Source organism: Chiroxiphia lanceolata, chromosome 12 (genome assembly GCF_009829145.1).
Source record: "Chiroxiphia lanceolata isolate bChiLan1 chromosome 12, bChiLan1.pri, whole genome shotgun sequence".
NCBI classification, from domain to species: domain Eukaryota; kingdom Metazoa; phylum Chordata; class Aves; order Passeriformes; family Pipridae; genus Chiroxiphia; species Chiroxiphia lanceolata.
In genome coordinates this window covers 11,380,966-11,669,323 of record NC_045648.1, presented here as the reverse complement: position 1 = coordinate 11,669,323, position 288,358 = coordinate 11,380,966, and the positions used below count along the sequence as shown (strand labels likewise).

Sequence of the window (288,358 nt, the reverse complement as noted above, 5' to 3'; positions counted from 1 at the left end):
GTGCATGTCTGACATACTTGGACTGCCTAGGTCTACTCTGTGCTAGAGAAGTCAGCATCAACTGTATGATAAAACGGTGTGCTTAAGACAGCAAACCTGCACCTGTAGGACAGCAGTCCACCTACAGGACAGAAAAACAGGGCCCAGTGGCTGAGCTCACTACAACTGTGACATGCCCCATTTCAAACCAGGGAATGAGTTATCTGAGTGAAAATGAGGTACATAAGCATTGCCAGTTCAATGCCAGCAGCCTTTCAGAAATGCCTCACTGCTACCTTTGGTCATTGCCATTTGGTTGGAATGTGGCAGAGCTGTCAAAAGCCTCTGAGGAATTCTATCAGCATCCTACCAGTGTTGTCTCAGGATTTCAGGGTGATTGGTTTTTATTAAAGCAGAGCCTTCTGCATTTGTTTCCCTGAATGTTTTACTACCCAAAGTAATAAACATAGATAGATGTTCTGGACTCTCTTGTCAAGAACAACAACAATAAAAAAACCCCTGTACAATAAAAGTCTACCTTTTAAATAGAGAAACTGTAAAATGGTTCTACTTCCCAAGTATCATTTAATGGTAATGAAGAGAGTGTAAGATGAGTTATATTGGAAAAGCAATAACAGCCAAGTTGCTATACATGACATCTAATTCTGTATCAATTGATTTACCTGTTACTGATATACTATGGCTTTTATATACCTTGTCCCCAAAAATGAAACATTAGGTACAGCAAGCTGCTCCTCCTTGCTGAACACCAGTGTGGTTGGAGTCCATGCTCTTTTTTGATTAGCTTGCTGATAGCATAATCTGAACCAAATTCTTTACCCTTAACCTGGGAGTACCTGTAAACAATTACTGTAGTCTGCATAGCTGGCTAAAGAGCCTGGAAGCACATGGCAGTAGCTTTGTGGAAAAGCTGTGATAAACCTCGTATTGTGTGAGGGGACTGTTTTTCACTTTGTCTGTGCACTTCAAAAGCACTTGCTCTTGGCCTTGCCATCCCTGAGGTTGCTGGAAGTCATTAGGTCATCACTGAAAACAACTGCAAAACATCTTTCATCCTTCCCCTGTAAATGACAGACAGGGAACTGCATGGCTCAGGGGAGCTTTGGTACTGGCTGACTGGTGAATATATGATCCAGGTCCTTTGGAACTCACACGTCACTTCTGTGCAACAGCTCTCCAGCAAGTTTTGGTCTCATTCTGGTATCTAATGGATAAAGAAATCCTTGTAAGTGCTACCAGACAGGTTCTCCTCTCAGCAGTCAGAGCAAAGAAGCAGAGGTTGAAAAACAGTGAGCGAACATGAAGCTTAAATCTCTCCCTCTGTGCTAGGTTATCATGAAGGTGAAGCTAAGGCATATTACTAGGCAGCATGAGGGCAGCCTGGCTAACTGATTATCCTGCTTTGCAAATAAACAGTGACACCTACTTATCACACTGTCCCACTGATATCCCTCACGCGTACCGGGGTCACTTGCTGTCTAAATATAAGAAATTCTGATGGTTTTATTATTCTCTCACTTATTCCCACCTGTGTTACAAGAATACTGAAAGTTATTTGTTCTACAAGTTGAAGTTACATGCCCACAGCAGGGGCAGATGCAGTTCTGGTTTAAATGCACAGCATGTCCTGTCAGGGGACTTTGACCATATCATATGGTAGAGAAGTACACAAAGTACTAACTGCTGTGGCAAAAGGGGTAGCTAAACCCCCTCAGACTGCCTCAGCATGTTCACCCTATTCCTAAAATCAGAATCAGGGTAATCAGGGTATAAAAATGATGTCGTTCTACTCAAAACATGCTCACAGTTACAGTAAATATAGTTGTTGGTTCTATATGGACCAAAAAGTAAGTTTTTCAAAATATCAACAATTAATTTGTCATTAATTTCAAAATCCATGTTCCAAAAAGGTGAAAGCAGGAGGCTCATGTCTCCTGAAGTCAGGAGGCCACTGATCCAAGTTCACTTAAAAAAATTCTACCATGGCTTTCTAAATCAGCCCATGAAATAGTTTATTGGACACTATTACACACATCACATTCCCTTCACACGACTGTAAATTTTAGAAACTTAATTTTTGCTAATCCAAACTTAAGGCTGCAGTATATGGGCTTCATTACACAAGCACAAGTAGATTTTAGCACTGCCTACACTGTTCAGCAGCTGGCACTCACTGGGAAATTATAGGCTGTTGTCTTTAGGTGTGTAGATGCTGTGCAATGTTTCATAGCTTACTAAGGATTATTTTTTTTTTTTCAGTTCAGGAGAGCAAACAGCTTACATTGGCTTGTTCTATCAAATTCAAGCTGACACAGTCACTTCATAAGGAACATCCATATTTCCAATACATTTATGACCAAATGTGTCAGCCACCACAACCAGAAAATATAAAATAATTCACTTAAAAACCAGCACAACTGGGAGGTGTTCCAGCTCTGTGCTGGCAAAGGTTACTGGAGATTATGTACGGACATGCACAACTAGTAGTGCTGCTGTTCTAACAAAAGGATAAGAAAGGGCCTTTAAATAGCTTGCAATACTTGGATAAGCTAAAAAGTTGAAAAGAAAAACAAACAAACAAACAAACAAGCCCAAACAAATTTTTTTTAAAGAAAAACAGTGGATTGAAAATATCGAACTGAAACACGTCACTGGTCCTGTGCAGAAGCCAAGATTCGGTGCAAGGAACACAAAGCAGCTTTCAGGATGGCATTCAACTTTTCTCATGCAGATTTTTTTCCTTATCTGGTGTAAAAATTGCAGACCTTGTCTGTTGTCCTTGTACCTCTGTACATCCTACTTTTCCTTGCAAGGCGATAGGCAGATCTCACCATTCCTTTACATACACATTTCCCACTCAGTGCTGCACTGAATTTCTGCCTCTGTATCTTCATTAGGTATGCTGACAAATATCACTACTTTAAAAATATTTTTTAAAAAAGTAGGTCTTACTGAAAGCTGATCTGAAAAAAATTAAATCATTGAAATTGTATTTAATTAGGGCTGTGTTTTCTAACAGAATAGCTATTTTAATATACTGCTTAGGGTAGGTTTGGTTGTATTAGCATAGGTTTAATCTTTACCCTACAGGAATAAGCAACACTTCTATATTTTTTACTTTTAAAATGTACCGATAGAGGGAGATGCATAGCTCTGACTGTATGGATGTATTGAGGCAGCCCAGGAGGTGTGTGTGTGGAAGGCTGAGATCCACAAAGGCAACTAAATATTGAAGAGTTCAAAAGAACCCCCGTGTCTAAATGCTGTGGTAGCATCAAAATCATCTATAAATACTTCTAATCTCGTGCAGCACCTGAAAAGTTGTGAAAATCACCAGGAATGAAAAACAATTGGGGTTTTGATGGTTTCAGAAAATTGTTACAAAGACATTTTATGTATCCTTTTGCTATCAACAGCGCACATGCTTTGTGCTCTGCAGCATGTCATCAAATGCTTCAGTTAATTACTCACTAATTATGACACTGTTGAATGGCTACACTGTGGCAACCATATAATTATGGAGCATAAAGTACTGAGCAGTTGCAAGGCTGAGCATATTGACTGATTACAATAAATCCCCTGCTTATTGTTGATATTTTTCACCTGCTTAACAATCGTAATGTTTGCCTATCATACCCTCAAACTCAGAGCAGTATATGAAGTGTTAGTAGCAGAAGTTAATTAAAGTTAAAAGCAGGAAAGCTGTAGTGAAATGGTAGCGTATGATGACAAATGTGTGTTGAAACACAAAACCTGGAAATGGCCCCTCACAGCTGCCAGGGCACAGCATTCCTCTCACACCCATTGCATAACTCCCTCACTGAAAGAGGGAAAGGAGAAAAGAGGTCACGGATGTTTTAAAAATACAGTGTGGTGAGTCAAAGTCTCAGGGCAGCTCACAGAGATGGAGAGGGAGTTCAGCTTGTGTGTGCTTCCAGGCTTCCTACATCACCAGGGGGAGAAGCCATTGAAAGAGCTGCTGGAAATGTTTGCCAGCTAATGAGCCCTGCAGGGACTCTCCTGGCACGTTGGGACTGGCTGGAACACCACGTGCCCCCGCGATACCGGTGGGCTCCCCATCTCTGGCTGGCAGGAAGCAGATGATGCACAGCTGGCTCAGGTTATACTTCCCAAAGAGTTTCTTACATCACGTGAAATGTCAAATAACCATCTTAGGGCAGTTTCCTGGGCTGCCTTATGCTTTCTGGTGCAAAGTATAATTACAGATCCTCATCTACCTTTTTTATGTTTAAGGAAAGACACACACACACAAAAATCCAGCAGCAGGACAAGATATTTTTCTCTTTGTGCTTTCCACAAATCGTTTTTTCTGGAGCCACAAAATACAATGATATTCAGGATCTGTGAAAGTTTATAGTAAGCTGTCACTGCCATTCATATCTTACACCGTAGCCAAGAACAAGATACAAAGCTGTTCAGCAAAACGCGCTAATTCATTAAAACTCAGTGAAAGCCTTGCTTGCTCATGCTGCTACAAGTAGTTCTTGCTGTGTTCTCAGAACGGAATGACAAAGCAGGAAATGTCTGATCAAAGGGTTTTCAACTTCATGTTTAGGAAAGTGAGTCACTCAACACTGCTGCAGTTCTTCATTCCCTCCCAACACTGCCTGCTGTACACATGTGCACCCAGAGGAAGGAACAGGGATTGTCATCTGCAGACTATCGATGTGTTACATAGCCAACTTTTCACTTCCAAGGCAACAGGAAGTTCTTTCCACAAAGACAAACCTTTCTTAAAATGTGCTGCTAGTTCCTTCTCTGTGAATAGAGAAGCCTTGCCTTTTCTCTGTATTTAAGGGCTCTGAAAGTTGACGAGAAGCCTACAAGGGTCTGTGTGAGCTATCAGTGTTAAAGTATTCACAGTAAGCTTTGAAGTTTCTATCTTTATTGTTGTTGTTCATTATCAGAAAGAATAAAATGTTTTAGCAAAATGTGAAAAATTAATGCCATATTTAAGACTGCAACAATTGCTGGATCTGGATTTGGACTAAACTAGGAAGAAGATAATTGTTGGTGTAATTACACACAGCTCCAGACTGTGGTGTATCTGACCCATGGTCATTTTTATGCCCATACTAAAATGTCAATAATATCCAGTGATAGAATGTCACACTGTTCTCCTCTCCAAATCCTCTTAGCATTGTTACAGCTGATAATGCATCTGCAGTCTGCACATTTTTCTCAGAGTGTTTGTTTTGGAAATGTTCCATTCCTCAACCATCATATAAACTTCAGCATAAGTGATAGCCTGGACCTGGAAGAGTTTCAGCACACAATGAGGGAGGGCGTTTACTGACTTCAATGCCTGCTGAGAATGATAGACTGGTAGACTCTTCTGTGGATGATATATGTAAAGTGTATGGCTGTTTGCCAGTATATTCAGTATATATAAAAAAGCAAGTTACTAAAAAGGGGACTCCAGAGAGACACCAAGGCTCTTTAGTCTTTATAGTTTTTCTTGCCATGGTTCTAGTTCCTCCTTTATTTTATCTTTCTATTTTGCCTGAATTCAGTTAAGTCTCTTGTATTGTTGCAACTGGGCCTTATTGTCGCCAATCTGTCATGAATTCTCAGAGATATTTATGCATCTTTGAGCTTTTTTATTCATTCAAGGCAGCATTTCTTTTGAAATTTCAAAACAATATGTCCTTAAGATAATTTTATTACATTCATTTCTTTGACATCCACAGAGCCTCACCAGGGAAGGGACTGGCTCTGTTCTGTTCAGCGTGTCTCTTAGGGAAATGTGACTCATGACTTTTAAAACTCCTTTTGCTTTGTAAAGATGTTACCTTCAGAGCATTGTCAAGATGAGCCCAGGTTATCAGCTGGGAACAAGAAAGGATGAACATGTCTCCTTTTACCATTCTTGTGCTGTCAGATTTTGAGCATTTTTGAAAGGCTACTATAAATGTTGCTTCTTCTCTTTCCAAACTCTTTTTGATCTTAGAAAGTCTTGCAAACACAAGTCTCGGACAACTTCCCTAGTTGTGGGAGCAAAGTTTTGTAGGCAAAAAACATTCATGCTTTGATTTTGCAGAATGAAGGGCAGGGAAAGGTGTTTCAGTTCATGGGACACAGTGGAAACTGTGCATTGCAACCCTGCACAGACCCGTGTAGGGTGCCGGAGATAATGGCTCCAGTTAGCAAGAGGTCAAGTCACACTTGGAAAGCACCACAGATTAGTATGGGGTCAGTCCAGTTCTGCTGCTTCTGATTTCCATTCCATGGGATGTATCAGTCACGTGTGGTTGTGAGCCCTGAAAAGTTCAGTAGTTTGAGCTTTTGCTAATTGTAGAATTCAGAGAAGGAAGAAAGTTGTCGAGAAAGGAGCCAGAGATGTATGTGATGTGAATCTGCAGTTCCATTGATTTCAGCAGAACCAAACAGGCTTGTGCTACATGAAGAAATCTGATGGGATATGATCAACAAATGATGGGGAATGAATCATTTTAACCCCTAAAAAGCCATATCAACATGCAGAAATCTCAGGGAAACCTATGCAAAACCACAAACATGTAGCTTTGAGTGAATGGCTGAGGGTACCTGGGAAAATTAAGGTGTTAGAAAGCTGATGAGTAGTTCTGCTACGGGTGCTGGAAGTTCACCAGGGCCCTGCTCTTCACTCAGGTCTTTTTTGCACTGAAGGTGCAGTTCTGGGGAATAAGAGGAGCTAGACCAGAGGAATGTGGTTCTTTTCAGGACAGGAGAGAACTGATTTTCTCAGTGAAGAATTTTTCCTTTAACTCTGCCAAGAATCATTTGCTAATTTAAAAGAACATTTCCCCCTTTGAAAGGGAACAAACAGCAGCTCTGTTTCGTCTATATCAAGAGGTGTGACAGTGTGCAAGGGTAGCCAGGTGACAAATAGGCAGCCTGTGCCTGAGCACCCCCATTGTTAAGGCGCATGCGGAGCTGAGCCCATGTCGGGAGCTGCAGAAAGCAAATGTTTGTTGCACATGCTCCGTTAGTCCCGTTATCAGCTTTGTAATGAGCAAGCGAGAAGGAGCTGCTTTGTGACACAGCCACTAACAGTAACTCACAGTGTCATTCATGAGGGAAATTTAATCTTGTGCTCGCAATGTAATTCAGAATTATCCATTAATCATTTTTTCCTCCACAGATATTGCCTCTGCCCTGGCTGTGGCTGTAGGCACTGGGTTCAGCCTGGCCCATGGGCACAGGGAGTGCTGGCAGCGGGGGGTGCTGCGTGCAGGGCTCAGCGCTGCACGGAACCAGCCAGCTTCTGCTGCTCTGGATGCACTCATCCATCAAACAGGCTGATAATGTTGCAGAAAAACATGGCTCTCCCGAATCTTTAGCCGTAGCTTACCAAGTGTGAATTAACCCACAGCCTTTCCCCAGCCACTGCTCCCTGGGAGGGGACGTCTGGCTCCCGACTGCTGGCACTGGACGGCATCGGGCAGGGAACAACCATGCCCGGGCAAGGGGATGGTGTTGGTGAGCCCAGAGATGTGAGCAGAGGTGATTCTTTCAGGGCAGCACAGGTAAAGGTGGTAATCAAAAAAAAGCAGGTTTTTGATCTATTGCAGGCAGCAACAATCCAGGTTATTTGTCCCTGCCCTAACGTGCACAGCAGCACTGGCACAGGGACGCACCTGCCCCCAAATGTACAGAACCTGGCTGGGGCTACTGGGGAGCTCATCAGGGGTGAACGAGGTGTGGTGTGGAAATTCAGAGCCGGCTTCACTCTCGGGGAGCTGTGTGCAGCAAGGACTTCAGCCTAGAGGGTTTCACCAGCTTTTGCCCACTTGTGTCTGACTGAGTGGGTATAATGTTACAGCAGCATGGGTTTTCTTTTATTTTAGCAATGAACAGAATTTCTGAGGTAAAAAAATAAAACTGGGAACAAGATGAGGAATTTTTGAAAAGGTCACTTTTTTTCTTTTTTAAAGAACACCTTTTCAGCTTTCTTTTTTGATGAAGAACTTTTTATGAGAACATAAACCTCTGTTAACAAAAGAATGAGTAAACTGGCTGGGTTTACTGAAATATTTTTTTTCTGCCTCAAACCAAATTTTTTTTTTTATTTACCTGGAGTAGTGTATTTTTTTCATAGAAAAATGGCATAAAATGAAATCTGAAATTGTTTTGGTTAGAATGATCACATTTTTTCAGTTTCTCCTTTCTCTTATCTTTGTTTTTTGTTCACATGCTTTCCTCTCTAGTGACTCCTTCCTCAAAATCACTCCATGTTTGTATTAGGCTTGTGCCTGGAGTTGGCACAGAGCAAGCAGAGCTGGTTCTTTGACCTGCATAGAGACTTTTGGTGCCAAGAGTATTCTTTAATGAGACTTATGTGTGCCTGGTGACCCATCTGTGCTCCAACTGAGATGGTACAACATGGCTTTAGGGCAAGGATGAAATGGGTATAGTGTGCTAATCCACCTCCTCTGCCACTTTTTACCATGTACCTGTCAGATAAAATCCAAACCCAGCTCTTTTCTATCATGAAATTCAGCCAGAAGAGCTATGCTGCAATTCTATAACGCTGGTTTTGCATTTTCCTTCCTGAGAAAGCAGGAACGGGAGTTACAGTTCCCTTTAAACCTATCCTCAGTTTAACACTAAAAATACTGTTTCCTAACTTATGATAAAAGCTGTGGACTTGCTTCTTTTAAGAGGATCTAGACTACCTAATGACCAAAAGATAAACTAGAGAAATTGCTGTCATTCTCTGCAGTTTTCCTTTTGTTGTTTAGATTTGAAAAATTATTTTTCACATTTCTACCAGTGAAAACAATATCAAGCTGGTTGAGATACAACTGTGTGAAGAACAGAGCATCTTACAAAAGGAAAGGGGGAAAAAACATAATAAATGACTGGACTGCCTTCTTTCATTTTTTGACCTTTAATTGAAAGATTGAAGATAAGTAGTTCCTGGGAGAAAGCAAAAGGCTGATTCACTTACCCTGTAGCTTTGAGGGAAAGAGCTTCCTGGAAGCCTTACTATATATTATGAATCATCCTCTTGTCATTCCAAGAAGTTCATAGCCAAGTAAAATGTTAGAAATGGATTGAGAGTGGAGTGATGGGCAGTAAGGCCTAAGTGAGAGGTTAAAGGTCTAGAGATAATACATTCAGGCATCCCCTGGGACATTTCTGTAAAACTGATGTTTCTGACCTCAGGAATCCTTGTCTCGATGTATTAGGATTCACTGCTCTCTTAGAATAATGTCATTTTGAAAAGTTCAGCTGTTTTATATGAAGTTTTTAAAATGAAGACTGAGTTTTCTTTCAAGGAAATCAGATGGAGTTGTCCTCCTTCTATGCTTATGGGACTGTAGACCATGTGGGGTTGACTAACTGTCAGTGTGCTATTTCAAACGCTGTAACATAAATGAAAGTAGATATAAAACAGATTTGATCACAGTAAGCACAAAGGAATCAATTATTAAATCCTTGAGGGTGGTACAGTGTACTGTAGGTGGAAGAGAACAAGCTTTTGTATTTCAGGAGACAGAACAGGGGTAAGAAGAATAGCAAATCCTCTGATTGGGATGGGGATCAAGTGTTTCACAGTATGGCAAGAATTCAAGTGACCTTGAATGTACATGAGCCCCTTATTCTTTTTCAGAACCACGTCCTCTCAGGATGCTTATTAGGACACCTAATCCTCCCTGTTGACATAAGAGTTTGTTATATATTCTTTCTAAAAGGTAACTGCCTCCCTTTATTCTAAGATACATTTTTAATCAAGGTAATAACTCAGTGACTATTTCTTAAGCTGACTACTGAAAAATTGTGTGCCAGGGAACCAATGTTCCTGTATTCAATTCTTTTCTGGCCTCATATGAGTGCAAATGGAGGAATGCTGCATTTTCCATAGCTGTTCACTTTTAACCAGAGATGACAGGAGATGAAGACACCTTTTACTCTGCTGTAATCTCTTGTATCATACACGTGACCAGTGTGCAGTGCTTCCAGATCTCCACATGGACGGTCCCACTAGCCCTAGTACTCCACAATGGGAAATGAGGAAGAACTATTGCATTGTTACCAGTTATTCACAGGGCAAAAATACCCAGATGTTTTAATGCCTTTATGAAAGGCTTGATACATAGGACTGGCATAATGGTACAACTTCATTGGCATACTCCCAATTTACGTGGGAGCTGAAGCAGACTGTGAGGTTTCTTAGTTTGACTGAGTGTCCTGGTTTCAGGTGGGATAGAGTTCATTTTCTTAGTAGATGGTACAGTGCTGTGTTTGGGATTTAGTATGGGGATAATGTTGATAACACAGTGATGCTTTGGTTGTTGCTGAGCAGTGTTTACTCCAAGTCAAGGATGTTTCAGTCTCTCGTGCTCTGCCTTTGCTCTGTCTGGGAGCTGTGCAATAAGCAGGGAGGGAGCACAGCTGGCACAGCTGACCTGAGCTGGCTGAGGGGCTGTTCCCTGCTGTACCCATCCTGCTGGGTATATAAACCAGGGGGAGTTGGCCAGGAGCAGCTGATGGCTGCTTGGGGATGGGCTGGGCATTGGTCGGTGGGTGGTGAGCAATTGTATTGTGCATCATTTGTTTTTCTTCGAGTTTATTTCTCACTCTCTCTGTCCTGTTTATTACAGTTATTTTTATCATTCTTGCTCTAATTCGTATTATTAGGATTATTGTATTTTACTTTATTTCAGTTATTAAACTGTTCTTATTTCAACCCATGTGTTGTACCTTTGTTTTTCCCCCTGATTCTCTCCCCCATCCCACTGCAGGGGAGAGTGAGTGTCTGTGTGGTACTTAGTTGCCATCTGGGGTTAAACCACGACACTGAGCAGTGGCATTTAAAGTTATTGCAGCTTGGATTTGAAATAAAGACTTCACTGGGGTGAATACGGTATTGAAGAGTGAATGCTTCTGTGCCTTTTTCTGCTGATATTGTTTAGCTGGAGACAGCTTTCTGCAAGACTGGATTACCAGGGCAAGAGTGCATTGATTTACATTCTGAAGGTTATCTTTCTAGTGGGAAAAGGCACAACAGTGTGTATGTGTTTTTCAAAAGAGTAGATTTTTGAGGAAAAATATATGCTAAAATGAAACTAGGGTTGAGGAGGAATAATATTGTGTGGATTTCTAAATAGTGAACTTTAATACTGGAGGAGCTAGGGTTTTAAATTCTGGTTGACTTTTTATTGTTCTGCTTGTATGCTGGCATGCATCACAGTAATGTATTTTCACCCTTGCTTTTTGCCTTAGCTATTGACTCATTGACTTGTTTGTTGATAAAGGACAGACAGCTGAGCGAATCCCAGGAGGGAGTGACCGGATTTTTGATCACTAATGTTCAGTACATCAGACCCCTCTCTAAGGAATGTCATTTGATTTGATTTATATAGTGAAGGGTTAATATTACATTATCTAAGGTGCTTTTTAGGATTGATTTATATACTCCTATTTTAACATTAATTGGAAGGTATCTGTTGTTATCTCTAAAGGTCAGCTTCTCCTCTGCTTACTCACAGGAGTAATGTAATTGATGGCAGTGCATCTGCTCATGAGAATAAGGAGATCCTATTTTGATGCCATGTGGAATGGGAGTTGCTCCTGTAAGTCTGTATGTGGATGTTGACCAATACAGCTTCAGAGAAATACACCTTATCTCCTGCATATCATAGTGTTATTTCCTTTCTTCTGTTTGGCTAGGATACCAAAGAGTAAATTTGGGCCCTTTTATAAATACTTTTCAAGTTTACTTGTAAGGAGATAATCCTTGACAGCCTCAAATTCTTCACCAGATGTTCTGTTCTGGTTGTCATCTGCTTGGAGGAAGGCTGGACAAACGGTTGGGGTTTTTTTCCAGCTCTGGATTCTTCCTTTACTCTGCTGGTTGTACCATCACAATAAAGTAACTTGGAAATGGCATTTCTACATCACTCAGCATTATTCATGTTGTGTTGCTCAGTAGAGAAGGAAAATTAAATTTGAAGTTTCAAGTGTACATATATAAAGAAGTACACAAAGAGATTGTTTATTGGAACTAGGTCTTTACCTGTATCCATGCTATTGAAAAATCACTCCTATGATTCTGCCTCCCTATCATTCTTCTGAAGTAAATGATGTCCATATGTTTCTTTTTGTTCAATTATTTTTGACAGTGTTTATTTCTGACACATTAACCAATTGCTTGTAGTCGCAATTATCTCAAAGGACTTGGAATTAACATTTTAATAAGATATAATCTGCTTCCATTCACAACTTTTAGCTTTTAAATTATAACACACGCAATACTTTAGTGCTGAATCATTTGAGGGATTCTACAAAATATAGAGATAATTGAAATGAGGATTTAAACTTGGATTATTGAAAGGAGGATTAAATTCAATCTGTGAACAGCTTGAAATGTTTTATGTTAATACAATCAGAAAAATTCTGTCAGATTTATTGTGTAGAGCCCACTGTTCATTTGAAAGCAAGAAATAGATAGTTTTTCCTCTAGATTTGAAATATATTTTAACTGTAAAGGGGGAAAAGAAGACTATTCACAGGTGTGGAACCATAGGAAAAATGAAGTTTAGGGGTTTAGGAAATCTCGTGGTGATTAGCAGAATTTCTTCACTTACAGAAATATAAGGCTAAAAAGTACTCAATACATCTTCTAGTTCATCTTCTTCCTCCAAAGCAGGATGTGCAGGATACCTCTGCCAGTCCTGACAGATGTTTATTTAACTTCATGCTCCGGATTTCCAAAAGTAAAGCCTTTCCTGTCTCCCCAGACAAGCTATTTCCAAATTTTATTATCCTTCATACTAAGAAAAAAAATCTTCCTTCCTATAATTACCCACAATTATATGCCCTGTTTATCTGGACCCAAACTGTATTTTACTCCTCCTGGCAACTGTCCTTTCTGTGCTTCTACTGTGCTATGCCTCAGACACTCATCATTTCTGTGCATTGTCTTGCCCTCCCAAGCTCCCTGTCATGGGTTACATTCCCTCTGTGAGTTTTCAGTATAATCCAGGCAGCAGTTGCTTTTTAGTTTTTAGCTGCATGATACAGTTCACTCACTCATTTTATAATCTAGAGTTTCACTGTTTTACCCTCCTCAGTCCTGCATTTCTACCTCTGACTGTTTCTGCAATATCTTTGACCTTAATTAGTTTTATCTATTTTTCCCCCACACACACCACTGTTTCACTTAGTCAAAGTAATTTTGATTTCTGTTGTTGTTCTCTAGCATACCTGCAGGCCTTCCCACTTTGGTGTCATCTGCAGGCTTAGAAAACCTTTCTACTTGATAAAACCTTGAATACAATCACACCCAGGACAGAGCTCAGCTTCTTCCCTTCTTCCTGTCATTGAAGGAAATAAGTCAATTTTTGGACACAATTTGTCCTTGCAGAATCCATGTCACCTATTACCTACCTTATTGTAATCCTTCAGGTGCTTCTCTTTCAGGTGCTTACAAGTAATTTTATTACTTACTTTCTCCCCCCCCCCCATGAACTGGAGTTATCTATCTATCTATCTAATAAAATTTTCTCTCCCTTTTTTTATATTAGGACTTTATTTATCATTCTTGTAAACCCTTCTCTCTTCCAAGTTCCCATAATCACTTCTGAGATTTTTTTTTCGGCTTGTTCTCTACATATTTTATGACGAAAATCATCAGGTCTAGAGTGTTTGAAACCACCTTAATTACCTAAATATTCTCTAACCTTCTTCTTCTCTGAGATCTTACCCTTCTTTTTTGGCGTTTACTGCATCAGGCTTCTACGCGTGGTTGACTCACCCTATTAATTGAGGTGTAGCCCCCCCCGCCAGGTCCCTGAACATGATACACTTAATGCAGTTTTGCTACAACAGAACTGGGAAAGTTATAAAGATTTTGCAGCAGAAATTTTGTGAGCCCCACCACAGCTCTCCAAAGAATCTCTGGGTTGCAGAGCAGGAGGTCTCTTGGCTCCAGAGTGGATCTACCAGGCCATGGAGTGGCAGCTCAGCCCTCACGCTGGTGTCACCACAACCCAGAGACAGGACTGGTGACAAGCCTTCCCTGAAGGTCTGCTCCACTTTTACAGGCCATGCAGTCCTGGCAATTCTGTTTTCTTTGATGGACTTCCACGCGCCTCAGTATAAAAGCAGAATTTTTAACTTAGTTATGTTGCATTATTGCAGTTTCCTCCTGTAACACACCTGATTAGCTTGTGATCTGTTTATTAATCATAGAATCATAGAATCATAGAATCATAGAATCATGGCTGGTGGGGATATGGAAAGGCATCCTAGACAAATCCCTGTGCAGAGACATAAAAAAAAATGGAAGTATTTCTAGCAAATTTTCTCCTTGTCTATTCTTAAAAGCTCTGCAACCCCTCTAAGCAGTTATTTCAGTGTCTGACTGTCCTAATAGCTAGGAAGGATTTGCTTGTGTGTCTCAATAATTCTTGTTGCATTATTTTCTATCCTGTCCTATCCTAGTGGCAAAGCTGAGAAGTTCATTATCTTTCTCTCTGTGGCAGTCGTGAATGTAGCGGCAGATTGCTGTCTCATGTCCAGGCAAGGTGTTCTTCAATATTTACACCACTTCCCTTGAAATGTGTTTTAAACATGTTGGGGACAGAGAATAGCTTGTTCAGTTTTGGAGCTGACAGCATGTGAAATCATATATTCTGTTATTAACCTAAAATATGTTTGATCAGCTTTTCTCACTTTTCACTGCACAGTCTTCCATGATGTTACATTTTATTTTTCATTACATTTTAATATTGTCACAGTTGCAAGTTTAAACAGGATAAAACCAGAATCTATGGAAAAATCAAATATCAAAGCAAATATTTGATATTTGTATAGTTTCCAGAATGCAAAATTTATCCCTAGTGTGAGCAGACACAATTCTTTGGACTTAATGGAGATACGCGGAATTATAATGAATCTGAACTGTTTTTTCACTGCAGTATTGATTCTGTGCATGTGCAGCAGTCACAAATCTCCTGACAGTAATATTCAATGAAAATATAAAACATAGGGACACATATATGTGGTTCCATGTTAATGTTGTTAGAATAGTAAATAAACCGAGGCTGTCAGAGTAATAATCAGTATCAGACTTCTGTTTGCATAATTAATGAAACAAACATACAATCATAAACCAATTTGTAGGACATGAGCATTGCAAGATTTTCCAGACTGTGGGTTAGATCAGCTGTTTCATGTTTAACAAGATACATATGAAAACTTCAAGCTGTGACTGCAAGACATGAGGTCAACCCCTTGTGGAACCAAAAGGAAGAAATATTAGGATAAACAGAATTACATCTCAAAATTTATAAATTGATGGAGTGACTTGGGGGAAGGAAGAGAGTACAAATCATAGCAAACAACAGAAACATTATTGTGCAGAAACCAGGATTAGCATCTTATTAAAGATCAGATATCGATCCTTCCCCTGGCAAAGGGTGAAACTTAAGCCTAGAGGGCTCAGCCAGAGGAGCTGAGGACATGCAAAGGGATTCTGGCATATGGTTTAGTCATCCCACAGTTACAGAACTGAGCACTCTCAGTAGTATCAATGCCTTGCAGAAAACACTGTGCCTCTGGGAAAGAGGAGGGACAGCTAAGAAAGGTGATGGTGGAATAGGCTACATCGAATTTGCAAAGCTGTTGCATTTCACCTGGCATGAATTCAGTATTAAAGCTAAATTCACTTTGAGAGCAACTGCCTTCTCTTCCAAAAGTCAGAGTGGAGCAATACACAGCTATTATTTGTGTTTGCATGGTATCCATGAAGGCACAGTTTGTGTTGTATTTGACTTTCCATAACTGCATGACAACCTGGATATCCCAGTGCACTCCTGTGCAGAGCACCTTGTTAGTTCCTGCCTCCACACAGTACCTGAGGTGGCTTCTAATAAAAATTCAGAACTCTGCATCATGTGCTGCATGAAATCACAGCATTCCAAGGTGTTAAGGCTTAACAGTAACTTTGGAATTAAAAGTGAAAGGTATAAGAAATGCAGTTCTTGTATATAATTAAAGTGAAACTGGAAGTCATTTAAATAGTTCTGTCAAGTGTCAGCATTTGACTTTTTACAAGATATATGTCTTTATGAAGTGAATAGAATATCTGTACCTTCTTGTTCTTCTGAATTCAGAGTTTTCTGGTTTTTTCTCTGAGTAATATCAATCAGACTACATGATGTGAATTGGATGTTGCTCTTAATACACAGCATCTCAGGCAGATTCAAAAGGTGGCACAAAAGATCTTAGCAATAACTAGCACATGGGAACTCTGTGGGGCTGCATAGCAGGAGAAACTTTTAAGATCCTTTTTGTGATACTGTACATATAAGAGCATCCCCAAAAACTTGCACGTGGGAGGAGATCTTTGTGGGGAAAAGGACATAGCCATTGGCATATTTGAGATAATTGAAACCAATGACCAAATACTTGTTAAAAGTTAGCTATTAATATTTATGCTGAGGTTTTCAAAGGAGCCTGGGGGAAATGTATGCTCCTGACTCATTGACATTCACCAGGAGCTGAGTTCCTAACTCCCTTAGCTCCTGCTGAAAATCCCAGCCTTAATCTCTGTGTGACAATCTGATTTTGATGTTTTACAAACCATACTACCAATAATAAGGATATGCTCAGGAAGCTGGGGAAATGCTGTGAGTGCTTATATTTAGTGCCTTTATTTTGATATAATTGTTTAAAGAGCTTTAGATGAAAATTTGTGAAGTGATTTCCAACTGAAAGCCTTGTAGCGTAGGCTTCAGTCTGTGTTAGTGGTGTAAACACGTGCATTAAACTTTGTAATGGAATTTATGAAACTTAATGAGCAGATTTTTATTGTGCTGTAATACTGTGTTGAAGCTGTCCTTCTTTCCTTGTTTTTCTTTGCCTATAGCTACAAATAAATTTGACATGCGATATTATTACATTGTCCTAGTTCACCATAAGTTCATAACGTTACCTAAAATCAGAGCCTTTATTTGCAACTGCTGGCAAAAGTGATATTTTATCATACCTTTCACTCAGAATGATATATAAAATGTGTCCAATCATTTTAAAAATAAGTTGATAGCATATTTTTTTATCATACTTATTTCTAATGTTATTGCAACTGTAAATCTCTAACTAACCAAGACAGGCCAGTCAGCTCATTTCTAACTGGAAATGTACTAAAGGTTGACTGTAGCCCTGTGAACAAATGCAAACAGGTGTTGATAATTTAAACTATTAAACAGCTGCTTTTGTTCAAAGACACAAAGATCTGTGTGACTATGCAAATTCACATTATATTCCTGCAGTCCTGCTGTTTTCAAGCTGATTGCAGAAGTGTAACCAAAGGAAGAAGTTTTAGTTGTACTGGTATTTCTGACTCCATAATCCCAAACCAATTTATTTATAAGGCACCCAAAGGTAGAAATAATTTAATATTTCAATATGTATATCAGCTAACTGCCTTCCCAAAAATGCAGTAACCCGCAAAGCCCAATTCTTTCTACAGAACTGGAAATTTTGCCAGTCTTTACTGTTGGAACAGGTGGAGGATTCCTAGTGGCACCAGCAACCTCCCCACATTTAGTACTTGGCTTCTTCCACATTATGGTTCCTGTGAACTATCAGCTTAAACCATAGGTCAAGTGTGCTTTTAGGCTCATAAAAATGTACTGTAAAGAAGAAACTGATTGCTAATCAGGGAACTATTGTAGTTAAGCTACACTGTGTTATAATACTGGAATAAGATCATTTCCATCTTTCAAAGGACAGTATTTTCAGCAATGTTTCTTCCGGCTGAAAGATATATTTTGAACCCCAAGAACTGTAGTATAGCCAAGACAAAATATGTACAATTCACATTGGCATCCTGTTAATGTTTAGAGGTGTAAGTGGTGAGTGTATAGATGTAAATGCTACACCCAGTGAGAGATGAATAACTGTATCACTTGTATGTGCTGAACAACGGGCCCCAACTCAGGCCCACTGACTCATGGGCAGTTTGGCTCCTGTGCCATGTATATGATAAATAATACTGGGAATACTCAGCAATATCAGGCTTCACTATCCAGCTGAAACCAGAGGATTCCTTACTTGCCTAAAGAAATATTTATTTAAATAAACCTTAAAGTTCATCTTACTGTATGATTGAAGGGCTCAATACCTCTCCCCCTGTACCCTGGGAGTATCTTCACTGAAGGAAAAGTCTTACTGGCATAGCTCAAGGTCCACTTGGCTCAGACTTCCCAGGCATCCCAACCAAGACTTTGGTTTAATGAGTAAGAATGCTTTCTTCTTGGGTTTGGAGCTCAATTAGCTGTGGGGTTTTAATATTCTTATACCTGATTAGAAGTCCAGGTAGCAAGCAGAGCTGCTTGAACTTCTTTCCATGTGAAAATGTAGGGGAAAATAATTAAACTCAAGAAAATTGTCAACTTTTTTTGTTAATGCTTCACTCCCACCCTCTTTGGTTAATTATGACATTCTCCTTTTCCAAATTTGAAAGTTTAAGGAAAAAATAAATCTACATTTTCATATTATTCCATTCTACTGAGATTTCAGTTACTCTGACCAAGGCATGAGGACATAAGATTTAATAGTGACCAGAAATGATAACATTGGTTAACTTGGCTTCAGAAGCTTCTTTCAGCCTCTCCTGTTAAGGGAAAATCTCTGGCACTCAGAGATCATGCAGTGAAGTGCTAGCCCCACTGGAGAGTCCAGGAAACTCAGTTACACTTACTGACAACAGTTTCCCAATCTATTTTTTATGATAAAAGAGCCCCAAAGTTGTATATGTGCAGGTTTTCTTTACAAACTTTTTGCAATCTAACTATTCAACAAGCCATTCTCCAAGTTGTAAAGACCCTGGTAAGCATTGCCAATCCTGTTAACGTCATTGTGACAAACACAAGTGCAGTAGGAGTCATCTGACAACAGGAAACAGGGCAAAGCCTCCTCTTCCTGAGCAATTCACCGAAGTGTCATCTTTGTTTTGCAAGTGGAATGGCACCTTTGTCTGCAGAAACGTGTAAACTGTCACTGCCTGGAACATCAAGCTGAGCCTTGTTGTGCCCGTTTATATGAGACTGATTGTGTGGTACTAATCTACAGGCTTTGAAACTGCTGCACTTGCTAAATCCAGTTGAAGGCTGAAAAGTGCTTGATAAATCCTCAGAGTGCTTTAACTTTGAAGAATTCTTTTGCAACCGAGACAAAGAGGATTAGTACATGTGGCCTTCCATAAGGGAGCTCTGAATCTCCCTTTTACTGATAGATCACCCTTGCCATTTTTTCTCCCATTATTGGCACCTCTTGATCAGAAAGGTAGAGATCATGAGGTTTGTAACAGCATCTTTTCAGCATGGCCATAAAAAAATATCTTTTGAACTCTGTATTACAAGACTGTGATTCAGAGCTTTCTAATTTGGCTCTAAGCATGTTCTGGGCACACATTTTCTGATAGGAGAATGTGCTGAATTCAGTGGAATGTTTTCTAATCATTTTCAGAGGCTCTGGATCAGGTTTTATAATTTTGTCCTGTTTTTATTTTTTTTTTATCCTATGTTGTTGAGGTTCCAGCTCCATCACTGAATATGTTCTACTGTTAAAAAAAACCAACCAATGAACCAAAGCTTACATGTTCTCTGTAATTAAGGTTTTAGAGATTCTTTGTCTCACAAGTGCTTTAAATAACTATTTTCAAAATTAAACCTTGCAATCTGCTAAAGGCTAAGCAGTCTGTGGTCCCTTGGCAGGTACTTTCACCTGTGTGCCTAAGTGGCTTTTACTCTCCATTTACTGAGAGTACTGGCAACCACCTGCCCATATATTCAGAGGAGAAGCAGGCTCTACTCTGGCAGCTGGGAGGTGTAAGCAGGATGGAAAATCAAAGCCTTTTACTCACCACTTCTTCCAAACATACGTGTATTGTGACCCAGTTTGTAAAAGCAATGGAGAACCACCCTGTATGCTGAACATTGTCTGCAAAGCTAGAGAGGGATTTTGCTGCCAGGGAAAATGCCTGGCAGGTTACAGTGCCTGGAAAGTTAGCTCATTCATTTTGGAAGTATTTTAAGTCCATCAAAAAGAATTCTGTACTAGGACATGGAAACACAATTGACTGAGTTGCACAAAGCCCTGCTCAGCCTCTTCACTGCCTGGGGAGCCTTGGCCCCTTTGGAAAGGCAGTCTGCCCATTTGGGTTGAGCTGAGAGCTTGTTCCCCCTGCAGCCAGTCTGGAAAGCCAGGCAAGATGTTCTTGCACACACTGACAATACCAAATCCTGTTAGTGATCCACTGGTGTGCTCTGATGCTGGTGTGGCTGCTCCCAGTCCTTGTATAAGATTTGAGCAGTTAAAAGCATTGTTCTAGAAACTGTGAGACTGTTCCCTATGCTCTTTTCAAGCTGAGAAGATCAAAGCCTCATTGTCAGAGGAAAACTACCATCATTCACGCTGCAGGCTCTGTCCAAAGTTGAGGTGCCCTTCACCCCTCAGATGAGATCTGGGCCAGTGTGTAGAAAACTTTCATAAGAGAAACCAGGGATAAATGAAGTGGGTATATTTGAGCAGAACAGTCACCATGCTGAGAATAGCCCAAGGACCAAAAGCAGCACAGCAATGATGCTTCTCAGCAGAGCAGTTTAATGCTGGTAGCCCATTCTGGTACCCTGCTGCATGGAATAGATATTCGTAGAGAAAAGCAGGACTTCAGAAACAATTCTCAATTTACGATTTCCTATCCTCCCGTTTGGTGTCTTGCACCTCATTTACTCTTCTGTCTCTGGTGGATTCCCTTCCTAACCATGATTAGTGAATTCTGCTGCCAGGGTTGACTGCATTTGTATCTGGGCCATACTCTCCTGTGTGGTCTCTAGCACACAGTGCTTTGTGAATAACAGCAAATACTTTGGATTGCAACGTTTTTCAAATCATGTTTAGCACAGAGGAAAAGCATCTTTGACAGCTCTGCAAACTCAATCTTGAGATACAGTAGACTTTTGCATCACTATAGTTTAAAAAGTTAATAGTATACAGTTTAAAACCTTCCTACCTAGATAGTATCATGACAGATTTTAAGCAGCTTAAAGCCTCTCTAAAGTAAACAATACTAATACTAAAAAATTGTTATTTCAAGTTTTTTTCTTTTTTTTTTTTTTTCTGTGAGGGAAACCCTGCAAGGATGGCAAATGTGTATCTTTTCCATCACTTCATAGAAAAGCAGCAAAACATACAAAAGAAAAGCCTTTCTCTCTGGCTGATTTCCCAAATGTACTTTGAGTTACCAACCACATTTGAGAGGCTGCTGGAGCTTCTTTGTACAGTGAGAAAGTGCTGAAACAGAAAAAGCATTGAGCGGAATATGCAATGACTTTGTCACAATTATGGGCATCAAACACAGGGTTTTCAGACACAATCCTTTATCCTGCAGATGTTTCAGCTCAGTGTGTTGATCAGCACATTGCCCCAGGAAATTGCCTTGCTGATCAAAAAGTGTCTGTGTGTGCTCCCCTTGCACATATGTAGCATAGTCTTTTCAGGACAGCTACTAGTTTGAATGTACAGGAGTTGGCAAAATTTAGACAAGCAGTTGAAATGCTCCACTGGCACACCTTGACTCATTAGAAATGCATCCATAGTAAGCAAAAATATTCTCCATCACAAGGAAGATTTAGCACTTACAATGTGTGTAGGAACATAACCTTTGCCTCTTTGTTTAATGCTCTCCTTTGCAAAACAAATGCCTTTTGAGATATCAGGAAATGCAAGCTCAGTCATGGTAACATTTAGTTTTCCTTTCAACCTTCTGTGTACAAAATCTGCCCGTGAGTGAGAATTTTCTTGGTACTGTAGACATGAGGTCAAATCCTTTCCTGTTATTATCGCTTTCACTTAGTTGAATTCACATAAGAAATAAATTTAGTTTTAGCTCTGTATTGCCTTTTTTTGCCATAACTGTGGCCATTATATAAAGTTGACTGTTATTTGTTTCTGTGCCAGAAATAACTTTCTTTCTTCACAAAGCCAATCAGTGAATTTTGCCGTTTCTTTGTCAGATACTCACCTTGTGCCATTTTACAACTGAATTTTGAATATGCCAAGATCCAGCAGGCTCCTATGAACTTCACTGACAGCTGGAAGGACTTGACAGACAGAACCCATCTTTTGAGTGAGCACTCAGAAATGGAGTTTCTGTTATATCCTGAGAGTGTTAAGACTCCAAACCGTAGACTGCTCCCCATCAGTCAAATGATTAGGGGCTGAACATTTGGATCTGGGGCAACTCATTCAGCTCTCTGGGTGTTTACTCGAGACATCAGGTTGATTGTTCAATGCCCAGAAAGTCATGGCTGTAGGGAAGGTTAGTGGTAGGCAGAACTGTCTGTCAGAAGTACCTCTCTCCCCCATTCCCTACCTTCCTTCATGTTGGCACCTCAGGCTAGGACCTAACACTAAAGAGAAGACTCTACAACCATAGTGTATCAGGGAAAACAGATTTGTGGCAAAGGAGGTGCACAGGTTAGACCAGCACTTGTGGACAGGGGAACAGTGAGTCTGTACTTGCCTCTTGAGCAAAAAAGAATAAGGAAGGATTGTATCGTTCTCCCCAGTGTCCTCACCTAACATTCTTCCAACCCAGCTGAGCCAAACCAGGGGGGAAGTTAAGGAAGTAAAATATTTCTATGCCTTGCAAAAGGGAAGGGGCGAACAAAGTGGGATTCTTCAGCCCGCTGTTTCACAGAGAAGCAACATGTGGTCATAATTCAATCTAGCGCTCACTCATTAGCTCTGCAAAGCATTTGCACTTTCATTCAGAAATTGGATTTGGTAAATCTGACATGTTCTACTGTGGACCAGAAGGGAAGTTCATTAGAGAAATTGCAAGGCTAAGTCCTTTTTACCTCAGAACAAGCTTTTGGATTTTGTTAATCAGGTACATTTTTCATTTTCACTGATGATAAACATTTGACAAGTAATCAGCTCTGGGAGGAATGTGATTTACTGCTGCAATTTGGGTTTGTGCTAATAATAACAATAATAATGTTTGGCACCAGTATAGCCAGTGTAAGCAAAGGATAGAACAGATTTCCCAAGCTCTAGCTGGCTCAGTGTGGTTTTCCATGTCTTGATGAGAAGGCTTTGCCAGAAATTGGCTTGTTGGGATCCAAAGGACATGGAAAAACAAGAGCAGAGTCTCTGTGTAACTTTGTCATTGCGTTTAAAAAGGAATTGTTGGGTTTGATACGATTTCTCTCATTTTATTTCAGATGAATTTAATTTAAGACTGAGTTTTTCAAAGTAGTGCTGTGAATGGATTTCATTTTTGAAGATAAATTCGGGTAGAGTTCTGAATAAGCTGTGTTGAAATTTTTTTCCTTTTTTCTTGGAGTAATTTAAGCATTTGTTAAGGTGATGGTTGTTCTGGGTTTCTAGTTTTTTATTTTCCTTTCGTAGAATTTTTTTCTCCTTCAAAAGTAAAGGAGATTTGTTTTTGTTAGAAGAATGAAAACCTGTAAATCTAAAACATTTGTTTTGATTGTAAAATCCCATCCCCCCCCAATAATAATCCAAGTTTAGTTTTTCAAACTTCAGTATTTTCAGGGAGGTGGGAGGGTAGATCCAAAAAAGGAATTTCCAGAAACATCTGGTATCTGTGCAAGTTTCAGGAAAGACTGTCTTGGATCTGTATATGTTTTCCTCTATTGCAAACCTGTCTTTGGTTCTGATATATTCCTGTTTGCAGTGAAAATAACTCCGGTGAGGTCCATGTCTGCGCTTCTGGGTAGCTGTTAACTTTTTCAGCAGTTGAGATACAAAGAATCAAGACAGTTTCCTTTCTAACTCGGTTACTCTGCAAAGAGTCTGGGCAGGATGCAGAGCTGTTTGACTGACAGCAGAGCAACTCTGCCATTAAACAAATGTGCATCATTCTGGTACATGAGCGCCCTGATCCTCCCGACGAGGAGCAGCCCTTCACTAACTTGTGCACTGGTGCAGGGTTTCTTTTTTACAGCTGGTTGCTTAAATAGTGCAGCTGAGACCTGCGTGGCCCTGCTGGTGCAACGTGATAGGTCTCAGGGGGCAGCAAAGGTTACGTGCCATTTTGATGATTTTATTCAGTTTGATTCCTGGCTTTTCAAAGCTGCAGCCCAGCCTAGACCTTTTCCGAAACCTTTCTGATAGCTGTGTCATCTCAAAGAACTGTCACCAACATTTTATTCATATATTTTGCTTCTTTATTGAAGAGTTGGGGGGGTTTCCAGTATATCTGTTTAGAATGAAAGTACTATTTTTGGAATTACATGAGTGTTTTTCATTTTATGTGAATACAAAGTTTGGACTTTCTTTTCATCCTTTCTATTGCAACTGGTCTAATATATTTGACTGATACATTTTATTGCTATAGTTACTTCAGATTTACACAGCCGATTTTATTTGTGAAAGTACTATTGTGCTCTGCCCTCATTCAGCCTACTTTGTTTATTATTGTTTATTGTAGGGGGAAGCATGTTCCACTACTTTCCTTGAAAACAAACTTGGTACAAATAAGGAGCTTCTCATGTCTGTAAATCCACTGTGATCTGCACTGCTACCTTACAGAGAGAAGAATCTTCTGTACTGAAGGACAAAGACAGTTTGCTGTCCACAAGAGTTCAGAAATCAAAATCACACAGAGAGCTTCCATGTTATTACATGGTGCTTTTTTCCTTCTTTCTTTTCCCTTAATTTTTATTGAAGAAAAGATTTTGCAGTGCAAGTCACAGTGATTTACTTGCATGCTGCAGGCTGATTTAGGATGCTTATTCAATCAGTCTGCTTCTAATGACACTAGAAATACCATAATGGATGGAACATTCCTGCCTGCTCTAAATTGGATTAGATGGTTTACTAATGTAATACTGGCAAGCCAAATCAGCCTGTGATGCCATGGGGATTAATCTATAGGGAATACTTGATCTCTAATGCCCATGTGCTAGTTGAAGTGCAGTCATATCTTTTGATTTAATAAACCATTTTTATATTTCCCAACAGTATATGTGTGTTTGAGCAGGATGAGCTAATTGGTAGAATTACCCTTTTTAAATGAAACTTCATAACTTGCTGCTAAATGGAAGACTACTGAGTACTTCAGTCTTAAAAGATTTAGCTGCTGTTTATGCAATTTCTTCTTGATAGCTTGAATGCTAAAGACCACACAAGGGTTTGGTGTTCTTTGTTAAGAAACAAAACTAACAATGACGATATGTCTTGTAAAGTATTCGTTTGTTACTGAACTGAGAAGTCACAAAATATGTCCAATATATTAGATCTGGTTTTATTCTCATCATCATGTGATTTGTTTAAAAGTTAAACTTTGATATACAGACATTCACAGATTGACGATCCAATAAATTATTATAAAATAGGTTTAGAAACAAGGAAGAATTACTCAGTTCCTGGGTGTCACTTGCCTGTAGTGTTTGCTGAGGTGTTCGCTCAGCTCTGTCTAACCTTTGGCTGGCAGATGACTTGTGCAGGTAGCAGAGAGGCACAGTGGAAGGACTAAGAGAACTGCAGAATTGCAAAGCAAAAGCTTCCTCTCTGTTTAGATGTGTGCAACTTAGTGCCCTTGTACAAATTGATAGCTTTTACCAAAGTGAGTGTAAAATATCTGCATTATGCTCAGGTAACTTTGCTGTTAAACAAGCCATCCTACACCAAAAGAAGTCTACTCTAAGTTTGTGATTGATTTTGAAGGCAGAGAGGAAGTCTTCTGGTTAAATTAATAACTTAATATATATATGTGTGTGTGTAGGTTTCCTGGCTATAATTGCCTTAATTCAAATAGCCATGACATAACTTACAGAGACCTGAAACCAAATCTTTCCCCTTAAGCCCTCTGACTTAGCTGCTTCCATGGCTAATATTTCAAACTTTCATACAAATGACATAATCATGAAACAGTAACTACCATAATATGAAAATAGGTAATTTCCCCCACCAAATTATGCATGTCACACATCTAAGGCAGACACATCTTTCCCCTTCCCAGAACTGTGACAGGTCCTAAATTGAATATCGTGACTAACACCTGGGTTTGACACACTTCTATATTCCATAACGCAGCTGGGATTAGGATTTCCAGTGTTACATTTTGAAGTATGCACCAGATAGAAGCACATGTTTCTAACCATGGCTGTTCACAAAGTATCAGACCATAAGATACTTACATCCTAATAAACAGGAAGAATTTTTCAGATATTTTAATAGTTTCAAAAATTTGTTACTTCTAACATCTTTTCACAGTAAATAAGTAAATCTGTTTGAAAAGTGCTTTCACAAACAGCACTATAAAAGCAATAAGGTATCTACAGTCTTGTCTGGAATCCTTATTGAAGAAGCAGCATAAACAGAAATCATAAGCCTATTTGCTATTCTGTATCAGATGTTTTGGACAACTTATGCAAGCTCTGTGTAACTAGATACCAAAATATCAGTCAGTACAATCACCAGTACATCGTTCTGCATTAGAGGTTGTCTGTTCATTCACTGGTTCACTGGTAATTAGAGTGGGCTTTCAGGCATTTTGCTTCAAGTGATGATATACCAAATATATCAAAGAACATCAGACCATCTGTTTGACTTCCCAGCTGTTTTAGGTGGCAAGGGGTGTTTGATCTTTTGACTGCTACTGAAACTTTTCCTTCCAAAGACATCTCCAAACAATTATGTATCAGCTGAAGTGTTTCCGTAGGCTGGAGTTGTCTTATTCTTCCTTAGACCAGTTCAGCTGACATCTTCAAACAGAGTATTTTTCACTGGTACTGAGCCATCCTGAGTTGTGTACATTATCCCTAGCTGAAAGTCTTGTCTCACTATGATGGTCTGTATCTCTCTTTCTCACTTTGCCTTGGTATGCAGGCCAGAATATCACTCTGTGATAGTCTGTGTGTATGAGGAGACATAACATTAAGTAAACAATTGTAGAGATTATTTCCTGTGGCTCAGTTGGTCAGTCGTTGTTTTTTTCCAGCAGGGAGCTTTCTGATAGACATGTACAGCTGGTTTTTTACTTAGGCTACTAGCTATAAAACATTGCTAGCAAAGGTAAGACACTTGTGATGATAAATCAAGTTTAAGAGAGCGGGCATGCGTGATTTGGTGTGTTCGTGTGCTACTGACATGAAGGGACACCTTTTCAAATGCCATTGCTTGAGCTGTGCACAAGTATTTCCGTGCAAAAACAGAGAGTGAGTTTTGCATTTAACCAGAGCTTTGCATTTGTTTGTGCATAAACACTTGCTGACTGACTGGTCTGTCTTGAAGAGGTACCTCTGAGATGTTGCTATACTGGAAATCTGACTCTGAAGGATATTTATCGTATGTGACGTGTGAGTGTTGCTGTCATGCTATAAATTTTAGTGGAGGCAGTCAATTTAGAAAAGGAGTATAGATAGAAATAAAACTATTAGCTAACATTTACAAAACATGCCAAATGCAATCATGTAGTAAATATGTTTGACTTAACTTTTGAATGGCCTAAATACTAGAAGTGGAGTGGTGTCACACATTGGAGTATCTGAGCATATTTTTGCCTGTTGACATACCTCTGCATATATCAAATATTCCTGATATAGTGACAGAATAGAGGGCACACAAGCTTTGAGTCTTAACTATGTGGACCCCCAGGAGTCTGAATGTTTCTCGATACTTGCTGAAGAAAATTCAAAAACATATCAATATAATTATTTATCACATGTACCGTGATTACATACATTCTATGAATGCATTTATTCAGCTTGTCATGTGGTAATTTGCGAGTAATAATGGCTTTAAATGGAACTGAAAATAACAGGGAGAAGAAGTGCTAGAGTAGTTCCAAATGCCCAACAAGGAGACCTTGTGCAGTCAATTCAATGACTGGGATACTTCAGTTTGTGTCTAATAACTCCAAAAAGCTATTATTTTGAGGGCATGTTTTACAACTTTAAATTCTAAATTAGCTAGCTTATGTCAAGCTCAAAAAGAAAGATAACCATGTTTTGGACAGTGCCAGAGATCCTTTACATTTCTGATTTGAAGTAGTACTAACAGCAGTAGAAATAAAGATGTAGACATTACATGGCTCTATGTATATAGAAGATATTTACTTTGAGTTTAGCGTTGTACTAAATGTGTACTGTCCAAGACCCTCTAAACATTTTAAAGACCCTGCTGTAAATCTATCCCTGATATTTTCCACAACTGTTTGAAGTCATGAGAAAATGGGCTGTGAAACCTTTGCCCACCACTGTATGCATATAAGCTGCCTGAAATCTCTTCTAATTCTTCTCACTGTTGACCAATGTGACTGCTTCCAAAGACACCTGACTTCACTGATGAAGAGCTTTAATAATAAACTGTTGCAATAAATATTTCCATTTCTGGTGACACTCAGAGCCAGATAAAGGTGGAGTCAGTAAAGATCAACAAGCAAGCAGCACTTCACCATGACCATAACACAGCAGGGTGAGTGCGCTGCTTCTGAGAGCTTTGCTGTGTGTGTTACCCAACACACCCTGCCTCGTGCAAGAGGAGGAACACTGTAGGATGATGATGATGACTTGGAACAGCACAGGAATAACGTGCTGGTTTTGTATTCCACCACTTTGTACTCCTTGACTTTCAGAAGCGACCATTTCATAAAAGTCGTATTTGCTTTCCTTTGATTTACAATTATTGAAATTTTAATAAGGGCTGTGCAGCGACTCCAGACATCACATATTGTCAGTGAGAAATTATAACTTTATTGCAGCACACACTGACAGCCAACTCATAAAAATGAATGACATTCTATATCATAACATCTCGTAGGCTGTTCAGAATGTTAATAGCTCACTTCATCTTTCTTTAGCATAATGAGGCAGACAGTGTACCAATATTCAACGTGAAAATGAAGATTAAGAAAATTTGAATTGAAGCAAGAAAGTAGCATTTAGCAGAGGTTCAGGCAACATTCAGATAAAAAGTTTCAATTAAAGTACTCTTAGGGAATCTTTTATCACTGTACCAAGGCTTTGTTACCAAAGACCAACACATACTACACAAAATATAATTTCAAAATGGCTTTTGAAATGCTGCTTCTGAAAGGACCTATAGTCTTTCTCTTATTCATAGAGTACTCTTTTTTTCTGTAGACTCAATTGTATGAGGTTGAATTGTTTTAGAATAATCTATTTTTCCATAGGAGATCAAGCTAAAAATGGAAGCAATATTTAGGAAAGGGAGTAGACATTTTTAGGACTAACTTAGATGATACTTTTCTTAATACGTTTCTACAAACAGATGAAAATATTACTAGTCAACCACAAACTATTCCCATATAAATGACTGATAACAACACGAGTGTCTCTGATAAGGATAGTCATAGATCTACTTCTTCTCCAGGAGATGCAGTTACAGCAGCAATATTTGTAATACAGAAGGACTAGTTAAAAGTAAAGAAATGTAAAACAACACATCATGGCTGATAGTCTATCAGATTGCATCACAGATTGATCTGTGCTACTTTTATTAGCAGTTCCAGACAGAGGCAAAGTTGTCCATTGACTTACCCAAATCTGGGAGTATTATTAATCAAAAACTGAGAGCCCTGGTTAAAACACCTGCAGGCCCACCACAGTCAACTATGAACAGATTTCTCCATAGTATGAACCTGGATCAGCCAACTGTGACTACTTATATGAGTAAAATTATCCAGTAAAATGATGCAGCTGAAGTTGCTGCTGCTGGCTTTAATTTTGATGATGGTCAAAGAGAAACTTTTCAAGGGCTCCTTCTTAAACTCTAAATGTATCAAAATTAGATATCTAATGTTTTGGAAAAATCCTAAACCAAAATATTTACTTTTTCTTTTCAAAATACATTCACTTTTGAAACAGTTTTATGGGTGTGCATTATCTTAGTGCAGCACCTGAGGCAAATGTAGCTCCCTCGATGTGAAAATATATATTGTATCTTGGAAGGGAATTCATCCCATGATCTGGATAGAGCACAGTAGATTGATATTCCTTCTTGGAACAAGGGGGCAGATTTGGTTCTTTGTCACTCTGGAGGACATTTCCAATGGAGTGTGAAAAATATCAGATCAGTGCAATGTTTCATCCATCTCAGAAATATTTGTGATTAACCAACTTATTTTGGGGTCCACCATCACTCTTGGTGCAGGTTGTGGGTGCTCCAGGGCACCAGTCCCAGCCAGAGTTCCTGCCACAGGGAGCCCACTGCTGTTGAAAGTGGCCATGGGTCCAGGACAAACTGTATCTTTCTCAAATCCCAATGATAAAGAGAACAACTTAATCTCCAGGATTGTTTCTACAATTATTTAAACCAAAAAGTGATTTCTTTTGAGCACTCCCATAGTGTCTGACACCTGCAATGTTGTCAACTCATGTACATGAAACAACAGTAACACCCTGGAAGCACTACTAAAGACACATCCAGTTTTCAGCCAATTTAATTGAATTTTCTATCCTCGTTCCAAGTACAAAGAAATTAGCACTGTATGTTCCAGCTAAAAAAGACACTCCTCGTGATATATGCTCTCTGTGGAGATCTGTCTGCTTAAATTTAACGGTCCTCCTCTGTTTGTCTGAACTGCTTTGGCTACTGCTTTTTTCACCCTTTTGATTTTAAACTGTTATTCCTTCAGCATGCTTTTCAACTCGTGCCATTTGAGTTTTCTGTCACAACCAGCTATTCATTCTGATTTGTTACCGAATGGCCTAAGCTGACTCCTGATTTGATTCTTCACTCATTAAGACTTTTCATTATGAGTGATTTGGAAATTTATGCTGATGCTTTGAAACATCCACACTTATGGAAGTTTGATGATTTGTTGGAACTCCACAGTTTATCACATTATGTTAATTTTCCTACTTGCAAAATGGGCCATACATTAGAATTGGGTATGTTACTTAATCTTCATCACAGTAATATACTTCTCTTTTTTTCCTTTGTTTCCTCATTGTGTAACTGAAGATTTCTCTTCCTTTCCTTGCTTGTCCTGTGGTATTTACCAGCTGCCCAGGGCTCAGAGGTACTTTTAAATCAATGACCCCGTGTGAAAACAGGTCTCAGAGCCAGCCAAAACCAGGTCCTTCTCTCTCCCCTCTGGTTGTCTCCTCTGTGTCTCCTCCTTCCCCCAGCACTATGAAATTCCTGCTTACCATTCCTTTCCCTTCATTCATTTTGTTCAATATACTGTCAAGCACACAGTGGACATGTTCATATTATTGATATTTATTGCTTTTTTTTCGCCCCTACAAAATTAAGATTCGCTTCTGCGCGTGCAGATAAAAAAGGTGAGACCACTCTCTTCTGGTGGTTTGCCTTGTTTTAAGTACATTGTATCCATTCCTAAGTCTAATCAATCTTCTGCTGGATATTTCTTTTCACTCAAGGTCATCTGCTAGCTTGCTAGAATATACCTGCAATTACTTTTAGAATTAAGAAAGCTTGGCTAGTCTGACCAAACATAGTGATTCTTAATCCAATCTATAGCATTCCTTTTATTTCACTGGCAGTTGAGAAGGTGGTAGTGAAATAGCTTTTGCAGTAACTTCATATATTTGATTTTATCTCTGAGTCTTAGTTCCCCCATCTGATTGCTCATTGGAAAAGCTCAGAAGTAATTCTCTGAAGCTAGTGAGTTTAATTTATCCCTGTGTCATAACTGAGTTCAGCTTGGGACTGGAGGTCTGGTGCAGATAAGTACTGCTTTAAAGGTTATCTGGCTTTCTCCAGGGTTTAGGAAGTACAGCTGCAGTGGAGAGTAACCAGAATGCAACCATTGTCTGGCAATGTCGTGGGCACCAAGACATTTATTGAAGGCAGTACAGAGCCAGCCATTTATATCAGCTGATATAAGGTAAGGATTGTCTCCCAGGCCAATGGAATCACATCTCACACCTGCAATATGAATGACTAGTATACATGAACTATGTACTTCAGCTGATGAGAGGTAGAGACTGTCTCCTTGGTTGATGAAATCGGCTCCTGCTCTTGCAATACAAATATTGTGTTTCTGTAAAGCAGAAATTGTTTGGGCAGAACTTAAACACATGGGAGGGCCTCGTGTGCCATGTAACCTTCTTTGAGGATGATTGCCTTGAATTCATGAGAGTTCAGTGATGTAAATCTGGTGCAACCTGAGTAAAATTATATGGATTTTCTGATTTTGCACCAAGTCAAGCTTCTCAGCTGGTAGTGTGCAACCGAAAAAAATCGCTCTACCTGATGTCTCTGTTTTCAAATTTACCAAACTTCTTTTTTCATGATTCACCTATCTGTGATCTGTTCCTCTTCACTTGGAGTTTGGACTGGTTTATGAAATTTTGAATTTCTGTCTTCTGTTACTATTTAGCTAATGCCATTTTTTCTGAGAAATTATTATTGCAACTGCTGAATGCCATTTGTGCTCAAAACACAAAAGTATCATTATTCATATATGTCATTGGTGGTGTCACTGGCATGCAGGAAATACCCAGATACACTTTCCATGTTTCACAGATCTTGAAAAGTAGTTGATGTTTTGCATAATTAACAGAGAGATATTTATAGATAGGTGGCTTCATATTCTTTTAAACCCTTGAATTTGTGTAGTCTGCTCACGATCACTTGGTTTAGTGCATACTGAAGCCCTGCTTCCCAGGAAGTGGCTGGACATTGCCTGCTAATGGGAAGCAGAGAATAAATCTTATGTTTTCATTTGCTTTCACACATGACCTTTGCTTTTGTTTTATTAAACTGCCTTTATCTTGACCCACAAGGGGTTTTCTCCATATTATTTTCTCCCCCAGTCCTGCTGAGGAGTGGAGTGATAGAGTGGCTTGGTGAGCACCTGGCATCCAGCCAAGGTCAACCCACCACACAAGGATATATTTCTAACTCCTATTTTAGACACATAGTATTATGCTGTTATCCTCAAAAGCATTGATTAAAACTTCAGTTGTGTACCTTACCATTGCCTTGTCTCTTTCTTCCTCTGTTCAGTGAGGTCAAAGTTTTCATGTTTCCATTAAAAAGAACATTTAAATACAGAGGAAAGAGGATCTTCCATTGATTTTTAACATACAATTTTGTTTATTTAAAAAAAAAAATCACAAAAACATTTGGCATGAGTATATGGTGATCAGATAGGTCTGTGCTTTAATACAACATATCCAGCAGCAAAATGGGAGGTGCAGGATTGTCACATAAAAATCAGTCCAAACTGAATGTACTGCCTGAAAGAACTTCAGGATAAATTTCCTGATTTTTAAACTGCAGTAACAGAACTGAGACCAGCTCAATGAATGTCTTTGTCTGTCCATGCCTGTTTGCTCATGTGTAAACAGAAGTAAGAACATTTTCCTCCTCAGTATGGTGTTAGAAATCTCAATTAACATGCTTTCATTGTCTCAGCAATAAAATGTTTCATTCTGTTGGTCTAAATACAGTGTAAAAGCTGCACATGGGCAACAGCAGAATTAGACTCTATGGTATTATTAGAGTCTAAATAGTCATGACTCCAATCATAGTTAATTTCAATTAGGAGGTTAAATTTACAAAATAAAAATATGAAGCCACTGTTGTCCATAAGATGAGAAGGGACAATGGGAGAAATGTGAGATTAAACACTTGCTGAATTATTATCAATTAAAGAATGCAAACCCCATCATACTGACAAAGCATTAAACATGGAACTATCAAATTAAGTCTTCAAAATGTTTGAGAGGTAGGGAAAAAAGAAAGCTTTTCTGTGTTATTCCAAAGGAATCTTCTGCCACCCTTTTTAAGATAGACCCAGTGAGACAATATACTGATCTTAAGTCTGCAGATAGGAGTGTTGTTATAACTCTGGTGTTGTAAAATATATGGGTTTATTCATGACACATATTCAGTGTTTCTTCCATATAGTTCTGGAGCTAATTTGATTTAAAACACTATTGTCTGAATGGACCATGTCCTAAAAAGCAGGACACAATGGGTGTTAAATACTGACTTTTCAATTGGAAGAACATATTCATTATACAACTGGAGTTAGCCTATCTTAAATGTTCATTAAAAAAAAACAGAATCAAAAAGGTATAGAATCCTTCTTGAAAAGTATCCGCTTTTTGTGTCAATAATGATCTTCTGACTCTGCTTTTTATTACTTCTACTGCTGTGGACACTCTGATGTTAGGTGCTCTTTTCCCGTTATGGTTTAAATAATGTTATAGTCTCATTTAAAATTGCTGTGTACAATAAACTGTTATGATAACGGCTGTTACAGGATTTCTGTAGGTGGCATCACTTTTTCTAGTTTTCTGATACCAAAAAATGACCTTGAAATATTTTTTCTGTCCCTTTATTTAAAACTTTTTAGATTATATGGAACTTGCATTACTCAGTAATTTCTTTTCTTTCTCCTTTTTTAAATGAAGTTTTCACATGGAACACTTTCAAACCTTGTTAGGCTAGTTATTTAGATTTATTGAAATCCACTTGGCATAGCAGGTAGAATAGCAAAGGAGTGTATAATCCAGTGTTATGACTCCTCACATCCCAAGTTGTCTGCAGACTAAAGTAGGACAGACCCTTCAGACCTAATTTATAGTAACAGAAATACCCTGTTAGCTGGTAATGGGGGCCTCTCAGGCCCTACATCTGCTGGCCTCTGTCATTCCCACTATATATCTAATTGCAGATGGTGAATCCAGCTATCCTGGCTTTGTCTTTAGCAGATTGTCTCTGTGTTGCAATGCATAGGGGACTCAACAAAGACCAATCAAACCTATGCATGTTCTAGTTTTGCTCCAGTTCTAGTTGACATTTGACTGTGGTGATTCTGTTTAAACATCACAGTTCACATTTAGTTCTGATTGGAGGAAAAAATAATGTCTAAGACCAGGTTGTGGGTGGAGTTCTGTTTGATTCCCAGACTCACTTCTGCTCTAACCACCAAGCTATTTTGTCCATCCTTCTTTCTCTGAACTAATAAATACTTATAAAGTAAAAGGTTGGCAGCTGTCCCATGTGGCTGATTAAGGGTACTTACCTGGAAGATTATCTCTGTTTCCATGATCCAAAGCAGAGGCATAGTCTGGGTCTCATCTGAGTGTCTCAGACTCTCAGTTATTTACTATTTAGGTCTTTCCTGCTATTTTTTCCAGGACACAAATTCCACACCTAACTTCAGAAATTGTCCTGGTGAAAATATAACCTAGCAAATATCCTTGACCAGATTTAACCTTCAGCTACAACAGTGACTGAATATTTAGAACCCCCCCTACCATAGCAATCTGCTGAGGATGGGCTGCCTTGCATGATGAGAATAATTACTACCCTTGATAAATCCCTCCAGAAGGGCTTTTCTTACAATCATTATATCTGTCCTACCTTCAATAGGCCTGAAGCTGTGACTTGCTGTACAGAATCTTTTCTGGAAGAAATTAAAGACTGAAAAAATCAAGGTTTGATTAAAAGATGTAGAACTGAGTCACTTCAGCGAACTGATAACACACATGCTTAACAGTTACTTCCCTTGGCATCATATCAGGTTTAGTAAAGTTGGTGTGGGGAGAGGTGGAAGAACCCTTTGGGAGGATGAGTTTTTAGTTATGTGAACCAGCAGCTGTATTTCTGATATCTTAGATATCAGTTTTCAGCTTAGTGGAGCTGAAAGTTTTTATTTTTACAGCTTTCCACTCTACTTAGCTTCTTGCCAAGTCATAAAATCTAAGGTACTGCAATATTTAGTCTATTCATGTCCATATAGAGAGCTTATATCTGCAATATCCAATATAAAGGTGGCTTTGCATGACTCCTATTTAAGCATCACTTGACGATCCCTGCAATAAGGGAGTATAAGAGGAATCATCCATCGTGTCAGTGCTTCAGAAGGTGAATGCATTTCTCTCCTACACTCAGGCACTTTTAAATGCTGATTATTCCTGACTGTCAGTATGACCTGTTGTAGCCACAGGTATTGGATATTATTGAGAACATCCATCACACAGCTCTCGATTATAGCACAGTACTACACCTGATCAAAATTAAAACTGGTGAAAAAAAAAAAAAAGAAATAATGTGATGCAGCATTTTTCCACTGGAAAGGTTTACTGGATTTAAGTTTACTGAAGCATTTAAGAGAAATCTATTTGCTTTATCAATAATTGCAATGGTAATGGCAAAATTTAGCTTTAAAAAGAACGTAAGCCATTTCAGTTTTAGTTTGTGTAATAGAGCATAATCAATTAAAACAATGATGGATTGAAAAGCATTAGTGAGATGAACGGTTTCTACAATATTATTTGACTTATCTCTTAAAACATTCTTGTAGAATTATTTCATTCATGAGAAGATTGACATTTTTTTGCCTTTTTCAGATTCAGGAAGAAAGGAAATTTCATAATAGTGACAGATCTTTTGCAGAAATTGTACAGTTGAAATTCTATGGTGAAGAACTTAGTATATTTTGAATGACACTGAAAATTGTGGCAGAAATATCACAAAAAGAGTAAAGCTGTTCAGCACAGCTTGTGATTTGTATGAGAGGGCCTGCTTTGGGACCAGCTCACTTTCTGTACGGATTTAACGGCTCTAAGGATGGATATAAGGTAGGACACAGGAATCACAGGACTAAGCCAGAGGCAAAAGCAGACCAGGAGTCAGGGGCTGAACAGGCAGGAGGGGGAATACAAGACAGATGCAAGAACTAATGCACAGCTGAATTACAGCACGAGCAAAAGGCAGGAGGAGTGGGAGATTTGAATAGGTTTTCTCCCATTGTGGTGTCAAGAGGTGGGCACTGTGGAAACTTCCATGGCAAGAGCCACTGTTCTGGCTCCTGCAGTCACAACATCCAGGAACAGCAAGAGGCAGTCTGTGGGTGAATCTGTGTGATTCACAGCCTGTCACCCCCTGCTGACTCACCCACAGCATCATAGAGGAGTGTCCCCTTTTAGCAAATGCCTGTGCGTTGAAAGCTACTGTGATATATATGAAATAAATCAAAGGAGTTAAGAGACAGAGTTCCTAGATGGGTTACTCTTGATCTCTGAAAAGAAGTGGACAATTTCCTAATCCAGTGGTAGCAGAATGCACTGGAAAGAAATTTAAATAATACTATAGCAAATAGAAATTGTGAAAAAAAAAATAAAAAGGGTCCTGTAGGGTCACCTGCACTAAAAAAAAGCACTCTCATTTTAAAAACATGTCTGTGAATAGTGAATCTGCTAAAAGTTTTGCTTTTGCTTTCCTTGTCAGAAAAAGAAAGGAGCAAGGAAATGAATGGTTCAAAATAACTGCATCTTTACAATTACTTGCAAAGCAGTAAAGGACAACCTCAAGACTATCCTGTTGATGTTTTTTGCTCTTTGCTAGACTCAAGTGGTTCAAACAAGTCAGGAAAAGGTAGTCATCAATATAAACTCCTTGTTGGTTTTTTATTGTATTTCTCCCAAAGTGCTTGTGTACTATTGCTAAATAAACTGTGTTTTAAGGATGTGACTGATCTCTTTTCCACACTGGTCATAGAGCTCCAGAGAGAAGGATTAGAGTACATTTTCCTTAAAATTTGATAATACATGTAAGTTTGTAATCTAAGTTATATCTGCATTACCTGGGATTTTATTGAACTATTTTTACTGGCTAATATAGCCAGGAGACCATGGGATTAACATAATTTGGAAAAAAACCATCTGAACAGCTGGAAAGGGAAAACAGAACCCCACCCCAGAAGAGAGTGGGACAAGAACTCATTCTTCAGAGACGGTGGGGAGAAGAAGAGAGTTGTGCAGTGGCTGTGCCAATTCTCTCTTTTTTCTTTTTTTTTTTAAACATTGCTGTATTTCAGTTTCTGTAAAGCAGATGACTTTTTTTTTTCAAAGTAGTTGCTGAAACTTTAATCTTCATTTGATTGTGTCTGAGTTTCTTTTATTTGTGAATATTCCAACATCCAGCCTTTGATGTTACCTTTGAGCAGAGCCTTATCAGGTCCTGAAAATAGCTTCACAGATGAAAATTTTTTTCCATTGTATTAGCTTGGTTTGAAAAGAACCTAATTGACCTGCTGTAATAACAGGTTTGACTTTAAAGTTTGATCCCAGCTTACGAGGGTTTGCATCTCTTGGTTCTGTATTTTGAACACTTAATCAAGAGACATTTTTCAGCTTCTAAAAGGCTTTTAGCTTGTCCACATGTATGGACAGTACCTAATGGACCCTATCCATTTATTCACTGGTCTCCACAGCAATGAAATGTGATTCTATTATGTTTTACAACTTCAAATTGTTTTCTATTTTTAGGTCAAAATGCAAAATCCATTTGTCTTATTTAACTTTTTAAGTATTTATTTTATGGTATTTTACATTCTTTGTGCTTTTGCCCTGGAGCATTTGTTCAAAACTTGCTTTAAAACATGTATGTGATTGATTTTTGAGACTGGGAACAGAAGCCAGGTTTCACTTCCTCTGAAACTGCAGAAAAGTGATGGGGTCTTATTAGAGAAAGGGACTATTGCATTTGCCTTGCAAGAAAAAAGAGAAGTTATACTGAAAAGAATTATTGTGATGGAACTTTAAAAAGAATGCTCTGGATTCTTTTTTGGTTCTGTGCTGGCTCCACCAGGTGAGAATCTGGCCCAAGAATTTTTCTGTAGACTGTATCTTGAGTGAGCCATGAAAAGTCAAGCCAACAATATTTTATTGTCCATAGATCTTACTGCCTCAATGGAGAAATGTGATGATTTATTACTGAGAAGCAGAAATAGATTGTGCATTTGCAATGTCTCTGCTATTTCCACTCCGCAGGCCTGCATAATCGAACATGTCAGGTCAAAGGATGGAAAATTTTCTTTCCGGAGGAAGGCGCTGATTGAACTGTTGCAGCCTGATTCTGCAGGCTGTGCTCAGGTACAGTGGTTCCTGCTCACTTGCACAGACCTATTGATGGGAACTGGAGCTCTACACTTTACAGCTGCTGGGCTGGATCTGAACAACCCGACTCCGTGTTCGTGCAGTCAAAATTCTCACATCAGTTAATGGGAATTGTGTGAGAACAAGAATTTAGTAAAAAGCGAGAATGGCAGGATTTGGACCTGTACCAAAAGCTTAGGAAAAGACTGTGCTTCCTGCCCTCTCAGTTAGAAGTTGGGTGTTGTGAAACAGTCAGTAATGCCAAGGCAGTTGGCAAGTGAGCAAGACAGAAATAATAGAATTAAAGGAGAGAAGGACCTTTTGCAATTAAAATTGCATGTACTGGCATTTCTAGTATGTGGCAGAGATCCTGCACATTTTACTCCTGAGTAACAAAGAACAGAGCTGTGTATGTCACCATGGAAATGTAAATGGAGCTCCTTTGACAAACAGAGAAATGTATGCCATTCCTTTATGCTCAGATGAACTGTTAGTAGTGGGATGCAAGAGAAGAATGGGATGTCTGTTACAGAAAAGATATGAACATGCAATTTTAGTACCTTGTTCTCCATTCTGTTAGACTTTCATTAGGATCTTAAAAAATACAGGGGGGAAAGAAGAGAGCGGTTTCTTTTCCTAACTAATTAATTAATATAGGATTTCTATCAGGCAGTATAAAATGATAGTGATCAAACATGTGGCAAAGAGCACAAGTAAAGGTATAGAATTGTACGCTATGCTGCTTCTACCTCGGCTGTCTACCTGCTTATTTTTCTTTTTAAAAAAAAGATGGATATTTATGAACGAAAGGAAATTTCAAAAGGAGTGGGAAGCTGAGTTACAATATTATGAAGTTACTTGGAGGGATTTTTTTTGCTTAGTTTTTATGATCAACAGATGTTTGGTAATTTTTGTTCTAATTCTGACTACGTCGTTCTTTACTTGCTTGGGGCATGGATGTGTGTAGAGTGCAAGTTAAAAAATGAACAACAACATGTATTGGGAGCTCAAGAATTCATAACTTTTCTAATATTCTGAAGATATCAGCTTAGATTTTTGCTATGTTCCATTTGGAACAGAGAGCTTGGTAAATAACATCAAATATTTTCTGTGTTTTATGTTGCTGCTTTAACATATGCTTGTGCTTAATTCCACCAAATAATTCTGAGTTCAGCTCCCAAAGTGACTCTGGCTCATATGTTTGAACTAGAAATGTTTTAGGAGATAAGCAAGGGAGATGGAGATGCCAAGCCAGTTGCTCTAGAGTCAAACCATAAAGGCAAAGAAAACAGAGAAGGATTTAAATCCAAACTCTATATTTACCTTTTTACTCCTTTTGGAGTTATGTTTTACAACTGTCATAAGATGAAATAACTTTAAACTCTTCAGCAAGCCAATAAACTTTGCAGTATCTTGTTTTCCTCTTAGGAATAAGGATGAGGTTTCAGAACTCAGAAAGGAAATACTTTAATGGTATTTGTTGTTCCCTTAGTTTTGCTTATTTTCATTTCTTTCTAACAGAAGCCATCCAGTCGCTTCTTTAACCCATATTCCTGATTTAAATTAATTCATTCAGAGTAGCAATTCATTCATTCGGAGATACTCCACCCAGCTCCTGTTTTGAATATGAAATCTTAAATAGTCTCCAGAAAATTTTTCATCAAGATGTAGGGGGCTCTTTGTAAGTTATAGAAGATACTTTTGAGTAAAGCTAATTGAAAAATTAATGGAAATCATGAACAATCTGAATATTTTCTAATAACAGAAAAGGTCAGTAAATTAGTAATTGCCTCTGAAATATAACCATAAAGATTGCCTAGTGACTAAATTGGCTTATTAAAATATGCTCAGGAATGACCATTGCAATATTCTTTATGCATTATGAATTATCTTTTTTTTTTTTTAATATTGCAGAAATTTACATTTAGGAAAATTGGGCAAAAATGTCCATTCAAAGATAATGATAATCAGACCTTTTCTGTAGGCTTTGGAGGAAGAGAAGTAAGCAGAGGTGATGCTCTTTGTTTCGTTGGTACTAAAATGCAACTCATTTTGAAATGAAAGTGATGCCAGACAGCAACACTTCACAGTCACTTGGGACAGATAGTACCCAGCTGACAATGCAGGATTGCTTTAGGGAGGCAGAATTTTGTGTGGTCAGACTGCAAACAGTGCTGGGGAAAGGACCGTGGTAGATTGTGTCAGCATTTTTCACAAGGTATCTATTTTTCCTTTAAAAGTTAGTGTTTCTTTAAAAGTTGGTACTTCACATCCAGGGTAATAGTCCTTTAGGATAACTTTAAGGTAGTTGTTTTCCAGGTACCATCTGAAGGATCTAGTACTACTTCCTACTTTCTGACCACTGTGCCTCACAGCCTGGATTTTGTCTTGACTCCTGCTAAATAACAGGATTTTGATGCCTGCATCTTCCTCTACCCCCATCTATGTACTACATTCTACTCCTTACTGTTGTCCTTTGGGCCTCTTTTGCTGGAGAAGTTACCTGATTTAGGTTTGTTACCTCTTCTTGCAATGTTTGGCATTACAGAAAGTGCAGTCCTCTTACACTGACTTCAGTGGCTTGCTTGCCAGTTAGTGCAAAGTTCTGCACAGAGCTTGACGTTCTGGGAAGTGTCCCATGATACAACTTCTGGTCTACTCCATATTCTGTTTGCAAGGATGAGGATGCTGGGGGTGGTTACAGCAGGAGGAGGAAGAGCTAGTAAGTAAATTTGAAGAAATACATTTGCAGGCCTTTATATGAATTGGTTATAATCAGCTGCTTTTAGAGTAAGTACACCCCAATTATACTGGCATCCCAAGGGAGCTGCTTTGCCTTGCATTGTGCATCCCAAAATAAAGCAAGCTCTTCGTCTCAAGTTCTTTTTTATGACACTTATAGTTCAGCAAAAAGCACACTATAAAATTAATAGTATTCTGCAGTAATTGCTCTCAACCCAAGGGGTTCAAAAAACCCTGGATACGTATAGCACCTTGAAGTCTCCATGCTGTTTGAAATGTCTCAGTAGCCTAATTTGGGCTACTCAGTTCATAAAACCTCATCTTAACCCAAAACTGAAAGAATAAATTAAATTTATACTTTTAACATTGCTTTTGCTGCATCTGTGGCTGCAGTAAACGTGTTTGCTTTTAAAAGTATTTGAAAATTGCAGCCATCTGCCCCACCTTGTCTTGGGGTTCACAGTAGGAAAATGAAGAGAGCTGGCATGCATTTAGGAATAGGGGAACAGGCTTGGGTATCAGCTCAAGAAGAGGGATGTATGAGCAACAAGTGTGCCTCCTGCTTTTAGGATTAGTTACTGCAAGGACATAAAACTTCACAGCATTAGGTTTATGGCATTTTTATGCTATAGTGAGTGGCTTGGGAATGAGAGGATTAAAAGACAACAGGCAGAAGGAGAGCTGCAGCTTCTAACTCTTCCCAAAATGGTAATGAAGAGCTGGATACAGAAAAATGAGATTTAAATTCCTCCTTGTGCAGTTTATGAGATAATGCCGTTCATTATGTTTAATAATAGATCTCCTTCTGTTCTATAGATTTTTATTTAGGATTTAGTAAACTATGTAAACCCTCTTTAGCAGACAATTTTTCACTGTCTACAGGCAGATGCTGCAGTCCAGGCCACAGGTACCCCAGGAGCTGGCCAGGGGCTCATGGATACTGGACATTCCCTTCTTCAGGGAGGCTGCAGGAGCAGGTAGGAAACAGTCATGTATTTAGTTCATTGCTAACAGCATAGAATAAAAGTTCATAATACCTCTTGCTGTGACCTGGTGATGAAAAGTTTTAGTGGAGTTCCTCTTGTCTTCAGCTCTTTTTTTCTGCCAAAGCTTTTGTGCTTTGGCTCACTACTGAGGTCAGGTTTGGATGCCTGATTTTCATTTATTTTTACTGAATCTCATAGGTGCTTTCACTCTTTGGAAAAGACTGGTTGTGCAGTTTGCCAAAGAGATAAATTAAACCTGTGGCCTCTTGTGCACACAGAAGCACCTGGAAACCACGAGTTTTAAAGGGGATGTGACACTTGGTTATATGAACTCAGTTATTCTGGGGTCTGAAAGGAGCTTCTAGCTCTGCAACAGCCTTTGAGGAGAGACAAGAAAATGAATCCATATGAGCCCAGAATTGCTGTGGGTGCTTAAATGCCCTGATTTGAGATATAATACAGTGTAATAATCCTCAAAATAGAGTAGGAATGTGTTTTTTGGTTGCCTAGATCAAAGAGATGTTAAATGGTGTTTCTCAGGTTCCAGGGGGATTACTCACATAGAAATAATATGCCAAAGATAACACTTAGATTGAAAGGATTTTAAGCATAACAAAGAAGAAACCATCCCCAGCTCTCTGTGAAATAAACTGGTAGTTTCAACACAGTTCCTGGGATATTGTTGTCATATTATAAAAAATTAATGGAATTTATACTAGTTGCATTTCAGGGGTCAGATTCATGAGGGAAATAGTGATTCACACACTGCAGTAGTGCTTGGTCCAAAGTGGAGAGTGCTACTGAACCAGTGTGGGCGTCGTGCCTGGGTCACTAAGGGAAATCTCACACTACAGGCTTCCACTGCCAATTTGCTGTCTATGTTAAGAAAAATGGAGCTTTCAAGGCTGTCAGTCAGGCACCATTCACAAGGAAAGACTTCATTTCAGAAAAGAAGAAAGGAACCTGTCCAGAAAAGGCTGGTTTGGAGAGACAAAGAGAGCAGCTTTCTCTGCTAGACAAGGATGTAATAACTGAATGAATGGCCTGGCTTTCTGTTAATTGTGAGCAAGGTGGTGTTATGACATGAGTCTTAGCAAGTTTTGTGTTGGTTCTTATTTTAAAAATGAATCCCGATAATGACTGTGTTCAGAAGAAATAGCAAGATCATTGCCTACATTTCAAAACACCATTTTCAGCTAAAATCTCACTCTAAGGCAGAGTAAGAAAGGATACAGTGATGAAGAGGAAATTATAGTGAGGGAAGAACTCAAGCCATCTCAAAAACTTTCTCTAATAAGAATCAAAATAAGAAAGCTGTCTGTATCACTTTTGATAACATGACTCTCATGGACATTTGAAGTCTCACAGTAGCATGGAATATATGAGGGTCCAGAACACTAATGTTCAAGAGAAAAACTGTAGAGCAGATTTCCCTAGGAAGCACTGAAGCAAAATTCTAACATAATCTTTCTCATTTTCTAAAGACAAGTTTTTGCTATCTTGGTAAAATGGACAGCTATGCTTGCAGGAGACTTGCTGTGTGTAGAATTCTTGCTATTATTATTAATACTGGTAATAATAATAATATGAATAATAATAAGAAGTACCAGAAAATCAGGTAAGATCTGAATTAATAGTGCTGATGAAACTAGACAGAAGAGTTATGCTATGATGAATAACCTTTTACCTGATATTTTCTAGAACATCAGAAAAATTTTGTGGATCAAATAAAGGTTTTAAATTTCAAAACATCATGTTACTTCAAAAATAGAGCACAAGCAATTCTCTCTTTGATCTGTTCTCTGAGTGGGAATTCCCCACCTGTGTTGTGTGCCCATCAGCAGAAGAGAAGATGCAATATATGGCACACAGCTCATTTCCCAACTTGTTCCTACTTAGTATCAGAAACATAATGTTGAGCACTGGGTTTGCAGGTTCACATCTATTCCACATTCAGGAAGCTGGAAAATTCTCGGTGAAGTAGACAGATAGAGAGCTTTTCACAGAAAAATTACATGGAAAGATTCCAGTTTATCAAGTCTTCTTTTCCCATATGCTTGAACATCTGGAATACAGAAGAACTTTCTATATGTACGTATGTAGCTTGACAAAATGTTGTACTGAATTCTTACCTACTAGAGATTGGTATCTCATTTGTTGTATTTAAATGCCCAAGGGATACACTACAGTCAGGAGCTGACAGATACCAAGAATCTACAAAGATTTGTAGAGAAGAGCTTGAAAAGTGCTTGAAAATAATGTATCCAAAAGGAATAATAAACAATAAACCAATTCTGTTCTGATTTACATCCGTATACATCTGAGGTAATTTATGGCAATCATAGAAGAATTTAGATTTGCATTTTGAGTAAGTTTGCTTAGTGCAGCAGCAAGTACTGTTCTTGCTATAAAGTTCTAAACCTTTCTTTTACAAGTTATTAAAAAAGTTCTGTAGTGCTATTCACAAACAGATGCTAATGTTGTTACCTTTCACAGTTTTTTAAACTAATTTTCCAGTATAAAAAGCTTAGTATACTGATTCACAGAGAATCACTAATAAAATAAAAAACACAGCACAGTATTATTCTATGGTGCCAGCACTGCACAGCAAAGCTCTTCACAAGAAGGTATTCTTGTCTGATAGAAGATTCCACAACTAAATTCATTCATAAAATGAAGATTAAAAAATTTTCTTGCTTCTTTCTGGAAGGGTCGTGACTGCACTAATGAAGGTTAAGTAGACTGAGGAATGATTAGTAGAATATCTGTGGGAGATCTCAGATACGTGCAGCTTGTAGAAAAAGCATTATAGCACCTACCACATCATGTGTCATATGCAGCGAGAAGTCTTTCTTCAGTTCCCCAGGCATTTCAAAGATAATTAGCCTAAATACAATGGGTGAAGAATCCTATTAGTTATGATTCTAGTGTTCGAGCTCATTCTTTTCTCTCCTTCTGCTTTATAATATTTGGCTGGGTTTTCATCGTGACTTTTTAAAAGTACAACTCTGTTGAGTCCTATATTGAAATAATAATTGAAACTGAAGCCATAGGAACACGTAAGACATGCAGTGCCCCAAGTCAGTTTATGCACGAGCAGGTCAGCAGGCAAGGAGCCTCCCTCTGGTAATGCCTGTTCCAGACCCAGGCTGCATCCTTTTGTGTAAAGATCAAGGCAGTGCTAGGACTCTTAGCAGACAAAGGAAAGTAAAAAGGTCTGATTTTTCCCTATATCTGTTCATGGGCTTGTCCAAACATGAACTGAAGAAGGACACATTGTGTATTGTGAAGGTATTTCAACAGATATGGAGTCATCCTGTGAGAATTTGAGACTGGGTATGTTGGCCATATTATGGACTGTGTGCAGAGTGCAATAAGCTTAGTAGTGAAATGTGTGCATCTGAAGGAAAAGAATAGCTCGTGATAGCCATCTCTTTGCAGTGAAAGGGTAATACCAAAACCATGTATTTTGCTATTTTTGCTGTGAACCTACAAAACTTGCTTTGTCCTTTAATGGAAAAAGCCCATGACAGAGACTAACAAAAGACTTGACTGTGGCTGGAGGAAAGAGATTAACTTATTGCAGAAAAAAATGGCTATCAGGGAACCAAACTAAAACATGGGGCTGGTTCACAAAGGAGTTAGTCTTTATGTATCCCTCAAGCTGAGTACACTGGGCGAGCACATGGAATGCTTGCAAGTCTCAGGAACCTGGGGTTATTTCTCTCCAAATGTATATGGTGCTTTGTTGTTTAAATGAATTTTCTGACCAGTATACAAATCACCCAAATGGGAGAATGCCACAAGTGAGTACAGTGCAAAGTTTTATGCAGGGTTTGACAGTTTCTCTTCAATTTTGGCATTTCCTCTTCAGAAGAGATAGCTGGGGATGAAGGAATCTGAAAACTCAGAAAGAAAGCATGTCCAGCTAACTGCGTGTCTGTAACAGAGATGTGTCTCTTTATGAGTTCTCCACAATCTGTGTTCACTCTGCCCTGAGTGCATATCTCCAAGTCCTAAATGGGGGACAGACTGATGGACTGCTAGTTCTTTTACATGTGAAATTTTCATTAAATTAAACAGGAACCTGTGTTTCTTTTGCCCAGAACAGGAGTACTTCAACTCTGGAAACTGTAGATCCAAACTTATAAGTGACTGACTGATTAATTTTCTCTGTTGCTAGGTAAGTCATACACACTAAACCATTATCATCCATTAGTTCAATTTGTGAAGACACACAAAGCCAGTCAAAAAGGGTGGTCAAGGAGAGTAAAATCACTGATACCAAACCAAAATCCTTCAAGCTCAGATGCCAGGAAAAATAGTCACATTGGAAGGCAACGTACCATGGCAGTCATATTAGCTAACAAAGAATTCAAGAGAAATCATGTTAAAAATAAGAAAGATGTTTGTAGCAGAAAATAGAAATGTAGCAAAATATGAAAGCAGTACAAGAGTGAAAGTTTTAAACTCCAGTGCAGTCTTGGTGCTAACGTATGGCTGGAAAGCTGGAGATACTCAAAAGTGTAAAATCAGACACCCTATAGACTAAATGTCTAGAAGAGATTTTGCTTCCAGAGAAATATACTTATAACCAACATGGAGAGATGAGAAATCAAAATCACCAGCCAGCAGCTTATCTCCATCAGCATGAAGAGCACATTTGGTAGATGCAGAGTGTGTACTTCAGATGCCAGGGCACAGACACTCACCCAGAGCTGCCAAATGCGAACTGACCAGTGTCACAAAAGAGGCCATGCAAGAAAAGCCCTTGGAAAACCTACTAGCAAGCAGGATGCATTAGCAAGGCAGTCACAGCTCTGTAGGGCACTTGGAAACAGCAGCAAATTGCAGAAGTAGAGAAGACTCTTTTCTGACCCATTCACTTACACTGGCAAGGAGTTATTAAGCAAAGAACGCAATCATCCTTTGGCCAAAATAGCTAATTTCTTGCTCAACTCAAGTGAGCAGATTCATGTACTAAAACTTTGAATTCTCTGACACTTGCAGCTAATCAAAACTATCTAATAATATCTGCACCATTTGTATAATTATTTTCTACAGAGAATAGAATTTGTCAGAAACCTCAAGACACTTTAGTCATATATAGGAGTCTAACAGAGAAGGGCCATGGGTTCAATGTATCCCAGTTTACTTGCTATGTATATTATGAAATGCATTTCTCCTCATGGCTTTGAGAGACCAGCCATCTATATGAAAAATACAAAATATGGCCTTCCCCTTTCACTGTTTTGAAAGCTGTAAGGATAAGAGGACCGTACTTAGTTCCTTCTTGCATGTGGGGGAAAGAAGTCCCATCCTCCACTTGCGAAGCTCTTCTCTGATATTCCTTCTGTGGGACAGGGAAGCTGTGGCAGGAGGGTGGTGTACAGGAAAGATTGTTGGCTTCAGGAGGATGGATGTTATATACTTGCTAACGGTTTGGACACCTGGTGTTAGGTTACAGAGAGAACACAGAGGCTCTAATCTCAAAAGAGAGCACTTTCTTTGAATTTGAGTGCCCTTCATCTCTGTCATCCAATATATTTTCAGTTTCTTCATTAGATGTACATAAAGGTATTAGTGAAAAGCTCAGTTGCTTTTAGAAACTGCTAAGCAATTCTGCTTTGGAAGAATTTATTCTGTGAAGTAAATAAATAAATAAACCTGACAAACATGTTTTTCCAAAACTCCACGGAACTGCACATCACCTGCTGGCACTTCTGAATTCAGTGTACTGCATATCTAATTGTTTCTGCTCTCCTGTATTTTACTTCCCTTTCAAAAGCCTTTTCTATTGCAATTGGTAAAACATCTTGTGGGCAATTTCTCTGCTTGCAGCCTTGCCTGTCACATTGCTTTTCCTTCACAAATAGTATAAGGAAATAGAGAATGACTGTCTGGGATGATATGGGGTCTTTTGTTGCTATTACATATGGACAGACTGGTGTTGTAAACTAGTTATCACCTGTTTACTTCTGACAATGAAAAAGCAGTTTTGTTCCTTCTTATAAAATGCATGAAACATCTAATTAATTTTGCTTGTATAAACTCATTTATATAATAAATCCACATAGAACCACATACTGCAATCTTAGTCAAAATTCTTAGTAATCCATTAAGACTTTGTGTGAGTTTAATAGCATTTAATAGTACTGTTTTCAAGATTTGGAAAGGGAGTGTGTGTAGTGTCACATTTGAAATCTGGAGGTTTCACTCTTCACTCTTTCACTTTCCATCTCTCAACAGTGCACAAAATGTGACAAAAAGGGTGCTTCTTTCTACTCCATCAAAATGTTACAAACTCTTTCTATACTGTCTCCATAAAGTATTTTTTATATTGAGAGCTGTAAGACATTTGTGCCCCATTCTGCTGCTTTAGTTCTTTTATCTGGAAGGTATCAACAGTTTAGTTAATAATCAGTCACAAACAAAGGAAAAATTATGGGAGACAAGTAGTGTGGCAGTCAAGGCCGAGCACAGATAGATGGTGTTTAATCATCTATGGAGCCTCTCTGGGGACTGTGAAAGATTTTAGAGAAGGCCAGATGTGACTTCAACAAATCAAAATTATCTGTAGCAAAATCTGATTTTTCATTGAAAATCTATTGTTTAATCTAAAGCCCTCCAATTTCAGATAAAACAAGCAGAAGAGGAACTGTCAGTTTTAGGACAGAAAGCTGATTTTTTTTTTTTCACAGAACGTAGCTGCCTCCTACAAATTTTTCTGAAACTGTTATTCTCCAATTAAAAAAGTGTCAGCAATGAAACATAATCTAGCAAATATGCCAAATTCTCTTGTTCATTTAAATTCTGAGGTGGTGCAGTATTGTACTGATCAGGTCTGAATCTTATACCTCTTCAAAAAACTGCATTACAAAGAACACATGAGTTTGGTTTGTGTCAAGAGGCTTGTTTTCATCAACTCTTTCTCTTTCTTGGGAATAAAAGAGCCTGTAGTTTTTAGCTTTTTCAGCTCTGGGGCTACTTCTTTGATTTCCCCCCCCCTTCTCTCTCCTTCTATGAGTTTCCACATGTCATCCTGTGTTAATGGTTGAATCCAATGATCTTAGAGGTCTTTTCTAACCTAAACAACTTTATCATTCTACCCTAAATTAATTCCAACAAGGTAACTGGTTAATTACATATTTCTAACTAAACACTTGTGCAATTTTAAAGGAGTATTTTTCCCAAGGTGGTCATAAATTGCAAAGATAGTTAGCATTAGGCAATTACCATTTTGGAGAATAGATGTTGTCACCATTAAAAGTGGGTGCTTAGGACATATAATAGCAGTGTCACATTCATCACAGCATCTAAGAGACAGGATGCTTAAATGCAATGAGAAGGCTATTAATGCAGAAATGTTTTAAAACTGCCATCAGATCTCTTGTAGTCAGTACTGGTGCTTTACATAAAAATTGCCTGCACTGATGATAAGGTAACTTGTCTGAGCTTGAATCATTGGAGAACAATGAAATATGATAAATGATTGCCAGCTGCTGCCATTTTCAAAGTAGAGACACAGACTTGGGATAATACAGCTAAGACAATTCACAGAAACTTCAAAGGAACCAACCTTTCAAGTATTGTGTTGTCCCTGACAGTCAGTCAGTGTAAAAGATACCTGATTTTTATAGGCAGTAACAGGTTTATTTTCATCTGTCTATATTCAGTAGACACAGTATATATTGAAAAACAGCATTATATATCTAACTTATCCATAATTATTATTGAGAATAGCTATGCTCCTTATGCAGACTGTCATAAAATATTATCAGATCATCTGTACCGAGCAATTGCAGGTGTTGGTAACTGTGTTCATGGTCAAGAGTGCAGAGCACTGTTACAAAATTATGCCTGAGTCAAGTTCAAATTCAATGCATTAGCAGAGTAGACTTTTAAAGTGAAGTATAATTTTGATTTTATAATTGTTATAAATATTATATACTTTTATATTCAGGAAATTTCCATGAGCTCACAGGCAGCAGGGCAAAAATATACCTAATTTTTTTCAAGAAGAAAGGAAACACCTGTTTGGGGACCAATTATGAATTTCATAGAACTATCAGTCCTAATTACTAAATAGCTACAGGATTCTCATTTAAGCAAAATCAACCATACTTGAAAACTAAACTTAGAATGTAAATGATGCAATCATTCATAATTCATTCTGCCACAGTGCACAAAAGCAGAGCCTACAGTAGCTGTTTTTAAATCTTTTGTGCAAGTTAATACAGCCAATACTAGATTTTTAAAAAGCTGTTAAGGAGAAATAGGTCTTCTAAGGGTGCTATTTTTTATCCAGCATTTTATTACCAATCTTAAACTCGAATACATCTGCTTTAAAAGCAAGACTTAACAGAAAAGGTAAAGCACTTGGTCTTTTAGGTGAGTGATCTACATTTGCTGCTCAACAGAAATATTAGCTGCTCATTAAAGAATGTTGTATTGCCATTTGCAAGACCCATAGTTTCTTGTAACTGTTCAGTTAAATCTTAAATCTGGCAGCAGATAATATCTACTGCCCATACATTAGTGGAATCAATGATCCAAGGTAATCCAAGGATAATTTCTCAGTCAAGCTAACTGAGGGCAAGGCCTAAAGATCTCAAATACAGCTACAGCTCTCCTGGGGACAAAGAGAAGACTCTCAATATCAATCCTTGATTTGAAGGTCTCAGCCTTTTTGCAGGGTAGAACAACCACACAAATTAGTTGTCCAAGCTCAGGTTACTGTTCCTGTTACCCTTATCAATGGAAAGTCACTATAACTGGTGAATATCAGTTCATTTTGCATGTCATTTTTATGTGAAATTACTTTCTGTGCTCAAAAAATACCATCCCATGCATGCATAAATATTAACCACACAGAAACTTGGTTACCTAGTACAATACATTCTAAAACAATAATTTATAGTCATTTAGACAGTACTAGTAACTTACAGATTTATAGTGTTATTCACTTATCAAAGTGCAAAGTTTAGCTGGAGCTGAGAAGTTTAATGTCTGTGGTGTTTCTATGTAGCAGTACTAAATACTTTGTAAGCCACTATTAATTCTATGAGTAGATTGGAGAAGAATTTTCAGTAAAAATTGTATTTATGAAATTTAATTCTTCTTTCTGTTTGCAAATTGCTTGAACAGATTGTGAGATCTTACTCGTTTGTGATCAATTATTCTTTATCAAATATTATGGAGAAAAACTATGTCTACTCATTGATCACAAATTGTTTGCTGATGTTGTAAATATATATATAAATATAATGCACTCCTGTACATATAACAATTCTATATTCTATCTCTGTGATCTGTCACTTCAGGAAATATTATTGAATTCATGGAATCATAGAATCAACCAGATTGGAAAAGACCTCTGAGGTCACCAAGTCACTTGAATTCCCTGTGCCTTAACCTTTCCTCAACACAATATGTAACATTTCTCAAAAATCACTTTCCACAGACATTCCTAGCAATTAAACTGTTTTTCCTGTGGATTCTACACTGTCTGACTGCTTGGAGTCTGTCTGTTTATCTCTCAGTGGCAGTGTCCAACCTGGAGTCGATCTGATCCATGCTGGGCTGACAGTCTCAGTGATCCATATGTGTATAGCACTCACAGGGATGGCTGGATACATATTATCCTGAAGAATCTCTTGTCATTAAAGGTGATTTAGGACCTTCTGTTTACTCCTGTTTACTCCTGGTTGTACAGCTTAAGTCTGGTAATATCACATACTGCTTCCATCTTTTTATTCGCACTGGTAAATCCCATTTAATGGGGCTGCCTTGCAGATGGTCCCTGTATGAGCACAACTTTGGTTGAAGATAGATGGTAAGAAATGGAGTTTGAAACTGCAGCAAACCATGGATTCTTGTCCCTCCTGTAATATTGAATACCTATATATTCACTCAAGCTTTCACTTGAATTAAGGTTTGTGAAGAGTTGAATTCCCTAGAGGATGTGCTGAGATTTTTAATTTAACGCTGGTTACTCCAACAAACACAATGCATTTGCATTTGCAGGGCAGGAAAAGCAATGCTTAAATGAAACTTAATCCCATATTTGGAAAATCTGCAAATGATTTTAACTCTCTTACTGGTCACTTTGGGTTTCATTAAAGAATAATGGCATGAAAAAATAGGGAGCCACAGTATTCTTTCATAATTTGAAAATATACCATTACAGATAATCAAATGTAATCGTCCAGAGATTCAAGAAAGTGTTTCCACAGGCAATAATTTATATAACAAGAAAGAAAACCCATTGTCCACTTAGAAGGGTTAAAGGTGAGGAAGTGGGAATATGAGCTATGCTCTGCAATCAAATTCTTGACATTAATTGCATGTCTTTGTGTGTTGTGTGCAAAAACCACATGAAAACGTGTTCTAAGAGTATTATTTACTTTAAAGAAATCTTTCTGCACGTGTATTAGGAAACATGAAAGAAACTATGTAAAAGTTTAAGCATTCGGCATGTTTAACCATTTATGAGTTGTTTATGAATATTTTATTAACTATTGCCTAAAAGAACAGCAAAAGTGCTGCTTGCCAATTCAGAGAAAGAAAGTGATCTTTAGTGTAATGATTTAACATATAAGCTTTATGTACTGTGCTTGTTGCTATGGTACACATGCATTTCTCTGACAGAATAGATGAGAAAGTAATGGAATACATTCTCTTGTGTGCAGAATATCATTCCTTTTGGATCCTTTTCAGTCTGTCTGACTCTTTTCTTCTACAGACTTAGTTTCCTATCTTCACTCTTTCTTACTGAATAGTATTCTTTTCTTATGGAAAAATGCATCCAGCAACTGAATCACCCCCTTTTTGAAAGTGAACTTATGATGCACTTTTTTTTAAGTGTCTGTTGCATTTACAGCAGTTGAACTGTGACATATTTTGAAAGATTGTGAAAAAATATTGCTATTTTTGCCAGCAGGAAGTATTTCATGAATGCAAAAGCTGTACAGAAAATAGAGCTCAAATTCGTAATATATAGGGTATTTTTACCTCTGTGTATCATACACTATACAATACCACCTCTCCCTAATTTCTTTCTTACTCTACAGGATATACACTTTCATGAACCATTCATGATGATAATAACTAAAACAAATTGTGGTTGTTATTTTGACTATGATTGTTTTAAAATATTAGGTAAGTATAACAGATTGTGCTGTTTGTCTGTGTAGACTCTGAAACAAATCCTCAGTAAAGGAGGTACAACTGAAACATCAAATCATTTGTGTGACTAGAACACTGAAATCTGATTGGACTCTAAGAGATACAATGTTGCTAGAAAAAAATCAGAGAGGATGAGATGTAATAGGACATTTAAATGTATAGACAACTCAGAGGAGAAGAAGGTAGGGAATATTACAGATATATGTGTTAGCTAGGAATGATAAGGAATGACATGGAATTACAGAGATTGATATTTGAGACAGTGAAATGGCTAGTGCAGCTAGAAGGTTCAAGAGAATGTGTCTGTCTATTCCCTGATGCTAACAAGGAGAAATAATGAGGGGATAGATATTTAAATTACAGACGTAAGAAATCTGCTTTCCCACTTAAAAGTATGGAGATACCAAGAGTTTCTCCTTCGAGTTTAGACTGTCTACAGGACATCTGTTTCCTGGTTAAAGCAGAGGAGGTTTTGATTGCTTTGGATTACTATAAAGGCAAATATGTAGGTTCTAAAGCAACACAAAAACAAGGTCAGCTAAATTTTGCAGGAGAAAGATCACATCAAAAACAACACACAGTACAAAACAGATACAGTGCCACAAAAAGAAGTTCAGGTAAGGGGACTGGGACAGAGACACAAAGCCTAATCCACTGTGTCTGCAGCAGAGAGAAAGACAAGAAAAATGCTTACGGGAGATGGAGTCATGAGGCAAAACTAAGGACTTCATATCCCACTGCAACAACTATCAAAAAAAAAAAAAAAGAGAGAGAATTCTGAAGAATAAGAGGATATCTGCCATATGACCTGAACTGCTGCACAAACTCTTGATTTAAATGCTCTGCAGGAAAAAAAGGCTGCTATATTTGCAATTGAGTTATTAGATCACAAACCAATTCAATTTCAGCTGAATCACGGGACCAGATGCAATATGAGCCGCAGAAATATTGATAATATTACAAATATTACACTAGAGAAATGTAGCTGGGAGCTGGTGATATACAGTGTATGTGCTCTGAGTCCTGTAAGCAAAAATAAGCTGTTAATAAGAAACCTGTGAAACAAGCAGCATTATCTCTTGGAGTCTGTAACAGCTGACAAGCAGAAATACCTTGCTGAGCAACAGTGTAGCATGAAAGAGCAATTTGCTCAACAAGGGCCATCAAAAGTACTCCAAACTGAAATAGGGAGGACAGCAGCATTCCAGCGCGATAGGGATCATCCTTTTCTAGCAGCCCTAGTAAAACAATTGAAGAAGGAGCAGGCATATCTCCAAAGGGTTGTTATGTGTGAAAGTGGCTCAGTATGGATCTGCCTCCAAACACTGCTGACAAAGTCTTTTGGTAAACTAGACATTGGCATTGGCTCAGAAACACTTAATAGTGAAGAATAACATTTCTCACAAGCAGCCTCTGAGGGCTCTTGCCTGCTTTGCAACATTCGGGAGTGACTAGTTGGTGTTAAATTATACAGGGGCTCCTGTCACGTGACAAAGTTTTCTTCATCCTGTGGTAAGTACCTCAGAAAACAACTAACTCTGAATGCTTCCAGGAAATGTTCTAGTTTACACTGAGCTTAGTATAAACTGAATGAGGTGTTAAGATCAGAACAGATAATAGCTTTTATTTTAGGAAATGGAATAGGCAAAGAAAAAGTTAAACAATGCTATGACATCAAGTTATAGTGACTGCTAACTAAGAAAAGAAAGAACACTAGGCTGAGTGGAGAAAAGCTAATTATAAGTTTCCCTACTTTGTACAGAGAATTTCTTTGTCCATCCAAACCTTAAGGTACTAAAAGGAATATCACCACAAGAGTAAAAAGCATCTTAACCTCCTGCACTTAGTTCCCTTTCTCATTGGTGATTTGCATCCACATTCCTATATCGAGGGCTAGTGTCTTCCACCAGGCAGCAAAGCAGAGTTCCTCCCACCTCTCTTGCTGGAGCACTGTTGAACTCCATGTAGAAATAAATACTGTCTGAGAAGTATGAGCAGGTCTCTAGTCTCCTGGTTCTTACCTGAGAGAAGACTCTGATCTAATTCCTGCTCCAGATAATGTTATTTGTACATATTGAAATAGTATTGGCAGGAAAATAATCTTCTCTTCCCTCTTTTTACATCCCCAAATAAGTTATAACTTAGTAGATGACAATGAGAATTCAAATTTACTCAGGCAGAGAACAGATCTGAATCTCCTACGTGCTTCAAAATTTACCTACTCTCTAAGAGAGTAGAAGAGAGAAGATTGATGAAAGCGACTCTGACGCATTTGTGAATCTTGTCCTGGAAATACCACAAAAAAACTGTTCTGCAAAGATAATCCAAATGTGTATTTGAGGGGACTAAGTGAAACTGCATCTTTATTGAATTTAATGCATGAGAAAAAATAGTTCACCCAGAATTTATCTACAGTTTTGTTTAAAGGGAGCTAAGCATAAATTCCAAGCAATGTAATCACTGATTTCATGAGACAAACACATGCTCACAACTTGAAGCAGGTATTGTCGAGAAAAGGAAGAGAACTGGTGCACATTCTCTTTCCCAGCAATGAATATTCAATTGAGATTATTTATGGGACAGAAAGTGAAGTGCAGTGATTGACAGTAAATAGAGAATTCTGCCCCATGTGGTCACAGTGTAATTCTGCAAGGAGGACTAGAGGATGCTACAGGCTGATACAGAATACACAGGCTGACCTGGCTCCAGGACATTCAGACAGGAACTGTAATCAAAAAACGGAAGGTGCTGCTGTCTATCGAAATGCCCTGTTCAGACAATGTTGCACTGCAGTGAAATGGGATGATTTCTTGCCAAATAGGAATTTCAGCACAAGAAATCTTTGCTGTGCCCTCAGTGCCTTCTGCAGTCAGTGGGAAAGGCAGCCAAGAGAACGAAGGTGATGGCAGCATGGACAGAAAAGGACCCCTCTGGCAGTGCTGGACAGTCACAACACACAGAAGCCTGTACTGGAACTGCTGTGCTCAGAACAGGATTGTTTCCTCTCCAGTGACTGTAGCCCTGTAATGGGTGACCCCATCCATCCACCAGCTGCCCATCTGGCCATTCCACCACTCCCCTCCCCAACAGGGCAGGGGAGACAATAAGGTGGAAAATCTCGTGGATCTAGATAAAAACAGGAAGATCACTTACCAGTTACTGCCATGGGCAAAACTGACTTGCTTTGGGAAAAGTTAATTTAATTTATTGCCAACTTAAAATATAGTTGGATAGCAAGAAGCAAAGTTAAAAATTATCCCCTGCCTCTCTGAGGGGGGCCTTCACTGCCTCATCCTGACCCTTCTACCTCCTCCTGCCTTGGGCTTCTCTGAGGGGCTCAGCACTGCTCTGGGGTGAGGACTGTGGGGAACCAGCTGGAGTCAGTGAGTCCACTCAGAGCAGCTGCAGCAGTCCCCCACACCTGGATATGAACAGCTGGAGCAGGGAAAGGCTGCACAAGGCAGCTGGGCACAGTGAGCACAGCTGGCTGCCAGGAGGAAGAGGTGCCAGGGGTGTGTGAGGGAGCCTGGCTCCATCCCACCTCAGCAGCCTGTCAGACACAGTCCTTCTGGCTAGATTTGGTTCATGGTGACCATGACAAAGAAATCAAATGCCATTGCAAAATAGTGGCCAACAGTGAGTCCATTCCCAAAACCAAATACAGAACAGGGACCCTGCGTGCTTCAGCTCATTTGGAAAAGTAGGAAGAAACGAGGTTTGGAAACCTGCAAGATGCCACCAAGAAGAATTAAAGCAACAACAATACCAAGGGCAGATCCTCCCCAAGTAATCACCCAGTGTCAGAGTGACCCAGCACATGGGTTTTCACAGAACAGAGTGCCCAAACAGGGTGAGAAGGGCTGGGGGATAGGCTGTCCCTCAGGTGGGCTCCAGGCTCAGCAGAAGGGCGAGTGACAAAGGTTGTGGTGCTGGACCTGCACCTGCAGCTGATGGAAAAGGAAGGAGAGAGGATTTCAGAGAACGTATCAAAGTCAGCTCCCTTGCTTGTGGCTTGAAGCCAAGCTGCTGTTGCAGAATCTGAGAAACACAGTTGTCACTGAGGACTTCTAGTAGAAAAAAAAAATTAGGATATAATAGCATTCTTGCCCCTGCACAAGTGTCACTTTCCTCCATAGCAAATCTGTTCCTTATCTGTAGAAGAACCCATACCTGGAGAGGGGTGTGATGTTTTCCTTAACAGATTATACTTGAAGATAAACTGCAAAATATTTTCTCATCTATATGCTTTAGCTTCCATTAATTTCCAGAGGGAATATCTGGTTTCTGAACTAAGGTTAGAACTGACCAAATTACTTTTATTTTTCAGTGAAAATTATAGTAAAACATTCAGGTTAGACATTATGTTGCAATGCCACCAAACTGGGATTTTAATAAAATAGCAAAAAATAAAAAAAATCAACAACAACAACAAAAACACCGGAGGCTGCAAAAAATTAGTTTAATTTTATATTTGTTTCAAATCTAAAGCCAATTCTCTCTGATGTTGGCCGAGGGAATATTCTGAAAAGTCTGCGATGCAAAATCTGCAACGACACAAACCCAAAGTGAAACAAAAGATTTCCATTTCATACCAAAGTCTAAAACTAGAGCTTTTGTTGGAGAACTTGAACCCCATTGGGAGTGACCCTGAGCTGTCTGCTCGAACCCTATTGCAGGTGTTAAAGAGGAGCGGAGGCACTCTCCAGACGTCAGTTCCTCGCCCGGACAGGACCTGCCGCTCGTCGGGAGGCAGGTGAGCCGCGGGAAGAAGCCCGCGCGCACACGCAACGGGGAAGAAGTTCGCCGGGATGCAAAGCAGGAAAAAGTAAAGCGAGTTACTTTTCAGAGTAAAGTCTCTGCCTGACACCTTCCCCCGCAGCAAAGTCAAATGACAGTATTGATCGCTGGAGAGCATTTGCAGCGTGGCTGGGGCCGGGCGGCTGCTGGGTTCGCCGAGCCGCGGCCGCGCATCCCGGCGGGGCTGCCCCCGTTACTGCGGGACTGCCTCACGACCGGGGGCAGAGGGGGGACACGCGGGGCCGAGCACGGAGGAGGCGAGAACGGGGGCGTGCGGGAGCGCGGGCAGGTGCGCGGGGCGGGCGGGCCGAGTGCGGGGGCGGTGCAGGTGCGGGGCGGGGCGGGCCGGGGGGCGAGCGCGGCCGCGCGGGGCGGGGCGGGCCCGGCTCCGGCTCCGGCTCCATCTCCAGCCCCAGCTCCAGCCGCGCCGCCGATCCCGCTGCGCCGCCAGCCGCGCCCGGAGCCGCACAGTGTCCGCCGGCCCTGCCGCACCCCGAGTAAGTCCGTCAGTCCCTCCGTGCTCCCGCGGCTGCGGCCGCGGCTCCGGCCGGCCCTGCCCGCGGGGCGGGGGTGCCGGGGGTGCCGGGGATGCGGGCGCTGCGCGGGGCTGCGCCGGGCGGGTCTCGCCGCCCGCCCATTGTCTGCGGCGCCCCGAGGCTGGGGGTGAGGTGGGGCCGAGCTGGGCCGGGGGCTGAGGTGGGGCGGCTGCGAGCCCATTCGCGGGGGTTTCCGTGGGTGGTTTTTCGTGAGCTCCGAGCCGGAGGGCTGCCGGGGGGACGTGTCTGTCCGCCCGGTACTCGGGGCGTTTTGGAGCTCGGTACTGCCGGGGCTCCTCTTCCCCTTAATTCTTCTCAGGTGTTTCTACTTTCCAGTTATTCTCCCGGCTGGAGCCTCAGCCCTTTTTGCTCGTTGACTGAGGAAATGTTTATTTATTTTAAATTATGGTAGCCCTTCTTGGTTGTCTTAGAGCAGAAGCGGGCGTGCTGTTACAGGTCTCTCTCCGCAGCATTCATGAATCCCCTTTGCCATCATAAGACATGTGCATCTAATCAGTGAGATGTACAAGGCAAATTTATACTCTGACAGAGTCTCGCTGAACACAGGCACCTGCGAGCATCCTCCCCTCTTACAAGTCTGTGTCCTGATCACTTTGTTTGCTGCACCCACAAAGGTATATTTCTTTAGCTATGCAAGGTAGTGATGATTTAAAATATCTCGTGTAAGAAGTGGTACAACTCATGACCCTAAACTGCTTGTGTGCATCAAGTGGGTGTTAATCTCAGGGGACTGGACATGCGTGTCTGCCTTGAATGCTTTTTGTTTGATGATCCTTGATGGACTTGCTAAGTGCATTAGTCTGTAGGCTTAGAGTTCTCTAGCCCCTGGGAGCAACACATTCTGCAAACACCTCTGCCTAACGTGGAGTTTAATTTCAAAGGGAAAACCCATGGTACGGAACTGATGTTGATATTATGGAAACTTGATTCATGATTTCCTCGAAGAAAGAAGAAATCTTGGAGTGATTTTAAAAAAGGAATGCAGGGGTATTGCAGGAATAAAATGTTTGCATTGTCCATCATCAATATAGCCATTTAGTCCTTCTCTACAGTAGTAGCAATTTGGTTTAATTTTCCATTTGTATTTCTTTCTGTAGTGATTTTATATTGATTGAATCTCTTTTCTTTCCTATCTCTGTGGATGTTGGTCTTTAATCCAATTCTTAACAGCATTTGCAACTACGGTTTCAGTTTATGCCCTCATCTTAAGGAAAAGAAAAACCATCTTATAGGCAGTGCCCTTATTAATTTCACAACTTTGAATTTATAAGATTCACGTGATATTGATCCCTTTATTGTTTTTGTTCTCTTTCAAGTGTTAATCTAACTTGGCCCATTTCAGACAGGTCTTGATTGAGAAGGTGATATAAAAATGCAATGGCTGCCTTTAATGATCATTTTGACTACTCCCATTGTGTGTTCTCCAGTTACAATGTGATGTCAGTTTTAAGTCTCTATATCTCTTCTCTCCTTCCCCTTGTATATTATTCCTCTTTACCAAAATATTTAGCAGTCAGCAAGCCCATTTTTCACATAAGTTAAATTTGGTGCTAAAACACACAGAACTGATATGATTTTTTTCCTTTCCCTAAGAAAAACAAGAAAGGGGTTAAGATGTGTGTAAGGAAAGGTTTAATACAGTGGAGAACCAGAGATTTCTTTCTTTTGGAAAAGAGTCTTTACCAATGTTTATTGAATTTGCTTGTCTGCATGAAGAAAAGAACTGTTGTTTTGTTATCTAGCAGCTGTAGGAAGATTGACAGCTACAAATTGCAAATCTATGAAGGATCTGTCCATGACACAATTTTTAGTTCATTTAGATCGTTATCCTACACATCTTGTCATTTGCAAAATTATATAAACAAGATCAGTAAGTTTGTGGAGAAGATGTAAATGCAGTGAATATACTGTAAAGATTTTGAAGCTCTTTGGGATAATTAGCAGAGCATGGTCTTGCCTGAAATATGACATTACTACAGTTAATTGAATTCAAGTAGAAACATACTATTGTAAACATTATACTGTACAAAAGAAATACATATTTTGAAACATGCTAGCTCTGTCAGAAAAACATTAAGTGTAATAGTCTTTTTGTTAAGATAAAGAGAACATCATTGATGTTGTGGTGTGCTTTGCATTTTTAAACAGAACCCAATGAATTACAAACATTCATTATGCTACAAGCAATTGCTGAAACTTCTCAGGACCCCAAAATAGAGAGTTATTTGTATCCTCATACTCGCATATTTTCTGATTACGGTTTCACTGTAAACCCAGAAATAAATAAAAAAAGCTATTGTTCTGAAATTAGTTCTCTCCTAGCTCCAGATCTTTTGTTGGTCTACTTCTGTCTTGTAAATTTATGTTTAAATACCTCAATGTGTTCAGGTTATGGAACTTCCTGTTGGGAAGTGTGGGAAAGCTACAGAAAGGGGTCTGGGAGCAGTCTTTGTTGGATCTTGGAAAAGTTAAGGGCATATAATCTGTGGCAGAAGGTCAGGTTTAGTAAATGTCTGAGAAAGAAGGTAGCTGAAATTTTCAAAGGTCAAAAAGAGCAATGTGCTAATTTTAAAGGACATCTTGCATAAATATTTTTTCTCTTAACATGTCAAAATGTGAAAAAATAAATATTTCTCATCCTGTGTTTCTATCCTAATGCTTAACAATTCAGTATTTCTTAGACATGATATTTGCAACACGGGTACTGTTTTTCTAAGGCTGTTTCATTCTCTGTGGACTCAAGAATGAGCCAGTGGAGATGGTCTGTATTTATAGGCCCATACCAATTTACGGTTTTTGAATGCCTCAGGTCATGACTATTCTTGGCACTGTGGAGTGTCACTTTCCAAAAATGGACTTCTTTGAAACACGTGAGACTTTGGATCCAGTGTCATTTCACCTCCCATTTGGTTCCACGTGTGCATGGCAGAGGTGGTCACAGCCAGAGTCTGCTGACATGGAGCTCATCACGTGTCTGTGTTGAGCACGGACCCTGTGGGCTGATGTGCTTGTGGTTCAATTGGCTTAGGTTGGTGTAGACAAAACTAGGTAGTTCCTTAGGGGATGTGGATGAAGGAGGATGACATCCTCTGCTGTTCACAAAGGATAGGTACTGCAAATTTATTACTGAATTCTACTGCTATTTACAACTGGTTTTAATTTATTTTTAAATACTGTCTCTTAAACCTTTATCTTGGGAATTAATTCCTGCCTTGGCACTGTATTTTAAAATTAACTCAAACCCTGGCAGATTCAATATGCAGGAGACTCTTTTATAAATGACAATGTTAATGACAGATGATTAAATACAGGGGCTGGAAGATACATACCAATTTGTCTGTTGGTTTTCCATGCCATGCTACAGCTACATTGATTATCCCTGGTACTCCAGGTGATTCTCTTTGAATGCATTGGGGTGGAACTGAAAATTACAAAAGTGTACATCTTCAGGAGCTCTAAGACATAAAACAAGTCCTAGGTTTGATCTGAAATAGTCAAGTATTGTTGATCCCCCAAGAAAGTGCTTAATGCTCATCTCTTTTACAGACAAGGAAACAGTCAGTTAAGTGTGTCATTTACATTGGGAGTGAATATTTAATGGAGAAAAGTCCGTGTCTCAAATTATGGTGATATTGTGGATACCTTAATTGTGAACTAATATAAATGGGGTCTTGAAAACCAGACAAATCTTCAATGTAATTACAAATCAAAATAAGGGAAAAGAGAGATGAAGTATTTTTGAAGGCTGATATTGGGCAGTGTTTCACAGCTAGAAATCAATGTTATTCTGTGAGAAAAATAGGAAGTTTTTTTTTTTTGATGGTATAAAACACCTATTTCTTCCCTTGTAAGCTGAAGATCACTTGACTTTATCATACAATTCAGATGTTTGAGACAAGCTTTCTTTGGTGAAGAAGAGTCATTGTATTTCTCAGTATGTTCTGCTCCCATGGCAGGCCTGCGAACACAGTAAGTGCTTGTGATGCTATTAGCCAAGGGCCTGTTTCTTTAGCTCAAGTAGGAAAGATCTCCACTTGGAAGAGAGAGGCTTTTGAGTCCTTTCTTCCAGAGCAGGAGGAGTTCCTATCAGTTTTGCAGTAGTATTTTTAAGCGGCTCCAATTACATATTCTTAACTTTGTTTCACTAGTGGGAGCTCCCCTTTCAGTGTCCCTGACCTTTTTCAGTGAGGTTAGCTTCTGCTGAATCCACCCTGCCTGTTCTGTTAGGCTGTAATTCCCTTTACAAAGTCCACTTTTACCTTTATTTTGTCACTTCTGGTTTTGATCATATTCCTTCAGTTCTCAGAAATATTTTGTCTTCCTTAATCCTTATGTTTCCTACTGATATACCGCTTCCACCTCTTTTAGTCTATCCAAAGAACCCAATTCCTTCAACCCTTTGGTTTGCTCGCTAGCTCTAAGATCTCTTTACACCTACAACGTTTTCTCCCACTTGAAAGCTAGTCATGACAATGTGACAGCACATATTTTCTTTGTCCAGCTGTAACATGTATCTGTAACTATGGTTCTGAACTTAAGGATCGTGCCACTAACACTGCACACGATTCCCTGTGAGGAGAGTTCATCCTGACAAGTTGTATTACTGTGAAAAGGGGTGATACATCCACGTTCTTGAAAGCCAGCAGAGTTGATTCCTAAGGACTTCTGTGTGTGAGAGCAGAACCATTGTGCAGCGTCCAAAACATGTGATCCCAATTTTCTTTGTTAAAAAGTTAACTGACAAACTGCTGGTGCATTCTGTTGGCTCCTAAACCAAAAAGAAACAGTCTTCTTAAGTCAACAGCCTTGCTGCTTTTCCTTGCTAGTCTGCTGAGGCTCAAAATTCCTTCTACAGAGCTTAGTTTTGGTCTACAGAATGCATTACAAGGCTCTTTGGGAGAGCTTGAAGTACAGAATTCTGCTTTATTGGTGCTGCTCTAGAAAGGAGTAGTCTAGCCCTGCATTTTCTTCATGACTGGTCACTTCTTTCTAGTTCATAATGGAAAATATTACTGTAATTCCAATACCAGTCAAATTTTTAAAATCTACTTTAAAAATGTTTTAACCTCATTTGTCTGTTGGTGTGGGTTAAGGAAAAGAAAGAGCGAGTTCTTCTCATATAATGAACATGCACAGTTCTGAGTCAGACATAGCCAACCTGAAAATGTCAGATCATAAAGTTCAGCATCTTTGAATTGGGGTTTAGGTGAGGCGAGACCCACTTATACTTTGTCATTTTGAGTAAGTATTACTTTTTTTATTTTCCCACAATTCAAAGAACAGGTGAATGAACCTGTCTAAGGCTGTAAAATTAAAAAGAAAAATCGCCTTTAGAAGGAAGGGAAACCAACCATTTCACAGATCAAAAGATCAAGATGAGACATTTCAACTATAAATAAGAAATTACACAAATATTATTAGCATGAGAATGTGAGTATATTGTGCAAAGTCTAATGAAGTGTGAAGTCCCTTTTTGTTTCATACAAAACGTAAAAACTGGAAAATCCCAGGGTATGAACAGTAGTCATCAAGTCAAGTATCCAAATTTTTTTTCAAAACTAGAACTTCATGTTTTCTAGACAGTCTCCAGTTAGATCTCTTACTCCTTTTCTGTTCTGGTAGTGAATCAACTCTTTTTCCCATTTGAAAACCGACAAAACCCCACCCTTTCTCCAGATTGCTTGAGGTTGTGAGGAGAGAAGCTTTACCTGCTCATTGCCTGGGTAGCTCCACCAAGTTAAAAAAAAACCCAACTAAATAAATCTATGGAGAGTTTTGCCATGTCCTTTAATGTGTAAGATAAAATGTGTTGAACACATGCTGAATTTCCAGAAAAAACAGCTGTTAATCTCTAAGCCCTACAGAGAATTTGACACACTTATAAAGTAGGCAGGTTTCTCTTCTTCCACATGAAGAATTTGTCTCTGTCATTAGGACACACCAGAAATATTTTTGCTTCAATCAAACGTCATGTCTTTCCACTAATACAGGAAGGCCTTCAGATTTTCTCAGGAAAACCTTGCTTGTTCACGTTAAAGCATTCCCATTTCCTTTTAGCAAAGTACATACAGCAAACTGAAGCATTTGCTTTACCACAGAGCATCAATGAAGCATTTATTTAAAAAAGACAAGAGAAAGGCGTTTCCTTTCCCTATAAAATGGCAGCATAATGGAATTTGTACAAAACTATACCTCTTTCTACTTAAAACAGCATCTTGTAGCAGGCAATTTTGGGCAGCTTTAGGTGGGCACACAGCCCCTGTCCTATCTTGGGCACATCATGGGTAGTCTGGAATATTTTTCTTTGTGGAATCCCTGGACCTGCTGGGATGTGTCTGCACTTGAAAGCCAGTTCAGTAAGAAAAGCAGTGCGGATTAATGCAAACAGGACACTCTACTACCAGGTCTCCTGGACATGAAGTAGTTTGATTCCCACAATATACTTCTGTGCTCAGTATCCCCGTGAGTGACTTTGACTTGGAGAATGGACACTGAAGAGCCATTACATCTGTGGGTATACAGCAAGCAGGTCTACAAGTGTGGGGCTGAGAGGGAGAAGATACATGATGGCATCAGGAATTCCCGTAGCAGTCCAACCTAGGATGACTGCACTGCTCACAATTGGAAGAGATATATGTGTTGATGGATGGATGCAGGGAGTGAAAGAGATTGGTACATGTGTAGGTATTTATCAGCTTGAAAATAAACTGGAGTGAAGACAAAATGCAGTTAAATCTTAAAGTACTGCAATCTGAAAGGTAGCACTGTTCTGTTACCATTCCTACTCTAGAAATGTTCAGATGCATGATTCAGCTGTGAGTATGGAGTTTCTGAAGACAGCAAGTAATTGCAAAATGGGGATTTACCTTGTTAGGCTTTCAATTGTTTTAAAAAAAATTTACAATCTGACTTTGGATGTGATGAGAGGAAATGCATCATTTATATGGGGTTTTTTGCTTTATTTAAACTGGAAATGTAGAACTCTTCTTACTTGTGCGTTATTTCAATGTGCTGTGAGCATCTAATAGACATACACATTGAGAAATTGTTGAAAATGTTTTTACCACTTTGCTTTCTGACAGACAGTCTATAATCCAGTTTGTCAAATGAATTTTCTTGATTGCCTTGCAGCATATGCAAAGTACTTAAAAATGTTGTAATTGCCTCTGAAGAGTTGGGGCAGGGGGAGAGAACAACACAAAAGAAAACAGAAAAAAAATTCAGTTTTCTATTATTATGTAAGTGTAAAGAAAATGGTACTGTAAAAGGCAGCACAAAAGGTATAAGAGGAATGTTATAATGAGAGCAATCAAGTCCTTCAAAATTCTGGGTAGTGGTTGATCAGGGGTTAGGGAGAACACAGATTGCTGTGTAAAACATTGAACAAGCTAAAGTTAAGCTATCAAATGCACTTGCAGTCTGACTGTCACTTGAATATAAATATTTGAGTTGTGTCTTCTGCAGGACTTTTAAATGTGGTGTTCTTGCTAAAGTTGATCGGTGTCCCTCTGCCTCCAAGTCTATAAAGATCAAAATCAATTTTACTTCTACTACTGTGATATTTAAGGTATTTTAGAATGCATGACAGCAATTGTCATCTCTCTTCCTTCAGAATTTACAGCTTACACTGATTTTGTTACCTACACTGAAGAAATGGAGAAAAATTTTTCTATGTATTGTGATGTTTGGGTTATAGGTAGTCTTAAGCTATTGTTTCTTCTGTGTTAACTTACTTTCTTCTCACCAAAATTATACTTACAGTATTTGTCAGGAATCTGTGGAGGGCAGAGATATAAACTCTAAGCAAACAGAGAGGGCTTCACAGAGAAGTGAGAAAACACTTTGCAAGATTCATGGTATGAATTAAGCTGCTAGTTGATTAGCTTTTGCTGCCATTTTTCCAACCACTCAAGAAAGGCCAGTGTGTGGTACAATAAATCTAGGTATCTTAGAGGCTGATATTCCTGTATCTTAGCCTCTTGATTTTTGAAATGTCAGTAGGGCTTGTAAATCAGAAGGTTCTGCTTGATATTCTGGGCAGTGTGCCTTTGAAACCAGGCTAGAGGGAGCACCATGACTGTTGCCTTTTGGCTAAAACCCCCGAGAATTGGCTGGAGAAAGTACTCTATGTGGGAAAAGACCTTCTCTATCTATTGCCAGGAGGTGTCACTACAACTCAGGAGTGACTATTGCGTTCCCTTGAGATGTGCTTTCATAGTTTCAAGGTCTGGTCTAAGTGCCGGTGTCATCAGGTGCAATAATGCACAACCCTTTATCACATGTCTGGGGAAGGAGCACTGAAACTGTGCAGTCTACTAATTGATATCTAGACAAGTAAAGAGATGATGCTAATGTGTGCTAAGTGTGCTGTTCCTCAAAAATACCCTTCCTATATGGATGCTGAAGTGTGCCTTCAGTGTGATCTGTGTGCGTCCCGCCTGTGGGGAATCCGTGCATATCCAGGGCTGTGGGGGGGAGCTGTTTGTACTCCCTTGGTCCTGCTCATCCCTCAGGGTTGTAGCAGAGTCTCAGCAGTCACTGATCAAACCCAGGACACCAGAATTAGCATGGCAAGATGTCTGTTGAGAACCACAAGAGTGGAAACGTCAGTCTGAAAAAGCTGCAGCCCACGAGTAGGTTCGGGAATCATATCCTTGAATGCCACTGATACCACTCTTTCAAAACAATTTAAATAATTTATTTTAATGCATGAGAAGCTTTTTATTCTCAATCAGTTTTGCACAGCATATTATATGTATTTTATACAGCCTGCTAATGAGCTGAAGACTTGTTAATTATATGTGTGTGGAATGGCATAGCTGCTGAATTATGCACATTATTTTTCTTTTCAACGAAGCCTTCCTCTTAACTGTATCTGTCCTGGTTCGAATGTACACCTTGAGTTACTGTAATGAACTCATCTACTGTCACTTCATTATTGTCAGGGTTTTGGTGGTGTGAAGAGTCCATCTGAAAGCTGGAAGAGTTAGCTAGGCAACAAAAAAAATACTGTTTAAAAGTGGCCTCCTGTGTTGCATAAAAAGTTGTCAGGAAGTTTATATCCCCTGAAATAAAAGCAAAAAGTTTAATGATGAAAGACGTGTAAAATCTGTAATGGTTCACTTAATTATCTTTTTTTTGTCTGTATGGTTTGAAATTCATTACAGTTTTCTTATTTGTTATTGTCCTCTTGATGGGCAAAAATGAACAAAAAACCAGAAAACCTCAACATCAAAACCTGAAGCTATCCGTGATATTTACATCAAAATATTTTATAATAACAGCTCAGTGTTGTGAGAATTGGAATCTAAGTAGAGATAGGTACCCTTTTCCCTGAATTTATTATGCTTACAAAGAGTATAAAATGTAATGGTAAAGCTGATCAGCTGTTTCTTACCTTGGAAAATTCCAGAAAGCTACAAAAATGTGCAATGCTGGTGATATCAGTTACTTACTAAACAACACATTTTTATGTAAACTTGGCATCTAGTATAGAATTTAAATCATTATGTGGAAATAAAATTTCCAAAATCCCTGCATCTTTTACTATGAATTATTCATATTAATGAATTCTCATCTCTAGCTCAGTATATTCAATGGGCATATGTTTAATTTACATGTGTTGGAGGCCATTCTCATAGATCTAGGGGAGATGTGGAACCTTTGCTTTTGCCAGATCTCATATTTAAACTGGGAGGCTGCTGGTAAAGCCTGGCCATGGAGTGTTTTTCAGTGTGTGTGTCTCTTTAGTGTGAGTGTGCCTTGTAAGCCTCCGCTGGTCAAAGATGTGCAAAAAAAGTGAAAACCTGTATGGAAAACTTGTGCAATTTTGTCAGCTGGATGTTAGGCATCTCTGTCACTTCTTAATCTTCTCTTGGTGTTTTCAAGTTTCATTCTGATGCTTAAAGTGGTGGTTTTGATTTAGGGGCCTTAAGTGGATGGAGATCAGCTTATGTCAGCAGTTTTTTCCAGTCAGAATTGGACTCCCCAGTTTTCTGTGCTCTGTCCTCTTCCCAAGCCGTGGGCTGTGCAGGTGCTGATCAAACATTCCTGCATTTACGCAGGTGTTGTTGGGAGGCAAAGGTAGTCTGAACCAGGATTTCTATCACATTGAAAATCCTGAACTTAAACAATGTCATGATTGCAGTAGGACCTGTAGGCTGAAAGTCTAAATTGCTTTTCAGAGGCAAACACTGATTGGTTTTGTGTGTTTGTTTTTGAAAGAAACACCCAACAAACCAAAAGAAAACAAACCCAAAAAAACACCCCAACAAAAACCTCTCAGTTTTCAGTTTAGAAAAAAGTTGGGCTGCTTTTTTTTTCCTGCCTTTTTTTTATTGAGGATAATTTTGTTGTAAAAGTCAAAGATTTGTGCAAGTGGGTAGAGAAAAGTAATTTTGCTGAGAATTTCTGAAACTTTGTGGGGGAGGGAGAAGGGAAGAAAAGCAAAACTTTATATTATGCATGTGATGAAAAGAACCACAACTTTATTTAGTATGCTCTACTTTTGAGTTTCTCCGTTTAGATGAGGGAGTTGTATATGGCTAAAGTAAGCAGAAGAGTGTCAATGGACCATCTTGATCACAGACCCAGGCTCCATGAATCAGTATTGCCTTCAACAGGATTTTTGTAATACTGTCACTTTAAGACCTGATAAGAAGTTGTGTGTGTGTTCACACCCAGAGCAACCTTAGTGAACTTCAGACTGTGTGTCTTCTACATTTCTCTCTAGTTATGGGGAAGTTTTTGTGATTCACAAGCAACTTAAAAAAAAAAAAAGGAAACAAACAAACCAAAAAAAACTACCCCTGCATTCTTCTGCATTCTTTCTGAGTATGTGCATCTTGGACATGTACTCATGGGGAGAACAGGTGCAAAGGAAAAAAAATCCTAATTCAGCCTGAAGGCTTCTTCAGTCTTTGTTATTGTTTATGCAGAGTGTTCAAGAGATTTCATTTGTTGCGCTAAAGCATCAGCTTGTTTCAAATAAGCCATGAAATGACTATTAGACAAATTATCAGCCTTAAAGGATTATATGCATCCCTCATGTTAGGTGCTGCTGCAATATAAACACAATAACAATAATCAGCTTAGTTAACTTCAAGTAGGTGGACTAAAGGGAAAACTGCATTTTCCCCTCCATCTTCCACAGTGGAACGTGTGCTTATGTGGAAAACTAGGGAGATTGCTTAGGGCATTCTGAAGTCTTATGTTCTGGGTAACCAGGTTTGTTTCACTTTTCTGGGCATTCTTTTAACATAGCGATTTCATGATATGACATGGGCATGAAGAACCTCAGTTTTCTGACCTGCTATGTAAAGTGGTATGATGATCTCAGAGGTCTTTTCCAGCCTAGTTGATGCCGTGTGTTTGTGTGATTCTGTGTGTTATCATGGCAAGATGGAGAGTGGATTTCCTTCCTAGCTAGTTGATGACCTCCCAGTCATCTGAGTTTTGGTAATGGAAACAAATTTTTAATTTTTCTTTTTTTCCTTTTCTGTACCCAGTATTGATTTTCCTCTTCCTATCTTTGAAACTTAGTAGCTTTGCAAATGAAGACAGTCTCTGTTTCCATCCATGGTGTGGGGGCGTGGTGGTAGCAGGAGAGCTGAGCTGGGGACCCTTGGTGGCTCCTTAGCCTTGTCCCTTGAGACAGCTGCCTGCTACAGATCTGGTGGAGTGCTGAGGGTTATCACACATGTGGCATCTTTGCTGTTAAGACTGAGGTATCCAAAATATCTTTTAACTGCTGCACATTGCTCAGTAACATGGGATTTCTCTTTCCAGAACAGATACATTCTGTTTACCTCGAGTTGTTAAATATCTAAATTTGTTTAATGGAAATAAACTACTTGCTTTGCTGGCTATTTGCAGTAGTAAATGTATATGCCAAGTTCTTAAAGGGATATACCAAATATTTTCATACCTAGAAATAACTGTAAAACCAGAAAAAGAAAATGGAACTGTACAATTAGTTATGGGGATTCAGAGACTGAATGAGTTATTTTCAAGCATTTCATTACAGGGCTTAATTAACTACTTGCCAAACTTTGTAGTTTAATGTCAATTGTTCATAACCAATTTGGAGTACAATTTACTGTACTGTCTTGGAGAAAATTTATGTGACTAAAAATGTGTCTGAGGTAAGCTGTTGTTTCTGTTGTGATTTAAAAATATTTTTCTTTTCTGCAGCGTTCCTTTGGGTGTTTTCTATGGCTCATATAAAGACATGATAGCTTTAATTTTGACAAAAGGCATTGTTATTAAGAAAATTTATGGCAAAATGCTGTAATAGAGGCAAAGATGTGAAAGAGGCACAGTTTTAAGACTTTGAAAGAAAGCCATAGGAATTATGGCCATGGGAGAAATTCAGAAAGCCCTTTTTTGGTTTTGTTTGTTCAATTTTTTCTCTCTTTTGTTTGTTGGGTTTTTTTTATATTTTATTTTTATAATGGTTTAAACCTAACTTAGAAAACTACATGGAAATCCCTTGACCTACAGCTCAAAAAAGTTGATGCACGAGGTGCTAAAGTAGCCACCTCATGTGGCTTTATTTGAGATGACACTTAGAAGACTATTCAAGTCTGAATATTAAACTCCCCATAAGTAAGCCTAGGAAGAATGTGTGGTATAAGAAGCCCTCTCGTGTGCCTGAAGTCTCTAGATAGGGAAAAAAGATCATTTACTACAATATTACAAGCGAATTTTTTATATTTCACCTGGATGAGATGAAAGTACCTTTGGGATAGCAGGTTTTCAGACTTTTTGCCACGACCTTGTTTTTGATTCTTCTTTATAGATTGTCCAGATAGAGGTGTCAACATGGTGTTATATTGCAGAAAGCCTTAATATGTAAGAAATGTGGGGGAACAAAATTGTCTTTATTTTTTCCCCATGCTGTGCCATAAATAAATTGCAAGGGGAATGAGCAAGAAACTGATTCCACTTAAAATGTGGTTGAAGAAGGGCATTTCATCCTTCTCTCTCATGCAAATCCAGTTTGATATTTTTTTTTTTTTGGAAGTGAGATGCTATTACGCTCAAAAATCTGCACTAGCTTTACTCATTGCAATAGCTTTTGCTTATAATAATGCATAATATACTGTATGTTGTTGCCACAGGTTGATCTGTGGGAACAGAGTGGAAACATACATTAGTGAGACAATGTAAAAATTTCACACTTCCACTGCTGCTGTAGTGCTTGTGTTTGAGATAAATGACAGACTCCAGGACAGCAGTTCTCCCCCTCGTTCGCACTTTCTCCTGGCACCAAGGAAAAGATTCGGAAGCCAAACATAGACATCTAATGCCATTTTAAATGCTTTGGGTACCTGAGACATCTGTCAGGGCTAGCAGGTGTGACAGATGACTTAATGCCTTTTTTAGCAGCAGTTGAGAGCCACGGTGGGATGCCCTCAGGTATCTAAAAAAGCAGTAGATATCTGTGTTTGGGTACCTGCATTGTTCCTGAATGCTCTGCTGTAAAATTAAGTAGATCAGGTAAAGATGGTTTAAACAATTATATAGGCGTATTTGTATGTGTTTAAGGAATTACCTGGAGTAATTTGGAAATTATAAAAGTGAGATTTATCTTAATTTTCTTTTGTATCAGTTTAAATTGCTTTAAAAATTGCTTGTAGTACAATCTCTATGCAAATTTGCAGTTGTATGACAAGGGAGGTGGACGCTTTGTTTTTTAAATGATCGGTTACAAAGCTCTTGATAATCCCACATATTAAGCTTGTTGTGTTTTGAACTACAGAGGTTGCTGCTTGTAAGCTAACTAATGTCAAACTCACATCATTAGATCAGGCAGATTTCCAGCAGTTTGAACAGAAAATGACTGTTTCCATCCAGCTGGTGCCATTGTGGAGATAAGGTTGTAGTTTGTGGAGTGCAGCTCTGTGATCAGGCAGAGCCTTGGGCCAGGCGTACACGTGGCAGCGAAGCTGAGCCACCAGCAGAATCCCAGAATATGCCAAGTTGGAAGGGACCCACAAGGATCATCGAGTCCAACTCCTGGCCCTGCACAGGACCATCCTCAAGATTCACACCATGTGCTTGAGAGTATCGTCCAAACTCTTCTTGCGTTGTGTCGCCCTTGGTGCTGTGACCACTGCCCTGGGGAGCCTGTTCAGTGCCCAACCACCCTCTGGGTGAAGAATGTTCTTCTAAAATCCAACCTAAACCTCTCCCAGCACAACTTCAGGCCATTCTCTGAGGTTCTGTCACTGACCACCACAGAGAAGAGATCAGTGGTCTTGCTTTGTGTTTGAGGTCCTTCACGCACCCACCCAGGCTGGTACCTGTACAGCTCCTGGGATCCTTCTGCTTTTGTCACAGGCAAAAATGCAGGGATTGGGAGAACTGTGATTCAAGTTCTCTCTGCAGCAGGTGAGAAATAAGGAACCCATCTGTCACCTCACAGGCCATGCCTTGGATGTGCTGTTAGTTTAGAAGTAACTGCAGCAATTCATATTTTGAGGTGTTTAGTAGCCAGATAATGTAGATATTTAAATAAATTCAACAAAATCTAAATGACGTGTTCTGGAATTGGTAGTTACCCATTGAGCTCTGTGATCAAAAAGAAATATCGAACATTTCAGGGTTATGTTATGTGTTTACATTCTCTGTAGTCGATGTATAGTTAAATAATAAGGCACAACAGGCATTAATCCCTTTTAAATATATTTCTAATGTCAGAGATATAGTGGGGAATGAGTGCATTACTTTAACTACCTCAGTGGTACAATAATCTTTAATTCATTACCAGGAGTGTCTCATTGCTGTTCTGAAACTGATATTTAAATAAATAAATAAAATCCTCGAGGAGTTGCTTTTCAGTTTTGACAGATTTTGGCCTCGCTGGTGCTGAATTCTGAAGATGTTTGCTTTATTCATATCAAGACCAGTGTGCTACATGGTCATAGCTACCAGAACTGTCACAGCTACAAAGTACATCCACAGCTGCAGTCAGTAATCCAAGTAACTTTTCCAATACACACTATCCATAATTTATTCTAAGCAGAGCCAGAAATAATTTGTGCTTTAAAAAACTGCTAGAATGGTGAAAACGGTAATGCAGTGAAGTCAATTTTTTTTTTTTTTGTTTTAGAAAGATGTGAAGCAAAAAGTGTGAATGATTTTTTTATTTTTTTTGATAGCACTTGACACTTTCCAGTATGGAACATCCAGCTGAACAGTGCATTATTGCAAAGTACAGGGAGCGTACACAAAAGCAGGAGCAGACTTGTTTCTTGTTTCTTTTTTCTTTTTTTTTTTTTTTTGCTAATATGCAATCACAGTTAGTACAAGATGTTTTTATTTTGAAGCATAGCAGTGTATATTTTCATAGGTTTTAACATCTGTTCATTACCAATTGTTTTCTTACCAGCTATTCTTAAGTATTTCAGAGAAAACCCAAGGGCTTATTAAAATTTTAGTAGGAAAACGTATTTTTTTTAGGGCATGCAAGATGTTACCTCTAAAGAAATATTAGTGAATTACTTTTTTCCCTTGGCTTTAATGATTTTATAATTATACTTTGTCTTAAATGAAATCTGCATAAGTTCACTGTTTTCTATCTTTACTGGATAAAAGCTAATCTTGCCCTGGAATGTGGACAGATGGGAATAACCATTGTAACCATTAGTTATGACTGTTTCTATGCACAAAATTAGTTTTGGTTTTTATCTTGATTTTATTTTGAGGAGGAAAACAAACAAATTCATACACATCCTACCATGTTTTGGTTGTTCTCTGTGTAGTGATTAACTGGAGTACAGAGTACTTTTATAGGCTGGAGGCGACTGAAAAATCGACATGAAAAAACAATGTTGTATTATGAGATTTCATAATTAAGAAGCAGGCAAGAACGTATTTACTTTGTTTTCTTGTGTAATATCTTAACAGATATGGACTTGAGGAGGGTCTTTTCTGGTAGGACCACTGAGACATTTTTCTTGTCATCTTTATTGTGAGATATGATCTGTTACCTAGAGTTGTTTGGAATATTTCTTTTAATTGCTTCTTTGCACATGAATGTAAAATACAGACAAAGCCTTTGGTTTATTCTATGTAGCAGTTTTCTGACGTTTGAGATTGTAGTGCTAAAAATCTCATTTTTCTCTTAGGATTGAGTTATCTGTATTTTGTGGTCAGAAAAGGAGGCTGGGGAAGGGGATCCCCTTGTGGAAATGGCTGAACAGTGTCTGTTACAAGCTGTGTGTGATCCTATGAGATCAGTTATTTCTCTTACTGCTTTTGTGCTTTAGTGCTGCAGCTTTTCATAAATGTGGTTTAAAAAAATAAACGCAAAGTAGCCAGCAGTTCTGTGACTGTCATACAGGGGAAGAAGGAAAGATACAAATTCTCACATTAAATCTAATGGCAAACATAAGTGTCTGAAAATTTGCAATATCTTGTAGTGAGTGGCTAATCCAAAATAATTAAAACAGAACAAAATTTATTTCTTAGCCTTGCTAGCAAACAGTTGACTGAAGTTTAATGATTTATGTATCATCTGTAAATGTATGATGCTCAGCTAGACAACCAATACTGTCTTGCTCTTTTTTTATTTAAATTTCTAATCCTCTCTGAATCCATAGCTTTAGTATATCCAGTCTTGTGTATTCATCTCCTATGGAAACTAGATATTCCTAGTCTTTAAAGCCTTCTTCCATGCCTTTGATCATTTCGTTGCCCATCCCTGGACCTTCTCAATGTTTTCTAGTGTTGACTCGTGTAATTGCATTATTGTATTTTCAATGTTTATTCTATTTCTCTGTGCTAATACTTTTTCCCTGTGTGTTTGCAGTTCAGATTGAAGCTAATGTGTAAGCAGGACTAGGCAGGAGATAGTTCTAGCAAATGACACTGAGCCTCCTTTAAAACGCCGTTTTAAAAAACGTCAGTGGCAAGCTCCGCTACCTTTCAGATCTTCCTTGCTCCCTCTTCCTTCTGATTTCAGCCAGGACCCAAACCCACTCACCTCCAGTGCAGAAGGAGGAAGCTAATTATTGATTCCTGGCTCCCAGACCCTGGGGGTGTCACTGGCAAGTCCAAGTCCACGCCAGTGCAGTCTGGCAGCTCCAAGTGAACTGCTGTGCTGCCTAGGAGCTGTTGAGGAATTTTCCTGGCCTAGATTCTCTGCTTCCTCCTGCTCATAAACTCATTGTGAGCTACATCAAGGACTTTAAAGTGTGGAAAACTGGCATGTGCAAAATAAATTCGGGTTTTTTACCCCTTGTTCATATCTCTGAACTGTCTTAACTGCAGAGGTCATGCCAGGGGAGGGCTGAATAACCTTACTGATAACAGCTAGTTGTTAAAGCTGGCTTGTTTTGTCCAGCTGCACTCAAGGAGCAGTCCACATTGTTCTTCTGAAGTGCCTTGCCTTGTGTTTGAGCTTATTAATTTGCCATACAAGTTTGTTTTACAATTTACCATGTCTTCTGCAGAGACAGGGCAATTCATTATGTCACTTCGCTTTCATCTCTTTTTGCCTTGGTAACCACACTCTGGGATACTTAGGAAAGATCCAGTAGCACATTTACTGAGGGTCTGGATACTAAAGCAGAAAACTGGTTAGATCGTTAAAATCTGCATGTTTTCACTCACTGACTTCACTTTTTCCAGAACAAGAATCTAACTTCAGTTGGTCCTGCTTCTTTGGTGAAGATTAGGTCTTTCAAATCCTCTCTGAGCTGCACAAGTAGCAGAATTAATGCCTATAAAACTAAAATACTTCGTGATTCAGGATGAGAGAAACAAGATAAGCAGCAGAGTTTTGTTGTAGGCTCTACCTGAGACCCGATTAAAGCCTGCCAAGTCTGTGTCTGCAGAAAGTCTTTGGGAGGGTAAGCAGTCAAATCAGTTTTACATGAACCTTAAAACCCATATTTTGGTAAACTAAAAGTGCTTTTTGTGGCCATTGTGTGTTAAGTGAATTCAAAAAAATAATTACCAAAAAAGAAGGCCACTGTAGCCTATATACAGACACATGTCAAATTAATCCTTTAAACTGTTTGAGGGATATTAAAATTGTTCTTCGCTTTCCAAATCAGATATTTCTTTCAGGGAAAACAATATCAAGGGCTGAAATTTATTGCATGTAATTAGCTGCAGCTTGCAGTGCTAGCTGTTTACTTTTTCTTCAGCAACCTCAAATTTATTTGCCCCACATCTGGTGATGAAGGAACTTATGAGGAACTAACTGCTTGAGTGGTGAGAGGCTTTGAAGAATTTAAAAGAGGAAATGTAAGAGGAGAAAGAAATTCCTGAGGATTTTTATACATATCTAGATACAGACTCCTACACAGTCTATCCTATAGTATTCTGACATATAACTGCAGAATGAATAACTTGGCGTATTTCCCAAGAGACATGAGAATTTATTTGGAATAACTCCTTTTATGGTATGAAGCTGCCTATACAACTTATTTTAAGATGCAAGATACTATATGTTATTCCTGCTGTAAATGTAACATCATTTACAGTTGGATCTTCGTGTTTTGATGGATATACTGCTATTCAACAGTTTCATTTTATTAAGCATGTGTGGAAGTGTATATACAAACAAGAAAAATCTGAATAATAATTGTGAATCATATTCTACAGGTTTTCTTCTGAGTTTGTAAGTGCAATATTTATTGAAGTAGGAGACAAACAAAAGCACTTTTAGCCTTTTAGTATGAACTTTTGTATTGTAAGCAGGTGTGTCTGAGCTCTGTTGTATTTTGTACATGCATGTACACATAATACCAGTCTCATGGAGAAAAGGATTAAGGTCATATTTTAAGCATAACATAATAAACTCTTCTACCATGTGGCAGGAATGGATATTAAGGGGAAAAATGAGCCGTATTTGAAGTAAGGGAATAAATGTTCTATTCTTCTACCTTAGTGCACAGAACTGACCTTTCTCATAACTCCTTGATTCACTGCAGAAATGGCTTATGTGGTCCACAGGGCCTCTGTAACACATACACTGCTGAGGGTGAAAATTTAGCAGTCAATGGGTAATACCATGGACTGGTAAGAAATGCAATAATTTTTGCATATACAGGTGCTGGATTTTTATCAGACTTTTACAGTACTTATTGATCTGCTAAAGAATTACTAGAACCAATTTAGATCCTGGACTAAAATATGGAAATTGTAGTCATACACTTTGCATGCAATCAATAAGTACCTTTCAACACTTCCTCTGTTGCTGAAAGCAAGTGTGCAATGTAACAGTCCCAGTTCCTCTGCCCAGAGATTAGATTGAGTAAAAGCTGGTAAGGAGGTACGTTTGTGGAGGAAGGGAGCTGAATACAGAGAGGTTACAGGTGTATTATAAGGTCAGTGGTTATCTGTGCAGAGCACTGCAGAGCATCTAAACTATTGCCCACTTCATATCCTCCTTTAGGAGGAAATTATACAGTAAACATTTAGGTGGTGTGTGAAGATGGCAGATCAAAGTAGTTTATTGACATAAGCAGATACAATCCCACCAACATGTCCATTGCAATCTGTAGTTCTGAGGCTTGGTATTAGCTCTGAAAGGAGCTAACAAAGCCAGACGAGCAGAAAGCAGGGAGGCACATGAAATGGATTTTTGACAAGTGAAAAACTGCTCATACTGGAAGAACTCCATGTACACATCACTTCTTTCTTTTCAGCCTCACGTACAGCAGTGCTCCACCATCAGCTTTCTTTCAGGTGATAAATCATTTTGAGGTCTCATCTACTTACTGACTTCTGGTGTATGTGGAATAAGGTAGCAGAATCTATCCCTGGTAAACCTAATTATTTCTCTGTGACTGTGAGAAATCAGCTCTTTGTCTCAGAGAAGATTGCCTGTATCTAACACAATCTTATGAAGCCACAGAAAACCTGAGGAGGGAAGGGAAGAAATGAGCATGCCAGAAGCATAATGCTACCATTTTAAGGAATTTGCCCATCCACTTAAGAAGAAAGGAGAGGCACTGGCAAGTCTCAGTGTTTGTGTCTCCTCCTTGTTCTCACAGTGACTTGGAGATATCCAGATATTGTCAGAAATCTATCATTAAGCATGTCCTATTCTAAGAAAACATTCACCAAATGTGAATTTCAGGAAATTTTATGTCTTCATTGAAAAAAGACTTTGCAAGCCATAAATCACTTTGATTGTATTTGCTAAATAAATGCTGTGCTATAGAAATAGCATAGAATATAAAAATCAGAGTTGAGAGCTTACCTTTAAGGAGAATGACAAAACTGACTTCAATTGGGTCATTTTTCACACAGAATCTCCAGAGTGCTAGAAAGGGAGAAAAATAGTTTCTAGGGAAAAAAAGCCCCTACCCAAAGGCAGTACTGAATCCAGAGCTGATGGTGATCCAGTCTTAGTGCTTTAACAACTGCTAGAGTTCTCTGATACATTTTCTTCTGTGGTTTTAGAGGGGGTTTTTTCCCCTTTTTTATTTACCTTTGACTGTTTTAATGCATTGTATTGAGTGTCATCTCGTGGAACTGTGTAATTTGTACATTGGCTTTTTAATTGAAATTAAAGTTTAGTTAAAATACAACTGCACAGATAAAAAAATAGTACGTTAAATTATTAGAATGATAATTTTTTTTTTCTTTTGTCAAGAGGCATCTTTATCTTTTGCCTGTCCCTTATCTGACAGTTGTCCATGTACTCCCACTGCCAATCATCACATGCAGGATATTTAGTCTACTGTTGTGGAAGCAAATTGTTACATTCAAGAGACAAAATGAACTGGATAATATTGTCAAAACATTTGTCAGTTTTTCATATTAGGTGCAAATTAAAAGAAGTATTTTACTAAGCAGAGCTACTCATAGGAGCTATATTAATAATGAAAGATAATTTAAAAGCATGACTGCACAAGCAGAACAAGCCTTTGAAAAGGTCCGAACGTATGACTGTGACTGAATAAACTCATTAATTCCTTACACGTTTCCATTCTTATTCCAGGCAATCAAAATGAAAATATGCAACTCTTTAATAGCAACCCTTTACTATAGCAAAGGAAGATGTGCTGTATGCATGATATCACAGTATGTATGTAGTTGCCTATAAAAAGTCATGCAGAGTGTCAGCACTGTATTTTCTCATCATAAAAAAAAAAAAACCTGTATTCTGGGGTAGATTTTTTGCCTGTAGAAGTTCCCTTACTGATCATGTTTCAGTTGCATCATGCTGCGTGTTTAACAAATCTGAGTAAATAATTTAAAAATTAAGAAAAACATAGCATGTTTTTAAATGTTCCAGTATAACGTTGGAGGAGTCACTCAAATATATAAATATATATGGGGGGGATGCTGCTGTGATATGTTGATTTGCAACTTTTAAAAAAAAAAAAAAAGTCTTTGTAGAAAAGTTCTGTCATTGGGCACTAGGCCAGAAGGGATGGATCTTGCTTAAAAAAAAAAAAAGAACTGACGAATTGTTTGGGTTGGATTTGCAGTGAAAAGTAGGGTTAGATAAAGAGTCCTGTAACTGTTTCCTAATCCTTTGTTGTCCATTTCTGACTTACTTTAACTGAACCATGGTCCTAAATGGCCTGCATAGTTGGGGTCTGTGTTGCTGTTCTCTGTCCCAGCTATTCTCTCACAGTGTAATAAAGGGGAAAAGTCTTACAGGTCTTATTGCTGGTCATAGGAATTTTACAAATGAGTGAGAATTCTTTCCTTGAGTTCCCCTGCCACACCAGTACTGAAATATTTGGTAGAATAAGTTGCCTGAAAGTTTGGTAGACATGAATAAATTTGACATAATGGGGAAATATGGGGGCAGAAAATGAGGAACAAAAAGGATTATTTCAAGGGAAGAAATGAGGTGACCAAAGAAGACATAAGGAAAATAATAAGAAGGTTACAATTGAAGAGATGATAAGGTGATAGGGGGAGGAGATAGGCTTTTTAAAGAGATGTATGAAGAATTCTACACTAAAACCTGTAAAGTGAAGGAAGGCAAGAAAAAAGAAAAATTGAAAGAGGATGGTTATGTCAGTCTGTTAAACTAATAACTTCTCAACCTCTTCCTTTTCAAAGAATTCCTTTTTAAAGTTAAGGAAATTAGAGAATACGTGGAAAAGACTTGCTGTGAAAGTGGCTGACAGCAATCAGGAAATTGAGAGTTAATACTAACACTATCTCTGCTGGCTATTGTGCTTTGTTACTGGGGTGGCTTGCACTTGTCCTAATCTTTAATACAAGATGTATTGTGCTTCCTATCAGAAATAGGACACAGTACCCAAATTGGTACACCCATTACTTCCCTTATCATTCCCTATTTAGACTTTGCTCCAGGTACTTTTAAATGAGAATTTCTGAAATCTTGAAATTCAACTTCTAGTTATTACACACGATCCTTCAGACCTTGTGTAGGGAGTAACTCCTCCTCGTTTTGTTTGCTAAACACTTCCCTGCATATATAATAGATGGCCCTGAATGAATTCATATGTGCTTTTGCCTCAGGGAGAACAGCAAGGTTAGGTAGGTGACTCTTGAATAAGATCCTTTGTCTATTGACATTATTTTTAAACACTTCTTCCTCAGACTGTGGCAATGTGTACTAAATAAATGACAAACATCATACCTAACAAAGCACATGCTAACCATTTCAGCTGCAGACGGTGCTTCCCAGGTAGCTGAGAGATTTGTGTGTGAATTATTTATCTGGTGAAGGGGGAGTTGATGGTGTTATCCTGTCACCAGTTTTCTCACGCAACTGGTATTCAGGCACTCAGTAATGGAGGTGGATATTATCTAACTTCTTAAAAAAACCCAAAACTAAAATCACTAAAATTCAATGCTACACTGTCTGAACCTTCAAAAAATCTCCCAAGAGTAGGAGAAACCGCTGGTTTTTCAAGTGACTGTATTGCTAGTCCTTGAGTCCTGTCACAGCAATTTGTCCTGGCAAAGCATAAGGTTACTAATGGTAAAAGTGCTAATTTCTTGTCTGATCAAACAGATATGCTGACTGCTGGAATACTCAGTAAGACTCTTCCAAAGGCCAGTTTCATTGCTTACTTGCAATAAACAGAATATAAATAGGTACATAACCACATACAGTAAACAACTTCTGTTAAAGAAGTGAAGTAGCTTGATTCTCAACTGGAAAGAAAATATTATCTGTATGCCAGATGTGGGTGTCCTTATTTTTCTATGGATGCCAAAGCACTTAATATAATTTACTCACTGCTTTTAGAGCAAAAGAGATGTTTCATATCGTGATTGTGGTGTTCTCATTCTGAAGTTGATCCATTAAACTGTGGGATAAAGCCTGGCAGGAGGGTCACTTGGAGAAAGGAAGCATGTTGACCAGTTCAGGCTTATGCTGCTGAGAGGCTCAGATATGTAGATGGAACAGAAATTGCTTCTAAGTCCAAGAGGGTTGATTATTCCACAGACTATGCCTTTCATGTTTTATGTTTTGTGCTGTAAATATTTATGGCTCCCACGTTTTGTTTGTTGTTTCTAAACATAATGAGTTTTTGTAGCATAAGCAACGTCCCTGCTCTGCCAGCCCAAAAAGAGACAGTGAGTGCAAGGGAAGTGTCAGAAGAAACCTGGCATGGCTATGATGTGACAGTTTGTCTAATACATTGCCGTGTTATTCCTGCAGAAGTTTGCTAATTAGTCATTAAACTAAAGTTACCTCTACAGTCTTGTCCAAAACGTCACACAAATAGCATTCATTCAGAACCAACAGACAAAGATGATAATTTTTTTTCAAGCTGTCTGCATAATGGTGCATTATTTTATGTGGTGCCTTTCAGTCACTGTGCATAGTATGTGGCCTTTTTAGCAAGGACATGAGCTAGATTTGAAGTAGGGAAGCAGTCCTAGGAGTTGAGTGCTAGAATGACAGACCCATGTGGAGCCAGGGTTGCTGTGTAGTTCCATATTCCTCAAGTGCTGATATGTTTTACAGTCCTTGCTAGACTGGGTGCAAGATTTGTGTGGGGAAGTGACCGGGGCAATACTCTGGGTCAGAAATTCTGTTTGGGTGTGCTTACATTAGAAAGAGATGGCATACCTGTCACACTGTCTTCTGCTGTGCCTTAAAAAAATATTATTAATCTCTCTTATAGGGTACTGTAAACAAGTAGAGCTGAGGAGGCAGGAGGACCTGGGTACCAGCCTTGTGACCTCGCTGCAGAGGGACTCTGTGTAGAGATTCAGCAGCAGAGGCATTGAAGGTCCTGTCTCCTGGTGTTAAGTTTAGCTGTTCCCTCAGTTGAGTTGTTATAGTGCTTTCCTGGGTGGCAACATTTATGGGTTGTGCATGGAATAACTCCTGGCTTCTGGGTTTTCTTGGGTTTTTTTAACAAAAACAAAACACTACCGGAAAAACCCACAACACAACCTAAACCACACATGCCATCCCCCTCAACTGTCATCAGTTTTTAATATCTCATAATTTTTAAGTGGGGGTTCTGTACCATAAGAGCAAGCAGCTGTTGTGTATTTATCCATTTTTTTGTTTTTCAAAAATGAATGTTGTAAAAAGTTAAATGGTGCAGCAAAGAACCATAAACTTCTCCAGAAGTGGAGAAAATACTTGCAGTGAAGCATTAGATAAGCCAAGACAGCACATTTTATCAAAAGTTTATTAGGAGATAACTTGATCAAGATATCTAAATGTGTTATAGGCAGGAAAACAATACACAGAAAGGTTACCTTAATTCTGCTAAAAAGGACAAAAAAAAGGTCACATCTGAAAAAAGGGGTTTTGGTTTTGTGGGTGTTTTTTGTCCGTTTGTTTTTAAATAGTGGTCTGATTAACTATTGAAATGAGGTATTGGTAGATGCAGTGGATTTTTTAGGCTATGATGATGCTGATTTGGAAGATGTGCTTGAAAAAGTAATTGTAATTGAAAATACTGAAAAGATGTTATAATTGAAAAGAAAATCCTAGGCTTCGTACACTACCTGAGGATCACTTTGTCATGGCCTTGTAGGTCACAGCAGAAGAGCCATTGTGTTACTCAATATAAGGCTCAATATAGTTTAATTGGAAAGCAGATACTTAAGTTATTAGACTCATAATTGAATTAAATGAAGGTCAGATTTAAATAGCTAGTGGTCTTTCTGACTTAAAAGTCTTCTGAGTAGGGTGATGGTAGTAGCAGAACCTCTCTTAAATCAAGAAAAATAATGGGAATGTAAAAATCCTAAAATCTAGGAAGATCTAAGTGGAATGACTGTATAAAGTAATCATTTGTCTCTTCCTCTCAGTCTTTCAGTAAGAGGAAACAGGATATTAATGTCTTGAGTCAATCTGAGCACTTGTCAATCAATTAAAATTCACAGATTGTGTACAGACAAAAGCCTTGCAACTGAGTCCATATTGCTGAATTTACAATACAGTGATGAGATTGGTGCAGTCAACTTTGTCAACTTGCTTGGGCAGACAGTAGCTTGGCCATTTTCTGCTCTCTTGCCCTGTGCCTTGTAGCAGTGTCTCATGGGTATGGCTATGTCAATACTGCCCCATTTCACCTCTGGAAATAGCTGTTAGTTGCTGATATGCCCATTGTGAATCACTGGAAATGTTCATATTTTTGCCAGCCTGGGGTGTCTTTCATCCAGTGATGGTGCCCTGCTGGACAAATGCTCCCTCGCCTGCCTTTCACTTCCAGGAAAGCTTTGGTCCAGCAATTCTCCTCATAAAAGGAAAAATTTGATAGCTGAATTATTTTTATTACAAGAAAGCCTCTCTGGTAAGTGTATTTCTCTAAGAAAATGGAAACTGAAATTTTGCTTTCAAGCCAAGTTTGTTCTTTCATTTTTGTTTGACCTATATCCGGGTGGGATACTGGCCTGCTCATTGATTTGACCTATGGGAAAAAGCTGAGAGCAACTGTAGCTGACATTTTAAGACAAGTTGGATCCTAAAAACTGCTTTTGTGAATGACTGGCTGTTGTGCTAGGCAGGATCTTTATAGAGGTGTTGAGATCTGCTGTTGTGGAAAATCTGTGCCTTTAATGCGTAGTAATACATGGTAAAGTCCATTTCTCAGTGCTGTGCGTGTGCTCCACGTGGTGTCTCGTAGGCAGATATTAGGCCCTGTGGGAGTTTCAGCAACATCTTCAGCAAGAGCAGGATTAGCAGGATTTGTGCATAATCATTTCACTGTTTATCAAAGGCTTGGGTGGCCATTTGGGCACCTGACTTCAGCAACTGGTTGTGGAATAAGAAGCCTGTAATGCACTTCCAATATTTCTTTCAAAGACAGAGTCAATTTATTGTTTAGTGACATACTATGCTCTTTACACAATTACTTTTGGGTCCCAACCAACAGCCATTAAGTACGTGGAAAAGCTCCTATTGACTTTAATTAGGGTTGGTTTAGTTGCACACCAAGAAGACTTAATTACTGTCTGAAGCAAGACATAAATGACAGGTACTTTATAACAACCAGAGGTAAACAGATAATATTAGAATGATAGTATTTATATGTGAGTAGGAAGTACAATTGTCTGTATAATTCTTACTGGGTTTTTGCCTGTTATTTACTAATAAATAAAATAAAATTTAATTTAAACTGTTGAGTAATGAGTAATAAGTACATCATGACTGTACTTTAGTATAACATGAGAGTTATATTGCCATACTACGTGATTAGTAGTACCTGGAGGTATTATTTTCTTTTGATTTTGACTGTCTTTGTATTAAATTTATACAAGGTAAAATGTGTGTAGCTCTGAATGCTTCTAAAATTTTCATTACTCCCACTTTTTCACTTAATAATGCTTTTTTGTATTAAAAAAGTTAAAGAACTATACTAATTTGCAGTGAAATGGAAGAGACTGCTAAATCAGAGGACTTCTCTGAATACTCTGAGCTAAGTCTGGGCCATGCCTTTTGGATACTACATTGCCTTCCTCGATTACATTTTGTGAGGAGGAGGAGACCTGTCCCATGGTATATGACAGGTGAACAGACTGGGGGGTCTTATGCATGTTAAATTCCTGTTAACATTAATCAGAATTACACGTGCAGACTCTGAAATTAATAAATTACCTGATATTGCCTCAGATAGCTCACAGAAATGCCTCAAACTTCTGTAAACAGTAATTATTCCTCCAAAGTGTGCATTCACATGGAATTGTGGAATTGGATGCAACCAGGAAAGGAAATGTGGATAGTGAATGCCAAGAATAGAGCAGTGTGACTGAAGCAAAAAGCAAGCAAAATTACTTTTGCTGCAGAGTTGTTATTATTAATAAGTTCAGAGAGGGCATAAATTGACCAGAAAGAGAAATTATGTAAAATGGAAGTCCAAGCCCAAATTTTTAGATCAGTGGATGAGAAACAGTATGTGGTAGATGTTGCATTGAACTTGTATGTGACTTAGTTTAGAAAGAGTTTTTGGCTGGTAATATTGGTTAGATTTTGTCATTTGAGGTAAGGAGGACAGATTTTCCCTCTTGTTGATTAAAAGGATCTGGAGCGGGGTAGTGAATTTGTGACTCCTTGGTGCAGAGGTGACTCTGGCACAGAGGAAGAAAGAGATCCAGAGGTTGAACCATAAGATTCTTGTGAACAACATGCGGAAGAGAATTAGAGAGGCAGGGAGAGAATCAGGAGAAAGCAGGGCCAAGGGAGGGAAAGATATTGAACAGAGTATGATCAGTACTTTTAAACCAGGTCTGAGGGTGAAAGAGGAGGCTGGGATATTGACTGTCACTAAGCTTTTTGCTAGGAATTAGGTTACACTTCCAGGAAGAGCTGTGTGCTAAAAGACAATGTGACATGTTGGGGGAATGGCATGGGGATGGCAGTGAGATTGAGGGGGAAGAGTTACTGGAGCAAATGGGGATAAAGCGTGAAGATTGATGAAAATGTTGCATCTTGTTGGTCATGAAGAGGTGGAAGGCAGCAAAGAATGACATAAGGAAAAGCAGCTTCTAGGCATATATTGGCTGAAGAAATCATCAGATATACAGGGAAAAAAAAGGAGAAAATGTTACAAAAAAAGAGAAAATGGTTCAAAACAAAAAAGACAGAAATAGCATAAAGAAATCTAGGATTCCAAGCATACATTTCTGCCAGGGTAGAGAATTAGAGTATTTTAGCTAGGAAGGTGTCAAAGCTGAAGGGTAGAAACATTTATAGGAAAAGATGTCAAGTTGGTCAGTCCTTTCCTGCCAGGAATGCCCACAGCAACACACAATAGCAGAGAAAGCAGATGTTGTGGATGAACTGGGCCTGTAGGTTGGCAAACCAGGCATTTCTTCTGTAGGGAATGAAGAGAGAGCTGTGGTTAGGAGTACAGCCTGGAGAAAATCAGAAGTTTGCAGAAATAGACCTGAAGAAAAATAGGAAAGAGAATTTTTGGAGCAGAAGAGAAATCAGCATTGTGCATAAGCTGGAAGTAGTTACACAGATAAGTATGAAAGGGGGGCAACTGGGAAGCATTTAGGATATTAAGAAAGTCTTGGTAATTTTGCAGAGCCCTTCCAATTTGGGGACAAGTTGCATGTTAACACACACACCAAAAGGAATGAAATGTAAAATTGGAACTGCTTTTACGGGACCGAAAAGAAGTAGTTTTGTGTTATAGTGAAGGTATATTTATTTAGTACCTTTTGGCTATATAAAATTGCTTTTGGACTGTTTTTAGGATTCTTCATAAAACAAAGACTTATTAAATTTACTTGGCAGCTGTGGGGTAAGGTAAAAATGAAATAAACTGTGCTTGGTTGGGTTTTTTCCTATTTTTTTCCTTTTAAACAGCCTTTGGCAGTTCTCCAGCTTTTATTTTAAGCAGATTAGACTCAAAAACAGTGATTACATTTAACATCTTTGGAAACTTTTGATCATATTTAGCTATCACGAATTGTAGTGGGAAGTGTCCTGGAGTCCAGTTTGTGACCTAATGCAATGTAGGTTTAGTGAACGAGGTCTGCTGTCTGGGTTAGCTGTGGCTGCAGTGGTAATTAAGGTCCTGAGAGGTGGCACAGTTTCTCTTTTATTGTGTGACACCGAGAGTGTGCCATACTGAGGAGTGTTAATGAGCAGGGAACTGCCTGACTAAATTGCTGTTGTTGAGCCTTGCTAACTAAAATAACAGAAATCTAAATAATAGTTTTTTGAAATATCACTCTACAGTGACATTAAATATGAATGCCTGCATTGGCAGGTCATAAATATTTATCTTTTCAGTTGTTTTTTGTTTGTTTTTTTTACTGTGATATCTCACAATGTTTTTATTCACCATCAAGAAGTCTCCCCAAATTTTACTTTTTTCTTCTTTGTGCCATTTCAAGTCATTGCAGATTCTTTTTCTCTACTCAAAGCATTTGACAGGATATAAACTGTAGTTTATGCACAGGGAACATGCCACTATTTTTTTTATTATTATTTTGCTGGGGGGAATAACTATTCTTTTCATTTGTTGCAGCAGTTCCTTAATTCTGTGGAGCTTTTGCTCTGCTCCTGAATGGGGTACAGCAGTTTAACCAAACTTTGTCGTGCTGGTTTCTACACCCATCTGGAGGGCAGCAGCACTCTGAAAAGTGTGCAGGCAGCCTCTTGCAGCAGGACCTGCCTGAACAGTATACACATATTCCTGCTGCTGCTCCTCCTTTTTCATGTCTAAAGATCACATCTTCTGTTTTCTTGTCACTTGCAGTAACTTCGCTTATGAATTTGTTTGGATTATGCTGTTTTCTCCTTGAGGATGTTGTCCATTTGTCCTAATGTAATACATTAGATAAAATACTGTCTGGCTGTCAATTCCAGACATTGGTATTCTAGAGTAATGACCACATTAGTCGCTCTAATATATGAAAGTACTGTACAATCACTGGAGGTGACTAAGGGTTCCCATATGTGTGTATATTGGCAAGAAAATATTCTTGGGTCTTAAAAAAAGCTTTACAGAATTGTGCAAATCTTGTTACCTTTGTAAAACTTATGTCTCTGTTCATTAAGATATAATGTAGTATGTGACCCATCTTAACATATGCTAGTTGTTTTGGATTCCTGCATTTTCAAAAGTAAATATTTTCCAGCTGTGAGTGAGCATCCCTCACCCTGGAAGAGATTTATCACAGGACAAGTTCAGAACTTTGTGACTTGATTTTCTGTACACTTGGCTGTTTTGTTCTAGGCACTTAAAACGCAAGGGGCAAATATAAAGGTAGGTTCACTGAGTAATAGCCTCCAGCTCCTGAAGGAAATAATTCTGAAGACCATCTAACTAAAACAAGAGTGGGATTTTAGGACTGAGTGAACACTTCAAAGAGCATATAATTCAGAAAGGGTACCTGTGAGGAAGGAACAGATGTCATGGAAAGGAGGCAAAAAAAACCCCCAAGTGCCACTGAGCAGCTGGGAGGGTGATGAAGTACTTGATTATACCAAAACATTTGAAGATAGTGCTGTAGTGTACCTTAGTACCATAATGCCTCTATATGTATGCAGCCGTCATACTAAAAATTATGTATGACCTATTAAAAGTGAGAGAGCTTACAGAATGCCCAGCAGAAATCCATCTAGAAATTCAGGCAGGGAAGAAACAATCATCTGGAAATTGCCTGATCTAAGGGAGATTAAAGAAAAATGTTTTTTTTCAAAGGAATTGGGATTTGTTTTTCTCACTATGTACATCCATTATTCAGGGAAAGAGGTGAACCTTAGTTCCAATAAAGAGTCATAGTCAAGAAAGCCCACACTGGGCTCTTTCTCCTCACCCATTTATCAACTGGCTGTAACCAACTGAGCAACAAGTACACAACCAACAAAAAATGTTATCAGCCTGGGACTGTAATGTTCAGAAAAACTGACACATTTATTTAAAACTGGAGAAAAGCACTGTCCTTGCAAGCGTGCCAGTCACTTCTGGCCTCTGGAGTTTTAAAGGATGAAATAAACTCATGGCCATATTGATAGTTGGCTCTCACAGTACTTTAAATGCAAAAGCCTGAAAATTGTGTTAGCTGTATCAGTCAGTACAGTTATGCCATGTAGAGAAAAAAAGGAGGTTTTACACTGACGAAGGAATGTGTGCAAACAGCAGATTCCTGTTCAACAAGTCTCCCCTCCTACAGATGTATTTTTCACTCCTCTGCTTCAGCGAGTTGGGCAGAGGGAGACTGTTCTGTACAGCTGCCACTGTGCCAGGGAGTCCTGGGCATGTACAACAAGCCAGTGCCCATCTCAGCTGTGTCTCTGAGAGTGTTGGTAGCCACTTTGCCCTTCAGAGTTGCCTGTAAAGCCTTTTCTTCTCAGTTCATGCCTTTAATGGCACTGAAGGCAATGAGGGTTTAGTTGTGTCGTCTGGGGATGGAGCAGCAGCTCAGAGTAACTGAGTGCCCTGTGGGTCTGCAAAATCTGATACTGATGAGTCTGGAAGGAACTAAATTGACTTCCCTGGTTTAGTCTCATTTTGATATGTAGCAATTAGTGGATGGGGGAAGGTGGTTGGGGAGCATTTAGGGGCAGGGAGAGGTTAGCCTTGTTAACTGGTTGCATCTGAACATTTCTGATGGACAGTACGTATGGAACCATGTGTGACTGTTCTCAAACAAGTATGTTTCTACATGGAAAAATGCTGCAGTGATATTCACCATTGAAATTACTGTCTAGATGTGTAAACCTGGATTTCTACGGGGTTTGGTACCACATTTAGAATTTGTTTTATTTTTATTATGTAAATGGTAATAAACTAAACTAGAAACAGTGGCAAAAACGGACAGTAGGGAATATGATACAGTACCAGTACTGAAAGCTAATATTACTTCTGGTGTTTACTCTCCTGACCCTTTGATGCTCTAAATGTGCAGCTTTATCGTTGCATTAACATAATTTTCTTACTTAACTCTAAAAAGAGCAGGAAAAAGTTGCCTATGCATAATAATATAAATTGGGATAAATATTAAATGTTCCCCACTAAAAGGGTAGCTGAAGTATAGCATGATTGACTGAACTCCAGACATACTTTTCCATGAAAACTATCAATTTCTATTGGGCCCGAGGAGTGGTGATGGCATCTGTTTAAGAAAGTGGCTCTTTTTTTTGCACAAAATGCGTGTAGGTAACTGAAATACAGTGAGCTTGAAAAATATATGTGTAAACACATCAAACAATGTTGTATTCTTTCCCCCTCACAACACTCCGAGCAGGTCAAAATTAATCTTGCTTGTGTATCCCTAACTCCAGACAGTGGATTTTGGATGCTTAAAGTATGGAGGTTCAAATCCCCATTTCATTGTACAGCTAAATAGAAAAATATCACTTACAGTATTAACAGACACTAATGGGTGCAAAATCACAAATTTTCCTTCAGTCTTTTGAGTATATTCTAATTCTTTTAAATTCTATTACTTTGCCCGTTGCTTATATATTGAAAATTATGGTCTGCATCTGTCTTGTCTTCCTTACTGCTAATCAAGTTTGATTTACGATAGTTTACCTTATAAATTTGATACTATAAATAAAAAATTTTGTCATTTCCAAATGGGATCTTCCACTTTCTGGGAACGTTTTATGAACAGAAAATTAAATGTGCTTTGGCTTTTGACTATACCTTAAGACCAAGAGGGATCTCAATAAAACTTTTTTCTTTTAATAGCACAGAAAGCTCGGTAGCTGCACAGCCACGTAATATGTTATTCACTGAAAATTAAATCTGCAAATAGAAAATAATCTGAGAGAAAAAGTTTAATTAAAAACCAATTTATGTGTCCCTATATAGTTTACAACAACATATGAAATCTGGAGCTGAATGCAATATTTTAATGAGTATGTTCTTTTAGAACAGAATAATATATTGCTGTGGTACTATATTATCAAAATGCAAGATTTTTGAGAGGAAATAGTCTCTTTTGTTTAAGAGACGAATAAATAACTGCACAAACTGTCATCAGGTATAACTTGTAAACCTGGAAAAGACAATTATCCTTGCAGGGTTTTTTTAGCACCTTCCTTTTTCTATTAACACACATGAACATAGTAAATTATAAAGAGGATGAACTATGAGAAAAGGGGAGGAAGCTGAAAATACTAAAATGTGTTTACTTTTTTGGCCCCCAAGTAGTAATGAGAAATCTAGTAAAGAGTAAGAAATGGGAGACACTGCAGTCATGCAGTCAAGCTCCACAAGTCATGAGCAATCATCTCAAACACTCTTAATAGAAACAGTTTTTCTGTGTGAGTTCTCCATGATCTCTTAGTCTATGCAATTTGAAGAGTGATTTTTAACATGGTGGGGCACTGCTGACTGTCATAGTGCACATCTCTGCACCACCAGGAGGGGATGGGGAACACTGGACCCTGTAGGTTTGTGGCAGTTACTTGATCAAAGCTACTCTCAACAGCAGCAGTGAGTGTGCAAGAGGCAAGATGTGTCCAGAGAGGAGGCCTGCACAACAGGAGCTCCCTCACGAGGTGACACAACCCTTTCAGAGCTGACTGTAATCCTCAGGGGACACTGGGCGATGTCCTATCTATCCATGTGCTCTGTGGTGGGAGTGTAGCAGGTGCCCAGGCTGGGAGCTGGGTGGGGACTGTGTGTGGTGTCAGGTCCAGACTTTCCAGACCAACTCTGTTATATGTAACCATACAAGTAAAACTTTGCTGCAGTTGGAAACTTGTACCAGTTCGTGCCCTCATTTTTGTACTAAGAGAGTCACTGAGATGTATCCTACATTAAGATTTTCAGCTAAGTAATGTTGATAAATACTGTTGGAATTGGTTCAGGGGCAGAATTGGTTGAGCAGTCAACAGTGAAAGGAGAGCCCTGTGCCTTGAACCATAAGGGATAAAACTCAATCAAAGTGATCCCTCAGGTCCTCCCCAGCATGTGAACAGAATTACAGAAGTTGCAAAACAATATTTTTCTCAATGTAATTATTTTATTTACTTCCAGAGCACAGATTTCTAAGCAGAACTGAATTTAGAAAAAAAAAAATTCTTTCTGTGGAAGCAGAGCTCTATTTTAACTTCCAAGAAAAGCAGATATATACTGGTATTGTGGAAACTTAAAGCCTATTTCTATAAAACTACCTACCTCATGAGTTTGTAATCTTTCAAAGCTGCATAAAGAACAAATTGTGCACATCGAGAATTTTATTTAGTGCCGTTTTGATTGCTTTGGGTTATTTATCCTTGTCAATAAAAGTAAAGTTGATCAGCAAAGCCAAGAAACAACAGGTTTTTCAGTTTTATCAGCAGGACAGCATTGTTATGGGCAACAGATTTTAAAATTGTTGCAGGAGGTGGGTCTAATCTGGAGTAATTACACTAGTTAAACTGCAGTTTAATGAGGTTCAGGTAAATCAAAGAGGAGAAAGTATTTTTTTCTCTCAGATTATGCAGCAGTTATATACCTGTAATACAGAACTGGAAAGAAACAGGACTCCTCATCTGAATAATCATGTATTCTCTGAAAGATCTGCTTTCTTATTGTGGTGTACTAGTTAACAAAAGCAGTAATGCAAAACTAGAGTACATTAATGCTAGCCAGATAACTTCTTATTGTGTACAGCTGTACAGGAAACAAATACAAAGTTAATGTTTAAATTTATCAGATATTTTCCATTAACTCTCTATTTAACAAATTATCAGCTATTTTGTGTAATATCCAGTCTCCAGAAGTCTTAATGATCATGGATGTGCACAGTAAGAGATTAGCATAAAATTAGCACTAATGCAGCTATTAAAGAATCTTGAAAGATTCTGATATCCTGGTACATAAATTGGACTGCAGAATATCTCTGAGCTTTGTCAAAACCCCCAGGCTAGCTGAGTTCAAAAATACTTCTGTTCCCCTGGGGTGTAGTCACCATGCTCCCTCCCCCTGTTTATTACTTTGTACTAATCTTCAAATTCATAGAATAATTTATAAAGCTGCAGGGGATCTGCTTCCAGCTGATGCATCTGTTAGGATCAAACCTGGGAAAGGATGCAAGTTGCTGAGTGAATCCTGGGCAGGGGATACTGTGTGTTTTCATTTCCATATTTGCTTTCTCAGCATAATGCTTGGGGTGAGGGGGTGGGAGTTTGGGGGGGTGTCCTTGGCTTTTTTGGTCTTTGGATTTGTCTGGTTTGGTTTTCTTGGATTTGGCTTTTTTTAAACTTTCTGAAGTTTGCACTGCCTGGGAAGGTATGCAGCAGTCACATTGTGTATCATGTCAGAGTATCTATATTATGGCTTGATGTCGTCTGGTACTTACAGTAAATCAATCTTTTTAATATAAAATTAAAAAATTAACTCTTTTATGATGATCCATTTCCAGTCATTTTCCTCAACCCTGCCCTTCTCAGAGGGTCACACTGAATTGCAGCTCTTTACCCTATTTCCTCGCTCTACTGAATGCTGCAATTTTTAAGATATCTGGCAGGACTCTCCGGGAGCCAAGCATATTTTTAAAAGAATCTGTTAGCCCTGTAGGGAATATTGTCACTAAAATGAAATATTTCCAACATGAAGCAAAGTCTTTAAATAGTCTGAAATTAATTCTGAATCTTTCCAGCAACAGAATTCGGGATGATGTGTTTTCTTTCATATTCCTCCCCCATCTCTTCAAACTGGCTTGTTTGTCCCTACTGGATACAACTTCCTTCTACTTGCAAAGCAGTAATTATCCTAATTACGCTTCAGCATTTAAAGCCATCTTCTAGAAGATGATTTACAAGAATTACATAAGAGATCTATATACAATGACACAGTTGCTTGTTTGGCCTGAAGCATTTTATGTTTTCCACCCTAATCGGAATTCTTATGATGAATAGAGAAGTTCTAATGAGTTTCTGCATGAGTCTGTGCCTGAAGATGCTTTCAGAATTATACTTGGCTGGTTTTTTTTCTCTCTCTGAACAGCTGGTAGCAGGTAAAGCAGTCCTTTATTACTCTGACTTGCTATAAGGTGTTTATTGTGACTGTTTGAGATCACAGTTGCCACCAGTGTGTGCAACAGTTTCCACTAGTTAAAAAGGTAAAAATGAGAAAGGACTGAGTGGAAGCTAAAAATAGTATCAAGAACAACAGGCAGATTGATACACTCGTACCAACCAACACATAATTCTTTTTTCCAAGTGGGTAATTCAAAGAAAATATGACCACAATATAATCTAGGAAAACACCGAAGGATTTCTACCTCTGGTTTGTGGGATCTCACAGGTGAAGCTGGGGATGTAGATTCGACCCTCTGGGTGATGGGAGGGTAAACAGCTGTGTGATTTTTTGATGAAGACACTACAACATCATTTGGTTCTTCTTTCTATTTGTTTATCAGATACAGTTATCAGATCATCTGAAAATGAGTAGTGGGGCAAGATATGTCAGTAATTTGATTTATATCCATTTGGAGTTTTGTAGTCCTACCCAATATTAGTCTCAACTTTGTTCTTCATTTTTTATCTTGGAAGGTTGGCCATTGACACATAGAAAACATGCATAGTAAGCTGATATTCCACGATAACATAGTAATGAGAGTCATGATTCAGTGAACTTGAATCCATCCTGAAAAGCCCACAGGAACATGACAATATGCCTGATGATTTTAATTAGCAGCCTGTTTGAAACCACTCCAGTCATAGATAGAATGCTTTCAATGGAAAATGTTTTCTGAGTAATTTTCTAAGCTCCCAAACTATAACCCTTATAATATCTTGGAGGTGGAGTGCCTACTATGGTAAAAGGATGATCTTTAAAAGCTGGTTATTCTTCATTCTTCAGAAGCCTCATAGGAAAATTGAGAATATATCCCAATCCCATTTTGCTTACTACATCTCTATATACATTACTAAAAGTTTGAAGCATTAACATGGAGGTTTTTTAATATACATTTAAAATTGATTATAGAATCATCCAGGAGCTTTTGCCTCTGCCTCTGAAATAGTGATGGAAAAGTGGTTCAGTACAGAAAATCTGGTGGCTTCTTGGGGTAAAACTGTTATAGCAGAAGTGTTTGTAATGAAGAGGAAAGTAATTGAATCATCAACCATAACATATTCTGCTTTCAAAATGCTGAGGTTATGATGATGCAATCTCATCCTAGAAAACAGTTAAGTTTTTTCTTCGTATGAAGCAGGATATGCCAAGCTGTTCTATTAAGTGAAATGCCCTCCTCAAAGGCCTTAGTATGAGTTACTGCTAACACAGGGAATGACTTACAAAAAAAAAAAAAAAAAGATTGGCTGATGTTTTCATAAAATATAACATCAAATATTAAACCTTTCTTACAGGGCAGATTTTTTGAACAGGCATTTTAAGTGAATTTTTAGAACTACAGAAATACTTCAGCTGCTGACCAAGCAACTGGAAACTTCACCTACATTTCAGTGTTTGTTCAGATCTTATTCTGCCTGACTGTGACCTTAAGTTACTGCGTGGGGACACTTCAGAAATTTCGATGTGGTGAAGTTGTGGTATTTACTGAGTTTCTGCCTGTTAGATATTCCCACATGAGGGGAGCATGATATTAGTACTTCTCTAATTATATTACTGCCTCCTAATAAAGAAAAGTCTACAAAGTATTTGTGATGTAAGTGAGCATACAGATTTCATGGATATGGATTTCATATGGACACACGTCTCATGTTTTGAGAGGCAAAATGTAAAAGGAGAAATTCTATCTACAGGAATACTTAGGAACACTAAACTGTTTTGGAAAAGGATTAGTCCTCTGATTTGTGTGCAAAGTTTTTCAAGTCAAATATGGCATCAGAAACTTAGCAATCAAATTGTTTTGCAGTTCCTCGCTCTTTAGCTTGCTTTGATGCTCAGACGTATTATTTGCCTACAGTTGGTCAAAGTTTCTTGTATTGTGGGAAAAATAGGCAAAAACTAATGAATTTTCAGATTATGCATTTATTTAGGAAAGACTGAAGACGATTGCGTGGCTTAAAGCTTAGCTAGTGGTCAGCATAATAGAAGGTGAAATGTGATATTGAGTAATGCAAAGTATTGCACATTGAAATAATTTCAACTGCTCGTAGAGATTACAGGCATGTAATTAACTGCAATCACTCAGGAAAAAAAAAAAAGACTAGGTATCCTTGTGGAAAGGTTAACTAGATGTCCCTTTGAAGCAGAACAGGGTGCTCAGCAAAGTTCATAAAGTTGGATAAGCCTGGAGAATGGGATTTTGGAAGATAAATCTGAAAATATTGCAATTCTCTATTTGAAATCAGTTGTTTACTGCAGTTTTAAGTCTTGTATTTGGTTCTGATGAGCTATTCTAAAAATGATATTGCAAAGAAGATAAGGACTGGTGGATTGGTATTCACTGCTGTGGCATATCATTGTAGCAAAAAGCTTAGCAGGATTCAAGAAAGGATTAAACATTTCCTTTAAAAATGAGAACACTCGTGTTTACCAAAAATAGGGTAAAAACATTTGCTAGAAATATCCCCTAAAGCTGAAAGACTGAGAAGTCAGCCACTGACTGGAGGTAAACAGAAAGCAATTTCTACTAGTTTCTCTGTTGTAGGGTTTCCCTTGCATTTGCTGGAGTTACTCTGGGAAGTAGGAGTGTGCACACAATAACAGTGCTTGTTTAGCATAGCAGAGGTGGTGTGTAACTCCAGTGTGTGGAAGATATACATGTGTGACAGTATTCATGGCGATGAAAAATACGTTACCTTGACTGCAGATATTATATGTTTGCATTTTAAAAAGAGCTAAATTGAAGCTTGAATTGTTCATTGCAAGGGATTATCAGCACAGTCAAAGGAATTTATGAAGGAGCTCACATTTCCCTGTGGGTTTTGAGGTCTCTTGCTGAGGGTTTCAGTATTACTAACACTAGAGTTGGACATAAATTTTAGCAAAGAGAATTCAACAAAAAATAGTGTCAACGTGAAATCACACAGCCTATATCCTAGTCAGATTATTTTTTAATTGCATCTTTTATTTCTGTGAAGTTTTCCATAAAATCTCTCCCCTTCTTTCTATGCTTTGTCACTAATTTTATTTTTTGTAAGATTTATTTGATTTTTTTAATATACTTATAAAATATATGGGTTTTTTATTTTAGCAGCAAAACTCAAGAGACAAACAAATGCTTTATTGACACTTTTTTTACTTGGACCTTTTAAAAATGTTCATGCATTAGACCATTCTTTTTGTACAAACTCTCAAGAGGCAAAGTTTTAACACTTTATTGTCCTGGTTTTTTCCCCACAACCTAACCCCTCGTTTTTTACGAAGGTAGTTAGTGAGTGCAAATGTTTTTAGTGATGCTTGGTTTATCTGTTTGGAAATAATGTCAGGCCACAGAGCACTGCCCTTCATACCCTACATCTGTCTGTGTCACCATGTTGGAGCAGTTCAAAACCACAGGACTTGCTCGGGCTGCAAGTCCCATTGGCATAAAGTGTCCTCGCCCCTTCCCCAAACATTCCGACCCCCATGTGCAGAGTCCAGACTTGGGGAAAGGTGGGAAAGCACAGATGGGGCTATTTCTAGGTACTTTATGGTCCCCATAGGAACCTGATTTATTCAAACTTCAGGGTGAAGACCCAGAGCTTCCTCACCCTTGGTTTCCACACCAGCACACTTGGCCTCAAAGGCTGCTGCTGTAAAACGGGGTCTTGAATTCCCCTAACTAGGGCTTTCGTTCCCTTTTACAAAATCTTTAGTTCCATAAGGCACCTAAAGATAGGAAAAGTGGCACCAGTGAAGAGACTATTTCTGCTTGAGACTGTGTGCACTCATTGATAACTGAGCCTCAAAGGAGAAAATGGAGATACTTTATTTGCTTACCCTTTTTCTGTTTTCTTTCTGTGACAAACTACCTGTGTCAAAGTAGAGATTTTATCTCTTAGCATTGCATATGAAGGGAGGGTGACTGCTTAAACCATCTTTTATAGTGGTTTTTTTTATCATATTCATTCCCATTCAGTGAAAACCCATTTTTTTGCTGAATTAGCTTTCCTGGAAACAGTAAGCAAACTTCCTGTCAATCAGTTGGCAGGAGGTGTTGTTTCCAAGAGTGCTGATTAAGCACCACACGAAATTAAAGCCTGTAGAAATCACTTAGAAAGAAAATTCAATAACAACATTTTATGAAAATTCTTTTTGTAGGTTTGAGTTTTTAAAATGAAATCTGAGGGTAGGGCACCAAGGCTGGCAATACTTGAAAGCATAAGAGGAATAAAATAGAAATGGAGAGAGCTGATTTAATTTTTTCTTTCCAATTTATTCTTACCTTGTACAAGTCTTTTTGACGAAACTTAAGATTTTCCATTTCCTCTAGAAAGGTGTTATAGATTTGTGTTGCTGCTTTTTCTATTAAAAATACTGTCATTTTTCTGGAAGTCTGTCAGCATCCTGATAACATCAGAGGTTGACACCCTGCCAGAAATCAATGATGCAGAAGTTTTGTAACTTATTTTATTATGTGCAAATATATAACCTGTGGAAAAAGAGGCAGCTTCAAACACTACACAGGCACTCCTGTCTGCCCAACATCCAGTTCCCAGGAATTGCTTCTAAATATAGAGAACAATAAAGAGAATAATTTTTCTATATATGACTAATTTTACATTAATAGTAATAATTAAAAAAACAAACAAACAACAAAATAAAAAAGTAATAGGTAGTAGAACCTAAAAACTCACACTGTGGAAGAACTCGTAGACCTGTGTATAATTGTATGTTTTTAATTTCTTAAGACCGAAATTATGCTCAATTTGATATTAAATAAGGACAGCTGCATGGAGCCCTGCTAGCAAATTGCATCTAAATTATTCAGTACTGTAACCATGCTTATCTTCTTCCAAAGAGACAGGTAAGATCTTGATCTTACAAATTTCTTAGTGCTTCATGCCAACTACCTTTGCCTCCTTACCTTTAAAAAGCCATCCACATGTTTTTGTGTTGCCCTCAAATTACACTCAAACCTACACCCACAAAAAGCATTTTATCATTTGTGTTTTGTCTCCGTGCCAGAGCTGCTCAAACAGTTTGAAGTGCTGCTCCATGGTGGCACTGGTCTGTAATCAGGAAGGCAGTTGAAGGGAGCACAAACCAAGAATTCCCAGGGTGGAAGGAAGATCACGTCTGTTCCAGGAGCAGGGACAGGGCAAATTCAGGTTGGTGCTGAAAGCTCTCAGGGCAAGCCAAGAATGTAGATATCACAATTTGCAACAGGCAAAGGCCGTTGAACACAGTAACTAAGAGAGAAAACCTCTTCCACCATTTCTCTGTTCTCAGCAGTTAGAGGGTTTTGGTTTCATGAGCTGGGCAGCTGGAACTGATAGGACTGAATTTCTTTTGTGTAGTAGGCTATGAACTTGTCATAATCATAGAATGGCTTGTGTTGGAAGGGACCTTACAGATCACCTAATTCCAACCCCTTGCCACGGGCAGAGATACCTTTCACTAGACCAGGTTGCTCAAAGCCCTGTCCAACCTGGCCTTGAACACTTCCAGGGATGGGGCACCCCCAGTTCCTCTGGGCAACTTGTTCAAGTGTCTTACCTCTCTCACAGCAAAGAATTTCTTCCTAATGTCTAATCCAGACCTGCCCTCTGTCAGTTTAAAGTCACTGGACCTGTTAGCCATGCTTCCTTGGATACAGCCCAGGACACAAGTGGCTTTCTGGGCTGCAAGTGCACATTGCTGGCTAATGTTGAGCTTCTCATCCTTCTGTACTTCTATACTCAGTCCTTCTGCTGAGGACTGCCCTCAATCCATCCTCCCCCAGTCTGTGTTTGTGCTGGGATTGCCCCAACCCAGCTGCATATGTGATGTGTTTCTTCAGCAGTTTAATGGAGTGTGATAGGACGTAAGACTTGCCAGGGTAGGAATAGAAAAAGTAACCGTTTTCTCTTCAGCATCATGCTGAAGTGGCATATTGTAGAAGTAAAAATGTTGAGCTCTTTGGAGCTTGTGAAACTATGAGCTGAGGGCTCTTTTGAAGCTGAAGAGTTTGGTGACTACCATATTTCTGAAGGTTTTATTTGGACATACAAGGCTTCTACTAAGTAGAGCCTTTGACAACCAGGAGGTCACTTCTGTGGAACTGTGAGTTCAGCATATGTAGCTGACTGTGGAGGAGCTTGGTGCCTGCTGCGTGGAGAAGCACTGCATTTTAGAACACTGATTTGTCAAGCACGGTGTAGCAGAGCTCCAAACAATGCAAAGCCACAGGCCACAACCCCACCTGCTATTCACTCAAGGGGTAATTAATGAGAGTTTACAAAATCATCAGTGTATTAGGCTTCAAAATTAGGTTAATAATGGAGTATTACCTGCCTATGAAATCAGAGGAAACAAGGAGCACCTTCTGATGAATAAACATCTGAGGCTTTCATTTTATGTCCTTCTTAAGAGGCTAACGCCTTTTGCAGGTTTAAATTTGCCATATCAAATAAGTTGCAATTGCCAGATCAAGCTATCAAAAAGGATTTGGATTAACTCCTGTAAAATTATTAGAGTGAACAAGATTTTTTTATAACAATTTATATGTAATGTCTACATTGCTTACTCTTGCACAGGGAGGCTTACTTTTCCCATAGATCAATCATTTCTTTCTATTTTCTTGGAGGAGAAGAATAATGGGAGCTTTAGGGTTTTTTGTGAAAAAATCAGAACTGTTTCTCACTCCTTGGGTAAAGAAGAGCTGCTGCCAGGTTTGTGACAGATTTGGCCTTAAATGGATAAGGACCCTTGGCTTTTTATTGGGAACTGAGGGAGCCTAGAATTTTCCTCCAGACCAGGTCCTGATACTGAGTGATAGATGATTCTGTCTACAGCTTCTCCTATCCTTTTCCTCCAGCGACAGAGAGAACATTAATTTTCTGTAAGTGTATTGCTGCAAATATGACTTTAATACAATTCTCACATGTTTGAGTAAAACCCTAATGTCTTCCAATAATTCCCTCCTATAATCCTGTGTCACTGATGACTGTAGACAGTGACAAATGCCAGATCGTTTCTGATGGTTGTCTCCTGCCTCCAGTTACCTTGCTGGTTTGGATAATGCAATATTCCTTGGTGGGCTGTTCTAAGTTCATTATCTTTCATATAACAGCAGTACAAGCTCTTGATGGATGGGTGTGTGCAAGAGCAGGTCTAGAGAGCTGCTAACTACCAGGGAAGGAGGGACACGGAGCAGGAGGCAGTGACCACTGCAGCTGAAGGTACAAATGCATCTGTGCTTGTGGCTTAGATTTTTTCCCCAAACCACTACTTTGCAGCAGCTGATTTGTTTTTTTTCACATACTTACTACATAGACATCTTAGTATTGCTCTTATGCTGCAACATTAAGCTTCATTTCCTTTACTTCCTCTTCACATTACTGAAATCCAAGTCATGACCTGTGGGGTCTTGTAGAGTCTTAATGTTCCATCGGTAGCCAAAGTTGCCCTTGCACTTCTTTTTTCTTCCTGTACGTGTGTTTCAACCTGTGTTTTGTCTGCCTTTTGTTCAGTGTCTGTAGCTGGCAAAGTAAATGTAAAGAGAGGCAGAGTTTTAGAGAGGAAGTTTATCTGCTGTGATTCTTCTATTTTTTAGCATCCCTGCTGAAGAAAAATACTCAAAAGTGCCACATTTGTGGCTTTAAACAGTGTCCCAGATACTAAGAGAGCACTCATGTAGTCAGTGATTAGTCTTTACTGGCATGATTGAATTTGGATTTGTAGGAAATTTTGAAGGCTTTCAGGAATTGTAGTTGGCATTAAATTACTTTGAACATTAGGGATACAAGCAAGTGCAGCTGACCATTTGCCATTATGAAAAGCCTCTATAAGCAGTATAGTATCTGAAAGGCACTACTTTTTGAAAAAAACATTAAGAGGAACAGATGCAATTGCTACTAATTTCTTAGCTACTGGGCAGAAAAAATAACTGGAACTAAATTTCTATACAATCATACTTAAAATTTTAAGTCAGCAACTACTGTGAGCATAATATTTCAGAGAATTTAATAGTAAATGCTATTTTGATTTTGCCCAAAGAAAATTTATCTGAATTAATAAGGAATGCTGTGCATTTTGCTGTCTGTGAAGAGGAAAGAGGCACTGTTTATCTCCTGGCTTGGGAAGATTCACTGTGTTTCTCTAATTATTGAAATAGTTTTTCTGTTGACCACTATAATTATCTAAATCTTCTGTGTGTGGACTGAGCTATCTAAACCAAATTATTAACATTGGTTGGGAGCGCTTTTTTTTAGTGTTTTTTGGTTGGTTGGTTGGTTGGTTTTGGTTTTGGGGGTGGGGGGGGTTAAGGCTACCCACTGAGCATACAAAAGTCCATTCAACCTGGTTTTAAATGGATATTGTCAGAACACCCTTTTTCTCAGCTGGGTGGGTTTGTGGGTTGCCCCACCCTTTCATTTTTCAGCCTGTTGTAGATGTGTGATGAGAGAGACAGGAGGGGAAACATATTGTCCAGTGGGCCAAAAGAGTTGTGTGGAATATAGCAGGAAAAGTTGAGGAGTGGTGTTGCTGAACTCAGGTGTGGCTTCCTACTAAAGTTGCTTTTAGTTATTGTAGCAGCCTTTTCCAGTGAAGCCTGTTTATTCATCTCTCTTTAGACAAGAATAGCTGTGGGAGAGGGAGCTCAGACCAATATTGCCACCAAGGGCATGTCTGTGATGCAAGAATACATAGAGAGCCAGATGTTCTCTAAAGATATTTAAAAGACTAAGAAGTTCATGATGACTTCTTGCTGTTTGGAGAGATCTTTTCTGTCAATGGCAATTTCTCCCCCTTCTCCCCTCTTCTCTCTCCCCCTTTCTCTCCCTCCCTCTCCCTCTCTCCATCCCTGGAGAGTCAAAAGGGAATATATGAGCCCTGGCCAGCAGAAGTCAGAGCAGCTCTGACCATTTACAGGTGTCACAGTGCTTTGCATTGTATACCTGTTCATAACTCAGAATGCAGTAAAGACTGCAGTTCATTAAGAAAATGAATGATCAGAAAGAATGAAACAACTAATCCAATTTCTAGTTAGGAAGGAGTGTTTCCTTACTACAGCTAAGCACTGGCAAAAGAGGATACTGGCATTCCTTTCAAGAATTCTTATAAATATTTCCAGTTTTATGGCTTCGTACTTTAGTGATAGGTGGGGCTCTCATCTAACTAACACTGGCTTTTTTCATTGGGAATAGTAGGATTGAAACTGGGTTTGTATTTATCTAAAAGGGCAATTTTTTAATTTTTTTTTGTGTGGTGACGTTTGTCTTGCCATTGTTTTTGTTGTACCACAGTGTCATGAGATTAAGGAAGTCCATCACCTTGTTCTTTACTGTTATCCTAACACTGGTCTTGATATCTCTGAATTCTTTATAGACATTGTTTTGTTGGCATAGGGCTGCTTCGAGAAAAATGGAATAAAATAGAACAACCATGCCGTGATTGAATACAGGTTTCAATCCCTTGATTTTCATGAGCCATCAAAGAATAGCCCTTTGCAAATTGAGATGCATAATTTAACTCAAAACACATCTTCTGTAGAATTGACACATACTGTGTTAGGTACTGCAGCTGATAATCTTTCACAAGACAATTCTGGTTACTGTAGCATGTGTGTATTAATGCTGTCACTATTCTTCTACTGAATAGTGTCATTTTATGCATGTGGTCCTATTGCTTTTAATTGAATAGTTTGAGGAATGAGGGAGGGAAAGAGCTTTCTTTAGAAGGGCTAAAATGGCAGCATCAAGAATATGGATTAAGCAGTGCTGCTTCAGGGAGGAGCATTAGACCTTAATATTTGTGTTATTGCCACTGAGATAAGTATCTTAAGCTAAATTCTCAAAGGTTTGCAAAGGGTTTAACCACACATGCCATTCAAATCAAGGGGAGTCACAGAGCTAAAACCCCATGTAATGTTTTGTGAATGTATCTCCTGGGTGCTAATTTCATCATCTAAAATATATAGCATAATGGATAGTTACTGCATGAATACAAAGTTTTAAGTCCCTCTAGGGGCTCTGCTAACAGCACAAACCATGAGAGTGTATCTGAGTTGTTTATGAACAGAAGCAGAGTCCCAAGAGTGATACACAGCTATAAATTCACTGCAGTCTGTGCCTATCTATTGTTATTTGTAATAACTGAGAGAGCAGTTTTCCTCTAAAATGACTTCCTTTAAGAGCTTTAACTGAGGAGCTCTGCTTGAAAATCAGTCCTGATAGTTGAAGAGCTTTGCTGGAGAAAAGACTCCATTTTCTCTATCAGTATTTGTGTATTGTATCACACTGTCACTTTGTAGTTAACATAGTTATTTAGTCAATTCGTGTGACTGTGTCATTCCAAGTGACCGTAAGGTTGCATTTTATTTAGTGGACCTGATTTGATAATAGATATTCTATTAAGCCATTAAAATATAGTATTAACACACAAGCTATAGTGATGTGCTTAAGAGACCCCTTTACACAGCTCAAATGTTGTGTTCTGTGGTTTTTTGCTAAAAAAAAAGATGGAAAGCCTAATGAACTTTTTGGAGGGTTCAGTTCCTCCCTTTTTCCAGCAACAAACCCTGTGTAGGCCCAGTCAAGGCAAAGGTATAACATAGTGCAGAGGAGAAATTTGATTTTTAGCATAGGAATTTTCTGACAAGCGTTTGTATGAACAGAGAGTTTTATATATGAACTAACTTCTATTAAAAGAATCAAATGTTACTGTAGATGTCATTATAGTGACTTGAGTAGTAGTGCATTATTACTTTGAGTTACATTATACTTGTATATAAAAAAAAGATGTCTAAATTCAGACAATATGCATAGGTGCTGTTTAAATTCAGAATGCTGGCTGACAGGCATGCCTGTGCAGCTATGGTTTACTCTGGGGCTGTGGGCAGGGAGTGGGCAACACTAACTGGCTTGGACAATCATCAGATTGAAAAGTTAGGAAAACAAGGACTCTTAGGAGCAAAGAAAACTTATAGTACTTGTGACAATACCGATCTCTTGAGTCCCTCAGAGAAAAAAGCAGAAAAATTTACACATTGCTTCTGTGCTTCGTTAGTAAAAGGCCCTGATTGTTATTCTTGTCCTGTAATTTTTGGCTGCTACCTAGATGAATTTTACAGTTCTTGCATTTTACAGTATTTTGGGGAGTTATAGTTCTGGATGGTGTGTTTTATTTGTTGCGTATATGACACTGCAGACACAGTCTTGTCCAGCATAATTCTTCTGATAAACCATTTGGAACACCAGTAATCACTCTCTTGCTTGTTTTGTACCTGTTTTGTTTGCTTTTGGTTTGTTGTTTGGTTTCTTTGAAAGGTTACTGGGAAGTACTTAATACACACTTTGGCTGTGTGCAGGTCTCCCCCAAGCAGTCAGAATTGTTACCTCTGAAATGGGACTGCCTCAGTGTTTCATACCTTCCAGAAGTGTGACCAGTGAAGATGCACCTGAGGCTATTGGGTTTGAAGGCTGGGTGGCCCTGTGTGACAGCCCTGCCTGCCAGAGGTCTGGCTGCACCTGCCTGTTCACTGCCCCTCCTTGCATGGGCTGTTTTAGCTTATGAACCTGCATAAGAAAGTGGGGAGAGTAAATTCCCATAGTAAACTTAGTAAAATTAAAAAACAAAACAAAAACAAACAAAACAAAACAAACAAAAAAACCCCAAACATAAAAAAAACAAAACCACCAAGCCTGCAGCATTTTTTGAGATTAACTAGGGTCATACTGTTGGGGTTTTTTAACAAAGAAAAACAGTCATCAAGGCCCTGTCATCAGTAGATAAAAGAGAGGAGCCTTTAAATTCATTCCAGGTCAACAACAATAAAAAATTTGTCTGTTTTAGAATAGATATGATTATGTTTGAACTTCAGTTTCATCAATACCAGAGTTTTTGGTAAAATGGATTTCTGCAGTAATTCTAGAAATTCATTTAAGTTATGACTCTGTGAAGTTGTAGGCTATCAAAACAAACTTCTTGTTCATGAGAAGCAGCATAGTAGGAGGCAACTCGTAAATGCTTCTGTTAGTGTTTTCTGGCAGCTGGTTTTGAAAACAGTAGATCCCTTTCCAGTTAATCTCCCTGTTGTTTCTTAAATAAATGTTATTTCATTGACATAAGCAAGTGGCCCTAAAACATGATCTTTAAAAAGCTTATTTTGAACTGCTGTGTTTAGTTTGAGGGACAGAGACTTTCCTAAAGAGGTTTCTGTGACAGCACCAGTTGAGATGATGTAGGTAGCAGCTCTTCTAAGTGGGTTACTTTACTGCACACACAGCAGTCCCTTTTTTTCCTCCTGTGAAGAACAGGGTATAAAAAAAGTATAAAAACAGTAACTGAAAAGGACACACATACACATTGTAGTCAAAAATACATGCAGTAAAATTTCATATCTATAGAGATATTCAGACTGTGGAACTTCAGTACAGTGAAAAATGAGACAGGTTTTTTCCTTTAGTTTTTCAGACCAGAGTGCTCCTCTGCAAATTTGAAGTGCCCCAGCAGCCAGGACAGGACCTATTTTTTATATCACAACTCCAACTTACTTAAGATCTTACTTTAAAAAAATTTAATTATTCAAAAGAGACAGCTCAGACCATTCCATCACTGCAGAATCCATCAGCAAAAAAACCATTTGAGTCAACTGAAGTTTTCCCTTTCACCTCAGTGCTTGTTAGCTTGGGCTGCCTGCACTTGGCATCTTTCCTTTGGCAAACCACAAAGGCAAGGAAATTTCATGAACTTGTAGAAACCACATAATCTTTAAAAGTAGTACTTCTTTTCAGCTGTGCAGTGTTTCTACATACTCACAGTCTTAATGCTCTGCTGCTGTGTCCTTACCTTCTGGCTCTTGTAGAGGAAACCTTCAGTGGAGGCCACCAGAGAATTCTTAAAATATTCGTGTTTCAAGAATCTCCACCAGTGAAGTCAAGCTCCCTTATTCCCATGAAACTTACTTTTAGTAATTTGGCGGGAGACAGGAAACTTATACTAGAAAACATTTGCACATAATGATGTTTTATAGTACAAAATATAGTCAAAAAGCAGTTATCCTTTTTTTTTTTTTCCTTCAGTAGCCCCATGTTTGGATGAAAGGAATTCAGGTCAATAGTGTGATTCAGAAAGAAATAGCACTTACTCAACGTGTGCTCGAGCTGTTCAGTGTGAAATGGTGTTTAGTGGTCGTGTTCTGTTCTACATAACCACAAAAAGCAGTTTTGTGTTTCTTCTTTTAAAGAAAAAAAAATCCTTCAATATCTCTAGGACATGAGGGGGGAAGTGTCTGCTTAGTTCCTATGAACTTCTGCAAAGTTTGGGAACTGGGCAAAGTAAATAAATTGGGTCCTGGGGTTGGTGACTGTAAGACCTGTGAAGTCAAAGCTGTGCAATTGATGTGTGACACCAAGAGTTCATCTCTAAACCATTGCACTCAGATTTACATCTCTTAATTTAGGCCATTAGCACAGTGAGAAAGGTTAAGCTGACTATTATGAATAGCAGGTCTCAAGAACATGTGTTCCAAAGGCTATTTGAAAGTCTACAAAATGTGGCTTAAAGGAGCCAATTCATAAAATATTATTTGGTCTGTTTCCATGGGATTCTTGAAGTATTTCCCACTGATAACCATTCTTTGTTTACAGTTTCTAAGACAGTTTTCACTGTCTTGGAGTTCTTCCACAGTCCTCTGTGCTCCTATTTTTAAATAAGTCTTGTCCTGTCGTGTTCTCCGTGCAGTTCCCCACAGGGAAAATTTGCATCTTTCAGCCTACAGTGACTTCTGACCTTAAAAAAAAAAAAATCAATCACGATTACTTTTAATTATGTTTTTCTTTCAAATTCTGCTGGCTATTGCATGATAACCTTTGTTTTGCACAAACAATTTACTGTTGAGTTGGTCAGTGAAAGCTTCCAATAGTATTCAGTACAGTGACAGCACAGTGATTGGCATGAAGCAGGAAATGAGATTGTACAGCAGAACTGAAAAGTGGCGAAGCGTTTGCCAATATTCACTCTTTTGGTTCATCAGACTTAGAAGAAAAGTATTATCTGCTCTACTGCTTGCTCATTTCTTCCACATGACACTAAAATCTTAAAGAAGGTAAAAAGCTCTTCATGGTTTTTGTTCTAAAACAGAGCAGTGCACACCATTAATAATGTTAAAGCTAGAACCTAGATGGATATATAAGTAAATGATGGAGAGGGGATTTTTTAAGAAGTAATCTGAGCATAGGAGCTCATTTCTGCAACAGAAACTTGTTCTGGAAGTATTTCTGAGGTATTTCTGTAATTTTGTAACTGACTGAATAGGAAAGTTAAGTTTGAGATTTAGTCCCCTGGTATGTAAATAATGACTCATAGCACTCTCTGGTCTCTGCAATGTGATTTTTTTATTTCTACTTTACAATCTTATTAATGTAAAGAACATTTCTAATATGCACATAAGATATGCAAAAAATGCACATCTAAAAAGTATAGTTTGTAAAGATCTCCTGCTCCTTTTTTTTCTTAATTTTTATCAAAAGGAGACAGAAGTTTACTCTGAATATGTTATTGATTATTAGGACGTAATGTTATTTACCCAGGAGACATCCTGTATGGTTGTCATCTAATATAAAGGCAGATAGTAGTTATAGTTAGAAATGGCTGCTTGCCATTCTGTTTAAAAGAAGAACTTGTGTGATTTTTCTAAAGGGCTTAAAATCCACATTGAACTAACCTCTAAAGCTGGCAGCAACAGTACAGAAAAGAGAAACCAAGTAGGTTTATTTAACAGTTTAATCTACCTTAAATGTGTGTGTCCGATTGTCCGGCCCCTTGGAATGAAAATGCTCAGAAAACAGGTTCTGAATTCATTCTGAGTTTATCATCAAGATTCTGCACATCCTTTAAAACCTACTTAAGCTAAAAAATAGGAGGAATGAAAACAAATTTTGAACTGATTAAAGATGGTAAAGGTTTAGATTTTCCCATGAAGAGTACCAGTGGATCCTGACTTGCTAAATAGTGTTCTATATTCTCTTCTTTTATGCAGAAATGATCTCAAATATGCGTAAGATGTGATAAAGAGTAAGTCTGTGATAAGGTAGACATTTGGAGAGAACAAAATCTCAAGATTTCTAATATAAATATTAATACCGAATTAAATCTCCCTTTCTGTTTCTATCAATTTTAATATTTACTGCACTCTCTTTTCCCTTCCCTAGTTCTCCTGTAACAAAAGGAAAATAATTTTATTTGTCATTGATCATTTTCCCACATTGAACAGTATCTCACTCTGTGAAATTGCCATATTGAAATTAGAATTTAGCCTGAAAAATATGCAGTGAGATCAAGCCTGGAAAAATCTATTTTTATACTTATTCTAATCAGTTAAAGAAGTATGACTTAATCTGTGATCCATTGATCATAGGCAGCCCAGTCCATGAGCAACAAATTCACTGTATGATTGTACTTACAAAATGAACCCCATTTCTGCAAGCAGGGAAACAGTGGAAATGGAAGTCAATGAAAAGTCAAAGCTTAGGCTAATCTTCAATTGGCTGTAAAGGCAGACCACTGTATGAAATGATCTAAAGGTTTTTGTTGCACAGACTAAGAAAACAGTGACTTGAAGTATGCTTGCTGTTGAAATGTCTAGACATTGCAATATTATTTGAGAATGAGGACTAAAAGTCATAAGCTTAAAAACTCGCTCATTCTCACAGGACACTATTTGACTAACTGGTGACAATTTTTCTGGTGAATTACCTTTGCCCCATAAGTCTTGGCTGTGGTGGTGTGTTGGTGTAGCAGTTTGGGTGTCTCAGGATGCCACCACGTTGGCATTCCAGCTCAGAAGCACACTTCTGAAGTGAATCTGCCAATCCTCCTGCATGTGCTTTGATGTGCTGACAGAGCAGCTGTCAAGTGGAAACTGAACATCTTTTGCATGAAACAAATCAGAGGATGCACTGCAGGAGGAGACCTTGTGCCTTCTGGGTTCTAATTGGTCTTTGGTCCATGGGACCAGGCTAGAACGACTCAGCTAAAACAGCACAATATGATGTGTAGATGTTCCAGTTCTCACCACAAACTTCAGTGTCTACGCCTTTAGTTTCCATGCTTAGACTACTTTCTCTGATTTCACTTTCACGACTCCAGTTGTACTGTAGATTTGTTCTGTGGTTGTCTTCCTTCTTGGAACATGCAGACTACCAGGAAGGGCAAACTGAAAACACAACAGGCATGAATTCCCATGGCAGTGTCTGTGAACTGAATACTTAAGGTTTCTTGTTTCTCTACAGCTTAAGAAATAAAAAGGCAGAAAGAAATCTCTTATCAGAACAAATTTTGTTTGGATGAAAATTCAAGTTAATAAACAGTTTTGCTGAACCTTTTTTAGCAATCCATCCAGTTACGTGTCAAGTTAAATGATACTCAGATACTGCAGTTTCATACTGATTGCACTAACAATTATAGAAAGACTGGAGCTTGTATAGAGTTTCCTTTAACTATCTGAGTCTTACTGGGAAGGCAGTGATTTGAATGAATTGTCCTGATTTAGGCAGTTTCCTGGCTTTCATATTGGGGCCATATTTGGTTGCTTGGTTACCCATTGGAGAGGATTGTATTTTAGATAATCATTGACTGAAACATTACCCAGAAGGTGAGTGAGCAGCATAATGCAGATTGTCAACAGGACACAAACATAAGAATAGATGTATGCAAGCAGAAGAGAGATTGTAATAGATATATATAATTTTCCTATTTTCTCACACTTACTGAACACATTTACACACCATTTGTATATACCACTTTGTTATTGCTCTTGCATCCTTAAGCTAAAAGAAAGTAGAAATTACAGATCATCAGGAATGGTGATAATGGATATCCCATAGGATACTCAGAGGAGAAGGTGCATAGAGAAATCAGACTCCTGTAGCTGATTAGAAATCCATTTATTCTGAAGTCTGCGGCGGCTCAACCAATCTTTATTTTGTAAGGAAAAGTTAATTTGTTTATAAAACATGAGAAGTGCAATCTTGAGTATGTGAAATAAGATTCATTAAAATGTTGTTTCTGATGAGAGGTGCCAGCTGCTTGACATGGGGCACCAGTTTAAGATTAAGTCTGCTTAGAAGGGAAGTCATGCAGTACAATACAGTGACATGGAGTGTTTAAATGTCTCACATCTGTTTGATTATTTTGACTATTTTTAAAAAAAATACAAATTTACTAAATAGAGATGCTAATTTTGCTGTTCCAATGGAATTTTCACAGAGATGAATCAAAAGAATTGAAGAGAATGGCACAGATAGTTCGGGTGACAGTTTTTAAACCTCAGAACACACCAGTGTGGTCAGTGCTTATGATAGTGGTTTTTTTTCCCTGAAGCTTGGTCTCATAGGTCTGTGTGCATATTCAGACAACAAAGGAAACTTCTCTTTGATGACTAAATAGAAGTGCACAAAAAGACAGAGGATGGACAATTTAAAACAAACTCAGAATAACTATGATTGTCTTAAAGGAAATATTAAGATTTTAGAGACATCTTTGGATATCAATGTTTAAACATTTTTAACCTCAGATTATTTTAATCTGAAATTTATTTATTTTAATTTTTAAACTGAGATGCAGATATCATTGATTTTTGCCCAGAAATACTGATTGTGAAAAATTGGAGAGACAGAAAAGCAATTTCCAATGCTTCCATGAGGGCTGACTGTTTACAGTCTTATGTTCTCCATACAGCTCTGAGTCTTACTGTGCTAAGCAGTGTGACATCTAGAGTAAGATACTCTTCATTTGAAATATTTTACCATATAGAGAAGACTAAAGGCAATTTATAGGTAAAATAAAAAAAATGTGTATAAAAGGGAGAAGAGGGTAAAAATATTTATGGTTGCCAGCATTTTTAATTTTTGGAAGGGAAGGTCACCAGAGTGTGTGGGATAACACAGCCATGACTAAAGGCTAGTATTCTGCAGTATTTCCAGAAGATAAAGTCAGAAAAAGCTTTTTTTCTTACAGTTCTAAGTATTTGGACATACACATTATTCCCCAAATTATCAGAATTTTTCTGATCTTTCCCTCAAGATATAGCTTGTTTGCATTCCAGTGTTTGAGCTTTTAGGGTATACTGTTTTCAAGCTCTTGTGTAATAACTACAAGAGCTAATAAGTCCATGCTTGTTTCTTTCTTGAGGGGTTTAGGATTTTTTTTTGTTTTTAAGAAAGCAGAGGTTCTCATTTAATCACTTGCTTCCAGGATGTTGTGATTTCAGGAAAGAGCTAGATACTCAGACTTGGCAGTCAGAAACTAGAATTTAACAACTCAAAGTCCAGTTATCCCAAAATCCATGAAACAGTATTCTGGAAGAGGATGAAGCCTGATCGTTCCAGGGATGGCCTTATGTAATATCATATAGTACTAGATCAAAACTGGATTATACATTCCTTTGAACATAAACTTCCTGAACTGCAGCTAATTCAGTTTGATTTTGTCACCCACTGGGACAGAGCGATTCTTTGTTGGCAATGTTTGGATAGTTTATGTCTACCTTCCACTTCAGGAAGGGATGAAAACTGAAGGTGGTACTAGCTGGAGCTGAACACAGCCGGAACAGTTCATCATCTTCCAATGTGCCTGGATCTTTGTGAACTACTTCTCTTATGTTAATCTTTTTTTCTTTCTTGTTTTGAACCGTGTAATTACCTATTCTCCTTGTTGGCATGTGATACCTAGTTTTGCTTTCAGTCTGTACCGTGGTGAGAAGAGATTTCTGCTAAAAACCCATCTTTCTAGTCATTAGAAACCCTACTGCCATATAGCAGCTATTTAGTGTTTTAACTGCAATAGTACTTCTGCCTTATGGTCTTTGTATTGATTTTCCTAGTGGGAAATTTAACCCCATCATTCAAGAGTAAATAGTGGAATTAGCTGTTTACAGAGTGAAAGAACAACTTTTTCCGATGCTAGAAAGGGCAGCACACGTTGTGGCTGCCCTCCTGCTGGTTTTATTGATAGAGTTCTGGAGAGCAGTGGCTCTTCTGTGCAGACATCAGGGCCGGCAAATGCAACGTCTTTGCAAGTGCATCCAACATGTGCTTTGCATTAGTACATGACCTGGAGTACAGACACTGCACTGGGTGGTGCTGCCTCTGGGGCAGGTGACAGCCCTACTCTCAGGAAAGAGAGTTTGGTTATAGCTCTGTGTGTGTGTTTATGGACAAAGGCAGTATATTCATCTGTACTCTTAAAGATGCAAACTTCTGATGTGCAATTTTGAATCTATTCTTGCTATCTTAGTATCATTGCATAGGTAATCCAGCTCCACAAGTCAGAATTTTTTTTTTTTTTTTCTCGTGAGTTCTCCTCTGTTTCCAGTAGCAGCAGGAAAACCCTCATTGACCTCAGAGGACAAAAAAGGGAACTAACGTCAAGTGCTTGCTCTTTTCTAAATATACTGTCTTTGTGAATCAGCAGAGTGGCAAACTTCAGCAGTGATATAACAGTGATAACCTGTTTACCAAATGGGGACATGTAGAGTGCAGCAAATCTGAAATCCATCAAAACTCTAGTCTTATGGCAAGATTCCTGATTTTGACAAGTATCTGGAATCTTCAAGAGGGTCCTGAAACTCTTAGTTCAGCAAACTCCCACTGATTATGGTAGAGCTGCACTTTGCTGGCCCTTCATAAAATTAGGTTGCTCTTGTTTTGATGCTTATCTATTGGGGATTACCTATAGGCAGGCTTCCAAGTTTTAATTATTTTGCCTTTTTGTATTGCAGCAGAATACTTAACAGATGTCATTTCTTTTCCTTACTGGTGTGATAACAAACATATGCCATCATTTTTTAGTAAGGGATTATTGGTATATTTATATATGTCTGGTATTAGATGGAGTGGTTTTGTTTTAGCAAAAGCACACTTCAGTTTTGCCTTAAACTCTTATCTGATCTTAAAGCCTGAATTTACCCATCATTCAAGTCATCATGGAAGAGACTTTACCTAGGATTTGAGTCCTTTGGGCTCTATAAAAATAGGATTATAGAACATCTGGCTGCACAGTAGGAATATTTCACTCTGAAGTACAAAAATAAAACTACAAAAGATAAAGAGAAAAACATTCCTGGCAAGAAATTAACCTTCCTTTATGTTTTTTGTATCCATCAAGCACTAGCCTCTTCCAGATGGAAGGCAAGGAGACAACGGAAGAAAAATGGAGAGAATTAAAGAGCCACATCATATCATTAATACTTTGGCAGTTTTGACAGCCATGAGTAGCAGTGAAAAACACTGCAGTTTCAAAGTCTGAAATAAATAGGGAGCTTGGCAGGTTCTCAAAGTAGGGCCCTCGCTTCAAATTCACAGAAAATGAGCATTCCACGCTCTTACTTGATGATTATATACCTAAGAGGAGAAAATTAAAAAGATCAAATGTATTTATGAAATAATCCCCAAAGAATGTACTTTTTAAAGTCTGTGATTCTATGAACTGAGAGGTTTTTTAAAAGAAAAATCAGTAATTTTTGGGGAGGAAGAAAAAAACCCTGACTTTCAGGGATCATTTGTTCACATCTTATTTAGTAATTTTTTGTGTCTCAGTTAAAAACCCAAAGGGAGCATATACTGGGGCTGAACAAATGTTTTTACTTTCTTATTTACATTCTGTTGCTAATCATAAAGATATCACAAAGATCTGTGGTCTGCTTTATTTTCCTTAACACCTCATCAACCCAAGAGTAACTTGTCATGACAGTTGTTGATAGCATAAAATAATAGCTATTGGTTTGGATATTACTTAAATATTAATTGTATGGCAATGGGGCAAAGTATCATGGTGATCATTAAAAAAATAATTTCTTAATTCCAAGATAAAAAGCAGTAGGTAGGTGGATTAGATATACAAAAAGATACCTAGGTAATGTATTTTATAATTAAAAGGTATTTTGTGCCTCAGAGTTGCACTCCCTTGTATCTGATCGAGAAAAATGAACTTGCAAATAAGATGTAGTTAAGATGATAAAATCATATAGCAAACCCCTCTAAATATGCCATGATTTAAATAATTTATTTTTTTTAAAAAAAGGGCAAATTCAGTTTAACAAAACCCACCCCAAAACAACCACAAACAAACAAAAAAATCCCCCTAAACCTCAAGTACCCTTTGTGCTCATATATCTCTGAAGCTGAGCCCCACAGCCCAGGCTGAAGGCACATTGGCTTGAGACACGAGGGCAGTGCAGGGATTGGCTCCCTGGTACGTGTTTTTCTTGCCTTGTTGGGATAACACTCACCACCTTTAGCTGGTACATATATTTAACTTCACATTCTGAAGCTTCATTTGCAGCCAGGCCACTGGTTGTGCTGTTTCCTACAGTTGGTTTTCTAGCTGCTCATGCTGCTCGTGTAGCAAAAAGAATGAAATGCTGTAACTCAGTCTCATAACACATGGCAGCTCTTTTTCTTGTAGAAGTCAGCATTTTCTGTGTTAAGGCATTGCAAAAGTGCAGTATTAGATGAGCATTTGCTTTGAGTTTGCTGGTACTCCAGACTATGATCAGTTATTGCTTCTGTTTTTAAAGCAAATTCTTCTAGAATCAGGTCCTCTCAGCATTTGTGCCTGTACAGTGCTCATGCCTTTACTGATTATCTACTTTGAATTAAAGGAGATTAGAAGCTGTCAGCAGGTGTTTGCTTGGTGTTTTTCAGTGCCTTCATTTTTTGTAAGTGGGAAGATGAAGCTGGGGTCTATCACGTTTAATGTTCCATGGTCTTCAGGGAAGGAGGAATGCGTGTCCCAGTTTTGTGTTGACAGCACTAATATCTATTAAACATTTCAATCAAATAAGTTAAAGAAGTCCCGTGTTTCTGTCTTATGGCTGATGACAAGCTTTTGGCTCATCACCACTTCCATTTAACAAAATGAGACCTACTACTGCTAGGAACAGGAATCTCCAGAAGCTTGATATCCAGCTTCCCTGCACTGGTATGTCTGCTGCCTGCCAGCAACTGCCTGGGCATATTTCAGCCTAAATGGAAGATGGCAGAGAACTTCACCAGAACCAGTTTTCCTCTTTGCATAGTGATGCTTCAACAGTACAAAGTGAGACTTCAGCAAAATGTCTTGCTCATTTTAGGCAAGCCACCATTATTCCTAGAAGAGATAGGATCTTTTAAAATTGTAAGGAGTGTTATATAATTTCTTTCAAATTGTTTGACACCTTTACAATGTATTGCCAAAGAAAGACTAAATAATTTGTAATAGATGTAATACGTTCTTAGCAAATTTCCTTGCCTTATGTTTTAATTTTCCGTGATGGTTCACCCACACTACTTAGAGAGCAAAATCAAAGACTGCTGTTGTGATTTTAAATTCTTTTCAATTGGAGTTGAAAAGGTAGATTTTTCTTCAATACTAAAAGAGGGCAATTATCTTGAAATTAGGTTCAGGCTGAATCTTGCTAATTATTACAGAGATCAGACTGCATTTTAATGCAAGCATAGAAGTTAGCATATTAGAACATTTTTTTTTACTTATGTCCTAAAACATACTAAATAAGAAAAAAAAAGTGTATTTTTTTTAAGATGACCAGTTTTCATTTTTAAGGTTTTTCTTGTTAGAGGCAGTAGAAGTCTTAAATACTTATTGTACACATCGACCTGTATGTGTGTGAGATATGTCACAGCAAAAGGGTTTGTCATACATCACTACAGTGCTGAAAAAAAAAGGTGGTTTTTTTCACTTATTCTCTCAGTAGTATTTATTTTCTATATTAAATATCGTTATAGTCTTACTTGTTCTAACACTAAGGACTTGTCTGCCAGGGAAGGCTCAGTGGAATAGTTGAGAGCACAGGCATTTCCCAGCTGAATGCTCTTGTACCTGCTAAACTGCTGTGTGTGAGGGGTATTTACTGTGCACAGGGATTATTATGTGGGATTGTCGTGCAGGTTGGTACTTTACAGTGCTTGAAAAAAATTATTCATTCCAGTAGCTATTAGCTATTTAATACAGCCATGCTTTGAGTTATTTTTAACTATTTATATTACAACAGCTTACAGAAGTCTAACTGGGGGTTTTATCCAAATTACCCAGATAACTGTGTGAAATTGTAGTCAAATATGATCCGTACTCATAATCCTATGAAAGGTAAATGAGTTGTAAATGTAGACGGGACACAAAGATACCAAATGACTTGTTCTAAGGTTTACTGAAAGCTTGTGAAGTGTCCAGTGACAGGATTTGGGGTTTCTGTAGTACAGTCCAGTGCTGTGGGCAGGCTGCTCTTGGATGCAGACAGTGTAGCATTGGCTTGTGGTGTGTACCCACAGTTTTTTGCAACAGCTTTGTTAAAGCATCTGTCTACATCTCTCTGTCTCTCCTTTTGCCCTCGTGACTTATGAACCAATGGGCCAATTGCAGGGAAAAGAAGATAAAGTAGTGGGGAACTTCAGGATAAGTTAGTTCTCAGTTCTTCAGATGGGTAAAAGAAATACTCCGTGACACTAAACAGAAAGCTGTGGAAGGAATTCGTACTCAAAAAAGAGAGATCTCTGTTTTGTGAGATCTGCACCCTGACTTATGAGAGAGATCAGTCAGCAGCTGCACCTTACCAGGCAGGAAAAAGTTGAAGACAAAAATCTGCAGAAAACCAGATTGCTTTAGCTGAAATGCTCAAAACTTCTCTTCATTTTTAAGTAAATTGTGAGTATATATTATGGACTGTTTCAGCCAGATCCTTTTGCAACAGCAGAAAGGAAGCCTGGAGGAAGATGTATTTCAGGTGATACAGGTCCAACTCTCCCTTTTCCTGGGGTAGTGACCAGGGCACAAGCTGTACCATCATAATGTTGCAATATAAGTAGAAGTTTCATCCTTTGGATTTCATGACAGCTCCAAGAAGAGAAACATATGGACAAATGTGGCATGGGACAAGGAGGAAAAGGGCACATGGGCTTACCTTAAAAAACTACTCAAAAGCCAAGTAATCCACCCAAAATGACTGGTTCTGAAGCTACCATTTTATAGAATATATATCCTTCTAGAACACAGCCACTGTTTCAAGTTGCTACAGAGAGGGAAGGTTCCAGTGATGAGCATATATTAAACAAGTGGTCAGTACTGTGCTGACATGGTCCCCAGACAAATTCTCACCACCATGCTGAAGCACACTAGAGATTAAGGAACATTTTCCCAGAAAGTATCTGTCACGTAATTTAGAGACCTGTAAATTGGAACTGCTTAGTAAAATAAGCAAGGAGTCTCTTAATGTCCAACTTGTGTTCCTGTATTCATTTTTTCCAGTTTCTGTATTAATCTAGTTAAGTGAATATCCCAAAGAACTGTTTTACTCCCTCACAGAAGTAATATTAATAGGGGAAAATGTGTGTGACTAAGCAGGTAATAAAAGCACAGACTCCAAAGAAGCTTCTTCCAGACAACCATTTAAATTATCATTAACAGCTTCACCATTTCTGTTTTAAGTATTTGTCAAGAAAGACTTTAGCATCATATAATTGTGTTCAAATTATTTATTTTTATTCTCTACTGTTATTTGCAGTTAATTTCTAAGGAGAACAGATGTTACTGTTCAAGGGCTGAGTGCTGATCTTGTATTTAAAAGGGCTTTTTGCCTTGGCAATTGAGTAAGTTCAGCCTGACATGGGATGCTGTAAAATTTCCAGAGCATCCACTCTGTGCCATGGTTTTTAAACTTAGAAATTACATGTTTTACATCAAAGAAATTGCACAGTTCAGGAGTATGCAAAATGCTGGAAAGAACTTGCTTCGAAGTTGAATACATGTACAGATACCACAAGTTTGCTAAATGTTGTGGAAAGACCTGTTTGTATATGAAGTGGATATCTCAGTCCCTTTCTAATGCCTTCAGCAAAACTTTTAGTAGTCATACCAGTGCAACATTTCCAGCCTGGCTGCAAGAACTATCACATCATGGTATACGTGTCTTCCACCAGTCATGTCAGAATCAGTTTATGAATACAGTTACTTTAGCCTTTTCTTCTGTCTTCTGTAGAGGCACTGTGCTATTATATCTGTGGCCATCCATAATTATGTAGGCTGCTGTTTCTAGTTTTGTTGAAGTATCATTAACAGATATTTTGGAAGTGCCTAAAAACTGGTAAATAAGATGATTCGATCTTTCCTGCAGCCCCTTTACAGTTACAGAATCTTCATCTAACATGGACCTGACTGAAAAATTTTAAGAGGAATTACGATGCTGCTGAGAAGGAATTTTTGTGATCCCTCTGTTTCTAACCAACTTAGACCTGCTATCTTTAGAAGCGTTCTGTGGTATTTGTGTCTGTCTGTTTCTTGAGGCTTTGGCTCTGCAGGGAGTTACTCAATAACAACAATTTCTGAATACTGATTGCAGTCTAAACATTTTGGTTAAGTTGGGACATCTCTGAAAGAGTAGCATCAGGCTATAGGCATCATTTAGGGAAGGAGAGTAGGCAGTGGTGCCATCTTTTATGATGGATGGCCTGGTAGCTTAGAAGTAAAGACAGTAATTTCTCGTAACATCTGGACTTCAGCATCTGATTCTGTGACTGTTTAAGTGTTTTGTACAAATACAAGTGCCTTTCAGAGAACAGCTGGAGGAAAAAAAAAGCTTCATTCCTCTGCGTTATCCTAACATGAGGTTTCAGCTTGTTTCCAGATCCTGTCCCAAGTCAGGAAAGAAGGGACTTTCAGATGGGCTCTCTCCATCCGGTACGATTGCCCTGAGCATTAACCTAAAGACAGTAATGGAAGGAGCCCATCTGTACATCCAGTTGTATGAGTGGCACCTAGGCTGTCACGGGAGACTGGCAAGGATGGCTTGAGAGGTCCCACTCTGCCCCATATGCAGGGCAAAGACACATTGCACTGTTCCCAGAGATGTGTTTTCATTTCTCTGAACTGATCCATACCAGAATAATCCCAGCATAACTGTGGGACATGTGAAGGCTGATGGCACATGAACAGCTCTGAGCTTTGCAGCCTTTCTGCTGTGGTTGGTGAGCCCAGCTGGGGCAGCACTGTGTTGAGAAGGGATGAATGAGTATCCATGTTGAAACTCAGCTGATGTCTCTTCTTGGTACAAATATTTATTGTTACTGATATTGCTAATACTTATCATGGATATTCCTGTTTAGTTCATAAACATAACTGTAAATTGTGAATGTAGAAATGTGAGCTGATAAAGCCCTCAGCTGAACATGTTTAGGTTGCAAGCAAACTTCTTTTCATTGTGAGGTCAGAGATGCAGTAATCCTGTTGTTTCAGAAAGGACACCAGATCCCTAGATAATGTCTGCCCATGAGAAATGTGAGATGCATCTGAGCAGGATAACAACAAAGTGCAGCAGAGATAAAGAATTGACGTTGTTTGAAAGGGATATCCAGTATCATTTTCTAAAAGACTAGATAACATTAGCTTCAAGCCAAACACGAAAGATAGTGATCTTTTTTTAAAGGAGGTAACCATGTGCTTAACAGCTGATCAATTTACTACAATACAAAGAATTAGTAGGAGGAAATTAGGAAAAGTAGGGAAGCTTTGTTGGCTAATCCTATTCTTTTTGTGTGCCCTTCTAATTCATATTTCCACTTTATATTACTCTTTATTTCCAATTTGTTGCTCTTTACTGCACTGTTACCTTTATTTCAATATCATTAATTCATTTTGATCTTGAGCACAGTTGGTTGCAAACTGCTGTCTCTCTGTTACAAATTGATTTGTCCTTTTAAAAAAAAAAAAGGGAGACGGACACAAATGTCAAACTTGTTTCACAGCGGAAATGTTGAACATGAGAGTTGGCTCCAATACAGTGTCCACCCAGTGGTTCTATGAATAAGTGTTTATAGATTGTACTGAGCTCTCTAGCCAACTCCTAGTGTCTCCTATAATTGCTACTTTAGGAAAGAAAAATGTTTGTCTGAAAAACCAAGCTCTTCATTTAAGCTGTGTAAAGCTATTATTCTACTTTATGTGTAGTTTACTAGAGGACGATAAACTTATGTGTTTAAAGAATACAGAAATACAAGATTGACTCACCACAGGTTTCCTTACAACTCCAGTGATGGTTGACAATATTGTTCTGCTCTACTTGATGTCTTTTAGGGCCCTTTCTGTTTTTCAGCATTTTGGTGGGGGTTTGAAAAAATGGTCCATATGCTGATCTTTGTGTTATGTCTTTTTTTTTTTTTTTAATTGTTGGGTTTACTCAAAAACCTTCTATCATTGTGTCTACGTGCATTTTTTTCCACTGTTTGTCCTGTTGGTTAAAAATGTAAAGAAGATTAGTTCAGAAGAAATGGGAAAAAATAATCAGAGAAAAATCCTAACTGTATTGACAAAAGTGATGATTTTCAGGAGGCAGCATAGCCAGGAATAGCTATAAAAGGTCTGTCAAAAAGACATTAGAAGAATGTGCAGAAGTACATACTTGTGTCTAGCATAGAGGATCATGAAAATGATGATTTTTTTTAATTTTTATTTTATTAGGCAGATGCATGTGAATTTGTCCATATAGCTTTAGCTGATTGATATTGGTAATTGCTCTTTGAAGATATTAATATGGGACATATGCTAAATCTATCACTAGTTTAAAGTCATAAAACAGTTACTGAATGATACACTGACAAGAGTAATTAAAAACTATGAGATATATGTTGTAGAAACTGTCATTGTTTTACAGTGCCACTCTGCTGCTGCTCTTTAAATAAGATGGGTCCTATCTAAACATACAAAACGCTACACAGTAAAAAGAAGGGGGAAATAAGGAAAAATTGTATACCACCTGCTGATGTGTGAATTGGATAGCATTGCAGGAAACGACATGTGTTGAATTACTCTGATGATAGAAGGAAGAAAAGTTAGAAAGTAAATGATTTATTTCAAAACACTGAATTAGAACATAGCATGTGTTCAGTCTGAAACACAAAAGCTACATTCAATATAATACTGGCCACTGACATTTAAAGTTTGAACAAATGCAATGGTTTTAAAGTTTAGAGTCAGAACATACTGCTATAACGTGTGCAAAGAACTAAAGATTATACTTTATTATATCAAAAGTCTGAAAGCCTTTCAGCCTTAAAGCCGATTTGTGTAGGAGTATGTGTACATGGATGAGTGTACTTGTACGTATGAAATACAATCAGATTTTTCTAAATCTCTATGGACAATGCACTTGTGGTTTTATATGCCAAGTGTCAGATGTAGATCTTTGTACTACTTATACACAGGAAGGTAAGTTTTTAACTTTACCATTTGTATGTGCTATTCAGGAAAAAAAAAAAAAAAGGAGAATTCCAGAAGCTAATATGCTCATGCATGTAATGTGATTCCATCTATTTTTTTTATCCTTTAATTGAGACATATTGCTGTGTATCCAAAATGTCAAACTGCTATTTTATATTAGAAATATTAATCACAAACTTGGCAGCTTCTGATATCACGTCACTAAAGGAGGTAGCCTTGGTAATAGAAAAATCTCTTTTCAAAAGTCTGTTTGCTAAGAACTTGTTATGGCGAAATTTTAGACGGGGTGGGGATGATGAGATGGCACAGGACGAAACCAGAAGTTTAAACCTGGACTTGCTTAGGAAGAATGCTTTTAGTGTCCAAAAAGCCTCTCAAGTGTTCTTTCAACAATGAGCAAAGATTTGGCTTAAAGGCTGCTCTGACTTGGGTCTGAACTGACAACTGGAACTGATAAGAAATTAATAACAAACCTTGTAAGAATGGAAAAAATTACAGTAATCCATATGAAGAAGCCATGAAACAGAAAGTTGAGGTACAGCTACAAAAATAGGTGAATTAGGAAAAGATCAGATCCTTGCTGTAGTCAACAGGACTGGCAAGATCACCAACAAAGTATGAATTTGCAAATGCAATTTGCATTTACTATTTATTTTCTGTCCTGGGAAGGATGCAGGATAACACACTCTGATTACATGAAGAAAGCAAATAGTTTGAAGTCTCTAAGTAAGAAAATATTAACCATCATTTAGGTCTAAATACTTTATACAATGTCTGTGGATCTGCTACTTGAATACTCTAGTTCAGAGGCCCAATTTTGTAGGTGATGCTGACAAATCAAGGAAGATGCTGGAAAGAAAGATGAGGTGGTTATAGTGTTTCCTCTCCACGAGAAAGACTCTTTATTCTCTGTGGTTTTTTTCATCCAGGAGGTAAAATCATAACAAGAATCATCAGTTGGAAACTGAAACATAATAAATTCAAATGAGAAATCAAACAGAAGGTGATCAGTGGTGCTGATTAACCTTGAACAAACCTAAGGGAGTGCAGAGGTTTTCGGCTTCTCAGTAGACTTCAGTCAGGACTAGGTGCCTTTTTGGAAGGTCACATAGTATTTTGAGCAGATACTGGAGCAACTAATGACCTATGGTATACAAGTGGTCTTATAAGTGCCTCTGGCTTAAAATGTCCAAATTTATTAATCTTGGAGGTGAGAAAAATGTTGAAAATCTGCTTTGATGCCTCTAAGACAGCAGACCAAAGCCAAAGCTCAACCATCAGGCTGAAAACCTTGTTATCCCTGTTGTGTTGAAGGGAGGCAGGGGATGAGGCTGGCACAGGGGGTTAGGGGTGGCAGCTGAGGGGCAGTGCTGTACCAAACTGGCACTGCAAGGACAATAAGCAACTGGCTTTTTGAGGTGTGTTCTTAGTGGCTTAGTGGCTGTCCCCTGGGGTTGCTCCTGCTCTCCTCTGACTGCAGCTCTCAGCATACTGAGAGCACTGCTGCTCATGCATAGTCAGTCGTGGAAAACTTCAAAACAAACATCTGCCAGCAACACATCATTTCCTGTGGTTGTCCTAACCATGAATTTTTTACATTGCTCTGCCTTCCCTCTTGCACACTGCTAATCTCTGATCATGCTGCTTCCCTCCCCTCTTATTTGCTGGAGTCCAGGTTAGCTTTAATGTAGAGACCAGCTTGCACTGCTAATCATTGTGGTTTTTTGTGGGGTTTTTTTTTGGCTAAACTGTATGGAAAGACTGGGTCAAGTTGCTACTCCTGCACTGGCTAGTTATGCTCAGTATGTGACATTCCTCTACAGTTGTTCTGATTATGCCACGTCCTACTTCATTCCTTAGACTGTGCAGAGCCAGATTTGCAATAGTCTCCTTTTCCTGTGCCTTGTTTTATTCAGAGAAGTAGATCTGCCCATCTTTTCAGATGGTAAGTACTGACATATCTAGAGCACTAGTAATCGGGCTTTTTACTGCTGTCAGCAGCTTGTATCATCTAACACTGTTGTGCTGTGCACCCAGCAATGAGAAAATGAGGAAACCACAGAAATACAGCTGTGTTCCAAGTAACTCTTGTTTACCACTGTGTATAAACACTCCTGGCTTTTCTATTTAGATATGCTGTCTCTCTCTCTTTCCAGTATTCTGGTAGTTTCTACAGCAGATCACAGGGAAGGGCTTTGAACTGTGCAAATAAAACTAATTTTTCAGTTCAAGTACATTAAATGATCCAAACTGATGATTATTTCTGACGAATCAATATGTATACAAACATATTTTGCAGGGTTTTTTTTTAACCCAAAATTGAATTTTTGAGGTATTAGTACAAAAATGTGTGGAGATAAAAGGAATCTCAGACTGGATTCAAGTTCTTCTGGCAAAGTGGTAAAGAAGGTACTCTCCACCCCATTGAGCTCAGTGATTTTATGTCTAACCCACAAAACAGAAGTAAATTATTGGCAGAGAGTCTGTGCAAGTCTGGGATGGGTAGCACAGGAGGGTTTTGTTTGGTTTGGGTTTTTTTCTTCTCCTTGGGAGCTTGTGTTTAGGAAGGAAAGATGGATTGACACTGAGAGAATGGTGTACTGAGGAATGCCCTCTGAAATATTGCACTCTTAGCATGAGAAAGTCTAAAGACTGCTTAGTAAACTTAAGAATTTGGGAAACACATAAAGAACTAAACAACTGAGAAGCAGGTGTACCAAAACAGTACCAATAACAGTGCTGGCCCTGGAAGATGGAAAAGCAAACTACGATTTTGATACCACCACAAAATTATTGAAATATTGGCTCCAGAAATAGCCAATGGCTTTGCTGTTGGTTGGTGGGGTTTTTTTGGAGGTGGGAAGAAGGAGGAGGAGATGAGGTGGTGGTGCAGAAAATGCTAGAAGTTTGTGAATCATTCAGAGGTTAATGTGAATCCACTGGTTGTACTGATGGTTTGGAGGCTTTTATTGAAAAGGTGATGAAGTTGCTGCTTCCTACAAAATGTCAGTGTTTCGTTAGTGGCAGAACACATAGGGTCCTGCATGACAATACTCAGCTCAGGAGGGGGCCTGTGCATCTTAATTTTTTTTTAGTACTGTAATGATCCAATCTGAGATAGCAATTCGTGTTTAGCAATTCTGATTTAATTTACAACTCAGCTAGAATATAATTATTTTCTGATTATACTTTAGATTTTGTGATAAAAGACAGATTGCTTTTGGAGTTTGTAGGAAGAGGAAATACTCAAAACTTTTTGTAGTCAACATTTATTTCTAGAAAACTGATTTTTCTGCTGTGCAGAGTAGGTGATGAATTTTTCTGAGTTTTATTTGTCTTAATGTCAGAATTGATTCCAAGCTGATGGTAGGTAAGGGTTAATCATAAATTTTAAACTGTAATGCCTGCGCAACAGTTCTGTTAATTTGTACTGATGACTGAGAGATTTGCAAATTAGCCAGTAAATATTATTAGAAAAAACACAAAACTATGCATCATAAAGGTCAATGTATTCATTGCCAGAGACTGCATAGGATTTGGATATTTGTTATAAAGCTAATGTATTAGCCAACATAGAAAATAAAGACTTATGAGACATCAGTTTAGCACCGTGTTGCTACTTCAAGCAGTTGTTATATTCCTGTACCTCTATTAGTGCGTATGTTGTGTGGTTTTTTACTCTTGAATACTTGCCAGCAGTATCCCTGAGGGGAATCATACAGGAAATGTGAAAGACCAAGCATACCTCCTGTGTGTTGGCAGCTCTCACCTCTCTCCTTGTCCAGGCTTTTTACTGCCCGTGTCAGGACTCCAAAATCTCCGTTGCTCTCCCACGGAACTTCTCTCTCTTAATCACCATTAATTTTGTGTAATTAATATAATCCATTTCTTTTTTCCTTTGTAAATCTCATTAGATCTGTGATAGTATTATCAAGGCCACAAGCATTGTCCTTTCAAAACATCTGTACAAATTCAAAGCAGATGCTGTATATATCTCTGGTTCTTGGGAGAAACATTTATTCCTGAGTAGCATGTTTATGTGCTGGCAGGAGGTATCAGACAAAATACTACAACTCCCCCACTGGTTTCTCAGGAGTCAAAGGTCCAAGCACAGGGTTATCATCTTATGAAAAGCCTGCATCTGCTCTGCTGTACCATGCATCAATATGGCTGAGAAATCCCCATTAGAGGAGGTAAAGAACAGATGATTTTCAAAGACAGAAACTTCTGAAGTATTCCTCTTCCAGGGCATTATTCCTTTCCTCACACTCTGATTGTACTGCTGTGTCTCCATCCCAGATCGTTCCTGGGTGCTGGTGCATGCTGTGGTGCTAGGAACTGTGCCTGTAGCTGCTGCTCCAAAGGAGTGACCACTGCTGGCACGAGTTCTTGGGATAGAATGAAGCTTTACAGAGTTTATTCATCACTACAATCATAGCCTGCAGAAATGAGAAATCACAAAGCTGGCAGACATGTTCCCTCCTCAAAAATCTGATTTCAGGCTTTCAAAATTAAGCACTTCTGCCTAAGTCTTGCCTGTGATGCCAGGGTTACAAGTCCTGGACTAGCAGATCCATATACTGACCCAGGAACTGATGGTGCTTCCACAGAATTGTACACCCTCCCTGTCTGATGGCTGTCACAGCTGTCTTGAGGACATCCACGTGCACCAGGAGCAGCAAGTTCCCTGCTGCACTTACGAGTGAACTGGTTTTGACAGCTATCACTGAGGGAAAAAAAAAAAAAAGGTGAAGAGAGTGCTATAATGTAACTCTTCTTTTTGTTCTTCTGTAAATGGGTGCAGTTTCTGTATTTGCTGACAGAGCCACAGTATGCAGGATAACAGGCAGCAGTGTCACTCACCAGAAGCTTTTCCACCTGTGCTTCAAGCACAGTGAGGTTCCCTGACCTGTGAGGGCTTAGGAGATGGTGAAGCCTTTACAGTTGTTGCTGGGTTTGATGGAGAGGTGCTCCTGTCACTTTATACTGTTAAAATCAAGCTTTATACCTTTCAAATTAACTACAGTAGAATATGTGTGTGGATACCTACTCCAGACTTAGGGCACAGTTTATGTGTAATAAGTTGTATTTTCTGCAAGAGGGATTGACTGCATGTTTGTAGCTTGAGGTCTTTGGCACATGAAATTCTGCAGCTGAAAATAAGAGTAGATTGACAGAGAAATTGGTCATGTGTTTCACCTGTTGTGCTCTTAGGGGGAAGAAAAGCAGCCAAGAGAAACCCTGGGGTTTGGCTGGCCAAATGTCTCCAGTTTCCAGGATAAGACTCGTGCATGTATATGTGAATAACAGTGATAAGGAGCATCTTGTCACAGAAAAGCTTTTCTTCAAGCAGGGAAAAGAGTGTGACTATCTGGGGTGGGGATTCTTGTGTAGCAGTGAGTATCTGTGTGACCTGAGGCACAAGTTTCCTATGGTTTGAATCACTGCAGAAATTGTAGTTATACCCCTGCATTGGGTGCAGGAGGCGAGGGGCTGGGGCTGGGGTTGCAGGACCCCTATGATGGGAGAGCAGGGCTGGCCCAGCCAGTTCCCACCATGGGACACGGCCCCTCAGAGAAGCTGGTGGAGCCTCTGTGAAACATGTTTGAGAGCAGGCAGAGCCCTACAGGCTGTGGGTGTGAGGTGAAAAAGTATGAGGAATGGCCCTGACAGCACCCAGACAGAGAAAAACAGGTGTGAGAAAGGTGTTTACTCTTTACTTCTCACCATAAAACTCCATTCTAATTAGCAATAAATTAATTTTCTCCACGATGAGTCTGTTCTGCCTTTGATTGCAATTGGTAAGTGATCTCCCTGGCTTTATCTCATACCATGAGCTTTTCCATCCCATTTTCCCTCCTGCCCTGTTCAGGAGTGGAGTGAGGGAGCAACCTGTGGGCGACTGGCAGCCAGGCAGTGTCAGTCACCACAGCTGTCTCGATGGAGAGCTGCATGTTCTGATGTTGCATCAAACCATGGTTTCTGCTCACAAAGAGTGTTTGGGTTTTACAACTTCATTCAAAGTAACACAAGAGGAAAATGAGTGCAACTGGAAAACCCTTGTGCTGCTGAGCAGCTCTGGGGTGAGGGGCTATGTAGGGAACTGCCACTGGGCTAGAGCAGCTGTGGAGTGCACAGGGCAAGGAGTCTGTCACCGTGGTTGCAGTCCATGGAGGAATTGCTGTGTTTGGATCTCGGTCTGCTCTGTAAGAGATGGAAGCACAGAGTGTATGGGAACAGCACTGTCAGACTGGCATGAACAGCAGAGCTCACTTTTGTCTGGTGTGTGTGAAATGGAGTCCGAGACTCACAGACATAAAAGCAAAAGCTCTTGCATCTGATGAGCCACATTTATGTGCACTATCAACATATCTCTGTGAATTGGTACTGAGGGAGGCTTGTGAGATGCACTAGTGTTTCCTCCAAACTTCTCCCCTCTTGGTCCAACCGAGTGCATTGGTCACTCTTCAGTGCAATACCCAGTTGCAGAAGCTGAGAGGTGACTTGAGTTTCAAGGATGAAATTCACCCTTGTGCAACCCTCAAGTGGAATTTGAGACCTTTCTTCACAGAGCTGAACTTAACCCTGGAGGAACAACAACTTCACAGATGATGCCAAACTTCTCTGATTTTTTTCAGACCACACTGTTTTTCTAGGGGAGCAACGTAGTTAGAAATGGAAGGGTGCAAACAGCAGTCTATGGGCATGGCCATTACATTAAAAAGTAGTTAATAGTGTTGCTGTTTGGATGAAATACAACTTCCTGATGATTAAATAACATACTCCCATAGCTAATTAATAAATATTTTGAAGATTATTATAATGTTGTCACTTACAGGCTTCTAACAGCTCCCTAGGGGTAGGACAGCTAGTTAGATCAGCAGATCTTCCTCAATTAGGCCCCAATTTCACATCAGTATTAGAGCTTCTGTGTTGCAGATATTAAATATTAATTTTGATCCATGTAAGGGGGAAATGCCTAGTCTGCTTGTGCTTCCTGTTGATTTGCATGAAAAAAATATAAAGATTAGAGAAAAAAACTGGAAAAATACTTAATTTTACTGTTCATGCAAGCATCTGAAATTTCTTAATTTGTTTTCTTGATAGATAAACTTGATTAAAATTTTCAGTATAGAACTTTGAATCATATAAAAAAGCTGATTTATTATGTGACTACATATTTTAATGAAATTTATGTCACTGGGCATAAAATATTATCACCTACATTTGAATATGTTACTCTTTTAAAATAATGTTTATTTTCAAAAAAACGAGTGGAGTAGTAAGAGACATGGTGTTAGTAGATTCTAGAAACACCTTTTATTTTGGTAATGCTAGGCTTTTCCTGTTCCCCTATTTAAAATGGTTGAATTAGATTACTATTGTCCCTCAAAGGATGCTTAAACTAATCAGGAAAGAGCTTATCTACTCCCCAAAGGACCTGATAGGGTTGTCCCGTCTGCCATGTATTATTTGCAGTAGCAAAAAAAGCTTCTAGTACTACTTAACGAGAAAGGATAATGGAATCATATATATTAATGGTCAAAGCCAGAGTAAGAACCGATGCCCCCTGAAATAAGTTCTTAATATGTCCTTTGGGAAGCATTTCCTGCACAGATGTTTTTATTAAATGTATGAGGAAAATGTACCAAGCAATACCACTTCCAGCATTAAGAGGCTCACATGCACTTGTCATGTAGGGAAGGCCAAATCCTGAGAGCTGTGGCATCAACAGCCTACAGCTTGTACCAGTTTCTTTAGAGGCAGAAGGTTTCATTCCACCCAGATAACCAGATCTGATCTCCTTGTATCTCATAAATCACAGCATTCCACTTGGTTACAGTAACATGAGCCTTAATATGTTTCTTTAACTGAAACAAGTTGCTAAACCAAACCCAATCCAATTTGCTGGTGAATGCACCGTTCCTCCTTACAGTTTCTAATGGTTAATTTAAGAAGCAGGAGCTGTATTTGTAACTTTAATTTGCTGTGCTTCAGCTTCTAGCAACTATTTCTTATTATCTATTTCTTCCTGGTATTAAAAAAACCTCTTTGTAACAAATATTTTCACAGGTATGGTCCCCAGTCTTCTTCTGCATAAACATAACAGATACAGCTCTTGGAACGTTGAAGGCCTAAGACCTTCTCTCCAGTCCTCAAAACATTTCTCTGGTACTCTTTTGCAATTCTTGATGAGTCAGGGTTTATTAACAATGGACTGATTCCAAGTCTTTAAGGGAAAATAAATCTAATTCTTTAAATATATGGGGTTTTTTAGAGCAGTGCCCTCAGACTCCTACAGTACAGCCTTACCAGAACTTATTACTGTTTACGTTGACTAAACATAAATAGTTTTCCACAGGGAACAGAGTACCTAAACCAAGAATACTTATTCTCATAGTGGATGTTTCATGACATTTGTTCAGTTCTGTTCTTTTAAAAGTATTTTTGGACAGCAAAAGAACACCAAGGTTGCAAAATTAATCACTGAAAAGGTAATAGGTGTTGAAACGAAGGTTGCCTTATCCTGCTTCTCTTCCTCTCCTTGTCTGAGGGACGCTTAAATCCTACTGCTTCTCCTGGCACCAGCTGTCAACACCACCATAGCTGTGGATCTGACACTCAGTTTTGCCCTGGCCCCTTACAGAGTGTCCCCAAGAAGACCTTTCAAGACATGCTCAGGGTATGTGTCTTCAGATTATTTAGTTTTCAGAATCTAATTATCTCTCCAATGGTCTTATACAAATAAGATCTTTGAAAGGTTTTTCATGTAGCCCAACTTGAATTTTCTTAGGGACAACAAAAGGTGTATCCTTAAGTGCTACTTAAGTCAGATATTCCCCACACCAAAGCTCTTAATTCAATAATAGTTTGAAAATGTATTTATGTTGTGTCATATTGAAGTATTTTCAAAAACATTCAGCTCTGAGCATTAGCCCAGCAGAGACAATATCTCCTGCTTTCCTAAATACAAGGAGTAATGAGTTAAAGATCTGGATCACTTGGTTCTCTCAAACTAAGAAGCTACATATTTGCAGATATAGAGCCACAGGCAACAAGAGAATTTTACCACCTGTAAAGTTTAGCATTTTATGAGTGAACTGGCAGGTAAATTAGGTTTTTCAGATTTGGGTGTAGCCACTGAAGTCCTGAAAAACATCTCAGAAATTCAAGTCTCAGAAATTCACAGAATCACCCATGTACTGAAAATTCTGGCTGTTACAGCATGGATGATACAAGGCTTTTTACAAACCACTTGGCTTTCCACAGCTCCTTAGTCATTCACTGTAATTTCATAGGACAGTGAAAAAATGTTCTTCAGCAGGGAAACAGTTGATGGAGTCCCAGATGAAATACATAATTAGAACACCTGTAGCATATCTAGTCTGCTGATCTTTCACAGTTTGTCTACTTCCAGATTGCAATTGGTTAGTAAAGTTGTTTTCATTTTTTTAAACATGTTTTCTACATTGTGACAGTCACTTTGTTCTTTCCCCTCTGTTTTAGGTAAGTTTTAGTACCTTTAGATGTCACAATAGTAGGAGTTGTCACAGAACATTTTAAGGAATTATATCAATTAATTAGTCCTGATACCCAGACAACTAGGGCTGCAGGACAGTGACCCTGGTTTGTAAAGCAGGACCAAAAAGCATGTAAAAATACGAAGTTAGACAGTGATGTATCTTTATTAATTCTATCAGAAATTACAAAGTAATTTCTGTTACAAATAGGATTTTTAAATCAAGAATTCCAAAATTATTGAGAAGTAATGTCTGAAAATTGATGAGTAAAATTACGTATGTTATTAAAAGTTTCAGAACATACATTTTTCATTTGTTTGTTTAAAACATATAACTAAACAATTTATTTGGCCCCTTACTGAATATAACATGTGAGCATCCTCCTACAGAAGAAGTCAAGGAAGAGCAATTCTTGGCATCAGAAATCAGGAAACAATGGAACTGTGCAGAATGTTTCCATTCTACAAAGTTCCCCCTGTGTGGGTATGAGACTGCCCCTGTGCAGAAAGTCCTGGGATGACAAATATAGTTGTGAGGTATGCTCAAAACCATACTGCTGCTCTCACTTTGGGATTTGCAGCAGCTGCCAAGATTTCCTGCTGTAGTTTTTCCTCCAGCCCTTCAATGATGAGGGCTAGGTGAAATATGGCACACCTTTTTTTTTTCCCCAAGCTTTGTTTCCCAGGCCAACATATGACACTTCATTTTCACTGCCTTGCAAATGTCACATACATCTGTTTCTTTGTGTAGCAAATCTCAAGATTTACATAAGTAAATAGCTTTCAGCATTCTTGAAGCCACAACAATGTACAAACGTGTTTGCAACGGGTGAACTAAAATTATATTTGGCTGCCTACTGTGAATAAAGATTTAGAAGACTGAAAATATTGTTAATGATTTCAGTGTAACATCTTCATACTGAGATGATTAGGATGACAGGTTGACCTTGTATACTTAAGTTTTGCTCCCTTATTTTCAGTATGAGCTTCTCCTGAAGAAGTTTAAAGTAGGAAGAATAGAATGAAGCAGAGATGTAGTTTGTGTGCTGAATTTATCTAGCAGGTAGTTCAAAGGTTTTAAGAAAACCTGAATACATATGGAGGCAATACAAGGTGAAAACTTTTGCTTAGAGGAAAACATAAGTGTCAACAGAGTCTTAGAAAATCTGTGTATTAGTTTCAAGGTTCTCAGTTCTGATCAGGTCCTAGAGTTTATCCCTGTGATTGCCTGGTGTCACCTGCCGTAACTGTGCTACTGCCAGGCTGGTTATGTAGCAGCCTTGGACTTGGTGTGATGAGACAGGAGATGAGTGTGCATATGCAGGTAACATGGCTGGTGTTGCAGCCTGAGATTATCTGTGTAACCCCTCTGCTTCTCTGGTTGGGGTAGAAAGAGGACAATCAACCAGTTCCTTTTCTAAGTGCTTTCTGTGTCCTTATCCGAACTGGAGTGCCTTCATCCATCTGCAGAAATGATGGAGAGCCAAGGTGTCCCGTGGGGAGGAAATTGTTGTGAGATATCCCAGACTCCTCCAATGGTGTATTTTCATGAAGTGATTACTGAAGACACTTGATTCTTACTCAAAGCCTGTTGTGATTTTATTTGGCAGTGTATATATACCTTCATATTTGGACATGGAGAAAAAGAACCTTGAAGCTATATGTGTAAACATACAGTATCACTTGTGTAAATCTTTCTTACTGAGGGAAATATCCACTGCTCCCTGACCATGGCATTTTTCCTCTTGCCTTTCCAGCATCTGTCTGTTGCTTTTTTATCTGTTCCTTAGACAGTTAATTTAAGAGATGATGCCTTTAATAGCGCTCAAGAAGGCACCTGTCACATATGGGACACTGCTAGGTATAGCACATAATGATGATAATCAGCCCCAGAACTGAACTGATGTGATAGTAAACGTGAAGCCTATAGATTCCCAGTTCCTCTCAATCCTGTCAGTTATCTTTAAGTGGAAGTGCTGAACTGTAAAAAGAACATAAAAAGATCTTCCTGTGATAACTGCAAAATGGAAATAAATGCCTGGCTATTAAAAAGAATAAGTGTCTCATATCCAAATTATTTCAAGGCTATGAAAAAAAAATTGCATAAAATCTGTTTACAAGTCCACTTCAGCAAGACTCTTATTTAGACTCATGGTTCTTCTCAGTGTCATATATACTTAAATACAGGTAAAGGTGACCCCATTATGATTTTGCTGGTGATTATTTTCAGTTGGTTTTTAATTAACATAGCCCTTTACTTAAACACTTTGTAAAAATAGAAATCTTTGAAAAAACTTGAAAGATTTCAGAGGGAATAAATATATTGTTCTTCTAGTTCAGCCTATAACATAATGTGCAAACCACTGGATTAAAAGCAGTAGGTATCACAGGTCAACTGCACTCGCTAATCACTGCCTCAGCAAAAGAGATTGACTTTGTTGCTGGCTGGCTGCAGTAAGAAAAGTAAATTACTTCATAGACTTTATATTTATTCAGTTCACAGCTTGATCACTACTGTTTCACCTTTCCTCTGAAGAACAGTAATGCTCTTCACTTTGTCCAGGAAATAGAAATTGCTCATGGAATCCCCTAACTATTTGTTTTAAGTGAATGAGCAATACAGCTTATGCCCACTGGCTCCTGAAATGAAGTACTGTCATAATATGAATATTTATATTGAAAACTGGGGCGGGAGGGGGGGGGATTTTTGGTTGTGGCTTTTTTTTTTTTTGGTTGTCTTTGAGCCAGCCTCTGACAGATGATTGTGCTGCTTTATGCATTACAGTTTCAGTACTTTGTTATCTGTGAAGACTGCCATAACTTTGCAGGTAGAACTGCAGGCAGGCATCTTGTGAAAGATGAGCCTCCTGGGATATTGATTGCATTACCACGCTAAATAAAATTGCTGTAACAAAAATGTTTACCCAAACCTCTGTAGAAAAGGGTAACGTTCATTCAAATGCATTTTCAAAGGGAATCTTCTAAAATGGACCTAAATATGTCTTTGAAGTAACTAAGTATACAGATATAGCATGAAAAATAAGTGCTTTTTGACATATTGTTTCATGTTCAAGCTGTAGAGTTTTAATTTTATTAAGAATGAAAGTGATGTCTTAAATACTTATTCACACCAATATGTCTTTGTGCCAAGAGGTCAAGTCTTTATATCTAGAGTCAGGTTTGGAAGGACAGATTTGGAGAAAAAATTGGGCCTATAGCAAAGAACTACAGTGCTGAGGCTGTGGGACTGAGTTTCTGCGGAAGGTACATGGAGGTCTGGGTGTATTCTTGTTGGAGCAAATACCCTTGTCCATTGATTTCATTGCTTTGGGCTCCCAAATGTCTTAGAAAAAAAAAGACTGCCTCAAACATGAGCTACACACAAGTCTGCAACACCAAGTTATGTAGCTGCTAGTACATCCTTTTGTAGCAAATCACTAGATAAAAGTAAGTTTAAATACATTGCTTTGTGGTGAGTGTTTCTTCTCTAGCTCTTAACCTAATAACTTCTGAGTTATAATTTGAATTGATTATCGTCATCTAGCTATGTGAGCTGACTGTCTTGTAATGAGGAAGAAATGGCTTTAGTTCAGAACTCTTCCAGCTCACAGAATGGGTTTTGAAAGGTACTGAATCCTTGCCTGAGTACAGATTTCAGATCCTGTTAATAGCAAAACATACTGCTATTAAACAATGAAATCAAGGGGGTTTGATAGTCCTTTGTAAATCACTGGCAAAAAAAAAAGTACAACATACTGCTGTTAATTTAAGCCAGAGTTTCCAAAACTATGTCACGCATGCAATAGCATTTAAATGAGTGTGTTCTAGACACGCAATTAAGTTGGTTGGGGTGCAGCTAATGCAAGCACTGCTTTTCACATAAATCCTCCTGAGCATTAAAACTGCTATATATTATTGTGCTTAAGGCAAGGTCTTGAAGTACAGGAGGTGGTGTTATTGTCAGTTACTTTCAAATGTAGGAAAGCATAATATTGCTATAAAATGTTAAAGATACTTTGAATCAGATGTGATAAAAGACAAGCTTTTCAATTAGCTATTATTTTAAATGATAAATTATAGCATATCACTCTTCCAAAATAAGCAAGTAATAGCCATTCATTAAACTGTCATGTGTCATTATGATTGGGTTTTTTGTGCTTTTTGATAAAAAGTACCTTTTCAGCAATTTTCCTTTCTAAAGAGGTTTCTCTGCCTTGATATTTTGGCATTCTCCCGGGGTTCTGACTGATTGGCCTATGAGTCACATTAAATTCATGTGTTTGGTAGTGAGAAGGTCTGAAGTTTGCATCCTTTTGCAGTAGAGGCTAGGTAGAAATAACACCTAAACAAGCAGCATTATCTTAGAAAGGGCTAATTTTTGGAGAACCAGGGACTGTTACATTGTGGAAGAGACAACTAATACTTGAATAGAAAAGAATACAGCTTAAAACAGGTTCAGGTGTACCTGGCCTGGGGTATTAACTGCTTGATGCTGACAGACAGCATAGCAGAGGACTTGGACATTTACCACATGCATCCGTAGTACATGAACCAAAAGCTGGAATCATTTTATGTGGCAGTGAATAAACGTGTATTTATTTATATATCTCTTTATAGAGAGATAGATATGCTTGTATTTAAGTGGTTTTTAAGAATGATGTGGGAGACATCATGTCACAATGAATATTTATACTGTGATTCCTGTACTTTCTCAGGGATCATGAATAACTCCAGCCTAATAAAAGCATGCCAAAGGAGAGAGAGGTGTCCTTGGAGGACAGAGGCAGACCTGCACGTGCCTCTGCGTGGTCCTGGGTGGGCTCTCTCCTGCAGGGTGTAGGAGTGCTGAGGCGGAGAGGAGCTGCTGTGTGGAATCCTGTACCTTACTGATGTTGTGTCTTTACAGGGGAGTCCAGATGTTCTTGCCTAAAGTCTGTCTCTGAAAGCCACCCCCTTTTCCCTAGAGTGGTGATAACCATAGCCAATAAAAAACATTGTCTAAAGGGAAATGGGAGACTTAGTACTGTCTGGGTGGGAAGGAAAAGTAATCTGTAAAATGTTTCCATGATAGTGATTTTCTATCTCTCTTCCAAGCCTTCAGTATATTCCAGTTTAGTAATACTTACTATCTGCTTCTACTTCTTCATGTCTTCAACTAATGTGCATTAAAAATGTTCACTTATCCACTTTGGCTCAATGGAGCTTTATACACCACATGTATTTCTGGTAAAGGCTGAACTTATTTTTGTGTTACTTCAGGTTTTCAATTAACCTTGCTTCCACGCGTTTCACAGCATTAAGAGTAGTTCAGTGTTGAACAGAACTCACGTGTCCTCACGCCTCCTCTCCTTTCCTCATAAAACATTAAAATGCAGCCTTTGTATGCTGTATGAAACCTTATGATGTCTGAGTTACATAACCAATTTGATATTGGATATATGTTATTTCAAGGAAGTAACACCAGTGGTAGTTTTTCCAGTGTTTTACTCCACTGTTAGATGTGCAAGCAGATGTTGCTACACTGAGCTGTGTTCCTTCTTAGTGAAGCATGAACATCAGTTTTTATTCCAGGTGGATAGATAGATGCAGTTTTTTGATGTATGCATATACATCTAGAGAAATAAAAATTATTATTTTTATTTTGCAAAAATCTGTTAAACTCAGTGCATTTACATGGAAATAGATGAAAAATGGATTCATGAAGGAAAACAAATGTGAGAAATCTCATTCTAAATTGTTATATTTGGTGCTACTGGATTTCTTCTGTTGTGTCATGAAAATACACAGACTAATCTAACAATGTGTAAATTAATGAGTATTTTATGGTAATCCATTCAGACAAGTTGACTACAATAAGACTGAAATTAAGCATTGGGTGCATAGTGAATTTTAGGGCATTACCCATTCAACTATTAGTTACTCTCTCTTATCTAAGCTTTTGGAAGTGCTTGTCAATGTTTGCTTGAGATTAACGTTCCTCTTGCTAAGGTCTTGCGCTTGATACCATCTGCAGCACACTGCTTAGCAAGCTGGAGCCATGGGTACCATCACAGACCCTTGTGATTTGCAATATAAATTTCATCTTTAGGGAATCACCTATTCTGTCCTCTCAGCTAATTGTTCCCCTCTGAATGCACATTTGGATGTCACTTGAGAATATCTTTCTTAAAGCTTTTTTCATTTAAATTTTTGATTTTTCTTTTTGCTCATTCTCACTCCTTTAGTCTCAACTCCTGACTTTGCTAAAACAATGTAAAATTTCATATGACTTGTTAATAAGAAAATACCTTCACTTGAAAAAAAAAAAAAAAAGAAATCCACTCTCAGTGTCTTACAATAGTTTCCTTTCTCTAAGCTTTCTGGTCCATAACTGCCCATGTTATCCCCAAGTTCTCCTTGCTTCCCAGGACTATAAATTTTCCTTATATAAATCCTAGCCTTAGCTTTCTCAAACATTGTATCAGCCATTTGTCTGACAAAATTTTGAGGGGCTTGCTGCTGCCTCCAGTCAAAACTCTGCGTGCTGGAAACCTTCTGCTTTACCAGAAATGTGATAGGATTGATGGTATGCATCTTTCTATCCCTAGAGTGGACTTGACCATGAAACAAATGGAAATCCGAACCCAAATTATCAACTGGTCATGTCCTCACACTGAAATGCATCCCATGAATATGAAATATTTCATATGGTTTTCTTCAAAGTACAAATCATAGTACTTTTCTGAGATAAAAAGCACAGTGGAACAAATATGCCTATATTTTTTAGCCAGTTCAGGTGTCATGTCTGAATATAAACCAGGTATTCAGAGACCTTTTATGGATTTGCAATCATTTTTGAAGTGCTGGAACTTCATGGTATATTAAATTCATCCACTTGTCAAGTTCTACTTAGCTGTGACAGACATCATGAGAGCTTAAATAAAGACTCACTTATGACTTGGTCTACCAAGGGTGGAAAATGCCCAGTGACTTCTTTATTGTCTCTCCTCCCCTGGTCTCCTTGCACAAAAGCAAGTGATGTTCTTGAATTGATTGAATTCAGCATCTACCTCCTCTCTGAATCTCTCAAAGCCATCAAGACTACTGTTCTTATAGATACTTTCTCTGCTTCTTGCTTTGTGCAACAAGGCATTTCAAGCAGAAACCCTGTGACCAAGCTGACTTCCTCCACGGCACATGCCTGGCTACTGTAATTGAAATCTTCACCCACAGACTGAATCTCCTCTTCACCACCTTTGACTCATTCCTCAAGGCTTGTTTCTTTTTCTGAGAAGGATCTTGACAATTTCTTCCCAACGAGAATTGACAAACATATGATCTTCATCTCCCTAACTGCTCCCCTCACTGATTGCTGTTTCTGAAATCCTCTAGCCCATCACAAGTTATAAAGTTTGCCAACTGCTGTCCTCTGATCATCCACTTCATGCATTCCCCACCTTATCCCTTTTTTCCTCCAGTCTGTCACTCTCATCTTTTCTTGCAAATTTTCAAGCTTGCCTTAGCCTTTCACTTATTCAAAATATCCCAGTGTTTACCCAACCTGTTCTTCTTAGAAGCTCTCGACCCTGAATGCGTGGAGCACACTTCAGTCATTGCCATCTAATTCCCACTCTTTGTAGTCAATGGGAACTGCTCAAATCAGTCTGTACTAACTTTCTCCATTCTAATCAGAGCTGATACTCCACCTTTGGCCATGTGAGCCGATCTACTGTTTTAGCTTTGATAATGATACTGCAATGCTCTCCTCTTTTGGCTTCCACAGCACTGTCCTTTTCTCCATGTTGTCTTTGGTGAATCTGCCTTCTCATGTCTCCAGTTGTAGGAGATTACAGAGAAGCCAAATATCATTTTACCCAACTTAAATAATGCTGTTAGAAAAGTTGTTTTCTTAGTTTCTTTTTTTTTTTTTTTGGACATATTACTTTCTGACCATTTTTCTCAGGTGATATGTGACTCTCCTTTCTCTCTTTTAGGAAGCTCATTTGTTCTTTCTCTGCTCTGTCTCACTTTCCTCCTCAGCTCTTTTTTTCAAGGCAGCACTTTTGTGCTTTCTTCAGAACTCTTCAAGCACTTCTGTGAAACTGGTTCTTGAAATCTCTCCTCAAAATGTGCCTGTACCAGGTTGTCTATAAAAAATACTGCTTGTCATAATGGCTATTATAGTCTTTTTTTTCTTTTACTTCATACTGACCTATTGCCTTTTGTCCTCAGTCCACTGTACAAATTCTTAGGAGTGTTTTCCACTGTGCATTCAGCTGGAGCTAAGCCTGTGAAGTCCTGGTCCATGAGTAGAACTCAGAGGTGCTGTGCTAGAGTAAACAGCACTGAAGGGAACAGTAAAGGCCAGGAGGAGCTGAAGTCATGGCTATATCCCTGCAGAATGGACCTGGCACACTATTCTAACAGTTAATATTTTTGGCAAAAACACAGATATGGAAACTATGTCCATGTCCAGATGTGCACACAGAGAGCTGCCAAAGCAGAGTAGTATACACTGTAACATATGCTGTTTTCCCCAATAATGTACGAAGAGATGCTAGTCCTTACCTTGGAAAAAGTGAAACACTGAGTAAACTCTGGGATCAGCAGCTATGGTTCTGGGGTGCTAAACCAGCTAAGTCATTCCCTCCAGCACCCTTTTGTTGTAATCTCCCTCCAAAGATATTAAAAATACAGAAACCTTGGCCAGGTTGTGGTTGATCTAATTTATAAAACATTTTCTGGGTATTAAAAGCTAGGGCAATGCACTAGTAGTTTTTAAATTGTGTTAAATATACTGTAAACTCCCAGAAAGAACCTTTCATTGAAGATTATTGTATGAAGATTTGAAGATTAAAGTATCTAGATTAAAGATTTATGTGAAGTGCACTGGGAAATTGTTTGATGTATAAGGAGCTATATAGTATATTTATCGTGCACTTTTCAAAACTGCCTGAGGGAATTAGACACCCAGTTCTCTACTTGTCTTTGAAAATCTCACTCTAAGGAATTTGTTTTTATATAGTGAAAATGGTAATATTTTCAGTGGGAGCTTGAGTAAAAGAGGAAAGGAGAGATGTGGAGACCCTCTGTCTTCATCTAGGGCTTGATGTTAGCTCTTTGCACTTTTTTCTTGTTTTGAATTTGCTCTGTTATTGTACAGAGGCAGCTTGGATTTGAGTGCTATAAGATCATAAAGCTGGCCTGACCCAAGAACATTTCTCCACCTGCCTATATATTTCTTGTCATCGATTCCATTTCTTTGCTTTCACTTTAAAATAGTTTTCATGTTCTCGTAAACAGAAGTAATTTGAGTAATGTATAAAATAACCATACAAACATGAATGAAACAAATGTATATATGTACATAATGGTATTTACAGTATAGTATGCAAATTTATGCAAAAATAAGTATGTTATACGTGTATTTTGTAAAATAATCCTTTTGCTAGAGTTTTTCTCAGTTGTTTTTCTGTCTGGAAATTGCAATACTTTAATGCAAGAAACGTTCCACATATGGTAGAAATTACAAGTTTGCTTGTCCCTGAAGTGCTGCAATACAAATAAGCTGTTAAATGCCAACTCTGAATGTTATTTTTCAGATGTTAGGAGAGATAATCCTGTACTAAAACTATTAGGAGGCAAATTTATTTGAACTTCAAAACCCCTTTGATCTGAAAGGCAAATGAACTGTGTATGAGCGTACACTTCGTTAATTTAGGGTTGGCCAATTGTGTGCGGTTTTGTTTGTTTGCTTTTTTCCAGGAGGCGTCTTTCTATTGAAGTTTATTAAAACTTACTGCAATTTACTGTTACTTATTTTTCTGGTAAACTCTGTTGGGTTACTTTCATGAAAGGAGAGTTTCTCTATAGAAAGTACCCTGTGGGAATCGGTATTCAGGTTCACAGTCACTTGAAAAGTCAATGTGCAGGTGTGTTGCGTCCAGATCTATTGTAGTGGTCTTATCATTAAACCTGCAGTAGGCATTTATAAAGTAAGGCTTAAATGGGTACTGGGAAAGTGTGATTAAAAATAATCATCTGTCTGATGAATATTTTCCTCTGACTTTTGGCAGGGTAACCCATCTGAATTCGTGCCAGACTTTACAGAAACACTGATGCCAGAAATTTAAGGATCTTCGCGTTCACTCTCAGTGGTAAGTCTAAAGATGCCATAGTAAATCACATTAGAATATTACTGTTTTCTGTTATGTTACACTGAAACTGAATCTGTGTGAAAAATGAAGTACTTTCCCTTGACCAGTACAATGATAGAAAGATGTAAGAGCATATATTGATCTGCAAGAGATTGAGCTCAGGACGCAAGTTTGAGCAATTTTCGTCTGACTAAAATCAAAAGGCCTTTTTTACTGTCCTCTCTACTAATGTAACTGCTCTTGGAAGGTTTGACATTGTACATTTTGAAGAATGTAATCATTGGGCAGACTCCAAAGGGAAAGTAAAACGCACAAAAAGGAAATTCAGTAGCTACTTCCTGCTGAAAATTCAGCAATAAGTTGTGAAATTACAAATTATTTTCTCTTGTGATGCTTTCTTTGTTGTAACTAGTCTGGTTGCTCAAACCTTGAGTCAGATTTTCAAACACTGCTGTGGAGAACTTGTGAAGCGATGTAATCTATGTGCATCTTGAGGCACAGAATTTCTGCTGCAGAGATAAATTCTCCTCTTTTGTAAAAGAGAAAGGGAGGAGGGAATATCTGAATCCTGCCGTACTTGTACATCATTTGGGATGCACTTTCTATGGTAGTTAGGTAGTGTGGAACAGTTCTTTAAGAGGAACTCATGTTGGTGCGTAAGTGTTCGGCTTTTTTGGGAAGAAAGACCTAACTTTTAGATTATAATATTGTTTGTGATAATATTGTGGTCAAAATTATTCTCACTGTTACGCCGTATACCTTGTTGAGTATTTTGGGACCTGGGGAAGTAGGAAGGATTGAGAGGAAACCACTGCCTGCTCTACTCCTCCACTTAGCATCGACTGATGGCCACTGACAGAGGCAGGATTTAGCCCTTTGACCTCCCCCGGGCCAGTCATGCTCATGCTGCTTTTAGATCACTGTGACAGAGATGTCAAGTGCCACCACTTCCCAGTCCTGCCAGTTGCAGGCTATTGAAGTATATATCTTTTTGAATTAAATTACACCACAGAAGCTAGAATTCTTCTGACATGGAAACAAAACCTGTATTCAGAATTCCTCTAGCAATTTATTGTCATTAACCAAGTAGTTCAATAAAATCTCTGCTTCAGTTTAAAGATGTATTCAACAACAATGGCATTCCTATTCAGTCATGTTCTTTTCATACAAAAAATGAGCATAATACTGTGTTATCATGAATCCTCAAGACAGATTACATTTCATTATTGCTGGGTGACTTTTATAATGTGGGAATGTGTTTCTAATAAAGGACAGTATCTCCCTTAGAGCATACTGTTCTAGCAATGTTCTTTATTAGAAATAAAAGAATACAGCATTCATATCATGTTACTTGATCACATAACCAGCATGCAGAACAACAAATTATCAAGGCAGTTTGTAAGGAAATAATATGATACTAACAGCACTATTCTTAACTTTTCAAATTGTTATTTGACACTACCAAATTCTATAAGCACCGTGACTTAGAGAGCTGAAAGTCAATGCTACTTTGACAGACAGAATTCATGGAAACCAGAAGTGACTGGTACTAAACTACTAGATCTTTTTCCCATGAAAGAAAGAAGACAGCAATGATCTAGCAAAGGAAAACAAGAGAGCCTCATTTGTTGTGTCTTAACTGAGGCAAACGAAAATCCATTGTAAGTCATCCGAGGCTCAGCCCTGTGACAAAACTCCCATTCACTTCAGCAAGAGCCTCTCGGATAATGGACATTTAAGCACTAAAAATATATAACTGGGTTAGATAAAGTCCTTTAGGGTCTAGGAGAAAAATTTGACCAACAAGAAATACATACAGGGAGAGAGAAAGAGAAACTTCCATATTCATATTATCAGTAAATACACAGCATATGCCTCTGAATGAATAATGACCTTCAGGGCATACAGATGACCAGCTCACTTGTTTAACTGTTGCGGAGTTTAAAAATAGTTCAATATTCTGTGCAATTAAGGGAAAGTGTTTATATGCACATGTGTGTTAAAATGAGGAAAAAAGACAGTGTTCCGTTTTAGTGCATTTCTTTATTTGACCATCCCTTCACACTTCATTTCAGCCTTTATATGGGTTTTGTGTTCAAATTTTATTATATTTTCTTCAGGCAAGAAAGATTTTCAATGAGAAGTTGATGAATGTCCATATTAAATTGGATCCCCTTTTTTAATTAAGTTCATCTAAATTTAATTTTGCAATTTTACTTCAGTAAACTCATCTAACTCCAGATGTTGAATGCGCTTTTTCTATTCCTTCTCTCACATAATTTTACCTGTAAAAGATTTATGACTTAGAGAGGCATTTCTGAATACTTTTGAGTGTTTTCAGCATATGTTTCATGGATGGCTAGTACACATGACCAGTTAGCATCCAAAAATACCGCTCCACACCCAGGCTTCCTTTCAATAGGTTGTTACTTTTTTTATTAGCTCAAACTTTAAACAAATCAGCAGTTTTTAAAAAAGCATTATCAAAGCATTTCAAATGATGGGGGGCACTGTGTTCTATAGAGATTTTGAAGCTGAGAAGTCTTCAGAAGCTACAGAAATCCATAAGAAAAAATATAACTAAGAACAATTCACTTTGATTAAAGAAAACCCCAAACAATTTGCAGGGGTTTGGACCCTTTTCTTTCATTACAACTGCAGTGGTGAATTGTCTGGAGCTGTCAGCATGTTATTTGAACTTTGTAAATGTGAGAAACATATACTGAAGTGCTTATTGGTCTTTTAAGATTTCAAAATACTTTTACTAATGTCTCTAACATGAGCAATGACATTGCAGATTAACTATCCCTGCATACTTTTCATATTCTGTCATGACTTCTGGATCAGTGTGAATGGCTCCTATTTTAAGAATTACCCGGAATTAGCTCCTTAAATCTGGACATATTTAATAACTTTGTATGTGACACATATGAGGCATTGTATCATGAAGGCTCTGGTTCTCATCAAAGAAACAGATACCCCAGTTAATCTTTCCGATAATATTAAAAAGAGAATAGTCTGATTGTAAACAAAAATATGGTTATATTCTTTATTTTTTTTTTCACAATGAAATCACTTTCCTCAGGATTTTTTGCTGATGTAAGCCTTTTGATATATTGAGTTATATTAATTAATTATTTGGGATCTATTAATTTGAAACATTTAATAATAAATCAAATTTTGAACGTTAGTGCAATTCAAGGCTCATAGGATGCAAAGTACTGTGAACATGACTGGCAGTCTGTTACTCGAGGTTTGTTTGGAGGTTTCTTCAGAACAAGTAGAGTTACCACTAACAAGCATCAGCAATGCTAATATGAATCAACTTCTCTATTTTCTCTTTTTATATTCCTACAAGCCCCCATAACACAATTTGGCAGTTACTAAAGGTTCTGAAGAGGTGCTGTTAGTCCATGTGTTAGGAAAGGGAAGGAATAAGTGACCCAGCTGAGAGATGTCAGTGCCAGGGCAGGCTGTAGAGCAGTGTCTCCAATGACTTCCAGTGGCAGTGGAAGATATCAGTTGGGGGGAGCATCCTCAGTCAGGGCAAGACCATAAGCCCTGGAAATTTGGCTCTTCTTTCATGCTCAGGTCATGTCTTTCTGGTGAAAGATGACCTTCTAGAGAAAATCTCACTTCTGTGAGAGTTAGACTTGGGCATCTTTCTCATAACACATTTTACTACCTTTGTATTAATTCATCTGTGTTTCCTAAAAGGACTTTTTTCCATTCATCAATTGCAGGTGTGATTTTTCCATAATTTTAATTTTCCCCAGAATTCTTAGTGATGCTGGGCTAAAGTAACTGCAATACATAATGCAAAGCAAGTATGCACCTCTCTCTTTTGTCAAAGAGACTCAAGTAGCTCATTTAATTTCTAGCAAAAGAAAGAAACTTAGCAATCCTCCATTGGGTGAAATGCTTCTAAGCTTTAAAGGCTTCCTGTGGGAGTCTGCATGGCACCCAAAGAAGGAACCGCTTTGAAATTACAAAATGACACATTTTATGTTATTGTTAAATTGTTGAGATTTTCTACATATTTGCTGAGATTGTAGCCATGCAGGGTGTTTTCAAAGACACTAACTAGAGAAGGATATGTTAAACCTCCATGGTCTTAAGAATTCCTAATGACTGCCTGCCAATACGGCTGAATCCTGCAGGGTAATGGGGGGAATGCCTACCATGTAAATATAAAGGGGGTTATTTAGGAGGCCCAGTGAGCTGTGAATTATTGCCTAGGTTGTCACAAAAAAAAAAAAGGAAAATGAATTGTGAAGAGGAAAGAACGTGTACTGAGTTCTGAATAGCTCTGTAAGACTTTTCCTGAGGTAGATGGGGAAACTTATACACACTCTCTGCAAAAAGAGATATCTGTTCTGTCAGATTGCAGATGCACCAGCCACCTACACTACTGTGAATATCCCATTAAAGAAACAAAACTGGGTTATTTTTATGCCTGACAAATGCATGGATCAGAAGAAAATTATAGTTGTTCAATAACTCAATTTAAGATCTGTATTGATCTGGTTTCTGGTGAAGTCAGTGGGAATGTTTCCACTGCATTTAATGGGACTTGGGCTGGACCCTTGGGGAGTTAAAGAGTTAAGAGCTGGATTGACAGGAGAGGCAGTAGGGGTCACCTTCCAAGCCTGTGTGTGTCGTGATCATTAGCACAAAACAATTGAAATCATAAATGTGGAAATACTTCTAAAAAATTTGTCACTGTATGTGCTAAAGCTCATAATCCATATCCCAAATGGATAATCTGAAAATCTATATTGTGTACTTAAATAAGATTACATACATGCAAACACTTTTTTTAATGGGAAGAATTTCACCTAAATTGTGAAGCTCAGCTTTCTGTTCCCTTCAGGCACTTCATCACAACTGAGGCAAAAAAACCCTAGGGTAGTAAGATCTAAACAAAATGTTGTTTCTATTATATGGAATTCATACAATCTCTTATTTTTTGTTCCATTACATTGTGACAGGAACTTACTTGCTCTCAGCATTGTATCTCTTTAAATGGAACCTGTGAGTTTATAAGTATGGTGTCAGAAAGAGCACAGGAAATTAAAGAAACTCATGACAGCTGTGTTAATTTTTTATAGCTGGTTCATTTAAGCAGATCTAGCTGGATATCTTGATTTTCAAAATTGAAGCTTTTTCATTTTTAAATCCTGCTTTCAGTAGAATAAATAAAATTTTATACAAGCAAAGACTAAGTAAAAGGGGAAGACTAAGACCACAGGAGTGCTCAGACTATAGAAAAGCGTATTTTTCAGGGGGTTGGTCTTCTTTTTCAATGAAAAGAAGTTTGAGCTTTTATTGCTGAAAATGAACAGCTGAAATTAACAGGAAAAGTATATGTTTTTATATCTACATCTGAAGGTGGAGTAGAATTCTTCAGATATCTTGGTAATTGTTGTTAAGGACTTTCTCTGCTGAGCTGAGTGGTTCTAAATTAAATGATTTGTTTTTCAAATGAATAAGATTTTCTTATCAGTCAGCTTACATGTAATCAACTTAAATGCAGTTTTAGAAAGAGATGAGCCATGTCACTGTAATTCCCAGGATGAGAAATGAATACCTGATGAACTTCATTCTTCCAGGATAAAAAATAATGCATTACCTTTTTTCCTGGCAATTCTGTTAAGTAGCAGTTATGGTGTGGGTTCTGTGCAGGGCTAAGGTTTGGACTCAATGATCCTTGTGGGTCCCTTCCAACTCAGCATATTCTGTGATTATTGTTACACAGAGAATATTCTCCATACAATATATAAGCATACTTACTCTTCTTGTACTGTAATTTCATTAGTAGTGAAATATCCCCAAATACGTTGAAGTTTTTGCCAAGAAAACTGTTTTAAGAACACCGACATTTAATTAAGGATGACAAATTAGGCTAGCCAGAAGGTTTTTGAACAAAACCAATGGTATTCAAATGTGAAGTATGCACATATACTTTGGACCATTGCCTTATTTTTGTTAGGTTTCACCTGACAAAGGTAAATGTGAAACCAGGTAGGCTGAAAGTAAACCCAGGTCCCAGAGAGGAGGGATCTATGGTAGTAAGACAGTGACGTAGTACAGAGAATTTGACATTAAGCTGAATTTAATTTCCTCCAAATAGACTGTGAGATGACAAAGTCCATGAGAGATCTTGGAAGGGTATGTAGGCAACTCTTTGGGTACCTTCTATGCAGTGTAGGTTAGTCCTTTACTGTTAAAAGAAGAGTAAAATATGGTGTTTGGAAAAGAATATAAAAGGCAGGTCAGTAAGAAATCTTACATGACACTATGGTGCTTCATGGCTGTGTGTTACATGTGCAGGTAGGATCTCTTCAAAAACAATTCCCCCTTTTTATGAAGGTCTGAGCTAATGGCCCACTGGATCTCCATATTATGGAGTGATGGGATGATACTGTATTCCATAAAAATGGAATCATTCTTCATTCATGAGAATTAACAATACACAATAAACTCATTAACTAATTTCTTTTTTTTCATACTAAATGTCCATAGTCAAAGTGCAAACAATAAATAGTAATTAAAAACATAAACAAAATCAAACAAAGAAACAAGGAAAAAAAAAAAAAAAAAAGAAACACAAAAACCCTACTGGTCCTCCAATTGTATCTGTTACATGCTAGTGCAGAATTACTAATGAGAATATGTTTAGGTATAAATAAATCTTTTATCCTCATTATCACTCCACTGTGTTCGTACAGTGAAGTCATCCATACAGAGCTGATTATGGGTTGAAAGCCTCAATAGCCTCTTTTATTTATAATAAATATTGCATACTAATGTTAACAATGTCATTGTGCTATGTCTCAATAGAGGATTATGACTTCATGTAATGTTAGCTTGATGTCTCTTCTCTCCTGTAATGGAGTCAATTTTCCTAACAAAGGAGATGAGAATCACTTATTCACAAATCTTGTAACAAATTTTCTATGTGCATACTATGCTAACCCAATATTAAGGTGGCACAATGAAGCTCAAACCAGGAAACAGAGTTGAAGTTCAGTGCTTCATCTTAATTTACCTGTGTTGCATGCACTCAAATGCACTTTAAAGTTAGAAATCTGTATTTCCCCCCAATTATTTGAAATGTGAGTAACTGCATTTTCAGGTGTAATTCCATAAATAGGTACGTGGAATATTCCCAAAATGTGCATGACTATAAGTAACATAATCAAGAAAATGATTTTGTGGCACACAGCTGGTGCAAAGAGAGGATAAGATGTATTTATATTAATGAGCAAAGAGTAAAGCAATCTTCTGTCACATACCAGAGACAAACGTCACGTTGGGGAATAGGAACCCATCTCAGGCAGCACTTATGCTTAACCTCAATTATGGCATCAACGGGACCAGTACAATCTGAAACACTGTGGAGAAATAGGAACTAATGCATTGGCATTAAGACTCCATATTTATATAATAAAGAAAAATATTAAGTAAACTATAGCCCAGTCATTTGTGATACATGAATACAGATATCGTGTAATATTAACATAATACAGTTGGATGCTTAGCTCCTGAATGCCTTCAAAATAATTTATCTGAATGCTCATGAGGGAAGTTCAGGCTAAGATGAAAAGCATAAATCCACCTAACAGCTAACAAATAATTCACATTAACAGAGGACATGTGCAGAATACAGGATTTTTTGATAACTAAAGAGCAAGATATTACAGCTCTTGTGGAAATACCAGCTCCTATTAGTGCAAATTTGCAGCTTAACATAAAAAATAAAATTGAACAGGAATTAGCCTAAAACAAAACCCAAGTAGAAACTGAACCCTTTTTAGTGGAATTGGACATCTCTGGTAGGAATCAATTTCAGAACCAATGCTATCATTCCAGGTTTTCACATCTGTATGAAAAACAGATGTCACGTTGTGTAGGCCAGAGAAGGTACTGAAAATACAGGGATACTTCTTATGGAGAAAATAATGTGTGATATTTGAGAGACTTATTTCTCACTTAAACTAAACTCATGTCTATATTTTCATTAGAATATCACTCCTAACTGCAGTGTAATCCTACCTGATTTGTCTGGAGATCCTGCAATATTTTTATCTATGTTATAAACATGTTACTCAAGAGCTATTATTTCAATTAGTAATTTTAGGAACAGCTAGCTAGATTGTCTTTTTTCTGCCAATATAAACTTGGAGGTATTCCACCCTTGTCTGCATCATCTTCACATTTACACAATGTATACAGAGGATTAAACATTTGCCCTCCAGTCTATGTTAAAGTTTAACTGCAAATTCATATTTTTTTTAATTTTCTTTTATTTTCATATTAATATGTACTACCCTGGAATAATTTTAAACTACAAAATTACGTGAATATTGTTGAAATGAGCAAAAGAGGGGATATGTACATGACACCCTCTGGCTGAAAGAGAAGATGGGCTCGATGGCCTCCTGTGTGGACAAAGGAAATTGGTTACGAATCACCTGACATTTTTGACTGTAGCCAGTGTGGTGACAAGAGCATAGGATTGAAATGAGTGTGGAAGGAGGGGAGCAATGAACAGATGTAGTTTCATCTTGTTGACAAGGTAGCATTTCAGGGCCAGTGTGCAATGCTTTTGGTGCTCAGGTAGAGCAGATGTGTTTACCTGTGGAATTTGTTACCTCTGTGATATTCGCTCAGCTAAAAAAATTTGGACTTTGTTCAATTAACTCCAAAAGGACAGGCCCCTGAGTCTGTGGAGGGCTCACTGTAGGATTCTTGGAATCTTCAAAATTTCTATTTTCCTATTTTCTTTGACTCAATTTTGTGCCACTTTACCCTAGTGGGGACTGTTCACCTGCTTGCAATCAGGGATGTTCTCCGTGTCTGCAGGATCAGAGCATTTGATCAGAGCACTTTGGGACACTGCCCTGTGCTCAGGGCAGGCGGGGTCAGGCATAAGTGCATTGAAGTTTTTAACATGACATAAATAACCAAGACAAATGTAAGGCTCTGTAAACATCATCCATTTTCACAACATAAAAAATTGTAAATGAGCTTTCCTTTGAATTTTACAAGTACCTTCTGAAATCGTGTAACAACCCAGCACAAAAGTTGCAGGTTTTGAGATTTAAAAATGTGTGAGAACGGGGATTTTTGCTGAGACCATATTTCCAGTTTATGGGATGCATTTCTAACTGGACTTGCACCTGTTACAACAAACAAGGGCCAAAACCTGCCCCTCAGTGAGGGTTCTGCAGGTTCTCTCTGGTCATCTTGGGGGACATGCAAGTAGGAGCCTCGATGAGAAGGCCTGGAGCTCTCTCCCAGTGCCAGAGGCCTGTTCAGGATTGTCCCTGTCCCACCCTGAGGAGCTGTGGTGTGCTGTGCAGCAGCCTGGCAGCAGGGTTGGTGCTGGGCTCAGATCACAGCCTCCCTGCAGTCAAAGCCATGCATCAAAGGAGGCTTTGTAAACAGATAATTAACTTCGTGTTTAATTATATGTCCAAAAATTGTCTGAAAATTGATGTTCCAAAAATTAAAAATGAAAAACTAATTCAAAAATTTGAGCTGCTCTGACCATACTCATTAGGAAAATCCTCCAAAAAAATTATCTCTTCAGTAAATAAACCTCCACTTACATAAATAAGGAAGGCATATTTAGATTACAGTTCAACATGGAGGAGAAATTTGGCGGATCTAATGTTTTCAAATCAATTTGGTATGTGTTATGAGAATAATGTCAGTGGAAAGGTTGCTTTTTATTTTTTTTCCTTTAAAAATGTAAAGGAGAAGGAAGAAAGTTGCCTTTGATAAACAGAAAGGCAATGCTATAAATAGCTGGAGCAGCGATAAGGCAAAGAGCTTCTAAATAAATGAGGCGTGAAAGTTGGGGTTTTTTTAAACTCCCAATGAAAGTTGTGTATTCATCAGAACAGCTTTAAATTCTGTGAAACAGGACAACAATATATTTTACAGTTTTGAGCAAGGAAGCAGAGAGTCTTGCCATAATAGAATATGTACTACATCCCTGCAAAGAAGACAAATGACAATATCTAAAGGGATTTCACCTTGACCAAAGGAATTCTATAAGACAGAAGCAATTTTGATTTTGCCACAGTAAAAGAACATTGGAATCTGGAGTCTGATAAAACTGTTCTGTTGGCTGGGAAGTTTGCCTTTCAACTGTGTTTGATGTGATATTTCGTTCATTTTGCCAAAATATTTTATGCCAAGTATTGCTATTAAATCTTCTATATTGCAGAGATTTTTGTCAACAGGCATACAAGGATTGGGTTTTAAGTGGAGTTAATCATTGAACTTGGAGAAGAGAAACAGTGGGGGAGTTCTTCACTTGTACAAACAAACCACCATGCAAGCTTCAGCCATTTCTGTAATTATTACCCTCTTTTCAGAATAGTGTAGGTAAAATATAAAATCTGGCTCTCTCTCTGATCTCTATTCATGTTTAAGTCTTGTAGAACCTATTAGAAGAAATGGATAATTAAAACAGAAAAAGCGATGTATTTGCGGCAGCTGCTGGTGTATTGAATCTTTTGAAGTCTGCTTTAAGCAATTATATCTGAACACTTCTTTTGGAAGCCTGTTTTTTCTGACTCTTTCAATTCTTTGTAAATACTATATATCATTATAATGAGAGATTAAATGTTAATCCATTTTACCTTTAAATAACAAATTTTAAAAGGAAAAAGGATCCCCACAGAATAACGTAGTGCCCTGCCTTCTTCCCTGTGTCCAAAACAGTCACTTTTTTAACTAGTATTTTTAGTTGGTGTTTGTGGATTCATTTTACTATTTGATTTACATTGTAAATTTGGGCATCTCTTGAATGCAAAGGTAAATATGTATTGCAAAGGTGTGGTTTAGTGTTTTTGTTGTTACTGTGCACTCAGGTGTATGCAGTCACTGAGTGTTGATTAGCCCCTTAATGGGACCTGCTAATAGTTGTAGGCCTTTGGCAAGTGATTCCTTCCCATGCTAGAGAGGAGAAGTAAGGGCATACCTGTGCATGGGTAATACTGAGTAATGTTTAGCAGATATTGCTGTGGTATTACTGAAACTCTAACTTATAATTCTCAAAGCAAGATCTATGCTCCATCACCAAAAGCAGTGAGGTGTGGTAGTCAATTGTGGTTGGGATGTGGGAGAGAAAATCTGTGGCACAATCCAAGATAAGAAATAGATCACAGTCTGACAACAGGGCAGCTCTTGCTACCTAATGAAGCTATAGTTCCTAATGAGCTTGTCCTCCTGAACCATTGAGGATAATGGATCTATGCAATTTTGGACTCCTTTCCCCATTTCACAGAGCCCAGGCCCAACTGGGAGGCTCTATGACATTTAAGGATGACTGCCAATTTGCCGTTGCTGACGCTTCAGTTAAAATGATTTGTCCTTGTGTTTCTTATTTTCCATAGTAATCACTGCCATAACTCTGTGTCCAGTGGTGTTTGACTGTGAAAGTGACACCCACACTAAGGAATATGCCTAGAAAAGGAGCAGACAACATGGAAAGTGTTGCTAAAGCAGCATCATCCTTCATGGGTTTGTAGCACTCTGTCCCAAGCAGAAGGGACAAAAACTTGCAACACAGACCAAAAAGTCAACATGCTCAGGGTCTGCTGCAGGCCATCTTGATCTGGATTTGGAATAAGGTGTTAGGTAGTGGTTCTGTCTTCCTTGACACCTGTCTGATCAGGAGGACCACGGAGAGCTGAAGTGCAAGGTGGAATCCCAGGTATTGTTTAGGAACTGGTGGCAGGTTACAGCAGAGCACGCTGATGTTCATTGCCTTTCTTTGGATATGGTAATGGTTCCTTAATAAAACTGGCTTGGCAGTGCAACACAAAAATCCCAGTATGGATGCCACAAGTATTCTTTCCAGATGATGAGAGTTTTACAGGATCTGCTCTAATCTGACCTGGCAGCACCCAGAAATTTTAGTTTTCCCTACTACTCGTTTTGGTTGCTGCTGTTCCTGCTACCTCTGTAAACCAGCATCTAAACCAAACAGACCCCGCACCAGTAAACTCTCTGTGCAGCCACGGAGGACAGTCAGGCAAAGCATAATCCAAGTAAGATGTTGTTTAAAAAATTCCTGTGCCACTTGGGCAGCTCCCTGGAGATGACAGAAGAGACTTAACAGTGACTCTTCCAAAAAAATACAATTCCGTTTCGCATTATTTTGAGGAAGGTGATGTGACTACCTTAAACTTTGGGAGTGTGTGTAAGAGTATAAATAACAGCTCTCTGAGCTGTTTTGCTTCTTTTAAAAGTTGTATTAGTCACAAAGATTTCTGTAAAAAAATCCTTCCAGCAGAGAAACGTCTGTTGCAAGTACTTAAAAATAGATCCCTGCACTAAAATTTTCAAATTAGAAATTTTATTTCTGGCACACTTTTTTTCCTTGTTTTTCCTGAGGAAACTGATTAATTAGACTCTCTGCTAACCTGTTTCTGATGTGAGGGCAGTGCATGGTGTGGAAAGGTGGTTCTTCCAATGTAGTGGGTGACTCCAGGAGATGGAGCTGAAGAGCAGCAAGATAAAGACCCCAGCTCGTCAGCCCACCCACAGACAGGAGCTGTGCCTTGTGTGAGCCCTGGGGCTTTAGTTTAAATTCAAAGAGTATTTCTTTTGAGGGAGCTACCCATGGACCCCTGCATCCTACATCTCTTTGTTGTGCACAGAACGACTGCTTGTGTGGCCTATGTTAGAGTAAAGCCTGTGTATTTTTAAAATAAAGGGTAAACACAGTCCGGTTTATTACTCAGTCCAACAAGCATCTGTTTTGGGGACAGTAGAAGTGCAGAAATAAGGAAGAGGAGGCTGAAAATATCTGGTCATTTTATACCCAGGGACACTTTTTTCCAGGAACATGGTGAGGTCTTCACTTACTTTAGCCCAGCTTCAGAGAATACTGGGGTACAGGGACACATCATGAAGCCAAGGCTTCTTCAGCTGTCACTGCTATGGCAGGAGACACTTGTGAATGTAAATCCCTGGATTCAAATCTTGAGAAGCCCAAACAATCCAGGAGTGACCAGATCTTGCACCCTCGTGAGTCCCCAGAAATCAAGGCTTCAGTCTATCACAAGGACCTGTTACTGGTATTTCATTTTTGCCTGTATCATAACATTCAGATGTCCAGCAGATACAGCAGTGCCATGCTGGCATAGATAGGTAAGGAATATTTCTATGAACAGAAGTGGAAACAGCTGCTCTGTAATGGTTCTGTGTTACCTTGAAACATGAGCAGAGAAAATGCAATGTGTCCCTTGCCTATAAAGTCCCTCTGAGGCCTTAATTTTGTGCACATCAAAAGGTTTTACTCTCCAAAATTACTCCTCAGTTAAAAAGAGAAAAGACGCCCTTTGCTACTTTTGCCTAGAGCCCAATATCTTCTGACATTCCATAGCAGCTGTGGCAATGCTCTGCTTAATGCAAAGAACATCTGGGCTGCCTGCAATTCTGGGAGAGAAGTGTCAAAAGTGTCATAGACATCCTTGAGCAAAGAAGGATCTTCACTTTTATTACACAGAAGTGTCAAAAACAGCATTATTTAACATCAGGTTGCAATTTGGTGCGCAGAATATAAGTCTGAATAGATGTGACAAAACCCCTTCTAGGAAATTGCTACTTAGTGTTATTTTTTCATAGTTTCAAATTAGCATTTAAAGGAAAAGCACAAATGGGGAGCCTGGAGGTAACCCTGACAATGAAAGATCCCAGCATTCTTTTTTTGTGCTTACTTCACAACCTCATCGCTGTCCGCTGAGTGACTGAGATTGATTAAATCATTGTCATCATCAGTGAAATGCACTGCATTGATCCAGCCTCACTCACAAAGCCAGCCTATGTGACACAGCTAATTTGACATAATTGAAAGTTCCAGCTCCAGAAGGTCACTGAGCTGGACTCAGGACACTAGTTATCATTTTGTCCTTGGAACATGGTCAACTCTCCTGATAAAATAAGATGGCTTTTTGTCACACTATTAATTGTTTTTCCATGGTTTGTATAGGATAAACACTGGCTTTCATATTTTGATTGAATTTTTATGGTGGACAGAAGATAATTATCACCTCTTTATGCTAAATATTTTTTTAAATTCTGGTTAGATTGAGCTCTTGTTTCTTACTCAAGTACAATTCTACTAAGAAAAGCTTTAGATCAGGACAGCAAATTTCTTTCGATAAGGATGGTAGTATGATATGCATCATGAAGTATTTAATTTACAAAGGAAAATATGGCATTAGTTAAAAGTTTGTTGGAACAGTGTTGAAGGCGATGTTCCTCTCTTCTGTTACCACATCCGTCTTTCCCATCTTCCCCTCTTTTTCCATTTTCTGCTGTTCCCTTCTGGAACTTGAGTGCTGTGTTTGAGATCTCGGGCTGAGCCAAGTTTGAGACCGTGGAGTTGAGTAAACTCAAAGGTCACACACAGTCACAGAACAGAGGAGTCGCAAAAAGCCGTGCAGACAGGCATCAAGGCTGGGTTGGCAACTTTAAAGTACTGTCAAGTGTTTCAGCTGAAACTCCTCTGAACAGGGTCCAAATTCCTGATGAAAGGTTGTGCCTTAAGAAAAATGGCCATCAGGCCATTTGCTTCGTGCTTTAAGATGGACAACAAAATCCCACACCACTTTCAAAGATGTGTGGTTTATGTAAGCAGTGCAGTATGAATATGCTTGTGTAAAAATTCTTTTTCATAAAGGGAAACAAACACCAAAGTGTTCGGAAAAATTGTTTCTTTATACTGTACAGAATCAGTGGGCAAAGCTGGGACTTTAAGTAGGTCTTACAAGCTGTGTAATTGCTTTGTTGGCCTTTTGCTCAGAGTTAAATTAGCAGCGTATCTTTTATTTCTTTCCCCGTGTTTGCTGTTAAAAAGTCAGCATATCCCAATAGCTCCCATTGCTTCCCATTCCAAATGCAGGTCAAAATGCCAGCTTTCTAATGGTGAATGTCATGTATAATTTATCATGGAAAAAAGTACTTGATAAAATCTCTGCAATATAAGGGTTTTCTGTGTTTTGGGGTTTGTTGGTTCCTTGGGTTTTTGGTAGGGTTTGGGGGTTTTTTGGAAGCATGTCATCTATCATCTCTAAAGCAAGCAAAAAAGGAAAAGCACCAAAAGGAAAAGCTAATGTACAAGTAAATAAGGGGAAGGACAGCTGTGGCACACTTGTGGGACAGTAGCTTGACACAACCTTTTTGTAAAGGAGTAGTATTCCTTAATTTCTGAGTGACTTGTGGGGAAGGGTTTTCACAAAGCAAGCAACACAAAATTGATATGAGCTTGGCAATACAATGTCTTTAATTACTAGGAACAAACCAGTGAGTTAAGATAGCTGGCTTATAGAAAGACATACGAAAAGCAAATAAATCTTTCTATAAAGATTTTTCAAAAAGCCTAATGTTTCAACATACTCATAGAAATAGGAGGTAGGTCTGTAATACATAACTCTCTTCAAAAATAAAGGTCTAATACAGGCCAAAGGGAAACGACAAGCCATAATGTAATTGTTCTATCTTTTGTAAGTCTTTCAAAAGTTTCATCTGAGTAGCTTTTAAAACATAACTTGCAATCGACAAATCCCACTGGGCTCCTATTTATAGTATCCTAATTTTCAAAGAAAGCAAATCAGGCAACTGTTTTTAACATGAATAATATTGCTCCCAGCACTCTGCCTCCAGCCCACACATTGTGTTTTTTGGCACGATCATGGCAATTAAAAAAAATAAACAGCTCTTTTTAATATTTTTTATACATAAGCTATTACAGTCAGCGCTGACACAGCTGGCAGAGAAACTCAGTGAAAGGTAAACATTCTGCTCAAAATGTAATCCAACATATTGTTGCGTTTAGTTGTTAAAATGTAATTTTCATGAAAGAGTATTTTAAAAGTAAGTTTAATTTTTTTTATTTTTTACAGAATTTCTAGTATTTTGATATCTGATTACAAAAAAATCATAACCTTTTAAGGCAATGGCACTTGTGACACTGGATATTTCAGTCAACAACTTATTGAATTTTTAAAAGTATTCTTAACAAAAATCAGGAACGAAAATTAGTTGTGTGATGCTTTATCCTTCAGCAGAATGTAATAGTCTGTGCTAGTAAAATCAATTTCTTTTAATAGAATTTTGTCAAAAGCAGGAAGTTCAGTAATAAATGTCTTCAACTGTTTAAAGGGAAGAAAACTAACAGTAGAATTAAGATTAGTTTGTGACTTGCTTCAGCAACAACAAAAGATTGTTGCTTGACCTAATTACTACGAGCACGTATGAAGTGAGATATGGAATGATAAATATTTCACTAGAGAAAAAACATGAAGGTAAGGGACATAGGTAAATAATTATCTGTCACACATGTCCAGAAGTTCTAAAGGTACTTTTATTTTTAAAAAACATGACTTTGTGTGGTGGCTTACGATTAAGATGCTGTACTCCCAACATTTTACTCCCTGTTGGAGACAAATGCAGAGGCAGCCAAGCAGAGCTGGGTGCAGGCAGGGTTCTGGTGCTCTCTATAATGCTCGGGAGGTTTCTTACCAAGAGCTGGGTGGTGCCTGTGTGCTGCAAACCCCACCTGTGCTCCAAACCGTGCCCTGGTGTTCATGGGACAGCTCAGTGGGAAGTGTGTGTAACCAAACAAATGCAGAAAGCACCCAGTGGAACTGTTGAGGAAGCTTGTGGGCATATTATAGCTACATATGCTCCACGTTGTGTGGCAGGTCAGCAGGAATTGAGAGTCCTGGTTGACATTTGTTCACCTGATGTATAAGAATGTGAGATGTGCTGGTTTGTGCTGCCTGGACAATGGAAGTGTCCACCATAACTGGTGTCCCTATCAGCTTGCCTTTAATTATGTTTAAAAGGAATTTCTTTAAAGATCCACCTTTTCCTTTTACTGATGACCAGTATATCCTTGGAATCAGAGTCTTCCAACTCCCAGTTGCTTCTCCTTCTCTCAGACTGAATTATAAAAATAGGAGGTATGCTGCAAAAATAGGTTTCTGCCCTTTTATAATCCTGTAAATTACCCTCTGGCTACATAGTTGTAGTATATGGATTTAAGTTTGTAAGAGCAACTGAACAATCGTTTGCAATGTGTATAACATGAGGTGAAGAGAAACATTTAAAGTTTAGAGCAACCTTCGGTAGAGAAGAAAATTATTTGGTGACTCCTATTGTTCATCTTGGAATGTGTTTCAGATGTTAGGTGTGGACTTCATATCACCCTCGGGCCAGTTAATAACAGCTAAAGGAGCATTATCTGCTGAAGTCAGTGGAGTGTGAATCCAGAGGCGTTGTTGTCTTTGTCTTGTCACAAAAGAAATTCAAAATAATTGTGCAGAAGAAGGAGTGCAACAGAAGCATTTTGTGGTCTGGTTCTCCAGTCATTCTGATCTGTTACACCAGCAAATTTGTGGCCAGGACAATTGTGAACTAAAGTTGTGCTCTCTGACTAGGACAAATACAATGCAAAAGATTTTAATTGCATAGAAATTTCTTTGCAGTGAAGATACAATTAAAAGAAGTATTACGACTTTAGGCAAGCGGTAATCCTGGAATTGTTGTGTAACTAGACTTTCAACAACTGTGCTCTCTCTCTTCATGGAGATGATCATACCTGGCATTGTATCATGAAAAAAAACCCACAAAATATTAGAAGAGTGATGTATTTATTTCACATGAAGACTCAGTTGCCCTGATCTGATTCTCACCTAAGAAAAGAGGGGAACTTTTTCCAGTGCAACCTAAGGTTTCAGTACAACCTAAACTGTTAGATTGTGAGTATTTGGGGGCATCCCACATCAAGTTTTCTATTGATTCCTTAATCTAAATAGCTATGCCCCACACAGCTGTCCCAATGGGCAAGTTGGTGGATTTGAGAAGAGTCATATGCTCCTGACTGGGGCCAGGGTCTTGCTGTTCTTACTGAGTTTCAGAGCAAACTCCTTCCCAAATGCAAACCCCAAACAAATGATGACTAAATGATGTGATCTATGTTGTATCAGTCTATTGTGCTACAGACTCTGCAGGACCTGGACAAATGAAAGTTTCACATGCCCCTATCTGCTGTTGGCAGTACATTTGGTTCAGGCTTTCAGAGCCATTGAAACATGTTTGTCTGCTCTCTGCTGGTGTTCTTAAGAGCCCACACAGGCCACAGGGAAAGGTCATTTATGCTGGGAACAGTCCTGATGGGCAGATCAGCTGTACCTCCTCCTGGATACTTCCTGCTGAGCAAGGTGGAGCTCCCTGTAGGGCTGCCCATGATGGACAGCAGGCTGTGCTTTTCAAGTCTAGCCCAAAGTCAACAGGAAAGGAAGTCCTATGCAATGAAAAAATTTAAGTCTTCTGAATTATACAGCAGTGTGATGATTTTTGTTATTGTTATTATTATGGACTCTGAATTAGACCCGTGTGAAATGAACTTGTAGATGTTAAATGCAAAAATATCTGAGATGATGTTATGTCCATTTGATACAAAAGGGGTGGCAGGGTAACAAAAGAGGGAAAATGAAGGAGACTGATGTTTGTTTAATAGAAAAAGGCAGCATCTGCAGGGAAAAAATTATAATCCTAAGGTTTTTTTAAGACTATTACAAAGAATAGAGAATAAAAATAGGGAAAGCTGGAAAAAGCAATAATATCTATAAACATTAATTCATAGCTTGTTTTTTTGAAGTATATGACATTTTTTTTCCACAAACTCACTAATAGGGTTCTAAATACAAGTAAGAATAGCAAATTGCTTTTTCCATCTCTGGGATCTATAGTTTCACCTCTACACTTGAATAAAAACATTAACCAAGAGGCAGATACTCATTTCTTTTGTTTATGCTCAGCCTCAGGAATTTTTCAGCTGAAATCAATAATTAAAATGTTTATTAGCCATGGTAAGTGTTATAAATGAAACTTTGTTAAACACAGATTATCTTGAATAACGGAGATATTTATGTCCAGATTTTTTAGCCGGGTAACAGAATTTGAGAGGAGAGACAATGTATAACTTCATGTTTACTCTGTAGATTCTGTATTCACTGAGGAGATTCAAACACTTTGGTATCTTTTCATTTTCTTTACACAACAGAAAGCAGTGGCTGGTTCTTAAGAAACAGATCCACATGGAGTTTATTTTAAGTGTTAAAAAAGCATGGAGTTTAACGTAACAGTTTCTAAAAGATCACAGCATAAATGGTTTTAGAAAGTAGAACTCCTGATGCATCCAGAATACATCTCCAATTAATAAAAAACACTTATAATACCTACCTGAGATGACATATATAGTTTTATGTGTGCATATTGAGCGAGACAATTTGGGTGTATATTTGAAAAGAGAAAATGAGAGTTTGAGTACATGCTTTAAACAGAAGAGGGATCATGTGCCCATACTCAGTACTCTGCTGTAGAGGGACAGAGGTTCAATAGACCCACACTTCTGTTCCTGCTCTTCCCATGGCACTCTGAGCAGGAATAGTTTGATTGATAAGGAATGAAAACATGGTTCATGATTGTTAGGCTCTTGGGATTGTAACACTGAGTACAGTGAAGTAAGCCTAAAGCTTTCGGAAGCTGGAACAGCTTTTTTTGAACATCCACAGAAATATTAGTCTGATGGGATGGTGTTTTTTGGTGGTTTTTTTTCAAATTTCCCTTAAGAATTCCATGATGTCGGTTATTTTCCTCTTTCTGATTTCTCTGGGTATCTGTAGCTCTGAAGTGGAGCTGCACATCCAGCTGGCAAGGTGCTGGCATGGGAGTGCCACTGCTCCAGCAGCTGCTGCTGTCCTTTGCTTTCAGCAGCAGTTGCTTGGTGAGAGCCAGTCAAACCCTGCTGGGCTTTTCCTCCCAACCACAGAACCTAATCTGTGAAGCAAAATAGTTCAAAATGCTGTGTTGCACAGTTCCTTTTCTCCTTACACCAGTGGTACTAGCTCGGAGTACTTCGTCCTCACAGGCATCTCTATTTTTCACTCCATAACTTTTCTAGTAAAATGCTGTAGTTTAATGAACATGTGAAGGGCTTTTCTTTTCTGAATATCTCCTCGAAGAAACGTCTGCTGTGATACCACAAGAAGTCACACACAGGGGTAGCCAGGGTTCTGTGATAGCCAAAATCAAAGGTGGAGATTTTTGTTAAAACCTTTCAGATTATTTTGGAATCACTAAACTGTGAAATAGCTATTTTGTTAGCTTAGAAGTTTTTATACATGTAACATTTATTCCTCTTCATCATTCCTTGTGTTTGCTTCTCATAGCTATTTGTTGCATCTTGCTTCAGATGAAAGTGCAGACTCTGAATAAGCCTCAAATCTTCTTGCTCACTGACCTAGCACAGTGAAGGCAATGCAACATCCACATCACTGCAAATAGTAATCAGCCCCCTCAAAGAAGGCATGGATAAGCAACATCCTTCTCAGTGTGAACAGTCACCAGGCATAGGTGTGGTTCATACTGTTGTCCAGCATATATCTTAGGAATCATACTCTGTCGACTGTACTTTTGATATGCATTTCTTAGAATAAGGCTATTATCCTGTAAGCCAAATTAATGTGTCCACATTTTAAAAGGAAACTATTTATTTGGATTTAAACACTCTGGTTTGTGTTTCCAAGAGTGGAGAAAATTGAGTCTAATAGGAAACCCATTATTATATATCTGGTGTAATAAACACTAACAACAAATTTCTAAAGGCTATCCAGAAGTTGCTGCTATGTACCTTCCATTTTGTTCTCATTTATGGCACTGATAAAACAAACAAAGTCCTTACAACTCCATGAGTGGGCTTCCTCTGAGTTGTGATCAGAGCTGGCCTTTTGTTTGTATTGACCTAACCTGTCAAAGTTTCTCACTGACAAGGGGCTCCTCCAAGTTTTGTGAAGGACTGGAGGACTGGAAGTCCACTGTACTTCTGCAGTCCAAGGCACTCTGTAGTCATAGAAGAACAAGGTTATGATTTTTGTGTGTTTGTCATTTAGTTGCCAAAACATTTATCCATAATGAAGAAAAAATATTCATACTGTATGGAGGCTATGGATGGGTGTCATTTAAAATATCCTTTCTTTTTTATCTCAGCTGTAAAGAACAGGGTTAGGGTAGCAAAGGGAAGTGCAAGGCTGGTAGACTCAGCTGTATTTTCAGAATACTGGATACACTGTATGCAGCCTGGCATACAAGCAAAAACAAACAGAGAAAAGCAGACACTCTAACTATAATTAATAATTCTCAGCTAAAGGAAAAAAGCATGTCTACAAGATAGGAAGGATACTGAGCTCCTGCTCTGCCAGATGGAAAAAAAGATGAGTTTTGAATCTGCCATGGCTTTCCACATTTGGCTTGAAAAGTGCAAAGCTGTGTGTGAAACAGCTAGTTTGCCTGTGCCTTCCCAAGCCAGAGTCTCTTTTGACCCTGCTCAAAAAGGAAATAATTTATTTAAATGAGAATAAGCAAATAGGACCTCAAAAATATGGTCAACCGCCCCTATATGTTAGTTTAAGTATATAATAAATATCACAGGAACTCATTAGGAAAAAAAGTTTTAAGAGGTTTTTTTTTCTGCCTTGGTACAAACCCTGAGTGAGAGAAGGTTAATCCTTAACGTGGATGCCTAGCCTTGAGATACTATGGTAGGAAGTAGCTCCTTCCAGCCTAATTTAATCTAGATTAGCCCACAGGAACCTCTGTGCCCACAGAGCTGAACATTTCTCATCCAGCAGAACTCAGTAAAGGGGGAAGTATTCCACACAGGGCACTGGTCATGGCTGGGACTTTTCAGTACTACAGTAATACAAATAATCCATTATATTAGGAGGCTTTGAAAAAGGAATGTTTGACTGTATGGAGCAAGTAATGGTGTTTGATGTACCTCCAAGGTGGCAGTCAGTGGGTGAGCCTTGCAAAACTCAGCTGCTTCTCTCAGCAAGTTCCCGCCTTGTAAACAGTGCCTTTGTTTTCTGTCTATGTGGGCTCTGATGCCTTAGATTCCCTTTGATGTATGAATGAATCCGGTGCTTCACAACAAAACTCAAACTAGACCTGGAAAAGCACAGAGGGAGAGAAGAAAGAAGAGAAAGGGAAAAGGTAGTTTTAAATATCCACATTACTAAAGCTGGTGAAATGTGTGTACTGACAGGATGATTGTGTATTTGCTCTTTGTGGCCATTTGGGGCAGTTGAGGCTTGTGGATGTACTTGAGGTTGCATGAGTGGTTTTATGTTTGCTGGCACCTATGTGTATGTAAGGAGTTCAGAGACAGAATTTGTTTACTCAAAGCATCTGTCAAATAACTCAATGCAGCAACTAATTCAGGTGAAAAGAGTAACCTGGTCTTGGACAAACTGCAAGCAGACAAATGGGCCAAAAACCAGGCTGCTGTGGCTTGTGTATGGGAGAAACAACCTTTACTCTCCTGATGGGGCAGAAGGATGCTTCTTTCTTTACACCTGTTCATCCCATGGCTCTTGATCTCTAAGGATCCTTTAACTGACTGGTTATTCCATACAGAAATGGAAAAGAGGGGATTTGCCCTGTCTTGCTATTGCATGTCTGTCTGTGTGAGGGAGATGAGGCTCTTCCCCATGTTCAGAGTCTACCACACAGGACAGCGTGCAGGACAAGCTGACCTTCTCCTTTACATCTCAGAGCTGTGAAACAGAGCCCAGCTACACTGGCCCTCAGTTTGTCTAATACAGTTGTGTACTATAAATGGATCAGCCAGTTGTGACTGGAACCACAATCCTCAAAAAACCTTTCGACAAATCTGGTTTGAGTTTCAAGTTGCAGTGAAATATGAGACGAGGTGGGTTTTATATGGTTTCAGGTTTTGTTGAAAACCTTTCAACTAGTTCTAGTCAGTAGCTGTTGCTTTTTCAGTTCCCTCCTTCTAACATGTCTGTGGTATTTCTAGTTGAATGTGCCCCAGATTAAGCGCAGTTAGGAGAAAGGGTGGAAATACAGCCCCTAAATTTGACTCCACTCAGAGGGAACTGAGAAAGAGTGAGGAGGATGCCCTTTCCTTATTAAATTCCTCTTTTGGTCTAGTGGAACTTTACCAAAACTTCATTTTTGTACGGAGATTTTTGGACTGCTTAGCTAGCTGTGATAATAGCACTATAGATCACCTCCTAACTGGCTGGGGCAAGTGGAAAAGGAGCCCTGCAGACTCTGTTTGGCAGGTGGACAGGAGACCTGGAGAAGCAGTCAGATTCCCAGCTGGCTCATGGCGCTCACAGCCGGGAAAGCAGTCTGCATGCTGCCTGCCACGGAGCTGGGAGGCGAGGAGGGGCTCGGCTTCCCAGCTGGCAAGGGGAGCACAGGCCTGGAGAAGTGGGCTGCTTTCCGTTTGGCTTCACAGGTTGAGCGAGAGGCCAAGAAATGAGGTTCAGTTCCCATTAGCCTGTCTGGTTCTTGATTTGCTTCCTTTAGTTAAAAGAGGCAGAGAATACTGATGATGTTTTGCCAGGCACAGGATTGAAGCTGAGTGGCATGGAAGAATAAAGACTTAAATAAGCACAGCTCGCTGTCTCCACTTGCTTTTGTCAGTCCGTGTAACAACCTTGCTGCCAGCAACCTTCCTTGCAAAACAGAGGAAAAACCCGGGGTCACTGGGAGGTGATTGTGCAGTTCTACGTGTGGTACTTAAGGTTGTTTTAAATTATTACAGAACCATTTATATTGTTAGCCTAAACAGTGTATTGATGGTTTAAATATTTAGGAAAAGATTAGTATTTAGTGATTCCTTCCCAGGTATATTGGAAAATATATTTAATAGTTCATCTGTTAAAAGGTTGTTTAAATACATCATGGGTATTTCATGTGCAGACAATTGAAGTTTCATCTCCTCTGAAAACATATTTTTAGTATATTAGTTCTTTTTAATATGCAATACTTAGGAGAAAGACAACAATAGATCTTCTGTTAATATGTGGCTAGCACCATTGTAAAACCTGATTTTTACTTTTTTCCCCTCATTGCCTTTAGTTATTCCTTTGGAATTTGTGGTCTGTTTTTTAAAAATCAGTCCTGATTTCTGTGCCAGTCTTCACTGGAGTTTGTAATAGCATACTGTAATTTAGGCAGCTCTGTGAGGTCCCATGTGTAAAGTTATCTGTGTAGCGCCTGCATGATCAGAATCCAAGGCAGCCCCATTTTCACTGAGTGCAAGATATTAACATTTTAAAATTACTTCAGATCCACAATTCAGTAGAAGCCAGCAGAACCTGGACTTCAGGGCTCCCTGCACTGCAGGCAGTAGCACATCTGTTACCTCACTTGTAACATAGTGCTAATAGCCGGGACTCTGGCAGCACATACTTCAGCTGAGAAGCACCCAAAGCCTTTGGAAGGTATGAGCAGCCTGGGCTGAAGTTTGAGCTGGTGCAGCTTCCCCTCTTGGTGTCCGAGTTGGCCAGAGAGTGTCATCCAGTGCATTCACAGGTGCAGCTTTGCATATACATCTGGTGCAGTGTAGAGACAACGTGAGTTGCTTTGGATTTTTTACTACAGATTTTGCAAATAACATCCGTACCTGTACATAGCCAGTGCTCTTTTTTTACTTGAATGCCCTCTATAGTCAGCATACTTTGAAACTCGTCTCCCACTCTCATCACATCCCAGCCAAATCTAGAGCCATGAATTACCTCACAGATGTAGTGACTTAGTGGGGCATTCCTAGTCTATCAGCACATCTTGAGAATTGTGTGTAACTAAGGACGTCTCCAGGGTGCAACACAGGGTTCCATGGAAGTGTACTATGGTACACAGATAACTTTACACATGGGACTTCACAGTTCAGGTACTGAAAGCAGTATGACCAGCTTTCTCTGGCAGTCCCTCTGGATTCATTATTTCATGTTATTACTGATCTGTGGGTCCTGAGTGGGCTACCGGGCCCTCATCTTGGGGGATGAGTCACTGGTGACTCTGAATCTGTTCATCAAACCCCAGTGTCTTGAAACAGTTTATCAAGGAAAGCTGCTCAGCCAGGTAGTACCTTCTGAGCTATGGAGGGGTATTGCAGTGCTCCAAACATAGCACTGTACTTGGCTAAGCAGAAACAACAGAAGGATAATGTACTCATGACTAAGTTATGAGTAGAAGGCCCAGTAATGAGGGTAAGCAACACGCCAAAACAGGCACTCTCGAGCCTTCACTGACCATCATCAGTGTGTTTTTATTGAAACACTCAACATCCATGAGGTACACAAGCAACCTGCACTTTGAAAGCACTTGAAAACCTTTTTTCAGGAAGTCAGCTCCAATGACATTAGAGGAGAGAAGAATGCATTACCCTGCATTCACTCCACTGGGAACCAGTGTCCTTGCAACACAAACACAGAGCGAGAGATTCCAGGGGAATTTATTCACCAGGTTCACGCCTTGTACCCCAAGCTGGACTCCCCCATTCCCTTGGGGAAAATGGGTTTGTAAAGCTCAGCACATTCTCAGTGCTGAGAGAAGCTCAGCACGTTCTCAGTGCACAGCTCACTCGCATAAGGAAACATGTATTTGGCCTGTCTTTACTGTCACAAAATTCCACTTTTTCCATAATCACTTTTAATCATGGTACTTATAAGTTGCTTCATTTTACTTTTTTTAATAACAGTTGATTGCCACGTTATATAGGCAATAACCTATAAACTGGAATTGCTTTGCACTCATAAAGGCTTAAAATAGCAAGTCTAATTTGTTTATTAAAAAGTGATAAAAAAAAGACAATGCCCCATGCTGAGACTTTGTAAACCACCTTTCATTCTATAGTACATCTTTATAGCTGTGTTATAAACCCCTCGTAAATGGGTTTTGTAGTAAAAGTGCTGACACAACTTTAACTATAGAATCTTGAACAGCAGCAATGCAATAAAAGATCAAACTGTAATGCTAGAGTATAAAGAAAGAATCATGATATGCAAAAAAAAAAAAAAAGTTTGCAGGAGTAATGGAACCTGATACTAAGATACTAAATATGGACAAAAGAAATAATCTGCCAAAGTTTTAAACCAACCCTTGGAACATTTATGATTTGAGTTTTGGGCTGTTGGTGTGTGTTCATTAGGTCCAGAGAACTGCTAAAGCTCAGCTCACTCTAGTGGGTTTCTGTTGCCCCATTCTGGCATGGACTGTGCATGAACAGCAGTGGGTTTGCACTGCACTGCACTAAGGAATCAGTAAATTGGTGACCTGAGAGAATTGTGCTTCTGGAAGGGGTCTTTAGTGAAACAAAGCAGGTGTAAGATGTTCCTGCAGCAACACAAGCTGGTTGCTGTCCATCCGTTTCTCGACAGCAGCTAAACCAGCATCCAAGTCAATAGCAGTTGTTTGTGTTATAAGAGAATCCTTCTGGGGTACCATATGCCAAACAAATTTTTACTATCGCCTCTTCTTTGTTATATTAAAGGTCTGTGAATTAGTGAGATTCATGAGGAAAATTATGAGTTTAGCCAAAGTTACATAGTAACTGTGCATTGTAATGGAAATGGCTGGGGGGCACCTTTGGAAGGGTTCTGACTATGTCAAGTCACTTTGTTGTTGTTCAGCTTGGATGTACCTGTAACATAGTTTACCTCACGCAACTGAAAATCAATTTGTTCTCTCAATTCTAAGCTACCTCTCAAATTAAGCCCTATAAAACATTTCAAATAGAACAAAGAAAGCTGGCTGAAATAATATTTCATCTTCTGAAATAAGGGTTTGTCAAAGCCAGTCGCATTACATGTGGCCAAGGAGAACACTGCTCATTTGAAAGGCTATTGAGAATCTGAGAGCTCATAAGTTCAAGTCCATCTGCTGCAGACTTCATGCACTACTAGCTATTACAGTAGCTTGACAATAATCTCGGCATCATCTTTTATTCCAGTCACAAAGGGCTGTCAAAAACCAAATAGTAAGAATTACTATAAACAGCAATGATTCAGTCTCAATGGCAATGGCTCTCTATATCCTAGCAATGTAATCTACTGCTCTACCCTTAAATTGGATATAGCATATGAAGTCCGTCAGCCATGCAGAAAGTGAAAATGTATATTGTCAAGGCCTTTGCTGTCTGCGAAACTGCTGATGAAGAGTCACAAAAGGAGTTTTAAATGCCCTAGAAGAAATTCCAAGTAACATTAAAGTCACAAATAGCAAATTTGACAACTCCCTCTGGACTAAGAAAGTGCCTTCAAAAGTTTTATATTAGCTTCATGCATCATTGTTATAATTTATTAATGTACAGTTTTTAGTTTTTCAGACTGCATGACTGGGGAATAGTAACTGTAACTTCTTTTTCATGATAAACAGCTGTTGAAAGATTTGCCAATATTCCCTCCTCTTATAATTCAAAAATGCATGCATTGCTTTTCATATTTCTGTTTCCCCAAAAGCATAATAAGATACTATATTTATGATTTAATCGATGAAACCTGTTCTCTGTAGATATTACTACACTGTTTAGTTTGCTAATGTGCATATTTGCACCTAATTTATTAAAAATCAAATATCATGGCTGCATTAGGGCATACACTGGGTAAAAGCCATCTTTAACACTTTGGCTTTTTCAGTATTCAGTAATTCTCTAGCAATTCCTATTCATCTTTGATTACAATCTCACAAGCTTGGAAGAAAGAAACAAAATTGATAGGCAGTAAAAATACAGAATTTTGAAAAGGTCACCTCCTAGCAGGATTAAAACTTTGAATCCACCTGCTCATTATAAGGAATGTACCAAACATGAAATGGCATAACTGGAATCTGTTCTTCCAGCAGCGGTTGGTTTATGTGACTACCAAATGCCATATAGCATTCTAATGGCAGTCTCTGTGCAGAGAAATTTCTGCCCTGGCTGGGTATTGAATTTACCAACAGCTGATGCATGTGCTGTTCTAAGGAAGGACATTTTAGGTTGTCCAGCCTGTGTAGCTACTGAAATTTGCCATGCAGGTCTGTTCCTCCCCGCTACAAGTGTCTGTCTTGATGTTGTGCATCTGAGTTTCTCCATGACACATATGGCACTATCTTCAGTGTCTGGAGGTGTGCAGTACGTGCTTGTACTTTTGTTTATCTCTGAGTAGCAAGACAACCAAAAGACCATGGCGTTTTTTCTGTGAAATGTATTTTAATTATAGGATCCTTAATTTAACCATACAACAAACTCAGTTCTGGAGATATTTGCCACGTTTCTTCAAAAGGAAAGTGTTTCTCAGTTAGAAGCTTGACTGAAGTACTTTAGATGTTCATTAAATGAAATTATCTTCTTAATATTTGTTATTGTCAAATTTTTCATTCGATCTTAAGTAACTCTCAGGGTAGATTCAGGCAAGGGGAAAATCTACAGTTTTCTATTAAATTCCAACCAGAGTATTCCAAAGGCGAGATAGTGCATGTGTCAGACTATTCCCACTAAACTCAATGACAAATTCTTGATTTTTTTTTCATCTTTTGTGTACCAGTTATTATGAACAATCTAGTTTTTGGTAATAGTTATTTGAAATCCTTATCTCTGTTCTTGAAATAGAGTACTGTAACTGGCAATAGTTGATCCATGGTACAGTGTGATTTAGTTACTGATACAGAAGTGTAACACTTTTCTGCTTCCTTGCATCACTGCACATAACACTTTCTGCTTCCTCTTGTGCCTCCCTCAAGAATGGACTCCTGTTGTATTCTTTCAACCCCTTACTTGTGTAAGGAAATTCAGGAGACAGCCCTGAGGATTCTGCATTACAAACATTGTTGTTTGTATACAAGCTCACATTGCCCTTAAAGGTGGAGTGAGATTTAACTGTATCAGAGAAGTGCTAGAGAAGAGGGCTTCAAAAGATAATTGAAGGAGAAATCAAGTCACTGCATAAGGAAATGTGAGGTTGTCTGTAAAATTTGGAGAGAGTGACAGATATTTTCCATTATTTATGGTCTTGTTTTTAAATAGTTTTCATTTCATGACATCATTACAAAAAATGAAAGGGTGGAACAACCTCCAGTTTTTAGGCTTTGACACTAAGTCGTTGTTCTGTAAAAGCAGTTAACTAATATTCCCATCCCCTGGCTGTTCCAGCACATATCATTACACTGATACTGGAGAACAAAGATAGAACTCATTTTGGCTTCTCTTCTGCCATAAATGAAACCATTCTAAATGTTTCAAAATGTTTGCCCAGTACCTTAGATCAGCACAGTGACCACAGCTATCTTAACAATTACCCAGGGACAGATAAACTAATGACACAAGCAAATGTTTGCTGGGTAGACATTTAGGCAATGGTACAAGTAAGTTATGATAAAATAAAGTAATATTATATTTTGTTTTCATGGCACTGGCCTCAGGAATTGCTGTGCACCCTCCAACTCCATCCTCTATCTGCTCATTCACCCTAGTGCATCAGGCTCCACTCATTTGGAGTATACAGTCAAGACATGCTGGCATTTCTAGTCAGAGTTCATGTTCTGTTTACACTGGCCCAGTTTTGAGGTAATCCCATTGATTTCACTGGCCCAACAGTGATGGAAACTGATTGAATCTCCCAGAAGTGTATCTTCAGATCAGGCCTTGGCAATGTGGTAAAAAAATCCTTTAGATCTATAGGATGTTGCATCTGTTCACAGTGTCTGGGACCCAGCAAGTTTGGGATTTACTGAGAGATTAAAGTGAGTAAGTGGAGAGGAAAGATACCACTTTAGTTTTATCATGACATCTTAGAGACTGTGTCTTGAATAGTGACTAGCCAAATCTGAACATAGGATGGAGATCACAAAGGCTTTTATTTATGTCTGTAAAGCATACTAGTCAGAAATGGGTTTCTTCTGACACTCCAGCTATGTAAGAAATCAGTGTTTTTTGTTTCCTTGAGGATATGGGTAAATCACAGAGAAGCCAGTAGAGATGCACAACTGAATTAGGACAGCTTGGCATTTTGTTTTCCACATGTCCTGTCTGTTTATTGTCTTGGACCTCATCATTTCCTTTCTTTCTAGCATATGTCACTACTTTAGAGGAGCAGGAAGCACAGTCTGCTTTGATATGAGTTCCATTCTGTCTTTATTTTAGAAATTGCTACATAACCAGTGGATCCAAAAGAAATGAAGGCCATTATCTGTTCATAATTGCAAATTAGGTAAAATGACTGAAATTGTTCATATAAAAGAAGGTAGCTTTGGCTCTATAATGAAGTAATAAAAAATACAGGAAGTGATGAGGAGATTAAGATATTTAGACAGCTATCTAGAATTTTTACCTGTGGGAGTCAAAAATTAAAAAATGGCATCAAATCTAATGTAGTGAAAACAGGATGAGAATCTGAGCTCAGCTGACATGAATTCTGTGGTCTGTAAACTATTATTCCTTTACTGTTGAAGGAGCACCTGACCCTGCCTCTTTATTTCACCTCCCACCCCCCTCCATCCACTTCTGAAGGCAGACAATGCTTAGCTCACACCTCCACGTAATTGGAGGTACAGACCATGCCAGGAATACCCTTAGTGCATTCCTGAAACGATTTTTTAAGTAGCTGTCACTCTTTAGTACGTATATCCTTCTCTTATGAACACAGAACAAATAATTAAGTGCACTAATTGGTATTGTGATAGTGCTTTTATTTAAGTATTTTAAAAAATAATAAATAGTGCTTCAAAGTTCTCCTTTGGTTTGTCCCATGTTCTTCTCTGCCCTCTCGTTAAAATTACTTTTGCTGCTTACTTTTAATTAATTTTCTTCTCATCTGCAGTGCTCTCTACCCTCTTACTGTTATTCTCATACTTTGGCCCGTTCCCTGGGGTGGTTGCTCTCCTCTCTAAGGTCTGCCTGTGCTGTGCCTCAGGTGGTCAGAGCTGCTGTGTTCTAGCACTGTGAGTGTGCAGGTTTGCAGTTTGCTCCTTGGGAAGGCCGGGATGAACTGTAGAATGTCACAGGCAGATCTGGTCACCTTCTGATCCAAGATTAGCTGGGTGTCCAGCCTCACAGGGCATTTGAAAGCAGAGTAAAGGTTTACATAAAATGTGCAAGCACTCTCAAAATAATGGTAGTTCTAGGGGAGATAAGTTTTCTAAGCTAATTCCTTTTTCTATTCAGCTTCTCAGTCCTGCCTGATTGAAGTCTAGCCACCCATATGGTATGAAGATGTCTGGCTGGGCAAGTCTAGCCACCCATATGGTATGAAGATGTCTGGCTGGGCATAGTTGCACACAGCTGGCAATTGGTTCATTTTTGCTCACCTACTTTCCAGAAGTTTCATGCTGATATTGAATAACCTGGGGAAAATCCTGGACCAGGTGAGGGCTTTGAAGGTCAGGAAACAGATGCTTGGGAAGAACCCTCATTAAATACAAACGGAGCAAAACTTTTCAATGAATTAAATTAAAAGCCCATATAAACATCAGGGACTTATTAATGGTGCAAGAAATGCAATAACTGCTTCTTTGCATGTGTGACACGGAGTACAGCCACACAGTTCCCAGCACTAAAGCCAAGATCCTGTTCAGTGAATCCAGTGTTTGGTAAGAAACCTTAGGATAGCCCCTGCTCTTAGCTTTCCACATTAAGAATTTTATTTGTTTGGAGTTGGCAGCTGACCCTATAGGCATATTTAGGCCCTCTTTTAAGCTTTGTATCAAGACAACAGACAAGAAAGAGATTGACCATGCCATTGAGAGGAGGTTCAGAGAGTGACTCACTGTTTTATTTCTAATTTGGTAGTGTATCATTTTTCTCCCCACCTGCATTAGGGTGCCATTGCAAGCAGCTGAAGTGATTGCCTGAATAAGCAGGATAATGTCAGATTTCCCAAGCTAATTCACTGAAATCTGCAGTTCAGCCTTGATTCTGGAGCACAAATCATACAAGAGAAAAATATGATCTCTCTCTTAACTAAATGATTTTTCTAAGAACTGAAGAGCATCACCCAGTTACCCAGCTGTAGGCCTGTCTTTGGTTACATCTCATGGTCTCCCCACCATGTGGGCAAAAAGCTGTGAGCCAGTAAGTGTGGTTTCAAAGCTGTACGATTTTAGAGTGCTTTGTTCCTTTCCTCTGGTTTCATTCTAGGTGAGTGCACATGAGCAATTACAATTCTTTCTGCAGATAATTGGCATTAATGGTATTCTTAGTTGTAATTATGAAACAGCACTTTGACTGCTGGTACAATGGCTGTGGGTACAGTAGTGTCAAGAATCCCCTAATCTGGCTGTAAAGCAGTTCTTTCAAGCTGAGTTTTCGAGATCACTGTGCCTGAACATCATTTTCCTGTCTTCTACCCTGTGAAAGAAAAGTGAAAACTATTTGTTCATCTTAAATGAATGCAGTTCTCATGTTGGTTTACAGTATACATTACTTTGACTGTAACTGCTTTACTACATTACAAATGCCTATTTTGGTAGGTGTGAATCATAGAAAGTACTGACAACTCGTTAGAATTGGGCCTATAAACAACACTTTGGTTTTACCAGGCTTTTGGAGGAGAAGGTACAAATAATACAAAGTGAAAACCCTTTATACTTCTTTCTTGTCTTACCCTGAATAATGCCCAAACTAATATCCCTTCTTATTATTTCCAGTTGTTTTACACAAAGGCTGTTATATTTAAGGCCAGAATATGTGCAGCATATGTTAAGCTATTTATAGATTTACAATTACCTCATCAGACAGAATCAGGCAGATGGTAAACATTACTACTAGGCATAAGTACATTTAGAATCAGACATTTAAATAAATTCAGATCTGTCTCAAGCTTATTTAAAGGGTTTTATCTCTTAAGCCATTTGAGGTGTCTGGTTTTGCTGAGTGTATTTGTATCACATTCAGATATCACAGTGTATGACCAACAGTCTATAGATAGCTGTAGAAATCAGATTACATTAATTCTTGTTTTTTGAACCTGACACAGGCAATTGAACTAGTAAGCCAAATTATTTGAAAACAAAGAGAATAAAACTTTTAGATTGAAGATGACAATGGCTGACTTCTTTTATGGTGTTGAAAGAATATACACGCTTCAGGGAACATCAATTGGTCTCTCTCTAAAGCTGAAAGATGGCATATAAAGATTAAAAAACTGACAAAGATACATGCCAGAAGGCCAAATTATAATCTTTCAACTTCAAAACCCCAGGCTATGGTTGCTTTTCACATGAATCTTGCTGAACAAAAATAAGAGTTCAAACTAGATCTGAGAATTGAGTGAGCACTTTAGTTGAATGTGATTAAAGTTCCCCCAGACTGCTTAAAAACATCTTTGTGTTCTTCAAAATTGTTATTTTTTAAAATATATGTACAGTTAAATAGTGTTGACAAATAAAACCAGAAAAAGTCAGAAACGCAGACTTTGTCATTTGAATTGAGCTACCTGGGTTTGGAGGTTCTTTTTTTATCTGTCAGGACTCATTTTCTATGTTTCTTCAAAACTCCTCATCTGATGCACTGTGATGCAAATCTGTTAACCTGCTTTTTCTTTGGATGGCAGGGAAAGAATGCAATGATCCAAATTCTGCCCTTTATTACTACAGTGCTAATCCAGAGCAATGCAGTGGAAGTCAAAGCAATTCCTTCAGAACAGCTGCATTGTAGCTGAAAACAGAATTTGGCCTGAGGTCTGCTCAAGACACAGTCTGGGCCAGGGGCCCAAAAATACAAACCAGAGGAAATATGAATTTATGTATCCAGAAATCCACTCTCTTGAGATAGATAGCATCCCCTCAAATGCTGGCTGCAGGAAGGAGATGTGTGACTTTCATGTCAGTGCTTCAGTAACATCCTGGTCTGTGCAGGTGCTCATGCTGAGAAAAATCTCGGGCCAGTGGGAACTTGCTGCTGCCCCTGGGCTCACTGTCCCAGGCTGCAGGGAAGGAGCCCTTCCAGCAGGGACAAGCTCACAGCTGCTTGTCAAAGGTGGCTGTACCAGTCCCAGCCCTGACCAGACCCAGTGAGCCTACTGACAGATACTGTCATTTTTCTAAAATATCAGTTGGGTTAACCAACCAAGTGCCCTGAACCACTGCCCCAGGCACCAAGTGGCAGAGCAGTGCCATGTGAGCCAGCCCAGCCCAGAGAGCTCCTCTGTAGTTTCAGTGCTGGGAGCATGGAAAAAGATTTGCACAACCTCCACCTCTATGAAACAGTTCATGCAGTTATGTCTGCTGCGTCTGTGCTACCACAGAGAGTCCTCTTCACCTGGTAGCTGATGTGTAGAATGGATGTCCACTAGGACATACCCATAAGCTGGCAAAATCCTGGCTGGATTTTTCCAGTTCTGAACCTCACTTCTAAGTTCAGGATGCACTCCATGCTCAGCTCGAAGGGTAGTTGCTTGTACACATCTGTCTTTTGTTCAAGTATTTTCTGGAACTTTAGTTACTCTTTGAAAAAGATCTCATTGGTATCCCAGAACTATAAGGCACAGAGTAATTTTGCACACTTAGAAAAGAAGTAACAGTGATGTACTTGCAACCATTTATCAGATGATTATGGTAATTTGCCATGCTAATTGCCACATAACTGCTAGGGTGTTCAGGGGGTTTTTTTCCAGTTTGCCCTATAACTGTATTGCAGAACCTAAGCTTTTTCCGTAAGTCTAAACCTTCAGCTTTTACAGTGGAAAAGAAAATCTTTGAAACACTAAATTTATCTAAATGTATAAGAAAATAGTGAGCACTTTTGTGATGGCACAGGGGTTGGTTTGAGAAGGGTAATGAGGAAGACAAGCATGAGTGGGGACACTTTGTGATGCAGCAGCCTCTGCTTTTCACTGTGAATAGCTGAAAAACATTGTTAACATTCATATAGAGCCATAGAACAGCCCAACTTGGAAGAGACCTTGAAAGATCACCTGGTCCAACCTTTTGTGGCAAAGGGAGCCTAAATAAGATTTTCTAGCACCCTGTCCAATCACATCTTGAAAACCTCCAGTGACAGGGACTCTGCCAGGCCTGGGGAGATTCCTTCCATGAATGATTGCTCTCACTGTAAAAAATTTATTTTTTATATCAATATTAAATATCTTAGTATTATATACTGATACAGACTGCACAGGACACAAAGGCTTCCTAGACAGCCTGTGGACTTACACATTCAACACCAGACACATATTACCATCACTCTTTCTGCACATTATGAGATAAGTCACAAGATACCTTTATTTGGTCCATGAGTATGTTAAATCCTAGACAGAATTGAGTCTGAATACAAATAATCTTCATACTGCAGCAAGTGATAAATATGAATTGTTTGTCCAGGACTGTCATATCTATCAAACTCTCTATTGTTAAAAATACAAAGTAGAGTTAGTGTGGAACTCACTAATGTGTTTAAATGTTATACTTGATTTCATTAAAAATACTTTCAGGTCTGTCTTTGGATATATAGAGTTGTCTGGGGACTTTAGACCATTTTATTCCATATAGCATTAACATGCTAACCCTAATCTCTGCTGCCAAAGATGAAGAATGAACATTCCTTTGGAGAAACTGGCTGCTCGTGGCTTGGATGAGGTTCTGTTCACTGTGTACAGAAAAAGTGTAGATGTGGCACTTGGGGACATGGTTTAGTGGTGGATTTGGCAGTACTGAAGTTAACAGTTGGACTTTATGATCTTGAATGTCTTTTCCAACCTAAATAATTCTATGATTCCTTAATACTCTTATAGGTGGCTCAATCCTTATTTTTTGTTGTTTGAAATTCACTCTGGTCTTGTATTGCTGTACTTCAAAACTTTCCCTTCATCTCCCATTGCCTTTTCAATAACTGAAACCATATTAGGAAGGGGAAGAAGATATTAATTAAACTTTTACAGATAAAAGTAGTAATAATAAGCTTACCTCCAAAAAGCTCCCTGATAACACAGATAAATCATGGTGAAATAGAAAGCATACTGTTGTCTTCCTAATTATAAATGGATTAATACTGCATATGGTCAGACCCTAAATATTTGGGTTTGTGATCACAGTAAAATGCAATTACTTCTACTGCAGCTTATTACTATGGAATCAATAATATCACTGTACTAATATGCAGAAAGCATAATTTAGAGACTCATGTTTTGTCATGGTCAATTTATTTCTGATAAGAACGGTGCCTTTTTTTTTGCTGGTAAGAAAGATCTTGGTAAATAAGTAAACCATCACTTCTTTTTTCATGTAAATATAATAAGCTTTAATTTAGAAAAAGCTGGTCAGTATTATGCAGTCTTGCTTTAGTAAGTTGTCAAAATAATTGCTAAATGTAAGTTAATAATTTAGGTCCTTGATGTGTTTAGCCTGCTTCTTATTAGTTGCTTTAATTTGTTTTTATGTAGTTAAGAGCAGGCTGCTTTGATCTGAGATTGCTCTATTTCATTCAGTATCTTTAACTTCTAATGAGTGTAATTTTAGTGATAAAAATGGTTCCTAGCTGAAGAGTTGTATCAAAGTCTTTATAAGGAAATAAAGGAATTCACTGTTTGTGAAGAAAGCTAATCTTAGGGGGGGTTATGAATCTGGAAGAGACAGGGTGGAAGTTACTGTGGTTATCAGTAAACCAGCAAGAGCCATTTTATCTGAGCTTTTGAATAAGAACTCTGAAGAGTGCAGAAAGGAAACTTTCTGCTTATAGATTCAGAAGTTTTCTGAGGAATGCAGAAAAACTATTCATAAAGAAATTGAAGGAAACATTTGTATTTTATCAAGTAATTATAAATACTTAGAGTAGTGTAGTCTCTGGACTACATTCAATATAATATAATTTTGAAGTGTCCAAAACCAATAACTGTTTTCAAAGGAGTTTAGCTTATTTCTAGGTCCTTAAGAGAGTGGAAAGTTTGGAAATTTGGGCAGTGGTGTCACACTGAGAACTTCAAGTGACTAAATGCTTTGAAAAGTCTGTCCTTAATCTTGTGCCAAATGGGAGGTGAGCTCTTTTGATAATTTGGCCCAAGGTTTTGTAGTTAAAAGTTTAGTTGCAAGTCCATTCAGACAAAGTGGCCTTTAGTGAATTCCCTAAAGTTATTTCCTAAGTTTTCTCTATTACCAAGCACAGTGGTGGGAATAGGAAGCCTTCTCTAATGCTAAGATTCATAACTAGGGATGTTGAAAAAAGTTCTGGGTTTTTTCAGGTTTTTTTTACAAGATACACACTGGAAATGAACTGTTCCAGTGGGGGCAGCAGTAAGATGCGGGATTTCAAACAGTATACATTACTTTCTGAAATTCAAGGAAAACTACTTTCTGGTCTTGGGTTTGGTTGTTTTTTTTTTTTCCACAATTATACAGGCTCCATGCAGAGCATAAAGCATAAATCAAGAGAAGAGTTTGCATATTTTGTATGTCAGCTGCAGACATGTGCAAGAACAATTTACAGAAATTCTAGGACATGAAGCCAGACAATATACCTTTTGCCTCCAGCAAAAGTGTTTGATTCTAAATGAAAATTGGTGAGCAGAGATGAAGGAACAAAAGAGCTACAAGCAATCTCTTTGCACTGTCTGCCACAGAATCTAGGGAAAGTCCCTGGAGATGCAAAAAGATAGTGCATATCTTTGCACTGTGCACAGCCTTTTGATTATTGCTGCTGAAAGTCTTGGTGCTATCCTTTTGCCAAAAAAGGCCTTGTGTGATAAAAGTGACTTACTGGTCCCTTGCTCACCAGAAGTAAGATTGCTTGACAGTGGCAGAAAAGGCTGGTACTGTGCCAAACAGGCACCTCACATATGAATTATGTTGTATGTATGTGATACAACGTAGATGGCTCAACACTACCTGTGTGCTGAAAAATGTAACATGACATACAAATCAGTTTTAAGGAAAAAAAGCCTGATGCTGTTTCATTTTCAGATGTTATAACTCATTGTGCTGGTGCAAACCAAGTGTTTTCAGTGATAAGCAAACCTGCCCTAGTTTTCAAGGCTGAATGGTAACTTCAAGATTAACAGCAAGGCTATCTCCTGAATATATTTTTGCTTATCAAGATATCACTGATTATAGTGGAGTCTTCAAAATAGTGAAATATTCAGCCTGGCATAGGGAAGAGTATGTGACAGGAACATATCTTGCAACAGAGAGGTTTCACAGCTGAGAAAAGTTGAGTGCAGTTCCCAGAGGCACAGCTTTGCAGAGGCCTGCAGACTGCAAGACTACTGCTCCCAGTAAGCTGCACATGCAGCAATAAATTCTGCCCTAGGAGGGGTGATCCTGTTAATTGGGATTGGCAGGCACAATGGGGCTATGATCACAGTCACATTAAAATGATGCATACTGACTGGGCTGAAAAAAACACCCACATCAGGACAAGCCCCTAGTGACATTCCTCATTTTTAAGGATATCTGAGAGGACACCACTAAATGTATTCCTGTGTTTCCATCATGATTACTAAATAAGCTAATTAGAAATATTAAATGTAGGCTATTTGATTGCTAGTGATTTAACAGCACCTGCAAATAATTGTATGGAGGCATGTGTATACATTAAACAGTAACCAGAAACTTGCAAGCAATATGCAATTGCTGAATTTTAATTTGATAAGGAATTCATAGCTATATTTAAAATGGTCATCTAGGAAAAGATAGTTGGTTTTGGGAGCCCAGTTTTTATGTACTTTGTTCCGTGAGGAAACCTGAAATGTCACGATGGTTGGAAGAGGTTTCCATGAGAGGTTTTCCAGTGCATTTTTTATTTAAAACTCAAGCTACTGGGTGACACCACAAGCAAATGTATCTGTAGAATTCCTGAAGGGGTGGAAATTGCGACACCAAGGTCATGACTGTGTGGTGGTTCAGAGAGGGGGAGGTGGAAATCTCTGGAGCTAGCCTTGCCTGTGGAAACACTGTCACATAAGGCCCACTCTGAGGCTCAACACAAAGTACGGTTTGACATTTGAAAAATGCACATTCCACTAGACAGAAATCCAAACTCTGTACTAATGCATCTTGCTTGAAAAAATACAATTCGCTTCGACAAAAAAAAAAATAAAATCACAGATAATTTATTTGAAATGTAAGGTAGAAAGAGCTAATTTATCATGATATTCAGATAAGTATCATCCAACTAGCTAGCTGTGGGTCCGCACAGTATAGCTATGTTGGAGGATTTCTGTGCAGGAAAAAGTGATTTTATTAATAGATCAGTGCCATTTCACCGTTATTTCAGGGCAAGAAATTTGCAGAGCAAGGGGTAAGTTCTCAAGTGATGGCAGGCTCTGCCTCCCTGGGAATGTGCATTACAGTAGACCCTCCTTGCAGGGTCACACTGTGACTCAGCCGACTGTGCAATCCTTGTTCTTACTCCACTCTGTATGGGAAAGGGTCAGCACCTTCTGCAACTTTCAGTTATCCATAAAATTAGTCTTGTTGACCATGGCAGCAACCAGGGCTTCTTGAAGAAGCCACCACTGCATATCTGAGTGCTCACACCACATGATGAGTTGGCCACAACAGTCCAATGTCAACTGGTGTTTGTAAGTAGCCACAGCCCTTCAGAGCCACGTCCTCTCTCATAGCATACAAGTGTCATTCTGGGGATAAAGATGCCCAAAGATGGGTCAGGATTACCACACTGGCAGCTAAGGTTACAGGGTGTACATAGTCTCAGAGGCCACCTGTCAGCAAAGCTGTGTGGGACTGGGATCCTTCAGCAGCTTCTCAGTCGAGTCACAGGACCTACATTTCTTCCCATTCCATCATGGCCACAAGCAAGGAAGGATCTTGGCTCCTATAACACAACATGAATGTGCTAATGTTCCTGTTAGGATTGCAATTGCATCACAGAATAAATTAGACTGCATTGGAATTAATCTCGTGCCTAATTTCAAGCCTAATTACATGAGTAATCCCAGTGAAGATTTCAGTGCTTTGCAGAACTGAGGTCTTAAAGAAGTTTGGTTTTCTGGGAAAGTTTCTGCTGTTTCATCTGTAAAGTTAGATAGATTCATTGAGGCAAGAACAATGGAGCAACTGTAACTTATTCCAAGTAAGTACAGCAGTGTATAGTGCACAATCACAGCGTGATCTTTAAACACCAGAGTGATTATGTCAGGGGCTAAAAATCAAGATGTTCCAATCTCTCTCCCTCCCAAAGAAGTTAATTCAAAAGAAGATAAGTGGTTTTGCTTCTCCCTTTCTTCAGGCTATGGCCAAGCATGGAAAATTTTAGCATAGAAGGATTTTTGAAGGTGTTTTTGAATGTGTGAAGTGACAAGGTAGAATGAAAGTGTTGTCTCAGCCTTAAATCTCAAGTCTTTATTAAGTTACATCTTGAATTTCTTTTTATTTTCTGTTAACTGTAAAGTGACAACGTTGGAGTTTTAAATTATAAATAAAATGTTTGGTTTGACATATTTAATAAGATCTCATATCAACAGCCTGTCTGAATCTTTAATAGTTACCATAGCAACTTCACAATTTTTCTCTCAATCATTATATTCAGCCTTTGGTCACATAATTTTAAAAGTTTGGTTTCTGTGAGTGTGGTAGCATAGCTTAGTTGCAAATTTATTCATGCCATTCTTTTTTTTTAAAGGGCTACCCATTTTCTGCAGAAATGTCAGGGTTTCTAGCAGTAACTTGCTGTTACTTTTACAGCATTACAAAGGCAGTGGCTAAAATAGTGATTTGAGACTGAGCAAGACACGAACTGAGTCCATGGTTGGTAACTGGCTTGTGGTTAACTTTGATAACCTTGAAAAAGTTCCACGTCTGACCTGTGTGATTATCAGGTTTAGACTTTAATGTCTGTAGATTTCAATTTCAATAACTCTTTGTATGGATAACTGCTTTTTTTTTTTCTCTGTGCTCACTGTTTTGTATATTAGACTGGACATTTCAGAGAAAAAAAAAAACTATCTTCTGTATGTATGTAGAGCACACACTTCATGTGGTCCTCACTTCAACCTCCTGTCTGGGTCTCCCTCTGGCTTCTCCAACTATCAATCCAAGATCCAGCTACCCAAGATATGATTTTTTTCTCTTCGTCATGTATTATGCTAGTTGAGATAGTTTTTGATGCTCAGGACTAATTGTCACAGGATATCAAATGGGGGAGATTTTGCAGTAACGGAAGCTATATTTGAAGTGGTTTTGCTAAACAATTTTTCTCTGGGGGTACTTGTTTCATGCCTTCTGAGAGACTTCCAGTTAGTTAGCCTTTACAGGATGTATCATCATTAAGATTTCTTTTTCAGGGCCTTGGGGGTTTTTTTGGAGGATTGGGGGTGGGTTTTTGGTTTGTTGTTTTGTTTTGAAGGAGTAGGTGAAGGTGGTGGTTCTTTTTTTTTTTTTTTTTTGGTATATTGTTGGTAATTATGCTGCATCGATTGAATAAGGAAGGGTTTAATTATTAATCTGTGAGATTCACAAATTTTTCTTTGGAAACATGCCAACTGTGAATGGATGGCTGTAACTAAAAGTGAATATGTGAAGCAAATAAGTGGCACAGTCAGTAAGCTTTGTTTGCTATTTCACCTCAAATGATCCTTTCTTTGGCTCTGTTCCATTCCTCGGGGTGACAGCACACTCCATCCCGTTAGTCCTTATATTTTTCAAACCCCACACGCCCCCAAATGTGTTAGTACTTACATTTGAGTAAGACAGTTCTTTATACATACTGCTTTCTGGCATGTCCCACCAACTCCCTTTGTATTAATTGTGTTTTCATCTTTGATTCTGTGTCCTCGCATCTATGCCTGTCATCTTCCAATAATGACCTCAACATCCATTCACCTCTTATCTACTCCATTCACTTCTCTCCCAAATATTTTTATGCTTTTAGACAAAATTATCACAGCATGGATTTATAGTCTTCAACTCAGCCACATTGGCAATCTTATTCTAATGATCCCAGGTTTTTTAAAGCTTTGACCCAGCAATGCTTAACCATTTTTATAAGTCGTAATGTATGGAGTCTATAAAGTTAGAAATGCATCATATTTTCTGTGTATTTTTTTTTCTACGCATTTGTCTACACAGTGATCTCTTTTCTGTGAGTCTTGAAGTAGGATTAAATCTTTTAATAACCAGCAAATGCTTGGCACATTGTGTCTTCTCGAAGACACAGAAATAGTAAGAAATATAAATACTTTCAAGGCACCTTCTCTGCTATGTACAACAGCAAATGTTTTCATTCTTTTTTAAATGCTCCTAGAAGCATTTGAAGGCAACTCAGATGTCGGGCATTGAATGCTGTACCTGTTAGCACATGTTGCAGTAACCAACCAAGCAGTTTGCTTGGTTAGCTGATTTTTGTTGGCATCCCACTGACACAGGAGATAAAACGAAAAGCAGAATGAGTCCCACTTTACCCAGATTAGCAGGATTGAAAGAACATTTCAGGTACTGCTGCTTAGAAGGGTTTGGTGCTAGAGGGGAAAAACCCAGAATGACCTTGAGCTGCATTGCCTGTTGCTTACTGATTCTGTTCCTCCCCTGGCAGAAGTCCATCTCAGCATCATTGCAATCTACCAGAGGGTGCTGCTATGGACACAGGCAGAAAAGAGCCAAGTGTGAGATATAGAAAAGGCAAAGACAAAAAAAGGGAAACCCTTGACCAAAACAAAGAACAAAAATGTGATGGGTGCTATGGGTACTAATGGAACAGCTCTACAATTTCAGTTTAAGTTCTGCCACAAACACGATTTTCTACTGCTCTTCCAAAAGTGTTGGAAAAAACCCTAGTCTTTAAATAGCTGAATGTTACATCTGCAAATCATCTGTGGAAATAATCCATCTGTATTTTAAAATGGAGATGTATTACCCTCATCTGTTGCAAGAGCTCAGATTTTAAACTGTTTTACTCTGCAGCTGTATTCTCCTAGTCCTCCAAAGAACAGCCAAGAGTGAAACGAGACAATGAACTCGAGTTTGGTTTGCATGTATTCTGTGAAGTGCTGCTCTGAGGATAGATACGGAAGTGTATCTGAGTATTTCAACAGATCTGATCTTCTTCCTGAATATTTTCATTCTTACAGCTGCTTTCCCTTTAAAATCCTCACATAAGAAATACTTTCCATGTCTGTTGAAATCTGTTTCCTTCTGCACACTAACTCACAAGCCCTTTAAGGGCTTTGTTGGTTAAAAGACTATGCAGTTATTACTTTTGTTGCTACAATACTGTGATAGATGAGATTCTGTGTAGCTCCCATACAGATTCACCACAGAAAAGTACTGTTCATATTCTAGGACATTGTGAAGATTGTTTTCCAAGTGTAAAATCCCACAGAGCTCCATGTGTCAAGTCTTTAATTTTGTGTCTTAAAATAGCTTTGACCAAAAAAAATTTGACATAGATCAGCTGGCCTGCACCACACAGGAGAGGACTATGAACAGTCTACTCTCCCCTGCCCCCACGTTAAAATAAAAAGACGGGGCTGGAGTAGCAAGAACAGTCTCAGCTGCAGACACAGCTACACAGAAGCTATAGAAATGGGATGAGGAATTACAGAGAGCTGTAGAGAGCCACCAGTTCCCTCTCACTGTCCCAGGCCCAGGTGAGGTGTGACAGGCAGAGCTTGGGACATGCTTGGCCTGCTGCCCTTTCCGAGAACAGCTGTGCCACACCAGCCCCTGCTGTCCTGAACAGTATCACTGGCCAGACATCATATTTGGCACATGAGGTCACCACAAAGTGCTGTGAGAACCTCATGGCAGTGGTATGAGTTTGTGGGGCTGGGCAGGAGGGATGAGGGCAGCCTGGGGGCTGTCTCCTGTTTGGATCTGCCTGCACTGCAGTCATTGCCTTGAGTAATAAAGAGAGGAAAGTTCACAGGTTGCAATTCCAACTCATCCATGTATCCAGACTCCTCAGTAATACTATCACCCCAGTGCCAGGCAGCATCTCTGGCTTCCCAAAGGTGGAGCAGGCAGCAGTCATTGAAACACTAACACATTGTTAGTGCTAGTGCTGCCTTTGGGCTTCTCTAACTTTTCCCCAGGGAATTAACACAGTGGACATCTAGTGCTGGATCTGAGAGCTCAGACATGGGATGAAGCAGTGTGTGCAGGCAAGCACGGCCTGCCAGCAGGCTGCATGCTGTGGCACAGCATGGCACAGCACTGGGTGCCTCCTGGCTGTGCCCAGGACTGCTCTGGCATAGCTCTAGGGTTCCCACTGTTCTGATGGGGCTGGCAGGTCCCCCTGTGCTTCAGCCTATTTTGATCTGAAATTGATTAGTAGGGTTTTTTAAAAAAAAAATGTAGGAAATTGATTTGCAAATTAAGGTAAATCAAGATGGCTTGCTACATTATCCATCATTTTGTGAATAAAGTGGACATATATTGATTTACATTGTATTTTCAGGTAGCTCTTCACAACTCAAAACTCTGTATGTGACTGGATAGTAGGTGTCCTGTTCTTCAGGACATAAAGTTCTTCTTTAGTCTTTTCATATCTTGTTGTGTTGTTGATTGCCTTCTGTCATATCCCTTCACGTTCCATCAATTCCTGTGCCAGTGTGACTGAAGGTCAACAAAATAGCATTACACAGTGGTAAAAGTAGAAGGCAAATACGCCTGTCTTTGGATGAAATATTGTACCTACTATCAGCTCAGATAGTGTACAGTCAATCCCAGTTTAAGGCAGATAGTTAGGATTCTGTTATCTGCTAAAAGTGGGTAATTTTCTTTAACCTTGAACCATCCATGGGGACTGAATACCTCTTCTCTCTATCTCTAATTGGTGCACTGCAAATGTGGCCAGCAGTTTCGTACATTTTTCCCCCATCAGAAAAGATAAAGGAAAAATAGTTATTGCGTAACAACAATCATTCCACCTCCTATTCTCAGCTTCCCAGGAAGGGACTGAGCACATGTGCAGTACAGCCCAGGCAGCACAAGGAAGCCTTAGTGTAAAGGAGGGAGAATCTGTCCCTTTCTGCCAGCAAAAGAACAGGAAATTGGACAAAATGGTTATCATAAATGCATGCTGACAATGGAAAACAGTTTGCAGTGATGCTTCCACCATTAGGCCTCATTCAAGAGCAATCTGTAACACAAAAGTCATTTTGGATGATTGCTTTCTTATTTTTCTGCTGTGTGTACATTAGCCAGAATTTTTAATATATTTGTGGTGGGTTCTTTGGGGTTGGATTTCTTTGTGCTTTTGCTTTGGTTTCTCTGTGGGAGGCAAGGGGGAAGATGTTTTGTTGTTTGTTTGCTGTGGCCAGGACTATGAAACAGTGCAAACAAGTCTAATGGACTTGTTGAAAGTACATATAGGTCCCTGTAACGTAAGGTGTGTGGGCAGCCCCCAGCCCAATAACATCGAACACCACACCTTCAGGAGTTAGATTATTTTCAAACTTAGTAAAATCTAATTTCAGCCCTTTTTCCCCTCAACCAAAACAGACTTCACAGAAACCTCCCACTTCACATGCAGTCCCTCAGCCTTTGTAGGAACCACCTGACCTCTTCCCACCTGGACCTGATAATTGAAAAGAGCTGGCTGGCCCCAAGCCCTGTGGCTCTTTATGAGGCAGACCACCCCCAATACACATGCCTTTTTCTCAAAACAACATACGTTTTTTTGGAGGGGGAAGAAACTTTTAAATGAAAGATGGCAAACACTACAAAAACTACCAAGCTCCAGAACCATGCATATATTTGTAGGAACTGTAAGCTATTAATAGATGTTTTTTTGGAAAGTAGACATATCCAGCATCTGCGCATGTGTATCCATATACGAGCAGGCACAGCTGCTTCATGGCACTGGTCAGGTTCCCATGAGGAGAAATCAGGTGAAAAATACAGGAATTGTATAATCCTCCTGGTATTTCAGACATACAGATGTGGACCTGCTCACCTCTTTCCATTTCGTATTGCTCTAATACCATGTCATGAAAGGGTTCAGAGAGATGGAGTCCAAATGACGAAAATTTGATGACCTGTCCCACTCTGTTTCTGATTCGTCTTAGCACTGTCTTTCATGGCACCAATATGAATAGGGAATGCTGGTTTTAGGTACTAAGAGCACAGCATCACTTTCCTTTTTCTAGCCTAGTGATTTTCCCATTTCAGCCTTGGTGCTCTCCTCTTTTTATGGACGTTTATACTTAAGAGGAAAAAACCCACCAAACTATTTTGCAAATTATATATAGAAATTATAGAGACATCCACAGTTAGAAAACTCTCAGAGGGGTTAAGATCCTGGTAATACCCAGGAATCCAAGAAAAGGACAGGTTTAACAAGGCCATTTGCTAAGTCTAAGAAAAAAAAGAAAAGGCAACTAAAAGAGAGCATTCAAAAGTCAGTTAAAATCACTTCCAAAGTGCAAAGAAGACAGGAGGTCAGTAGTCAACAAAATGACATTTTGGCTGTAAAGAGTTTTTATTGCACCTTGCTCATGTATCACATGAGGAATGATAAAGGCTCTTTTCAGTGGGAATGTCAGCTTGGCTTCTCTCTCTCCTTTTTTCACCTTGTTTCTAGTGATTTTTCCATGGGGGGGCCTTGAGTTTTCCCTGATTACTGACGGATATAGCTTTGCCTCACATAATTTCTTTTCTGGACTGTGAATCCAGAACACCCTTGAGGGTATGTGTGAAGATTAGAAGATTCTTCCCATCCTTGCTCCCCTTTTGCATAAGGCCTTATGAGTGTGTCACAGAACAACTTCATTGGGGTGTCTCTGTAACAGTATTTGGTAAGAACAAACTGATAAGAGAGCAAAGGGAATGTGACAGAGACCCCCAGATAACCCACACTGGAACATCTTGGTTCTTTTTGCCGGCAAAGGCAACAATAGTCAGTTGTTCCTTTTTCTTTTTTTTTCTTTTTCTTTTTTTTTTTTTTTTCCTAGCGGAAATTAAATGTAAAAGATATGTTAGCACGGCCTTAAAGCTGAGATTTAGACATGTTTTCCAGTGTTATGATTCCCACAGCAATTGTAATTCAACTTCACTGCACATTCTACTGCAAGGCATAAAAATTAACATCACACTGTATACAGCAGAATATATTACCATAGGACTCTGTGAAATACTGTAGCAATTTGAGAACAGCATTAGGTTGTGTCTACTCCAAGCTCTTGAATGAGTGTGTAACTTTAAGCATGAATATAAAAGTTACTCAGTTTTGGCTTATGTTTACAGTCCACAGTTCCAGGTTAGCAAGATTTTGTACTTACATGTAACTTGCAGCACATGATTTTTTTAATTTTTTTTGCTTCTTAGGGATTACTCAAGTGCTTAAAATCACATACCAGCTTAAATACCAACCTTCTGAGACCAGTGCCAATTCCACTCAGGGGTTATTTGATCAGCTGCTTATATCTTTTGAATCTTTCATTTTTCAAGGAAAAATTTCCCGTCCTTGGTGACTCCTTTTTTATTGCATTTAAAAATTAATTTTGATAAAGTTCAAGCAAAAATAGTTCATTGTTTTTGAGAATGAGGTGACGCATAAAGGACACTTTTCCCATTACAAAAATTGCATGAGACGGTTACCGAACAACATGAAAACCACAGCAGTTGGGGTAGAAAACTTAAATTTGGCAGGTGTTTGGGGGAAGAGGTGCCTTCAACTAACTGTTCTGGAAAAAGTTTATTTTGCTTTGCTGACTGCTTGGAAACCATTGCTCACTCACACTTGGAAATCCTTTAACAGCGGCCTTCTTTCTCTGCTGATGTTCCCAAAGCAAATGGGCTCCACAGCCAGTGAACAACGAGTCAATTAGTGGCTTAGGGAAAATATGATAAATTTATGTACATTATGTACTGGAAGAACTAGAGATGCATGTCATTGCACCCACTTTTACTACTTCTTCAGCTCTCCCACTCCTAATCTACTGTGGCATCAGACCTTATGCTAAGTATGATTTTACACTACATAACCACTCCTGGCATGTTTTTCTCACTGAAGGGTATAAAATAGTGTAGAGTGAAAGTTTCTTGAGATTTGAGTCACTACTGTACTGCTCTAACAGACAGAACTTAAAACCACTGTTTCATTCTGTATCAGGAAACTGTGTGGTAACTCAGAAGCACAGCTATGGTTGCAGGCAGTTTGTAGACCATTAGTGATTTTGTGCTTGGTACACAAGATATGGAAGCCCAGCTTTTCAGAGCAGAGCTTATTACTGCAACGTGTGGAGCCAGCTGGTGCTCTGCTGAGAGGACTGCTGGTTTCTACATCTTTTATTATCATAAAATACATACTGTAGCCAGAAACACCTCTGCCTGGACTAACTTCATTTCTTTTTCTGGCCTCTTCATCCTTGAAGTGTATGAATATCCTGGGGAATGTGCACACATGGCAGCAAGGACAGCTGTACGTGTGAGCAACACTTGGTTGTTAGCCATGCTGTTTCCTTTAGTACTGGTGGTGACAGAGCCACGCAGGGCCAGCAGTCCCACTAATCCTCTAAAGGGTTTTCCTCTGTCTGCCACATGGATCAGCCTCCTGAGGCACCACAAGGCTCAGAGCCTTGCTGGGACAGGCTCAGAGGCTCTGAGGACACGGAGAGAGCACGCCCACTGGGAAACCCACTGCCAGCTGTTAGAACGTACCTCACATGGGCCAAGCTGTGAAGGCCAAACATGAAGGAAGAAGCACAAGCATTTCTACAGAAAATCTTATTACAGTAGATTGAGGGCTGTAACCCTGGAAGCCCAAGGTGTGGTAATTGTTGGACCTTGGTACAAGATGACATGAACTGTTTCCCATTTGCAAAAGCGGCTTCCTCTGTAATGATCATCTACAAACAAATAATTCAAGTATTTCTTCATGCATTGTTTAGGAAATTAGAGCATTTAATGTTAAAATAGTGAAGTGAAAAATTAACAGTTTTCAGTTATATTTCTCTGCAAAAATGAGGAGGAAAATGCAAAGGATTTCAGCAGTATTTTAGTCCTCTAGTGAACCTACAGACTGCAGAGTTCATGAATAGATGAACAAATACTGCTTTTCCACAGTGGAATACAATGTTTTTTGAATTAAAATAGCATATGAATTTAATATCTCTAAGAATAAAACATTTATATTACTGGGTCGATATATAGAGTCTGGATTTTTTGGAAAGGGCTGAGAACATGACATAGTAAAAAAGAACAGGCTCAGAAGGTTTGTAGAGCTACAGGCAGTTTCCTCTGGAGACTCCTCAGAGCTTTCTCCTGACAATAGTAAATATGATATGATTAAATAGATGCCAGTTTGAACCCTGTTGAGGCTAATAAAGGTAAATAATTATTGTGATTTGAGTTTTTCAGTCTTATCTGCAGCAGGCAACCCCCAACCTCATGTGCCAAACATCTGTTTCAAGAGCCAGGTGCTCCGAGACCTCCCAGTGCTCATTGCTGGGGATCAGCCGAGCACGTAAAGAAAACCTTTCCAAGGAAGCTCTTGCCATGGCACCCATACAGCAAAGACAGGAAGGTTCTGGGTTTCAGTTAGCTTTCCAGGAGACAAAATCAGAAGAGATAATTATAGTCAGGAAAACTTGTTGTGGGTCCAGATAAGAATAGTTAACATCTTTAAAGTAATTTTTTCTAACTCTTCTGCAATCTCTTATATCTGCATTGACTGACAGAAAATTGTTCAATCACTGCATCCCAGTTTGACTAGAAATCCAATTCTGAAGTTGTTTGAGCAAAGAGTTGCCACATAATTTAAGAAAAAAAAATGTGACATTTATATGTTTGTCATGGATTTTGTCATGTTTCTGATGTTCAAATTATTGTTCCCCTCTCCAAACTGGTATTAGGGAATCACAACCAAATAACATTGTCCAAAATGTCATGTGGAGTAAAAATTGTATCTCCACAGTGCCTCAAGGAAAGGATGAACCAGAGTCCTCTGGCCACATGTATCAGTTCTGTTACAAGCCAGAGTACTCACAGGCATCTACTATTAATGTCCTTCTGTGGATTAGGCATTAATCTCAACTGGTACCTCGGCATTGTGGGTTTGAGTCTTTTCCTTAGAAGCTTTTTTGACATCCCTGTATTTTGAAGGGATTCCATCTGAAAGATTTCTTCTAGCAGCATTTATACTGTAAGTCAGTGTTTATTCTGTGGTGCTCTAAAATGCGTTGGTATATACAGATTTTCCAAATTTGTATTTCTTATTAGTGTTGGAAGGGAAGTAAGTGGGGCAGACTTAGAATCATTAGATTTAGGGAGTCTTCAATATTCAGACCCCTGAATAAACAATTGAATTCTTCAGCAGATTATTATAATAATAAATACAGTTTTATGGAACATCTGTGCCCAAAGGCCTCTTCAAAAGCACATTTACAATGTTAGCATATTGCAATCTCTTCTGCTTCTCATCACATTGCTTTAGCTGAATTGGGAAAGAACTGCCCACAAAATAGTCCTGCAAAAGTGTCACAATAGTCAGAGTTTACTGGAAAAAATGGTAAGGTAAGACAGTAATGGATGAAATACATATGATTGCAAAGTTCTTGGTTTCCATATAAACAACACACTATTGATGTAAACTGCCCAAAAATATTGCTAATATAGACTTAAGGTTGCACTGTAATGCTCTTGCCTTGCTGAGAGAAGGACAGCTGGCTGGAGAGCAAGTAGGACAAGGGAACTGATCTTTCCCTTCTATTGGCATTTCTGTGCCTGTGTCTGGAATATTGCAGCTAGTTTTGGGTTGCCTGAGGACAGCAGAGAGTGCAGTGGGGAGCCACTAGTAGTCAGGGGCTGGAACATACGCCGTATGAGGGAGGTAGGTTTGTTTAACCTGGAGAACAGAAGGCTGAGGGGGGTTATGAGGCTGAGCTCCTACCTAAAGAAGGAGCTACAGAAAAGATGGAGCCAGATGTCTCTCAGAAGTGCACAGTGAAAAGACAAGAACCTGTAAGCACAAGTAGCAGCAAGAGAAATTTTAGTTGGACACAAGGACATAATTGTCACTGTGAGAGCAGGGAGCAGGCTGCCCAGAGAGGCTGTAGGATCTCTTGCTTGGAGGTTTTTGAGACACAGCTGGACAAATCTTTGAGAAACACGATCCAACTTCAAAGTTAGACTTGCTTTGAACAAGAGTCTGGTCTTAATGATGATCTTCAGTGGTCTCCTCTAACCTCATTTTTTCTTTTGTGTTGTTCAGTTCAGTTAAGGCACAAACTGAGCCCCTTAGCTGCATACTCTTTGACATTCCCTGAAGTGTCAAGACTTCCCACACATTGGTCAATAAATAAAGTGTCAAAAATTACAGAGAAGGAAACTGTATGAAAAACCACCATTGCATACATTGTGTTGAATGCTGGCATTGTCTCACACAGTCCAGGGGTTTGTGAGAGCAGAATATGAAGAATGGGGTATTCCTGTCAGTAGAGGTTCACAGGATTTTTTTCACCAGGAGATTGGCAGCAGAGTAAGACCATATTAAAGAATGGTTTCCCTTGGGCTTAGCAAAGGGAAAGGTGGAAGGCAAGGTGAGATGACACAGCAACTCCAGTGTGATGTGTAGCTCTCGCTGTCTGCAGACTTAATTTAGTGAAGTGATGTTAGACTTTATTCCATAGTACTCACGTTGACTGGTAAATGTTTATTAATTCCATAGTCTAATGTTAAATGTTGTGATGCGATTTAAGTAAGAGGGAACAGTGAGGAAATCTCAAGAATTCAGAATTCTAGTTTGTTAATGCCTGATATCCAAGATTTAAATTTAGAAGTGCACGATACTCTGTGAGAACTTGTGGCACACTCGTGGGCCTTAACTCTGTTGTAGTCATGATTTGGGTTGGCAAATATAAAATAAGAATGTAGGGAGGTACTTCAAACCCATCAGTCATACCTGACTTCATTCATGGTGCTATCTCTTCTGCTGCTGTAAATGAAACTAATTATAGTTTTATAATGCTTCAGATTGCACTTGTTCAGCTTTCTTTTATGCACGTAAGGATGTAAATATTTGCTTTTCTCTGAGTTTTTGCTGCTCTTAACTACCTACTACTCAATTGTTTGAATCTTGATTTCTAAAAATATTTTGTTGCAAGAATACCTTGGTGGAATAGTTCAGCTTCAAAGTTTTGGTTCATAGCAACATTTACTGACTTTTCACTACTATTTTTGTGCCATACCTATGTTAGTAACATAACCACAGAGTGAGCTTAACATTTTATCATAAAATAAACTATGCCAACCATCATACTTGAGACTGAGAAATTAAGAAGAATGTATATAATAAAAAGTGATTTTCTAGCAGTCAGTTTTGTCTGACAGTGGGAAATATTGCCTGCTTTCAAACGTCATGTCCAGCAGTAAGCTATAACTTCCAAGTACTTTGAAATCATCATTGCTAAAATGAAGTTTTTCTGATCAGCAGTGAAAGGTGTGCCTGTAATTCATAATGTAAATGCTAGTATCAAGTTAACCAGATATGATGTAAACCCAAAAGAGGCTCCAAACTCAGACAGGAATTTGTTCCACTGCTTAATATCCCCCAGAACTGCCACAACACTACTGTTGAAGATGCCTGTACCCTAAGCAGTCTTATATGTGCTTTGTTACAGTAAGACCAGTTTACTCAGTTTCTATTAGGAAAAATCAAGACAAATATACTGTAATAAAGCATCTACATTGCCAACATTTCTAGTTGAGTGGGTGGTGTTGGCTTTTAATCAAAATATGATTTGTGATGTCTTTGGGTTAAAAGAAGAGTAATTAAAGTTTGATGGGCCTTAGAGATCTACTTAGAGATCCCAACCCACCCTAATAGTATACCCTATAATCAATCCTACAGAAATAAAGATATAGGGCTCTCATTGTGATCTGGCAGTGTTTGACACTGGTCTTGCAATAGCATAAAAGGCTGCAGTGGCAGAGGGTTATGAGTTAGACTTCCAGTATTTTCTGATGGACTGGAGTTATGTAGAGCCATTAAATCAGTTAGCTAAAGAGATTCCAATTCACTGAAACATCCTATTTGTTAGAACATCTCTAGGTGAAACTTGGGCTTAAAATTTTTAGTGTTCACTTATCTACTTCTTCTAGTAAATCCCTAATAAAGTAATCACAATGTGATATGCACAAGGAGATAAAATACTGCCTTCATAAACACAGCAGAGAAAGAACCAAGGTGTCTTAAACTATTGCTCTAAAACTGTTATTCTGTGGAAGGCGAGAGAGGGGTGGGGACTTTTGGTGGTGCCTTTTTTAAACAACACAGCACGTGTGGCAGCCTGGCTTTTATGAAGCAATATTTTACCTTCCATGCAGGACACAATGTTTTCAAACATTCAGATGAAAGCAAACAGGGCCTGAGGATCTGCTGTCTCACTTACAGAATCAGCTATAGACATGTAGATAAGCTCTTGCTTGAAAAGGAAGGCACGCCTGCTGCCTCATTAAGTATAGCTGGTATAAGCACTGCATTAACTGACTAATGCACAGCAGAATGCCAAATGGAGTCTAATCAGAGTGGATTCCAATTTACAGAAGAGATGAGCCAGCGACTTGAGGTTGCCCTCATCAAAGAATGCTGATATTGTCATTAAATCTTATTTACTCATCTCTGACATTAAATCATAATCTGAACTATGTTGTTTTCTCTGTTTTTGTGAGGGAAATCAGATATGGTTTGAACTTACTTACCAGTTTTTACTGTGCTCCTGGCTGAAAACTGAGCCTATGATCCTCTGATCATAAACCAAAAAGCAGTGGCTTTGGGAACTAGGAAAAGTTTCTGCTGTGACTGCACAGTTAACACACTGTGTTGTAGTTAACACAAGATATGTGCACACTGTGTACATACATTAAAGAGTATGAATGAAAGGGAAATGTCTATAAGCAGACTGATGGAAAGGACCAGAAACGTGACACCCATCTCAGACTTTATTTCTGTCCTGGTGTGGTATTACCAGTCACCCAAATTTGTCAGTTCATAAAAGGTCCCTGTAGCCACAGATATTGAGAGCACAGAGTACCTCCTAATGGGTCGCGACAGGCTGTGAGTTTTCCTGTAGGAAAACTTGATTAATCTCTTTTTACATGGCACATTATGTTTGCATTAGCATGAGCTGTTAGGCAGGCTGTGTTGTTATTGCCCTCTTGAGCTATTACTCAACAATATATTTAGTGCATCTTACATGCAAACTTTTACGACTTGAGCTTTACCTTTCTTTGAAAAGGTCATGAGTTCATTTCCCATTGAGAATGACTTTTCAACCCACTTACCTGATATACAGTGTTGCCATTTTTAGCTGCACTGCAATGTTCATTCCACCAGAGAGAAAATCATCTTGAAAAAAGCACTTAGAAGTAAAACAAAGAGCTGACCTTACCATATTCTGCCTTGTAGGAGCTTACCTGGTATCTGTGTAAATGGTCCCTATAGCCACAGCTATTGAGAGCACAGAATACCTCCTAATGGGTCACGACAGGCTGTCAGGTTTCCAGTAGGATGCTAATTGATTGTACAGCTTTCAGACTCACAATATGTTCATCCAAAGCCCAGCATTCTACCTTTCTGCACTGAACACTTTTCAGCCACACCGTGCTGGTTTTTATGGTTTCAGCACCAGCAAACTGATGAAGGTGCATTTCATGATTTTTTAAAAGTATATATTATTTGAACCTAAATTGCATGTTTTTTACAGTCAGCTGCTGCGAAACTGATTATAAGGGGTCTGTATGCATTCGGTTCTGCTTCTTTAAACATGCAAATAGCTCTCTTGTCATTATTATGGTTCAGTGAATAGGAACAGGGGTAAGGAGGGAGTTCAGCTATTGATTTTTGCAGGGCAGGAACTTCACTAGAGAGCTCTCACTTTTCTGACTTGGGTGGAAATTGTGTAAGACCACGACCAGAATTATTCTCGTCTCTGCTATTTCAGCAATGTTTAAACCTGGGCTTCAGGTTCCCTAATTGCAAAATGGGGATGGTGATCTGTTCATTCTGCTGAGGAGGGCTTAGGAAGAACGAGTGATTTTTGCATACATGCCAGTGGTTACTACTCGGGTGAACGTGGCTACTACTCGGGTGAACAAGGTGAGAGAGATACTCAATTACTTGGTGTGAAATGGCAGATTGCTGTATTCTCTGCCTTGCTATTCCTCAGTAGTGTGGTGCTAATGCTATTCGTCACCATATACAATCAAAAGATAATGAAAATTAAATAGTCATCATAGCAGCCACGATTAACTGGAATCAATTTGCACATTTCTCTGAGAATTTCTTCTGGGGATTTTTATTTTCACCCAGCTTTATCATTAATTTTGCAAACCTGGCATGGACCATAGTGCATGCAGAATTATTAGTGGTCTCCAAATACTGGAGCAGGCAATGGGAACTGGCTGAGATCCCACACTATGGGTCTACTCCCTCAGCTGACCCCTTGCATTTTTCAGGTGTTGGGTTTTCCAGTGAGTTTGTTCAAACCAGAATGGGAATTACTGACCCAGTAATACCCATTATTGGAAGTGAATTGAAAACCTTCAGTCATGCCAGAGAGAGAACTGGCACTGCAAAATGTCTTGGTTTGCCTGCCTGCAGGAAGTCTTTCATTAAAAATGCATATATTTTAAAATATGTCTTGTAAACTGTGTGTTTGTAGTGTTGACTGTCACATTTCTTGTAGTACAAAAGGATGTAGCCCTCTTGTTTTCTCCATCAGTAGGTAAAGAGCCTTTCCTGACCCTTTGTGCAGCTCAACAGCCCTCCCTGGTTCCTCAGTACCAGCACCAGCTGCTGTAGCACAGGGAAGCTGTCTGGAGTATCTGCTTGCAGGGCAAGGGCAGAGCAGGTTGTCCTAGAAATTAAGGGTTTGTAACTGGTTTCTTGGTGACTAACTACCAAAGTGCATGAGCACAAGATAAGTTCTGATTCAAAATAGTGTAGAAATATTACAGAATTACACACCCTTAAGGATTAGATTTCCTAGTGACCATTTTTTTTTTTCAGTGCATCAGGCTAAAGAAAAGTGAAAGCCTTGTGGTAAATATACAATACAGAACAGAACAATAGTTAAAACTGAATAATAAGGCCACATGGTCTTCCTTTGCATCCATTTTAATAAATGTTCTCAACTTAGTCTTTTGCATCTGTTTATGTCAGCTCTGAGCTATTGCCTGAAGGAAGCCTGATGTGACATGACACAATGCAATGTTCATGTCACCCGGTAACACACTCTGAAAGGGATCCTGATTTTTTGAATGTGGTTACACTTGGAGATTATTAATTGCAAAGCTTTGCTGTTGTATTGTTTTGCTGCTAGTCACAGCTGTAACAAAAGCATCCAAGATTTTATGGCTAGTACAGTTCAGTTTTAAATTTATACATCCTATAAATGCCATAATATTGTTATTTTAATCTGTAAATCAGGTTTGTCATGGGCTATACGTTAGAAATGGCTCCTGTGTCCAATATAACTCCTAGTAGCCCCAATTTTGGTGGATAAGTGTTGATTTTAAAAAGGCTCTTATGCCCTGAGCTCATCATACTCCTGACTGCCACAGAGCAGCCATGTTATGGCAGATCAAGAGGGAAAAATATTTCTGTTAGTGAAACATTTATTCTTGGCAGGCATTGAAACTTTGCTGGATTTTTAGTTCTTTCATTCCCCAGGACCAAGACATCAGTCTTCTTTTTTAAAGCTGGAATAAGTGGGAGTAGTGGGACCAGCCCAGAGAGTTCTGTGCTATTTCATGAAATTCCTTGAGCTCCTCCACAAGGAACTGAGAGCCTGGGGGTGTGCCACAAGCACTCCCCATGCTGGCCAGTTGCAGCCCAGCTCCACTCTGAAGGATCAAAGCAGAGCTCTAAGCCCAAAGAAATTAGCTTTATTCTAAGGCTGCCAATGGTACCTCAGCATTGTGCTCACACTGGTATGAAGCCTCAAGACCAGAGCTGGCCCAAGTGTGGCCAACCTGCAGTGTGGAGAGCACTGGGCTGGACAGGGTGGAAATTTCCTATGAACGTGGGTCAGGGAAGGCTCAAAAAGGGCAGAACAGGAGCCACACGACACAGGAACCTCCTGTGGCAGAGCTCTTAGGCAGAGGGTGAAAATTTACCCTCCACTTGCAGGAAGCAAAGCCTAGTTGAGGAGATCTGGGCACCAAAAGCAGGGAAGGAGTCAGGCAACACAGGTTAGCTCAGATTTTACAAGCTGCCTCAAAGCCTTGGCACTCACAGTGCAGCCACAGGTGGCTGTCCGGCCACGGCAGTCGGGGGCTGAGCATGTTGGCTGTGGGGGGCAGATGGGACATTGTGACACTGGAGACCTGTGGGAGAGGAGGCTGGCAGGAGAGACAGCAAATGGGCAGGTGCAGAGTGAGGGTGTGTGTTTGCTGCTCTCTGATTTTTCTTCCCTGTCCTTGGGGAGTGTGACATCCTGGGGTTGCTGGTAATGCTTCCTCTTGGTTCCTTGCTTTGGCCCAGCGTTGTCTTGACACTGAGGTCAAGCTAAAGAGCAGTAGGTTGAGGCTTCTTGACTGACTTAGATGTCATTATATCTAAGCAAGGCAATGGAAAACATATCCCAGTGGGCAATGCCTGCACTGAGCTGAGCAACAACCAGTGTGTTTCTTTTGCCATCAGATCTAGGTGAGTATGTCAACAGTTGTTGAGCTTCAGTTGCTTCCATGAAAATCTTAAGTGGGTCCAAAATTAATTTTGCACAGTAGCTGTTCAGAAGAGAAGGTTACTCATGAAAATAGCCTGGTTCATGGAGAGTTGGAGTCAATCAAAAGAACTAGTGTTGCTTACAGGTATGAGCTGATCATGTGCTTTCAAAACTTACAGGGAGTCATGAATTTCCGAAAACTTTAATCTGTCGTCTTCTGTTATTGAGACTGCTCCTTTTCCAGTCTTGTTACTAAACAGCAATCCCACCTGGTCAGCTTTACATTCTTGTATTTTTTTACTTTCCAGCTGGTATTTTTTCAGATGAATGTTATGGAAATGGAAATGCTCTCATTCCCCCAGAAAAGGGGATATTGGAGAACAAAAAGTAGTGTAACTCTCCCTTGATTTCCCAAGTTGTACATGGTCTTAGTTACTAGGGAAAAGTTGCACTCAGTCTGATTGTTTCCTTCCCTAGAAGGACAAAGAAGGTGTTTTGCAGTTGCTGATGAATGTTGCTCTGGTCACAGCTGAATAGAACAGGACACCATTCATTTGAGCAGCAGAGCTAATCCTGTTATTCAGGGTAAGGGCCCTTCATCACTTGGGCTCAAGGCAGATTCCCCAGACCTTGGTTCCTCTCTCACGCACACACAGATCTGGGGCGGCAGCAGCGGCAACCCTGGCATCAGACCTGAGCCAGGTGCTGCTGCCTGTGCCCATAAAGTAATTAAGTGAGAAACAGTGGGCATGAGACCACCTTCCCTTGTGCAGGTCTTATTAGTTATTTTCCATTCAGGTACTGTTTTCCTTGCTAAAGAAAAAAAAAAAAAAGGTATTTCTTCCAATATAATTTCATTGGTTTTCCAGTTTAGATATAATTTCAGCAGCATTGAATGCAAAATAGTAGCACCTTTGGGCTAGCCTTTTAGTGGGAAGAAAATAAAACCCCTGTTCCTAAAGCAGGACAGGTTTTAGATGTTTCAAACTAGAAAAGAACTCAAGTTACCTCTTTGTAACACATAGAAAAATAAAAATCTGTGCATTTCTGGTAGCCTGTCTTTGCAAAGGTTCTGATCATACAGTGTGGTGGTAATAAAACAGATTGTGCCCTGCCTGCGCACCCAGATCTTGAATGCTTTATGATTGTTTTGCATTCTGATGCCAGCATTCCTTAACATAGAAATCTTTCTCCTCCATCCAGATTTTAGAGCAGGATGTAAGACATGATAGATATGCTGTTAACTCCATTTCCACAGTAATTTCACCTTGAATGTTTGAGTAAGAAACATGCAGACCTGTCGTGTGGTAGTTAGTGAAAAATTTTGAACGGGCACATGTGGTGTTTGGCCAGAGAAGAGAGTGACTCTAAGTGCCAAAACCCAAATGTGTGCATGCTGGCTCTCAGTGTGAGGAAACATGTAACCTGCATTGCTCTGCTCTGTAGTCGTTACGGTCAAATCCTGCTCCCTTTGACTTAAGTATAATTAACAAGAGCAAAGTCTGGCCTCTGAACTGCAGAAACTCATGTGTGGTAGCCTTTTTAAAACCTTCTCATATCTGTATTTGTGGATAATTTTGATATTTTAACACTGTGAATTTCTCTGCTCCATTACTGGAAGATGTGTCTGACCTTAGCCCTCTAATTGTGCAGTAATTAGCATCTAAATACCATGCAGAACTCCCTGCAAATCAACCAATTGGAATATTAATTCTTAATCTAAATATATTCTAAAAAAAAAAATTGAGAAGTGCAAATTCAGTCAGTAGGAAACTGTTTTCTCTGCATCTGGTATTTCTGTGCAGTGAGGGGGTTTGTATTTTGAGTGTATCCATAGACACAGGAAAGTGCCTCTAAAACTGCATGGATCTCATGCCTCCCCTCTAGTCTCGTGGGTTTAGGCCCAGAGACCTAAGTACTGTTATTCTGTATACACCAACTCCTAGCTAGAAAATCAAAATGTGCATCAAGTCAAATCTATAAGTCCATTTTTATTGACCTCAACCATGTGGCATATCACAGGTCTTTTTGGTAGTGATACATTCTGTCTACACAGCTCTGTGCCAAGTTATAGGTACAAGTACTAATCTCCCAGGATAAATCCAAGTAATGAATAATTAAAACTAGGATCTCCTCATCTCAGATCATGGAAAGGTTGCCATGTCCTTCCCACCACCTACCCAAGAGCTAGAGGAGCTCTCACCTGGTGGGTGGCCTGGCTCTTCATGTAGTCTGGATTCAAAGAATACCACTTCTGCTGTTTTAGTACTGGAAAGGCAACATTTAATATAATAATTTTATGAGCAGAGAATTTAAATTTTGCCTTTTAGTTTTGATTTTTAAAAAGACAGGCTTTTCAACTGTTCAGGCTAAAACTATCAAAGATATTGGAAAGGCATGGGCATGAGGGGAAAAAATTAACCACAAAGGTGAGTCAGTCTCAGAACAGATAGTGCCTAAGGAAATTTTCCTCACTGAACGCAAGGTTAATTCCAAAAATCTACACTTGAAAATTGAGAGAAAAACCCACAAATGCCAAACTGTAAATAGGAAAATTCTTTCCTATTTTACCCTAAATAGGAAAATTCTTTCCTATTTTGGGCTGTTTTATCAGGAAGCACTCCTAATATTCATTACTATTTACGTAATACAAACACACACACCCCCCCTCAAAGCTGTGCAAATACATTGATCTGTGTGTACATTATGATAATCAGCAAGGTTTGGGAACTTTGGTCACTTTAATAATGTGATTGTATTTAATATATGCAAGACTGAAAGCTTTATGTTGTCAGTAGCAAAACATGAAATACTATATGAATTAGGAAAAATCCAATAACAAACAGCAGGATGCTCCATGCATACATATCACTGTTGTGGTTATGAGCAAATACAAGACTGTACATGATTAACCACGATTTATTCTTACTATAAACTCAGCAGACAGATGCAGAAGACATACTATAATTGCATACACATTTCCTCCCAGAGCTCAAAACCAATAAAAATATGGTAATTTTGTATAACTTAAGACACATTCTTTACCTCTTTTAAATAAATAATAGGGCTTTAACATGCTTCCATTGTTTTGCTTTTGCAGTTTTTGAAATAAACTGTGTTTTGAATGCTGGTAGGTAATGAATTAGAAACAATATTGTCTACAGGGAGACTAATATTGTTGTACAGAAAGATTTTCTGAATTAAACTTAGCAACATATTAGGGTTTTATTATATGCAGTCCCAGCTTTTTAACACTTTCTGGCTTATCCAGTATTCAGAGTTTTGACTGAGATGGTTTTTTTACATCACATTTTGCCATCTTCGGAAAGGATATTTTCAATTGCACTGTCTCTCTGAATAAAGACAAAACAAATATCCAAGCCAAAATCATCCTCCAAAGCTCAGAAAGTGGATACAAATTTCGACAGTAATTAAAACTATGGAAACATCAATTGTCTCAGTGTTATTTTAAACTAAACATTTCTATACAGAGTCCAGAAGTATAAGACAAGTATATCTAAATATACAGTTAATTGCATCAAAATAGTGCATCCATCTGTGAGTTTTGTTCTAAGCTTGCTGAGTGAGTTGAAAATTCAAAATGTGATCTGCAAACCAAGCAAGTTACTAAGTAGCTTTGGAAAACTTATCTAAAGGAGTTGGTTTGCTGAAGTTTCCTGTTGCAGTTCTCACTGCAGTGATAATGAAGCAATTTCAGGACAGTCTCAACAAATTCAACCTCTCCAAGATAAGTTATTATTTGAACTTGACCCTCTTCCACCTTCTTTCCCCCTTCCAATTCCTTGAAGACTTTGTCCACTTGGTAAGGTAAGCACCTCCTGAATATTCATTGCCCAGGGCCAATGAGAAACTTTCATCAGCCATCCATGTCTTTCTGCGGTGACAAAAAGGACCTCTTCACAAGGCATTAGTTTGAGCCTTCTGGAGTCCACAGTTACTTTTTTTTGTTTGTGTTTGTGAACTGGGAATCCAAACAAATAAAATGGAATGTAGTTGCTGAATACTCAGATCTTTAGCTGGAGAAAGCCAGGTTTTGTCCTTGGTTTTCCAGTCTGATTAATCCTTTTATGAAACTGAAAGCTGCTAACCTCTGTAGCTGGATCACATGGCAGCGCTCTTTTGTCTGCCCCTCTAATGCCGCAGTGCACCTTCAGGAAAGCCAGTTCTTCAGGGAGGGTTAAAGCAGGTTGCCTCCACAGATCACTGTAATGGTATATTTTAATTATGGTTTGCCGTGCACTTCAGACACTCCAGCAGGACTGCCTAATTAACAAGGTTGTTCAGCTTTCACATAGTATCAATCAACTAGTTGCTGAAAATGTCTTGATCTCATTTTCTGAGATTAAAGTATAAACGAAGGACACTTTGCTCCATTGTTACTAAACTAAGGCACTACCATCTGGTTTGCAAATGTGATATTAAAATCTCTGGAAATATCTGAGGCCCCAGCTGAACAAAGCAGTAAGCACATGCTTACCTTTGAATACGTAAGTAGAACCATTCATTTCAGTGGAATCACATGCTTAAGTTTGAATGTATGCTTAAGCATTTTCTTTTAATCGGGATTTCATAGACTCATTTTGAAATACAATACCAAACTTTTCAAAATAGACAAGTGGATTAACCCATTTTTATCATTAGGGAAATCATAGCTTAAATAAATTAAATATCCCCAACAGCTTGTATCATATAAGGCTTGGTAACAGTGCCTGATAAGATAATGTAATTTTAATTCAAAAATCTTCCATAGCATTTAGTAGTTTGAGTCAAACTGTTAAAAAAGGTAATTGCAAATTATACACAGAAAAATGAGTGAAAGAAAATAGTCATAATTAGAAATCATTTTTATCAGAATATATGATATCCAAACGTTTTCTTTCAATATCTATTTGGAACAGTTAAATTCTGCTGAGGATTGATACTATACTAGCAATCGAGTGATGGTTTCAGTAGCTTCAAACTAGGTTTGAGCTGAACTATAAAACTTACCTGTCCCTTTTCCCCTCCCAATTTGCTACAGTTTTTGGAAAATTCTTACTTGTGAAAGAAAATATAGATTATTTCCCCAAAAACAGTTTGTGCATTTGCCACTAGCCCCAAGAGGCAGCACACTGGATGTAGGGATATGTAATGATGCGAGAAATCAGTTTAGTTCTCGACACTCGGTTGCTGTAGTGGGAAGTTAACCTGCACCTACCCTTTCCCTGGCACAGTGGACTTTGCTGTGCAAGCCAAAGCTCTGCCTGTGATCCCCCGGCGCTGCCCCACGCAGGCCAGGAGAGGAGATGCAGAGGCAGCAGCAAGAGCAGCAGCCTCCTGCAAAGCTCCCTCTTCCTTCCCACTGTACGGCATCACATGGAAAGCACATGCAGTGGAGACAGATGGTGCTCGCTTTCCCTGCAGTGCCATCACTTGGCACTTGCAAAGGAGAATGTGATGGCTGCACGAATGTAAAACTGCGGGTTTCAATGCTAGAAACTCAAATTTACCCCTTTGCAAAGAACAGGAGCGAGACCTCTTCCCCACGAACATGCCACTTCAGATCTGTTGTGATGGCATATGTGTGAGCTTAAGTGGTGCTCAGGGACAGATTTTACTCATAAAATCATAAATGGATTTCATTAAACCTACGTGGTCTTTAATATATCAGACATAGTTGAGCCTCGGGACTTAAAAAAAAAAAAAGGAAAGAAAATGAGAGAAAAAGATATATTGGTTTATTCCCCTCACTGCCCTCTCCCCCAAATATGAATCATAGATGTTTCTGTGCACTGAAAAATAAACTAGATTAGAATAAGAGCTGCATAAAAACAAGGTGTAGTGGCCTTCCTGGGAAACAGAAGTTGTTAATACATATATGTAGATGTAGTTTCAAATCAGCAATAACATTTTTAAACCTAATTAAAGAAATATATTATCCTCCCTCAAGGAAAGCAAAAATGGGAGTCCATGACCAGAGAGGGCTGAGTTAGTGATGCAGAATAGAATATTTCTTTAATAGTTTTGCTGGTCTTGAAAATAAACATTTCAGCATCCTTTTACGTTCAGACACACTTTTTTTCCTTAAGTTACATTCATGGTTGATGTCTTCAAACCTAAATCAAAGGTCAAATACATATAGTTTCCTTATTCTTAGTCCTTGTTCTTTGAACAAATTTTTACAGGCACAGCATGTGTTTTCATATTACACTGGACTTAAAAAAATTCAAAGAATTATTCCTATATTTAATGCATGGTTTTGAAAGGGGAAATTTTTTTATAAACATTGATGTTTTATTAATGTTCTGCACATGAATATTGGAGCAAGTACTGGCATTTGTAATGTGCTGAATAACTAGTAACTATTTAGGTTATAAAAAACTCCTTCTGTGTTTCTATAGTGTGGTTATCTTGAAAACCCACATAGCGGTAAAGCTTTGTGGATTAATGCCTTTGAATCAGCAAAGCTGCTTCAGATTAACAATTCTTTCAGCTGGTGACATTTTTTTTTTTTTTACTCTGTATAATAACAAACATGATTAGCACGGAAGTACTATGCTCTCCATAACCTGTTTGTAATTGGGAGGATCTGCAGTGTGTGTCCTACAGTCCATCTCACACTGAAGATTGAAGTGTAATTACAGTGCAGGCAATCTCATCTCTAGTAATTACAGCTGTCACCATTGATCCAGTTAACCAGGATAACTAACTGCTGAGCCAGAGTTGACAAAGCTTTCTGGCTAAACCCAGGCTGCTGTATAAGGGAGGTTTTCTGCATTTTTTGAGACTTTTTGATTGCCAAAACACTGGTGCTTGAAAAAGTAGGTAACAAATATTGCGGGTTATGGAATAGAAAGCTGAAAGCAAAATCTGATTTCCCTTTATTCTGAGGATTGAAACTTGTAGAGTCACTTTGCAAGGCTGAAAATTCAAAACAAACCCTTACATAAATGAGCTGGATGTAGAAAGGGGTGGGACTGCTGCCTGATGTAGGGATCAGGGGTGAGGTGTGCTTGGTCCCCACAGGGGTGGTGCAGTGCAGAGTAAGGAGCATTGCCTGCCGGAGGTGAGGGGTGGTGCAGGAGCCCCAAGCCTGTCAGGTCACCCTTGGGTCTGTTACAGCACAGGTCTTGCACAGTTCAGCTGCTGTGCCAGTCTCCAGTTTCTGTGGTAGCCTTGCCTTACTCTACAGCGCTGCAGTGCAGGAGTGTGCCAGCCCAACTGAGCGGCAGAGACAGGTTCTCTGTGTCCTGCCTCGGCCCTCACAGAAGCTGTACACACCCGTTTGATGCTACACCAACATGGAATCCTTCCAGCCTTGCTGTGTTGTGATCGAGAGCAGTGTCAGATCCAATCCAGGGACAGACATTACCTCTCTCTTCTCTCTCTCTGCGCACTGATTTCTCAAAGATGGGTTTAGGTGCTCATCAGAAGCACACCACAGTCTAAATTGTTTAAAGACAAACCTCAGTCTGTGAGTCAGAGTTGTAAAGCATACGTCTTAAGCTTGGATGGACAATAAATAAAACCCAGAAGACTTCTCAGTTCTGACCAGGAAAGGAAATCTCAGATGCCTCTTCAAAAGCAAATAAATATTTTTCAGAAGTTTAATAACAAGAGTGCAACTTCCTCCACTATACTGCAGTAGAATTGTTTCCTTTTTTGGGCTATAGCTCAAAAGCAGCTAAAAACTTCCCTATATGCAGCTACTACTATAGATTCTGCTGTATTACAAACTGTTGCCTTGCCACTTCTTGGTTGTTGGCACTCCAGATTTAGGACAACATTGTGAAATTTTGTGTAACTGGGTAACACTTCCTTCAGAGGGGCCCATAGTGAGTTCACTGGGACCACTTGAGGAATAAAGTACTCTTCTGTGGGTTTAGACTAGATTTTCAATAACAGAGGAGACTCACATTCTTTATGTCAGGCACTTTTCCAAACCCAAGCTGGCCTGTTACAATATGACATACCTAGGCTGCCTTTTTACAGAAGTAAGTCATGAAGATGTAAGTGAGCAACAAGATTTGCTACTTGCTTCTTGCAGAAGACTTCACAGTGTAGTTAGACAGTTGCCTTAGAGAATGCCTCAGAAATTTTTTTTTCGGAACACACTGGCCACAGAGAAATTCACCTTTCTATGAACAAAGATATCAATTTATTCAGTATGCTGTAAGACAGAATGAATCCACCTACCAAAATCCACAGCATCTTTCACTCTTCACTAAAGCAATATATAGGCACCTTATGTGCAGTACTTTGCTTTTACTTGTATTTATAACCCCATTGAAGAAAAAAGTCTATTGGATGTACTCACCATGGGACCATATATACTCCAGCATCTGAGCAGGATATAAAATTATCCAGCAGATGCAGTGACTGGCTGTGCACTATGCAGTCATCTCTGTGTAATGTCAAAAAAATAAAATACAAAAAAAAAGAATTGTGAAGCCATGTCCCATCAATAATAGAAGGCATTGTAAAAGGGCTGTAAATTGAGAAGACAGCTTGTTGGTTTGGGCTTTGGTTTTGTTTTGTTTCTTTGGTGAATGTGTTTGTCCAAGAAAAACCTTGCAGTGAATCAGTGTTATACTGGTAGCTGTTTTTCAAGAAATATTTTCTAGCTTTTCTCTGAGCAGAGCAACTAGCAGCCAGGTTTACTGAGGAGGTGTTTTGACATCCATTCAAGTCTTTTTTGTTTTCTACATTTGCACATAGAAGACTTTTAATAAGAAGGACACCTTAGAGGTGTGTTCACTGTAAACTGTGCAGCCTTTCCTTCCCCTTTTCGACCCTCTGTTGTACTGCTGCAGCATCAATCAGTGGGTCTTGAAGTCTTTGGGGAACACTGATTAATTTTGCCAGAGGAGAAGGATGGCAGCTGCTAAAGCATAGGAGCCTAGTTCTGCTTCCATGGACGTCAGTGGTAGATCTCCCATTGACTTAGGCAGAAATTGAGGCTTATCATGACAGAATATCCTCTTCCAACAGGAAAAAACAGATGCCCGAACTTGGTCCCTTTTTCAACTATCTGTACACAGCAGTGATAGATTGGGTCAAAAAATCACATGTGAAGAATGTGACAACATAGAGCCAGCCCTGTGCTGATGTCATACTTTAACCACCATCTCTTGGAAATCCCCAGAACAGGACAATTCCAACGGGCTTTATCTCCTCTGCTTTAGGTTCCCTTTCTTTTACATGGGCTAACCCTGTTCAGTGATACATTTTTCTCATGCTTGAGCATTTACATATGCACCTGTGTCTTAGACTTTTCCAGGTAGATTCTCTATTCTACGTAATGTCAGTGGAGCCCAACAAGCACATTAAACTGGCTCTGCAATACCATGCTCCACTGTGCATGTTTTCTGGCTGTACAGCTTAGTAGGCATGTTTTATTAATATTCAGAATTACATCTGTAAACAACCTAACAAATTTGGGGGGGGGGGAGGGGGAAATGTGATCCAATATCTCTTTGTTCAGGTTTCCATTAGAGAAAAATGCTATGACTTTCCTTTCTCCCAAAATGTAGATCCATATCCTCTGTGAAAAAAATACTGTCTTTCCCTGTTCTGCACAGCTCATTAGCACTTCCCTCCATACACTTATTTCTGGTGCCATTTATTTCTTCTGATATCATATTATGCAAATGTAATACACAGCCTCGCTGTATAAATAAGAAGCCTTCCTTAGCACTTATTTCTTTTTTCAAGCTCTACAAAGTGCATTTCACAAGCACAGTTGCTCTAAAACAATTGCACGAATTGGATAACGGATTAAAAATATATGTGAGAAGAAAATCCCCAAACAGTTAATCTTAAAGGTCACAGACTAAAGTAGTTTAACTTCATAAAATGGCATCCTGAGTCCTGAAGGCTGGCCAGGAGAACCTTGGAACGTCTTATGTGAGGAGAGGTGAAAATCTTTGCATGTCTAATGGCATATTTATGACCAGACAAGCTCTAAGGAAGTCTGTGGTTGTTTTTTTGTAATCCTAAACACATCTGTTTTGTTAATTGGGAAGAGCTTTTAATAAAACTGAATGGTGGGTGCTTTTCAAGTAACCCAGTTCAACAACTACATCCTTGCTTGAAAGCCGAAGCAACAATTGCTGCTTTTCCCAATAGTGTACATATTTGGAAACAATTGTTCAGTTTTATACATTTACCAGGATGTGTCAAGATTAGAGCTGGATTTTTCTGCTTGTGTCTAGCCTGGAAAAAATATATTTAAATGTCAGTCTCAGCTGACACAAAACATTGTGCCTGACCTAAGACAAAGAACCTTATTTTCTAAGAGGGTTATTTATGGGTTTTTTAACCTAAAACCCAAATGGGTCTGTCAGTTTCAAAATGCAATGTCATTTTGGAACAAAAAGTCAAAATATTTCACCTAGAAAATGTCAGTGAATAACATTTATACTTCTCTGATTTTACTCTTTTGACCAAGCTATTTTACAACATGATCTGACTTTCTGAATAGCTTAATTCCCTCTGAGCCCTCATATCTGTAAATTTTATGTACCCTGAAAATATTTTCAACCTCCTTTAGTTAACATGCAGGTACTGCTGAGATTTGTGTTAACTTCACGATCACTCCACAAAGTGGATTTTAGGTCATAAGGTCTGCCCCAGGCTGCCCACAGGGAGGTGACCAAGGGGAATTGTTGGAATATCTTGTCTGTAGATGGGAAGGATCAGGGCTGGGTTAGGATCTCTTGCTTTCAGCATTTCATGATTTCTTGCATGTGCCAACTTGCTCTGTGACTGTGATCCTGTTCTCTAGAACAGATCCTGTGATCTCTAGACAAAGTTTAGCTTTCACTCGTATCTACACATATGTAGAGCCTTATCCTGTAAATTCTTGCTCATACCAGTAAGTATCATTGCCAGGAGATTCCTTTGAAGGCAAGGCAACTGTTCCCAATTTGACCAGGAGTAGGTGTGGACAGGATCAGGCCTACAATCAACATACGAACACTTGTGCAGTCAAGCACTGTATTTGTATATGTTCATCTTTTACAATGTTAAGGAAGTTGTGCTAGTAAAGCTCATTTTCCTTGAAGATTGTCAGCCTTAATAAGAACTAAGAAACTAGAACAAAGCCATCATGAATTCTAATGTATTTGAGCATATGGCCCTAGGACCTGTTATTACCATATCAGTCAGATAAAGGAGTGGGAGAGTGGTTGCAACAGCACAGAAGGAAAAATGTTAACACAGCAAAAGGACTCTTGATTTTATAAAAGAAATACTCAGTCTGTGAATTTAGTTTCCAAATTTAAAAAGTCTTGTGGTTAGTATAAAGATCTTGCAATTCTTGTTCAAATAGTATTTTTAACATTATTGTTGAAGCATTCCTTTTCTGTTTAAAATTGAAGTTTTTCCGTAAATCTACCTTCAGAGTAAACGGGGTGTTTGAAATACCGAATTTGCAGGTTGTTCATGGAAGGCTTGGAAGGTAAGTAAAATAATCTCAAGCAAAAAGTGAATTCAGGCCAGAGTCCATTTCCAAGGCACATCTAAAAACCTAATCAGTTCATTTAGTCTCTGTCCTCCAGCTCTGAAATGGATATCAGCATCAGCAAATGTACAGCTCCCAGGTCTCCAAAGAGCAATCAGCTGATTCTGTTGCATATGTGTGTGTGAGGGAGAGGAAAATGCATGAAACCATCTAATTATACATATCTGGAGCAAGAACTGGACCTGGGGTTCCCATGTAAGGTTTAATCAGGTTTAGCTGTAACTCGAAATCATCTAGAATTCCCAACGATCTTAAAACATGTACAGCGTGACTTTTTCCTGTTAATTCATTGTAGGCATTATGGTATTTACAGCTTTTTTTTTTTTTTGAGGCTTTCTAAAGGCATTTGATAAATTCATACAACTTGCAGTAAGCATGGATGCCTGGCAGCAGGTTAGTGAGTCAGGATGAGAGGTCTGGTTGAGCTTCATGAATGCAGATGGTGCAGAGCCAGGATGGATGGTAGTGTCTTGTGATGAACTACCACCACCATGTTCCAAAGCATTGCACCATCTGGATTGTGATCATTTGCAAATTTCTTGGTTTACATGTCATTAAAACATTTCTAAAGCTTTACTGGAGTTTTATACTAATCTCTCTGCTAACTTTACAGCTGAGCAAATACAGAAACATTTGGATAATTTCTTTTAATACTTGCATTAGCCTCCATCAGCCTTTTTTACAAAGGCTTTTTCTTTGACAATGTTCCAGTGTCTTTCTTTCCACAGATATCCACATAAATTAGTTTGCTCAACATAGATAGAATTTGTCCTGTGTAAAGGGCCATCACAAAGCCTGTAGCATTTAAGTACTATGTTTGTCTTCGAAACAAAACCTGAAGTGACATAAATTCAGCTTAAAAGATGCACAGGCTTTGAGATGGCTTCAGTGTGGTCTTCAACATCCTCATAGGTGGAATTGGAGGGGCAAGAACAGATCTCTTCACTCTTGTGGCCTGTGACAGGACCTGAGGGAATGGCCTGAACCTTGAGTCAGGGGAGGTTTAGGTTGGATATCAGGAAAAGGTTTTTCACCCAAAGGGTAGTTGGGCACTGGAACAGGCTTCCCAGGGCAGCGGTCAAAGCATCAGGCCTGTCTGAGTTCAAGAAGCATTTGGACAATGCTCTCAGGCACATGGTGGGATTCCTGGGGTGTCCTGCACAGGGCCAGGAGTTGTATTTGATAATCCTGGCAGGTCCCTTCCAATTCAGCATATTCTATGAGTCTATACCCAGCTGTATTTTGTCAAGCTTGTTGTGTAAGTTGAATTCAGGTAGAGCAAAACAAAGAGTAGAATTACTCCCTGATTCACTGGTAAAATTGAAAAACTTGGGGTAATCATTTTGACCAATGACAGGCTCTTTACATAAAGGATACAGTGGCAAACCAGGAATATTTAAGTGCTCTGTACCTCTTTGGGAAGGATGCATTTAGGGTATTACTAAAATCTAGTGATAAGACATTTACTGCATTGTACAACCAAGAGCAGACAGCAAGCTGTATGTTTTTAGTTGTTTTTCTATTATGGCACTTTTTAAGCATTCATATTGTAGCTTCTGCTATAGAAAGAGAGGATGAGAAAGGAGCCTGGGAAAAGCTGAAGTAGTTCTTTCATTAGATTTGCTTATCCAACAGTGTCAGTGTGAATTGATGGTGGGTTCTGGTTCTGTGTTTGCCATGCTCACTGGGGACTGGTGTCTGCCATCACCCTGCTTTGTGCAGCTTGTGCAGCCACATCTGTCACTAGAGAACATAACTTTTGCACTGAAATATGCTTGCCTGCTCAGTCTGAGCTATTGTGAATAGGATTTTTTAGTCTTTTGTCAATGGGATTTATGTTTATATAGTAAGAAACATGATTTTAGCTTGGAAAGGGAAAATAAGAGGGTTTTTTTTCTACTATACTCAGGGTTACACTGAACAGCTAAGCACTTCTTTCTGTTAAGATTTAGTCCAATAGGATTCACAACAGGCTGAAACCTCAGTCTAGGAAATGCCTTTAGGCTGCAAGCCTGATTTCTTGCTTCTGACTCAGTTTTGCAGTTAAATCTGAGTGCAGTGGCCATTGGTTTTGTGGGGCTTTTTTTTTCCATTGGTGTCTGCTTTTGTAATGTATGTTTGTGTCTTCATGATGTTTTAAGGAAAAATTTCTCATTACCCCACCAAAAAGGCAGGCAGAAACTTTTGTGTAATGCTGAATATGAGCAGGCTTAATACTAAGACTAATTGACACATATTCAAAAGGGATGAAAGCCTGTACCTTCATGAAAATTTGTCAACATCTCTTGAGACTGGAATATCCCAAAGGCCTACTGAAAACTCATCACCTACAGGATTATTTGCCAAAAGATTCTGAATTATGAATGAAGCAAAACAAGCTGTAAACTATTCACCGACAGATCACAAACAGAACAAGAGGCTAAATTTGTGCACTATAAATTCACTATAATTTGTTTACTCAGCTTCAGCCAGTTTATAGGTTATGCTGGAAATCTGCCAGGTCCTGATACAGCTGAGGCTCAGTAATTCAAGAAGAAACCTTGTTACCACTTATGATAAGAGTTTCTCAGCACTCCTCGTGATGGAAAGTCAAATGAAATGAAAGTAGGTCTTGATATACTCCACACTGAATTTCAATACTACTTGTGGGCAATTAGGTCAAAACATTGTCACTGGATGTGTGCCACTGTCTGTAGGCCAGGCTGGAGGGGTGGTATCCTGTGTCAAACACTGATGTCCAGGAAAGAACAATGATACACACACAGAGGAAAGAACCCAATAACAAGGAATGGCCTGGGATGTTTCCAAGAAGATTATGCAGGGCCACATGATTCAAGAAATCTCTGACCACAGAATGTTGGGAAATTCCTCTTTATGCCCTTGAATCATGCCCGGTTTCTGCACGTGCTGGAGAACAGATTGCTGCTAATACAGTAGAGGGCAGCAATGGAAAATGACCCTTTGAGATTCCATGCTCAGTGTATTTTGCAAACAATAAACAGGCACAGGGTAAATAAAACATAAAAAGACTAGACCAGAACCAACCCTAAATAAATCCTCTAGGAGTAATCCTCCAAAAGCAGAACATTCAGGCAATGGTACAGCTTAGAAAATGTCAGTGTAAATATTCTTTTCTCCTTATTCTCAGCCTTAAGCAAATCTTCTGCTGAAAGAGTGTGGGGGGGTACTACAGATGGCAGGAAAAGGGGTGCCACAAATCAAATTGCCCCTGGGGCACTTGGAAGCCCAGAGGTTCAGTATCATTCTCTTGCAGGAAAAAATACTGTATGAAAAAGACTGTTCATTTTCCATTGTCTAAGCAAGAGAAATGAAGAGAGCATATTCATACCAGTGAGAAACAGAAATTCAGTATTTAACCTCCTTGCACAATAATAATTGAAAAGGTGTTAACACAGCTGACCAGCTGATGCAGCCTCTGTAGCTCTGGTGGTTTTAGTGACCCCTTGCTGAGGAGCTATCCCAGTGCTGTTGCTGTCCCCTTAAAAATCCAGTATTTTTAATGAGACAATGTCCCTTGGTTAGTTAAAAGACATTAAGTTTCTTCTATTAATCTGATACATTTTAATCTGATAAAGTTTCAAAAACATTGTCTAAAACCCGGGTTTTTAGGGTTAAACAATTTTGGGTGAGTCAGCTAAGAGTAATCTCCTGCTACAATCAGAGCTCTGGATAATGGCTATATTTCAGACATACATTATGTGCACTTTAAGCAGATAAGTGTTAGAAAACGAAGTTGAAATAGCCTTCTTGTGGACTGTGCTAATACAGAATGGGAAGGATGGTCTAACTGTGAAACTTGAACAAAGGGAGAAAAGGGATCATTGAAAAAACAATTCTGAAATGGTAAGTGTGCGTGAGGACACAGGAAGACAGAATTATTACTATGTCCGAGCACTTCATGCCCTGCAGAAGGAAAAAGGGTAATTTGGATCCATTTTCATTTACCAATCATGCCTTTTGAAGTGATGGAGTTTGGCAAGGATGTTTATGACTTGTTTAACAATTACTAAATGAGCCTTTCTGTTAAAAAATCAGGCTGACTGTGAAACCACTCACCTTTCTCTCAGACGCTACTGCTGTTTGATTGTATTAGATTGAATGATGTCTTGAGACTCACATAGCCCTCAGAGAACTGTCATTTACAGTATTTAACATTTATTCAATGAACAAAGATTATGCTGAGCTAGAAAACAGTAAGCAAAAAAAAATCCTGGGTGATTATAAAGATGAGTGTACCAGTATTTGATTTGGAGAGCTCTGATCTGTCTGCTCTGACACGCAGTGGAGATTTACACTACCTTCCCAAATGTTCTTTTGGAGATATTTACTGTATCTACAGCAGGCTTTGCTGAAACTGCATTCTGAAGGATACATATAATGTGATTTGAAATCAATAAGATAATTCCAATGCTTCATTTTTAAGATGAAACTTTATGAATTTTAAACAAATTCTAAGTAAAATGCACTCACACTGCAAATAATGCATAAATTGTTCCCCAATTTTATCATGATTGAATGGCAACTTGTTAGCACCATTATTTCCCAACACATTTGTTTCATAACCATATGAATGACAGAGACAAACTATACTTGTTAAATATATACATTGATATTTTTTACCTTCTGTTGCTACTTGAGGTAATCTTAAAATACATGCTTCACCTTCAAGTGTGACAGCTGTTTTGTTTTGTTTCTTTTTAAGAGCTTCAACCCATATTAGATTAGTCAGTCTTTGGTGTTGTGCAGAAGCTGTCTGTATTCCAGGCTGCTAAAACAAAGAGTATTTTGTTTCTGGCATATTAAAGTCAGCATATTATAAAATCAAGCACAGTATCATCTTCACAATATAAAACGTGTGAATCATTTATACGTTTTTTGCTGTCAAATGATGTTTGACAATCATCATATGATAATGAAATGTATAATTAATAATAAAAATGCCAACATCTGTTAGCTTGCTATTACAGACTGATTCTAAGTGTACTACTTGGAATATGTCATCATTAACTTAATTAATATTAAAATCCTTTAAATACAATTTGTTTTCATTAGTTGCTAATTTAGGTAGGTACAAGGCATACAGAGTAGGTTCTATTTTTTCCTGTTATCAATAACCATATTTCACAAATGCTTTTAAAACTGTTAAATTAATGTAAATGTCCTATTAGGAGATGAATCAAGTTAGATGAATATGTTGTGTTCAACTGTGACTGACTCGGCCTTTGCCCGTCTGGGGTGATGCTGGTTTGCCTGGGGTCCTGCCCACTAATCTCTTTAGTTGTTTTTTCTGCTTTTTTGCTACCAAAGTAAAACACATTCAGGTGCTTGTGCAACTCCTAGCTGCAATATGCAGGCCCTTGAGCTAGTTTTATGCAGTCATACCATGCATGTTTATAGCCCTGAGACACTCTCCTGCTCACTGAGGAGAAAAGGTTCTGAGGCCAGGCTCCCCTGGAGGCCTGATCAGCAACTGAATGAAAAAAATTTCCCCATCAATTTATACATACATTCATATATATATATATATTCACTTACCTATGTATGTATATGTCTGTTTAGTACATTAACACTTGCCAAGACAAATATTGGACACTTAGAAGATTGTATGGTGAACAAAGAGAGGTGGTTGTAGAGAAGAAATTCCTACTTCTATCGTGCCATCTGCAGGGAAGGTCTTATCTATGGGGCAAACTGTGAGGGACTGCAGAAGTGCAGCCTATAAAGCAAGCTTGCCTGTCTTTTAACATGCAAATTAAAGTCATCCTCCAGTAGTCTGAGAGCGACCTAGGGATTTGCAGAGGCCATCTGAAAGCTGCTAAGCTTCTCAGTAATGGGGGCAAAAACATCTGGCCATGGATGAAGATCTCCCAGAAACATCCCATTCTTCTGGTCACAGCTGAATTGGGAGGCATTTTGTCATTTTTGTGCTTGGAGTCTGTTGGTGGTGTGTGTCCCTGTAGTCTCTCTCAGAAAAGCTATTAAGGCTGTTGAAAACAGCAGAACCGCATAAACACACTCCATTTTGATTTATGAAACTGTTATCTAAGTATTTGTGATAATTGATAATTGTTTATAAATAAGCCCTACATTGTTGCAACAGTGGATGTTACAAATTTTCACAGGAACAATGCATACAGCACAGACTGATCACATTGTTCTTGGCATGCAATTAAAGCTGTCCACAAAAAGTGCCTGGATCTCCATTTCCTGCCTGGGAAGGGCTTGAGCTGGAATAAGTGAGAAAGAACATTTTATTTTTTTTCCTCTTCATTAAATTCACCATCCACCATTCTGTAGCAAATGCAACAGAAAGTAACTATTGCTGATTTTGTGGAGTTACAGTACAAAAAACTCACAAGTTAGAATTAACGGATTGTAAAATACACTAATTAGAAAAACGAAGAAAAAAGGAGGAAAACCAGCATTTCTGCTGATCACAAAGATAAGACAGTTTTCTTCAGTCCACACTGGTGTTAAGGAAATTAAAATCATCCGTGAGGTTTTGTACCTAATTTAACAAGAAGAGCAATGCCATATTTCAATATGATCTGTAATACTTCAGTCCCCTATAGTATCTTGGTTTCTGTAGCATTCTGCCGTCTGCAGCAGAAAGAGGCTGATACCTTCTTAAGTGAAACTTTTCAAGCTAACCTGGTTCACTTTGATAGGAATAAATTTGGGGGTTCTCCTAAATATAGCTGAGCAGCCTGACCTGAGGGAGCAATTACCTCCAGGAGAGGGAAAGCAGCAACCAGTGGTATGTGCTGAGGGCATCTCATCTCTTCTAGCAGAAAGACTGGCATCTGTATGTCTGTAAAATTTCTTCAACTGGATGTATCAGGCCAAATGCCTATGGCTGAAGTTAGGTGAGATGAGTCACATCATTTGTCTTCATCACTCATGCGAAGAGTGACTAATTTCTTCTAACATCACTTGGGAACCAAGAGAAGTTAAACACCCAAATAATTTGTAACAGCTTTAGTGAACATTAAAGCAAACAAAATAACCCAACACTAAAGACAAACAGTAGAAGTGGATGCAAGAAGCAAGTTGCTCCTAGGCTTTGTTTTCATGAGAACAGCTTCTCTGTTGTATGATTTGTGTATGGCAGGAGGATGGAATAATATTTTCAGGCAGGCTGATCCTGTGTTATTAGCAGTAGGTCAGAGGTTTGGGGTTGGTTCCACTCCAGAAATTTTTAATAGTGGATTGTAATTCAGTCCTGGATATAAAGACTGCCTGAGTCAATGATTATTGAAGCTATTTACTTTAATGATATATTGAGTGGGTTTTTATATGAAAATATGGAGAAGGAATTTTTTTTTTTTTTGCGTTTATTTAGGGGTTTTTCATCCTAATTTTTAAAAAGTCACAATTCTGGGCTTACATTCTCTACTGCCTCCAGCATTTTGTTCCAGCCTGCCTGCAAGAGATGCCCCAGGCTGCCAGTGCAGCTGCTGGGACAATGCCTCCCTCCTTCCTTTCAGCCAAAGCAAATCCTTGCAATGCAAAATGTGCAGAGTTGGAAGGTTAAAGGTGAGAGTTGACTGTTGAAGAAGCTTAGCTGGCTGATGGAAATAAGCCATTACCTCCAGAAACAGAAGTGGAAGCATATCCATGTCTAAGTGAACAGACCAGAAGCATCCTGAGGATGTTCAATTCCCCCTGTGCCAAACCCTGTTAGTCCCTTTTCCCTCAGTCTCCCCCCTCCTACCACTTTATTCAAGTGGGAGTAGCTTGGTATGCAGCAGTGGATGTTGGGATTGCTGCTGTTACAGTATATGTGTGCTTTTTAAAAAAAATTTTTGACAAATTTGTAAAATCTCTAGTATTGCTAAATATACTATTGACATATTTGATATATTACCCTTTAAACAGTTTAGCCAATAGAACATGCTCATTTCAAATGGAGATGAGCACCCCTTAGCTGGCCACATGCTTTATGCAGAGGAGATCAATAGTATTTACTGAACTGCAAAAACTGGATAAATACATTCTTATGTGCTGGGACTGCACCCTGCTACTGCTGCAGTCAAAATTAAAATGCACTGATTTCAGTGGGAACGAGTTCCAACCTTTGATAAACAGAAATAGGGACAAAGCTAAATCAGTTAGGTATTCTTCAAAGAACAAGTGTTATAAAGCGTAACACTTACTGTAAAGGGAAAAAAAGGTAATAATATTCCTGCCACAACTGTTCTATAGCATGTGTAATATATTAATGCAAATACAGTATTTCCATTGGCCCATGTACCCACTTTAACTCACACATTCAAGAACTGCATATGCCTAATAATCTATGCTTTTAGTATGAGAGAAGCTGTGTATGGTCTGACTTTTTTCTTGCAGTTCATTTCACCTCTGCCACTATCTTATTACTTGTCTATCTAATTCCTATTGTGAAAAATGTGAGCAAAAGGGCTTTTGATTTCTGCATTCTGTTTAAAGAACTCTCTACCCTCTACCCTTTCCCTAGTCCAGGAAGGATTATCTTAGATATTATTAATAGTATTCTTGTTAGGTAGATAGTGGTATTGTTAGTATTGATAGATATTGGTATTGATAGCATTGATGATAGTACTATTGACAGATAGTAGTATTATATATAGTAGTGTTGTTTAGTCACTGATAATGTAAACAAATCCCATTTTCCCTTTGTGCTGTTAATGGCTGTATTGCATCTTTGCAGCCTGCCTGCATTTTAGAAGCCAATGAATAGTTTCTGTGTAGAAAGTGAAGTGTTGCACTTTGCAGAGGTACCATTAACAGTTTCAGGATATTTTATAAAGCATCCATGAGGTCTGAAGGAGACAGCCCATCACGTGAGGGACTCTAACCATGCTATCAGGTTTCATTTGTGGATGTTTTGCAAACCACCTCAAATCTCCAGATTTCAGTGTACTCGCAGTTCCAGAGTATTTGTATTATTGTTTTATTTTTAATAATAATACAAATACTCATACTGTTCTAGGATTTTATATTCTCTATATACATTCTCATAGAACAGAAAAACCTCAGTGTTCAGATGGAATCAACCAAAAGCATGCATTTAACAAGAATTCTCCCATTTGTCACAAGATTTGCTAAGGAGATAAACATGGAGGTGAGAAGAGCAAAGTGGACAGCCATGCCATTTAGAAATCTGCATTGCCTATTTAAACCATATTTGATCAGTGCTTGTAAAATACAAACTGTCTGTAGCTCAATAGCTCTTCCCTGATCATACAGCAACTCCCAACCAGTGCTGTAGAATAAAACACACCAATGGACTAGCAGCTAAAATTAGTAATTTTGGGAATTGCTTCACCATCCAGGTCCTTCCTGTAAGATTTTTCAGATCTGTCTCCCTTGGAGGCAGGTCTGTAGCATGACTGTGGTTCTCCTGCTAAAAACTATGCAATATTAAAATAAAGGGACCCCTAAATGACCCATTCCCACTCTTGGAATGCCCCATCACCCTATCCCCTCCTTTCTCTCCTAAAGTAGATGTAGGTCATATATTTCTAATGCTGAATACATTCAAATTGAAGATACTAGTTTTCTAGGGCTTTTTAGGAATTGCCTCTGCTCTGAAAGGAGTCAGATGACATGCTTAAGTGGCAAAGGTTCAGCTATTTTTGAGAGATGACACCAAGTCCTACAGAGAGGTGGATGTGAATGCAATCAGGCAAAGAATAGGTGCATCAGCAAGATACACTGGTGCCAAACAAAGTTTCTGTCTGGCATCAGCGATGTGTGCTGCCCCCCAGGATCTGCACTCAGTCAATGAATCTTAATTCATCTAGTTACTGGAAGACCCCTCTGATCAAATTTTGAAAACCACAAGCCATTACAGCTGCATGGGTAGATGAGAGGTTGAATGTGCATTACAATAAGATTTCCTGAGTGTTTAGATATTTCATAACAAAAGCAGCAAGTGTAACAAACCACATCAAACCATTCAACCACTCGTGCAGTTGAACCAATTAAAAACATCAGCAAGTCATCTGTGCACTAAAGTCCATAAAGGTTAGTGAGGTGAATTATGTCCTCCCTAAGGACCACCATGAATTAGAGGGAACTGGTCAGTCTTCACTGACAAGACACATCATAAGAATATTTTCTGTATGTCTGAGTTGGCATGGCAGCTTGGAGCTGAAAGCAGAGGCAGGAATAAGGAGTAAAGAATGTCAGTATTCATCATTGTGGATTTATTTATTGCTTTCCTAGGCCAATGCACACCTTTCAGATGAAGGTGGTATTAACTGAAGGAAGTATTCATCATCTCCTTTGTTTGACATAAGATATAAACCTGGTCTAAAAACTACTTAAAGGAAATTATTTTTCAGGATTATGTAAAAAAAAATCTTGTTTTGGTTTTCCTCAAGGCTGCAGTTGTGGCCACAAATAGCTAAGCAGAATACCATTTAATTGGGCTGTAACTGCAGCACATTTTATTCCCCTTGCTCCAAAGCCGTGTCTCGGGCCACTCACTTCTGATTCAATCACACAGATCTACCTTATGATGGCTATCCAAAGATCAGATAAAGCAGTTAGCATGACTGTATTTTTTGAGTCTAAACTTCATGATTACAGTTTTCCTGAGAGAGTAATATTTTCTATGTAAAACATTCTTTACAGTGTATTGGAATTTAACTACAAAGATATACACCTTCATAAGTACAGGCTATTAAAACAATTTACTAGTATGTCAACAAGTACTGATATGTACATAAAACCAGAATAATTTGGTTTGTTTTAATGCACTGAGCCAATCCAGCAGTGTGCTGTCAAGTGCTATTGAGAAGCACTTTGCACTAACAGGATGACATGACTGGAATCACATTCACTGCACATCTTAGTTCTATTGAATGATCCAGAGCTGAAATGAATGACTGACACTTTGTGAATAAAAGAATAAAGCAATTGTGCCATTCACACTGCACTAAGGGTGAAATTTTGCTTTCATTGTATTGGGTGTTAAGATTCACTATATTGGAGTTCATTAAAGTAGGTGGGAGAATGGGACTCAGTGAATAATTAACAATAAATCATTTATCAGGGAGATCTACTTTTCCCTTCCTTTTGTAGAAAATCTGTAAGCAAATCACAGCTGCTTCAGAAGTGTTCCTTATTCAAGCCTATTTCAAAAATAGGATATTTTTCCAATTCTTAGCAGTTTGGATTGATTAGCTACAGTTTGTCATATAGGTACATGATTAGCTGTCTCCCTCCCAGTTGGATATGTTTGCCTACTTCTTGAGAGAAAACATCAGTGTGTACACATGCAAATGTAAATTTTTTCTTCACCAAAATCTCTTCAATGACACTTTGAAGGCTATTTGCTATGAATGCAGGTGCCAAAAAAAAAAATAGGTCCCTTGAATTTCTGTGAAATTGAAACAAAAAATCTGATGTACAAGTAAATCAGTTTGAAATAATGACAATATTTGCAGAGCATTTTTTACAATATTTCACCTTCTTTATTAAGTTGTATCTGTGCATATTCAAATTTGATAGAAATTAGACAAAGAAGAAAAATAGTCAAAAATAAGTGTGACATGCAAGATAAGCAACAGATAGCAAACATCTATATTACAGTGTGCAGTGCTTTTTTACAAAAGGCGTATTTTGAATACAGAGACTGTGACACTATTTTTTCCCAACACTTTTTTGTGTTTATGGCTCCACTGAAGTCATTTTGCCATTAAGTGTAGTGAGATCAGTATGTTACCCAAAACAATTGACCATTGTCCTTTCTAACAGCCCAGTGCACAGTGTTCTGCAAGCTTCCTCCTTCAAATGATAGGATCCCTCATGGCACATCTTTAGCTTTCCTCTAGTAGTAAGTGCTTGGTATCTGGTTGAGATCAGTGGATTAAAAGCTTTAGAGGAGTGCTGAGAATTATTATTATCTTAGTTATCACTATTTTTCAGAAGTATTTCCCAGGACTGCAGAGACTTTGGGCCTCTAGATTGCAGGGTCAGACAGTGCTGAGTGCCTGACACTATAATAACAGAATTCATTCAAATAGAAATGGCGGTTTCCTCCTACTAGTTTTGATAGCACTCAAGTAAAGCAAAGATGTCAGAGGATGCCTGTGGGGAAGGGATCCATCTCTAATCAAAAGCCACCCAAAAAGTCAATCAAATTAATTTCTCGTTCATAGCTTATGGAGAAAAAAGTGCATTTGCAGTAAAATATAGATACTGAATCCAATTAGCAAAACAGCACATACCTTATACTTAAATATATATAAAGCCCTCTTTCAATGCCTTTTCAGAGCTCATGTTGCCAACAGTTATGCCCTAAGTCTTTCATGTGACAAACTTGCCTGCACACCTGGCGAGCAGCGAGCTCTGCTCTTCCATGGGGGTGGATTGGGTTACGGGGGGGGCAGTGCCAGGAAAGTCTCAGGAGGGGTGTCTGCATTATTTTTTGAGAAGAAAAGCTTCAAATGGAAAGTGTAACCCAATGCTTTCTAAATGTGGAGGCATGCTTAAAGAGCAGTGCTATTTGGTTTCTCCCTACTTGAGAGAAATTTAAATCCTCAGTAAATAAATCCTGCTCTTCAAGTACTGAACAAATGAAATCGCCCGGTCGAAATTTAGAGAAGCTCCTGCTGCACTTTCCAAAAGCAAGAGAGGTGGGGAGAGAGTCAGACTCTCTAAGGGAGAGCTAAAGCTCAGCCTCTAGCACCACAGAGCTAACTTCTGTCCTCAGGTCAACTCAGTGGAGCCGGGATAGCCTGGGTGTAAGCTGAGAGCAGAGCCTCACCTTCCTGGAGGAAGATCACAGCCAAAGTGAATACGCTCCTCTGGTAGAAACAGCTACTTTCAGAATAAGAGCCTTCCTCCCTTTGAAGCCTACGGGCATGACAAGCATAGGCTTAGCAAAAACAGACAAGAGGAGAAAGAAGGGAAAACAGAAGATTACAGGAATTTTTTAAAAGCACCTAATATACGTGGAAAAGTTCTTTCATGTTCGTGTGCAGTTGTGATCTCCAGGCACAGGTGTGAGCACAAACACGTTCCCCCGCAGTGGAGGCTGCCAGCATGGGAGAGGAACTAAAACTGTTCATGCTGATGAAATGCTCTTCGAAAACACATGGCTGGGACGTGCTCTTGTAATATTTCTGCTTAAGTATGGTCAGGTCTGTGGTCAGAGAAGTAGCAGGGATGTGGTAGGGCTCACTCAGAGCTGGTCAGCCCTCTTTCAACAAACAGTTTGGTATAGGGTTTCTTTTTATACCTCTGGAAAATGTCAGTCAAGCAAAAGCAATCCCCATCCAGCAATTCAGCCGTGTCTGTTTGCTGTGATGAGTCACTAGAGCAGAGGCTCAAACCTACATCAGTGACACCAAAGGTGAATGCTCAAACTTGTTGGATTGTATAATCCATCCCTCATTGAATTTAATAATATTTAATTGTTCCTACAAATTGGAACAACTCAGAAGTGACAGAAAAAATCTCCTTTCGAGTGACTGTCTCCTAGTAGTCAAAACAGATATGTGGGATGTAAAAGTTCAGGTTTTGAGTCCTTGCTTTGACCCATTCTGAGCAGTCTTCAGATTATGAGGTGGAAGATCCCAACCATGAAGTTACTGTCAGGCCTTCTCTTTACTCTTTTAGGAGACAAGACAAAAAAAAAAAAAAGAAAAAAGAAACGTGAACGAAGATTTGGGGAAAGGCAAATATATAGTTTCTCCTCATATAGTAGAGGATCATTTTGAATCTCCCAAATGGCTGATAGAAAATCTTTTACACTGCCCATGTTTTAGGCAGCAGCACAAGTACATAGTTATAAGAAGCACAAGGAGGTGCTTCAGGTGCAGGGTATCCTGGAAAAACACAAGGTCTCATCTTGCAAAAACCATACTTACACATCTGCAATAAACTCAGTCTTGTGTGGAAGGCTCAGAAAATCGTTTCTATAGTATTTGCTTCATCGTTTAAGCTAAATAAGGGTTTAACTTTTTCACAATAAGATCTTTCCCCCCCATTCCATGCCCCATTTTACCTTCAATAGCAATTTTCTTTATTTTATCTGCTGTCACTGTTCAAGAAGAACGTAGTTGGGCATTAAAACTAGGAAATATGCAGATGTACATAACAGTGCTACAAGACACATGCAAACTAAACCTATTCTATATCCTCTTATAGCCCTTAAAGACTATTGAAAGAGGGCCAAAAGAGGTCCCACAAGAGTAAGGGGCCTTTAGTGTATCCTTCATATTTTTCCCACAGATAATTTGGAAGAAATACAGTGTACTTTTGCATGCCCCTGAAGTAAAATTACAACCAGCTGATGAAACTATCTCAGCAGCAGTGAGAGTCAACTCAGAAAGGCAGGGTTTGTTGCCAAATAACACAGATTGTTTATAATGAATATAAACAATTACACTGCTGACCAGATTCCCAGTACACTTCCATCCACAGAATATACAAAATACTCCTCTGGTACTGATCTCTCAAATATTTGCTATATGTTGACCACTTCCAGTGAATGAAATTCAGTGGAGATGACACAGAGGGAATTCCACATCACGCTGTTCCCATTCCCCAGTGTTTTTTGTTTCCATGTGCTTAATTTTGCCTTTCATATTATAATCCCACATAAGCAAAATGCTCCTTGATTCACCATGATCTCCCTCTAATACTTTGATCCCACACTGATTTTTCTTGTCTTCTCATGAAACAAGTTTAACATTGAGCACAGACAAGAAGACAAGGGAAATCTTGCAGTTTTTCTTCTTACCTCTTTCTCTATCACATCTTGGTGCACATCTTGACAACACGACCTGTCTTTTCAGAGCTGAGACCATATGTAAATTGGTGGTAGTACAGAAGAAAGGCTTTCCACTGTAACATCCATCCAAGTGGACTGAGCCTGGACACTGCCAAGCATTTATCTGAAAGCAGAACCTTCCGAGGTTTCTAGTGGATTGTAAAATTGAAATCCTCCTATGGGAAAGTATTGAAGGAACAAAATTATCTACAACAAATGAGAAGAATCTTGCAAAGAAAACTCCCTTTTTATTGATAGAAATATGTTACATTCAATGTTAACATAGGTAATTTGCAAAAAAGTTCCATAAATCATTTCTATGGGTCATGAACTTCAAACTGTGCATTCAGCTCAGCAATTTCATTATAGCAGAGTAACCTTATTTCCATACAAAGAGATGTCATGGTGCTAATTCTAAAGTAGCAAATTGTCCTTTTGTTTCAAAACTTATTGGTACTGTCACTGACAGGTACAGGGAAGGAAAAAAAAAACCAAAACAACCAAGAACAGTTGGCCTTTTCAATGTTGTCCACAGAGGGAAATCTGAAGAATGATGAAGATGATGGCCCACTCACTGCAATTTTCTGTTGGAAAGGAATGTGTTTTGCTGGCAGAAGATAAGTTGTTTTAGTTATTACTGGAGTCAAAAGCTAACTCTATGTATACCAGTCTGGAGCACAATTTCTAGCAACTGCTTACAGATTTCAATACTGTAGTCCCACATCCCTTCCTTTTTTTTTCCCTCAGAAAGCTGCCTCTTGTCTCCACTATGTTTTTCTTGTAAGAAGCAAGAATTACTGTTACGCATTTACATAAAAGGTAGTTTTTCTCTGTGATCTCCTCAAACCACTCCCACCAACTTTATCATGGGTGTTAGGAAGATATCTGATGGGCAAATTGTGGATTAAAGCTGCATCTGTCTTTCTAGAAAGCTGTACCTGTGATGCTGCCCCACTATCTTATTCCTACTCCTCTCCTTGCCATTTCCACCTGCCACCCCATTGGAGTCAAACAGCCAGCAAGAGGCCTGAAGTTCTGACCCTCAGCTAAGCAGTTTTCAGTTTTACTGAGTTCAGTTGTGCACTTACCAAAGCTCATGACATCGATTATCAAAAACAGGACTGGGCCTGTAATGCTGTGATTAAAGTTTCAGGTCTAAATACAAACTCTCTTTAAAACAACGAACTGTCATACAATATTAAGTGCCAACTGATCTGTCAAGTTATTTTCTTAGGTCCCTATAAAACTGCAAGGCCTTGGGTATAGCAAATATGAAAAAACGAATGATAAAGTGTGATACATTTGAGTCTGGTCTTGAAAATGTGAAGTTACTGCAGCTGTGGGTGCCTAACACTAACTACATCCTGTTTATAAACAGCCAGCACGAAAATGTCACTTTTCTGATTTGAAGTCATTTGCTGTAGCCAAATATGCATTTCACGATAACAAAAGTGAACAGCCAGTTAGAACTCATTTCTCTCCCCTGCAAATAAACAGTAATCAGCTCGTCCATTGGTGGCAGTTGCTCAGTTTGTATGTGCAGCTCCTGCTCTGAATATGCAGATCTCTCCACTCTCATTAGCCTCTGAAGTGCCTCTGCTCACCCTGCCTGTTGTAGCTGTTTCTGAACTGTTAGGGTGACAATACCACAACTTGTCACCCTCTGCTGAAGACAAAGATAACTTTAAAATGTATATAAAACAAAAAAAACCCATACCATGTCACAAATGAAATAAAGCTGATGGTTGAATTTTTTGACCTAGCAAAGGCTTTTCAACACTAAGAAAGAGTGGTAGGAAAACAGCTCTTGCAGATGAGTGGATCTGATCTGTAGGGACTGGATCAGGCAGTGTTTTTGTCCCATGCCAGTAAGCCTGGTGGAGTACATTTGCAGGGCTGGGTCTGAGTAAGGCACACCTCAGAAATGAAGTCTATTCAGTGTAGATGCACATGCTCTCGCTCTCAATATAATAGTCTGCCTTCCCAGCACTGGCTGGTCCTATTTCTTCTATGTTGTTCTGGTTTATTTTTTAATAAAAGATAGATTAGCAGACTGCATTAAGTTCCAAAGCTTAAGTTCCAAAAAATATATTTTTGTTATTAAGAAAAACCTGAATCAGCAACTCCTTGTAGGCTTGTGTGCAAGCTGCATGAGCAGGTTTGTGAAGGGTGTGTACATGCTGATCTTGCAGAGATTTACATCTCTGTAACCCATCTCTCTCCTCCCCACCACAGCAGTCCCAGAGAAGTGGTTGTGAACCCACAATATTAGTTAACAAACCATTACTGTGATTTGAGGCATCACTGCTTTACTTTTCCCACTTACCAGTCCAGTGTCAGAAATTTCCCCACACTTATTCAGCAGAATGGTCTCCAAGACTTCTCCCTGCTTTTCTACTAGGCTTTTATGGCTTTAAAACTACATTAGGTTTAAATAGTTAAAGCAGGTGGTTAAGCTGTCTGCCTGATTTTGCCCAGAGAGCAGAGGGAAGAGGCACAAGATCTATTCTGCAGAGTTATGGGGCAGAATAGCCCCATAACCCCTCTGCAATATGGTTGGCAGAGGGGCTGTAAAAAGCAGCTGAGCCTGGAAATGACCATCAACACGTGGGAGGGGATGTGTGTGCTCAGCCTGAGCCCCTGGTCCTGCACTGGTTCTGGCAGACTCCTGTGCCTGAGCAGAGACCAGTGGCTGCCCAGGACAGGTTTGGAAGTCTTCTGGTGTATCTTGTCACAGGACTGGAAACTCTGGTCTCAATCAGGAAAACTACTCAGATCATTAATAATTCCAGTCTATGTCAGTGGGCCTTAAGTGCCTGTTTGACACTTAGACATCTGCAGATGGAAGGGAACATGTCCAGGGAATATAACTGAGCCACAGGACTTTGCACTGAAGCAGCCACCAAACACTCCATCCACTCCTTGGTGGGATACAGTGTCTGACAAGCAGGTGGTAACAAACAGCTTGAGGAAATTGCTGCATCTGCTTTGTTAAGTGAGCATGTGTCTGAGCCCTGAATCCATCTTTCAATCAAGCTTTTAATAGGAAATGTAATCCTGAAAATGATATTTCTGAATAGGACCGAGTAAGGAATAGATGGAAACATAGGTATGGCTTAGAGTGAAATCAAAACAAAAAATCAGGCAAAGTGCTGTTAAAAAGTCCCATGGTACTGAAAGCAATCACAATACACTAATCAATTATGAAACTGTAAGCTGAAGTTTGAAACTGGCCAGTCTCCTTATCTGGTTTCACTTGCAAGGTTGAGTCCAACTCAAAAGAAAATCAACAGTGAACCAAAGAAAAATCATAGGGAGACATGGATCCAGTGTTTATATTGCCATCCCTTTCACGGGGCTATGACAAGAGAGAGACTAGAAAAATACGAATTGTAAAATACAATCTTATCTTGCTATTCCCTTCCTAAGATTGATGATCTATAAAAGCAATTAGCTAGAAATGTTTTTAAAACTTGTCAAATACATTATTTGACAAATATATTAATAAATCGTGTATCTAGTAACAAACTGCATGAGCTCTGAAAACTACCTCATCATTTTAAAACAACTTGAAAATCTCATTTCATCCATTGATGAATCACCTGCCTGCATTAGCAATAAACTGGCACAAGCAAGACAGAGACATTTTTATCCTTCACATCATATGAAGTGCATTTCAGGACACTTACACTTGCTAAATTTAAGCAAAGGCAAAAAAAGGCACATGTGTGTTTGGAGATAGTGGATGCACACACATAGGTTTGGGGCAATTCTCTGCATCTGTGCAAGCTCCCATTCTGATTTCTCTGCAAGGATTCTCCTCTGCATAGAGAGTGGTGAAGGTCCACAGACACAGCTGAATCTCTCTCAAGTGATTCCCAGCTCACTTGCAGCTTCTGACTGGGGAAAAGACCCACTTAGTCCTTTAGGCACCAAAAAAAAGAAATTATTATAGGTCAAACTCTACATTCTTATCAGCAACTTCAATCTTAAGCAGTCAGGTAGCTCCATGCAGACAGCTCATACAAAGGACCTGTGTCACCTCCACTAACTCAAATATATCTCCTTTAGGAAAGGGCCCTTCCTCTACCCATCCAAGTGGCACACTGAGCCTGAGAAGCTCATTGCCTTCTCATTTCCCTTCCTCCCTCTGTCTGTCAACCTTATCAACAGCTGAATTTGATAAAAGCAGGGGAAAAAATCCATATTTATTCAACTGTTTGTGTATCAAAAGTGCTTGTCCTGCGTGGTTAACTGACAGTGGCCTCCAGACCTGGTGGGCACTTCATCTGGCAACTGCTTTTTGCCTTATACACTGCTCGAGACCACGCATTGTCACTTAATTAGGTTGAAATTAAATAAACGGATCCAATCCAATTCTGCAAGGTTATGGATTCATATCTGTGTATTGGACTGTAGTAACTAGTTGCTTTGCACTGCCAGGGGATGTAAATTGTGTGCTTGGTTTGGTGCCTACGCAGCGTGTACTGAACTCCAGCGTGCTCCTCAGGGAGCCCCCAAGCTGTGTCCCAACCCAGCTTCACCTGGGACTTCTCCAAAAGAAAAGTTAAACTCTCAGTTCCTTGCAGGCGAAAATATAGTCATTCACAATACATCTCTGAATCATGGTCAGTTCATGCTGCTCTATTATCCACTATCAGTGAACTAATTATACTTTCGTGCTTCCTTTTTTGCCATATACTTGTTGGCATTTGCAGATGAGATGGCTGGAAATATGATGTCTTGATGAGGGAGAAGCAGTTCACAGGGATGCACTGGTTTTCACAAAAATTTCATCTGGAAAATATCTGGATCTAATAAGAAGGGGAAGAGAGGAATTAAAAAAAAGTCCTTTATTCGAAATTAAATATCCAAAAGCATGGCTTTTGGTGTAGAGGTAACTGGCAACCCACTACTAAAACTCAGAAGTTTCTGCAGAACAGAAATATTGCCTGCTGGATCATTTTCTCCATTTCACGGACTGAGAATGTCAGGTCTTAGCTGAAAAAGGAACTCAAGTCTTCCCATCTTGAAGTCAAGGTACACGCCCTCTTGCTTTCTGCTGAGCATTGTTCTGGTTCATCTCTGTTAATTTACAGGAAGCCATACCATATACTAATAGACAACTTGGCCTTGGAATTTATTTTGCAGATTTTGTTATTGCCTCATAAACACAGAGAAATTGTCATCAAAATACATCACCATAAAATTACTGAATCAATAGAAAAAAGACCCTACGGCACTGCAACACCAAATTCTACTTCAAGTACTATGCTTGAAATTCACTGTCCTTGCAGGGATCTAACAGCTTTGCCATATTCTTTCACTGATATGAGTAGTCCAAAAGAAGCAATCACACTTTCAGCAGAAGTTGATTTAATTTCCGTGGGACTGTGGGCTCCAGTCTAGTAGGACCATCTTAAGTCTTCTTATATGTAGCCAGCACTAACTGCTGTTCTTCCCTACTTTGCACCTTAGATAGACATTTATGTCTGAGTAAAGTGGCTGTAATTTATATCTGAGCAAAGCAGGGCTCTTGATTTGGAAGCACTTTCCATGGGTGTAAATGACAAGCTCAAGGCAGCAGCAAATCCAGCCCAGGAGACACAGTTAGTCCATTCCAGGGAGCCAGGGAAATGAAACTCTGATTATTGTGATCTGTACTGGGTGGATGTTAAAGGCTGTGTGACACTTTGCAGGAGAGGAGAATGTTGTTTTTGCTGAGCCACACACAGTGCTTTGTTTCCCACACTTGGTGTGTGACCTGCAGCACAAGCTGGGAGCCCTGCACTCAACACAGGGGGAAGAGTTTCCACAGGGCTTCCTGCACCTCACTTCGTGAAGGGTTTTGGGAATCTCCCAGATGTGCAGACACAGAGGATGTTATGATGTGAGCATTGCAGTTCTCGGTAAATAAACTGTTGGGAAATGGCAGTACCCAATTAAATGGCAGTAAAGATTTTGTTGTTTCAGTTTTATGCATGTTTTAAGACAAAATCTGTGATGAACTTCATTGTGTATGCTCGCACCAAAACAAAAAGGGTAGCATGGCATATAAATAAGTTTAGCACTAGACTGGTGTCTTTTTCAAATTATGACTCACTAACAGAGTTTTACAGAAATCTGATTACAATTTTACTGCATGGAGGACTCTTTTGCATCTGTTTCACAGATATCCATCTTTTAAATTTTATTTAATTTGTATTGATCTTTCCTGCACTTTCATAAGCAGGCATCACACATCTGAGCACACACAAAAATGATTACTTAAGTGATGATTTAAAAATAATGGATGTACATTAGCACATGAATGATTAATTCCTTTCTGTGAGTACAAGCATCCAGGCTATGGCTGAGTAAAATATTGATGGTACAAAGGAAATGAGCTGTTTCTTAATTTAGTTTTGTTCTGGTAATGTGTAACTAATGTCGTTCCCTTCTAGCAGTATGCATTTAGTGACCCTTTTAAATTTTAATACCTAGTGATAACTAAACTAATAGTTTCATGGGATATATAAGACAGGATTTTGAAAATATGCAGATAGAGTTTACATGCATTAATTTGAGACTTTGTAACACAATTAATAAAAACAGGTGCTACAGAAGAACCTAGATAAAGCCTCCACACACAGGCTGGCATTTCACTAGAAAGTCAACACTTTTTTTGCACAAGACACATCAAAAGGTGGAGACTTCATTGTCACATTAGTCTCACGAGGCTGAGGCATAGGAATCCCAGTTCATCAAGGCCTGATGCTCTTGTGAGCGAGTGAGAGTGTGGGGATTTGTGAGACAAGTACAAAATGAGAGCAGGACTGCTCTTACCACCTGGTACTTGGGCACATGTTCACACTAAATGTAGGGGGACCTGAGCACTGAGATTAACCCCTTACTGATCTCCTACAGCTCCAATCAGAGATACCTACATTGCAGTTTCTCACCATTTCCACAGCTGTTGAGGTGTTTCTGGAAGTTTTTGCCATGACTACAGCACCCTGAAGTGTTTTCCCACATATTTTCTGCTAAATGCCACAGTGGGAATAAAGGCACTGAAAGACAAGAACTGCTCACGTGGTCCTGCCCACACCTTCATTGCAGACCATGGCAGGCCGGGCTCACCCATCCCAAACTTAAACCTAGTGCCTGGTCAAACAGAGCACTTTGGGCTCAAAATCAAATAGAAACGTTTTGAATACCCCATAGATGTGTCTGGGCAGCAACACATGTAAGGACACAGGTTAAGGCAGAGCACAGCTACAGGCTCTGACATTCTCAGACGGGAATACAACCTTGTTACTCAGGTTGATAAACAGACTGAATTGCTGGCACTGCCTACCCCCCGCCCGTCTGCTAGAATGGCACTTTGCCCACCGGCGTGGTGACATGCCAGGTTTCATTTGAAGTAGGTGTCTTCTAACAATGGGTTTAGAAAGCAGCCTGTTGAAGACAGCAACTGACGCTTCTTTCTTCAATAGGCTATTTTTGGAGTGGGAACACTTGCTCGCAGCAAGTGCAAAGGGTCTAAATCAGTTTCTGCGAGTCAGCTGCAAAAAAAATCTCATTTGCTACAGTAACAGAAGGTTTGGGCTAAAAAGTAAAGCGACTGCTTCCATTTGCACTTTCTGGCCTCACATGGGTGTGTTTATTGTGGCTACTTAATCCCACTTTACCAAACTGCATGGCAATTTGCAGGTGAGAAGGGAAAAGAAGGAAAAGGAACAGTGTATTGCTTTTGAGACAAGAAAGTGTACTGCTTTGTTTAATTTTAAATCATGATCCTTTGATATTTTCCACTGCTGCAATGGATATTATATGGTAATCCTGCCAGGACATTTTATATATGAGGAAGTGTTTAAGGGTTGGTTCCCCAGCATGACATTTGAAAACTACAGTTCACATTTTTTTCCTTTGACAACTGAGAGAAAAGAGGGATCTTCATGCAGTCCCAACAAAAATCAACAGGCTTTCTGTCATCAGGTCTGTTTGAAAGGGTTTTGAAGATCCTAGGGAAAACATAGACTTAGGCTCTGTCAAAAGTTCATGAAGAGGTGTAGATCAGAGAACAAGTTAACACATGCAGTTCTCTCTGGTGACGTTCTAGATACAGGACACCTGAAACGTGGGCAGGGTGTAAAACCACACGGCTTTAAGAGCAGCCCAGATGGCCAGCAACCCCAGGAACACATGCTCACGTGCTACCCTGATCCTTCTAGGAATGATTTTGAATCTAAATTGTCGGCCTGACATCAGCACCGTGACATTACCGATGGGCAGGAGTGATACGTGATCCACCTCACAGAGACTTCCTCGCTCAGATCCCTCTTCTGACATGTCCAAAGCTCCTCTGGGCTTGAGTCCTGGCAATGGGATGTGATGGGAGTCCAAGCTTGACCATGACCCTGTTCTCAAAATCACCTGTGACCTGGCTGAGCATTGGAAATTCTGCTTTCTCCCCCCTTTGCCTTTCCTGTCATCCCCTGACTCCACTCCCTTCTTCACCTGGCAGTGCCAGGGCAGTGCAGGGGACTGCCCAGATGGCAGGGGCCCCAGTAAGCCTGTGCTTCACGCAGCTGGGTCCCCCATCCCACACATGGAGAGTATTTCTATATGGTCTGGCTGTATGAGGAGGTGGAGACCTTTCCATTCCTCTCTGGTTTAATGCTGAACTCTTGGCCTAAAGCACATACATGGCTAATAATGGCAGGGAAAGAAATGCCAGCTAGGCATTTTCCACCAGCATGTAAAGTACATATGCACAAAATAAACAATCATTGAGATTCTTCTGAACACAGGAAGTTATTCAGGCAGCATCTGAAGTACTCAGATAAAATACCCAAGTCTGAAAGAGCTTTTGATAAGAAAGCTGAGAATAACCTGTAGTTATCTTTGGCTACTGGACAGTAGAGACTTTATTATAAAATGATTTATTTGCTATAACACGGCTGCTAAAATCCTGGCACCTTGTCATGCAAGTAATTAAAAAAAAAAAGTCAAATCTATAAAAGGAGGTGGACAACTTTGACTGGAGCCACAAATACTGTTTCTTCCATTGCTTCCCAAATAGAGAACCACTTTTCATGCCCTCCTCTTACCCACAAAGACACAGAAAAGAGGAGATCAGTAGCTAACAGTGACAGCAGCTATGACTGCATCACTCCAAGCAGCAGAGGGAACAGAGTGCCTGCAGCAGTCCCTGTGATTTACCAAGAATGGAGATGTCATGGCTTACTCTTTTTTTTGAGCCATGTCAGATAATAGTGTTGGCATTCCTACCTGAGCCTGTTTTTCCAAGTCAAGCACCATCCAGGGTATTTAGTAATAACTTCATTATTACTGGTTGCTGCTTTCTTGTATATTTTTGCAATGTTAATTTTTTGAGTATACGATGCAAATGGGAGATTTTGTGGGCTAGAATAGGTGCCATTGCTAATTTATACTGCCTTGGATCCAAAGTGCTTTCTACACTTTTGACCCCATACACCCCCCCTCTTCTAGACCAAGCCTCCTCCCTGACAGCTCCTTTGCATGACTGTTTCCTGCATGAGTTGTCACAGACAATGGTATTTCCCCAGACTCTGTGGAGCTTTGCATCACTCAAGATTAGTGGGCTGACATGCAGAGTCATACAAGCAGCTGGCACACTGTGATCAGGGAAACAATGTGGGGATGAAATGGGCCACCTATCTCATTGTCACCTACTGTCACCTCAAAGGTGAAAATATGTCATCTTTCATCCTCCAAAGAAAAACAGTAGGATGTGTCCCAGGATCAGTGGACTTGGTGCCATTTCAAATGTTGGTGGGGGGAAGGAGTAGTAGTAACTCCAAAGGGTCAAACAACCTATACTTATTTTCACCTCTTAATTTTAATAATGTGGTATATAAAGAATAATAATTGTGTGTACTCACCTTCTGTAAGTGGAAATTTTCCTTCTGCACTAACCTGCAAAGCACAGAACAGAGAAAAGCAGAACCATGGATGGTTCTGTTGCAGCTACTCGATAGAAAGGATTTTGCAGCCCACAGCTAGCACACAAGGAGGAACACTGAGGTACACCAAAGATAGAAGTCATTTTTTTCAAACAAACTGTAATGTTAAATAAGGCCATAAGTGTTGAAAATATAATTAAAGGTATCCATCTATGCCTCAAGAACAAAATATCCTAGGCTAGGAAGTAGATACTGAGATGTCAAGGGGCATATACTAAACAGAAACTCAAGGTAATATGCCAAAGGGATCAACTCCTGTCATTACTGTTTGTGTGTGGGCTACGAACTTTCTGTGTGTGTCACCGAGGTAAAAGTAAATAGTTTGATCATCTTTCTTCAAACCCAGGATGAGAATCTACCCTCTTGCTGAACAGGAATGCCATGTGGTAAGAGGCTTTATTTCAGAATTCAAGCAGATACAAAATTACAAGCAGGTTGTTTATCTTTCTATTCTTAGTAATTACTGGTATTAACTATTTTCTAAGCACCCTCCCTACATCAGCCACGAGTAATGTCTGTCTGATCCTTTACAACTGTTTCACTGTCGCCCAAATGAGGCAGGTTTTTGGCTCCTGAGTCAGTGTTAGGCTGGACAGCTGCTCAGCTGTGACAGCCGAAGGAGCTACCTCAGGCTTGCCCAAGGGAGATCCAGACTGTACTAAGTTACATTCTTAGAGACTTATTTAAGGCCTTAATCCATGGAGTTATATTTGGTGGGACAGTGAAGGAGGAAGGTCTGTGTGTGTCTGTGGATGTGTCTGTGTGAGTCTGTACAAGCACACATTAATTGCTTGTTTTTTGTAATACTAAAAACCTCCAAGATTATAAAATGTCATCAGCTGCTACCTGTGGACTCACCTTTGTGTAGGATGTGATTGTTTGTGTATGAAGTCAAGCTGATTCATGTCAGATTTTACGGACTCTGGAATGAATAACATGATACAAATCTATAGATAAACTAATCTGCTGGTATTTATAACCAGTGAGCAATTGCCTCACCCCTTTGCAAGTTTTGAGATGTGACAGTTACAGTATAAAGGAGCTTTACTGTAGCTCTGAGCTGCTTGAGAACATGTATGATTGGTTAAATTTCTAAGGGAGTATTTGATTTACCTTAAAGAAAACATCAGTTATGTCTTTGGTCATTCTTACTGATAGGGAGTAATTTTTCTTCTTGGCCAAGACATAAAACACTTAAAATTCTGAGCCCAGTGAAATAAATAAAAAGATAAAATCATCTGTTCTCATCTTACATTATCTTGTAATTTACACATAAATAACAGTGAAATAATAGAATGTTTTCAGGCCTGTTCCTGTTCTGAAGGTCAGTGGGTCTCCACAGGACAACAGGGACTCATCACACAGAATCAATTACAGGATTAGGTAATCCACTAAAATGGGACTGAAAAGTGATTTTGTGTAACAGAAGTTGCTATATATAATATATAAATAGATAACATTAAGTGTCTTGTCATCTGGTGATTATATGCCATGAACACAAATTTGTTACTAATACATCTTTTCATCTGTCTGTGCCTGGAAAAGGCAGCACATTCTACTACTAGTGAGGAAAAGTGGAGGTAAACCACTGTGGATGGTGAATCTGTGCTGAGTACAGCTGTATGACAAATGAAATTCTGAAAATTAAAATTGTAGCCTGTGAGGAAGATCACCTATTAATCTTGGAAGTGTGCCATTAAATCTAATTACAGTAGTTTGTTGATATTACCTTAGATGTTTTAAATAAATTCCCCATCAAAAGATGGGTGCTGTAATATACCTAAATGAAAACCTAATCACTGTACAGAAAAATGGAGTTTTCTGGCTTTCAATCATTCCTGTAGACATTTAAAGGGCTGAAGGGAGTTTGCAACACTTACCACTCTACACCTGGCCCCAAAAGGCACCATGACAATGCCTTAAGCTTGGTTTTTCTGTTCCCAGCTCTCTGCCCTGTACAATTGTCCCTCTCTGGGATTTTTTTTTTGGTTTTTTTTTTTACAATACTATTCTTTTGCAAGGATCAGGAAATAGTCATGTTTTACTATTGCAATGATCTTTGCAGGAAAGTGCCATGGCAAGAACCGTTGCCCTGAAAGAGTCAGTTTTACAAAGTTAAGCCTGATGGGGAGCTTACAGGCAGGAAAGACCAGTTTTACAAGACTGTGCCCAGTTATGTTTATTGCTTGAATCCCTCTTATTAGCTTTGTCATACAGTCATCCAGATTTCACTCTTAAGCACATTTCAAGCAGTAAAACACACAGGACAACACATTACAAGCATTGTGTCTCTGTCTCTCCCATCTTTGCTGACATGGGTTCTCTCTGCCAGCCCCACAGCCTCAGCAGAGGAGGAATTTCTGGCTTTCCACTGCCTCAGGTTCATCTGCACAGGATCCTGCATGATCCTCTCTGGCTGACCCATGCAGCATACTGCCAAAGCTTAGAAAAAATTATTTGTTTTACAATTATTTTTATTCATTACTGGCACACCTCTTCTACCTCCCCAGAGGTAGTTGGGGGAATTGAAAAACCAACATATTGAATTTCAGCCGGACTTTTGCCTAAGTAAGACTTGAGAGCAGCTATTAGATTTATCACTTAAATATTCAATATAGAAACAGTGTTCTGTATGCTTCTCGAGGCAAACTGGTGTCAGATGATCGTGGGTGGTCATGAATGACACTGTGGACTCATTTCTTACACCAGCCAGAACGATAAATTACAAGAGTGAAAGCATATGCACAAGGTGATCCTATGCAGAGACAGGATAAAGTTGCCAAGTTTGGGTGCACAGCCCATCACAGTTAGCAGAAAATTATCACTACACCTTCAAGTGACAGGCATACAACCTGGGATTTCTACACATCCCTCTAACTGAGGAGGCAGATTAGAAGAATATAAAAAAGAGAGCACGGTGATGTTGAGAGCACGGTGATGTTGTTAATGGTTGAACTCAATTATCTTAAAGGTCTTTTCCAACCTAAATGATTCTATGTTAATTTTTGACAGTCAGAAATGCTTTAAACACAACTCTCAACACAATACCCAAGAAGATGCTATGAGAAAGTGTTGAAACTGTTTTGTGTCCGCCTGTATTTTACAAAATAGTAATTGCCTAAAAGCACCTCCTATAATCTTCTGACAACTGACAAGGGTGAAAAGGAGGGTTTCCCATCCTTTGGAAAATATGAGAAAATTATCTTCTTTCCTGTAAGCATTATAAAGAACTACATTCATGTGATACTTGAATTGGATACTATTTACAAGGATAAATGTGCAATGTCTTTTCTTAAACTTCCCACTCTTTATACAATACTTGAGTTATAACCAATTATTTGCCTGTATCAACACAGCACAGGCTTATTACATTGGCAGTTTGCTACTTTTAACCTATTGGTGTAAATCATGAGCAACAATGTTCTGAAATGTCTCACTTCTGACTTGCGTTGATACTGCTACAAGCTCAGGACTTGAAAAAGGAAAATGGCTTTTTTGCTTTGCCAGCCAAACACTGGGATTTTCACCTATATTCCCCCAGGCAACAAGGTTTAGGGTGATTGAACAGGGACAGGATTTAAATGCAGGCAGACTAAAGACCCATCTTGGGATCTAAACCATGGGGAGTGGAGGTGAATAAGTGGCTACAAATAGGGCAATAGCTACAGTAAGGGTTCATGAAGACTGGATGCTAAAGCCAGGAATGGTTGGCATCCTAACAGAGGTGGGCATTAGAAAACACCTAATTCTGCTTTGTGCAGGCTAAAGGTGGAGTACCATAATGAGCTATCAGTTTCAGCTTATGTGGCTTTAACCCTGTTCTGGTGATGAGCTGTGAAGCATTATAGCTTGATCTTCCTATTTTCTACATTTATGTTCTTAAAAATCCAAATGAGAGAATTCTTCACCAATCGATAGAGATAAAAAGCCTGTTTTTCTTGGAAATTGTTCTACATTTATTCACCTATTACACATGCCTGCCCTGCCCTGTGCAATGGCTCCCCAGATATTGAGAAGACATGAAAGCACATAAAACCAGAGCTGTATAAAAATAACTTTTCTAGGTCGTTAATAGAAACTAATATTATCAGACAGTCTAATGTTTACCCCTGCTATGGGAGCATTACTCATTGAATAGCACCTTAAATTGTCCAACTAATTTTATGCACTCATAATAAATAAATTCTATTCTCTTTTATTATCAAACTTAATTACAGGCAAGGTAAGTCATAACACCCGCACTTTGCAATTTAGATTTAAAGACAATGAATATAAAAAATGCTTGTCTACTTCATCAGAAATTATGTATTGATCCATATTACATTACCAATTCCTCTATACAATGCCATGCAATAGGCAGATGTCTGTACACACTGGCAAAATGTGGTGATTTTTGGAAGAAAAAAAAGAGAAGGGAGAGAGAAAATATTTAGCTAAAACAAAACTACTCTTAGGATATAACATCATCACTTCTTGGCACTGCTGTGACTTGACCATCCTTCTGTAACTGAGGTTTGCTGTTTTTATTGGAAATGACACAGCTTAAATGAACATGTCCTCAAAATGTAAGTTTCCTTGTGTTAGCATGCTGAGTCACTGATTCAGCTCTGGCTCAGGCAGGAGGAAACCATCAATGCCATTTTCCTTGGCACTTGGTATTTCCTAGGGATGCGCCATTTGAGCAAACTTTCCTGTGTGACCATGCTCTGAAGGTGATTTTCTGAACTTACAAACTGCCCTGCACTGTGTGCGCTTGCGCTTCCTTACCAAATCACCGTGTGGCTGAAGAGGTGATTTTAATTAACACACCTGCTTGCTGAAAGCAGCTCAGCCTTGGTTATAAACCCAATGGAGGCATTTAAGCACAAAGAAATGTCTGGTTTAAACACATATTAGTTTAGTATTATCCATATATTAATGAATCAAGGACTCAAGATGGTGTTCGAACAGATGGCGGTTCTATTATCAGTATGTAAATTTTTAATATTTTGCTTACATTTTCAAATTCATGAACAAGTGTTGCTTAAGTCTGTAAAACACTTAGAAGGTGAAAAGTCCTTTAGACTGTAGGAATAATCCATATGCTAAACCCATGAGATAGGGTGGGTAAGTGCTCTCATTACCACCTGGAGCACAGGGACAGTCTGGTTGGAGCCAGAGCTGGTCCTGGGGCATTCCTGGCTCTTGGGCTGACACTCAGCCCATTTTATTGTGGCTCTGTACTTTCAGATTCTGCTGATGTGTTTCTTTTACAAATCAATCATTCTAGGGCTAATTAACATTTAAAAGCCAGGTTTCTTTTAATTCCATTAGTATATTTGTGACAAGAAACGTGTTGGCAGAATCCAAAGGTTAAGAGTTACAATGAAGAACAAGTTTTAGGATAAATGAAAGTTAAGGCCTAAAACAGCCTGACAATACCCCATTAATCTGCACACTATTGACACAATAGTGGTCTGTTGTGTCAATGAGGATTTAAGAAGCTTTGCAGCACATGTTACTGATAGTTTATCATATCAATAGGAGCTGCATATATTTGTGTTTAAAACCTGTGGCTGTGTAATTCCCTGACTGCACACATATTGTAAGTGCACATACTTTAAATCCTTACATAAAGTGGTTTCTAGCCATGCAGCAAATTTTGAAATGATAATAAACTACCGTATTTAACTGTAGACACAAGATATTAGTCTTGGCTATACCAAAATCCTCTAAAATGCTGTACTTCAAACTGGAACTCTTTGCCCTACAGGAATGTGATCCGATGCTCAACATTGTGTCACCTGCCTAATTGAAGCAGAAGGAGATTTAAACCATATTAGTCTCTCATCTTGATATATGGAAGCCTTGAGACAGCTTGTGGCTGGGAGGTAGAGCAGGGAAGAAAGGTCCCTTCCCACAAGCGGCCCTTCTCAGAGCAGAGGGGAGTGTGCAGCCACAGCCCAAGCAGATGCCACAGGCTGTGCATCCAATGCCCCCCACTGTAGGGATAACCGAGCAACATTGCAGAGTAATTTCTATGTGGCAGTCACAAAAGGGATCTGTCGAATGAAAATATGAGTGGCTCTTCTAGTACTGCCGTTTTTCTGGCTGGCACTACCGTCAGGCGTTTCAAAAACCAAGAAGCAAATCCCACATTTGTAATGCCCTGGTGTGGGTAACTTGCACCAAGGTACCCCTCTGTACCCCTGATAAATCCTCACAACAGTGGGTTTGCTCCAAGGGTTTGACTTCGAGTGCAAAGGCCACAGAGCTATTCTGTGAAACGGATCCTTCTGTTTGAAGCACTTTCAGCTTTTTTTGTCCTCAGGTTGCAATTTGATTCCTAACCAAGCGAGTACTCTCTATCACAGCATTTTCGTGCACTGTGCAAATTTTGATGCTTTTCAGATTAGGGCTGTTCACGAGAAAGGGGAAATAATGTCCTTACACCTTTAACCAGGCAGCAGCTCCTGGGGTGCCACATCGCCGTGCTCTGTTCGCTGCGAGGAAGCCCATAATGATCTCGCCTTTAGCCTGTCACCACTAGGAAACATCAGAGTGAGACAGCCAAGGGGCCGAGTTGCCAAAAACGTCCTATTCCCATGGCTGGGAGATTTTGTTGGCACAATCTCTAAAGAGAATTTACTATGGGCCAAATCCTGGCGCCCTTGCTTAGATGAATCAGTTCTCAAGAAGAAACGCTCCCACTGCGAGTGGTGTGTGTGCACAAAAACCTGCCAGATCAGCCCAAAATACTGCTTGGGAGTATCAAGTGTTTGTCTTCCAGAGGGGCAGGAGAGCTGTGGGGAGCAACCGGCCCAAGGATTTGTCATGGAGGCAGTGCACAGCTAAGGGGCAGAAATTTGGGAACTGCACGTGAACGAAGAAGATATTCCACAGCAAAAATCTCTAAATTATTTTTACTCAGTGTTTTACTTATTTCCCATAAAACAAACACAGATGATACGGTTTGGCGAGTAATCCTTTATTACTCCTTGCAGGGGCATCCAAAATATTCCATGGCACTTTAAGCCTTAATTAATTTATCTTTCATGTGAAGAAAAAATGAATTAGTGACAGCTATTTCCTGGACTTCATTTCTAGGATTAAACCCTTTGTTTCTGGAATATCTGAGGGGATTTTGGACAGGCATTTAAAAAGATGTCATTTCAAGGACATCCCCCCCCAGCACCACACGCGAAGTACTCGACTGCAAAATCATTAGCCTGCAAAATTGCATCGCTCGCAACGACTTTTTTCTTTCCACGTAGAAGCGAAAATTTGTCTTAAGAAGCGAAGGTGGCGTCGGCGATGAAGAAAACGCCTCCCCATGGCTTCGCCCCAGCTGTTTACCTCCGCGGCCGCGGGGGCGGGAGAGGGTGGGCAGGTTTGCCGAGACGGGTGTTGGGAGGGGTAAAACTACGGGCGAAGTTTTGCCGGAGCTCGGCGCACCGGGCCGGGGCCGCTCGGTGCGGGATCGGGGCGGCGCCCGGCGCTGCCCGCGGCGGGGGAGGCGGAGGCGGGGGGGCCGCGGCCGGGGCGGTGCCGGGGCCGGTGCTGGTCCGCCCCCGCCCCGCCATGGCGCGACTCGTCGCCGAGCCCCGCCGGCCGCGGGCCGCGCTCCCGCTGCGGTGAGACCCAAAAGTTGTACGCGGTGGCGGCGCGGAGGACGGGCGAGAATAAACCCCTTAGCGGGAGGTGGAGGGAGGCAAGGAGGGAAGGGGTGGGTGGGCTCTGCCGGGCGCGCCTTCCCCGCGCCGCCCCGGCTCCCAGCGCAGCGCCGGGATGGGGCGCCCGGCGGGGGCCGGCGGGCGGAGCGGAGCGGGCGGCCCCGCCGGCGGGCGGCGGCCGCGGGCAGCAGCAGGTACGGGGAGCGCTGCCGAGCGGAGCGGGAGGGAGCCGGCGCTGGCCGGGGACGGGGCGGCCGGAGCGGAGCTGTGGGGCTCGTCCCCAGCGAAGTCGCCCCGGGGCGCTCTGGGGTGAGTCGAGGCTGTGGCGCCGCGTCGGGGGCTGAGCCCGCCCGGCCGCGGGGCTCGGCGCTGCCGGCGGGGCGGGCGCCCGGCGAGGCGTGATTTACGGGCTCCCCGGCAGCAGCCGGGCGCTGGGAGGCAGAGGGAGCTGTGTTTCCAGCTCCCCATCAATTATGGATGGAAACAAATACTGGAGTCAGTTGTGAATTATCCCCGCGCCGCGGCGGGGGCAGCTCCGCGCCGCCCTCCTGCCGAAAACAATGCTCAGGTGCGGAGCGGGGAAACTTTCTTTTTTTTTTTTTTTTTTTTTCGGGGAGGGGGGGTGGAGGCGTTTCGGCGCTGCAGAAACCGATACAGCTGCTTTCAGGGAGTAATTAGGAAGGGTTTAAAGCCTTCTTTATTATTTATAAGGATGAATGGAAATGAAAGGTCGCACAGATATTTCTAGGTGGCTATCCGGGTTGTGTTTTAAAGGGCTGGGGGATGGTGGTGCGGGTTTTTTTGTGATTGTCGTTGTGTTTTATCTTGTGAGTTGAAAAATGCGATTAAGTGCTTTAGGTTGATGTGTTGAAAACATTGTAGTTCCGGTGGATATCCCACTTGTTAGCATGAATATAGCTAGTCTTAAATTAGTGGTTTTCTGCCAATCTCTTGAGTTGTTTCTTACTTCTGGTCAAGATTATGTCTGTATCACAGGCATTAGCCTGTGAGTAATTTGAGCAAAATTCAGCCCTCAGTGTGTAAAGTCATTTGTATTTATATGTGTGTGTGGCTTAGAATACATTTACTTTTGAGCATAGCAACAGCAATGATGGTTCATAATGCTCACATATGTGGCACTTGCTGTACAGATGGTATTGTAGCTTATCCATGTACACACACAAGCTTCACACATAATGTGCAGGAATTACAGCAAACTTCCTCCAGAATACTGTTCAGTGCTCTGTAAATGAGTGGCATTTTTTTCTCCTGGTTATTTCCCTTGGAGAAAAAAACATGCATCTTTATTGGGATACCTTTGTACTCCAAGTTTTTGGTCTTATTAATGTGTTTTAATTCCCTAAATATTATGTGAAGGAACAGCTTCCTACTGTCTTAGAGGCTTTTACTGCTGGTCTGTTGCTCTCACATACAAATACTTTCACAGAGAATTTTCTGAGGTTCTCTCCTTTTCCCAAGTCCAACAGGAAGCTCATTGTAAAGCTTTGCAATTACTTTTGTGGCAAAAGAGAATAGATGTTTTTCCTGCTTTATTCACACTATAAAATTCTATGTACCTCCAAAGTCTACTTCAGTTCCTTTCAGTAAATTAAGCTGTACGTAATCATGTTTAATGTAGTAAGTGACAGGCATATTTTGTTATGTTGGCAGATATTGTATAAACATTTACTCTGGCTTAGATAAATACAAATTGCCAGCTTAGTGCTCTGATTTCTTTTCTATATAATCATGAACTTGAACACTTTTTGTTTTAACTAATATAAAACTCAGGCTTTCTTAAATCAGAAAGGAAAAGTTTGTAGTAAGAATTTATTAGCATTCTGAATTATGTAGCTCAGATTTGTTTCCAAAAAGATAGCCAAAAAAGTATAACCCAGAGGCTCTAAATTGGTTTATTTAACCAGCTTCCCACTTTCATCTGCACCTTTAGTTACAGTGAACATTCCTCCCCCATATCCTGCAGTCTGTCACTACCTGTTCTCCTTTATGGTCGAGATGCAACAAAGATAACATCATTTTCTAAATGTGCTTTGTGTGATGCAGGAGTGTGTGCCAGGAATACAGTGATGGCCCTGTCAAAGCTCTACAAACCAGCTGTATGGCTGCGGGTTTTTTCCCCCAGCCTCTCGTGCCCTTTGAGCTGGACCATCTGAACGTTTCTGGGAACGGCTGAGCTGAGCTGGCTATTGCAGCAGATACTATAGCCCTTAGAGCCACCATAACTTTGCTGTGTATTTATGAAGAGCACACTTTTAGATAGAATGCTTAATTATATATGCAATCCACTCTGACTAAATTGGCCTTTGATCCAATCAGTCCTGTCATGAGAGGTGTGGGAAGGAAAACAAAAGTCCATCACAGAAGCTCACCTCAAAGTGTATAACAGGCATTTGTAGCAATGTATCTTCTGGTCTTACTGCAGTTGATCACATGCAGATTTCAGCTCTGGAGTTTTAGAAGGTTTGAATTCTTTTTAAAACATTAGTGCACTTAACAGAGGATTCAATATCCTCTGAAATCAGGTGAAGCCCAATTGGATGGATAGAACCTGTGTGGAAATGTTGAAATGCTATGGTTGTTCTTCCTTCTGAAAAAAAAAAAAAAGAAAGAAATTTGAAATCTGAAGTCTAGTGGAGATCATGTGTGAATACAGTCAGTTTTCATCAAGTGTTTTACAAGTGATATGACTGAGACTGTTTCAGTTCTAGTCTTTGTGAGACAAAGGAAATAGCTATATCAACAGCTTCTGTGCCTGTATAAGCTTATGTTGAGCTTACTTATGTGATCTGATATTTTTCAAGGCATAGACTATGTGTTTACTTTGCTTGCTGAACAGAGGAGATGGTGGTTGATTACATACTTGTCATTAAACATGCCTCTAATTCCAGATTGATAAAATCAGATACCTTTCCACTTGATAAAGTAATAATTTGCTCCACAAGTAATTAAGAAAAAATAGAATAAGGCATCTTACTTGCATTGGGTAGTACAAGTTATTTTAAGTCTTAGCAACTCTGTATGTAATTAAAACAGTTCAAATGTCGCTTTCGTCAAAACTGCTGCTCGAACAGATGATCTCTTTTCTTACGCATCTGATAAGCTACAGCAGTTACTGCTAAAATCTATCTAAGTCATCTTATTAAGTTGTTGCTTGTTCTGTGAATAGCTGCCAGCCTCGAGTTCAAAAGAAAGCGGGTTCTGATTTGTTCCCATGTCACATGGAAGAGGTGTGCAGTGAAAATCGTGTTACTGCCCTTTCAATGCTGTTTCCTGGAGCTCTGTGTGTTGTGTGCCATAGCCCACTTTCCCTCGTTGTGGCTTGACAGTAATTACAGTACAGCTAATATTACAGTTGATTCAGTTTATTCAGACGGGAAGGCTGTTGAATTGTCCCACTTCCAAAGTCAAATGTTTGTGTTAACCACAGAGATCAAATCTGTAGTGCACATATATAACATATGAGTAGTGTTTATTTCCCTAACTTTTCTGTTCCACTCAGCTTTTGTTAACTAACCCAGATTAGCATTTTAACAACCCTGAAGTGAACTTCTGCCATTCTCCCTGCTTGGACAGTGTGTGTAGACCATCCATCATCCTGTCCTTGGCCACAACAGGCTACTGGCTCCATAACCATTTGGAGCTACACAGAAACCATCCGACTGTGAACAGCACAGCTGGCTACAGCAATTTTTTCTTCCACGCCAGTGGCAGCATTGTCTGGCTATGGTAACTAAAGTTAACATCCAGAACGTGAAGTTTCTTTCATTCTGGCTCCCCTGCCCAGCCCCGCTGCGGCTCGGTGTGCACACCTGCAGGAGGAAGGGCTGCAAAATGGCTGTGAGGAGCGAGGCAACTGCTGGACTCCTTCTTTTCGAGGCTCCAGTTTGGAGACAGCAACCTGTTGTCTGGAGTGGGGTTACATTAACTCTGTCCCTACTCGAGAGGGAGCTTGCTGGCTGAGTCCTGGGCGCTGTCAGTGTGCGGGTCGGGGTGTGCTTTGAGAGCCGCCAGCTAAAGAAACAGAACTTGCCGCTTTAACTTGGCCACGCAAACTGCCAAGGAGCACAAAAAGAAATGGAGAATTTCGGCTGTGTATTTCACACATTCTTGTAGAAGCCTTTTTAGTTCCACAACGGAAACCATGTGATTTTGCAGGATCTGTGCCCAGACTCTAATACTTGCTACAGATGCTTTCCTTGGTTTGTTTTGCAGATCTATGAATGCAATAGGAAAGAAGTCGTTACGGGATTTGTTGTTTTAATTCTGATGTGTGCTATGAATGGCAGGTAACCAGCAGGTGAATGTACTTGTGGCTCTCTGCTAATTTTACTTGTTGAGATTTTTGCATAATTTAAATAAATTGGCCTAGTATGGCTGTCTGTCATGTGTGAGCCACTGCTTTCTTGCTGGAAAAGAACTTTTGATTTCAAGAGCAAAGGAGGTCAAGAGGTATTACCAGGAAGGGAGGGGCTAGATGGGACTGGAGGAGCAAAGAAGTGGTGGTGGAAGAGGAGCAAGGAGCTCAAGCAAGCAACATTTGTTCTGTCCAAAACGGTTACAAACCTTGTAAATGAAATCAGTCCCTGGACAGCTTTGATTTATATTCTCACACAGCAGATTGGCCTTGGTCTGCCTGACCTTGGTAACATAACAGAGGTCGTATTTGCACACAGATACTCTTCTTGCAAAAAGGTTTGTTGTTGCCGTTACTTTCTTTTTTTTTTTTTTAACCATTGCATCTAAGAGGCAAGTTGCAGCCCAGGTTTCTAATTGGATAGGTACTGGATAAACACAGACTAAAAAGGATGGATCCTGTTCCCACAGTGGATGGTTTAAGAGAAGAGATGGCAAATAGGTACAGCCAGGCAGTGGTCTCTGGAAGCTGGAGAGCCGTGTTGTACTGCATAATCAGCAGCTGTGCCAGCGCACAAGCCACCTAAGCATAGCTGAGCTGTGTGTGTTGGGAAGAGGGGGCACACGGGATTGGAGGCATCAGAAGCAAAGGGGAGCTTTGAAGAGAACTTGGGATGAGAATGAAAAGTTAATTGGCAGATGCATGCTGGGGGGCTCTTCAAGTGTGTGAAGGACAGCAGGGAGGCAAACACAGAGGTGCTTGTCTGGAAGGGTAACGAGTGAGCAGTGGGGACCATCATCACAGCCCGTCAGAGGTGGGAGTGAAACCTCAGAAGAGATGAGAGCCGATCAGCTGGTCACTCAGCTCAGCTACTGCAATAATAGGCTTTTCTTAATGTGAGCTACATAGTTTATCTTTCTTTTACCAAATGGTCATGGCAGCTGGGACTCTGCTTTCTCAAGCAGCAGTCAAGTAGCAGTTCACACCTCTGTTGGGTTGGACCTTCCTCAGAGCTTTATTGTAGTGTGAAACAAAAGGTATTTCCCTCAAGTGCTGCTGCCTGGCTTCCCAGGCCGAGTATGGGTGCTGGTGGTGGGCAGGGACTGCAGTGCCAACAGGAGGTGTTGCTGCTATTTCTGTGTGTGTCTGTCATGACAGATGCACTTTGGGGTCAAAAGAAAACTTTCACGCTTGTATTTCAAGCCTCTGCTTATATTGTGCCTCCATTTAGGTACCCCCTTCCCATGTTGTGTGAACACCTACATGTTCTATCGGGCTGTGTAACCATCCTGGTTTGGGAGACTACAGGGAAGAAAAATGTATATTACAAAAACCTCAGTGTATAGTTAAGGCTATAGTATTAAAATTTTAGCTAGTGTTTGAATGTAGCCTAGTGTTAGGGAGCATGACTGTACCTGTTGCTGTGATGGGGGTTAAAACAAGAAAGGGCTGTAAGCAGTCTGTGTGTTCCCTAAGCAGCACTCTGGTGTGAAATACCAGAGCACTGCCTGGCGGGTCAGGAAGGTTCAGTGCCCTGTGGAAGCAACTGGAACCAACCAAGCTGGAAGGCAGGAGAGGACCCTCCGGCTCTTCAATAGTTGTCCCAGAGCCAGCATTGGCACCCCTGGCAAATATACCTCTTTTGTGTATTGCCACCTAGGGACGAGTGCTGAGGAGAAGGGTAAGGCTAACAGAGGAAAAGCAGTAGTGTGAAAGCTGTCAACACTGTGTGAGCAACGTCCCCAGGTGTCTCATGAAAGGAGTAATGAGGGGGTGTGGGGGGGAAATAATCTTGAAGAGTTGAATGGTTTATTTCAATTTGCAAACTTCTCTCTGTGACAGTTTCTTTAACCCAGCACGTGTTTATCAAAGATTAACACCAAAAAGCCAGTAATTTGTTTTTGCTCAGTAACTCATATTTTTTCTTCATAAAGTAAATGCTGTGGATATTTTTAGCATTATGTAGGTTTTTTTCCTTGATGATAACCTCAGACAAAAATAATCAAATCTCATGCTTTGGGGATTAATCTGATTTCCTGCAAGGGTACAGATAGAATTTTTTTTTTTCTTGTGTACCACTGTACAGATTTTACTGTGAGAGTGGATTATGGCTTTTCCTCCCTCTAAAGCATCAGGTTTTCATCCTCACCAAAAACGTAACAAACACTGCTCGTGGTTGAACAGTGGTCTTTGGGGGCAAACTATGCCAGCACAAACCTAAATGTGTTTGGTGCAGATGTATAAGAAAAATAGACCTGCAGATTTAAATAGTGTGGGGGTGAGTCATGTTGACACTGGGCCAATATTACTGGTGACAACACAAGGATTTAAGGAAACATTGTAATTGTATTGGGCATCTGAGGAGGTCTGTGTGGAAGAGAGAAGGAGACAGGCTGTAATATAAGGCTTTAAAACCCTTCCCTGATTTGCTACAGATTTCCTTCTGACCTTGATTCAAGCACTTGTAGTCCATATGTTACTGATTTGAATATCTTTTTTATTTTTAATTTTAAAGGTCTGATCTGTGCCTTCTCTGTGGCGTACTAGTCAAAATGCCAAAGCACTGAGATGCATATATGGCACTGTTTTGCAGGGCGAATGTTACCGTGAGGTGATGAAGCCCAAATAAAAGAGAGAAAGAGGAGGGAGAGCTGGTGGCCAGCACAGCTGCATCCAGTTCCAAATGACTGCTGAGGGTGGGCTCTGCAGGTTGTGTTTGGTCTGTAGAAAGTGGGTGGTTTTAGGATGCAGAGTTCCCCAAACTGATGTGAAGCAACACAGGGATGTGCCAAAGCTTGGGACCCAGAGCAGGATAGCCATGGCTGCACGTTGCACCAATCCTGCCTCTGACCCCAAACTGGCAACAAATGGGTATAATTTACCTTACTGAGTTTGTATCAGTTTAGTAACTTCAGGGCAAGGAAATCAGCTGGATCAAAACCTGCACTAATACCTCTGATTTCTAAACAAATAAAAATAAATTTTTCACCACTACTCCTCAGCATTTTTGGTAAGCCAGGTCATCCCAGAAGACCCTCAGCACAGGCACTTCTCAAGACATGGGTCTTGTCCCTCTGTCCCCAGGGTCTCACAGCATGAGCACTGATGTTCCCCCCCTCTCCCCTCTGAATATGTATATACATACATTTACAAATACACACTTGGAGACTACAAAAGCAGCAAATGTGATAATGTGATCCAACTGTTCAGTGCTAGGCTAGAAAGAAGTATTTTTCTGCCATTATGTGAAAATTTAGCGTGACTGGAACAGAGTCTGCATTTGATTAGGCAATTTAAGAAATGTAAGAGACTTCATACTGTAGGGCAGTGCTGCAAAACAATTGCTCGGAACATGTTCTAAAATTGGTTTGCCTTCACCAGATTTCCATGTGTTTCTGCACGACATCTCAAATGAAAGTATGAGCAGTCACGTGGCAAGTGACAACAGTTTGGTATTATGGTAAATAAAAACAGAAGTTTAAACAATTACTTGAAATCCTGAATAGACTTTGAGATGAAAAAAAAAAAAAGGCAACAAACCCAAAAACAAAAAGAAAAAAAACCCCCTAACTAAACAAAAAAGCCAACTCTATTACTTTGCAGCCTGGGAAAGACATTTCATAACACATCCTTTCACTGGTGTGGTTAATCTTTAATGCTTAACAAGAGAATAGTAATCGTTAACTTTGAGCTCAAGCTTCCTCCAGGTTTTCATGCCTGTATTTTGTACATGTAATTGATTGTGCCCAGGAAAGTGGCAGAGCACATGCTTTGCATATCCAAATACGTAACTGGGTGGCCAGCTACCAGATTTGTCTGTGCAGAAAAGCCAAGACTAGTTAAAAACCCATTGTTCCCCACTCCCTATAGGCGGTATTCCTACAGGCAAGGCTGGCTGGCCATTCCAGCCCTGAGAGTGGCATACTGATAGTACCAGCACAGTGCTTAAGATGCTCTGATGTGTTTCTTGCCAGTTGATAGTCTTCTGTCTCTCCCCTTGCATTTTCCAGGAGCCATTTACTTTCTCTCTGAAGGGGGAGCAGTGGCAACCTTTTCCCTGGCAGTAGCAACTCAGACTAGCAGGCCCCATGCTCCAGCAAGGCACAGTGATGCAATGCTGGAGGGATGTTTATAGCAGGGGAGAGCAGTGGGTGGAAAGAAGTGATGCTTTCTGGAGTGAGGTTGACAGAAACATTGTCTGAGGCACAGCCTGTTGAACAGCAGATGTGCCCTCTCCACAGTGCAAATCCCTTTTTTCTTTGTCTGTCCTGCTTGTTGGGATGTGTTCTTTCCCCCAAACCTCCCTTCCATTTCAAAACATCCCATTCGCTTCATCCCGTAGGCCAACCCTGACCTCCTGGGCTCCAGCCAGCACTAAAATGGGCAGCACTTATCTCGGGGATCAGGGCTGGAGCAATGCTCAAGGTGCAGGCTGGAGAGACAGCAGGGCTCTCAGACAGCAGGCCCGAGGCACTGCCAGCAACTCACCCTGGCTGTGGCGTCAGCTGGACTTGTGCAAGTTGTGCCTGAGACCTTCATTATGTCCTCACCTGCAAATACTGGTTTATACCTGTCTCAGAGTTGCCTTATCAGATGATGCCTAATCATGCTGAAATGAGTGGCAGTTTTCCTATGTAAATCATGTTCTGTAGGCTTGCAGGAAGAATACTTACTTCCTTCACTTCCAGCTCTCACACTTGTGGCCAACCCTCCTTGAGGGAGGAAAAGTAATACTTTGGTCTAGGTTTTTAGGCTTTTGTTTGAGGCCAAGGGGGGCGGTTTGGGTTGTTCCCAAAACTGCATCTAAGCCTGCATGTAGTACTGTAAGTAATTAGATCTTTGCCATCATGGCTTAAGAGTTCTTGCTAGTTTTCAGGATAAAAGTATTTCGGTCTGAAACACGCTAATCAAAAGCACCTCTGACCCAGCTGGGAGCTGGAGGCACTCAGGACTTCACCCCGATGAGCCACAGCTGCTCTCCCCAGCAGGGTGGCTTTGCTTTCCTTGGGTTGGGGTCAGGGCAGGGGTAGGAACTCATGCTACCAGTGCTGCCCATGGCCAGGAATTAATGGAAGATCAGTGCCAAGAGTATAGAACAAACCTTGAACATCACTGCACTGACATTTGCTGCACCAGTCCTTGGATGCTTTCATGAATAAATTTAGTATATCCTAGGGCAGTCCCAGTTGGGCATGAGCAGTTTGAATTAATGAAATGCAGGTCTGCTGAAATGGTGAATCCAGAGCACTGCTTAAGTTAAAGTACCTTGCACTCCATCACCAATAGCTCAACCTTGGCAAAATTTCAAGGGAAGGATGTCCTACAGGAGCTTTGCAAAACAGACCAGATTTGACCATAGATGTGAGCCAAAATCAAAGGTTGGTTTCAGCTGAAGCACTTTTGTGTCACCCTGGTAAGGGAAGGTAGTTAACATTCACTCTCAAAAATTAACTTAAAATGAACATAATTGAAGCAATCACTTACAGTTTGTTGAGCATTTTATTTCCTTTCCTGCTGAAACTACCTTGTGTTCAAGTAAATTTTTGATCACAGGAGAATTTAGCCCTCAAAGTGCATCTAATCAACCACTAAACACTTGCATCATTAAAACTCACCCTATCCATTTTGCAAGCATTCTGTCAGCTCATTCTGGAGTAAGAGGGGTATGCTTTCTGCAACGTTCAAAGCCTGCAAACAACTGAAGTGTAGCTGGCAGTACCATAAGCCAATTAAGATGAAAGCTGTGATACTCAGTGGTAGGGTTTCATCACTTTAATATTAAACTATCTTTTTTTACTTAGGCATAGATCAAGAGGTGTTAATGCAGAATCCTTAAAAGAAGTCAAGTATTATCTTAAAATAACAGACCTGTTATTTGCACTTTCATGCTCAATTAATATATCTGCTTCAAATATCCTAAATTTTTTCTTCAGAGCTGCAGACTTTAAGGTTGTTATAGAAAGTCAGGAGGGCTATATACAGCAAGTTTAAATTTGGGTGTACCTTTATAGGACAGAAACAGGTTTTATTACCTATTCATTCATACAAAATCATGCTGTATGTTTCTCAAAGGGACTACAAGAATTAAGTACGTCTCTTTTATGAAAACCACAAATATTTTTCTGTGCTATTTGATAATTAGCTGAAACAATCTGTCACCAATTTCCACAACATGGATTTATCACATCATAGACAATCTCCAAGATTTGAATGTACAGTAAACCTGTGTGTCAGGCATTGCCTTCAGGAACTTTATTGAAGTCAGCCTTCATTAGAAGAAACACATACTGGAATGACATTAAAAAAATTATAAAGAAAATCACACTTGCATTGATGCTGGCTGTTGTATCCCTGTTTAGGGAGGATTTAGCACACTATAATGCAATTGCATCATTGGAAAACCTATGTATAGCTATGACCTAAAATGGGAATCTAATCCCTTGCTTCTCATATAATAAATACTGATACAGATTTTTAAGGCAAATGTTGTGTTCTGTGTGAAATACTTTTTGGCTTGTAAGCAAATGACTCATCATACCCATTTCACACAGCAAGACACAGAAGAAAAAGACCGAAACCAAAAAAATAGAGGCAGGACAAAGAATAGTTGGTTCCCTCTCTGGAGTTCAAGCCATTAGACCTTGGGCCATGCTGGTCTTACATTTTGACTCCAGTGATACAAAAAGGCTTCATTTTCATGTTTTGATTACCAAAACATTTTTTGACCTGGTTCCCCTGCTTTGTGGCTCTGCTCTAGCTATTTTTTTCTAGTCACAGCAGGGATTAGGTATCTGAGTGAATATTCTTGTGTGTCTGTGGTTGCCAATGCATACATTTCTATGAGTCTAGGGCACCGCTGAAGACAGCCCGTGCCACCTTCATATATTTTCTTCTGAATGTTTTATCTTCTGAAAAGATTGACCTGGTTGACAAACCAAAATTGAGCAACAACCTACATTTCTTTACTAGGTAGAAGTGGAGCAGAGCCCCAGTGCCCTAATGGTGAGCTGTTCTCTCTGCAGCTGGCTCAAGAAGTTGAACTTCTCCCACCTGGTAGCAGTTACCATCAGCAAGTAAACTCAGATGCAGATCCTTAGCACACTAAAGGGGAGTCACTGCCAACAGGTGTTTTAACTTCACGAAGCCCAGAATCTGAACCATACCCTTTTCAGGTAGTGCTTTTTAACCTGCTGTTGTAGACTGTAAATGATTTGTGCATCAAAAGATGATCCCTGAGGCTGTAGTAAACAAGATTTTTAACTTTTCTAGACTTGACCTTTGTATCCAAAAAAAGGGGAGAGGTGCTGAACAGAAGTTCCCATTCAGAGACTAATGAAGCTTTTATTTGGTTGCAAGTGAAATCTGTGACTTGCTCTAGCCTGGCCAGCACATCTTTGTTGCTTGAGTGTCTTCTGGTCAAAGAGCCCAACTGCTCAGTGCCCTGAAGCCACTGTCTAAGGGTTCCCTGTGACCCTCACCAAGGGTTGTCTCAAGGGCTGAGTGGAAGTTGCTGAGTGTTGCACAGGATCTGCTTTGCTCTGTGTCAGAAACTGAAGTCTCAACTATAGGCCCTGAGAAACTTGTTGAGCATCTCTGAACAAACAGCAGTAAAAGATGGTTATGTTTTGTTTTGTATTAACTTTTATCTTATTATTAGAGTGGTTTCATGCTCAAGATTTCAGAAGGTGCCATCTGAGAAATGCAGTAGTTAGTGCCTTTGCACTAATTAGTGCCCTCAGGGAGCCATTTGCATGCAGGAAGGAACAAAGGACAGCAGGGATTTCCTGATCTGTCCAAGTCCAGTCACTTGGGATTGTGGCAAACCACACCAACAGAAATTGCCTAAGCTCAGCATATTCAGTTCTGCCTGTCCCCCCTCTACGTTATGGTTCACTTGTACCTTCACACACAGAGGACATCCTTGATCTCACCTAACAGCCTGAGTCTGGTGGAGAAAGAAGACAATGTAGTCATTTACTCGGCTTTTATTATCGCAACCCTTTTCTCCATTCCTTGCCAAACTCTCCACAAGTGAGCTAACTTTTAGGATATATCTTTTGTTCTGACCTGTCTTGAACTTGAGCCTGGATTTGCTGTGCTGCTTTGCTGTCTGTGCTTTAGCGTTTTGAGAAGCGTTTATTGCGTTAAGGAGATTTTTAAGATTTTTTTTTTTCTCAGTGAGTAGAAGATATTGCATCAGTCTGGTTTGAAGCCATTTTATATGTTGCTTCTCCCGAGCTGGCTGAGTGCCCTTTCCCTTCCCCCCTTCTCTTTTACGTGGCAGTGCACGGAAAGATGATTGATGGAGTGTCACCAGCACGTTGTCAAAGGCTGGAGTAGATTAATGGGCAAGAAACACCAGCCTGTTCCCCTTCATGTGTGATTGTTTGAAGGCAGGCTCATATTTTAACAGAAATTATATCCTGCTTCTCTGGATTCCCCCAATCAGGAATTGAAGGATGGGATTTGTAGCTGAGATTGAAAGGTACCAGCCACAAAGAACCAGTTTATTACTTGGGACAACTGCCTGCCTTCCATTTGACCAGCAGCATCTCCCTGAGGCCCATTTCAGGCAGGTTGCTCTCCTCTTAAACAATGTGGATTTGTGCCACCAGTTAACATTTATACCTCTAGTTCTTCGTATTTGCAGCCAACAAGTAAGTAGTTATGGCACAGACCAAGTGGCCAGAAGAGCTCTGATTTGTGACTTGCTCTCCACCTGAGTGGCACTGGTCACTGTGCCTGTGCTGCAAGGAAGGACCGTATGTGACCCAGAGCAGCTCAGGACCTTTGAAAAGGCTTTTTTGGTTGTTGGCCTTGGTCACAAATTCAGCCTTGGTCTGTGCCTCAGTTCCCCTGCTGCAAAACAAGGATAGCAATATGGTAATTTCCAAACACTGCACTTGCCATGGATTGTTTCCTAGCAGAAACGCTAGGAATGCAATTTATAAGAGAAATTAATCAAAGACTGGTCTGAATCCTGGCTGGGGAGAAATAATCAAACCCAGAGTATGATTGTTTTCTGCATTTTCTTGAAGGTAGACTTTGCCAGCATTTTGTAATCAGCTATTCTGGTCCAAACAGATACTTCATCATTGTTATTTGTAGTCCCCAGTAGTGGCCTCCACTAAAAGGTTTGAATGTGGCAAGAATTACATCTTTCACACCAGCCTATCTGTGTCTACCAGAGGCATACACCTGGCTGTCATAAACCCCTGCTCCAAGGGCTAGATGGAGCCCATTTTTCTGATTATCCAGGAAACAGCTGTTCTTCCCAGTTTATTCTCTGTTCAGTCTGATCTCAAGCCTATGTCCAACCAGATAAAAGCTGCATTCAAGAGCCTCTTGAAGCAGGTGCATTTCCTTTTCATATGTGGCTGGAAATCAGAGCTACTGTTAATGTTCTTGTAATAATTTTGCAAGCAAAATAACAAAGAAATCTGTACTTCTTGCCTGGCTGGTGAGAAGTGATTGCCTCTGGTTTGCTGATCCAGTCCAGCTCTCTGTCTGCTCTTCTCTCCTGTCACGACAAAGGTCTGTGCTTCATGTAGATATTTTCTTTGATAGAGATTTGTGACAGGTGATGTTCAGTTAGAAGAGATTGCAGAACATAACTATTCCTGCCCTGTGTGTTCTCAGCGTTCATCTCTGGAGTATACTGAGATGTTTCAGGGGGTTTGAGGAAGACACGAACGTGAGTTTGTTTCTGCTCTGGATGCCATCTCTGGGGAGACACATCCTGTGAATTTACATTTACAAAACTTCTCATTCTTTGAGGGAGTATGATATGCCCCCTGAAATTTGAATCAAATTGAGAGAACTGAAATTCTCCTTGTTTACGTCGCATTTCGGGTGTTTCCTTATTGCTTTTGAGACAGTTTGCTGTGTGTTGGCCATGACAATCATGACCCAAAAACAAATTGCCCTTTTTTCTGTAGCCATTTCCTCGAGTCCAGGAGCCATTATCTGCCTGTGTAAGGCAGGTTATATGGAAGTTTTGTGACTGTTGCCCCAATGAATTCTTCCCAGATGGGACATTGGAAGGAAAGAGAGGAAAAAAGGGTCTCTGCCCATGCTTGGTACAGGCAGAACTTGTGCAGTTTGCAGGCTGTGTGTGATTTGCAGCTGGGCCAGGGTCTCTTTGAGTCATGGTGTGTGGGCCACAAACAGCCTCATCTTCTATGCTAACTACAGCCTACATGGCTGGGAGAGCTTCTTGCTCTTTGGCAATTTGTATTCATTTGTTCTCCAAGAAAACAAGGCTTCAGGGAGGACTTTCACTAAGCACCTTATGGATGTTACTGTGCACTGACTCAATGTACAGTTTTGTGCCTCCCCTTTCTCTTTCACTGGGATAGCAGTGGATTGGATATTTGGAGCCTGCTTTTCTTTAAAAAAAGAACCAAAAAAAAAAAAAAAGATTGTGTAACCATTAATGATTTGTTATTGTGTCTGGGAGCCACTGTGCCGCAGGACTTTGCTCTAATGGTGCTTTCACAAGAAAGAACTAATTTGACTAACTTTATTAATTCCAGTTTGTTTTAAGTTTGCTCATTAGTAATTTAACGCAAGATGCTTCAGCTGAAGAGGCCATGTCAGGACAAGGAAGAGCAGAGGGAAAGTGCCAGGAATCATTAGTGTTTATTAACCACTGCACTCATCAATCTTGACTAAGAGCACAGCCCATTCGTTCTGGACTGGTGGACTGAGATACAGAAATATCATTAACAGTGGAAAATGCTTCTTTCCAGGTCAGTCTGTAATGGGCAGGCATCCAGACAACACCCCCGCCCCCATCCCCAAAACGTTACCAGCCTCTCAGTTGCTCTGCTCACAGTCCAGCCTGAACTGACAGCTCAGCAGCCTTGTGGAAGGAGGAAGCCCTGCCCTTAGCCAACCGTAGTATCAATTAACAAATACAGCATTTTTGTCCCCAGTAAGCGTTACTGAAAGGTTAAGTGTTGTTATGAAGGGGTTTTTTTAATTGCTTTTCAAATTATTAAATGATTAATACTTTCATGCTTTGCTAGATCGGGTCTGGCACCTTGTGCTGGCAGTGTGTTCCTCTCACTGCAATTCTTGAAACATTAAAATGGAAAGGTTTCTTTTTTTTTCTGTTTAGACAAAGCATTTAATAACTAATTTCAGCAACTGCAAGGCATTGAGCTGATGACTCAGAGCTCTGACCTGTGAATCGGGGCTGAATGAATGCCTCCAAAAGGTTGGAGGAGGGAATAATACAACATTTGCCAGGTTTCTAATGAGAAATATGACCCCTGCCCAGACCACTTGCGGTCATTATAGATCACATTTCACTTTGAGATGTGTTTTCTTGCATCCTACCCAAATTGCAACTTGAGTAGTTACATTCTTGCTCACTAAAATATCTCTGTGGTTTAATTGGAGAAGTTATGTTTCCCTTCCCCTCTTAAAAGCTTTGTTGTATAATGTTGTGGTGCTGTCATAATCTGTAGTGTACAGTCTATAGGGCACACACACACCCCCCCCCCCCCAGTGAAAGGCTCTGAAGTTGCTGGCTTTCAACAGTATCAAATAGAATGAGGGGGAAAGTGGCATCTTGGGAACCCAATTCAACATTATTCCCTCATTTAAGTCTCTTGCCACCCTTCAAAACGTGTGACAGTGCTGTGAGGGCAACATTTTGCATTTACTGTGCACATGTGTAAGTCACTGCAGAAGACAAAGCATCAAGTGCCTGGTCCTTGGCTTAAGGTCTTTGACAATGGGCTCGTTTGACTGAGTACCGTGATGGCACAGCCTGGAAACAAGCAGTAATATTAAAACACAGCATGGGTGTTTGGACAGACTGTGTGTGCCATGACGTTTTGTGGATAAGATTTAGGTATTTTATGGAAAATGGGTTTTTATTGGATGACATTCAGTGATAGAGGGGATGGAAAGAGATTGCAGTTTAATTAAAATTCTAATCCCAAGTTTGACAATTTTTCTTGCCAGGTCAGCAGCCTGCATGTTCTGATTCCTGTGAATTAAATGGGCTGACAGTTGTCAGCTTCTTTGGAAATGCCTCTAAATCCAGCTAAAAATTAGCAAACATCAATATGTTTCAGGGCAGCTTTGAGTTAGGGGTATGCCATGCAGCAGTTTTCCATCAGTGTGCCTACGGGAGCCTTTCCTGAGCTCCAGTTTAGTCCACTGCTGCCAGTGCTCAAATACAGACAAAATCTGCTGTAGGAAGTCACGTTTACTGTCCTGTGCAGCTGAAATCTCACTGTTGTGTTCCTGTTTTCCAGGTAGTTAAACAGTGTTTCCACAAAGGTAGTGCTCATCCTTCCCCAGCCATGAGGCTCCCTCTGCTCTGTGCCTTCCTGACGCTAATGAGCCTGTCCCGGTGCCGAGCTGTCAGCTTCCCTGAGGACGAGGACCCCATTAACGTTGTTGACTACCACTGTAAGTTAATCTGCAAGTGGTGCTAAACACCAGGGAAAAAGTTTTAACGTTGATTTTTTGGGGGTTTTTTTTCCTTGGGAGATTGAAAAAAAAAAATCCGATTCCTTTCAAATTGAAATGTGTTTACTGGCTTTGTATCTTTAATAGAACACTTAATCATTTTCTTAAAAAAGCAATCAGAAATACAGCAATAACTTCAGGAAAAAGAACATTTGCTGACATTAGCCATCTTTTTCTCATTTATATTCAAGACATTACTCAAGGAATTTAGTTTAAACCCTTCTACACCTAGTATATACAGCTAATCAATGCCATATATTGATTCTTTAGCTCTATAATCCTGAGTGATGGTGTAGCCCATTTTTACTTGCAGATTCAAGGCAATATCCAGTATTTAGAGGACGCCCTTCAGGCAATGAATCTCAGCACAGACTGGACTTCCAACTAATGCTGAAAATTCGAGACACACTTTATATCACTGGCAGGTAATTTTCCTTCACTCAGATCATTAGATTAAAATTCTTTTCTCTTCTGGTTTTGCATTTATGTGTAAAATTCATTTAGAAAAATGTGCAGAATATGATAAAAATTAGAATTGGGAAAGGACTTCCCAGAGAAATATACCATATCTGTGGCCAGTGCATGAAAATTGGATTTGAAGGCTGCAGTTACTGTAGTTAGGCTAAAACCAATGATCAAATGCTCTTTTCCCTCTTTTATATTGCTGCCCTGCCTGATAAAAACCTCTCCTGATCGCTTTAAACTTGGACTGACACGTCAGGGATGTCAGAAGTGAGGATTACACACTTGCATATTTACAGCCTGGGTTAGTCTTTAGCTGAATGGGCAGGCAGAGATGAGGAACTGGACACTGCAGGTGCTGCTTAAGGACCACACCAATAAAAATCAAAACCACCCCATGTTTCCCATGAACAACCTTCTCAGAAAATCCAAAAGCATTTCATAGGAGTTTCTGGTCTAACACAACATTCTAAAAATCAGTTTAGCTTATCAAATACAGGACCACAGAATTAATGAATTTACCGGTGTCTTTTTACTCTGCAAACAGGGACCAGGTTTACACTGTAAACTTAAATGAAGTTCCAAAATCAGAAGTTACTCCAAGCAAGGTGAGTAGATGCAGGTGCTGGAAAGGGAGAGGTGTTTTCTTTCGGTTTATTTTTTTTTTTTAAGAATTTTCTATGGAGAGGAATTTCAATGTTCTTTTCTGGTCTTATTTAACAGAAATTAACATGGAGATCAAGGCAACAGGACAGAGAGAACTGTGCTATGAAAGGCAAACATAAAGTAAGTTTAGCACATTATAGAAAAATTATGCTAGTATTTACTATATATGTGAAGTCTGTGATTAATACATATTATTCTCTTTTCAGGATGAATGCCATAACTTCATTAAAGTCTTTGTTCCAAGAAATGATGAGATGGTGTTTGTCTGTGGAACAAATGCATTTAACCCCATGTGCAGATACTATCGGGTAAGAATATTGCAAACGTCATTAATCTGTTACTGATTTTGCTTGCACTGATTATGCTTTAGCAAATACATCCAGTGTGATTGGGGAGTGCTTCAAGGTGAAATAAAAACAGACAGAAGCCAAGGTGCTGAATTAAGTTTTGTGGAAAGACAGTGTTGTGCTTTTGTGCCAGTGCACAAAATAGAAATGACACTATCACCCATTTATTCTTCTTCTCCAGCTGAATACCTTAGAGTATGATGGGGAGGAAATTAGTGGTTTGGCAAGATGCCCATTTGATGCCAGACAAACCAATGTCGCCCTCTTTGCTGGTAAGAACTTTTGCTTGTAATGAGTCTAAATGATTAATGACACCAAAGGAGCCAGAGAGCTTTTAAAGCAAGCACAGGAAAGCTAAAGGTGTCATGGTGCCCCAGCTCTTAAATTTTTAAAGGGCCTCCAAAGATCAGAAGCTGACCTGCTAATAAATAGGTTACAGCAATTTGGGGAAGTGTGACAGCAAAAAAATGGGGGAAAATACAGGCTAATCAGAATTCTCTAGATTATTAAAGGCCTCTTAATATCATGTTTTCAACTTCCGTTTTAGATGGAAAATTGTATTCGGCAACAGTAGCAGATTTCCTGGCAAGTGATGCTGTTATTTATCGCAGCATGGGGGATGGATCTGCCTTAAGAACAATAAAGTATGATTCCAAATGGATAAAAGGTAATTTGGGGAGTATTTTCCCATACACATAGCAAATGTAATTTCAGTGGCACAGGTCAGGTAATTCACAGCCAGCATACTTTACACATATGCTACAATGTCAGCATGTATGAGGCTTTCAGTATGGTATCATTACAATAAAAAAGCTGTTTAATGCAAAAAAAAAAAAAGGAAAAATTTTTGTTAAACACTTCAGTGAATGAATTTGCAGTAACAAAATACCATAGCTGAAATAGAATTTCTGTGAGGCCTTTTTGCAGTCTAGTAGCCAACACTAAAGACTTCAAGTTCACTTAAACACCAGTTTCAAGTTCATTTAAACTCCAGTGCACCCTTATTTGGCCATCCCAAAGTATCTGGAAGACTGGAGCTCACGTTGGCTGGTGTGGGCCTGGGGAGGAGCCGCCAAGCCGCACAGCACAGTCAGTGTCGTAAGATGATTGAGCAGCTCTTTGAAGTAACTTCTCCTTGCTCTTTCTTACAGAACCACACTTCCTCCATGCCATAGAATATGGGAACTATGTTTATTTCTTCTTCCGAGAAATCGCTGTAGAGCACAACACTTTAGGCAAGGTCGGTATCGTCAGGGAGCTGTCGGGTAGGTGTGAGTCGCAGCAGAAAGAGATCATCCTAAACCAGCATCAGGAACAAGCACAGTTTACAATATGAAGTGGGGACTAATACAAAGGTTGCACAGTTTTCCCATCATTATAATTTACAGGGAGGGAAATAAAGGAGAAATAGAGCAGTGCATTCTTCAACCCAAAAGCTGTTTCTGGTCTCTAAGCCTTGCTCTTAGGCGAGCTCACTACAGGTATCGTTCAGTGTGCTGTTGCCTTAACTCTTGTGGCAAGTAATGGAAAATCTGAGGGTGTTTTCATGCTTATTAAAGAAACAAAAGAAAACAACACAAAAGAAGAGTTTCAAAGAAGTTTCTCTAATGTCCCTGGATATTGAATAATTCAGTCATGCCAGTACAGAGTATAATACTCATTCCTCACCATGGAAGGATATTCTACAATAAATTATTAAATCCTTTACACATGGTTAATTGAAGTCTTTAAATCTCAATAACAATACAATTTTGAAGGGGAAAAAGGGTGGGGACAAGCTGTGAAGATGCATTTGCTTTGTGATACATTAAGATGCCTGTGCACTACGAGATGAACACCGTTTGCTTTCATCTTTTCTGTGCAGATAAATGACAGAGTCCTGTTAACAAAATTATCTTTGCTGTTTTATTAACAGCTCGGAAACAAGCACTGTTTTCTTTGCATCTCTCAAGCCTTCCTCCCTTTTCCTTTCTTTTTTTGTCCTTGACAGGCTGTGTATTCTCGTGTGGCACGCATATGCAAAAATGACATGGGGGGATCCCAAAGGGTCCTGGAGAAACATTGGACATCCTTTCTGAAAGCTCGACTCAACTGCTCAGTTCCTGGGGATTCATTCTTCTACTTCGATGTTCTGCAGTCTATCACAGACATAATAGAAATCAATGGAGTGCCCACAGTTGTTGGTGTATTCACCACACAGCTTAACAGGTGAGAGATGAGCAACTTTACATCAAAGGTACTTCTCTGGTTCCCTCTTAACTGAGATTGCTACCATTGTAGTCTGAGTTCTTGCAACTGTTTTTCTAATTTTACAGCATCCCTGGTTCAGCAGTGTGTGCTTTCAGCATGGATGACATTGAGAAAGTCTTCAAAGGCAGATTTAAAGAACAAAAGACTCCTGACTCTGTTTGGACAGCTGTACCTGAAGACAAAGTACCAAAGCCAAGGTAAAAGGTTCTTACTTATGATGTCATAACACTGTTCTTGTAAAGAGCTACCTTAAATCAACTGCACTCTTGAGTGCCTTGTTGGGTAAAACCCAAAGCAGAACTTGACACTTTAGCCATAAGGATGCTCATTAGCTGTCTGCCTTCTCTCATTAGCCAAAATACCAAGAGGAAAACAATGCTGTTCTCATTTCAGACCTGGCTGCTGTGCAAAACATGGCCTAGCAGAGGCTTACAAAACCTCCATTGATTTCCCAGACGAAACGCTCTCCTTCATCAAATCTCATCCTTTAATGGATTCAGCTGTTCCCTCAGTCACTGAGGAGCCTTGGTTTACCAAAACACGTGTCAGGTATGACATTGTTCAAAAATAACACATGTGAAAAGGAAAACAAGAAAACTTGCTGTTAATGATATGCCTTTTGGTCTTGCTAGATACAGATTGACAGCAATAGCTGTAGATCATGCTGCTGGACCCCATCAGAACTACACAGTCATATTTGTTGGCTCCGAAGCAGGAGTAGTACTTAAAATCTTGGCAAAGACCGGGCCCTTTTCTTTGAATGACAGTGTATTACTGGAAGAGATTGAAGCATATAATCATGCAAAGTAAGTATTACCAGAACATCTAAGCTTTTCATCTAGTACTTGGTACCTAGCTAAAAAAGATTATAGTAAGAGAAAGCCAGCTCATTATCACCAACATCACCACTTGTTTGTCATTTCATCGTGTTCCTCATGTTGAATAACCTGAAAATATTTGGTCACTTGCCATTTTGCATGGGTTGAATGAACAACCTAATTCCACTCCAGCGACGTCAGTGGCACAGTCTAATTCTCCCACAAGTACTTCTGAAACGTCAGAAGTATCTGCTGATGTTAAATAATCTGAGCTTATCTTGAGGGGTTGCTCAGGAGTGACCAATAATGTATAAACTACATCTGATCATTTTAAACTTGCTTGTCCTGGCACAAAGAATTTGGGAATGGAAATGTTCCAGTTAGACTCTACACGCATCCAATATAGAACTCCTCTTCTGCTCTGTCAAGATATTTAGGCTGACTGAGAGAACAAAGAAAATGGATTTGGATTTTTTTTTTTTAGTTCAGCAAATTTGTCACCTAGCTGTAAATAGCAACCAGAAGCTGGCATTTGATAACTCACAGATTTGTTTCCCAAATGACTCAGCAAAGACTGGTAGGTTACATTTGTATATATAAAAAGTCTCTTTTCAGTATCTACACAGACAATAAATAAAATATTTACTGCACAAGGTACTACAGTCACTAAAGCAATGACCTCCCATTATTTTTGCTGAACAGGTGTAATGGAGAGAGTGAGGAGGACAGAAGAGTCATTTCCCTTCAGCTGGACAGAGACCACCATGCTCTGTTCGTGGCCTTCTCCAGCTGCGTCATTAGAATTCCTCTGAGTCGGTGTGAGCGTCATGGGTCATGTAAAAAGTATGGCTACATTCCTGAATTCCCTCTTAAAGGAAGGGCACCAACATCTCTTGGGAAGGAAGTAAAAAATGCATGATTTTTTTGTTTTTTTCTCTTGCAAGGGCATGTATTGCTTCACGGGACCCGTACTGTGGCTGGTTAGACCATGAGATTTGTGGAAGAGTGACACCAGGCATGTTGTAAGTACTCCTTTTCAAATTAGCCCAGCATCTCTGTATATGCTTTACAGACCCCATGAACTCAAATCCCATGCCTCTTCCCTTGCACACAGTTAATAAAATCTCCATTTTTTTAAACATGTTTTTTCAGTGCACTGTGCATGTAAGAGAACAGAATACTAAAGTCTGGCCTAATTCTGCAACCTTTGGGTGAAGAGTTGCTTTCAGTGGGAGTTTTACATGTGCAGGAGGACAAGCAAACTTGTAGGAAGAGCAGCTGGAAGCAGGAAGGCTGCCTGCAAACCTGAGCAGCTCAGAGAGGAGAGTACAGAGTATCCCCTCCCAGGCATGCTCCTGGCAGGGCACAGCCAATTGCAAATATGAAAGCACAGGATTCACAGTGGGAAGAGTAAGGTTGTGCCTCAGTGCTGGAGCTGGAGTGATATATATGCATACCAAAGGCATTTTGCACAAATCAAGTCTGTAATATATGGTGCATTAGCAGCTGTATCTTAAAAAGAGGCCTTTGTAGCAGGCCAGTGCAAAGTTTAACTAGTATAATTGGACGGTTGTATCTAAACCCAAGAGCATGCCCAATGGAGAAGATATGATGCAGTTGCTAAAAAAAAAGGGATTTTTTTTTTCTATTTCCTGGCATAAGCACACACAAAGAGTTTTAAAGCCTGGGCTATAACTAACTTGTGCATTCTGTGCAATTCTTTGGGCCATACACCGGCTGTTGGATATGTTTCTATTTGCTGCTTCCAGGGGAAAAAAAAAATAAAAATCTCCATTTGTATCCTTACTAATACTGTTAATTGCAGGTTCTCTTTGTTTGTTTCATACAACCACAGCACTGGAGGATACGTACAAGATGTCGAGTACGGCAACACGGCGCAGCTTGGGGACTGCCATGGTAAGGCACAGTCGATGCTGCTCCTTTGTAATGTCTCACTGTAGTCTGTGGCCACACCTCACTGTGGATGTTAAATTTCTGATGAGCTTTTCAGTAACATGATGAACGCATCACCTGGTGTTACTGTGAATGTTCACAAAGCTGAGCTTTTTTGGTCCTGGGTGGCAGAGTTTTTGTCTTTCCTTCACCAGTTTACAACTATTTGGGGTCTACAGCAAAGTATTGAAGAATTTATTTTTTGTAACCAGTAATATTTTAGTTTTTATTTTCCATTACTCAGGTTTGAGATCTTTTGCTTTCTTTTTGTTACTTTTTACTGATTACTTGTTCCTTTAATTCTTTTAGAAATTTTGCCTACTACAGCTACACCAGATTACAAAATATTTGGCGACCCAACATCTGGTTAGTTTTTTTTAATTTTTTGAATTAATGACCTTTACTTTCCTTCAGTTCAGCATTTTCAGCCCTTTTTTCCTTCCTTTTGCACAGTTGGCAGTCCTCCATTTTTGTGCTTTTACTCATGTTCCCACTGATGGTAAAGATAGTCAGACTCTTCTCACTCAGCACTTCACCCTGTGTAGCCGCATGTTAACAGCTCATTATTTATTGAGCCATCTTTTATTAAAGAGCCTGATTAACATAGATGACATCTTCACTGCACGAAGTCCTCTAAGCTTTATTCTTTATCCCCAGCCATGTGTTTGTGAATGCCCCTATTGGTCATCTCTAGTAGATGAATGGCAGAACTTCATCATCTTCCTCCTTACCTCTCCTTTTCTCTTTTCCTTCTTTCCCAGCAAGCTTTTTGCACAAATACACATTTTCTAAAATGTGTATTTCTATATTTTTGAAATGCTTTACGTAGTTTATGCTAATGGCAAAAAATTTAACATCAAAAACTGTGTAGCTGAATGAGAACTTGTGTAGACAAAAGTGGCTTAGAAAGAACATTGTGCATTGTTGTCAGATGGACTTTCACATCCTTTTCTCCTCCAGTGACTTTTCTAATAGTGTTTCCAGTGTTGGCCTCTGGTGTTCAGGGACACCAGAGTGCTCCTCTGTTGAACTCAAGAGCAGAACCTGTGTTGACTTCAACAGGAGCAAGACTCAGCCCTTATTTTCCAGTCTTTGGTTCTGGAACTTGGGTCTTTCCTTTCAAACCAAGGGCACATTTATGACTGACAGATACAAAAATAATCTATTTGTATGTTAAATTTGCAAGGGTGAAACGAGAACATTATTTTGTGGTTTGGTTTCTGACATTTTCACTTCTGTAACATGACAAGAAGTTGAGACAAATATCTTCCAGATCTATTTACTCATAATGCAAGTTAGAGACTCACTTAGGAAAGCAAAACAAAACCGTGTTACACGGAAGTGCTGCCTGGCTTCATGAGCGTTTACTGACTGAATTTTCAAAGTGATATTTTATGACACAGATACAACTGAACCTTATTTTCAAGTCCTGAATTTGTGTGCTTTTGAAGTACATTTCTCAAGTCTGATCTTGAGCCATAGACCTTCATGCCTAAACCTACTGTGACAGTGAACACAAAACACTTGAGTGTGCAAATTAGACTGTGAATTGTAAACCCAGTTTGATGTGTTTCCTGCTCCTGTGTGTTTTCACGTAGGCTGTGGGGGTTCTGTTCAGCAAACGTACTACAGAGAGCCAGAATCTATGCAACCTTATTCCTTAAGAACCATTACAAAATAGAGGTTAAAAGCATTCCTTTTATCCCCACCTGCAGAAATAGCTCATTCAGCAGTTCCAGGTATACCATAATAACAATAATGGAGCTGATCTGGTTTCTCAGGCATAACCTGTCATGAGCGTATATCTTTCCAAGTAACTTCTTTTTTTTTGAAGATGTTTAAAAGGCAGCCAACTATGTTGTCTCCAATGAAGAATACAGCAATTAAGTATACTAAAAGTTGTGCTTTTCACCCCCACAGTTGCTTACTTTAACTTTTGCACTGCTTTCATGTTTGACTTCTCTGGCTTTTTGGCTAGCAGCTGTTGATGTTTAAATGTACTTTTTTCATACTTAAAGTTTTGAAGTGATTGATTTTAATCAGCCATCTGTACTTCTACAGAGTGTAGGGGGGTCACATTTTGTAACTCCCGTTAAATACTGTCTCCAGTTATAGCTTAGATGTGCCATGAAACACATTAATAAAAATCTGTTTGCCACCACAGACATGAAGTTCTCCTCAGCTTCCATTACCACAATGGCAAGTATCCCAGTTATATCACCTAAAGTGATTGGTTCCTGGAAACCTAAAGTGACTGGCTCTCGGAAATTTGTAGTTCAAGATGACCCAAACACTTCTGATTATTCTGATCCATTATCAGGTGTCCCAAAGGGTAAGGCCTTACCAGGGAATACATTGCAGCTGAATGGAAACCTGATAGTCTCAGCATTGCCTAAGGCTTAAATGTAACAACCATGATTGTTGGGCTATATTTTATACCCATTTCCTGTGAATATGCAGACGGTGCAATCATGTTTTTCATATATACTTATCCTGTGGACAAAATGCTGCTTAGAGATTATAATGAGAAACACAGATAATAAGCTCAGCCTTTTATTCCTGGGTTGTTTCAAAACTCCCATTGAAATCAGTGGGAGTTCCGGATGCATTAAAAAAAAATTACCTTCAAGACTTGCCTGTACCTCTGTTTGTTGTTTTCAAACCAGTCTAGTTTGGTTAAGACTATTAGTCCTCATGAATGGTTGCTTATGTTTGGGGTTTTTTCATTTGGGTTTTTTCGTTTGGGTTGTGTGGGGGGGGAACAGAAAACAAATCAAAGCTCAGTGACAGATCCATGTGTTAAATGGGGCATATCCCAAACACTGCTTGCCTGGAGCATGTTTCTGAAGAACGTGGGTCAGAGTAAGAATGTGCTGAATTTTTATTCTCTGGATATGAGCATCAGTTTACAGATGGTCTCAGTACATACTGAGACACGCAGAGATTTTAAGCTAAACACAAAAAGAAACCTATTCTGCCTGTAGTTCATCCTTCTGTTCACTTAGCTAAGTGAACCTTTGATTAGGCTGTTATGGCAACAGAGACGTTAATTGAGTAGGACTATTGCAGTCAACCACAGAATCGAGAAGCTTCCAATCCAATAACCAAAACTTAACACAATTCTCCATCAGTGCACAGTACAGTGAGGTGACAGACATGTTTGCACAATTCTGTATTTACTGAAAAATCTCACCAGCCAAAAACCATTTGTGTTTTATTACCATTCACCAAAACATATCAGGTTTCCTATCAGCCATTATGGCAGTGCATTTGTCATTTTAATTTGTTGCAGCTATTTTCCATTTTGCTTTTTTTTATTATCATTTGCTCTTGGTTCGGAATCACATTTTGTGTCGTAGCTATTAATGAACTTTACTCATGTTTTCCTTCTTCTTCTGCACAGTGCCATTAAAACCTGTAACCCTGAACATTTAACAATGTTCAAAGGCCTTGCCTCTAACAAAAAGCGAATCTGTTCCTTCCCTCTTGCTCTTTCATTCTAACATCTCTTGGGATAGCAACAGAATTACTTTCATTAAAAACTAACAATGCAAGATGTCTGTGGTTGCTTTAAAATCTCAAAAAAACAAAGGGAGCTTGTTAATACACAAATAAAAAAAATTAAATATTCAACTTCTTAGTCTAAGCTAAAAGTTTCTAAATTTTAACATTCTCTAATAACTTACCCTGCAAGTTGTGGTTTTTTATGTTATGTAAGTATTTATGTTCATTATTGGCTAAAAAAAAAAAAGGAAATAAAAATTAGTGCTCTAACAGAATCACATGATCCTGAACTTCAAGATTTGTACATGAATATAGTGCCAGCTGTGCACTACAGGGCCAGCAACATGGGAGTGGAGTAGTTCACAAGTTTTGCACTGTATTACATTAGCATGGTTATAACAATGCAGTATGTACTTTGTACATTTTTACACAATATTTGCATAATCCTGTCTCTCCTTTGATACTGATTTATGAGTTGGGCAGAAAAGAGAGAGAAATCCATCCATGAGTTATTAATTGCTGTCTGGCCCAGTAGGACCTTCTAACCTCAATTTTCCAGCAGAAATCACTAATGTTAATAACATAAGGCCCCTATTTGTGAGCCTTAAAGGAAATTTGGGGACAGGCTAAACAAAACATAAGGAGAGAGAAACTTTGACAAAAATACCTTATTATCAAAGCAGATAGACAGTCTTCATTTAGACTGGTCAATGCTCACAGAAGCATTTTTATTTATAAAATTATTTGCGTTCACCAGTGGTGTGAATTGCAGAATCCTACTGAGTTACACCAACACTACACCCAGAGCACTTACAAACACTGAGTAGACACTTCCCTGAGGGAGGTTGTCATCTTCTGAAATGTGTCAGTGTGAATACCTGTAGATTTATGATATCCTGCCTGTTTTTTGCAGGTGTAAGGTGGGAAGTACAATCAGGAGAGTCCAACCAAATGGTACATATGAATGTCCTAATCACTTGTGTCTTTGCCGCTTTTGTCCTGGGAGCCTTTATTGCGGGAGTGGCCGTTTACTGTTACCGGGATATATTTGTACGGAAATCCAGAAAAATACACAAAGATGCAGAATCGGCTCAGTCCTGCACGGACTCCAGTGGGAGCTTTGCCAAACTGAATGGGCTGTTTGACAGTCCCGTCAAGGAATATCAACAGAACATTGATTCACCCAAACTGTACACAAACCTGCTGACTAGCAGGAAGGAGTTGCCTCCAAACGGTGATACAAAGTCCATGATGATGGACCACAGGGGACAGCCTCCAGAATTAGCTGCACTTCCAACTCCTGAATCTACACCAGTTCTTCAACAAAAGACTCTGCAGGCTATGAAAAGCCAGTCGGACAAAGCGCATGGTAACCTCAATGCTTCACGGAAGGAAACCCCACTAAAAAGCCCTCAGTTTTTTCCTTCCAGTCCTCCACCCCACTCTCCTCTAAGTCACGGACATATTCCCAGTGCTATTGTTCTTCCCAATGCTACCCATGATTACAATACATCTTTCTCAAATTCTAATGCGCACAAGGCAGACAAAAAGATGCAACATATTGATCATCCACTTACAAAACCATCCAGCAAAAGAGACCACAGGAGATCTGTTGATTCCAGGAACACCCTGAATGATTTTCTGAAACACTTAAATGAAACTACTAATAATCCCAAAGCAATTATGGGAGATATTCAAGTGGCCCACCAGACTTTAATGCTGGATCCAATGGGCAATATGTCTGAGATCCCACCTAAGGTTCCCAACAGGGAGGCATCTTTGTACTCTCCTCCATCAACTCTTCCAAGAAACAGTCCCACAAAACGAGTGGACGTTCCCACCACCCCTGCAGTACCAATGACCTCTTTGGAAAGGCAGAGAGGTTATCACAAAAATTCTTCACAAAGGCACTCGATATCTGCCCTTCCTAAAAACTTAAACTCACCAAATGGTGTTTTGTTATCCAGACAGCCAAGTATTAATCGTGGGGGGTACATGACCCCCACGGCAGGCACAAAGATGGACTACATGCAAGGGACGCCTGTCAGCGTTCACCTCCAGCCTTCCTTGTCCAGGCAAAGCAGTTACACGAGCAACGGCACCCTTCCTCGTACAGGAATAAAGAGGACACCCTCCTTAAAACCCGACGTGCCACCAAAACCCTCATTCGTTCCTCAGACAACTTCAGTCAGACCACTGAACAAATACAGTTACTAGGACATGTCTATGCTAAAATGAGTGTGGCATTGACCTGTACAGGTTGTGAGATGATGTTGTGGTAGACACATAAGACAGAGACTTGCTTGTTATTAAGGAGAACAAAGTGGCCAAAGAAACTGTCTTTACTTCAGCAACATCTGTGTCTTGCCACATGTAGCTGTAGCAAGACTTCATGTACTTGCTACGAGCAAACACAAAAGAACAAAGGAAAGTGCTGGTCATTACATTTCTTTTGTTTGGAGCTAAGGAGACATGTAGCACAATGGGGTGGGGGCTACGTTACTGTTCTAAATAGCTAAAAACAGTTATTGGGAAAAAATCAGTAAGCAAATACTTGAAAAATGGGTTCCATTTTAGACTGCCATTAAGTGTGGTCATTCCCATTAAATGTGAACATTTTACTATGTATGCATTCACCTTGCCTCTTGCACAAATGTCAGAAAATGGTAATGTCTCAATGAATAGCTGGGTTAATAATCAATTTGCTGGAATTCAGTCTCTGGCCCAACTGTAGCATTATTTTTTTTTTCTCTCCATGTGTGTGGCATTTTGTTTTTGCCACAGATAAGCTGTGCGTGTGTGTGGATGTGCGTGTGTACTGTACACACTAGGATGTACTTAGATTCCCATTGCATCTTTTATGCTATGGAATTGTTTACATTGAGCATGACTGAACAAACAGATGACTCTGCCTTCTGCAGCCCGTTGGGTTCAGTTTGGAGCCGGCTAAGGATGAACTGTGCGTCTCTGACAGCCTCCTGAGTGGTAACGCCTTGATGAAACAGTCACCCGGTGAAAGAGTGCAGATATGTTTAATTCTTCATAACTCTGTTATGCTGCTATTGATTCAGAGCTGTGCATTTCAAATCTAGTGTTTTGGGCTGGAACGGGGGAGTTTTACTGTGTTTCCACAGTGCCTCCATCCAATACCTGGCCACTGTGAACTTGAGCCCCTGTACTTCTCATTGAGGGCAGCTACTAATCAATTCACTTGGCAAATGCCTGTGTAACTGGAGAAGGTTACATTTTTGTTGCATTTAATTATGCCCTACACGCTGATAGACTCTTGTCAGTAAAAAAGAAGAAACATTAATTGGCCTGGCAGAAGCAGTCTGTGAAAACTCAACAGTAGTGCAATCAATTTGTTTTTGTTGTGTAAAGTAAGGTTTGTTTTTTTCCAAAGTCATGCAGGTAATGACAATATTCTGTAAATATTATGTGTGAGTTTACCTGAATCTGTGCATTTTGTGCCTTATTCATGCAAATGATAAAAGTACTAAAAAAAAAAATTAAATCTGTCAAGTGTTCTCACTATAGCACATATCTCCCGAGTGCCAGTTGTAAAACCTCTCAACAGCACCCAAAAAAAAAAAAAAGGATAAAAAGCAAGAATAATTAATGGTAACTAAAGGCAGCCTACAATCCAAGAAGACAGCAGCATTAAATCACCTTACCATGATAAACATTCCACTCCAGCTCTCTGAAGGATCAAACAGTTATAATGTGAAATCAAATGAGGTTTCTAGGGTAATGGAACACCTGCTAAAGTTGTGTAAGCTATTTAGTAGGGTTTACAGTATCCACTTGCAGCTGATGTTCAACACAGATGGCTATTTTAGCTTGCAAACTACACACTACCACATTGTTTACTGAACATAACTATAGAAATAACCATGGCAGAGGAATATTCATGAATTAGTGGGACAAATAACTGCAATGGGTTTCAGAGATGGTGGAGATTTATATTATGTGTTCAAAGAGGAGAAAAGGTTAGTCACTAAAAAACTGGATCTCTGTTACAGAACAAAGAATAAAGGATAGAAGTAGTCATTTCTTCTTGTAAGGCTGTAAGGAACATTTATTTCCTGAGACCTCTGGATCCAAAAATCAATGATCTCTCTTCCTAAACACTTCTGTCTTGCAACTAAAACACTACAGATTAATAACTATTAAAATGTACTCCGTTGTCAAAAGACACAAACTGATCCGAATTCACTTTACAAATATTAATACAGACTTGTGTGACCCGAAAGATAAATGTATGTGAACCCTGATAACCTCCTGTAACATTGTGCTGCCTTGTAGATGGTAATGTGAGTTCTCTCAGTATTTATGTTGAAATTTCTAACATTCAACCTAGTCCTTATTCTGTTAATTTAATAATAAAAGATGCTTTATCCATTTGTGCAAAGGTAAACGCAGATTGTATCTTTTTTAATGGTACGGCATAAAAAAAGTAACCCTTAAATGAAGCTGCTCTATACTATAGAGTACTTTAACATGTATAGATATCTTGTAAACTTGTATTGTGGATGTGTAAATAATACGTTCTTTGGGTTTTTAACACCGCATGTAAAGTCAAAATAAAATATTCCAATGTACTGAGAGTGTAATTTCATTATTAGTGCAGCTGGTTTTAGATGTGTGGTTGGGATTACAATGGAGGAAAATCTCTGCTTACCTTCAGTAGTTCAGTGAGGAAGGCACGGAGCCATCCAGCCGCTCATCAGCCGTACGGGAATTGCGGAGGGTCTGGAGGTGACACACACCGGAGTCCTTCGTTTTCCTTGCAGCCACACGCTGACATGGGTGTTCTTGGGGAGCAATGAGGGTCTGGAGGTGACTTTCAGCCTCCTGAGGGGAATACAAAACATCCAAGTAACCAGTGTGCAGTGGCAGAACACAGGACAGAGCCAGGGCTGCCCACATGGCACACCAACATGTTGCACTGAATTTGAAAATGTGCCCTATATGCCCATATGAAGCCTTTACTGGAGTTTGATCCAGGTTTCACCTGGGCAAACCTTTCTTATTAAGGTAAAAAAAAATACCAATTTTGTGCAAATGCAGCACAGTTTTGTAAGACGGTAGCGTGCTCCTTCTAAAATATGGACTGTAAAAGATAGAGCTAATTACTGGTAAAATTAATTGCAGACCCACATAGCAGGACATTCCTACATACTTATTAATGCTTAATAATTGAAATTCACATTTCCTGCAGACAGTAAAGCCCAGCAGAAAAATATATGCTGTATATTTAGTATGTGCCAACATCATACTTGATCTTAAAATAATTTAGTAACAGAAAACAACTATAACATACTCTTTTAATTAAAACTTGATTTTAGATAATGGATAAAAATCATGTTTTTATGAGATTATGCTGTAAAGGTATTAATCATTTGAAATTGCTGCCCATGTTTTAGCAGTACAATGGCACCTAGTTGTATCTTACTAAAAAAAAAAAACTTTTAAAGTAAAAAAAGTATGGTGCTTAAAAAAAAAAAAAAAAAAAAAAAGCCTCCCAAACCTATAATGGCTTAATACATATTTTTCTAGTGCCAAAGAAAATTTATATTTCTTTTTATTGGTGTATTATATTTTTTCATTGGATGTCTTTATACATGAAATTAAGCATCAAAGACATACAGCTGTCATATGCTGCAAGCCTGTGCTGCTTTTCCACTTAATTTCCACTAAAATTAGCGATGCCTTTGACACCAAAGTGTCAGCCAGTGTGGCTAAAGGTGGTCCTTCCATGGAGGGTCTGTAGCATTTGAAGCACACATTTACTTGAGTCATTTTTAGTCAGGCATTAAAAGTCATTAGAAAATTACAAATTTCTATTTTAGTGACATATAAATGTGCATCTGCAACGCAAATCCTAGGGTACTTTTTTGTGTTCAGAAAATGTCTGTATTTTATCTAAAATGTGCCAAGAATATTGAACCAGCCTTCCTGTAACCAGAGGGACGCAGTGGCTGGACAGGTGTGGCCAGACCATCATCTCTCCAAACATCTGCTGAGTTCAATGATGGGTGCAAACACCACAGAAGTCTATGAAAACAAATATTTACCATTTTTTAGAAAAATAAGTACAAGAAAACCTCTCCCTTTATTAAAAGAGAGGGAACATGGCAGCCAGTGGCTAAGCAGCCATACCAGCAGCTTCTAAACTGCTTTGTCCCCAAGGATGATGCCAAAGCACTCACCTACAGATGCCCCATTCTGGAAGGGAACTGCAGCAATAAGGAAGACTTAGACAGAAAAGAAATGAACACAGGTTCAGTTTTTCTCCTCCAGTGCTCTCTTGGGTCAATTGATTGGTTTTAAGCATCCTAAAGTCTCTCTTGAAGAACAATTCATGACCACAGCTGATGAGCACACGAAGGGTGCTTGATGCCGGTGGGCAGGATCATCCTGGCAAGGGCAGGTCCCAGGCCCAGAGCACAGAGCTGGCCTGAGCACCCAGGGCTGCTGTGGGCACGGGGCAGCAGAGGAGAGGCTGCTACTCATCTCTGCCTTGCTTTGGTTTTGATAGAAAAAAATAATTTTGAACAGAACACAAAAGGGCTGCAGGCCCACACTAGTGAGATGATTGCAAGAAAACCAACTTGTAAAATCGTGAGTAGTTATCTCTATGACTGTGCTGCCAGCACAAACCTATGGCCTTTTAAATTGGGGTCTTAAAGTAATCAGAGTAGTTAGAAAAATCAGGATGTCTCTGTCTTAGCGCTGTCTTGCTAATGACTCACTCTGTGACCCTGGGAAGATTATGCAGGGTTTATGCAGTAAATGGCTCCTCAGAATGCAGTGTTCTTAGTGCAGTTGGTCTGTTTGTAGCATTTTCCACTTAATGTTTCCTTCTCTCTCTGTTATTCTGAGAACCAGCAAGGACACCTCGCAGGTAAATAAAGGGAAGGAGAAATACCTTCCCATTTGGGAAAGGTTAGTATTTGCAGGAGTAGGGAGGAGTTGGTTGGTATTTCCCTGGGTGCTTATTAATTTCATGGTATGGAAAAATATTTTTTAAAAATTGATCACGACAAAATACCTCATAAATGCAGCATCTGGACTTCAGCTAGGATGTGCAAGCTTTTCATATAAAAAGCAGTACCAGGAGACCAACGTACCAAGACTGCATTTGTTGTTCAAATGTCATCATATCATAGTATGAAAGAGCAAGAAACCAAAGGATTTGGGAGAAAAAAAAAACCACATTAAATATTTAATTAGACTGAGCTTTGCTCAGAGAAGTAGAGATTCTCATCTTTTTATTCAATCCTACTAAAGTCCAGCTGGTGTGAGGGCCTGACTCTGGACCAGCCATTGCTGCCTGCTTTCAAACATTTTTGTAGGCATATTGAGTTGGCCAGACACACATCTGAAATTATAATCTGTGCTGAACTCTCGACTGAGAAACTGTTTCTACTCTGCCTGAAATGAAATTTATTGGAAGCTCTGATTTTATTAGTGCGTTCTGAATTCATCCGATGGCCTGATTTATGGCCTGCTCACTTGCTTTTTTCCTACAGTCACTAATAACTTTTCTGAGCTCTGCTCGTTAAAATTGTAACTAGATCCAAGTCTGTGTCCAAGTGACGGCTGCTGACCAGAGTGGAGAGGCCAGAGTGTCACAATGTTTAGGTAAGGGTTGAGAATTCCTGATACAGGTGACACTGTATCAGACTGGTGCCTCTGCCCTTCATGTCAGCCAGGAAGATTGTTGCTCAAGCTCCTGTAATGCTTTAAAGGGTAGGAAGGAGAAGAAAATCTACCACATGGACAAGCTGTCCTGACCTTTTTCAGGAATGATCCCCATTTGTCAACAAAAAAGGCAGTTTATGACTGAAAAACTTGAATGGCCAAAAAAAAAAAAACAAAACACAATCCCCAAACCGACCTGCACACACCTTGCTGCCCTTGTTTTGAGAATCAGAAGCAATTTTTCCAGGTCAGAGTCTCACTGACTTGCACAAAATTGAGCAAAGAGTAACAGTTCTCAATGAAGGCCCTTCTGCAGGATCATACCTGGCTGTAATAGCTGTCTTGTCATTTTTTCCAGTAGCTGACCTTAACCATTGGCAGAGGCAGCCCATGAGCTCACTGGTTTGCTTCTGCAGCAGCATGACAGCCTTTAACATATGTCTGTTCCTGCACAGAAATGGACGGCTGCCTAGTAAGAGAAGAAAGGTGGCAATTGGCTTTTAATTTGGGTCACTTCAAGCACAGGGTTATTTCTCAAATCTTTGATTTACAATACTGGCCTCACATGAGGAAAAAATAATCAAAAGCAGATAAATCATAAAAACAATGCACAAGCTGGCTGCATCTTCCTTTTCTGTGCAATGAATATCCATCTGATTACTCTGATTTCCTCAGGAATACACGTTGGTCAATTAACAGCCTGAGATTTTTTTTTTTTTTGTTACGGACTAATGGCAAATATTTATAATCAGGCCGTGCTGTATAACCACAAATGGCCATTAGTCACAGGTTATTGTGCCTCACCAACGATTAGGTGAGAGAAAAGCACTTCCAGTATTAATGCTGCATGTGAGAATTGATTTCTGTGAAAGCTTGTGCATGCAGCTCTGACATTCAGTCTCTGTCACCGTTAGCGCGCGTGAAATACTGACTCCATCGAAGGAGGTGGCAGAGCTGCATGGGGCCAGGCCTTCACCCTCAATCACTCAGACGTTCCCTGAAAGCAAATGCTAAGGAGGTATGAGCAAGGCCAAAGCAAAATGGGCAGCACATCTACAGGAAAGCATTTGCTGCAACAGGACGCAGCCCCAACGTCATCTCTGGCCACGTGTGTTTGGTCAAGGCTTCAGGGTAACAAAAATGCCTCTGCAGGAATGGTCTGCTATTTCTGGTGGCTGGAGAGTTTTCCAGCAGGTATGCCATGGAAGCTGAAGGCTTCCATGCTTAGGCATGCTTGCTTAGGCCAGCTGATGTTTTGTGTACAAAGTCCTCTTGCCATCTCTGGACCACGGTGTGTGTGGCTGTAACTCTGCTTTTAAATTCACTAGAGAAGCTCAACTAGGACATAAGGTGCCAAAGACAAAGCTCCCAGGCACGAGAGAAAAGCCTTGTAAAGGTACCACAGAGCTCACTGAGACTGCTGCAGGGGGCTGCTGGTGCTAACAGAAGCAGAAGAAAGTGTTTTGTGGTGTTTGTTTCACTTCTATTGGTAGGCGTATCAAGATATCAAAATCACAGAATGATTGAGGTTGGAAGGGACCTCTGGAGATCACCTGGTTCAAGACCCCTGTTCAAGCAAGGACACCTGGACCTACTCATTCAGGAAATCACTGATCTGACCCTGGACTGAATGACAGTAAAAATGATTACTCACCCTTAAAATCCTTTCTAGGAGAACTTTCAGATTAAGCAGGTCTTCTTGCATAAAGGTGAAGTCCTCCTTCTACCCAGGCTGAGGGGAGTTTGAATATTCTATTTTTATTGCAGCACTTACTTCTCTTTGACAAGCATAGAGTGCACATCTCAAATAGTCCTTCACTGTTCAGATCCCAGAGGATATCTGCCAATCCTAATGCACAACGTACCACTCTCCATGCGAGTCTTTCATCTGAAGTGACATCATGATCAAAGGTGAGGTTATCCTGAGTGCAACACACTGTGAGAAAGTCATGTGATGTTTCAGAGCTGCTTCATTACTAGGACGGATAGCTCAGAAAGCACTTGAAAATGACATTTTACTATACATGATATGTCCCATATTACAAGCATTCCTTGCTAGTTCCTGCTGCTTCAGTTAAACTGCAGTAGTTGGTAAAAGACTGGATTTGCTCTTCCACAGGAACAAAACTCCAGGTAAAATTTCTCCCCATATTCTGAGGGAGGGAATATGTCTCAAAAGCCTCTAACTACAGAAGATATTCCAGGCCAGGAGGGACAAAATATAACATAAGACACAAAGCAAGATCAGTTGCCAAAAATATACTTTTTGTCACATTTCAGAAGAAAACCATTTAGAAACCTGTCACCTCAATTTGATGGCAGGAGGGAGGAGAAAAAGTTTGCCCTGAAACTGGCTGACAGAATGGACAGCTTTATGATGTTGACTTCCAATAAAAATCCTGCACAAATACCACCCAGCTAATAGTGTCAGCACTTTCTATCTAAATCCAGTACTGGACTTTTTACACTCCTCCTTGTGTTCTCTGAAACATAGTTTAACTTATTCTGCACAGAACAATAACTAACTTGTCACGAAGCTGCACTTTGGTATTCTGGTACTCATCTGTTTTTTCATAGAGTCCTTCCAACGAAGGCTTCTCCCTTCCTGAACTGCTGCTTCATAGGATGTTCCAGCCCCACTCCCCTTTGCTTCACATACAAAGTCAAATCAGGGTCAGAGGAGCCCAGCTTCAAAATGTCAGACTGCATCTTTTTTATGCCACCCAATCTCACCTCCAAGCTTGTCATACAATGAATGACAAGACAGAACCTTCTCCAGGATGGTTCTCTATTAACTCCTTCCTATCGAGAATGGGCTTCTCCATCTCATCAATGTAACTTGGGTGTTTACATTTGTATCTCTGAAAATTTCCCCAAATCTCCATCAAACGCCCATAAGTAGCTTGTCCATAACAGGGTCAAGTAGAGCAGTGGGATGACAGACCCACATCAAACCAGGAATCTGAAAGCAAGTCTGGAAAACCAACAGAAACCAGCAGAAAATACATGTGTAAATACCACTCATGCCTTTGAAAATCCCCTCAGCTGTTAGGCCTATTTAATCCTCGCTCTGTGTTCACACTAACAAAGACACCAGCTCTGATGTGCAACATTCACTCTGTAGATATGGGGAAGAACCATGGCACCTCTGGACAGCAGACCAAATCCCCTAATACCAACTCAAAGAAGCTACAGACACCAGCCAGCTAATGCCTCCTGATGACAAAAGGATTTCAGCCAATAACCACACACCTACGAAGTCCCCAATACCTTATTTAAGTATTTCTGAACTATCCAAAGGTACAGAATGTGTCTCCATTTTGGGGGTTATTTTCCTTGCTGAGTTCCTTTGCTGTTATGGCTGTTGTTTTAAAATAAAGCAGTTCTGCAATACTAATAAATCTGTGTGGATTTTTTTCCCCTAAGATTATTACAAACGTTGACATTAAATGTACTAGCCTGAACTCAGTTTCTGTCTGATTTAATAAATTCATGCCAGCCAACCAGCAATTTTTTTTTTTTCATTAACCCTGGAGGTTAAATGGAAGTTTACTAAAATAAGAATATGTTAAATGAATAATTTCTCTTGGCTTCTTTCAGGAAGTCTCTCTCTTACCCCAATAATCAGTTCAGCTGCAAAGAGATCAATAAGGTCTTTCAATTCAATGAGTAGAAGGCATACATTAAAAAGTTGGTAACAAACCTGATAGACTGGAGAAGATATTACAGCCTATTATGGGGTTTTTTTGACACTAAATCTATCTGCTAAAAATTCTCGAGAAAAGGTTACTGCCCATACACTAATATTGCCAAATGGCATAATTTGTTAGTGTTGCTTGAGAAGATTTCCTGGCATTTATCCACAAACACAAGTCTTGTCTGTTAAATACTCATTACAGGAGAAAGACTTTTAATCCTGAAACAAAATAGCTTTAGAAGTCAACCATTCTTGGGCCTTCCCATAAATGGGCACACAAGGTTATCCTTCCCAAGACCACAAAATCCGAGTTAAGAATCCTCTCTTTCCCCATTAAGGAGACTCCCAACCTAACAGCTCGCCAGGCACGGTGTGTGCAGCCCCAGATACACTGCACACACCTCCTTGCCACTTTTGTTAGGAACCTGTCTCTTCATAGCAACTGTGTTTTGCTCACCCCAGCACTGGTCACTCAAGACAGCTCAGCACAGGTTCTGCTTGTGAGCGAAGATTAAATTCACAGTGATTTAGTGTCAGTCTCACTGAAGGACATGGAACAGTATAAAACCCTCCAGTTACATGTTACATTCTCTTTTTGGCTGTAATTATACTAATAGTTTCAGATCATTAAATCGAGCCATCATCACACTTCTATCAATCTCTTAAGCCAAACTTGCAGACTCAAAAGGAAAAGGAGTGAGTTTTCAAGGGAGTTGAACTGCAATGAGAACTCAGTGACAGCGCCCACAGCAAAGCAGCAGAGCTGTGCACTCCCAGCAGAGCAGCCACTGTGTTTACATCCAGCACAGGAGGCAGAGCTAATGTGTTAGGAGAATTTCATGCTGCAGAATCCTCTCCATGGATTTAAACCCTTAGAGAGACAAAAATCTTGGTTTATTCCCATGATATTTCAGTAGAACAGAAATCACCTGGCAGATTACTTCTGGTTATGTTTGGCAGGGCTCTGCCAACAGTGGTTCAGGTCTCATCCAGGTCCTGAGTTTTCCTCAGTGGCACCATTTTTTTCTTATTAAGTAAACAAGACTAGCACTCAAAAAAGTGCTCAAAGTAAAGCGCTTTATGTTAGGTGCCTGACTGAAATAAGCATTTCAATTAGATTCATTAAGTAAGTTATTACTTGTTAATTGAATAGGAACAGACTGCTAAGGATCACTTATTGAGGTCTAATAAGTATGTAAGAGTGAAATCTACTCTTCATGTAATTCCATCAGCAATAAACTAGTGTAATTAGCTTCTTACTAACAAACTTAAATTGTGGGGAATGTTGAGGCAGATAATTGGCACTTAGGAAGATACCTATAGTTAGTTAGTGCAGTATCAATTAACATACTTATGAAATGTCAGTTTAAACTCTGAACAAATAATTGATACCAATAGGTTTGGGTTACTTAGTTAAAATCTATTTAAGTACTTAAACTTTCATATTCGAAAAGAAATTAAAACAAGTCTTCTCATTGCTCTTTTTAAAAAATTATTATATATGCCTCATTTCCAGGTGTATAACCTATGAATTACCTGCAATAACCACAGTAAGGACACTGACACTTGTAGGTGGTTCCAGGACCCATTTGCCCAGGCTGCTGTCTGCTCAGGAGCCTGCTTGGCTCTGACCCCTCACTCCCTCACAACGTCTGCAGGTTATTTAGCAACTTATTTTCACAAAACTGTGCTTCCAAAGGCAGGATCTCACCCCATTTCCACTTTGATTAAATTAAGGTTCATACCTTATGACTGCAAAGTCTCATTTTATACACAGGGAATCTGATGCACCAAAGCAGTAACTTTAGTTCAAAGATGACACAGAAAGATCAGATTAGCTTTGGAATCAATATCAACCCCAGGAGCTAGTGCATATGACACCTGTATATGCCATTTGGACCAACCAATCAACCAACCTGAGCTGATGGCACAAGGGAAACATAGTAATTGTCTGGTCAGGGCAAGCAGCAACAGAACCAACCTTCATGCCTCTAGTCCTGTGATCTTATCACAGCCCATCTCTTCCTCCAAATATTCTCCAGATGTTCTGGAAAGTCTCTGCCTCCCTGTTAGAAATGAGAATCTCTCTGCTCTCTCTTTGACTCAGTGTGCAGTTTGGCCAAAGGAAATGAAGCATTTTGCAATGGCAGAGAGTATTTGGAGGACTTCTGTTTGTATGCAAAGCCTGAGCCTTCACACCCGATGGAGGCCTTGGGAGGAAGGTAAGAAACATTTCAGGGAGCAGAGAGGTTGGACTGGAGCTTCAGTGAAGGTGTTTGCCTGCAGGGAAGGGTCATGGAGGTGGGATGATGCCAGGGCAGAAGCCAGGCAGGAGAACTGAAGGACAGCAGCCAAGAGTTCCCAGCTGGACACACCAGGGTGTGGGTGAAGGGAAGGGGAATACAGGGCTGGGGTCTGAGCCTGGATGAGAAGGACAGGAGGGCCAGGAAGCAGGAGGCTATTGGCAAGGGTAGTACTTGCCATTTTAAGGGTATCTGTGCAAACCAATTTTAGAAACTTCTATTTTAAAGCAGGTTCACCTCTCCCCTCTCCCCCCCCCCCCGAACACACACTGATCCATCATCTATTTAAAAAAATTGTCAGCATATCCCTGTCAGCTAGGAGTATGATTTTTTTTTTCAGCTATGCTAGCAAAAGCCCTAACGTAGACACAGCTATAATATGAGCAAAAGGGGGGAACAAGTTTTTTTTTGCCAATACAGCTTCTTTTGCTCAGGCAAGTGATATGAGCTATATTTTTGCAGGTTTTTTTCCTAGTGTAAGCTTCTGCACTCTGAATGATTGCACTGTCAGTGCAGCTCTGCACTAGGTTCAAAAAAGGTGTCCAGAAGACCTTAAATTGTGTCGAGGAAAGGACAGCACCCAGCACTGTGAAATCCTGTCAGTGCCTGGAACTGGTAGTTATGGATGCAATAAAAATACAAAATAATAATTAATTCCAAGCCCAGCATTCCCAGGTTCCAGAGTAATGGTAGCCAAATTTTTCTCACTTCCTCAACCTTTTTAAGCAGCAGCTTCAACCCACTGCAGCATTGCAGGTAATCAATGTCTTCTCAGAGTAAATCATATTCCAAAACTTAGAGCTGGCTCAGTGTCCAGAAGCTGAGAAGGACTTTTCTGTATGAATGGAACAAAACTTAAGCATCTAGGGGGAAAGGCAATCTCAAATTATAAATAATGCAGGAACTCCAACATACCTTTTAAAGCTTCAGTCCCCTTATAATTTAATGTTTGAAATGGTATGCTATTCCTTTGAAAGCCTTTTCTCTCTCCACTGCTGATGATGGTCCATCTTCCTAGACACTTGAATAATGTCTCTCTTCCTCTTGTAACATCTTCTTTGACTACTCCTCATGCATAGTAATGCTAATAATCTTGCAGCTTTCAGTGACATTTTTCTTCCTTTAAATGAAAGCCTGGTTTTATGTAGGGCTGTTTTGCTCAGCACCTTGTCTCCTGCACAGCCCCTTCACCACACAGGGTACCCGTATACATACAAATGTCTATTTACTGCTGCCCATTATGAGCTGTTCGTGTTCCATTTGGCAGCATGAAGGAGAATCAGACTAATTAATTACCTATATTGTATAAATTGTAGCAAAGCAAAAGTGATACAGTCCAGATTAGCTTGCTATTATATTGAATATTGTAAAAATATATATGTAAGCATAATCCCTCCCAAAAGAACTTATACCATCATTAACTAGGGACCTTTTGCATGTGAAATGGACTTGATATCCAACAAATTATGCAGTGGATAATACCATGTGCAGTCATGTAGAAGGGTATATTTTATACTGCCTGACCACCACAGAGTTTTACAGTTCTTTCCTCAAGAAGATGAATTCAGATTCTATCACCTCCTAAATGTAATAACATAAATATGGACAATAGATAAGTATTAAGCTCATTTGTCAAGGGAAACCAGGCAATTCACCTGAGGTCATGAAGCAAGAAAGGACAAGAAAAGCAAATAGAATCCAAAATTTAACTGTTAGTCCAGTCCTGTAACTGGTAGGGACCACACTAATGTGTTTTGTGCTTCTAAGTTATTTTTAAGCACCTTCTCAGTCATCATTAAATGTTAAAAGGATCTTGTATCTTTTGGAAAGGGTGCAGTTGAAGATCCTGGCTATTTCCAAAGCTTCCTGAAATAGAAATCCTCACGTGTAAATGGCCAGTATAGAATTTCAAATGCATTTTATATAAATAATTCTGGTAGGAAACCTGGACTAAAATCATTCTAATGACTTTGATACAAGTGCACAGTTGGTCTATGAACTTGCAGCCACTCCAAAGAGTAATCACTTTAATCTGAACACTATTCCAACGGCAGCTGACAAAGAAATGAACACCAAACTAGTCAGCTCTGTCCTCTCCTGCTTATTTAACCAGTGCTCCTGCTGCATTTAATGTTATCACTATAAAATCCAGAGAGAGCCCTTCTCCTTAGATACAGTCTTGAAATAAGGTCCTACGCTGCATTCTCAGAAGCAGACACACACTATTAAAACATAAGAAGCAAATTATAAGCAAGAGCTTAGTATAAAGATGAAACCTGCAGACACCTTCAGAACACCAAACATGATTACAGCAAGTGCCATCATTCGCTTTCCCTTTGAATTGATGTTAACAAGTAAAGCTTTTTACTTGTCTTTGTTTACCAGGAGAACATAAATACTGCATAGACTACATCATCTTGCCAACTGAGCTTTGTCTGCAGGATGGCAGCTTGTTCTAACTATGTTTATACTTTCAAAGAGTTGAAAGCTCAGTGGTTGAGCAGGAACAATGTGGGATGCTATATACATGTGAAATGCGTTTTTCATTAAATAAGTACTTGAGAAACCCTTAAATGCCTCAGCTGGAGATTGCCCAAAGGTCTACACTGCTCAGCAGGATCTATGTCCAACAAGTATTTCGTGAAACACCTGAAGTGGGAGGCTAGATCCTAGTCGAAACAGAGGTTTCCTAAGGAATTTAGAGTCCTAGGAAGAAGATCACAAAAGCACTCAGGTCTTTCTGAGGTGCCAAAGCACTGCTAGACAATCCAGCATGCCCTGCCTGGGCCTTCTGTGTGGTCTGGCTTCCCTAATTTTGTCCATAGAAGCCCCTCTTGCTCATGTGCCAAGTGGCTGCTCAGAGCTCTGCAGAATCCCTTCAAGAGCCATCTGTCCCATACCTTGGTGCACTAACACCAAACCTCTTAGTGCTGGGGTCCTGGTGGAGCCTTCCTGTCCCAGGTTTACCGCACTCCAGGAAATACAGCATTGCAGAGCAGTGCTGTGTGAATTCACACAGCGCCTGAGAGCTTCACAGGGCCACACAGCTACTTTGGGGTAATTTCATAAACAAAAACTTCAAGCTGGCTCTGAATGCCAGCTCAGCTACAGCACCAAGTGGGCTCCTCGTGGATATTCTTGCAGAGCAAACACGGAGTGATGTCAGGGGAAGTATCTTGCAGTGCTATTTCATGGGGATAGAAAGAAGTCCTGTCCTGAGCCTCCCAGCAGGAAAGTGTAGGGACTTTGGCCAATTCAGCATGAGCTGATCTAAACTTCACTGTTTCAATCTGCCTATGATGGGCTGGTTCTGCCTCCAGAGCTGCAAGCTGGCCAGAGACCTGTCGTTAGAACCTGTGGATTGAGTGGAAGGTGGAACAGTTTCCACTGGTTTCATGCAAAGTTGGAGCTGGGTTTATGAAAGAAATGACAGCATAATACCAGAATGTATCTTTCAGCC

At 39.4% G+C, this 288,358-nt stretch overlaps 1 protein-coding gene and 3 long non-coding RNA genes across 17 annotated transcripts; 1 reads left to right on the top strand and 3 right to left on the bottom strand.

The window, feature by feature from the left end:
• The first annotated feature begins 142,853 nt into the window (after positions 1-142,853).
• Positions 142,854-275,792, top strand: SEMA6D (semaphorin 6D). Of its 14 annotated transcripts, none has more exons than XM_032699717.1 (19): positions 142,854-142,934; positions 260,975-261,131; positions 261,505-261,616; positions 262,201-262,261; positions 262,377-262,439; positions 262,526-262,627; positions 262,848-262,938; positions 263,214-263,333; positions 263,818-263,906; positions 264,657-264,874; positions 264,982-265,113; positions 265,310-265,465; positions 265,549-265,722; positions 266,437-266,577; positions 266,679-266,756; positions 267,560-267,651; positions 267,997-268,053; positions 269,852-270,019; positions 272,105-275,792. In XM_032699717.1, exons 2-19 carry the CDS (start codon positions 261,023-261,025, stop codon positions 273,406-273,408), a joined length of 3,267 nt encoding a protein of 1,088 aa, XP_032555608.1. In that variant the 5' UTR covers positions 142,854-142,934; positions 260,975-261,022; the 3' UTR covers positions 273,409-275,792. The 14 variants fall into 14 exon arrangements, with proteins under 14 accessions (XP_032555608.1, XP_032555607.1, XP_032555609.1 ...); XM_032699716.1 differs by lacking the exon at positions 142,854-142,934 and adding an exon at positions 244,234-244,288; XM_032699718.1 differs by lacking the exon at positions 142,854-142,934 and adding an exon at positions 244,489-244,521.
• On the bottom strand, positions 163,160-167,575 carry LOC116792621. Its single transcript, XR_004359203.1, has 4 exons — positions 167,470-167,575; positions 164,809-164,978; positions 163,779-163,871; positions 163,160-163,272 (listed from the first exon to the last, which is right to left on the bottom strand). It is a non-coding gene; the product is annotated as an uncharacterized LOC116792621 (long non-coding RNA).
• On the bottom strand, positions 271,053-276,042 carry LOC116792622. The gene is made up of 3 exons (XR_004359204.1): positions 275,873-276,042; positions 271,374-271,424; positions 271,053-271,264 (listed from the first exon to the last, which is right to left on the bottom strand). It is a non-coding gene; the product is annotated as an uncharacterized LOC116792622 (long non-coding RNA).
• Positions 276,043-279,227: 3,185 nt separating this feature from the next.
• On the bottom strand, positions 279,228-281,926 carry LOC116792623. The gene is made up of 3 exons (XR_004359205.1): positions 281,632-281,926; positions 280,553-280,786; positions 279,228-279,367 (listed from the first exon to the last, which is right to left on the bottom strand). It is a non-coding gene; the product is annotated as an uncharacterized LOC116792623 (long non-coding RNA).
• Between the last annotated feature and the right edge of the window lie 6,432 nt (positions 281,927-288,358).

Excerpts from the sequence above, each read along its gene's own strand:
- SEMA6D (XM_032699717.1), top strand. The coding sequence starts at position 261,023 with ATGAGGCTCCCTCTGCTCTGTGCCTTCCTGACGCTAATGAGCCTGTCC. Across the intron at positions 262,628-262,847 it reads CCATGTGCAGATACTATCGG|CTGAATACCTTAGAGTATGA; the intron begins GTAAGAATATTG and ends CTTCTTCTCCAG. Across the intron at positions 268,054-269,851 it reads ATTTGGCGACCCAACATCTG|ACATGAAGTTCTCCTCAGCT; the intron begins GTTAGTTTTTTT and ends TTGCCACCACAG.